General features: G+C 38.4%; 16 protein-coding genes and 3 long non-coding RNA genes across 32 annotated transcripts in view; 9 read left to right on the top strand and 10 right to left on the bottom strand.

Moving 5' to 3' along the window:
- The window catches only part of tmcc3 (transmembrane and coiled-coil domain family 3), a 48,237-nt gene extending 15,456 nt beyond the window's left edge, over positions 1-32,781 (bottom strand). Inside the window, exon 1 of one of the 2 annotated variants that reach the window (XM_008400484.3) lies at positions 32,651-32,781. In XM_008400484.3, coding sequence (XP_008398706.1) covers positions 32,651-32,695 — 45 coding nt within the window. In that variant the 5' untranslated portion in view covers positions 32,696-32,781. Of the gene's footprint in view, positions 1-8,780; positions 9,111-32,650 lie in introns of those variants that run through there. The other variant, XM_008400485.3, reaches the window with a different exon arrangement.
- Positions 32,782-32,789: 8 nt separating this feature from the next.
- Positions 32,790-33,376, top strand: LOC145550178 (uncharacterized). The gene is made up of 2 exons (XR_014086066.1): positions 32,790-32,922; positions 33,004-33,376. It is a non-coding gene; the product is annotated as an uncharacterized LOC145550178 (long non-coding RNA).
- Positions 33,377-35,957: 2,581 nt separating this feature from the next.
- ndufa12 (NADH:ubiquinone oxidoreductase subunit A12) lies at positions 35,958-37,835 on the bottom strand. Its single transcript, XM_008400482.3, has 4 exons — positions 37,697-37,835; positions 37,310-37,395; positions 36,371-36,458; positions 35,958-36,212 (listed from the first exon to the last, which is right to left on the bottom strand). The coding sequence occupies exons 1-4, from the start codon at positions 37,783-37,785 to the stop codon at positions 36,032-36,034; spliced, it is 444 nt and encodes a 147-aa protein (XP_008398704.1). The 5' UTR covers positions 37,786-37,835; the 3' UTR covers positions 35,958-36,031.
- Positions 37,836-38,236: 401 nt separating this feature from the next.
- Positions 38,237-65,465, bottom strand: fgd6 (FYVE, RhoGEF and PH domain containing 6). 3 transcript variants are annotated; one of them, XM_081603813.1, is made up of 21 exons: positions 65,210-65,465; positions 61,521-63,309; positions 55,236-55,347; positions 51,803-51,867; positions 51,694-51,724; positions 48,066-48,217; positions 46,817-46,973; positions 45,645-45,732; positions 44,770-44,820; positions 44,627-44,685; positions 44,481-44,552; positions 44,324-44,392; positions 43,335-43,418; positions 43,084-43,163; positions 42,899-43,001; positions 41,935-42,093; positions 41,756-41,858; positions 41,015-41,109; positions 40,804-40,932; positions 40,580-40,728; positions 38,237-40,495 (listed from the first exon to the last, which is right to left on the bottom strand). In XM_081603813.1, exons 1-21 carry the CDS (start codon positions 65,217-65,219, stop codon positions 40,453-40,455), a joined length of 3,600 nt encoding a protein of 1,199 aa, XP_081459939.1. In that variant the 5' UTR covers positions 65,220-65,465; the 3' UTR covers positions 38,237-40,452. The 3 variants fall into 3 exon arrangements, with proteins under 3 accessions (XP_081459939.1, XP_081459938.1, XP_081459940.1); XM_081603812.1 differs by having other exon boundaries at positions 51,803-51,870; positions 65,210-65,464; XM_081603814.1 differs by having other exon boundaries at positions 41,935-42,078; positions 51,803-51,870; positions 65,210-65,463.
- Positions 65,466-67,282: 1,817 nt separating this feature from the next.
- Positions 67,283-81,758, top strand: vezt (vezatin, adherens junctions transmembrane protein). Its single transcript, XM_081603815.1, has 12 exons — positions 67,283-67,442; positions 68,209-68,346; positions 71,874-71,963; positions 72,055-72,239; positions 73,557-73,841; positions 75,270-75,418; positions 76,261-76,406; positions 77,436-77,809; positions 77,895-78,088; positions 78,683-78,789; positions 78,879-79,086; positions 79,996-81,758. Exons 1-12 carry the CDS (start codon positions 67,407-67,409, stop codon positions 80,496-80,498), a joined length of 2,415 nt encoding a protein of 804 aa, XP_081459941.1. The 5' UTR covers positions 67,283-67,406; the 3' UTR covers positions 80,499-81,758.
- Positions 81,759-83,031: 1,273 nt separating this feature from the next.
- LOC103459152 (methionine aminopeptidase 2) lies at positions 83,032-89,220 on the top strand. Its single transcript, XM_008400478.3, has 11 exons — positions 83,032-83,224; positions 85,112-85,201; positions 85,284-85,346; positions 85,448-85,550; positions 85,629-85,790; positions 86,556-86,737; positions 86,817-86,911; positions 86,988-87,084; positions 87,612-87,715; positions 87,789-87,904; positions 88,339-89,220. The coding sequence occupies exons 1-11, from the start codon at positions 83,068-83,070 to the stop codon at positions 88,589-88,591; spliced, it is 1,422 nt and encodes a 473-aa protein (XP_008398700.1). The 5' UTR covers positions 83,032-83,067; the 3' UTR covers positions 88,592-89,220.
- A 2,188-nt stretch (positions 89,221-91,408) lies between these two features.
- Positions 91,409-103,934, bottom strand: usp44 (ubiquitin specific peptidase 44). The gene is made up of 6 exons (XM_008400476.3): positions 103,851-103,934; positions 99,704-101,412; positions 97,758-97,956; positions 96,903-97,011; positions 96,587-96,804; positions 91,409-92,587 (listed from the first exon to the last, which is right to left on the bottom strand). The coding sequence occupies exons 2-6, from the start codon at positions 101,240-101,242 to the stop codon at positions 92,463-92,465; spliced, it is 2,190 nt and encodes a 729-aa protein (XP_008398698.1). The 5' UTR covers positions 101,243-101,412; positions 103,851-103,934; the 3' UTR covers positions 91,409-92,462.
- LOC103459150 (uncharacterized) lies at positions 95,073-143,415 on the top strand. Its single transcript, XR_532686.3, has 5 exons — positions 95,073-95,209; positions 96,604-96,820; positions 96,917-97,024; positions 139,732-139,922; positions 143,283-143,415. It is a non-coding gene; the product is annotated as an uncharacterized LOC103459150 (long non-coding RNA).
- Positions 113,198-143,289, bottom strand: ntn4 (netrin 4). The gene is made up of 10 exons (XM_008400477.3): positions 143,103-143,289; positions 139,716-140,269; positions 129,660-129,938; positions 124,138-124,264; positions 123,143-123,328; positions 117,848-118,061; positions 116,960-117,054; positions 116,645-116,713; positions 114,828-115,001; positions 113,198-114,040 (listed from the first exon to the last, which is right to left on the bottom strand). Exons 1-10 carry the CDS (start codon positions 143,146-143,148, stop codon positions 113,901-113,903), a joined length of 1,884 nt encoding a protein of 627 aa, XP_008398699.2. The 5' UTR covers positions 143,149-143,289; the 3' UTR covers positions 113,198-113,900.
- A 3,883-nt stretch (positions 143,416-147,298) lies between the features above and the next one.
- snrpf (small nuclear ribonucleoprotein polypeptide F) lies at positions 147,299-150,243 on the top strand. Its single transcript, XM_008400475.3, has 4 exons — positions 147,299-147,453; positions 147,996-148,121; positions 149,575-149,639; positions 150,029-150,243. Exons 1-4 carry the CDS (start codon positions 147,451-147,453, stop codon positions 150,093-150,095), a joined length of 261 nt encoding a protein of 86 aa, XP_008398697.1. The 5' UTR covers positions 147,299-147,450; the 3' UTR covers positions 150,096-150,243.
- A 130-nt stretch (positions 150,244-150,373) lies between these two features.
- Positions 150,374-158,480, top strand: amdhd1 (amidohydrolase domain containing 1). The gene is made up of 10 exons (XM_008400472.3): positions 150,374-150,542; positions 151,034-151,140; positions 151,802-151,866; positions 153,020-153,297; positions 154,373-154,598; positions 155,116-155,240; positions 155,311-155,404; positions 155,473-155,633; positions 156,379-156,507; positions 158,141-158,480. Exons 1-9 carry the CDS (start codon positions 150,406-150,408, stop codon positions 156,482-156,484), a joined length of 1,299 nt encoding a protein of 432 aa, XP_008398694.1. The 5' UTR covers positions 150,374-150,405; the 3' UTR covers positions 156,485-156,507; positions 158,141-158,480.
- Positions 157,526-167,305, bottom strand: LOC103459147 (tetraspanin-9-like). The gene is made up of 9 exons (XM_008400473.3): positions 167,055-167,305; positions 165,806-165,844; positions 165,499-165,579; positions 165,212-165,403; positions 158,965-159,039; positions 158,788-158,889; positions 158,581-158,712; positions 157,981-158,064; positions 157,526-157,842 (listed from the first exon to the last, which is right to left on the bottom strand). The coding sequence occupies exons 3-9, from the start codon at positions 165,559-165,561 to the stop codon at positions 157,771-157,773; spliced, it is 720 nt and encodes a 239-aa protein (XP_008398695.1). The 5' UTR covers positions 165,562-165,579; positions 165,806-165,844; positions 167,055-167,305; the 3' UTR covers positions 157,526-157,770.
- Positions 167,306-168,169: 864 nt separating this feature from the next.
- On the bottom strand, positions 168,170-198,545 carry elapor2b (endosome-lysosome associated apoptosis and autophagy regulator family member 2b). The gene is made up of 22 exons (XM_017302860.2): positions 198,264-198,545; positions 195,152-195,272; positions 194,891-195,080; positions 194,078-194,225; positions 193,907-193,996; positions 192,995-193,100; positions 192,764-192,913; positions 192,091-192,179; positions 191,808-191,988; positions 187,967-188,095; positions 187,363-187,453; positions 173,531-173,633; positions 173,071-173,208; positions 172,721-172,993; positions 172,371-172,544; positions 171,471-171,660; positions 171,310-171,406; positions 171,142-171,243; positions 170,572-170,698; positions 170,325-170,503; positions 169,140-169,302; positions 168,170-168,580 (listed from the first exon to the last, which is right to left on the bottom strand). The coding sequence occupies exons 1-22, from the start codon at positions 198,396-198,398 to the stop codon at positions 168,509-168,511; spliced, it is 3,048 nt and encodes a 1,015-aa protein (XP_017158349.2). The 5' UTR covers positions 198,399-198,545; the 3' UTR covers positions 168,170-168,508.
- A 413-nt stretch (positions 198,546-198,958) lies between these two features.
- On the bottom strand, positions 198,959-204,026 carry LOC108165884 (uncharacterized). The gene is made up of 2 exons (XR_001776218.2): positions 203,423-204,026; positions 198,959-202,314 (listed from the first exon to the last, which is right to left on the bottom strand). It is a non-coding gene; the product is annotated as an uncharacterized LOC108165884 (long non-coding RNA).
- klhl42 (kelch-like family, member 42) lies at positions 199,624-203,337 on the top strand. Of its 2 annotated transcripts, XM_008400917.3 has the most exons (4): positions 199,624-200,046; positions 200,254-200,759; positions 200,864-201,057; positions 201,814-203,337. In XM_008400917.3, the coding sequence occupies exons 1-4, from the start codon at positions 199,996-199,998 to the stop codon at positions 202,269-202,271; spliced, it is 1,209 nt and encodes a 402-aa protein (XP_008399139.1). In that variant the 5' UTR covers positions 199,624-199,995; the 3' UTR covers positions 202,272-203,337. The 2 variants fall into 2 exon arrangements, with proteins under 2 accessions (XP_008399139.1, XP_008399138.1); XM_008400916.3 differs by having other exon boundaries at positions 199,624-200,759.
- Positions 204,027-204,267: 241 nt separating the features above from the next.
- nrip2 (nuclear receptor interacting protein 2) lies at positions 204,268-237,433 on the top strand. Its single transcript, XM_008400920.3, has 6 exons — positions 204,268-204,630; positions 224,010-224,324; positions 229,507-229,589; positions 230,705-230,811; positions 232,284-232,336; positions 234,015-237,433. Exons 1-6 carry the CDS (start codon positions 204,475-204,477, stop codon positions 234,129-234,131), a joined length of 831 nt encoding a protein of 276 aa, XP_008399142.1. The 5' UTR covers positions 204,268-204,474; the 3' UTR covers positions 234,132-237,433.
- Positions 237,434-242,812: 5,379 nt separating this feature from the next.
- itfg2 (integrin alpha FG-GAP repeat containing 2) lies at positions 242,813-255,319 on the bottom strand. 3 transcript variants are annotated; one of them, XM_081603884.1, is made up of 12 exons: positions 255,080-255,309; positions 253,898-253,997; positions 253,787-253,828; positions 253,541-253,718; positions 253,324-253,463; positions 252,455-252,603; positions 252,294-252,388; positions 251,897-251,950; positions 251,496-251,587; positions 251,258-251,375; positions 248,130-248,303; positions 242,813-243,581 (listed from the first exon to the last, which is right to left on the bottom strand). In XM_081603884.1, the coding sequence occupies exons 2-12, from the start codon at positions 253,943-253,945 to the stop codon at positions 243,514-243,516; spliced, it is 1,158 nt and encodes a 385-aa protein (XP_081460010.1). In that variant the 5' UTR covers positions 253,946-253,997; positions 255,080-255,309; the 3' UTR covers positions 242,813-243,513. The 3 variants fall into 3 exon arrangements, 2 of the variants coding, with proteins under 2 accessions (XP_081460010.1, XP_008399135.1); XM_008400913.3 differs by having other exon boundaries at positions 253,902-253,997; positions 255,080-255,308; XR_014086033.1 differs by lacking the exon at positions 242,813-243,581 and adding an exon at positions 248,552-248,663 and having other exon boundaries at positions 248,170-248,303; positions 253,902-253,997; positions 255,080-255,319.
- Positions 253,664-260,164, top strand: ascl1a (achaete-scute family bHLH transcription factor 1a). Its single transcript, XM_008400915.3, has 3 exons — positions 253,664-253,754; positions 258,472-259,333; positions 259,418-260,164. Exon 2 carries the CDS (start codon positions 258,720-258,722, stop codon positions 259,320-259,322), a length of 603 nt encoding a protein of 200 aa, XP_008399137.1. The 5' UTR covers positions 253,664-253,754; positions 258,472-258,719; the 3' UTR covers positions 259,323-259,333; positions 259,418-260,164.
- A 2,312-nt stretch (positions 260,165-262,476) lies between these two features.
- LOC103459394 (uncharacterized) overlaps positions 262,477-286,475 on the bottom strand; it is an 81,445-nt gene continuing 57,446 nt past the window's right edge. For 7 of the 8 annotated variants that reach the window (XM_008400907.3, XM_081603876.1, XM_081603879.1 and 4 more), the window contains 7 exons: positions 286,131-286,230; positions 280,778-280,975; positions 272,042-272,112; positions 271,351-271,461; positions 271,185-271,282; positions 264,960-265,029; positions 262,477-262,816 (listed from right to left, as the gene is read on the bottom strand). In XM_008400907.3, coding sequence (XP_008399129.2) covers positions 262,565-262,816; positions 264,960-265,029; positions 271,185-271,282; positions 271,351-271,461; positions 272,042-272,112; positions 280,778-280,975; positions 286,131-286,230 — 900 coding nt within the window. In that variant the 3' untranslated portion in view covers positions 262,477-262,564. Of the gene's footprint in view, positions 262,817-262,854; positions 262,909-264,959; positions 265,030-271,184; positions 271,283-271,350; positions 271,462-272,041; positions 272,113-280,777; positions 280,976-286,130; positions 286,231-286,475 lie in introns of those variants that run through there. The other variant, XM_081603880.1, reaches the window with a different exon arrangement.

Raw genomic sequence — 286,475 nt, 5'->3', positions numbered from 1 at the left:
ATAACGACATGCGAGTTCACCACAGCGTGGGAGCCATGCGGTTGATTGTATTACATGATAACACGCAGTTTGGGACTCGATACAACGGAGGAGAAGTAGTAATCCTCCGCTCCTGCTCTCCGCTTCATTCGTAATCTGAGATTTAAAGCTCTTCTTTCCAGGGAAAAAAGATTATCCACCGCTGCTTTCTTCTACTCAGACAGCAGCCAGAGATACGAGGACAGATGTGAGCGTCTGAGGGAAACGACAGGAGTAGCCAGAGGGATTCAAAGGACAGCAAGGAGGAGGTGAAGCAGATCAAAACTGGCAGAGAAAACATGAGATAAAAGAAAGCCAAAAGTCAATGTTTGAACTCCACAAGTGGACCGTCAGAATCAGATCAGAGCTTTCAGACAACCAGCTATGTTGGAGTTCATACTGTGGCCTTTAAACAGCAAAATGTGTCCAGTTTTTAAAATTAATCACCGCGTACAGGTTGCAGTTCAGTCCTTGGCCTTTTGTTCTCATTAAGCTCATCTGAATCAATCAGCTTGAGCTGCAAAAACAAACAGAAACTAATTTATAAACAATCCGAGAGCAAATCCAGCAACATCAACAAAGTACGAAACTCTAACAGGGCTTCTCCAAATGTATTATAAGCCTGGAGGGTCATCAGGCTTTACTTGTGCCCCCCCCAGGCTTAGCATTGCTTATTTAAGTCTTTTTAAAATGTTTGCATTTTTTAAGACTTTATAGTTGGTGTTCAGGTATTAATCTTACAATCTTTCAATAACACATAATTGTCAAGTGATATTTTCAAGTTTCTGTCAACTTTAAACATTTTTAGACTCAAAAACTCAACAGGTCGCTGGATGAATGACTGGCCTAACACCCAACCACCGGGCTTAGCAAGTTTTCTGGGGGAAACCATGATCTAATCTAACATTTATCAGGCTTTTTCAGGCCAATCATGATTGATTATTTTATTTTAAGAGCAACAAATTTAGATTTTGACAGATTGATAAACATAAATACAAGAGTTTTTGTTCAACTCAGCAAAATGTAGATCAAGAGTAAAAGTGGTTTGGTGGTGTGTTTATTTTCAAGCATTTAATGAACGAGAATCCAAATATTTCAGTAACTGATCTACTAATCAAGGACGTTCAAATAAATAAAAAAAATCACCAATTCCTGCTTCTGTCTCTGGAAAACGAACTGCTCAAAACTCATTTTTACAAAGTAAATCTTAACTGTCTGTTTAAAACAGCGCAGTCCCATGTCTGCTGAGGGAAACCCATGACAGCAGTGAGTATGAAACAGCTTCAACATCCATGCTTCATTTCTTCTCTCTCTCTCGAGGCACCGCAGCAGCTGACACATGTGTCTGACATCAGGGTCAAAGAATTTTACTAAACGTTTTCACTTGTTTTTCAAAGTCGCTTTGGGCATTTTTTAAATGGGTGACTCTACTTCCTGACTATTTTATTTTGCAGTTCTTATATTGCAAAAAAAAAAAAAAAGCAACAGCATAGGTTTGTGTTTATAAATGACGTCAGAGGAATATGAATATGTCCAAAGATGCTTTCAGGCTGCTAGAAAGCGAGAGAGAGCAGGACTAACTTATTATGGGCAAGTGGCTTTGTTTTATCCATTTCTATTGTAAGATACAGATAATTTAAAATGTCAACTCCAGTACGAAAAAAAGCCAGAAAGCAAACACCAAGGAACAAAAGGAACAAATTCAACAACTCTAAGCTTTGTGACAGCACTGTAACATTAGGCAATATTAAAACTATAAGTAATTTAGTGTGATATTGACATAAAACATTAAAAACATGCAACTGTGGAATGAAGTCTGAAAATAATAATGATATTGTTTACAATTAAGCCACTCCTTTCTTTAGTATCACAGTCCCTGAAATATCAGAAACTATTATACTTCAAACATAATGTCCTACTAAATATGAATTAATTCATCGTCAATGAAAACTGTGCATCACTGTTACGTATTTCAAAATGAACCATTAAATCAAAACGCAGAAGGAAAGTGACCCCCGCTCAGGTAGCTCTGATCATCTCCCTCTGATTCAGACGGACACAGTTAATGTTTTTATGTTCGGTTCAGTGCAGCAGCTCTACGTTAAAAGCAGTTTCAGGTTCGCTTCAGGCGAGACAGGAGAGCAACATCTGGGCTTCACTTGGACATTTTAAGCAGCCATGGTGAAGTGGAAAACGTAAACAGGAACAGGAAACGGATCGACGCTATAAGGTTGTGCCAAAACTTCTGGGCAGCATCAAGTTGCTGCTTTCCATGAGGCCGACTAATCGGCCCTGCTTTGTTTTTCCTGAAAGGAGAAATGTTAGTAGGTCAGACGTGCTGACGTCACTTTCCACATTTAAAGTCTGAACCGCATGTCGGCACGGCAACAGACATTTAGACTCCAATTTCATTATTTCTATCACAAAAAAATCATAATTCAAAAACAGCAACGTATATATTATGAATTCTGATGTTCTCGTCAATATTTAACAATATCTCCTCAACTAGCAGCAGAAAATTGCATCCTTCATATTTATGAGAACAATAAACAATTCCTACTCCAGATCCTCAGATATCGACTACATAAAAATAGTCACAAGAAGAGGAACCACATAGTGTACAGTCCTTTCCGTTTTTAGAAAACAAATGTTTGAGCTCTCCATGATTCACAACATAACACTGCTCTGAACTCACAGCACACACACAAACACATACACACACACATACGCACACGGCGGCGGAGCAGCATACGCTCCTCCAGAGCTGAGGACACTGAAATGTTGACATGAGTGTAAGTATAGCCCAGCGGCTTCATTCAGACTGCGTGGGAGCATTTTAAAGTGTCCCCTGGGGATTACATAACTGGACTCTGCAGGTGTTAACGGGCCGGGACTCTTCAGTTTTATAACAAGGTGTTGCATAAATACGTCCTCCATTTAAAACAGTCCTCTGTGATTATTGGAAACGGAAAAATCCCCAGAATCAGAGACACATCGGTGTTCGTAACGGCGTTAAAAACCATTTATTCAAGGAAATATCCATACAGAACCTTATGTATTGGTCATTTTGTTAGGATTACACACTTCCCTGCCAAAATGTAATACTTTTTAGCCATTTTATTGCTTAGATAGAAAAATTTATCATGGATTTACACCATGTGAAACGTTGGTTGGAAAATAAGCCCACAAAAAGCCATGATTAGGCCATTTGCTGACTGTTTGGGTTCAATGTAGGATATTTATTATGTTTATATAGTTTGAGTCATGACTTTTCAGATATATCTAACTTTTTCTATAGTCTCAAACAGTAAATAGTGTCCAGCAAAAAATATCTGGATCCTAATCCTCCTGTGGCTGGGAGGGAGGCATGCTTTAAAACTCGTTCATCTGACCATCAATTCACAACAAAAAACTAAATTGTTAAATCCGGACTAGCGGCTACTGGATGGATCACCTAATCTTGGACTTCTAAACCAGTGTGGCTATTTGGACCTTCCTCAACGACAGCATAGAGTTGTGTTTATAAATGACGTCAGAGGAATACAAATTTGCCCAAACTTATTACGTCTTCATAAGTTTGACTAAAAATGATGAAGAATCATTTGATGTTAAGGTAGGAAACTGCGCGTTTTCTTTGTATCTTTTTCCACAAATCTCTGGTTCCCTTTTTACCTTTGGCTCTTTTGGGCAAAAGGTTTACGTCTTTGCTTAGCTCATAACCCAAAAACTGAAATAAATTGGCGTTTCTTTAAAAAAAAATGTATCAAATTTCCTACAGTAGATATTTACCAAGAAATATAAGTTGTCCTTCCTAAAGGTCATGTAACATTAGTTGCTCTAAACAAGTTTTATTCAGCTGAACTGACGGTAAAAATGGCTCTCAGGATGTAAAAGTTGCAATCCTGAACATGTAAACAAGCAGAAGTTATTTATGAATGAATCTGTTGGAAAGTTGGATTAAACTGCAGCGGGTTTCAACGGCGAGCTCAGTGAAAACCAGCCGTGAATCAGCTTTCTATCATGTGACTCAGGGCTAAAAAGCTGCATGAGTGTTAGCCCAACACTGGATCTCTTTAATGGGTTCAGTATCAGTGTGGTCGTTAATCCACTCCGTGTTCACACACAGATCACCGGCGCTGCGCGTCTGTTCACTGTCAGCTTAGCCCACTCCATCTGTAATCCAAAAAGCCTGGAGAGGAGGATGAACTGGATGAATGTTTACCTTTAAAACATCTAGATTACTCCCATTTTACTGCTGCAGCTTCCTTCTCATCCCTCATCTCGTGTCATTTATTCCTTCAGCAGACAGAGGGAATCACATTCCTCCGGTTGCCCTGACGACAGAGGCGGTTCGGTGGATCTGGCCTCGCACCTCGCCGTAATCGCAAACAAAGTGAGTCGAAGGCGAAGACCATCCGTCAGAGCCCATTCAGCAGCATTCACCCCACCCTCTTTGTTCAGTCTGAATGGCCCAAACAAAGCCCGGAGCTCAGCTCATGGCGGAGGACCGAGGAGCAGACGAGGTCTCGCTCTCTGAGCCGGCTCTAAAACCGGACCCGATACAAAAGCTGCTTTCTGCTATCCAGAAAGGAAGATGGGAAGCTCTGATCCAGCCTGGTGCTTTGAATAAACTCCTAGAGTTTCTACTCCTGCAACTGGAAGTTCTGGTGATTAATCAATTAATTGGATAAAAGAGTTTCCATTTACTATTTAAGCCTTTTTAAATAAGAAAACAAAACGTAGTAACATAGTAGAACAACTCTGCCTACTACTGCAAAAATAAAAGAACATATTTGTCTTGTCTAAGTAACGGGAGCCTGTTTACACCCAGCTGACCGGCAGGGTGCAGCAACAGGTATACAGCCAGAGAAAACACTTTGGTATTTTATCTGACTTTTAAGATACTTGAAAATTGTAGAACAGTGTAATTATTATTTTTTGCAATAAATAAATACCTGGCTTGCCATCCTGGTCTAAATTCCAAATATCAGCAACTGTTTTGTTGCACTCTCGGTTTGCCAATACAATAATTTCAGAATACCGGTTTGAACTATGATATATTTCTAAACCAACTGGGTTTTCTAACAAAAGTAGTTCAGAAAAATCTATTTATATGACATGAATAATTCAAATTGTTCATCTATTTACTTCAATTTTTGACACAGTAAGAACCGACTGAAAATGTACTGAAAAAAAACATTTTCATTACATTTCATTTCTATTCAAATCCAGGTTAGTTGAGTAGAATTGAAATTGATGCTCACTGAATAGTAATAATAATGTTATAAAATGTAGAGAGAGACTTTAATTTGCTTCAGTTTTGCTGCACACAGAGATGGATTTGTAACTGATGGGGCAATTTATTATTATTATTATTTTTGACCCAAATGAGCTAAATGTGTAAACAAACTCGATGGGCCTGTTTGTAGACTGCTGCTATTTTTGGTCGTGTTGAATAAATTCCCGTTGGTTTTGTGCCAGAACAGCGAAATTAAAGCATCGGGGAAGACAAGCTTCCCTTTAAGGAGCCTGACAAACGCGCCGTTTCCCAGAGGGAGCAGCATCAGGAGCTGGGAGTCGGATACACACCCCCATCCGCTTTCCTCCCTCCTCAAAGAGAATGAAGTCTTTGAAAGCGTCTGAAAGTGAGCCTAGCCGTCGCATGAATTATACACACACTCAGACACACATACCTGCACAAGCTGACCTTTTAGAAACCGACAGTATTGATGTCTGAATAAACCAAGTCAACACTAGTTCTGAACAAATCCTTTTCCTCGCTGGTATCAGTTCCTTTTTCACAGTGAAAGTGAGGTAAGTTTTCAGCTTCCTTGGTACCAAGCGGTTGGTTGAAAACTCAAAAAACTGATCTTTTCCCTGTCAGTATTGGTGAGGTGCAGCACAGAGATGAAGGAAGATATTTAAAGAGAAACTGTATGTTCTTTGACAAGCAGGTGGTTCATTCAGGCTGCAAGAGAAAACCAGATTATCAGCAGACAACAAGATGACAGAGCAAGTTGCTCTATTTGGTGTTGGTCCAGATTATACCAAAGATAAAAAACAATCAGAATTCAAAAGAAATTTCCCTGTCGTCAAAATCTAATACTTCAAGATTTACAGTGCCGGAAAAAAAAAGTTGCAAAGTTTGTTATATTTTTAGCCTTTGTGGTTGGATTGTTTAACACAAACTGAAAAACGATCCAGATTATTTGAAAAACTTGTTCCCCCTCTCTCCTGTGGTGGTGCTGCACCAAGAACCCCTGAAGGAAACAACACAAAAACATCTGAAGAAGACAGGAGCGCAAACTTCGTCCTTCCTGAAACGTAAACGTAAATGAAGTAGCGTCAGATTTTAGCGGTTGTAAGATTTCTCTCTTATCTTTAGCAAAAGACCACGAGGCATTTCTCCCTCCGCGTTTGTTTTAGTTGTATTTATCCAGAATATTCTACTTCCTGCTTTTGGACCAGCCTCCGGTCCACTTGCCATTCACATATGCAATCAAACCGGCACCAGACTAAAGCAGACTAAACAGGGTTGGTGTAAAACATACTTTTTCAGAGCACTGTATGTGTTGAAGTACGAATCACTGGATAAGTGAAGTATAAAGAATGAATGACTGTTTGAAAAAAGTGACGTTTTAATTTTGGTGGGTCATGAAGCTCCACTTTTATCTTTTCTTAACCAAAACACCAGGTGCTGACTTGCAAAAATAAAATCCACTCGTGTGGTGCCTTTGAGCAAAACTTCATTTCACATCAGAGCTGCTCAGCAAAAAACTGCTTCCAGGTGCAAACAATGGAGAGATGCGTGGCCAACCACAAGCATCCCCTGAGCGTTGACTAACGAGGGAGGGAAGGACCACCGGCAGCCACTGAATGGCTCATAAAAAGTGTCATCAGTAAAAAAAATGTCAGTACATGTTGTTCTGTGTACCACAAGGAAACCTGCAAAAACACTCCCCGCCGATGTCTCACACCACTGCAGCACATTTCACTACAATTCTCAAATCAGGTGCTCCCAGAAGCGTTTATTTGGGGCTTTTAAAATTGCTCCACACTCAGCGGCTGTGAATTACAAGGCAGCACAAAAACAGAGCACTTTAAAGACATTCAAACCCACTCCTCGTTCAAAAGCAAGCTTGATATGTCTGATTCCAAAACCAAGACAGAGAGGAATCTATCTGTCGTTTTACTCAACGGTGAGGAGCTGCAACAACGAGACAAGCAGGGGATGCGTGGCAGTCATACTGACCGCTGGCTGCCGTCCAACAAGGAGCACGGCTTGGGAAAACGGCCCACTCCCGTGGTGCCACTTAAACATCCCAATCAATATCCCGGGATTTTATGGTATGCAATAAAGAAGTGACTTAATCGTCTGCATACAGACTGCTACTCAAATAACCAACTGTTGAGGCCAAACCTTAAAATAGATAACACTTGTGTGTTGTCTCCTTACAGACTAGAGGAGATACAAACGTATGTTTATGGCAGACTGCGGGAATCTGGATAAGATACATCAAAAAAGGACTGGGTTAAGCTGCCAATTTGGGTTATTTCTTGTCAAAATTCAAATTTTCAAACTTCCTTAAAGTCCTTATTTGTTCTTTTTATAAACACCAAAGATTATTATGAATTTACGGCAGATAGTTTTACAGTGAACAGGCTTGTGATACAGGAACTGTAAAAACTGGAAAGACCAGAAAGGAGCACGGAAAAGCAGAGAGGATTTATAGATCGATGATGGACGAACAGGTGTGAAGACTCAAACAAAGCAAAGCAGGAACAGTTAGATTGGTGTACAGATGGACGGATGGATAGGCAAATGAAAGGGCAAACTATTGGATTGTTGGGCAAACAGACAAATAAATAGGTTAATGAATAAACAGTTGGACTGAGGGGTAAATAGAGTGAACGAATAGACACGTGAATGGACTTCAGGTCAAATAGACGGACTGATGGAACAAATTGACGAACGAATTAGTGGAGAAACAGAGAAGTACTTTAATGGACTGATGGACAAAAAGCACAGACTACAAGTGTCAAACCCCAGCCCCAAGAGAAGATGTCCAACTTTATGTCTCTGCATCTACACACCTGATTCACAAGGACATTAGCAGGTATTTCAGTCACTAGATTCAGATGTGTAGGACTTTTGTCATAGAAAAACAGAGTGTCCTCAATCAGAGGCTCCTTCAAATTCACTGTTATACAATCTGCTATAGGAGAACCTTTCTGCCCACATCCAGCACCATCTACTACAATAACTCTTTAACAAATGTTGAATTAATGAGTTATAGCAACATTTAATTTCCCTTTGGAATCAATAAATGTAATTTTGAATTTATCTAAATCCAGACTGTGTAGTACCTTGTAATATCCCGTCAATTCATGTTTTACGTGTAAGTACTTATATTACACATCAGCTTCAATTGCTTTAAGATGCGGCTAAATTTTGATCTAAAAACAAATTAACTTTGGCTTAGAGATAAAAAAAAAAACACACGCATCAAAATAGGTGCAAAATATCAATACAAAATACCACCAATATATTGGAGAATACATTTTATGTAAACGAAGAGTCTTTTTCGAATAAAACATGTCAGGACCTGTGGTTGGTGGAAAGCAGTAGAATGTAGAAACTGGCTTTACCAATACACATCATTTCAATGCCAAAACATCTGTCTCTGTAATAATATCAGGGAGTAAACGTTGGTTAGCTTACGTTTGACAACTTCGTCAGCAGCAGAGAAAGCCATATTTACCATTTTCCAGCCGTTAGAGTCACCGTATCCCCACTTCTCCTAAACTTTTCACCGCAACGGCTCAAGCAGGTCCTGGCATAATAATCAGAGAACTCGGACTGGATCCCCCGTTTCGCTGTCCGCGGTTTCAAACGTGACCGTTGACATGTTCGGCGCAACAGATGCCATCACGGCAACGGCCGCCGCGCTCCTGCTGCTGCTGGAAAGCGACCAACGGCGGAGAAGATACGGTCCCTCCTCTCTGAGCTGCCCGCCGCGGTAATCCACCTCAGCCCAGCGAGCCGGAGAGACACAGTTTGTGTTTAGGCCCCGCCCACCCCTGCAAACTGGAGGGAGGGGCTGCGGGGCATATCGAGTACACCCGAATTTATTTAATTCGCTTGAAGAAAATATGGAAATGTCCGGCCAGATCCATCAAATTTTTTGATAAAAAGGAGCAAAGACAAGCTGGGGGAAAATATTTTTAAGAGATTAGGAGTACCAGAAAGGTGCGATTGAAACCATAGACCGACACAAAATGCATGACAAAATATGAAATTAAGCAAAATAGTCTAAAAATGTCAAAATAAATAAATAAATTTATTTATAAATAATAAAAAAAATGCTTTAAAAAAATGTATGGTCTGACTTTTAACCGCATGAAATATTTTTGTAACTTTTCAGCTAAATTTGTCTATTTTCTATTATAACAAGTTTCAAGATATATTTTGACAAACACTACTAAGTGTAAATACACAGATGTACACACAAAGAAACAGAGTTCAGTACAGATGGGACAAAAAAATTAATTGAAATCTATCAATAAATATATAAATATATTGGGGTCTGTGAATTAATATTCACTCATTTTAAAATGATTATAATTTTAAAAAGCACAACTCATTTCTCCACAGTAAGGTCATTACTCAAGGCTATTAAAATGAAGAACATTTAAACCAAACTATGTTTTTCCAGAAGAAGAAATGCACTTTCTACTTTTCAAAAACATATTCAGGGACTGCACTTGAACTACACACCTAATCAGTCAAAAATAATGAACCTTTTCGCTAATGAGGATTGTATTCTTGTCTCAGAGAAAGAAAAACACTCAGAAAATTGTTGGCTTGGAAACTGCAGTTCAGAATAATTTGGTAAATCACATTAGGGGTAAAAATAAGTCCATGCATATATTTTAACGGGAACAAACGCAATTAACCTTATCTGATGAAGAAAACCTGCTGAAACACAAATTAGATTAACAGACTTTGGTCATAAAGCAACATAACAACAACAGATATTATCTTACTATTGTTTACGATACCGTTTTTGTGATCACTGGTTGAAACGTAAACATGACACCAACTTTTTATGTGGACCGAAACAATGGTCAAATTACTCCGCAAAGGCACAGGGGTTTGAGTCATAAATGATTTAAAGACACAGTAGCTCTCCTTTCAACACAATGATAAACTCTCCAATTAGTTTAGATGGTTATTGTGCCGGTCATACGATAGTTTAATGTCCAAACACACATTAAAAATTCATCGTCAGAAGACGAGACCTCTGGTGGAAACTCTGAAATTTAATAAAAAAAATCACTTGGTAAAATCACTTCCTTCAGCTCATCCATTGTCACTTTTCTTGCTTTCTTAATTCACACGCAGACCCGAAGCCCACTTTACAAGAACAGCAGGTGAGTCAGGCGCCTGTTAATCTTTGAAACGGATGTGCGAGTCTTGACAGGTTACGTGCTCCGAGGCCGGTGATTCAGCCTGCAGGCCACAGAACGGCACCTGGTGCTGAGGCGGCCTGCGGAGCAAAAAGCTCTGCCACGGAAATTTGAATCTGATCCCAGCTGAGTCAGTCTGTGCAATTTCTGTGGGAGCCTGAGTGCATCTTTAGGCGGCTCTTTGCTTCTCCCAGCTACGATGAATCTTTATTACCCTATTCGCTCTCGGTCCATTTCTCCTGGGTATTGGGCGTATGAAATTCATGCTCATGAACAGGAGTGTAAATAGGTAGAAGGCTGGGAGTTAATTGCTGCATTTAATTATGTGCAGATTGGAGCACTCTTTGTGCTTTAAAATTGATTTGTCTGAGAGAAATCATCGGATGTGGGCTCCCAGGAAACAACTTCAGCCTCTAAGTGCCGTTAAGAGCAGCTCTCTGCAGAGCCGCACGACACTTGCAGGCAGCAGGAGTGGAAAACAATAACTAGAGAGCTATTTTTCCTCCTGCTTTGCCTCCATGAGAGCAAATAAAAGTATGAACAGCACAACTATTGATCAAAACAAACCTCATGATCAACAGAACTAGCAACTGGGTAATTTTTTGTTCCTTTATGCTATGATGTTATTCGAATTGTGAATATGTTTGAAATACATATGAAAAAAACACCACAATTCCACACTGCAGCAAATACGCAACTCAGAACGCAATAAAATAGCATTTTATACACAAACCATAAGTGAACTGAAGGATCTCTGTCATGAAATGTGAACAAAACTGTAAACCTTTATGTTTAAATAGAGCATACTTCACTTTTACAACGACTGTAAATGTTGGGAATTTACGACCACCAATGGAGGCCAAAACTCACATGTGCGTCAAAGATTCAAGCACTTGCGTGTATTTCTGAATTCCACATTGCACATCACATGACACTATTGTTCTCTTTCCCCCATCATGAATGTTTGTGCTCTTTATGGACTTCCTGCCTCACTTCCTGTCTCTTTCTTAGAGGCAACATCCAGTTTGACCTCAGAAACACCAGAGACGTCTGGAACAGAGATCTGCAGTCAGTAATCTGTTGGGCGTAGGATCAGGATGTTGTAATACGCTCGAGGAAAACCTGGATGTTCATCCATGCAATGATGACTATTGGTTAACTGTTTATTTGTGCAATGGCCAATTTTTAAAGTGTTCAGAGAAAAAAATCTGTGGGGATGAAGTCCTTGGCCTCAAAGTTATGTCAGACCATCTGGGCGTTTTATTAGGTATAAATGAGAATCATTAGAAGAATGAAGAATGTATTATTCTTTATTAGATTTTGAACCCAGGAAGCAGTATTTGTGGATTCTCTAATGCAGGGGTGTCAAACTCCAGTCCTTGAGGGCCGGTGTCCTGCAACTTTTAGATGTGCCTCTGCTGCACCACACCTGAATAGAATAATTAGGTCATTAGCAAGGCACTGGAGAACTTACCTACACAAGAAGGAGGTAATTAAGCCATTTGATTCAGGTGTTTTGTACCTGTGGCACATCTAAAAACTGCAGGACAGCGGCCCTTCAGGACTGGAGTTTGACACCCCTGCTCTAATGATTCTTTTGAATCTAAAACAACTTTTTAAATCAGGAGTGTGAAACTCATTTTCATTTTGGGCCACATCAAAATCATGAATCCTCTTAAAGGGCCGGTTGCACCAGAATGCATTGATAAAACCCATTAAGAAACGGTTAAAATATTAATAAGGAACTGCCTCCCAATTCGATGCGGAATACATTTTACCACTGATAAAAGTTCCTCCAGGATTTCGTGATTTTTTTACAATCAAAATCACAGATTATTTTGGTACTAATTTAGAGAATTTTGAGAGTTGACGCTTATCTTGTCATGTTTCTGGCTCGTCTGCCTGCTATGTTTTTCTCCTCAGTACTCCTCTCATCAAGCTCATCTGGTCCACCTGCATGCTGCTGCGCTGGAGCACAATCAGGCTCATGTCTTCCACCTGTTCACCAGCAGTTATATTCAGCTCTCAGGCAGGCAGACGGTGCCAGATTTTTGAAAGCCTCTGAGTGAGTAGATATCCAGCATTTCTTCCTGACCTGACCACGATCTCGTACACATTTTTGTCCCTTGTATTTTCCTGCCTTGTCATGCCCACGTCGGATTCTTCACTGGCTTCTGTTTTCTGGTCTCGACCCCGTTTCTGCCTTTTGACCTCTGCCTCCTGCCTCGCCCTTGGATTTTGTCTGCCTGATATTGCCTGCAAGTGTTGGACCCTTTTTCCGTGCCCTGACCACTGCTCTTTGCCTGACCCTCAGATAAGTTTTGTTTTGTCCTGCCTGCCCCAACCCCTTGCCCTCCTAGCTCTGTCCATCCCTGGGTGTGCCACTTGTCACTACCACTGTGCTACCTGGACCCCCCCATGCCCCACAACACAAAGAAGGTTAGTGATTTTTTTTTTTTTCTATTAAACTTTTGGCCTTCCTCTCCTAGAATACAACCCTCTAACCTGTTTCTCTGTCCTCAGAGGTTCCTGTTCCATTGCTCGTGGTTGCTTGTCCCATACCCTGATCCTCAATAAAGAACTTATTATTTTTTACGTTGTGTCTGACTGAAATTTCGGGTCCTCAGTTCTGAGCATTGCATATCTAGGACGTTAAATGTGACTTTGTTACTTGGCACATCGATCACGAGCTGTAACCTGACATTAAGTAAGGCTGAGGCAGCAGTGGAGCAAAAATAAGACTCATTGATCAGGTATTTAATACTCAAGTAGCCATTTAGACATGTTTTTGCTCCGGTTTGAGTGATTCCTTTCTTTCTTTAGAAAAAATACATCAAAGTTGTGATATTGAGTTGCTTTTTTTTTATTCCAAAGGAGTCTGAAGTCATTCAGAAAATGTAGCAACAGATGTTTCTTTCCGTCTAAAAACTGGTATTTTAAAATTGATTAATTACTAACTTCAGAGCTTCCCCGGTTTGCAAATCGAAGGTCCATTAATCTCCCCCAGTGTTGACGTCATTCCTGCTCTGCGACGTTGCTACCTGCATCGGTTCCTCTACCTCTGGGTTTTACAACCAGCATCTGAGGTGGAGACCAAAGTGAGAAGAGAAACTGGGAGCTCAGTGATACGTCGGGCAGGAAGGGAAACTCTCCAAGGCAGACTGTGTTCAGACATGACCACCAAATAAAACTCAAATACCAGCTTTAAACAAACATCCCCATCAAACTGCAAACCCTCTCTTTAAGAGATTAGAGAGGGTTTATTCAATAACTGCTTAAAGAAATTAGCATTCAAGACGGATGAAACCTGCTGTAATGATATTGGAATTTTAAATTCAGTCGCTGCTGTGGGAATGTGTCGATATCCTGCCGAGCACAGCAGCAGAATAATAAAACTCTCTGCTGGGTGGATGTTAGCATTAGCATAACTCCTATTCCTGGTGTCTAACAGGCTAAGGACAGATTTCTCAACTCAATGAATCAATGAAATGAAAAGCGAGACATCCACTCGTATCATAACTGGAGGATTACTGGAGATAACGCATCTTAAAATAAAGCAATATTTTCTCACTGCAGCTCTTTTTTAATCTCTCCTCAAACGGCAGCGCTCTTAATAAAGCTGCCAAACCTCTGCTCATTTTATCATGTCAGTGCCAGACATTTAATTTTCTTTCAGGACGTTCCTCCCTCTCGTGTGAATTTCTCTTCCTGTCCCTATCGCTTTTGATTTTATCATTCCTCTCCTGACTTTTCATTGTATATTAAACTGAGGTCTAAAAATATATCATCCATACTTCAACACCGCAAAGTTCCTCCATATCTTCGTTTCTCATCACAGAAAGTGTTGCTTTCTCACATTTTGAGCGAGAAGTTATTTTTCTAAATGTCTCCACAGTGAAAAAGATATTTTTCTGTTACATCCTGGGGCGGTTAATAAAGCGTGGATGACTCATGCTTTTAATGTCAAACTGTGGGTCAAGAGCAGGTCAACTTGTCATCATCTTTGCTGCCCTGCAAAAGTCGAAATTTAGAAAACTTTGGGAAAAGACATTCAAGTTGTCCAGAATTCAGTAAAAGTCACAAGACGAATAAAATCTCTCCAAAAAAAGTATTTTTTGTTTAATTTACTGTACTCTGCAGCAGTGACCGGGTGTTTGCAGGTTCCAGCAAATTAAATTTAAGACTAAAGACAGTTTTAATACCAATGTTGACTGAAGTTTAAGCTTGAAAAAATAAATAAATAAATAAATAAATAAATGGAATGGTTAGGAGAACTAGCTGCATTACAATCAACAATAAAAAACTCTCTATGGCTTTAAAACTCACAATGCCAAAGTTAAAAGTTTTTTTTTGTTTTGTTTTTTTGCAGCTAGCCTCATGTGGGTTAGCAGTAGAAGGCAGCAAGTGTTAAAAATTAACTTTGTCCAACCAACTGGCGATAAATTTGCACTTACTCCTGACATACACAAAAAAGCTAGCTAGCTAGCTAGCTAAAGAACTAGCAAGGCTAAATTAGCAGCTAGTTAGCGTTAGCCTCAACCGCCTCAAGTCAGAGAATGAAACAAAGATGTTTAGATACAACCTAAACTTTTGTCCAACAGAAAAGTCCCCTAAGAAAAAAAACTTTTTTTTCTTAGGGGACATAGATTTTAAATTGATGTATTCTTAGGGGATACATTAATTTAAAACGTATTAATGTATTCTAGCTAACTGACATTTTAAGTGAAGGGATGCTAACGCTGATGCAAATGAGTAACATAATTTGAAGCCTCCAGTATACAATGCATTACAAAGGTTTTCACTCCAATTCAATTTCTTCGCATATTGTCAAATTAGGATTTCATGTGACAGAACAACACAAAGTAGTGTGAAATTGAATATTTATTTTCAAAATATTTTAAAACTAAAATAAAAATCTGTATATGGAAAATTGGGAAGAAAAAAGATATAAGAAATACAAATTTTTAGTTTGTCTTAAATCATGTAGGGGACACAGAAAAGACAAACAAAGATCGTTTTGACAAAGAAATAAAATTAATTAACTAATATTTCTGATGATGATGGTTTAAATGTATTTAGTTACTTCATGACAGTCATGCTGGCAGCTGATTAGAGCAGAAAATGTCACACCAAGGGACAGTCATAACTGACCAACTCATAGGTTTTACAGATCATCCCCAACTGTCAAGCCCATAATACTGAAAGAAAAGGCACGTTTATCCATGTCGCACATTTCTGCAACAAGACAACTGAAGGCACTTTACATGATGAAAACATTAGAGTACACTGAAGTAACAGTACAGGAAAGGAAAGCTGGACTCTACTAAAATTAATTGGATGAGTTTCTTAATATCTTAACCTTTTCTAGTCGACGGCCGCCATGTGGCGGGCATGACGTCATGCATTTAAAAGGCTTCCGTATAAAAAAAAGACGGCATGAGAAGTGTGCATTTCAGTTCTGTTGGACAGTAGAGACTTCAAACTTTATAAAAGTAGTGTTTTTATATTGATTTTGTTTTATATTTACTTCCAAATAAAACCAGGAATATGATCGATCATTTTCGCCATAGCGTAAAGCGCATTTTACGCACGTTGAGTGCAATCAGTGGATGTTTTATGACCAAAAAGTGAACGAATGCATCATGAAAGCCATTTTTCCGAGTTCCTGCAAACTCACCACATTTCTGAAGCAACCAATCAGAAAGCATTTTGATTTGCGATCGGAACAGCAGCGCGGGAGAGAGTTTTGTGGGGGTAGAGAACGGCGCGTAGTTGACATTTCGGATTTAGCTAGTGGTGTTTTGTAGTAGATTTTTCGACCGTACGTGTGTTAGTTAGTGTGCTAGTGTGTGTGTGCAGTGTTTGTAGACGTTTTTTAGTGTGTTTAGTGTGTCAAAATGAGTCGCTACATGACTGCGGAGCAAGCCCTGAAGTACATGTATGAATGTGAAGAGGACGAAGGCGCGCTGCCAGATGGCTCGGACTCGGAGTTTGAGCTTGACGATGAGGTTTGTTTTGTTTTGTTCTTGTTGTTTTATTTCTTTGTTTGCCATGGGATATGTACAGTAAATTATTATAATCAGAGTAGATGCACACGGAACCAGATTACCAGCAAGCCTGAAGTACATGTATGAATGTGAAGAGGACGAAGGCGCGCTGCCAGATGGCTCGGACTCGGAGTTTGAGCTTGACGATGAGGTTTGTTTTGTTTTGTTCTTGTTGTTTTATTTCTTTGTTTGCCATGGGATATGTACAGTAAATTATTATAATCAGAGTAGATGCACACGGAACCAGATTACAGGCTAATTTCCATCTCTAGGTTGGTGAGCCAAAGGATGAAGCCCATGACGCACAAAGACTTCAATGTGGAGTGGCCAGTCAGCTTTGTAGTGTGGACATGCAGGTGTTCCAAAGAGAAAGGCAGCTGAACACATTCCTGTGCCATTAGTGCTCAGCAAAATGCCAGAAATGGCAGACTGCAGTGCAGACACTGCCCCAGGTGAACAATGTCAGGAAGGACACTCCCTGGAAATGTGAGGGCTGTGATGTGCCACTGTGCCTTCTGATGGACAGAAACTGCTTTGCACAATGGCACAAGTAATTTGTTTGTCTTGTGGCACCATTTTGTAAATATTGTAAATAGTTGAAAGTGGAGGGGGGGAGGGTTGAGACATTGTGATGTTGGAGAAATTTGTGATGGAATATTGACATATTTTGTAAATAGTTGTAAAAAACGCCTGGGAATTACCACAATATGGTGAAATATGACTACTAATTTGTTTTTACTAAGTTTGTACAAATTCTTCAAATTTACCTAAAAATGTTCATGTTAGACTGTAAAAATGGTTTGTTCAATATTTTTTGTGAGTTTTATAGTAAAATATCATATTTTTTCTACTCGGATTTTGTTTCTGTGTGTGTTTTTTGCTCCATGTGATATAATTTTGTCAAAAGGAAACAAACACTGTAAAATCACAAAGTTTAGGATGTTCTGAAAATAATGATACCAAACAAGGTAAGGTAAATAGTTTTTAAGGTGAAAATATAAGGGTAAATTCAAAATTAGACCAAAACGGCCATTTAGACCCAAGACTAGATAGGGCTAATGAGACCTTAGACATTTAATCTTGGAATAGTGAGGCTGACTTTTTAATTTTCTTTATGTGTTTTTGAAGGTTCAGGTCTGATATTTCAGTAGCTTTTAGCCTAAAAAGCTACAAGCTGAGACTCCATCCATCCATCCATCCATCCATCCATCCATCCATCCATCCATCCATCATCTCCATCATCCATCATCATCCATCCATCCATTCCATCTCCATTTTCTTGCACCCTTGTCCTCAGTGGGGTACGGGAGGGTTGCTGGTTCCTATCTCCAGCTAATGTTCCGGTGAGAGGCGGGGTCACCTGGACAGGTCGCCGGTCTGTCACAGGGCAACACAGGACAAACAACCATGCATCCACACACTCACACATAGGGGCAATTTAGACAGACCAATTAACCTGACAGTCACGTTTTTGGACTGTGGGAGGAAACCGGAGTACCCGGAGAAAACCCACCATGCACAGGGAGAACATGCAAACTCCATGCAGAAAAACCGGGGCCGGGAATCGAACCAGAACCTTCTTGCTGCAAGGAAACAGCTCTACCAACACTGTGCAGCTCCAAGCTGAGACTCAAACCCCCAAATAAATTGGATGCAAACTCTTAGCAGCCAACAGCTTTCGGCAGCACAGAAAGAGGACACTGTACTTTCCATCCTACATAGCTGGAAGGAAGTAGGGAGTCTTCCAACAAAGGATGAAGTTGCGATTGAGAGTCCAGCAGTTAGAAATTACTGTCTCTGCTGGCCACAGATAGAACTCCATCAAGGGGTCCTATATTATTGCTGGGAAAATGTGTATAGCTTAAAACCTTCCCTCCTGCTGTTGGTCCCTGCTTTGTTGCAAATGGAGGTCATGCAGGCCTGCCATGACCCACCAAACAAGTATATTCTTGTCATCATGAATATACATGAATATACACCTCGTAAATTCTTGATGACAAGAATTTACGAGGTGGGTTGAGGCTTTCCCAGTTCCAGACCAAGGAGCAGAAACAACTGAGACCTTAGACATTTAATCTTGGAATAGTGAGGCTGACTTTTTAATTTTCTTTATGTGTTTTTGAAGGTTCAGGTCTGATATTTCAGTAGCTTTTAGCCTAAAAAGCTACAAGCTGAGACTCCATCCATCCATCCATCCATCCATCCATCCATCCATCCATCCATCCATCCATCCATCCATCCATCCATCCATCCATCCATCCATCCATCCATCCATTTTCTTGACACCCTTGTCCCTCAGTGGGGTCGGGAGGGTTGCTGGTTCCTATCTCCAGCTAATGTTCCGGGTGAGAGGCGGGGTCACCCTGGACAGGTCGCCGGTCTGTCACAGGGCAACACAGGACAAACAACCATGCATCCACACACTCACACATAGGGGCAATTTAGACAGACCAATTAACCTGACAGTCACGTTTTTGGACTGTGGGAGGAAACCGGAGTACCCGGAGAAAACCCACCATGCACAGGGAGAACATGCAAACTCCATGCAGAAAAACCGGGGCCGGGAATCGAACCCAGAACCTTCTTGCTGCAAGGAAACAGCTCTACCAACACTGTGCAGCTCCAAGCTGAGACTCAAACCCCCAAATAAATTGGATGCAAACTCTTAGCAGCCAACAGCTTTCGGCAGCACAGAAAGAGGACACTGTACTTTCCATCCTACATAGCTGGAAGGAAGTAGGGAGTCTTCCAACAAAGGATGAAGTTGCGATTGAGAGTCCAGCAGTTAGAAATTACTGTCTCTGCTGGCCACAGATAGAACTCCATCAAGGGGTCCTATATTATTGCTGGGAAAATGTGTATAGCTTAAAACCTTCCCTCCTGCTGTTGGTCCCTGCTTTGTTGCAAATGGAGGTCATGCAGGCCTGCCATGACCCACCAAACAAGTATATTCTTGTCATCATGAATATACATGAATATACACCTCGTAAATTCTTGATGACAAGAATTTACGAGGTGGGTTGAGGCTTTCCCAGTTCCAGACCAAGGAGCAGAAACAACTGCCAGAACCATTGCAGAACCTGGAAAGAAAGGAGAAGGATTGTATCCCAACAAGAGAACGATTGAAAACGATTTGTACAGACAAAGGATTAACGATGAGTGAGAGTAGTAACACATGGTCTTCCGATTCAGAGGGAGAAGAAACACAACAGATGTTAGCGAGAGATACACAGAAGCTCCGTGACATCTTGGAAGATGTCGGCAGGATAACCATTGAGACACAATCACTAATTAGAGTAAATGAGGAATTAAAGATTGAAGTAGTGAACTTAAAACAAGCAGCACTTCAAAAAGACAAGCTTGTTCGGGATAAAGACGAAGAATTAAAAAAGCTGAAGGAGGAAAACACCGCCTTGACCCTGAAGGAGGAAAACTCAGTTTATGCCGAGGAAGTCTCCGACCTGGGGCAAGAAAGAAAGGTTCTGGATAAGGAAAACACTGTCTTGAAGAAAGAAAATGCCACATTGAAGAAGGAAAACACCGCGATGAAGGAGGAAATCACCACCCTGGAGGAGAAAAACACCGCCCTGCAGCTGGAAAAATTTGACTTTGAGCAGGTAAACCACCTCTTGGAGAAGGAAAACAACAAATTGGAGCTTTATGGGGAAAAGCTAAACAAAAGACTGAGGGACATAGTGGAACAGCAAAACCAGCAGCCATTGGAAGAGGAAACCCACAAAGACAGCCAGTGGGTTTCAGACCAGCCACAGAAGAAGCCACATCAATTCAGGCGTGTGATCGGAGGCGTCTGCAATACATTTCTGAAAAAGTACCAAACAGGGCACTTTAAGGTATTGGGTTGAAAGATGGTACTTCTAAATGAAGAAGTGAACCTACAGGGGTTCAAAACAAGTTCTGTCCAACCTCCGTGGCTTCGTAGAGAGTCCTGTCGGTCTCCAGTCCTACCTGAAAGGGCTTTTTAGTGAGTGCTGTTGGTCTCCTGTCCGACCTCTAGGGTTCATAACGCGTCCTGTTGGTCTCCGGGCTGACCTCTAGGGTTCAACATTTTGAGTTTCAATTATTTATTTTAAATTTTTATATTTATTTTAATTTAATTGTTTTATTTCATTTAGTTAAATTTTTTTTTCAGTTTAAATAATTTTTTCAGTTAAATTTTTGTTTCTTTTGAAAAAACTTTATGGCTCCAATTTAGCTCCATACATTTCCATTGATCATTTAATTGCACATTTTGAAGATAAAACTGGTTAATGAAAAAAAAATCCTTTTTTGATCAAATGTTCAGGTGCCAGGATGACATGTTTTTTGGGGGGGAATATAAAATATTGGATTATTTCATCAAACTGCCACAGAATTTTTTTTTTAAACCACATGAGTCACATGATCAACACTTGGATGTTACTACTGATGGAAACCACAAAGAAAATGACAGCAGGAGTGGATATTTTCAATAACTTATTCAAACTTATTCACATGTGACTCTAAATATATTGATTTAATAGAAATAATTAAGAAATTGCGTTTTTTCAACATGTAGACAAGGTTTTCGGGACATTTGTAATCAAGACACAGCTCTAGTCAACCTGCCATCATTTTTGTGCACCTAGCTAAACAAATGAACACGTTAGCATGTCTGAGTTAGCAGCAAGTCCACCTCCATCATCTTTAGGTCCAAAAATAATTACTTAAGTTTTTTTTTTAGTTTTTTTTTTTTTTAAGTAAAGTTATGCCACATCTACACTTTGATTTATTCTAAGAATATGTTCAGTGCTTGAATAGGTTCATAGTTAGCTGTGTACCATCTGCATATTTCCGCTTCTGGTCAAAAACAACCAATCAGAGCCAAGAGGAGGGTCTTAGCACTGTCAATCAACTCATGTATGCACTGCTAAATGTGCTACAGGTGGAAAAACAACTTACAGATACAGTAAAACAGTTTATCTGCCATCAAAAGGCATATGCAATGAATGCTAACTAGTTTACCACTATGTTGTGGTAAACTAGCTGTAGCTTAGCAAAGAGCAAACAGGATTGGCAGTGCTAAGACTCTCTCCCTGCCTCTGATTGGTTGTTTCTGACTGACTGGTGTATTTCTGCAGTTAGCACTGGGCAGTTAGCACAGATGATCTAATTTAAATTATAGTACCATAAAGAAAATTCTAACAAAAATGTGAAAAACACATTTAAGTGCAGCTTTAAAGCACTAGCATGACAAAAAAAAATAGAAAATGAGAAAAAAAAATTATTTGTTCAGAATTAAGCTGTTTTTGTTTAAAGATTGCTTAACATGATAAATGTCACATTTGTGAATCTTGGCCTACGAAGGCAACATTACATAGAACTACAAAGTTTCCACCAATATCCAATTGCAACAGAGACTGGAGGTTGGGGATTACAGAAGAATTATTATTCTGGGCACTCACATGTACGCCAGGCAGAAATAATCAGTCTTGACATGGTATAATCAAACACTCAGAGGTCAGCTGTCCTGTCTGTTGTCCAACATCACTAAATCCTTTCCAAGAACACCTCGTCAGCTGCAGCAGACGAGGTGAGAGCGTCGGTTATCTGTTTGTGATGGAGCCTGTCATTGGGTTTGACGGATCAGGTAGAGGACAAAGAGGCTGTGAAGTTGATTTGTTGGAGACCAAAGCTAAACTCTGAAAGCTGTTACACTGGGTCAGAGTTTCCCTGTTTCATTCTTATCTGGCCTAGCACAACATAGTATTTTAGTAAAACTCTGATTTACATAGAAAAGGGAGCTGAAACATAAAATCCATCAGGTTTCCCTTGTATAAATACACACAAACATTATCCTAAATGTTGATGATTTTTCTATTATTTTTGTCTGTAAGGTTTTCAGCCAGAAAACCTGCTAAGCCTGGTGATTGGGGCACTTGGTAGTCATTCATCGATGACAGCCCATCGATTTTTTTGAGTTAAACATTTTTTAAAGTTGACAAAAAAAATGTGAAAATTATCACTTGATAATCTGTGGTTCAGATTAATACCTGAGCACCAACTATAAAGTCTTAAAAAACATCTAAAAAAAAAAAGTATAAATAAGCAATGCTAAGCCTAGTGGGGACACAAGTAAAGCCTGGTGGCCCGCCAGGCTTGTAATACACTGGGGGAGACCTCGTGTCTGGATGTGGATTCTTCATTCTTCACAAACCTTTGCTTTATTTAGTTGAGCTTACTCAAAGGGTGAATCAAAGGGTAAAAGTTACTGAATGTTTGTTTAAATGAATCCTTTCTGTTGTACTTTCTGTATTTTTAACAGGCAATGAAAATGTCACTTAAGATTTGTTTAATGCATCAACCTGCCGACCTTGAGCCAGAAAGACAACTTTGTGCCATTTTTTATTGCAGTTAAGGGCAACAAATGGCCCGCAGGCTGCACTTTAAGCACCCCTGAATTAGTGGGAACCGTATCCCCCACGTTTCTGCCAAACTCATCCTTCCATTCTCAAAAACAAAAAAAAACAACCAGAAGAAGAAGAAGCTTCACTGCTCCTCCTCCTCCTGCTAATCCTTCTGAGCTCTTTTCAATCTCCACAATAGTATTTTGCTCTTTAGGTTCCCTCCTCTCCAGCCGACTCTTTTGTTCCCAACAGGCAGGGGAACTAAATCAGTGGCTGAGCCAGGGGATGTGGGAAAAAGGCTAACGGTAAATTTAAGCAGATGCGACTCCGTTATTCACTCAGCTTTATATGCTGGAGAGTTTTATTTTGTTACAGTATTAGTGACCTTGATACAGTTGTTATGGAGAAGAAAAAAGGGGGAGAATAAATCTGGTTTTGAATGGCAGTGACAATAAAAGGGGTTTAAATCTGAAGAGATAAAAAGAAAATGCTCTTCAAACTTAAAAATGTAAATTATGCCCATGTACAAAAATTTCTTTAATAGATTAGACAAGAGGATGTGTCATCTCTTGAACCCGACATCTACATATTTTTAACTTTTTGTCATGTTGCAACCAAAAGGTTTGATTAATTTTATTTAGACAGAAATCCAAAAGTTTGATGTAATATATAAAGCCAACTGCAGTGTAACAGGGTTTTATTTTAATAATATCATAGATGTGATTACGTTAGTCAAATTACTTATTCTTTGAATTTATTTTGTTTAGTCAACAAGTTGTTTTTTCAGAGATGTATTGGTGTTTTAAGTTCTGTTACCCTGCTCTTGGCAGCTGGTGGTTACCATAGTAACGGTAACTGACAGCTCCTCCCCCTTTTCCAGTTGCCGTCGGTAACTGTGGAATGCGTTAGAATCAGCTCTGTGTCTTTACAAGAGTTATATTTTATAATATATTTTAGACAAATGTAATAATATTCAGTGTTTCATTAGTAATTTTGCTATGTTTTGTAAACGTTTTTAACTGTTATCATTATTAATGTTGTCCATTTCAGCTCTGTTTAACTTATTTTAACTGTTGCTAACTTTGTAGTTTGTTTAGGGTTATTCAAGGCTTTTTCGCACTGCAGGGAACGGTACGGAACGGAACGGAACGGTTCCGACCGTGTTTGCCTTACAACTTGCGACCGGTTCCACCCGGCCCCTTGGAACCACAAGAGCTGTGGTTCCAATCGGGCCGGCCAAGCGGTTCTGCTTAGAACCAGCAGCTGATTGGCCGCTGGTTGTTATGGAGTCAGACGTTGATTTTCCATTGACAGCTGGCTCTCACTAAACTGTATTTTGTAAAGAGTGCTCTTTTCAATATTTGTATTATTAGTTTTAATTAGCAATGGATTCGTCTCAATGTAGTGCAATCACCTGGTCTAATGATGAGGTTTTTTTTTTCCTCGCTGATGAACGAGTACAGAATGAACTAGATCGGTCAACAGGAAAGAGAAAGTTTTCCGCCGCATCTGTGAGGAAAAGGCTTCGACCGCTACATCAAAACCATTGTTTGGTTTAAAAAATAATGACGTCAGGTACAGCATCGATGGCGCCCTCAGTGTAATGCAAACACAACAGGGCTGGAACCGTTCCGTTCCCTACACGTTCCCTGCAGCGCGAAAACGCCTTTATTGTACCTTATTTAGTAGGGGCAGAAGCTGCTGGGCTGATGTTAACCACCAGCTTGATTTCCTGTTTTATTAGAAGAAATACAGTGAACCTGAATGTGTCTGTCATGAAGTACTGAACCTGAGACAAACATAGAAGTGTGTATAATGTTTATGTTTATTCTCCAAAGTACTGTCTCAAGTATGACTTGAATGTGTGCTCATTGTTTTGTTAAAAATCTGAAGAAAAAAAAAGTGTGTAAAATGTCACCAATTTAAAAAAAAACAAAAAACCAAAGAGGACATTAATGTTACCATTTTAGCAAATTTTGCTGCTGTTTAGACTGCACAATGGCTTCTGAAAAAGAAAAGTGTTTTGTTGTTGACTCTACATTCAGAAATCACTTACTGCCTTTTTGTTGGTTGTAAAGAAGGCTCTACTAATGCTTTTTAAAGATGTACATTTGTATAATTGCGTTTGTTTGGATTAAAGTGACAAGAGGCCTTAAAACAGCTCAAAAAGGCAGAACTGACCAAACTAAAACTTCATTAACTCAGAATGATTTTGTGCAAAAAATGTAGACCAATCCTAACCTGTACAAGGAACCAAAATAGGTCACCTTTAAACCGCTTCAATCGGTATGTACTATTCATCAAAGAAACAGGGATCTGCAAAACATTTCTGTTACTACATTTATTCTCACACAACGTGGCCTTTCTTGGGAAATAAAATTGCTTTTTGCCATTACTGTGGGTTCCTGCTGCTTCAGCACTCAAGCAGTTTCACTCCGTCTCTGACAACCGCTGTTCATTGTTATGCATGAAAAACCTGTGGCTCGCCTCGAGTCAAGCTGCTCCAGTAATCACATCTCAGGCCATTACAAGCCCATTCAAATAGTTTCTTTCTGGGGAAAAACGATGAGGGTCTGAACTTATTTCATTTCACATCAACAGAAATATGTTGACTCCTTCAACATGCATGGCACCAAGCAGGGATGTTTAAAAATCAGTGCAATAAATAGGATCTATTGACAAGAAGCCACTTATAGGTACTTTTGTTTAATCAGGGGTCACAATTAAATGTTTCAAACCAATTTTTACATGCTTTCTGATGTCATCAGTTTCCAGAAATAAGCTGTCAAGACATTTTCAAGCCCTATGAGAAGAAGAGCTGGACTTTTTCAGCTGTGTTTCTTGAAAATAAAATAATTTAAGGTGATAAATATGAAAGCTCCTGTGAAGTCTGAAAAATTTTGATCAACCTCAGCATCAAAATCCAATATGGCTGCCACGAGTGATGTGGACTTAAACTTTTAATCATCGTCTCAAGCACAAATACTGCTCTAGAAAAGCTTCTTTAAGATACGAACCACAAAAAAGTGTAATTTGTATCATTAAACTACACAGTTACTTCATTTAATCTTCAAATTAATTCCTATTTATTGACACTATAATTGAACAAACAGTGGAGAAAATAGTAAAACTGAACAATTCCAGACAGTTTTGGAGGTTTTTAAACATCATTAGTTGATATTTATCGTGACAACATTAAATCCGAATTCTTATCAAACTGAGAAATTTATCACGATAAATTATAAACGATATGATAAATGCCCAGCCCTTCAGCCATGTATTTAAAGCTAGTATTAGCTGCAATATTAAACCATTTAATGCACTTTCAGTTATTTTTTTCTCAACGAATCATTTGCACAACCTCTTAATTTGAACCTGTTCCTTCAGTTAAACATTTCTCTTACTCTGACTTTAGTTGATCAGTATTTGGAAGTGTGGCAAACAAAAACTGAACAGCTTTGTTCAATTCATTTCTAAAACTACAGAAACACTACAATTCTTAAACAGAAAATCAACATCATTGTTCACAACTTCTTCTTTTGTTTGCTGGCTGGCCTGATTGAAATTCATCATGAGAGAAATCCAACTCAATGGGAGAAATCCCAGACAGAGCAGTGAAGGGAGATGAGAATCGATTGGAATTATATTAAGATTGGTAGTCCTAACAGATCTAAAAAAGAAAAGTTTGGTCTGATTTAATTCCTGAAAGTAGGGAAAAATAATTATGAAGAGTGTGTACACATAGGATTTAAATTGTATTAAAATATGCTGAGACCTGGCTGGTAACCAAAACTATTTGTTTAGCTTTTATTCACAACGTTAATGAAACAAACCCTGCAGCTTCACCACAGCATACGCAGATGTGACCCTTTGAGTCCCTGAATGCTTTCATAGGATGCTCGGGGCACCAGAGGCGGCTTGAAATAAACATCTAAAGGGTCATGCTTTGAAAGCATGCGGGGGAGGTTTGCTGGGCCACCAGCTTTCATGTGTCGCTGTCCTTTTGCAGGCCCGAGTCACTGCCCACTCGGCACCAGCAGCTTGTGACATTTCAGCTGCTTTGTCTTCTCTTCGAGCGTTTTAAAAACCCTTCTGTAGTTATATTTCGACGTAAAATGGCAAATGTTGGGATATGGAGGGTGATGGAATTGGAAGACAGAGATGTGATATTAAAAAATGAGAGGTCACAGATAAAAATAAACAGCTTAACTGGCATTCAGAATGTCAGAAAGCTAAGCAGAGAAAACGCCAGCATGGTGACTAAAAATGTCTGCTACTTACAGAGATGGCATCATCTAATTGAGGCATTTTTGTGCAACAAAATCGGTTCAACTAGGTTCGATTTTTGTTTACTTGTGTCTCTTTTGTAGATAATGCTATTTAACAGAATCATAACTACTTTATTTTTATAGAAAGTGCTCCTGGATCACTTATTTTGTCTTATTAGTGCGTCTTTCCTGGATAATGTGGCTAATCACAATTTCTTGAAGTAAATATATCTTCACGTATTGCATTGTTCTGTTTCTGTATTAACTAGAATATCTTGTAAAATTTACTTTTTATTTTTTTAACATGTAAAGTACTCCTTGTAAAGTGTCTATTCACTCCGAGGTTTTGTTTTGGTTACGTTTCCTTAGATAAAAAACGTTTTAACCACTTTGAATAATAAACTGAACGTGATTGACAACTGGGATCAATTCGAAATGTAGGTAATGGACTTGGAATTTGTCTGTGTAATTTGACTTGTGTTGTGCTGTAAAAATAAATTGACTTAAATTGACATTTTAAAAAAAGGACAGAAACGATCCAAACAAACTTTATCAAATAATTCCGCAGCCAAGTTTAATTGTTTTTGGGGAAAAATGAGAATCTTGATCAATGTGTCATTAGCAAAACGTGCAATGTGATGATAAGAACCAGATTATTGATTAAAGATGTTGAATTTCAATAAATAATATTGTTTCTTAGAATTAACCAATGAAGATAAGCTAGAAAAGACAAGTTGGGGATGTGCCAAAGATGTTAGCTTCACTGAAACTGCCTCTGTTTAAAATACAAAACCTTTTTTTCTCTTTTCTGAGTCGGTGGCTAGAGGCTACGAGAAAAAAAACAAGGTTATATGTTAATGAAGATGAAAACACACAAACACACACATAGCTATGTCGCTGTTTGACTCAACCGGACAAGTCAGTGAACAAATCCTCCTAAATGCAGCATAATGTTGCTTATACATGTGGATAGAAAATGCCCTTTTTCTCTGTAGCTGGGCAAATTTGAGAGAAACAGTGTTGAAAATTATATAAAATTATAGGAAACTGGATTTATTGGTTTAGATGATCAAAAATGTTATTTTATAAATAGTTACTGCGATGAAATATTGCAAAGGGATCAGAATCACAACTGTACACAGCTATCCTGGTGCCTTTTGATTATTTTATCACTTTCAGGCATAATAATAATAATATGATCACATTATCCATCTAATTTTGACTTGTATTTTTTGATATATAATCCTCATGTATTATACATGCACTAGAAACAAATATTGCTACTGGTATTGTGTTTGCTTGACATTAGGGTGACAAAGATAAAAACAAAAGCTTAGACGACTCTTCTAAATAATTTTATGTTTCTTTAATATGATATATCTAGTTAAAATCTGTCTAATTTACTTGCTAATTGCTAATGGCTAAACATGCTACAAAAATTTAACACTTTGTTGTAATTTCTGAAATGGGTTATTGAATCTGTAAACTTAAATTTAATCTAATCATTTAATGATATTTATTTATTTTGTCTTTCTTGGTCATTTTTTTAAAAGACTGAAGCAACTGCTTCATTAGGAAACACTTCAAGTCAGCTAATAGCATGCTAGCAAAGGTACAGTTAGTGTTTAGCTAACGCTTAGCATCTAAATACAGTTTTCCCTAGATCTGAGACCAATTTTAGCTCAAATTTATTATGTGAACACAAATAAATCTCCAAATAAAACAGCTATGATTTATCACTCGGTGAAATATGAACACTTTTTTCTTATGATAGCTTAAATTTGTATATATTTTTTAGCTTGAATAGCTAAAGCTTTTTATTTATATCTATAATCTAGTGATAGAGACATTAACAGCTGGTTTCTAGGGCAACCAGTCATGCTGTATTTTTATTTTTAAATATTTTTATGAGTGTTGATTGCTTCTGCACAGTGAAATTTATGTGACTAATTTCTTTTGAGAGTCCGGATTTACATATTTTTTCCACCATGTGGATGTGATGGACACCCAGAGTGAAATGTCTGGAGAGCAATTACTGTAGCCGGAAAAATACTGTATGAGTAATTAAGTGAAAGCAATCAGTGAGGGAACATAATGAATCAGAACCAGCTTGAAATGCCCCATTTGTAAGAGAACATAATTAGTTTGTGATGCAAAAATGTGAGGCCTCATTAAAACATCATGTCTATCATGACGATATCAATTATGTCGTTAAAGACAGGAAATCATGATTAATGTATTCACTTTTTTTAAGTAGAGGCTTTAATTTGATTTTGATTTGCAGGTGTTTAAAATCAAATCAGCAGCTTGCAGTCCACCAAGCAGAAAAAGTTGCTTTGTTCTCCTTCTGAATGCTAATTTTGAGTTTGGCATCTCCTGGAATATATCAAAACGATGACTCAGGCCCGCATGCAAACTTGCAATTAAAGCGTGCTCAGGTTTTTTCTGTTCCTTCCTGAGAATGCTGATCTTAAGCTACAGGGTCATTCTTAAGCCGACGGGGAAGTTCAACAGGAAGTGGATCACGACAATTTTCCCCAGAAGCCTGAGGCAATTGACAAACAAGTTTGGCCTCACTAAAAGCGAAACTCGCAGGCAGGAGAAGCACTTCACTTAATCAAAAGGAGTTAGAAAAATAAATGTTTCCGACTGAACATGAAATCCTCAAAGAAAAGCAATAACTCTCAATTAGCACTAACACAAACGCGCAAGAACAGTGAAAAATGTCTTTCTGTCTCTCCGGGACAAATTTATTTAAATTATCCAATAACTCAGCATCAGATGGACAATATCTGAATGAAGATAAACTTTGGTAATATGTGATTTTTATCACTAAACTGCACACAGTAATTGAATTTAGTCATATTTTCAAATATATATACTTATAGACACTTTAATTGAAAGAAAATTGTAAATCTTGGAAATGCAAACAATTTTGGGGTTTTAAAAAAAATCCTTATTTGGACTTTATTGTGATTGTAAATAAAAATCAATATCATGATAAGAAATTTATCACAATATATGACAAACGATGAGATAAATGCCTAACAATAGTTGTTTTATAAATATTTATCTATAAAACAATAGATGAATATAGAAAATCACCTCCTGCAAACTGTTAAGTACAGTAGAGCACCTATCATGCTGTGGGTCAATTTCTCTTCCAGACTATCTGTAATAAAATGTTTACCAGTGGCACAAATGGAGAAATATTATGGTATGTTTGGTCGTAAGAGAGACACCTGTGGAAGTTAATGAATGGAGAACAAAAAAACAGGAAATGGAGCTTGAACTTTCATCCAATGTTCACTAGTTCAGATCAAAAATGAGATTTCTTGGAAACTCTGGCTGAGCTCATAACTGAAAACGCCTCCATACATCTTACAAGAAGCAGAAAATATGCACCAGTGGGGAAAAAAGCCGGTTCTAACAGCTGGTACTAATTCTGAATTACCAGGAAGAGCAGCGAACAGAAACGCTCAGATGTACAGACGCTGACAGGAGCCCAAGAGTTTCTTAGAACTATGCTGTTATTTTTGATGAAATGCAGAAAAAATGAAGATTATTCCAGATCGCTGACTGGTATTGTTCTTAATCAGGGTATCTGCAAGCTTAGAAAGTCAACTTTGTGATTTTTTAAGACCTTTGTAACGCCATCTTGTATAAAATTTAAGACAAAAACAGATGGTTGGTGGAACTTGCTGTGTTTCAATCAAGCATAGCAAAAAGTACGAACCAGGCTTTTTGCTTCTCACGCTGCAGATCGATTAAAGCTGTAGCAATGTTTTTACCAGCGTTGCACTGAGAAGTAGCTCGCTTGATGAGGTGTTTGCTAATTGCTGCTGGCTAGTCTGAAGGAACTAAGTGGTGGAAGCTTTGAAACTGCAGCTCGGAGGAGGAGCTTCGCCTTGAAGGCGGGGCTTGGCCAACTCAGGCATTTTACACAGCTGAATGGTTGCCCTGGAGATTAACTGATTTCTTAAATATGCATATAGGAATAAAAGCAACACTTCTGGCATGTTTTAGATGAGGAAATAACATTATAACATGATGTAAAGCTAGAAAAAGTTACAAATTTTACATGGTATTGCCATGACTTTGCAACTGGAAGATGGACAAATATCTACAGCAGTTGCATAACAAATCAAAACTTTTAACTTTTTTTTTTAAATTATGAATTAAAGTCAAGGTCAGCTTTGGATTCAAGGAAGAAATAAAACTAAAGTCAAACTATCCCACATAAGCCGCTAAGTACAAGAGCCCACATGGCGACGGAGGCCTGTGCTGCTGACACGATCTCCTCTGTCAAACAGTGAAAAACAGAGATTAATGAGAGGGACGGGCACTGCGCTGCAGAAACAGCCACCGCCGAGGGTTTGTCGGCACATCAGGGTGCAAAAACCCGTGATAACAGCCGGCGATGAAAGATGAATGCAGATCAGGAGCTGACAAATCAGGGAGCGATTAAAAAGAGGCTTCTCTCCTCGGCTGTTTCCTGGTTTGTGGACTGAAGATGACTGCTGGCCTGACAGGAAGGGCCTCATTGTGCTGCAGCAGAGGGCTTACGTAAGATGTTGGTGTGCAGACATGGACACACTCAGCACAACAACGCAATGTTTCCTTTTTTACAGAATAGAAACTTTCATGGTATAGCTATAAAAAACCCCCCTAAAAACAATTAACTAAACAAACAAAACAAAAACGTGTGCATCGGAGCCGGCATTCCTCAGCTGTTACTCAAACCGCGAAGGCCAACGGCACACATGCACTTAGAATGAAACATGGTGAAACTTGCCTGACTCAACCTTTAGCTGTTAGAAATGCACTTCCTTCACTTTTACTGTAAGTCGGTGTAAACGCTTGACTGCACAGTGGTAGCGAAAAACAACCTTTTAAAAACCAGAATATGATTCAGAAGGACTTCTAAAAGTCTCGTTGTTCGGGTAAATATAATGTTTGATTTGTTTTTCCAACGGCAAACTTCAAAAACACAAAATATTACCAAGCATTTTTGTCTAGTTTCATCAGCAAATTTCTTTGTACACTTAAAGTAAGAGGAAATTAACTTAAAGTAACTTATTAGCAAGATATTAGAACTTTAATTCATTAAAACTGGTGAAAAATACTATCAATCAATCAATTAATCAAGTTTAGTTGTGTAGCAACGTTCAGCAAAAAGGCAGTTCAACATCATAAAACCAATATCACGTTTTGTCATTGTTAAAAGTTTGGTAGTTCCACTGAAATATGTTGCTATCAGTGAAATAATCAGCCATTTGAACTGGTACTTTCTCTAAAACAAAACTCCTCCATCTTGCTAACAAGTTACTTGTTAGATAGTTTTGTCTCATTTTAAAATAGTTGCAGATTTTGTGTTTTTGCAGAGCAGAGATTTGACTGGAAACCACATCAAGCTAGCGGCGGCAGCAGCAACAACAGAGAGAGTTTTAAAGTGCATTTCTACCTCGGTCACCCAGATGAGCGGGATGGCGCTGTAATTCTTCCTCATCCCTCCTCTCCCTCAGAGCCTGAGGTCAAAGTGCATGGAAGTGCATGAAGCCCCCTGTGGGTCGCTGGCACTCTGAAGCTTCAGGACTCCAACAGAGCAGCCAAAGCAGCAGCAGCAGCGTCTCTCTCTCTCTCTGTGTTTCGTGAGCAACAGTCTTATTGTGAAATCTTGCACTCCGTGTGGCAGCAGCTATTAGAATCAAAGCGGCTCGGATTCCTCCGGTGGAGGTGTGTTTTCAACATTTATAGCCACCAAGCGCTCTCTCTCTGGGGTAAAGGGTTTTTTTCTCTCTCTCTGATCTCTATCAGACAGTAGCAGAAACCTGCCAATCGGGAGCGAGCAGGCGGAGAGGATGAGGAGGGAAATGAATGAGTGCAGGATTCGCTCCCTGAGGGGAAGACGTTTTACTGAACAGGACAGCCAGATAACGGCCGGCGTGTTTACACGGCCAGGCTGGACTCTGCACTGCCGCTCAGGCTCGCTGGGACATTCTGTCCAAACCGGGGAGAAGCTGCTTCTTTCTGTCGCCCAGCCAACCGACAGGATAATAAACGAGTGATATTTTCAGCATCTGTTTGTCTTTTTTGTTGTTCGTAGCAATTCCCCCCGAAGGGATGAGTAACTGTGCTGTTGACACAGATTAAAACATCAGACAATAAAAATCGACATTTGTTTAAATTTCTGCAAAGCCAGAAATGGCTCTCCATAGCTGTGTAGTTCTGCATGGCCTCATGTTTGTTTACATAAACCTGAATTTATAAGAGATTAACTCTGTGTTTTAAAGAAGATGGTCCAAAGCCAATTTAGATAAAATAAGGAAGCATTTAACCTGATTTTCTCTTCGTCCTGAGAATTTGACTCCTATCACGGCTGCAGATCGGACTTTCATTTAACACAGTTTGGAACATTTTCATAAACAAAACCATTCTGTTCTACCACACCCTGGAATTTCACTTGCATAACTTTGTTTGAATGTACGGCTTGACGTACAAGAGGGAAACAGTCAGATGTTCTGCTGACTCCTTTAGTCCAAGTCTAAGTTATTTAGAAAGTCTCATTTAAAAAACACCTACTCTATCCTAATTATGCTACAGAAATAACATAAATAAAAGACAGAAAGCAAATATTCCCCAAATGTGGTTCATTTACGCCCTATTTCATAACCCTATAGAGTTTGGTGATATGGATTACAAATAAAATGTTATATTTTTTCATGACATGTCTGAGTTTTTTGGCATTCCATACAATGTTTTATTCAGGAAGGTTTCTGGTCACTGACGTCAGTCCTGCAGCCCTTGTGCATAAACATAAACTCTGATGCTTTTTATCAGCCTTTAAGTGCAGGAAACCCATTAAAACAAACCCAAGATATGGAGAATTACGTTCTGGTAAACGCTGAGGAAAGACCTCACACTTTCCTCCAGGAGCAGGAACCACTCAGGGGAAAACATTGACTGTTAGCGATGTCAAATAGAGAGATAACGAGGAAGAGGATTCACCCTCTTCATTGCATTTCTGCTGCTGGCATCGCTGCCACCTCAGCCAGATGCTGCATCAGCAGTCACAGAGTCAGAGGCTCAAATTATCTGCTCCATTTGCAGACGATGATTCAGACTGCAGAGAGACGTAGACGTAGCTGAAGAGCAGCTAATAAGCCCCTTGCTGAATAAAAAGCGAGAACTTCAGCTTGGAGTGCGCTGGGAACGTTTTATAATTATGCATCAAAGCACTCACAGCTGATTGTTCTGAAATTACTCTTGAGGATTTAAATGCGACACCTCCTTCACTTTGCAAAACGAATCTCCTCTGATGTCTGAATACAGATGGGAACGGATCAGCGTTCGCTAAAATGCTGACAGGAGAGGATGCCAGAAGCCTTCAGAGCCAAACTGATGAAGCTTTGGAGACGGCGCTGACTCACCGACACAGATTAAGAAAAGAGCGCCCCCTTTTGGCCATTAAGCGATAGTAAAATTCACTTTGTGATGATTTTCTTCTTCTGCTTCCACATCCTCCAAAAACTGGTATGAGGAAGAAGCGACAAAAACAGAAAGTCTCCTCATTTAGCAGCTGCAAATGTCTGAAAAAAAAGAAAAAAGGTTTTAACTGTTATCAAATTATCAAACTATGTTAAATTCTAGAAAATACTTGGAAATTTTTCAGTTTCAAAAGTCGAATTATTTTGTTTTTTTTTTTAGAAAATTTTATAGATTAATCTCAAAATTACTGATTTTTATTTTCTCGCAAAATTTTGACTTTTCAAACTCAAAAAGGGTTAAGGTTAGGGACAAAAATGTAAAAAAAAATTCTAGATTTTTTTTTTACATTAATCTCAAAAGTTCTGAGTTTTTAGCCGAAATTCATATTTGGTTTGTGCTAAAGTGAAAACGAACCTTTGTACTTTAGCAAGAAGCTGGTTAATTCACAGCAATGAGGTAAAACGGAGGCACACCTGTAGATGAATCTTAAGGTAACTCAAACTCACCGTTTGCTTATGAAATATGAGAAAATCTAAAATAAATCATCAAGGATATCCGATGGAAATCTTTGGATATCCATAAATGAACCAAAACATTTGGTGATCTCGCGAGATCTTGTGATCAGCGGTTAAAACGTCTCGTCGAATTGATTCGCCATCTTGTGGCTAACGGCTCCTTGTAAAAACAGGTGAGTTTTTTTTAATACGACTCCCGCATTTGATAGCGGCGTTAGCTTGAAACAAGTGACTATTTGAGACTCTTATTTTGAAGTAAAAAAAACAAACAAAAAAAAAAACTTAAAAGGAATAGCTTCGTGATCACAAAATTTGATCGTATTTCCTCGACAAGCTAGCTAGTACAGCTAACAAAAACCACCAAAGAAACCCTTGGCTTGCCTTATAGATTTTTTTTTGTTTGAAATATGTTTAAAAACACAACGTGTTTTATTCAGTTCTTAAGAATATGATATAGGAACTAAATGATTGTGTGTGCCTCAGTCTACTTTTGCATTAAATTTAAATATTCATTGTTAATCCCAAAGGGACATTAAATGTTGTAGCCCATTAATTCAGATTCTTCAAAGACTTATTGAAGATAGTGATGGCAGTTGGCAGGAAATATTTCTTGTAGCAGTCTGCATTACAGTGAATCTGAAGAAGTCATCACTGGTTGTACATCAACTTCCTCTGCTGGCGGGTCAAGATCAACTCACCTCTTTTCCTGTTCATCTTCAGAATTTAATCATAATATAAAACAGGTTGAAAGGAAGGACCATGATGCCGTTTTTAAATATCAGGATAAAGATTTTATTCAGGCAGGAAACTATAATTAACAGCATGAACATAAAGCAGTCAGTTCACTGGGCTCCGGCTTTAGGAGGAACCCACTCGTGGATCTTCTTGCGGGTGGTGGGGTACGGCACGTACTGCTGCGGGGAGCCACTCACGTTGAACTGATGAACCTCGGCGAGGAACTTCTTGGGCTCTGGAGGATGTGTGGTGGGTGGGTCTTCTGTCATACAGTGCAGCCAGCGATGCCTGAATGATGAAGACGAGGAGCTTTGGTTACATTTGCAGTCGCGCAACCATATTTAAATTAACCAGCATTTAATTGGAATGGCAGAAAGCACTATCACAGGTTTAACTTTTTCCAACAATTGTTCAAACAGTTCATGGATTAAAAACAAGGAAGATACCATTCAGCTGGCACCATGCTGCCATCCACCTCCCAGAATGTTCTCTTTCCGTTCATCTCTGTGGTGTAGATCACCCAACGGTGACGCCCTGAACACACAAATAACACATCAGAAGAAGCAGTTTCTTTAATTGTCCAGAAAGACTTATGATTTAAAATCTGGAATTAAGACAGAAAAAACAAACTTGCTTGGACCAAAAATACAATTGGATATTGGACTTATTTAGCTTGTATAATTTATTAATTTTAAGCTTACAACAAACACCACAAAGTTGGAAAGCATCAATTGTGTAAATCTAAAATGAGGTAGACTACAAAATAGTAATTTTAAATAGATGACGTGACCATAAGATTGAAACATTTAAGCAAACGTTTAAAAAAAAATTGTCTAAAATGGGTAAATTGTTTTAAATTAGCAAACATTACATAAATACTGTAGCATTGTTCCAGTCTTGACTTCATAGTTACCTGTTTATGCAGTACATAAAGTTAACTGATTTTTATAAGCCATTTAAGATGCAGAATTAAAAAATATAATCTTCTAAAATGTGTTCATTTTTTAGTAAATACAGTGCTTTTTTACTTACACGTTTACATTGTTCTTGTTTTTTTTGCCACACTAAAACGTTTAAAGTCAAACTAATTTTAAAATCAAACAAAGATAATCAGAATAAACTTAGAAAACAGTTTTCAAACCAACCCTCTGATAATAAATTTAAAAACACCCCTTGAATGTAATGAATTATTGTCAATTAACAAGACTTATCTTTTGATTAACTCTTTAATTGCAGAATTGGTTTAAATTTGCGATGCTAATTGAGATTTCTTCTGGTTGAGAGCAAAATTCTGAATTTTAAAATAATTTAGCCTACTTCATCTAGTCAGACAAGTTCTGTTTAATGTACGTGATTAAAGAACATTATGAGAGACATAAACTTACCAAAGAAGTAGTGCTTCTTGTCTTCATAGTATTTGTTTCCGTATTTATCAATACCAATAAGAGTGCCTGTTTTGATATCGTTCACCCTGCAAACACAAGCAAAACATTGATCTTAACTACCCTTGAATATATTTTAAGAAATAAAAAAACGACTCTAATGTAAAACGAGACACTTGTGAGTTTAAAAATGAGCATTCCAAATATTACATTTAATTTAAATGTCATTACGAGCCCTTTATATGGCAGATGTGGTGTTAGTTGTCAACATGCTAACTACAGTTAGCTTTACAGTCATCGCTCTAAGCAGGAATTTCCGTCTGTTTCTTAAGTTTCTGTGTCATATTTAAATACTGGGTGATAGTTGGTAATATTGTTGACTACACTGACCTGAAAAACTGTGTCAAAAAACCCCGAACTCCTCCATGACCTCCTAGCTGTCCCAAAGCCCTTCGGACCAGGTTAGCATACTCCGCCATGTTTAGACGGAAGTGCAACGGAAACGTCCCGACAGAACCAAGAAGGAAAAAAAGTTCCGCAAAATAGGGATTTGTTTTCTTAAATACAATTAAAATTTTAACCTTTAAGATATATCACTATAACCTATGGTCTTGTTCATATACATAGAATAAAGTAGAAATATCCTTTATTTATGATTTACAAAAGAATAGAGGCATAAATATTGAAGCTAAAATAAAAATCTAAAAAATTACAAAAAAATAATATTGTACAGTAAGGGCAAATTTAGATAACATGATAAACAAGTTAAGTACAATATTACAATAGCAGAAATTAAAAGAAAAAAGTTAAAAACCAATTCAATTTGCACTCTTCTGTCTGCAGTCCTATTTTCAATAATGGTCACTGCTTACCTCAGGTTGACACCCATAATCCTGTTACCTAACAAAGCCACAGAACAAGTACAATCAATATATTTATACACATTTATTAAAAACTGTTGCCTGACAGTTTAGAAATGCTGCTCATAAGAGACAAACTGTTTACAAAATGTTAAAGTACAGTCACAGAGGAACGCTTCAGAACTTGATTCTCACAACAGGCTGCAGCAGATTTATTTATTTTTTTAACTAAACAACTAAATTTTATTGACTCGACACAAACCAAACAGAACTAAAAACACATTTAACAAAATGAAAAGAAGATGTAGGGATTTTCCAACACATTTGTCATCAGAAATCTGTTATAAAAAGTGATGAATTGTTGTTTTTAAACTACAAACTGGTGGGTGACCTGGCAAGACATAAAGCAAACATAAAAAAATGGATGCCAAATAAATCTGAAAAACAATACATTTGTTTTTATCATTTTAAAAACAGGGGGGAGCCACAGTGTCTGTAAAATGAAATATTCACTTCTTAAAGTCTTTGCATCTGAGCATTCATTTAAAAGAAACATAGTTCACGCATTCTTCCCACAGTGTTTACGTGCAAAAATAGGATAATAAAAAAGAGGAAAAAAAGGATTTTGATCCTCTTCTAAAAAACTCTGAATCTGAAAATAAGTGGCTGCCTGCGCTTTTCAGACAATAAATGTTCCTAGTTTATAAATATTAGCTCTCGGCCTTAAAAACAAAACAGAAGAAAAAGGTCAGCATTGCTCGTTTATGTCCTTATACACAATAAAAACTTTTAAACATTCTGGATTGGCTAAACAGGAGAAACAAGAAAAATATCTCCATAAAAAAATGTGACATTTCCAGTTTTATCCAGGATTATTAAACATTTCTGTTTATGTTAAACTCTTAGGCACTAAGATGAACATAGACTTTTTGTGTTAAAGCTGGAGTTTAACAGCAAAATCCCAACTTGTTCCTTAAAATCTGCATACATTATCCAGGCAAAACTGCTTCATGTAACTACTCTGCAGCAAACGGGGGATAAAAATATGTCACAACCTGCAGATTGAAAAACAACAGCTTAGCACCCAGATGTGTATTTGGACATAATTTCAAATGGAGTGTAATCCATAGCAGTAAAAATGACCAGAAATAATTTTGAAACTTTATTTCTCGGTAATTAAGATTCACTCTTTGAATTAAATCACTAAAATAAATTAGCTTTTCCATTATGTTCTAATTTTTTTAGAGAAAAAAAAGTAACTTCTCTTTCCATTTTCTTCAAATTCTTCAAAAACCTTTAAAACTATTTTGCTCTCCTGACAGAGAAATACAACTTGTTTAAAGCGCAAATGTTACTTTTTAATAAAGGCACAACATTTTGGAGTTTTTTTTTAAAGGAAATTTCTTATTAAAAAAAACAACCAAAACAGCATTTTAGTTTGATTTTAAGATTAAAAAATATAAATATAAAAGAGGATGGATATATTTTTTCAAAAGCACATTGATTCTGGAAAACAGATCTAAAACATATTTCTGGTACTTTTAGTGTCATCCTTTGTGAAAATTCAGTGCAAACATTACAGGAAAACTTTTAAAAATAATTGAAAACCTGCATTTGTTATTAATATTTTTCTAATAGCCTAACATTTTCTTTTTCTGTGTAACATTTTGTGTTGCATTTGTTGCTGCTTCTTGGCCAGGACTTCCTTTAAAAAGAGGTTTTTAATCTCAGTGTGTTTTTATTCTGGTAAAACAAACATTAAATAGAAATAAAAACATTTTAAAACAGGAAGTGGTTCCTTTTTTTACCAAAGTTATAAAGAGCCCTTCTGCCACAGGCTGCAGACTGTTGTTATAGGTGATCTTTGATATTTTACTTTTTCTATTTTTAAATATATTTTTGTCATTTTAGCTGCCTTTGCTGTTCCTGACCGTTTCCTATTTTGTGTCCAGTTAGTCTCAGTTGGATGACCTTTCACCCTTGCACCGCCTGCTTTAACCTAATCTCCATCTGGGTGCTCAGCTGTGTTTTTGTCAGCGAGTGCTTGTCGTGATTCCTTCATCTCAAAGCATTTTGAAATTCATTCCCAGACTTTAGACTTCTGAAGATTTCTCCGCACACTTTGGTTAAACTTCCTCACACGTGCTTCTGGACTTGACTGTTGATCTGCAGCCGCGACTCGCTCAGAACCCGACCCGAGTCGGCACGGCCGAGCGTCAGAGGCCGGCTGTTTGTCTGAAATGTTTAAGTGTGCGGTTTGTAATCCGTCCGGATGGATCCGAGAATCTACTGCTCCAGAATCATCGCCTCTTGGAAGGCTTCGATCCATCTAGACGTGAAAGCACAAAAAGACTTGTTTTAAATTGACAGACACTTTTTTTAAATCTGTGTCTGACTGTGTTTATTTGGGCACCTCTGCGCCGTGGGAATGTCGTCAGCCTTGAAGATGTAGAACAGCGTGTTTTTGTGATACAGCTTGAACTGCAGCTTCTGAGCCGGCCCGTTCTTCTCCTCCCTCAGGAAGAATCCCAGCAGCGGTTGGCTCTCCAGAGCCGCCACGTCCTGCACCAAAACACACCGGGACCAGTTTAGAGGGAGCCGCGCCGCGCCACGGTCGGGAGAACACCAGCGGCGTACCTCGCTAGCAGCGTAGGTGTACAGAACTTTGTTCTTTATGACGAACCACAGCCTCTTCCACTGCTTCTTGTTGCCTTTGGATCGGTGCAAGTAGCCGCTCATGGAGGAGTTTTCTGTGTTGGCGGACACCTGGTTGCCATGGAGATAAGTCAGACGCTAGGGCATTGAATACACCGACTGAGAACACGCTGTGTTTGTTTAGGTGTTGTACCTCCTTTAGCGCAGCTGGAATCTTCTTCTGTTTTCTAGTGAAGGAAAACGCTCCAGATTTAATGGGAGATGTTGATGACGAAGCACAGCGGTCGCCTAAAATGGATTACATTAGATGATAAAGTTAATTATTAATCTTTAAAAACTTTAGATTTAATTTTTAGATTTACACTTATATATTTTTTTACTTTCTCAGAATTCAGATTTTTTTTGCCTCAGAATTTTGATTTTCTTTCTAGGAATTCTGATTTTTTTGTTTGTTTTTTTCAAAATTCTGACTTTAATCTCAGAATTCTAAGTCTGTGTTAATCTATGTCAAAATCAAAATAAACAACCAGACATTCTTAGGTGCATGCCAGTTATGTTGCTAGCACATGAAAAATAATCCCATTACTGTGTGTTCAGATTGAAAGCCTGCAACAGACGGACCTGGTAGAGTTGAGCTTTAATTCTGGATTTGCCAGATGGAGCATAAACAGCTTCTGATTCTGAGAAAAAAAGTCTGAATTCTGAGAAAAAAAACCCTGAATTCTTTATTTTTGGAAGCGGCTCTAATCCTCTTCCGTACGCTTAGTAGTAGCTAAAATGTGAACTATCTATTTCATAGTCCAAATTTGAAATTTTGGCCACTATTTTCATCTCTATATGGCATCATAAAGATGTCTTATTGACTGCATGCATCTAATCTGCATAACCACATAATAAACCCCCTCTAGCTGCTGATTGTTTTGAAAAAACTCACTGTTTTCCTGAAGCTTGGCGAAGCAGTGGTCACACACGCGAGCCGGTTGGTTCTTCAAGTACTCCAGATAGTACTTATTGGTGGAGCAGGCCTGACACACCACCTGGTGGAGAGATAAGGAAGTGAGCATTAGGGCTTGGTTGCTACGTTAAAAGGTTGATCCTAAATGTGGCGCAGACCTTTCCGCAGGCCCGGCAGTGATGCCTCCTCCAGGTGAGAGTGAACTCGCAGGTGCAGATCATGCACATGGTGGCTCTCAGGTCTGGGATCCAGATTGGAGCTTTTGAGCCTAACGGGGCGCCGCTGTCGACGACACATTCTGCCTGCATGGACAGACACTGAGCAAATATTACAAAGATAAACAAGTATCAAAAAGCTCATTTTATGACACCTGTTGCTGGTGCACTTTTTTTTAGCCATACTTTTTTCTTCCACTAAACTTTCCACTTAAATTCTCTGTGAAATATCATTAAAAAAAACTAAAATCACCCAAAAAGTACCTACTCAACATCTCAACATTAAACTAATCATTAACTATTCTAATTAAGCAAATAATAAATAAGTTTTGTGCAAATGGGACAGTAGATTCAACACCTTTAAATGTTTTTTCCTTATTAAATGAAAGGCATCCACTTTGTTTATTATTTTGGGCTTGATTGAAGAAACAGAAATAAATATTTTATTTGTTCTCAGAAGTAAAATCAGGATCTTAGGTCAGCTTTCACTTGAAAACACTTTCTGTGTTCAGCCAAGTTTTAATACAGCAATTAAAAGCATATTTAGATGCAACAAGGTGTATTTTAGAGCATCAGTGAATGAGTAGGTGTGCTCCTAGTTACTATGACAACCCTGAAAGCTTGGAAAAGATGATTACTTTGTGTTGCAGCTAAAAAATTTTGTAAGTAGGTTTTAATTTAAAAGTTGTAGTTTTGTTCTAATTTGTTCTTGAATTGTGGTCAGGAGGGCCACAAAAAAATCAATCTAGGGGCCACAAATGGCCCCCCGGCCCCACTTTGAACACCCCACCGCAAAAACACAAAATATTACCATGTATTTTCAGCCTAGTTTCTTAGTGGACTTGAAATAATACACAGCCGTCATATATCAACGTTTCCTGAGATGCCCACACAGATTTATCGTCACCTCTTCCTGACTGCGGCTGGATATGAAGGTTATTTTCTTCTTCGTGTAATCTTCGATGGCCTTCCCGATGGCCTCCAGCCACTCGTCTCGCTCTTTAGCCGAGCTGCAAACACAAAGCGCATCAGAGCTCAGAGTCACAGCGGACGCTCGGCGGTGGCAGCGTCGCTCTGAAGCCGAGCGCCGACCTGGCAGACAGGATGAAGGAGCGCTCAACGCTTTCGATGTTCAGCTCGTTCTGATAGGCCTCCTGGCTCGGCTTGCTGACCTGGAAACGCAGAAAAAAAAAAAACAAAATCACCAACGATGTCGAGATTTTGTTGACTCACGATGACAATAACTAACCGAGGTTTGGGTTTATAAACAGATGAGAATCATGTTTGCCATTAAAAAAAACAGAAAAATAATCATAAACTATAATCATAACTGCGTCTCAAACCTTCATTCCAGCCAGCGACAGAACACTGTTGAGTTTATACTGGGCAGACTGGACCGGAGTGGTGTACATGAGTGCATCATTAAACTGGAAAATTAAAAGAAACAATTCAGAAATAAGTTGTATTAAAAAAATTTACCTAAGATGACACATAACCTCTTTTTTAAGGAAGCTTCTTCAACTGTTTTCAATCTAGACAGGTCACAAATGTGCCATTAATTAAATAAAAATAGAAATAAATCAATATTTTATCTATTAGTTCCTTTTCCCAAAGTAAAATTCAAACACTTTTTACACATTTTCTAGGTAATTTTTCAAACTTTTCCAGCAGTACACTTTGAGATTAAAAACAATATAAATGAACTAAAAGAGAAAGTTTAAATTCACTATTATATGACATAATTTATTATTGTTAGTATTGTCTTGTGATAATATTCTACAGTCTACCGCAGGGACAAGGTAAACTAAAATATAACTAAATGTTTTGAAATGTCTCTCGCACACAACATGAACAACTCCAAGAACAAAATATTCATTTAACAACAACAAAAAAACAATTTCAGAAGCATTTAATGTATAAAATATAAAACAATCTTTATTCCAGAAAAAAGTCGTTGAGAAATTAAGAATAATAAATATTCAATACATTGAAACAAAAGAAATTGTGTTAAAGTAAATGACCTTTCTCTTAAAATATACAAAAAAGTCACAAAATAATGTCTTACAAATAAATGTTCTCACTTTAGTAGATTAGATACATTTTATGCTAATTAATATAAAACAAGATAAATTTAATCTGACTTCACTTCAGGCAGTGAGAAAAAAAATGTTTTTTTTAGGTGTATGAAAATACCTGGCTGTAAATGTAAGTAGCACTTTCCAGATTCTGAAAAGTTAGATTTCACTTTCAAAGACGAGTCAAACTTAATGAATGATTTGGTGCTTTAACCAATCAGATTACAGAATGCTGCAGCAGAAATCTCGTTGCTCACCAGAAAAAACATTCTCGGCTGCATGACTTTCCTGGACAGCTTCATGAGCGTCCCCTCCTTCAGGAACACCTGGACACGGAGGACATGTTCATGCGTTGTTTGGCTTCAGCCTGAACCTGTGACAGGATCTTCCGGACTGTTTGGGTTCTGGACCTACCCTGCCTGGCTGGACGATCTCATGCTGGCCGTTGAGGCTGTACTGAATCTGCATCAGCTTCTGAAAATTATCCTGCAGCACAGAGGAGAAGAGGCGAGGCGTGACGCTGCAAAACAGACGGCGTTTAGTGGGAATAAAAGTCTCACCCCTTGTTTCATGATGTCATTCGCATGATTGGCTACTTCCTTCACGACGCTGAGTGCAGCTGCATGGAGAGGAAATATAAAACATCAGTGAAAGGCGTGTTTTCAGTCTCAATGCTAGAGGTGAACACAGATTTTCATCTCACTCTGTGTGTCTTTATAGTCCTCAGAGTCTTCAGGGAGGTTCTTCAGATAATCTGCAAGAGTAAAAACAGCTTTGAATACAGATTATTTTACAGCAAAACTGTGAGGTTAAAGTTCAGTTATTTACTCTGTTTTCTTTTTCATTTTTACTAGAGTCATTTTTTATTCTGTCATAATTAATGTTATTAAATTCTTCTCTAAGTGAAAGAAACACTCACTTTTTAAATTTCTGTCTGTTGTATTTATATATTTTTTATAGAGCACTTTACAAGTAGACTCAATGAATGAAACATGTATTTAGTCTAACTTTGTCCTATATTATTTATTTATTTTCATCATGTTGTGAACTTTAGACAAGTTTGTTTATTTAATTAAAAATTTTTACGTTTTATTCTATTTTAAACATTATTTTTGTCTTGCTTTAAACCATGGTAATCTTTTCCTCTTCCTCTTTTTTAAGTCTTTTAGTCAAATAAATAAATATTGTTGATTTTGAGATGGCTAAACTTCTCTATACCATAAAAATACCAAATATCTTAGTTATCTGAATTTTTTTCTTGGTCCTATGGTAGAGTTTTTCTTTTGCCACTGACAATAAATCTAAACTAACCAATTTATCTCATCCCTATACTATTGCAATAGTTTAAATGAAAAGTCTGCATGTTTCAATCTCAAGATATCCCTCGTCCAGATTGTTGCACAATAGATTTTTGCAAACGTCCACAAGGTGGCGATATGCCACAGAAATATCCACTGCTGCAGCCAGGACCATAAATGCTGGTTTCACTGCAAGCTTCATTCTCGTGCTGCCAATAAAACATTGCCATGATCTAATAAACTGGTGACCTAAAGTGTTCAGAGGGAGAGGAGTCTGTACCTGTGAGCAGCAGCTGGTACTGAGGGATCCTCTGCACTGGTTTCAGAAGATAGTGTTTCAGAGCCAGGCTGGCGCATCGCGGACTCATCTGAGACAAAACAAAACAAAAAAACGCAGAACAATTCAAGGCTGCAGTCGTCAACACAAACACAACAAACCTTACAAATTATTTAAACTTGTGTTGCTGTGATGTAGCAACAGCACCAGACACTATATTTGCACTGGAAGCCAGAGGCAGGATAGTTAAGTATTTACTAGGCCTTAAAATGAATTCATCTTTTATTGCTGCAGCATGATCTCACACAGGAAAATATTTATTAAAAAATGTTAACCAACTTAGCTTTGGAGCAACTCTGCTGCTTACTTTGTAAAATAAAATAAAAAATTTTTCCAAAAGGAAAATTCATCTTCTATGGCATTTTACAAGTTTGTAGCATAAAGGTGGAAGGATATTCCAGAAAAAGATCAATGACATCAATACTGTGGAGAATTTGAAACGGTACAACATGGAATTACAGTATGTTTAATATATGAGACAGAAAGAAGGCTAATGTTGGAGGAATAAAAACAATCAAAAACCTTTTAACTTATTTAATATATTACAGGGAAAATCACCAAGTAAAATATTCAATACTTTCAGTAAAAGTTGATTAAAAAATATAATAATCAATACTACGTGCATAAAAAAATAGACATTTTGAGCCACACTCCGTGCCAGTAGGTGGACGTAATGCTTACTAAACCTTTCTTGTAAACCACCAATAAAAAACAAAAAGAAGAAGAAGGCCATTCGTCTTCTCCTGATAATCTCTAGGTTAGTTCTACATAAATGTACAAACTTCACCCAGCAAAGTGGCGATAAATTTGCATTGACACAATAGATGAAAAAGGCTACCTAGCTAGTTAGCGGTAGCTTCTACCGCCTCAAGTCACAACGCAGTGAAGATGTGCCACTCTGCAGGGACTGAAATGGGAATTGAGGAAAGCTGCTTTTTTTCTGGTTAACCACTTCTGTGCGATTTGGCTTTCTGCTTTGGATTATTATCATAGCGATTACCGCATTTTCTAGCAGATATATAACCCCAACCCTACAGCTAATGGTAAAATCCTTGGAAGAGATTATACCACTGCAATTCAAAAAGAAAAAACATGAAATAAGAGCCCAAATCTACCTCAAATTCCCGGACGACAGCTGCGAATGCAGGGTTCTTCCTGCACTGCTCGTCCAGCAGAGCTACATTGTTGTCAAACTGGCGGATGTAGGTGGAATACATCTTCAGATAGGGACCTTTCTGGACAAAAATGTCCGACAATCTCTGGTGGTCGCTCCTGTTAAGAAACGCAAAGAGGCTGCAATGAATCCAACGGGTGAAAACTAGTTTCACTTAAGAATAGTAAAACAGATTCTGCATGTATCCAACGCATTCTAAACTAAAATATACAGAAAGCAGTAAACAGTAAGAAACGTTTTGTGCATATCAGAGGTGGGTAGAGTACTCAAAAATGATACTCAAGTAAAAGTAGAAAGTAGCAATCCAAGAAATTATTCAAGTAAGAGTAAAAGATTATTTGATAAAAAGTCAAGTACTGTCAAGTACTGAGTAACAAATGAAAACATAAGTCATTTAATATTTAAAAAATTCATCATCAGATGGACAAAATATAAAGTTTTGTGTAAATTTTGGTATTTTAAAGGCTTGAATTGAAATAATTTATATAAATAGCATAATTACAAGATACGGAAAGAGAAACATCTTTCCAAATCAATTTCTTTCTAAATAAAACATACAAAACTAACAAAAATGGCAATGGCAGGTGTGTGTCTGTTCTGGTGTGGGTAGAGAATCCAGAACTCTCACTACTCTTTCTACAGTAAAAGTAGCGAAAATACTCCTAAAAGTACGGGGGATTTTTAAAAAATTTTATTAAGTAAATGTAACTAGCTACAATCTAACTCAGATTAATTAAATTTAGTTAGAAGACAGTAGTTGTAATTTTGCATGTATGGATTAACTACAGGACTTAAAACTTATGAAACTTTAACAAAAACTGCAGGTGTGTCTGATCAATTTGGTTAAGAAAAGCTTGTTCTTCATTCAGCTAAGTTACTCAAAGTAGGTGAAATATCCAGAAATTTTACTCAAGTAAGAGTAGCAATACTTCATAATAAAGTTACTAAAGTAAATTTTTTTTCAAAATGTTACTCGAGTAAATGTAACTAGTTGCTACCAAAAAATGGTGAATACTAAAAAGTTTGGTTACTGCTGAAAACTGACTTCAAATTAATGCAAAAATAAACTTATAAACAGTCAAAAATGTTTTTTGGGAGCTGCTCTCTCACTAAAATCCAACTTTCTGTCTGTGAACTGGGATTTACTGCTAAATCCCAGTGTAATTTGAGTGTTCAGAGTGGGAGCGCACCAGTGTGCCACCCTGTCCTCCAGCTCTCGCAGCAGGTCTTTGTTCAGCTGGTACAGCTGCGGCAGGTAGTACAGAATCTGACTCAGGATCCGCTCGTCCACCACCGGCTTCCCGTTCTGACGCGTTGCCTTAGCAACAGCATCCCGAAAGTCCTGAAGAGACAGACAGGGTCAAATCAGAGACATTAACACACCCAGGACTTGTGCTGCAGCTGAACAGGAACATAAACGCCGCCACCCCCCACCTCCCTCACACATTTTATGACTCAGTCAAGTCAGCGTTTTTGAGTTTGCCCGGTGAACCGACGCACACATGCACCTGGAAGGAAGGGAAGGGAACCCGAGCACGGACCCGACGTCCGCTCTACTGAGCCTGCCAGCTCACAAAGTAAACAAACCCAAATCAAAACAGGGTCTAACAGATTCGGAAACATAAGCACGTAGCACAGAGAATTATGATAGGTATGCGTGTGTGGAGGTCACGGCTTGTAGCTGGAGGAAGCAGCTGCTGCAGAGCCAGAAGAATGTGATCTGACCTCTTTTCTTGGACACTGCTGGTCCTTCCCCCTGGAGAGTTTTCTACTAATCGTGCTGCGGTTTTACTAAAGCTACCAGACAGGTGGACTCTCCAGCCACATTGCTAGGAGATCTGTTAGCTTATTTTATTTCTGTCTGTGTCCTTAAATGAACAGAGGCTGACTTTTATCTTTACCTTTTGACCAGTTATATCACTCAGCTGATGTAATTCTTGTGTTTGCGTAATTCTAAAGCCAAATTACATATATATTAAAGGGGATCTATTATGCAAAATTTATATTCTGCACGTTTTTGTGCTTCCGTTTGTTTCTAAACACAGCTAAAGTGCTTAAAAAAGAAAACACCCAGTTGTTTTTTGGCAATAAGTTAATATTTTTGGTGTTTGGAAAACCTTCCGAAGGCACTGCCCCGTTACCTAGCAACCCCAGCCTAGCCCAACCCGTTACCTAGCAACCCAAGCGGAGTTCCAGCACGTTTAGTCAGCTGATTTTTCCCACCCAGAAACTGCTTGCTGCATTTTTGTTGGCTGTACAGGAGGCTCCACTTCTGCTTTTCAAAGATGTACAGTTGTATGATTGCACATCTACACGTACAATGTAAACGTTGAGTTTGGGGGCGTGGCCAGCAGCAGCTTAATTGGATTTAAAGTGACAGTGGCCCTACAACAGCTCATTCTGACAGGAGGCCAAAATAGGAAGAACTCGGTAGAATAAAGTATGATTAATGAAAAAAAATTAATGAACATGTTTTAATTAGCCCAGTGATCTATTTAACCCGTTCAAGGAAGCATAATGATCACCTTTAATATCCCCATTAAAAAAATTTATTGGTTTAATGCAGCAAGTAAATTAAACTCTCCAATTCACCTTAAAGTCTTAAAATCTAAATAAAATTCATATTTTATTTGTTAAAGTATTGTATAATTTCAAGTGATACTATGTATACTCAGAGGGGTTAGTAAACAGATTTATGGGTGCAGTGGGGACATTTTCTGCATGCTCTTTTGCAAACCAAACATCCTATATCAATCAATCAATCAAATTTTATTTGTATAGCACATTTCAGCAGCAAGGCATTTCAAAGTGCTTTACATAATTAAAATAGAAACAGAAATAAACAGTGAGAAAGAGAGAAATTTAAAAAATAAAAATAAAAAAACAAACTCCCGTTGTCCTTTGCAGAATTTAACTAACTATAGAGGACTCCGCCGTCCTTTGCGGAATTTAACTATTTCATAGAGGACTCCGCCGTCCTTTAGCAGGGGACGCCGCCGTCCCACACAGAATTTAACTAACTTAGAGTTAGGGGAGTCTGCCCTCCCGCGGACTTTAACTGCTTTTATTGTACCTGACAGTGCCTAGGATTCTCAGGGTTTAACTTCTTACCAGAGGACGCCGCCGTCCCACACAGAATTTAACTAACTTATAGTTAGAGGAGTCTGCCCTCCCGTGGACTTTAACTGGTTTTATTTTATTTTTATTTTATTTTATAAAATAAAATAGGGATCAGTTGGTCAATGATCCCTATAAATAAACTAATGTTGCAGCATGAATCTAAACACTGGATGAGAGGTCAGTAAATGAATAATCCTGCATTCAGTTCCTTCTCACTGAGATAAAAACATCATTATTTAACAAACCTAGGCTGCTGGGATCAGTAGGCTTTATGGACATGTATAGTTAAAAGTCATCTGCGAAGAAATGTATTATTCACTACTATTACCAATAAGCCAGCCAAGAGGAAAAATGTAAATTTGGGCTAAACAAAATATCGTGACTATATTGCCAATCAAACAGAAATGTATGCAATATTGGTATCAAAGGACAGCTTGGGGAATAATAATCATTAGCTAATATATTCTAAATGTTATTAAATTGCATTTTCCATTCTAATGTAGTATTGGACAGAGTCTGCTTCACACAAATGATGGTGCCTAAAATGCTAAATGTCAAAGAGTAATTGTAGCATTGGTGAGAGGAAAGCATTTTTAGAAAGTGTTATCTCGGAAATAGTTTTGGGCAGCCCACATGTAAATAGAAAACAGAAGGAGGCCAACAACTCATTCCTGAGGTACGCCATAAATCAATGAAGACAATGAATTATTACTAAGGATTGACCGCAAAGTTATTTAGAGGGAAAAAATGTCTAAACTTTCATCTTTTACCAATAACTATATTTGTTCAAGGAGAATAAAGTAATTCTCCTTGAACAATGATGGAAAGCAGCACATAGATCTAAATAACAATAATTTCTGTTTAAACTTGGTCATCTTCTAATTTAAAACAAGCTTGTACAAATTACAAACTGAAAAAAAACAACAACAAATCCTCAAGAAAGAATTTAGTTTCCTCAAAACCTCAAAGAGCTACCAAATAACATCTAACAAGGTTTTCCCCCCGAAAACTTAAGTCTGGTGGTTGAGCGCTGGGGCAGTCAGTGGCCCGTCGTGTTTTTGAGTTAGAAAATGTTTAAAGTTGACAGGAAATTTGAAAATATCACTTGATAATCATATGTTATTGGAAGATTAATATCTGAACACCAACTATAAAGTATTAAAAAATGCAAACATCTAAAAAAGAAGTTGCTTATATAAGCAATACTAAGCCTGGTGGGGGCACAAGTAAAGCCTGGTGGCCCGCCAGGCTTATATCACACTGGGGGAAACCTTGTCTAACAATGCAATCTGTCTTGAAGTGAAGCAGCTCTTTAATGGTTGAACTTAACAAAAACAAACAAAACTGCAAATGTTTTCCTTCAATTCATCACCCATACGCTAAGCTAACAATAGATGCTAATGCAAACACCAACATCCATCCATCTTATGGAATGTTAATCGTCTCTTTATTGGTTTTCTTTCATACAAACAAACACACACCCTCTACTGAGTTTCCAGTCAAAGAAAAGTTCAAAGCATCTCCTTCCTCATTGTGGTTTGGTATTCACCTGCCTACCGCTGCCCCAGTGAAACCAGTAAAACCCTCAAACACAGCCCACATCAAGAGAAAACACTTTGATCACCACTCAAACAGTAATCACAGACGCCGCTGTTTGTCCTCTGGCTGCTCAAGCAAATGAATAAAACCAACACTTACTATGTGTAGAAGCTTTAGGACGTCCACAAACCTGAAAAAAAGTGGAAATAAATTATTTTAGCACACTTTCAGACACACGCTGCAAGTCCTGCATCGACGAAACACTCACACTTTCTCTGAGCTCATGATTTCCTGGGCAATGTGCACCACCTTCTTCCTCTTCATCTCATCCTCCTGCTGGAAAGCGACAGACAGTAAGACGATGGCTCAAAAAAGGTCAAAACCACGCAGCGTTTACTCACAGACTCACTGCAGATCACCATGATCATCTCTGGGTGTTTAAAACCAAAAAACAACGGCCTCCTCTCTCTCTTTCTTTCTGCTGCTGGATGGTGACGGGGCGGTCGCTGCGCCACTCGATTTGGACGGCGGCCTTGGCCTCTGCCTGCCTGCTCCTATCTGAGGCTGTATTTGTCGAGCATTGAGGGGCTTCAGACACAGGTGTTGACAGCATCATGCAGAGGGTCATTCAGGACGCATAAAGGAAGGGAATAAAAAACTGTTTCACGCAGAGAGGGAGCTATTCCTGAACCTGCAGCGCCTTCTGTGTTTGCTCACCATCCCCCTTTCAACACACACTCATCCACTTCTAAAAGGCCGTCACAGGGAGCAAACATGCTTGGCAGCAAGTGTGCGCTGAGTGTTAAGTCTCCAGTGCTGATTAGAGATGTTCACTGTGACCTAAAAATGTTGAACAAGAGCTAATGATGAAGGAAGTTGGTTCAGTAGAGGTGGGAATATCGGTAATATTAGTGTCGGATCGATACTTTAATTTCAGATTCTGATTCAACTCAACGCTACCTGCAAAAAGATTTTGTTTTGCTCTCTTTCATAGTTTTTTGTACTTTATTCAGGAAAAAAATGCACACAAATCTGTTCTACTTTTCTATTGTTTCTGTTTGTCACATTGATCATTCCCCCCCCAATATGTTGCAATGTTTTCTTTTGGTTATTGCGAGCTAAAGTTACTTTCAAAATTGTGATTTTTTAAAATAACCTGGTCTTACAAAAAAGTTGAAATTGCGTCACATAACCTCACACTACAAAAACATAAAATCTTACCTATTATTTTTGATCTAGTTTCTAGTAGTGCTGGGAGATATGAGGAAAATCTAATATCCTGATATATTTTTGCTATATCACGATACACGATCTATATCACGATATTCTTAAATGAGCTCCAATCTTATTTTAAACTATAGACCCCTTGCAGCATGACGTCACCCACGCAAGTTCCCGCACCATTTCCCTGCTAGACTTAAATGTAAGCTCATATAAAAAGTGATGCCGTGTTTTGCTATGAACTGCTATGACTAGATAAGGTGAGAAATACGTTTTAACGAGGAAAAAAAATAGCGAGGGAGAGGTAAGTAGGTCAGTTTGCTTGACTTTGACAAACTTAACAAATAGAGGAGCAGTGGAATGATGCGTTTTAATTAAATTTAAAAATAAAAAAGGCGACCTACACACCAGCTGACAGATCATCAGTAAAGCAGGTGTTTAAATTAACCAGCCACCGCTGTGTTAGCTTGGCTAATAGCAGCGGCAGCTAATCTACCACAGTGATCAATTATTAATAAAAGCAACATACACATCAAGCCTAAAAACCGAAAACTGTAACGAACTGAATGTTCTGCTCTATGTGGGGGTAATGTTTGAGTGAGTGTTTTTGGTGCTGAATCCTCATACATAAAGTTGCGTTGTTGTCAGTTGCTATGGCAACGAGTCTACGTGTGTCGTAAAGTCGACACAAGAGCGAGGGGAAAAAAAAAAAAAGAATGAGTAGTTTTGAGTTATTTTTGCATAGCATTAAATGAATCATACCTACGTCTCCAGGTTTCACTTTAACGGGCTAGTTATACCGCGGCAGCGCTGCTATGAACGGCAGGTAACAGAATAGTCCCATTAGGGTCCCATTCGCCTCAAACTCTCGCTGTCACCATGCAGTAGTTTGTTTACTCCGCTCAGCTGATTGGTAGAACAAATTCAGGTTGAGGGGGAAGGGGGGGGGGGTAGACTAGTGATGCATTCATGGAGATCGGATAAATTATACTCAGTGAATTTGACGGCGAAAGTTTAATATTTGAACGACAATTTATTCTCGATAGTTGCGATGTAGCCATTTTAACTATCGTAAATTGAAAATATTCCTGCTGCATCGAGTATACTTAATACATCGCCCAGCCCTAGTTTCTAGTCCAAAGAAATAAGACAAAAATAACTTAAAAGTAACTTTCCCGCAGGATAAAGTAGCTTGTTTTAGGTCAATAATTTCTTAATATTGATAAGAATTAGATTATTTCTCTTATAACAAGATATTTTCCATGTTATAAGTGAAATAATCTGCCAACAGAACCAATCATTTTTTTCATCAATGTTAAGCAAGTTTTTACTTAAAATAAGCTCCTTTATCTTGCTGAAAAGTTACTTGTAAGTTAGTTTTGCCTTATTTCAAGGGTCGTAAGATATTTGCACTAAAAACTAGACCAAAAATACTTCACAAAAAAGATAGGATTTTAGCACAGTTAATATTAAGAGTGCAAATAACATTTTCAATGCAGAAGAAGAATTCAAGTTAACATGAAGTGTTTACACAGTATAAGAAGATCCTACAAAACATCTCAAAATGGTCTTGGCAAAAAAAGAAAAAAAAGTTGATTTTGCAGGTTCAGCTTTCAAAAGACGTTTTGAAACAGGAAGTGAAATTAGATTGGGGGAAGCTGATTGGTCAAAATTCAGCCGAGTTGCAGTGTTTGGTCAGAAAAGAAGGAAATACAGAAACAGGATTCACAAAAAAGATACGATGTTGCGAATGATTTATTAATCATTTTCCTGGATAAGAGGTTATTTACCTTTTTTATAAATGCCTATAAACTTTGTCCAAATTCTGTCCTATGTTTTAACAAAATTTAAAATTCAAAAGAAAAACTACAAAAACATGTACAGCTTGATCATCAAACTTGAATAAAAAGCCCTGTATTTGTTTGGTATTGGATCAAAATCAAAACATTAAGTATCTCACTCCTGTAGTTTTCAGGTTTCACTGTTTTCCTCATTATTCCACAGGATTTCTTAAGACTTTTCATAAAGGGCAGATTTGTTAAGAGCTAATTAAAGTTTGTCCTGTCAGCAGATTCACACCTGAGAGGTGTGTCTGGATTTTCCCTTGCAAAAAGTTTGTCTTTGCACCTGGCAATTCCCCCAAAATGCATATGCATTAAATTTTGTAGCCAAAATGTGAAAAAGAAATGCCGATTCCTAATGTTTCCTCCTATCTTATCTTAAAAAATAGATAATTGCAGTTAGTCAATGCCACAGGTTGTTGCTACAAAACAAAACAACTGACTGAACCTCCTCCAAGATTAGTGACTCCATGTTTTTCTGTGTTGTGTAAGTGGCCTCAGCCGCTCTGGATGTCGTAAATCACGCCATATTAGCAAATGTTTTGGTTTTAATTTCGTACTTAATTACTTTCTGACTGAGGTGAGTCATTAAATCGCTCTGCAACCGAGTAAATTCCAGACAGGATGAAATGAGCGTACCTGTCTGTCTGCCTCGTCCAGGTGCTCCTTGCTGGAGGTGGAGCTGCTGTCCTCTTCGTCTGAACTGTGCATCTCGTCCTCCTCAGAGTGGACATCGTCCTTCAGCCAGTCGCTGTTTTGGAAGAGGATGTCAGTGAATGAAAATAAAGATTTAGACATGTACAGTATGTCTGTGCAGAAGAGCGGGTGAGTGCTTGGAAAAAGACTTCCTGGATAATTAAAGATTTAAAGAAAGCTTGTGGAAAGATCAAAATCCCAACCTGAGTCACCTTCCTCCGACACTAAGAAGTCTGACTTATTTTCCAAGGAAAATACTTACTTACTTCACTGCAGGATTCAAAGGCCATAAAACTAGCCACTAAACTCCAAAAATAAACCCTTACAACTAGAAAAAGACTCAAAAGAATACTGAGGCATCTCCAGGGATGAACTGATCCACTTTTTTCACTCCTGATATCGATACCAATATCAATCCAATACAGAAAAATAGTGCTGAATTAACTTAAAAAATTAATTCTTTTAAACGGACACAAATGTATTTAATTACAAATGTATTTGATACATCTGCACCAAACTTAAATACAACAATGGTCCTGGTCAAACATGTAAACACAACAGCCACTGTAAAATAAATAATAAAGAAATTGACAAAAACAATGGGCTGCACAGTGGCGCAGTTGGTAGAGCTGTTGCCTTGCAGCAAGAAGGTTCTTGGTTCGATTCCCGGCCCCGGTCTTTCTGCATGGAGTTTGCATGTTCTCCCTGTGCATGCGTGGGTTTTCTCTGGGTACTCTGGTTTCCTCCCACAGTCCAAAAACATGACTGTCAGGCTAATTGGTCTGTCTGTCCCTAAGTGTGAGTGTGTGTGTGCATGGTTGTGTGTCTCTGTGTTGCCCTGCGACAGACTGGCGACCTGTCCAGGGTGACCCCGCCTCTCGCCCGGAACGTTAGCTGGAGTTGGGCACCAGCAACCCTCACGACCCCACTGAGGGACAAGGGTGTAAGAAAATGGATGGATGGACAAAAACAACAGGTTTTTGTCAAACAGGGTCAAACGTAAAAATAAACTGCAACAAACCTTTCAAATGATTCAGAAAGTGCAATTAGGAATTCTAAATATAATGTAAGATAAATAATAAAAAATTTAATTTTTCCGAATAGATCGGACACCAATATCCGATGTAGAATTTTTTTTTTCTTTCCAAAATCGGATCGGCGCATCTCTAAACATTTTCTGAAAAACCCGGATCCCTCCTAGGAATGTAACTGATAACAGTTCAGCTTGTTATCAGTGAAATGCCCTTATGTGGGATTTCTAAGAAGTACAAACTGCTTCAGCTCACATCAGAGCGTCTGGCTTCTCTAAACCAGTGTCTTTCTCAGACGGTCCTGGTGGGATTCCCGGCATGTTTTGGGTCGTTGTCATGTTGCAGGTTCAGCTCTGCTTCACCTCTAATAGTTTCAACAGGTAGTCTCAGATTTCATGATGCTATAATGGTGAATTGGCCAGAGCAAAGAATCCCTAATCATGATACTTCCACCGCCGTACCTCAACGTTACCATCACTCTAAACTGGGCTTTGTTGACATGCACAGCTCCCATGAAAGTTAAGCTTGTACTTACTGAATTTATTGACTTTTTCTGCTAAATAAAGACTCAAATACTGCTTTCTAACCGACTGTAATTGTTCCAACTAGGGCTGAAATGATTAACCGGATTAATCGTAATGAATTAATTATTGAAATAATCTTTAACTGATTTAGTAATTAATTAATTGTTAACTGGAGCATACAGATTCAAAAAAGGCCATTTGCTCCATACTCAGAGCAATAATTAAGCCAAAATTGTGAAAAATCTAAACATTTTGCATTTAAGATAAAAACAACTTTGTCTTTAATTATATTCTACCCAAAATTTATCAAGTCATATTTTTTGCTTCATTTTGTTCAAATTCCTTTAAAAAAGTCACATATTAAGCCATTTTTACTGTCCAATTATTAATGAATTAATCCAAAAAATAATCGACAGATTAGCCATCACTGCTTGATGTTAAATCAAGAAGAAATTGCTGATATTGTTTAGTTGGAGATGCATCCTTTGCAACAAAGTGTTCACAAAAGGAATGCTGTTATTGCATTTTATTTACAAATAAAATGTTTAGTTTCTTTTTTTAAAAAAAAGGAATTGAATAATTTTTTAATTAGCATCTTTTAATGTTTTCTCTGACTGTGCCAATTTTTAAAACTAATTAATCGTCAGAATAATTTATTAATCTTTAGCTGGATCTTAGTTCCAACTGTAAAGCACGGAGGTGGCTGCATCATTCTTTAAAGCTGGGTTTGAAATAGAAAAGACAGTACACACTGATGAAAACTTTTTACCAAAATGCTTAAACTAGGCCATTTATCAACATGATTGAAAGTTTTTAACAGATTATTGTTGGCATAAATCCTTTATTTTCCGCCAGCTGAGACGTTTAAAGCTGTACCTCTAAAACCTGATTCTTATCTTGCCGCGGGCGACTCAACAGGCCGTCTGCACCAGCAGGACAAGCAGCAACATGAGTCTGAGCCTCTGATGTTTCCTTCTGGCTCGCCTGCAGAATAAAGCCGCCTGATGCTAACCGGAAAGTTCTCAACGGGAGTAATTTAATTCAGTTGAGGTATAGGTTGGTTGTTAGAGGAAAAAAAACAAAAATTATTGCATTTCTTCTCTGGATCTTTGTTTTTCTCTTACCTAAAAGCCCAAATTTCTCCCTTTTCCTCCCAGCTCCTTTACCCCTCGCGTTCCCTCTCTCCATTCGGTTTCTCCAGCATTGTGGATCAGGCACAGAGCGCCACTTGTTTACAGCCCGGGGCTACTTACATAAACTCAACAGGCTCGGATGCCTGGGAAACACCACGAATTTGCTCGCTGCTTCTGTCTCCGCTTTAAAAAACACCAAGATTTGCATTCCTGACTGAATTAAGAAGCAGAGCACATCTTAGACGTTTTCAAGGCCGATTTAAAACCCATGTACAATGGAGCCATCCTGGCTGCATCACTTATACAGAAGAAGATGTTGCAGATGGTAGATAAACACCAGTCAGGAATTAAGTCTGAACACTTAAACTAGAGGTTTTATGTTAGAAAATAAACCAGAGAATGACATCTGACAGAAACATCCCAATAAACTTATCCAGGAAATAAGATCTGGAGTCTGTTGTTTTCCAGATAAAAGTTTCTTTAGGGATCAAACTCACCTTGATGAGACCAATAGATAAGTTTCCAATCTTATCTAGAGTTAGCAGTTTAATTATGAGCTGCGAGGGCCGTTCGAGGCTGCTTGCAGCTTTAATTATCTTTACAGCTAAAGCTTTGTCATGAAAAGGTTTTATTATCTTGAAACAGTAAGCTTTAAAGATGGTTTTGTCAGGATAAAAGTGATATTGAACTTTCATTTCTACTCCCATGATGAGCTCATAAGCTTGTTTAGCCAAAAATAACCAATTAGTTATCTCAAGAAAGTGAAGTCTTAAGAAAGTCTTAAGTCCTATAAAGATAAAAATGTCTTTATAGATGCTCTTGAGCTTGTTTTGTATAAATAATTGTCTGGATTAGGGCTGCACAATATTGCTTGAAAGAAAAATCTTTGATTACGTCTGCATGACGTAAAATCTTTGATTTTTCTTGTACTAGATCCAATTTTAACAGTTTTCGTTCTTGTTTTCATTTCTAAAAATTTAATTGCAAATGCATTAATTATTTTCAAAAACTGGCTTTTATTTCGACAGTCCCTTTTGAGTTGTATGATGGAGAATTAGGACCATGATATGAGAATTTTTGTTTAATTACAAGAACATAGTCATCATAAAATTAGCAGAATATAGTTTTACCAGTTTTAAAATTAGGAGAAAAAAAGGTGTTTTAATTTCTTATACTGTTTTTGCAGGAGTTTTTATAAAATTAAGACTTTATTCTCCTAATATTATGACTTTTTCGCTGGTAATATAACTTTATTCCCATATGATTTAAACTTTATTGTAATTTCACTTTAATCTCTTATTACTATAACTTTATTCTCGTGACTTTATGACTTTATTCTCGTTATAAAGAGAAAATCTTAGCCTGACCCTTCATGCCCAAACAAATAGAAGCTGTAAGACGAACTTGTGAAACAAGATGGCGGCCTTGGGCGTACTGATATTTCTGTAAACATTGGTGGAAAAAAAATATCCAGATTTTCCAAAACTTCAATCTTTAAAAACCAAAAGTTCAATTAATTGATAAAAACAGAATATTGATAAATAATGTTGTTGTTTTTTTTGTTTGTTTTGGGTTGGAGAAAATTTGCAGACCACCCCCCGCCCCCCAGCTTAATATGCCATAAAAAATTATTTAATGTGAAATTTAACTTTCCTTAGCTCTTTTTTCAGCATGAGAACAAACCAGTCAACCGTACTGTTCAGGACGGGGGAAAAACAGAGTGTTGAGGTTAAAACGAGGTTAAACGTAGTGCAAGGGCAGCCAGAACGAGGCGGCGGAGGAGGCTGGTGGTTGCTGGAGGTACATTTTCCCTGATTTAGAGAGCCGTGTGGCGATTTCTGCGATTCTCAAACATTTCCTGCTCCGGCCACTGAAAATAACCCACAGGAAAACAGGCCCACTCAGAGCACATCAACGCTCTATTCAAACTCAAAGCCACTGACTCAGACTCAGAGGCCGACATATTTGTCTTCTAGTAAATACAAACCGCTTCGGTCACAACCAGTGAACCTGTCGCCGGTCTCCCGCTGAAGGAGCTGGAATTACTCCAGTACTGTTATTCAGATTATGGGTCCAAACGATTGATCGACTAACGGTATTAGTTTATTAAATAACAATTAGTTCCAATTGATTAACTTATAACGTCCGTTAGACCTTCTTTTAGTGTTGTAGTTTGACCGCCATCCAGCAGAGGGCGCCGCTTGTAATCCTTAAGCAGAGGTGTAAACAGAGCCGTTGACGGAGAATCAAAAATGGCGGCCATACCAGAAAGAGAAACAGTACAGAGTACGGATTGGGATGCAATATGCACTTTATGTGGTTCTGTTTTTGTTTTTATAAATAACAATCGACAAGCTCCTTAAGTTCTTTTGAAATATAAATACTAGACAAGCTCCTTAATTTATCACATTAACAGCGTTCATTCAGCTGCATGACGTAGCAGCGTCAGCTTCTAATTAAAAAAATTACTGAAGTGCTACAAAGGCGAGGATAATGTCAGAAAAGCGGAGAAGATAACGCTGAAAAATTGTAACATGATGTTAAACATGATGCCCATCAGTCAGGTTGATTTTGAGGTCTGTTTTGAGTTAATTCAATTAAAGGCACTAAGTTTAAAATTCCTTCAAGAGCGACCACAGACAGTACTTTTGTTCACATATTTTATTATGTTCATCTTTTATTTTTCTATCCAGCAACTTAAGATGTTCCTGTTTTGTTACGTTTCATTAATATATCTAAATTTATGTGATAAAACCTTAATCTTCTGTTTATTTGGTCAGTATTTAATAAAGCTGACACAAAATAATGTCTTTTTTTAAATTGAACATATCTTGAAAAATGTAGCCCTTTATGGTAAACAAAATTTAATTACAAATGTATTTGATACATCTGCACCAAACTTAAATACAACAATGGTCCTGGTCAAACATGTAAACACAACAGCCACTGTAAAATAAATAATAAAGAAATTGACAAAAACAATGGGCTGCACAGTGGCGCAGTTGGTAGAGCTGTTGCCTTGCAGCAAGAAGGTTCTGGGTTCAATTCCCAGCCTGGGGTCTTTCTGCATGGAGTTTGCATGTTCTCCCTGTGCATGCATGGGTTTTCTCCAGGTACTCCGGTTTCCTCCCACAGTCCAAAAACATGACTGTCAGGTTAATTGGCCTCTCCAAATGGCCCCTAGGTATAAGTGTGTGTGTGTGCATGGTTGTGTGTCCTGTGTGTCTCTGTGTTGCCCTACGACAGACTGGCGACCTGTCCAGGGTGACCCCGCCTCTCGCCCGAAACGTTAGCTGGAGATAGGCACCAGCAACCCTCCCGACCCCACTAAGGGACAAGGGTGCAAGAAAATGGATGGATGGTAAACAAAAAGTTAAATAAACAACATATACCTAATTGTAAAGTAAAGGTTTTTTCTTTTAATGCTCTGAAACTGACTGAATAAAACATTTTCCACTCTTATCTCTCTAATAATTTTGTAAAATAACAAATATCAAGCATTAGAGCAACCTAAGAGCGCGTGCTGTAGTCTGAACCCACCTCTCGTATTCGTGCTCGCTGCATCTGTGGAAGGGGTCCTGCACCTCGTAGATGTTGGCGTCGCCTCCATCGGGGTCGTGCGGCCAGCCCAGCCTCGCTCCGTGGAACGGCAGGTTCATATACTCCGGGATCTCCTCGTACAGCGGCACGTTCTCGTACTCCACATCCTCCCTGTGGATGTCGGGGTCCTCGATGCAGCTGCTGGGCCGCCCCAGGCTTTTGTCCATGCTGGTGCAGTCCAGGGACTGCCCCCCTTTGGCCAGCAGCTTTGGCAGCATCTTCACATTCAGCCGCAGCTCCAGCAGCTTACGGAAAGAGAGGCTCCTCTTCTGGGACGAGCCGGCCCGGGTTGCCAGGTCGGCTGCGGAGAAGGACTGCGCCCTCTGCTTGCCCCCCAGCGCCAGTGCTCGGCTTTTGGGCGGCACGCTGCTCCTGGTGGGAATCTGACGGCTGAAGAAGGTGACGGAAGGCCGCGAGAAGCGCCAGGCGGTTTTCTCCTGAGGAGGCGGCGGCAGATCCCTCATGGGGGTGCTGGCATGCGGGGGCGCAGGAGGGCAGACGGAGGGTGGCGGTGGGGCTGGCAGGCTGTGTCTCTGAGGTTTCCTCGGCGGTGCCCGCGGCGACTGCTGATCCTCGGCAGACAGAGCTTTCCGGTGACAGCCCAGTTTGATCTGTTTGGGGAGGCTGTGGGAGATCGGGTACCGCTCGAAGTCGCCGTACCCGTCCTCCTCCTCCTCATTGTCTTGCTGAGCCTCCTTACCGTGGCCCTCGGAGTCGGGGTGGGACAGCAGGTCTAAGGAGTGAGAGGTGTTTTTGTTGAGCAAACAGCGGACAGCTCTGTGCAGCCTTGGAGAGAGGGAAGTTTGTCTTGGAGGCGGAACGGGAACGTCCGTCTCTACATCTACCAAACACGAGTCTCTCTGGGTCTCAGAGTCGTCTGCTTGCTGCAGCTCAGGCTCATTCTTCTGCTCCTCCACCGGCGTCGCCTGATCCTGACCCTCCACGCCGTCCTGCCTCACCAGAGTCGGCTTTTTGAACTTCCGTGGGTGAGGCACTGGGAGGGGCTTGCTGGGAGCGGCGGGGACTGGTAGATCAGGCAGGGGGCTGATGGGAAACGTCTGTTCTTTTGCTTGAGAAGACTCCGGTGGATGGATGCTTGTCAGGATGTTGCCTGCAACATCACAGGCTGCTGTCTGCTCTGCCGTTTCGGCCTCAGTCGGCACGTCTGAGTCCTCCTCAGTCCTCTCTCTGTTCACTAAGCCCCTATCAAGATGTCTCTGCCTCTGAGGTTTATCCCTTGGCTTTTTGCTAATTCTTTCACTCTCATAGTCAGCTGGAGCCTTCTCATGGGTCTCCTCCTCCTCTTCTGTGTTTTTGCCGGTGGTGACCCCGTTCTGCAGCGGCTCTTTGTCAAAATCTGCTGCAGATTCATTTGCGTCTCCGTTTTCCTGAGGGTGACACTCCCCAGTGGAGCAGGAGCAGGTGGAGATGATGTAATCCGACTCACGACTCTCTGTCTCAGATAAAATCCCATTCTTAGAGTTGAGGTGGAAGAGGTTCTCATCTAGAGCCGAACCGATGGGTTCGGTTGGTTTGAGCGACGGGGGGGAAACAGGCGGCGATGAGGAGCCCGAGGATCTGGGTAGGCATGGTTTAGGAGCAACTGCTGGCTTTGGCCTCTTGGGGGCGGAAGGAGAGGGCTGGGAGAGAGGACATGGCTTCGGGGCAATGGGAGGTTTGGTTGAAACGGGGAGTTTTGGTTTGGGAGCTAATGGAGGCTTCTTTACACCTGAATATAAAATAAAAAACAAAACTTTACTTTGTCTCCCTGTACATCAAAACATCCCCCCTCATGCTGAATTGTAAGAAAAGACAGCTGCAAGCAGGAGTTTAGGCTGAGGTCAAAGGGCAAATCTTGGGGTCAGAGGGTAAAAACCGAGAGCCAATTAAATTTTTAGAAGATGCCAATCCTTAAATAAATTATGTAAATTGATATTTGAATCTTTTTCTTTTTTTTGCCAATAACAGCACAGTTTCTATTGTAGGGCTGAAACGATTAACTGTGAATAATCGATTATAGATCTCAACTAGTTTAATATTTGATTAATTGTTAACTGGACAAACTCTAAAAAGCCATTTGCTGAAATAAACAACAAACTCAGAGGAGAAATTAAGCAAAAACTGTATAAAATATATTTAACATTTTAAAAGCCTTTGTTTTTCATTATGTTGGCATAATTTTAGCTTCACATGGTTCAACTTATTTAAGTAAATCTCCTTTAAGAACCTTTTGCTATTAAATGTTTAATTGGTTAATCCAAAAAATAAACAGATCAGTCCTACAGTGTACTGATAATAAGTCAGGAAGACAGAGCTGAACTTTCTCTATGTTCCTGTTAGTATTTCTTTAGCTGTAGATGAATTATTTGCTACAGATGATCAAGTACTCACTAAAGGAATGCTGTTACTGCATTTTAGGCAAAACAAAATATGTTTTTTTTTTATTAAAGAAAAGAACTGAGTTGTTTTATTTACATATTTGAATGTATTTGTAATATTGCATAGGAAACCCTGAAATGGCTCAGTAGAACTTAACTATCATTATGTAATTTTCCACATTCTGTAAATTAAATCTGGAAGTGGGGAGACGAGCTGGATGCCCAGCGGGAAATAACCTGGTTTAAATAAAGGGCACAACATCCCCCTGGTCAGACAAATGAAAAGCTGTGAAATCGGCTAGTGGGGATATATTTTCCGCTTTCCTGGCTGAAACTCCTTGCTAGTCGACACCATGAGGAGTGGAGTCATCGAGCGGATGTTTCCAAAAAGGCCAACAACTAAAAAAAAACCTCTGCAGAGCATGCAAGCTGCAAGAATCACCAAACCCCATTCACAATAACCTATAAACATAATGTCCCCTTAAATATAAACACTCTCGCTCCATTATTTGTGCATTTCTTTACATGTTCTTTTATTATAAGACTCACTTCATAATTCGGCTATAAAATCGAGTTTAGAAATATTCGTTTTACGCTGTTATTACCAAATCAAACAACTAAATCCAAGGGTGGCGGCTTTGAGCCTTGATGTTAGTTTGTATTTTAGAAATAAACCGAATGTGTCAGCACATGTTGACGTAATATTCTGGTTCATAAAACATGGAAAAGCGAGAATAAATCAGGAAAAGTTTACATTTACTAAAAAAAAAAAATGTTAGAATCTGGCTTTATTTAGATGATATTGTCTTATTTTGTGCTATTGAATTTAACAACATCCACCAATCTAAAATGAAGATACTAGTTTATACCGCTAGAATAGCACATGATCGGTCAGACTTGTTGCATCAACAGCAGGACAGATGTTTGGGACAAAGGATTTACCCCCTCCAGCTACCACAAACACAAAGGATTATAACTGTTATTTAAAAAGCACCCACATTAAGCTCAAACCCGATGCTTTTCTATCTTTTTGAAAGCTGTTATTATGAAAAACTGTAATTAACTCTGGGTAGGATTAAAAAAAAATGAGTCAGTGGATGCTAGCGACGGTTACAGTCTTATAAATGTAATTTTCTGTTCATTCATAGCGCAAAAACGTAAAGTAACTGAGGCAAACTTTCGTATTTCGCTTTAACTGAACATAACCACAGAGCTGATCTGCAGCTAGGAAGCGTTAGCTTCGACACAAACCTGTGCTCATGACTCCCGACTTCTTCTCGCTCCTTTCTCCATGAGTAAAAATTTTACTTTCAATGGAACTCCGAGAAAATCGGGATTTTATTTTCCTCCCTCGGCATTGTCAGAGAAAAAATCGACCCAGGGAGAAAGCAAGAGGGTCCATCGCTGTTGTTCCTTATCTCTTCAGCGGATACGCGGATAAAGTTGGTGAGCCAGTTAGTTTTCCCATTTTTTTAATCGAAGTTTTCAGCCACGGTGCTTTTCCCAACAGTTTAATTCCGAGTTGAACTCAACATGTAGTCGTTTTCCGGTTAGTTTCAAAATAAAATTACATTAAAACAACATAGTTTGAATTTTTTGGATCAGATCGTAAAGAGCAGATTATTATAGATATGATGAATATTATTAATAGTTTGCTTGTTTTTGGTAAATATAAATTGTGCGACATACGATATCTTACCAGACCAGTCATGTGTTTTAAATAAGGGTTGATTTATTTTTAAAAGTATTTCCGGTTAGTTTAAGCTAAATTTTGCTAGCTTGTCCTCTGTTTCCTTCCGTTGCTTTCTCGAAAATGTACCGCTTCGTTTTACGACCACTTGGGGCGCTCTGCGGGATTTTGAACCGCTCGCCACTATGCAGCAACACGTCAACGTAGCTGCCATGTTGGAAGGGGAGACAGAGGCCAGGAAATTATTCAAATAATTTCTACTTTAACTGGGTTAAAAGAGGCTTTGAATTTGGTCATTTAGAATTGTTTGTTTGTATTCCTTTATATGTTTTAAAATGTATTCTTTTGTTTATTTTTACTATTTATTTATTGGTGAGTTGAGTCTTTAGTCATGTTGCGCAACTTTGATTCAGGTTGTTAAGCAAAATCCTCAAACTAAATGTCTAAGACTTGTTCTTATAGAAAAAGTATTTAAATCCTTGAAAGATCTTGATTTACAGGTTTATATTTAAAATGTATAAGTTCAGTAACTTATAAACACACCTATTTTAAAGTTTATTCTGTGAGCCAGTGTAAGGACTTTAGAACTGGGGTGTGTGTGTTGTTTTTCTCCTAGTCTTACTGAGATCGTAAGCAGCAATGTTCTGAACTTTTTAGGCAGAAATGTGAAAACACAGTTACAGTAATAAATTTGACTAAAGATAACCGCATGGATGAATGTCTTGCTGGGATATCAGTCCATTGATCCTGGAAATGTTCTTTAAGTGATAGAAGGCTGGCTTTGTAACTATCTCTATGTGTTTCTGAAAGTTCAAGTCTTAGTCCATCTTAGTACACCCAGATTTCGGGTCTTTCCAGTTGTAATAACTGAAGATGTGTACTGACTCTTGGTCGTTCGTCTTTGGATCCAAAGAAAGCAACTTATTTATTTATTGTTACTTTTTACACATTGTATACTTGTTGTGTATGTTTTATGCTTATGTTTATTTTTCATTTTTTTGTTGTCTTTTAAATATTCAATATAAAACTTAGGTAACTAATGCTTAGAGTAGATAAAGTAGGTATTTCAATTGGCAACATATAGTGCTTACTGCATGTTTTAAACTTACAAATTCCACAATAAGCTGGGCAAATAACTAAGAAAAACTGAAACTGTTCCAACAGTTACAGCAATTTTGACTAGATTGTTACACTGTTCTGTAACAGATTAGATAATAAATCCTCTGTTTACAAGAAAATGTAAGAAAACAACATTAACACAGCAAAGCGTACCCTCTTTAACATAAACTCGGTTTTTCTGTGTCTCGTGCATTCTGGATAAAGTATTCTTGTCATTCATTCACTGAGTATCCAGAATTTTTACTCAAGAATAGTAACGATACTTCATAATAATATGAAGCATTGCTTCATATTATTATAATAATAATATTATACTTTTACTTAAATGTCTTAAGTGTACATTTAAAATAACAAAGCTAATCTTAAAAGTACATGTTTTACTTAAAACGTAACTATATTATATTATATTATATTATATTATATTATATTATATTATATTATATTATATTATATTATATTATATTATATTATATTATCGTTCCTCGCGAGGAAGTGGCAAATCGAATTGCAGTTTGGGAATTGTAGTTTTAGCCGAACGTTAGCACCAGGCTAACTCATAACTTCCCAACCGCTGTTTGTGATAACTCTCGCCTCCAACTGGAGAATGCTGAATGGGGTTGGTATCGATGGCGGAGAGCAATGACGGAGGAGTTTGACGAAGATGTGGTATTTGAGGTTTGTATAAGCGCGCCTCTTTTTCTAAACGAACTGATGCTTTGTCATGACGATTAGAGGTAAATATGGGCTCATTAACAGGCTAACAGGTAAGCTAGCGTCGCTTTAGCAGCCCCCCTGCCTGTTGCAGTGTAATCCCAAGCAACTCCACATATTTGGCTGAGTTTCTGAGCGTGTTCCTGTCGAGCCAAGGAGCTTTGGTGGTCATGAGGGAGGCTGAGCCGGTGTTTCATCCGCATTTATAACGAGGTGGGGTGGGGATGATTACATCCAGTGCTGCTGCGTCGGTTCTGAAAAATGACTCCAGCGTAGCTCTACATCTGAGTGTTTGCTTGGTGACAACATGAGCTGCGACTTCGTGTAACAATGCATGTGAGTAGCTATTGTTTGCTATAGCTGCAGTGCAGGCTGTTGGCAATGATTGTAGATGTCTTGAAATGCTTTCCTGCAGGAATTAAACACAGAGGAGCTGCTCAGATGGATATCACCCAGAAATATGGGCTGAGCAGCTGGGGATAAATGGGTCAGACATCATTTGGATAAAATTATAATTCCTTAACAGACTCCACTTTTCTATCTGGGATTAAGCAATCTTATGCTTTTTTTTCTAAAAACTAAAAATGAACATGCCTGGATTTTTATTCACACCATGTAAACATGGGAACAGTTTCATCTCACATCCTGTCATCTTGCCTCAGCTGGCATGACATTTTCCTCCTCCTCCTCATTCAGATCAGCAAGTTTCTCTTTCTCTCCATCTCTGCAGAACTCCCCGCTGTTCCAGTACCTTCAGGATCTAGGGCACACAGACTTCGAGTCATGTCCGACGGCGTCGCAGGAGGAGGAGTACGGCGGTGCAGAGGGAGACATGGCCTCTCCTGGCCAAGAGCAGCAGAAAACCTCAGTGAGTTCTCCTCCATCCTGCTTACTGATACGAAACAAGCTTTTCTTGGTATTCATGAGAGATTACTGAAGATTTGTCCCGCTGAATATCACAAGTTTTATTCATTCCGCTATCAGATGGAATCCAGAATGAACAACGTATTTCGTCTCTTTATTTGGTCAATTTTCAAAATATTTGACGTGATTATTTAAGGAAATATAGTAACTTATGTAACAGTTTACTGTATGATAATGTCAACTAAAACATTACAGAGAGAGTCTGGAATTTAGTAAAGCCATTTTTTTTAGATTTGGATAAGAATATAAAAAGACAATTGAGTATTATTTTTATTTCCTTTTTTATTCTATATCCATCAAAATTCATGCTTTTTCCATTCATTCTTCTTCAATTTCTCTTATTTATACTGTTTTTTTTCAGTCTGAAGATGCACAAACTATCAGTATTTTTTTGTTAATCTTGTTTTGTATGTGTGTATTATTATTATTATTATTGCTATTGTTAATCTTTTTTTACATTTACTGTTTTTAACACTAATAACTTTTTTATTTCTCTATTTCTGTTGCTTTATTGCAGAACAATAAAGGTGGTTTTATTGTAGAAGTTGACAGCTGTTGGTATCATTGTGGTTTAACTCTATAATGATGATAATAATTTGATGCATCAAAGGAAATTTTTGCAGTAGACATCAGAGTCACAGTGTGATTCTCTTGTTCTGCATCCATCCTGGCTTCCTCTTGCGTCCTGAAGCGGCGTCCGTGTTTTTCATGTCATTCCCCTTTAATAACTTGTGCAGTCAGATAAAAGTAATTAATTAGACTATTGACCCCAAAAAAGGACACATGCTGGCTTCTGACAAACAAGGCAACAAACATGGCAGTAGAAGCTTCTTGCATCCAGATTCAGGTATCATGTTTTTACATTTTGTTTTGCTTGTTGCATCGGGTAGATATATATATATATATATATATATATATATATATATATATATATATAAAAAGATAGCCCTGATTTTCTAAGAGATTTCTGTAATGCGATTACCGCCATCTGGTTGTTTTTCTCTGATGTAACCCCTCACTCCAACAGCAACTTAGTATAATTTCTGTGTTCATTCTCCAGATGTTTTTCGTAGAACTGAGTGCAACCTGAGGATTAAAACAACCGTTAATGACTCTAGTTTTAGGTTTTATTCAGCTGAGCGGGCGACATGTCCCGGTAAGCTTGGGTGGGTGGGTGGGGGGGTGGGGGGTAAGATCACATGACTCAGCCTCTCCTTGTTTGCTCTCCTCATGAAAACGGGAAGCGGAGCTACGCTCGCCTCGCTCGCCTCGCTCGGGAACTTTCCATGCGTGTCATGCTTCCTCCCCGGCGGTGTGTTGTTCTAAGGAGTTAAGGAGGATGAGAGACTCAGATCTGACTCTTCCCTCTTCCAGCCATTTCCTGGAACCCAGATAAAGGTTAAACTCGGATAGATAACTGTCTGTGCTGCTTCAAACACTCATAGTGAAGGTTTGCACAATTTTAATGGATGCATCCTTTAAAATTGTGTTGTCATATGTTGCAGGCGCCAGTAGACGACGTGAACTTTGTTCCAGATGCAAAAACATGCAAAACTGGATTAATTTCTCTGGAATATAATAAGTAAATATGACATTATCATATGAAGCAGCTCTCTGTTTATGTTTTATAGTACTGAAGTACCTTGTAACACAGACTGCTACATAATTTACAGCCTCATTTACCTGTTTTGTTTCTTTTTATTGTACTTGAACTGCTTAAGCAAATACAGTCCTGGGGAATTGTTCAGTCTACCAGTAAATAATTTATCTGGTATAAATGTATCCTTTCATGTGAAACACTTACTGATACTTTATTCTAGTCTTTTCCCATTACGAACATGGAACAGTGCATACGTTTGCTGTGGCTAAGTTGTCATGTTTTATGTGTCTGCTCGCTTCACATATTGTTATTTTTCTTCCACTTAATAGTTTTGTTCTACTTTGTTTTGATCTATAAAATAAAACCCTAATGAAAAGCTCAACAAAGAAAAAACTAACGGCTTCATCTGTATCTTCACCAATGATTCGGGAAAGAGAGAAACTTAAACACAGACACAATGGAGATGGAATACTTTCTTTTAGCAACACAAAAAGTAAACTATACATAACATTACGGATCTACTGTGGTGTCATTTTCAACTGGTTTGTGAACCAGTTTAACAAAAATAGAAAAAATTTACATGATTTGCTGTTGAAGCCAAATCATTGTTTCTGTTTCTGCTTTATTTTGGAGAGACTTTGCATGCAGTCCCACACTTTTCTGCACAAGGAGCTTTTACTCCAGCTCTTCGAATTACTAAAACTCATCAGAGCTGCAGTTTTTCCAGAACCTGCTGCAGAATACAGATGAGCGTCAACATGAGTACACCAGAGTAATAACTGGATTTGATCCGTCCAGGCCTTGCATCATTTCTGCTGTTGATTATTGTCTGCGGTACGGCTCTGGGCAGAGTTGTGGCCTACTTTGATAATGCTGCGGATAAAACTGATGATCAGTGGCGTGTGAACGTCCCGTTAGCAATCAATACGTCTGCAGTTGTAGAGTAAACACACTTAACCGCCTCTGAAATTAAACAAACATGAGCGCCGACATGAGTCCTAAACACGGTAAGCAGATTAGAGTCAAATAAATCCTGTCCTCAATGAGGTGTTATGCATTTTTGGGAGGATCTGGCAACAAAACCGAGCAAGATTTTGAAAAACCCCTTGAGCTTAGTCATGCATCCAAACGGTGCTGCACTGAAACATTGTAAAAGTCTGTGGTGATTTCCTTTAGTGAAGTTGTTGACAGGGGAATATGCTGGTTAAAGTACGTTTTTGTATATTTCTGCAACAGTTTGATGCTTGACTTGACTTTTTATTAAATTGCACAAACATGACAAACTCCTTATAGAAACTGAAACAAGTTTTATAATTTGTGCAGCAGAACTCTTTTACAGATTATTGCACAAAAGACTTTGTGAACTGAGATACTCCTTTGGTGTGTTTGTTGACTTAAGAATTTGTCCATAAAAATGGCACACTGCAAAAACACAAATATTACCAAGGATCTTTGGTCTAGTTTGCTGTGCAAATATCTTAGTATGTTGAAATAAGGCAAAACTAACTTACAAGTAACTTTGCAGGAAGATAAAGGAGCTTGTATTGCGTAAATAATTCCTTAATATGATGAAAATGTACTAGTACAGATTACTTTACTTGTAACAAGATGTTTTTTATGTTATAAGTGAAATAATCTGCCTGTGGAAATATAAGTTTTTTAACTTCAACCAAACTCCTGTGTCTTACTGAAAAGCTACTTGTAAGTTAGTTTTGTCTTATTTCAAGCGTTCTATAAATTAGACCAAAGATATTTGGCAAGGTTTTGTGTTCTTGCAGAACAAATAATTTAGCAATCTAAACAGAGATAAGCCTGTTGTGGTTTATCTCTGAATTGTTTGGTTATGTTTCCTTGCTGTGCGTCTCTTACAGGGAGGATGTTTATGGAGGCTGGTTGAGGCCTTGCGGAGATGGAGTCCTCTTCACCAGGAAGCTGAATCCCGTAAGCTGGAGCAACAGCTGGTACGTCCAGAAACGCATTTATTTTTTAAAATCATTAGCGAAATGTTTATTGTTTGTGTTTTGCTTCACTGGTTTTCCCGCCTCGTCACAGGACGGCGTCTTCGGCCAGTACTCGGTCAGATGCATCCTGGATCAGGACGTTCTGCTGCAGGAGGACGTGGAGCTCATCGAGCTGCTGGACCCGAGCCTGCTCACCCTCGGCTCGTCGCCCTCCGGCTACCCCAGCCGAGTCAGCTCCCTCCCCAGACAAAGTCTCGTCTCCACTCCATCGCTATGGTATTTCTCTCTTAATAATTAATTCATTTAAAATGGGCATCGTTCATTAATAATTAAAGAAGTTAAATGTAAATATGTCCAGGTTAGCTGAAAGGATAGCTTGAATGAGTATGTCACATAATTAAAATATTTTTATATTTTTCTAGTTAAAAAAACTAAAACATTGTGCAATAAATGTGATTGTTCCAGCAAAGACGATCCACATCAATAAAACTAACAAGTGTTTAGACATTGCTCATTCTTAAAAGCTCATTTGTTTACATTGTGCTTGAAGGTATAATAAAAATCGGTACATTGGTAAACAATCCTATTCATTATGAAATATCTCCAACTGAGAAGAGAAGGTAAAGCAATAATATACATCCCAAAAAATAATTGTACCTGGCATACAGCCCTGTGGGACACCAGTTAACAAACATAGGAACCTGGATTTATAGTTGACAATTTTACCAGCTAAAGCTACTTCAACAACTAATAACTTGACTATATAATATTCTCCAGTTTTATTATAAGTAAATAATAAAACTTATAATAAAAGCTTTATTATTTGTTTATCTCATTTTGTTTATTGAGATAAGCAAAATGTTTTTGTTTATCTCAATAATTACTGACAGTTTATCATCCAAAATTTTTATGGTGACATCCAGTTGTCTGTTTTTATATTCTCCCTGCCTGTGCAATCCTCACGCGACTGCAGATGTTCAGGCCTGAATACCGCAAGTCACAATCATTAAGGTTTTGGGAGACAATATGGCTGAAAATCATTTCATGTCAGTCGATATTGATAATTATTGATTAGTTTTTGGTTTTGAATATCTGAAATATTACCAAATTGTATTCATGACCTTGTGTTTGTTTAGTCCACAGTTTTCACTTCGCGCCGTTATTTTTTATTTTAAAAATAAAAACGGTAAAAACACCACAGCAACAAAAATTTAAACTGCTGCTGCGGAACTTACTCAATAGGCTGTTGCTAGGTAACCAAAGAGCGACAGAGTGAGTTGCTAGGTAACCAAAGAGCGACAGAGTGAGTTGCTAGGTAACCAAAGAGAGAGTGAGTTAGTTGAAGCCACCAACAGAGGTTGAGCAGCTAAAGGTTTTCCTCTGCCCACATTTCCCAGAATGCTGTGCAGTTCTGGATCAGAGTTCAGTGAATATTCTATCACATGTATTATGTATTGATTTTGATCTCAAGTCTATGATAATACATATTTTTATTGATTTATTGTCCAGCTTTAATGCTAACCCTGGTGTAAAAAGCTTAATCTTCTCTTCTTCTACTTTACTCAGTTAATAATGATGAATTTATTTTGTCAGGGATGTGGCGGGGCTGCTGGGCCTGGCTGCCGTGCTGCTGGGCGTCTGCTGCTCTCCGGACAGCCTGTGGTCCCTGGCTGCGGCCCCCTGGGCTCTGGCCCTGCTGGGCTGGGTGGCGCTGAGGGGCCTGGCGCTGTGGAGACGGAGGCGGATGCAGAAGGACGTCCAGACCAGGACCACGCGACTCCAGACGCTGGTCCATAACAGCAAAACTCTGACGGGACTGGCCCGAAAAGCCCTGCGGCTGGTCCAGGAGACGGAGGTCATCTCCAGAGGGTTCACCCTGTAAGTGCTTCACTCTTCCTCATCCAATCACAGACATTCTTCTAGATTGATTTATTCTAGATCGATTCATTATGAAGGGGTAGTTTTAAGATAACTTAGTGTTGCACTGATTTTAACTGGATCTTTTGCAGTAATTTAAACCAAGTTGGTCGATATGAACTTAAAATTTTATCACAATTTTTTGTGTTACTGTTGTGACGATGATAAAGAGTTTAATGAAATACTTATTTCTTTCACGTAACTGTATTACTGTGTTACATGGCACAGCATTCATGGAGCCAAAAACACAAATATTGTTGCTGAAAAACATTTCCATTTGAATTGGGCTCTTTGGGACTCTACTGACTTAAAAAAAAAAGATTGATTCTTATCACTAAACTGCTCACAGTAACTGCAGTTAATCATATTTTCGAATTGACTAAGATTTATTGATTCTCTAATGGAACAAACAGTGGAGAAAATGGCAAAAATAACATTTCCAGTCATACTATTGTTTTTACAATAGTACAATCAATATCTGGAGTTTATCATAACAGTACATTTAAATTCTTACAAGAACTTTTTTCACGACAAATGATAAACGATACGATAAATGCCCACCCCTAATTTAAACTACAAATAATCAAGACTGACATTAAAGGGTAAGGATGCGCTTTATTTTGAAAGTGCAACTTGTTTTAAGCCTATTAGGAATTTTGGAAAATTTTAACATTTAAATTAAAGACTTTCTTTGAATAACATTGTTGAGCTTTATTTTGATAAGACAGTAGATAAAAATAATAATGAATTAAGGCTCAGATAAATTGTTCCATGATTTTAATAACTTATCACGTGAACAAACACTTTAACATGTGGTTTTAATTCTGTTTCTTATTTGATGGAAACATCACAATTGTAAAATTGTATTTTGTGATATTGACAAAGTTTTGCACACATTTATAATGAAAATGATTCTTCATTATCTTATTTATTATCTTTAAGTCCTTCCTTTTGTTCTTTTCTTTCTTTCTTGTATCCTTTCTGTATTTATTTTGTCCCTCTTTCTCATTTTTCTCTTTATTTCCTTTGCTTCTCTACATTCATCCTTCTATTTATTCCTTCTTTCCCCGTGTGTCGTACCTTTTTTCCTTCGTTTTATCGTTCTTTCTCTCCAGTTTCTGGTTTCTGCAGGGTTCATGTTAAAGCCTGGCTACTCTAGAAAAATCTGCTGTAAATTTGTAGTGAAATTTGAATGCTTTATGTCTAAAAAAAAAGAACCTAAAACTCTTGAAAGTTTTTTTTTTTTTTTTTACTTGAAAGATGCATTTGATTGATGCTGAGTAGCGTCCATGTCTCAGTCGTCTGTCTTGTGTGTTGTGTGTGCCCCCACGCCTCTTTGGGACGTCTCCACAGTTGTATCACATTTCACTTGTCAAGTTTGCTCGACAGGGTGAGTGCGGCCAGCTCCTTTAGCAGGGCGGGGCCCGGGGCGGTGCCTCGCAGCCAGCAGCTGATGGGACTCCGGAAGGTGCTGTACCGGGCTCTCCGCTCGGCCTTCAGAGCCTCGCGCCGGGCCACCTGCCACATGCTCAAAGCATATCCTTCACCTGAGTAAACCAGGACCTCCATGATGTGCGCTGCTGTAAAACGTCCTGAAGCTTTCAGCTGCTTTTGTGCCGCTGCTGCTGTTTGAATTGGATTCATTTGATTAATGTTTTCATTCACAGCGTAAATTAGAGGCTGCGAAGGATTTCAGTGTCGTCTCGGAAGTTATCAGATTTTTTATTTATTTATTTTCTTTACATTAATGTAACTATTTACTACCCAACTCTGATTAATTTAATATAGCTCTAAGAGTTTTTTTTCAGCATTTACATTTTCTCTGCTTTTTTTATTTTTCATTTGTCTTTTTTTCTCTTTTTCACCATTTTAATTTCTCTGTTTTCATGCTATTTTTTGTTTTTATTTCTTCTTTATCGTTTTCTGCTTTTTCTTTGTTTTCATTTCTGTTCTGTTTTCTTCATCTGTTCTATTATTTGTTGTTTTAGTTTTTTTCCTTTCCGTTTCTTTTTCTAATATTATTTACATTTTCCTAATTTGATTTTTCAATTTTGTCTTTTAAAAAAATTTTATTTCTGCAATTTTTTTTTCTTTTTTTTCTTTTTTTTTTTGGGTTTTTTTCACCTAACTTTTTATCCTTTTTCGTCCCTGTTTATTTCCTTCTGCACCAAAATATAATGTTTTTATTATCTCCGATCCCTAACCTTCCTTTAATGACTTTCAGAATTGATTCTTTGATGCATCACGACATATTTTCATCAAAAAGATTCCTTCAGTTAGGTGAAATAAGCCTGAGACATAAACCAAGAACAAATTAAAGTTTATAGATGTGAACATTGCTTTTCCAGATATGTTTTGTGTCTTTAACTCCCCTGAACATTTCCGCTGAACTCTGAGGTCGACAATGTGACCAACTACGTGTGCGCGGTGCCTCTGAAGGAGCTGGGCCTCGGCCTGGGGATCGAACATCTGGGGGACGAGCAGGCGCAGGAGCTGACCGACGACTACAGCCTTCCAGCCCTCAAGGTTCGGCCTCCTCACGCTTAGAGTTTGGTATTCCCTAAGTATAGGAATCAGAAGATAGAGAAACTTTGAAATAGGGACGCAAACAATTGATCGACTTACAATTAACTGTCGGTTAGCGGTTTATTAAATTAAAATTTGTTCCAATCGATTAACTAATGACGTAAATTAGATCTTCTTTTAGTGTTGTAGTTTGGTCGCCATCCAGCAGAGGGCGCCGCTGGTCGGAGCCGTTGAGGTAGAAACAAAGATGGCGGCCGTATCAGAACCGGAAAGAGAAATGACCCAAGCAGAGTCCGGTTTGGGGTGTGCAGTGCACGGTATGCGGTTCTGTTTTGAGATAATAAACACTCGACAAACTCCTTAAGTGGTTTTGAAATAAAAAATACTCGACAATCTCCTTAAGTTATCACCTTTATGGCGCTCATTTGAGCTACATAACGGAGCAGTTAGCAACGAAACTTCTCAAACGGCTGATGTGCTACGAAGTGAGGCTAATAAGTCAGAAAAGGGGAGGGGATAGTGGTGAAAAATTGTAATATGATGGGGAAAAACACGACGCCACTAAACAAGGCTGATTTTGTTTGCTGTTTAGAGTTAATGTAATTCATTTACTCTATTCCTTTTAGAGCAACCACGGCCTCTGGTCATGGAGAATTAAATATTGCACACAAATCTTTTTCTTTTCATCTTCTAATATTCTATTCAGAAATTTAAGAGGTTCCTGTTTTGTTGTGCTCGTAAAAATATATTTAAGTTTAATATAAGAAAACCACAATTCTGTGTTTATTCAGTGAGTATTTTATATTCACTGAATAAACAGGGAGTATATACAAAATGTCGTTAAAATTTAATAATTTTTTTATTTAGTTTATGAAAAATATATTTATATAATGGAAAGATGGTAGGTCAAGTTGTTAAGAAAATAGCCACTTAGTTAATCAGTAGTAGATCAGTAAGATTAATCAGCTTTTAGATTAACTCATTAATTGATAACTTGCAGCTTTCTGATTATTATTGTATCCTCTGCAGATGTTGTTCCAGCTGTGGTTGGGTCAGAGCTCAGAATGTTTCCGTCGGCTCGCTCTCCTCCTCTCACCACACCGAACCGAGGAGTCCGAGGAAGGCAGAACCAAAGAAGACATCCCTCTTCCTTCGTCTCCCTCACTTCCTCCACCTCCGCTGCACCGGTCCATCGCCGCGGTGACGGAGCCCCTCCATCACGCCCTGGCCAGCTGTCTGGGCGACGTGCAGCGCAGCTACGACTTCCACCGGCACTTCGAGATGCAGCCCAGGACATCGAGCGCCGACAGGAATGGACGAGCGAGGGAGAAATGCCGGGAGCTCAACGCTTTGCACACATCCATCCGCAGCCTGCAGCTCCACCTCAAGGCGCTGCTCAGCGAGTGAGATTCATGCACAACTGGCTTTGTTTCACTTTGTCTGCATTAGATCAAGGCCAGATTGACCTCCACCCTTTTGTACCAACAGGATGATCATCTTGGAGGACGATCTGGAGAAGCTGATGGTGTCCAAGGAGCTGACGGAGCTGACGCTTGAAGGCTACCAGGACCTGAGCGAGCGGCTGCAGCAGCTGCAACCCCACATGCAGGCCAGCGCCGGCTGCTGGGAGGACACTGTCTGCCAGGTGGAGCGCATGCTAAGACGAGCCAACGCCTGTACAGGTAAGCAGGGAAAGTAAAAAAAGGCACATGTAGCACTTTATCAGTTATTTATAACAAAACATTTAAATTAAACTTAAAATATCAATAAATAGCTGTTCCTCCAGGATTTTGTGATTCTTTTAGTGTTTTTTGCAGTGAAAATTGCAGATTTTGTGGTGATAATTTGGAAATATTTGCTATGAATGTTTACAATATTTGCGCTAATGTATGATGTTGAATGCGACCTTTTATTATTCGCCGTATCAGTTACGGATTATGACTTGACATCAAGTAAGGCTGAGGAAAAACTGTGGAGATACGTTGAGTTTGTGTGAATTTTGCAGATTTGTGAAAAACTGGAAGGACTTATTTATGTAGTTTGGAGTCTAACGGGCCACATAAAACGTTACTGCGGGCCAGATTTGGCCCCCAGGCCTTGAGTTTGACACCTGTGGACGATACAAACGTCTCATCAATTTACATCTCAATAAGCTGCTGCTGGCCACAAGAAGCACTGCATGTCCAATTAAAGCATAGTGGAAGATCTGTCGTGCTGTGGGCCTGTTTTTCCTCCAATCAAAGCTCCGGTGAGCTCACAGCGCCCCCTCTGTCCAGGTAATGCTGACGACACGGAGCAGTTTGCTCCTCTTGTTCCTGAACTTCCTGCTGCTCCTCCGTCCTACCCGCTCATCCTGGACAGAGACCCGGTGCCAGAGGAAATGGTGAGATAAAATTCCTGACTTTTCAGCTTAAAGCTCACAATTCGTTTGTCTCAAACGTAGATTCCCGTCCCTCTGTTTGGTCCCGCCAGGAGCTGGAGGCCTACGTCTCCGACTCGGACTCGGACGGGGAGGGGAGAGGTTCCTGGTCCGACGTTCTGTCCCCAGAGGAGCGGGAGCGGCAGCGGAGGGAGAGGGAGGAGTCGCGGCGCGTCCTGTCGGAGCTGAAAGCCGTCCTGGGTTTCCGAGCGTCTGAGGGGGAGAGGATGAAGAGGAAGCAGATGCTGTTCAGTGACCAAGGTCTGGAGTTATTCCTGGAGTGAAGCTGCTGTAGTTTCTGCTTCCAGTCTGGATGACAGAATAGAAAAGCTGCAGGTCTGTTCTCAACCCAAACAAAGTTGCAACTACTGTCTTAGAACTACGTCACATTAGTCAGAGATGGCTAGTAACTAATTACTTTTACTCAGTTACTTTTACTTGAGTAACCTGGGAGGAAATTTACTTTTAGGAGTATTTTTGCTACACTGTACTTTTTACTTTTACGAGTTCTGGATTCTCTACCCAGAAACAGAAACTCACCTTTTTTGTTAGTTTTATAAGTTTTATTTTGAAAGAAATTGATTTGGAAATATGCTTCTTTTGCCTGATTTTATTTTGTAATTATGTTATTGATATAAATTATTTCAATTTTGATCTTTACCAAAATTTCCAGATAACTTTATGTTTTGGTCCGTCTGAATTTGTAAATATTAAATGATTTATGTTTTGATTAGTTACTCAGTACTCGAGTCGCCTTTTTACCAAATAACTTTTTTATTCGAGTAATTTCTTGGACGGCCATTTTTTACATTTACTGGAGTAGAAACATGTTGAAGTAGTGCTACTCTTACTGAAGTAGGATTTGGGTTGATTATTTATTTATTAAGCAATGAATAATTGGTCAATAAAAGCTGCAATAGGATCTTTTGTTTTTTTACAGAATATGAACCAGGGGAAGCTGAAACTTTCCCAGCATAATTACATAGATTTTCTTTTTATTAAGTGTAAAATTTGTTGGGTTTTTTTGTACAGTTTTTGCTAAATTGCAGCTCTGAATATGATTGTTTTTTTCCAGCAAATGTCTTTTCTTTTTAGTCTATTAATGATCAATAATTGATTAATTCTAGTTGTAGTAAAATCCTAAATGTTTCCTTCCTGCCTCTCTTGCAGCTGCTGCATCGCCTTCGGTTCTGACCCAGAGTCCTGATGCTCCGGGTCCAGTGGGCGCTGCAGGAATCGGTTCTGAGGAAGGAAACTACCTATCAGAGCGGCCTGCAGGAAACGACGGGGAGCCAGGGGAAGGAAAGGACGACAGGGTGAGGCCCGACCCGGTTACAGAGTTCAGCTGCGGCTCGGAGGAAAGCGAGCAGGGCGGACCTTCTGTTGGAGGCGGAGCTTCAGAGCTGCACCAGTACGACGGCGTCACAGAGGAGGAAGAGGAGCGTCAGAACGGTCTGGACTGCTTCCTGAAGCCGAAAATCCCCGCCGTGTCGGTGCTGGACAGACTGACGGAGATCCATGGCTCGGAGACACTCAGCTTCAGCTCCGCCCTCGCCGCTCAGGTGGCGGCGCGCTCACAGTCGCTCGCCAACAGGGAGGAGCAGACGTTTGGAGATGACGAGGAGGAGGAGGATGAAGGAGGAGAAAACTTCAGAACCTCAGAGAAGGATTAGACATTAAGCAGAAGCTGTATTTATGTCTCAGTCCGGTCTTCGTCTCGTTGCGTCCTGATGTTCCACCCGTCCGTCCGTCATTCTGTCACCTGCGACTCTGACAGCTGTGGAAACTCAGGAACAAGAAACACAAAACAAGGAAACCTCCCCGCGTCGCAGCGAGGCTCAAGTAGCAAAACATCCTCAGCTGCCACCACATCATTTCATATCTGCAGTCAGTTTTTATGTAGCTGATTGTTACTTCACTGCTGAACTCTGTGTTTATTCACTAAGCAAATGTTTGGATGAATTTGGCCAACATTATGTATAATTGCAACTCTTCCTATTCTTAAAGACCATTTTTATGCTTTTATAGGACTAAATCTGACCTCATATCATATAAAAGTTCCTTATATTTAGGAAACACTTGACCACTTGTTGAGCGTATAGCACCTAATGTTTATGAAATATATATATTTATTTCTCTACTGTTTTGACAGTAGAGAAATAAATGTTTCTTTTTTAAAAAAAAAAGAGGAACACAGATAGATGGCAATAAATATCTGTTTTTCATATCAAACTGATACATTAAAAAATGACCAATATCGTCTGATATCGATGTTATTGCCAATATATTGTTCATCCCAAGGATCAAATATTAAAGGAAAACATAGCAAATGATTAGAAAAATAAAGTCTAATTTCCCTTTAACACACGTGCAGCTCATGAGAAAAAGAACTGGAGACTCTGGAGGTTTTCCGTAAAACTGGCCCAGTTTGTTGGTGTGTAAACACAAACCGTTCTGCAGTGAAATCCAGGAACAATCATGAACTCGGCTGACTTCTTCTCCTAAAGACACGAGGGAAGAAGAGGAGGAGGAGGAAGTCTTGTGCTATTTTTTTTTTTACAATCAGCGCTCTATTTTGGTCCTGCCCCCACTCCATGTTTCCTACATGCCATTTGCTCTGGCGGGGTCAAAGCAAAGCAGAAGGTACAGTCACGCTGACGTAAAGAGAAACTCCCATTTCATCAGTGTGTGTGTTTACAGGGGGAAACGTTTGGGTTTGAAGTGTTTGACGTGAATGTAATTTACCGCGTTGCAGATTTGAAGTTAAAAACGTCTTTTTTGTTTTTTTCTGAGGGCGGCATGTCGCTTTAAGAGAAAGCACCTGATGGTGACGGCGTCAGTCCTCGTCTCCACCTTGTCACCATGTTTGCCTTTTCCCGACCCTTCCTGCATTTTTTCACTCTGAAATAAAACGCCACTCTGGAAGTGTTGAATGAAGCGTGTCGTCGTCCGTCACTGTGGGGGTTTACAAGCTGGTTCTGTGGGTTATTTCATCTGGTTTTCTGGATTTTGCACCCCGACTAGTTCACACCAAAACTGTATTAGTTTTTTAATGAGCTTCACTTATTTGTTTTGCTACATTTCAGGGTTTTTAGAAGTAATTTCTCAGATTAACAGGAGAGAAAACTATAATTCACATCTTCATTTACGTAGTTATTTACCTTTTTAACACATAAACATTACTATTTTTATTATATTTAGCTTATTTTTTAAGTGAAACAAATTTTTGTACTTATATTTATCTTGTAATTGAAACATTCAGCCGAACAAGATATTTGAGAAATGAAAGATCAATCTTTTTAACAGCTTACAATAAATAAATAAATATATGACTAACCAGTATCCATAAACACTTCTAGGAGCATTAGCTGTCTATTTAATAATTACATTATTTATAAAATGTTGAAAATTACAATCCGTTGAGTCTTAATTGATTTCAATTTTTTGTCATTTTGGTCACTGGAACAGCTTTGCCATCTAGTGGGGTTTTCTATACTTGCTGGTCTCACTGGCAAAAACAACTTTTACCAGTAATAGAAATATTTCATACATGCATATATTACAGCAGACAGGTACTAAAATATATACGTAATAAAAAATGTACAAACATGCAATGAGAATTGTAATATCTTCAGTTAATTTATGAAAAATAAACATTTTATATAGTATAGTATAGTGTAAGCTATATATGCTACCTATTACTGTTCAGTTTTATTATACATTTTTCATAGCATATGCAGTTAATATATTTTATCCCATATTTGTTTAATTTGGTGAAAAATATTTTAATTATATAAATATATTGTATAATCTACTGCCGTCTTTTTTCTTGCATAGCACAAATTGGTTATTTATTATTATTTTATTATTATTATTGTTATGAAACATATTTAATGTATGCGTTATCTAAAGGTATTCCATCTTTGGCCTTCGCTGAGTCGGCAAGTTTTTACCTTGTGAGGCGTTTTATTGCTTAAATCTGGCTCGGATATATACCCACTAGAGTCATAGCTGTAAATAGATTTCAGTTAATAAATATTCAGTTGAATGACATATTAACCTTTTGAAGAGGATGTTTAAGTCGATAAAACATAAACATACATTGCAGGAAATAATATAAATCAATTTATAAGCAAAGGTTAAAACTGTAATGCAGCGACGACTGCGGTTTTTAAAGTAACGAGTGTCCGTGAAGGCAGCAACAGTTCGATCCTGCTTCCTTTTCCAGCAGTGCCTGCGATCATGGCGGACGTTGTGGCGGAGCACATAGTGATCCAGAAGCCTGTCCACGAAAGGGAGCTGAACGGGGAGGCCGAGATCCGGGAAGAGGCCGACCCAGTGGACGAGGCAGCAAAAAAGAAGAAGAAGAAGAAGAAAAAGAGCAAATCTGCAACGACAGGTAAGGGTTTTCTGTGGCTGCTGTTGTGCTAACACGCTAACGAAGCTAACATTAGCTTAGTTAAAGCTGCGTCAAACTAGCCAGGGTTAACCGCATTGGAGTCGGAAATGTTTAAATGTAGCCCTAAAATATACATGACATAAATGCACATACACTTATATTGCCTGCTCTAACATTGTATACTTGTTTTGGAGTGATTTTGAAACATTTACCATGAAGTTTTGAGTTATTTCGGATTGTTAAAGATAGCAAACTTTCTACGTTAATTGCAGCTGTGAAACGCTAAGCCAGCTGCAGTTTCTTTCGTCTTTAAGCTACGAGAAAGTAGGTTTTATGTTGCTTTAAAAGCTGGTCAACTAAAAGATCTCGATTAATTAAAACGATTAAACGATTAAACTTGTGCCACTTTAAAATACTGGTGATGATATCTGAAGTGGGTGCAACGCTTCCAAATTGGATGAATTCAGTGTTATTGTTTTTAAATGTAACAAACCAAAATGAGAACATTTCAGTTTCCCCAAGTATGTATTCAATGTACGACAATTCTGTTTTTATAGTCTTGTTTTTAAAGCCTATTCTCGTGTTCTTCGGTTTTATTGACAAAAATTTTAAAAAAGGCTTCAACAAAGCCAAACCGGAAATTTTAGCTAATCCAATGTCACATAGAATAATTTAGTTTAGGGTTAAATAGTCGAGTGATTTACATTTTTGAACTATTTGTGTTTCTTTGAAAAGTTGAACTAGCCCTTTAATGGATTACCATTGTTGTTTAATATAGCAGTTTTTAGTGACTAAAACTTTCCTTCAAAAATAAGTGAATCTCTTTACTTCCGGTAAGTTAAAGTCAGCGTTGTGTGTTTGACAACAAAATCTTTCAGCTTTTCAAGAAAAACAAGTAAAACTAAATTTAGCTTGCGTAAGCTTTACAGGCACTTAGTTTTATAGTCTAAAAAAAACCTACACGTCTACGGGCATTTATTTTGAAAGGGAAACCGGAAACACCGCAGCTAACAGGCGGAACTTGACGTTTCCCGTCTTTTAGCCATGCGGGTTTTACAGCAGAGTATGTTGGACTTTGTCAGGCCTCAGAACACGTTTCAGAACAAGAAAGAAACGTATTTAAGTATAAATTTACATAAAATTAATGTTTCTGAGTATTTCTACTCCTTCCTGTTATCTGACCCCACCTTTTGGCTGCTGCTTACTGATGGCGTTGAAACTCTGCCAAGTTTTCCTGTTTCGTAATTCTCTGTTTAAAGGAGTTGTTACGTAAGAAAACAGGAGAATATGTAATCAGCAAATTAAATAATATATTACTCAGATTGTCTCAACCGCTCTCAAACCAAGCTTTGCATTATATTTCACTTTTGTTTGTTACAAAACATTAAAAGCCAATTCTAATGATTACAACTTAAATTTTGCACATATAATAATAATCATTATTATTATTGTTGATTAAAGTGATTGTGTGGGCAAAATATTGTACATATTTTCTCTCTTCAAATGAACTTCAATAACTTGTTTTGTATTTTAATTATTTAAAGTTGTAGTCCATATCACCTGAATGTGGACTTTGTTTGTTTGTTGCTTATTTTACAAAAATGCAGTGATGTAGTTTATAGTTTAACATTTTAATTTAACAGTACACAGAAATAATTATTTTGCGTTTTCTAACTGTAAAGAAAAACAAAACAAGTCTTTTTATTCAACAGTGTGCAAATTATGGAGTTTAATACCTTCCTTAACAGATAAAAATGTCGATTATAAACTAAATATTGTCCAAAGAAAGTTTAGTAGTTGTCCTTTTAACTGTGAAATAGCAATGTAGTATTTACTACAGTAAACACTGTAGTAACTGAATCATCTCTACCGGTTTTCCTGCTGCAGCCGTGGAACCTGAGGCGGACGGCGTGGCGGAAGTGACAAAGCAGCTGGATAAGCAGACGATCGAGGAGAAGGACGAAGAAGGCGAGGAGGGTAAATATGCGAACAAATCAGCAGTTTGTTCGGTTACTTTAACGTCTCAACATGTCGGTTTAACGGCTGTTTGTTTGTTCAGATGGAGACGACGGTGAAAACGCAGCAGGGAAAAAGAAGAAGAAGAAAAAGAAGAAGAAAGGATGTAAGAGGAGGATTATTTATTTATTTTTTATTTTTTTGAAGATTCATATTCTGTCGGACAAAGTAATGCATTGTTTCTTATTTATTTGTTTATTTTTTCAGCCAAAGCTCAAACAGATCCTCCGTCTGTTCCCATCTGTGAGTTGTACCCAAACGGCGCGTTTCCCATCGGACAGGAGTGTGAATATCCCGTCTGTCAGGACGGGTGAGTGTTTTAGCCGTCTCTTTATTTTCACTTTGTTCGCCGAGGTTGTCGGCGCTGACCCGTGTTGTGGTTTCCCAGTCGGAGTGCGACGTGGCGCATGACCATGGAGGAGAGGCGGGTGATGGACAAAGCCAACGAGGAAGTGTGGAACGACTTCCGGCAGGCGGCCGAGGCCCACAGACAAGTCCGGAAACACGTCCGCAGCTTCCTGAAACCCGGACTCACCATGATAGAGATCTGGTGAGGCGGCTCAGACACACACTTGTTTAATAAAACATTTATTTTCTACATTCCTACTTTATGATTATTAGCATGTTCCTTTCCATAAAAAATTAATAGACAACTTAAATGATCAGTTTCTGTGATTTTACTTCTTTTTATGTTTGAGTAAAATGAACATTGACATTTTATTCTATGAACTACTGACATGTCTCTGACATTACAAGCAATAATTTAGTATTTATTAGCAGAAAATGATAAACGGTCAAAATAACAACAAAGATGCAGAGCTTTCAGACCTCAAATAACGCAAAGAAAACAAGTTAATATTCATTTAGAAAGAACAATAGTAATGTTTTAACCCAGGAAGAGTTCAGAAATCAGTATTTGGTGGAATAACCAGGAGGTTTTCAGTGCAGTGGGCTCTGCTGGACGCTGGCCTCTTAATTTTGAGACTAATCCAGAACTAATTCCCATTTTTAAAAAGCCCTTTCAGACAATTTCTCAGTGTTTCTAATACAATAACTTCAGAAATTCAAGTTTTTTCACAACTGGACTGAAGAGTCATCACATCCTACACATTATTTTTATATTAAAGTTGGAAAGTCTGAACTATGAACTAAGAAGTGTATTGGTGTGAAAAAAATCCAGATTTTCCAGCAATTAAGTCTTCTAAAGTTAATCAATAAATAACATTGGTTTATCACTCAGCTCTATTTGCAGTGTTTAGCCTCTTTTGTTTGTACGTTTTCCTTCCTGGTTTTAATGTTTTGCTCCTCCGCCCAGCGAGCGTCTGGAGGATTGCTCCCGTAAGCTGATAAAGGAGAACGGGCTGAACGCCGGGCTGGCCTTCCCCACCGGCTGCTCCCTCAACCACTGTGCTGCCCACTACACCCCCAACGCGGGAGACCCCACCGTCCTGCAGTACGACGACGTCTGCAAGATCGACTTCGGCACGCACATCAACGGTAAAACGCAGCTTCAGCTTCGCTCTCTGACAACAGATCTGTAAATTTAACGGCGCTCCCCTCATTTCCTGTGTCTCAGGGAGAATCATTGACTGTGCCTTCACCGTCACGTTTAACCCAAAGTACGACAAGCTGCTGGAGGCCGTGCAGGACGCCACCAACACTGGAATCAAAGTAGGACTCAAACACGTCGGCCATGTTTGATCTGTTTGGAACCTGCAGCTGACGCGCTGCTGTCGGTCTGTTGCAGAACGCCGGCATCGATGTGCGTCTGTGTGACGTCGGCGAGGCGATTCAGGAGGTGATGGAGTCCTACGAAGTGGAGCTCGACGGGAAAACATACCAAGGTGTTTATTTGACCCGGTTTTGGATTAGCAAGGTTGCTAAGGTTGCTAAACTTGCTACCAGCAGAATAAAGCTAGCAGTGTTATTGTGTTATTTTTATTGCTACCACGACTGTATTATTCAAATATTATGACTTTATTCTTGTAAGAAAAGTTTTAGCTTGACCTTAATGTGTCCTAAAATTAAAGTCCAATAAATAAAACACTTGTCAAGCAAGATGGTGGCCATCGCTGATGGACAAGGAGTTCATTGGTGGAAAAAAAAAATCCAGATTTTCCAAAAATTTAAATCTTCAAAAACTGTATTAGACATAACATTATCAGAATAAAACTGATTTGTCACCCTGCTCTCGGTCCAAGATATGCTTCCTTAAAGCTAATAAATGTTTATTAAATGTAACAAACATGCTGCACAGCAACAACAATAATGAAGGAACATAAGAGACGTAAAGTTGTAGAAAATCATTTGTTTTATCTGACATAAAAACAGTGAAAAGTTTTTGTGTTATTGATTTTATTTATTTTTTCAGTGAAGCCAATCAGAAACCTGAACGGTCACTCCATCGGCCAGTACAGGATACATGCTGGGAAGACGGTTCCCATCGTTAAGGGAGGCGAAGCCACCAGGATGGAGGTGGGCGGAGTTTACTGGTGTTGATGGTGGAACTGGGACGTCGGTCTGTGCTGAGTGTGTTTTCTGTGTTTAGGAGGGAGAGGTTTACGCCATCGAGACGTTCGGCAGCACGGGGAAAGGCGTCGTCCACGACGACATGGAGTGCTCCCACTACATGAAGAACTTTGACGTCGGCCATGTTCCCATCAGGTGAGGCCGCGTTCGCCGCGCCGCGTTTAGTTGACATTTTATGTGAATCTTGATCATAATTATTGAAATAATAAACTAATTTAGTAATTGGACAAACTAAAAAAAGAATCTGCTGAAAGGAGCAGTAATTAATCCAAAACTGTATAAAAAATACAAGTTTCCATTTTAAAATAAATAAACTTTGTAAACATGTCCTCAAGGGGCAGTTTTAACTTCACCCAGTTCAAACTCTGTAAAAGAAAAGTATCTTATTCAACTTTATTTTCTAATTATTAATCAATTAACCCAAATTAGTAATCAGATTAGCCCTATAATGTATTAAGTCAAAGAGCTGAGCTTCTCACATCAACACGTTAAACTTTGTGCGTGAACGCAACATGCGTATCATGAGTGAAAGTCTGAGTTAAATCCTGTCGCTCTTCTTTTCCCTCCAGGCTGCCGAGAGCGAAGCACCTGCTGAACGTGATCAACGAGAACTTCGGCACGCTGGCGTTCTGCCGCCGCTGGCTGGACCGCCTGGGCGAGAGCAAGTACCTGATGGCGCTGAAGAACCTGTGCGACCTGGGCATCGTGGACCCCTACCCGCCGCTCTGCGACACCAAGGGCTGCTACACGGCTCAGTTCGAGCACACCATCCTGCTCCGGCCCACCTGCAAGGAGGTGGTGAGCCGAGGAGACGACTACTGACCCCCGACCCGACCGTTCCACCCGGCGCCCCCCTCACCGCTCCTCCAGACACTGATTGAGAAACAGCAGAACAGAGCCGTTTTATTCAGAAGAGTCATTAAAACTATGAGAAATGTTGTTGTAGGCTGCCTACAGTGCACTCCTCACAGCTTCCAGGGAGAGATAAAACCCAACAGCAAACTTTGGACCTTGTTTAGAAACGTGTTACAGCTGCTAAGCAAACTCGGTGCGACCCCCAGTATTCAGAGAAGCGCAAACCCGGAACCTCCCTGTCAGGTCTAGCGACTCCACTCTGAGACTTTAGTTCTATAATCAACGAAGATACAGATGGTTTTAGGAAGTATTCAGCTCAATGCATGATGGGAAATCACTGCATACAGACTTTACTGCACATTTAAGCACAGGTTGCCGTAGTAATATTCGCCATCTTCATTCAGACGCCACATCCCTGCAGCTTCTGTCGCTCCAGGAGGGAAACCTGCACTCTGACCCTCCAGTCTCTCTAAAATATCGTAGAAAAGCGGCCGCAGAGACTGTATGCTCCCAGATAAGATGCTTCATTTGGAACTCTCCTTGGAAATGTTTTTGTAAGAAAAAAAAAAAAAATTGATTAAAATAATTTTTGCTCATTGCTTGTTGTCTTTAATGTTTAAATATATATATATATATAAAAGATATTTGACAAATTCTTCAATTTTTTTAATATTTAGGCCTATGGACCTTACCACAGGGGCCGCATTTCATTGGCTAATGCCCATTTTGTCACAGCGCAGCTACCACGTGCGTGACGTCTCACAAACACAAGCTACAGTAGTAAACACATGCTAATGTACATTGTGGACTAGCAGACCGGCAGAAAGTTTTTGCGTCAGGACTCGAAAAAGAATGGTTCTCCACCGTCAGTGGGGTATCTGTACAGGCGATGTCAGTTATCCTGATCGTATTTGTGGAACTAAAATTCACAGATTTCCTAAATCTGAAACGGAAAGCCTTGCTTGGATCAAAGCTTGTGCACGACCACATTTGCAGCTCAACCGTCGTAGGATCAATAAGAACAAAGGAGTGGCTGCTGGTGTAAGTATTATTGCTTTGCTTTCTTTGTGTTTAGTGAATAAAAAAAATAAAGTCAATAATAAACACATCCATTATGAAAACCTTTTAGCCAAGTACAGCATAATGGCAGTACCGATACAACTTCTACATCTTGAAGCCTGTCTGTTACACAGTCTTACGTTAGCTCAACAGATCAATATGCAATGTGTACCGTATCTGACATACATTAAAGATGTTATTTTACCTGAAAAGGCTTTTTACTAAACTGTAATTGTGTTAGCCTCCGAGTACCGTGTATCAGGCCTAGGCACATACGAACATTTGCCAACAGAAATCACCCTCTAAACCATGAATGCCCGACTTACCCAGCCTTGCGAGAACAATAGGCGTCAGTGATCTTGTCCACAGCTATATTTATGCTGAGGGTCTGAGGATTTACCATGTTCCTCATCGACCAGTAGCATTTAGCTGTGACGCGCACAATCTTGGAGGCATTGTGTGGCTCAAACACCTTGATGTCGTCCAAAAAAGATGACATTAACTTGTTGGCTCCCCTGTCCATTGTCGTGGCTGACATCTTTTGAAAATCCGGCAGAAATGCTACACTAATCGACTCAGAAATACTCTGCAAAGAGTCAGTCGAAATTAAATTACACATAGAAACTAAGCACCGCAGGCTTTGTTTGTGAGACATGCAGTCACGTGAGACTTTCGAGGCAGTTTCTGTAAGGTCCATTGTGACTATGTTGAATAAACATTTTATTGAACACTTGATAATTTGTAGCAAAGGATGCATCTGCAGGTAAAAAATACTGCTAGCATCAACATATGGTTAACCGGTTAATAATTACATAGCAAAAGCAGGTTAATAGTTTTTCTGGGGGTTTTTTTTAACCAAATTTGATCCAGGTGTAGCTAAAACCGTCACATATTTCTAGGTGAAACATTTACATACAAAGCTTTTTTCATTTTATTTTATCTTAAACTCTACATACATATTTTGAAAGTTTTGGATTAGTTACTGCTCTGAGTATGTTCAAATTGCCTTTCTGAGTGTAAACTCCAGTTAACGATTAATTGATTACTAAATTAGTTGACGGTTATTTCAATGACCGATGAATCTGATAAATCATTTCAGCCTTATATTTTTGTCATTTTGTTAAATTATAGTAAAACGTATACAAATGGATCTCAATTAGTTTTTAAAAGTTTTTAAGTTTAGAATAAGTTAAAAACGTAAATCAGTCGTCCGTAGTTTTTACCTCTTTGCAAGGGGTTTCATAACATGTTAATCACAAATCCTACATTTTATTGTAGCGGGGCTATTATATCTATTTTTTCTGGCGCGGACGCGCAGACATCTTGATTGCGGCGGTTGAATATACCGCTAGCTAGCTGCTAAGTTAACTTTTTTTTTTTACGTCGATCATAAGTAGAAATTTATCGCCAGTTGGCTCACTTCTCTTCCCAGCTGTAAGGCTCATTATGTGCAAAGAGAGACATAACAGTATTAAAAAAATAATAATTAAAAATACACAAAGCCGCTGACAAGAAACCCCAAAATGTCAGTTTTTGCTAGCATAAGCCCTGTATTTGTATTTTCGATCTAAAATTTTATTCAAGGTGGCATTAGGAAGGCCTACATTTTTCTTAAATTTGACTTGCTCTAACCTGTTTGTAAGCTTCTTTTAAGTAATAATCAAATATTGACTTTGTTTAAAGTGGTCAGATACCGTATTTTAAAAAAAGACAAAAACTCCCGTCTTTGTAGAAAAATGAAAAAATAATCTCATTTATTGAGGTAATTTTTTCTAGAAATAAAAATTGAGGTAACAATTTGCATAGCATAACTTCCATAAAATTTACACACACACACAAACACACCGTGAAGTAGTAACCAAAACGCCAAAAACCAACCATTCCACAGTGAAAGGAAAACAAAGTGTGCTGTGATTCTTCTCTAATGAACAGATTCATACAGTAAAGTCTTTATAAAAACAGATGCTGGTGTCGAACAAAGGATCGTATAAAAATTTAACATTTGATGGTCGAGTTTGTATAAAAATACATTCATAGACTAAATGCTGGTTTGTATGGATCGCAGTGCTGCTGAATTAATAAGAACTATAAAAATACTTTGCGACAAAAGGGCACTTTTTCTATTATTGTCAGGTTGGGGATGTTTCTCTTAAAGCAGTTACATTCTGGAGCAGAAAGGTGGCAGCAAAATGCTCAAGGAAAGTTTCCACCATGTTGAATATTTATTCAAACCCAAACTTCCTGTCCTGTATGTTTACATATTTTTTTGAAACAACCGTCATTTGTGTACAAAAAGAAGTTAAAAACTGTAGAAACTAGTGCATTTCTGGCAGGAAAATGACCCAAATGCCGTCTTGAGTGACTGACATGTTAACCTACATCCACTTCAACAATCTAAAGTGACTGAGAAACATTTCAGCTGATGAACAGACAAACATTTACAATCAACAAGCGGGCAGATGAGAACTCTCCCTACCGGCTGCTACAGAGACAAACCTTGGCTGATACTCTCTTCTTAATAAAATACAAATTTACATAAATCACATCAGCATTTTCTTTTAAAATACCTACATATATAAACACCATTTACAACAAGTTCACAAAGCAGAACCGGGTTTTTACAAAAGGAGTCCTTCCTCTTATTTTTCCTAACGTAGAAAAATAGACACACAAAAAAAAAAGTCCCATGATCCCAGGTTTTAGAAGAAATACTGGAAAAGGAGCGACAGGTTGGGCCGGGATACAGTGGAGATCAAAGTTCAGGAGAGAGGTCCTGATTCTATAGTGGCCGGTCTTTGTCCTGAGTTACTCGCTGTGTGTAGAAGAGGATGTAGGCCTGAGCCCGACAAACCTCGTCCACTGAGCACACATTCAGCTTAGAGTCATTACAGTGAACCCAGAAGCCTGGAAAAGAGAAGATTAAAACACAAATGAACTTTTTCAATCAAAACAACGCAATTACTTTACTTTTAATGCAATAAAACAGTTTAAACAGTTATTTCTTGATCAGTCAAGTTCAGGATAAAGAGAGACATTTAATCAAGTGGGTTAAATAAAATCCAAAAACGAGGAAAAACCATCTAAAGTTTGATAAAAATGTACATGTTAAAATAAGCTTGCTGTTTTATTTACACTTCCCTTCTTACATTAAAACCCTGACAGGGTTTTATCATGAACTTTTTGTGTTGTCAGATGTTTTTGATTGGAGGTCTGCATTCTTAGGTGGGTTGAAGTTTTTAGTGATTTAAAACTAAATAAAAAATTTAAACGTCATGTTCTTTTAAATTCATTTTATTCAGGCACTTGGCAGACCTATAGGAATAGAGAACACCAAGTACCGTAGGTTAATCATTGATCGTTAATCTATCTGTTCAGAGACTGAGTCACGGAGCTGGAGTACAGCATGAAATAACATTTTTGATTGAACTCAATAGTGAGGAGATACTTTATTGCTAGCATAATAAAAGAAAAGGGGTTTTATTTGCAGAAAAAAGGGGATGATTCACTTTATTTGGGAAATGTGTCACAACAAAGCTATATATTACACTATATTATATATTTTACAACATTGCAGTGGCACAGAATGGTTAGATATGTTCTCATGTCTGCCACTCCCTGGAATGTTTTATGGCTAAGACCAGTTTTATTAGCCATTGAGATGCACTCAAATGTTCCTCCAATTTGATACCCCTATTCATCACTGATTATTAGCTTGGAATATTTGCCTCCTCCTGTGAGCTCTTCAGGCCTGTTCCATTCCGCTTTTTACATCTACAGTATTAGCATCTTCTCAATCCTAACATTACAACACGTCCATTGATTCCTGTCATGAAGCTACGGAGCCCTCCAGGAGACATGGGGATTTTTTGTTCTTTTGTGTTCCCTCGCAAAAGGTTTTGCATTCCCTCGCGAGGGAACTGAGCAATAATCTATTGATCAGTTCATGCGGCATAATTGAATACTGTAAGCCTTTCTTACGGTGGCCGCCGTAATTTCTGCTTTAATACAAGCTTATTTACGGTTTTCCCATGGACAATTGAGTTATTATCGCGGGGTAATAAGTCATCTGATTGTGTCCATTGTGTTCGTCTGAATGGTTTAAAGGGCTGCTTTCAGTGCCGTTCCATCTGAGCCTTAACAGACATAAACATGCAGTAAATAAATCGATTTTCAATCAGTTTTTTGCACCAAAGAGTTAATAATAATAAACACGTTTTCGCTGAGGCTCTATAAGAGCCATATGAATTAAATAATTATTGATATGACAGAAGCAGCGGCTTTGACACCTGGTGGTGGGTGTGTCGATGTGGGCGTGACTGTCATCAAGTATGAATGGGAAGGTTACTGGCGTGCTGCTGGCTCTGTGTGTATGAGGAAGCGGGTGAGCGGAGTGGTAAGTCCTCGCAAAGTTTGGAGCATGATAATCAAAATTAAATAAATCGATAATTGTGACAGAACAAAGAGGTTAGGAGTTGATTGATACACGGACAGATGAGATTCCCTGAGTTAACCCAGTGCGGCCGTCTACCACCATTAATTTGCTGTGTTTTGTAGTGATAAAACACAGCAATAATGTTATAATGTTTAAAATTATTAAAGCTTTGGTGCAAAAAACTGATTGAAAATCGATTCATTGACTGCATGTTTATGTCTGTTAAGGCTCAGATGGAATGGCACTAAAAGCAGCCCTTTAAATCATTCAGACACGAACACAACAGAGACACAATCAGATGACTTATTACCCCACGGTAATAACTCAATAGTCCATGGAAAAACCTTATAAGCTTGTATTAAAGCAGAAAGTACGGCGGCCACCGTAAAAATGGCTTACAGTATTCAATTATGAACTGATCAGTAGATTATTGCGAGCGAACGCAAAACCTTTTGCGAAGGGACGCAAAAGTTTTGCGAGGGAACGCAAAAGTATTGCGAGGTAACGCAAAAGAAAAAAAATTTCCTCATGTCCTCTGGAGGGCTCCGTATGAAGCATCACTGGGAAATAGATAAAATATAAATAGAAAGCTGGTCTGTGTCAACACTGATCCACATCAGATGTAACAGATGTTCTTCCAGTCGTGATCCATTTCCTATGTAAATATGTTTGAATGCAGAAAAAACGGATAAGAGTTCTACTTTTTGGCTCAGAGAATTCAAATTACAATTAATTGTCAATAAATAGTTACTTTGATTAGCATTAGTTCTAGTCACGTCCGTTAGACATGGTTTTAGTGTTGTAGTTTGGCCGCCATCCAGCAGAGGGCGCCGCTGGTCATCCTTAAGCGGAGGCGTTGCTGCAGAAACAAAGATGGCGGCCATACCAGAGCGTTAATAAGAGAAAAAGCTTAAATAGCGTCAGGTGCAGCATGTAAAATGCACTTTATGCGGTTCTGTTTAGAAATATGAACAGTCCGGAAGTTATTTTGAAATATAAATTCTCGACAAGTTCCTTAAATTTCACCTTAATAGCGCTCATTTAGCCGAGCAACATGACGGAGCAGCAACAGAAAATAAGGATTTGCTACGAAGGTGAGGACGTGACGACAGAAAAGCGAAGGAGATAACGCCGAAAAATTAAGAAAAAAAATATGATTTTGAGGGTTGTCGTGAGTTAATATACTTAACGGAGCGGGGTTTTGGTATTCGTTCGAGTAATTACAAACTGTACTTCTGTTCGTATTTAACTTTTCAGCTTTTATTTTTTAATAGGCAGTAACACCTGCTTCGTTTTAACAACATGTCTAAGTTTGATCATTTAAGAAAATTCAATGAGTATTTAAATTGATGAAACAAAAAAATGTTAAATAATGTCAGCATATTATGAAAAAATTAGGCCTTCGTGTTACTGCTACGGGAACAAATTCTGGTTTTTAGTAATATGACCGCCAATCAATCGTTAATCGAGCTACAAGAGTAACTAACTTTAGATTAACTCATTAATCAATATCTATGGCTGACTAAAAAAATTGAAGCACTACTTCACCATATTTTTACTCAAATAAAAGTAAAAAGTAGCCATCCATAAAATTACCTGAGTAAGAGTAAAAAAGGTATTTTGTAAAAAGGCTAGTCATGTTATTTTACAATGTCACCAGATGGACCAAAAATATAAAATTATGCACAAATTCTGAAATATTTAAACCTAAAATAAAAACATTAATACAAATAGCATAATTACAAAAAAATAAAAAAAGCAGAAGAAGCACTTATTGGTTTGTTTTTTCAATATAAAACTTATGTAACTCGTGCCTATAGTAGGTTATGTTCAAACAGGATAGAGTACTTCCAGTAGTAATGCATAATGTTTACCGTACATTCATTTGATCATCAAATGGCACAAGAGGCTCAACGGCAGATAAAAAATAACATCAGAAAAACAAAACAAGAAGTCTCGCTTTAACATAAACTAGGTTTCCATCTGATGCGTTTTTGGTCAAAGTTCTGGATTAACTCAAAACATATTCTTAAATATAAACGTACTGAATTACACATTTATTTTATAACTCTGCACCAGTACAGCTCACTTAAATATGCCAATGGCTTCAAAAGTTTGGTCAAACAACCATTTTAATTTGCTCATTCAGTACAATTAGGAGTATGACAGCCAATGGAAAGTAAATAATCAACAAACTGAAAAAAGCAATAAGTTGACTACCTTGGTCAAACATGTCAAAATAAACAAACTTCTTTCAAATGATGCAGAAGGAGAAATTAGAAATTCTAGCATGAAGTTGCTCAGAGAAAGCATAGAATTAGACTAAATAGACGTGCCCTTATCGATAACAGATATAGGTTTATTTTTTATCATGACCGATAGACATTGATATCAGATCGGTGCATTTCCTAACCAAACTGCATTTCTTTTTTTTTTTTCCATTCAAATAATTTCAGCTTTTTCCCCCTCACCTCCTTCTGTGTTGTAGCAGTAGGCAGTGTAGTGGCCTGATCCAAATCCCTTCCCATGATGCATCACAACAGCAGAGAGCTCGTAGAGGAAGTGCTTGGGGCGCGGCGACCCCGCGGCGCTCGGGCTGCTGGGATTGGAGCAGTAGGGCTCCATGTTGAGGAGCTGGTCGAAGCTGACGTGAACTCCGATCTTCTCCCGGTGGTTCCGCCCGGACCACCTGACCGTCAGACACAGTGAGTCGACCAGCTGAAACCTGCTGCTGTTTTACCAAAGCTGTGTGGCTAATTAGCATGCTAACGTGAAGCGTGATCTCACCTGAAACGTTTGAGGTGGAGCCTGAGGACCTGAGGCAGTTTATAGACCATCAGCTGTTTCTTTGCTTCGGTCAAGATGACGGTTTTGGAGCATGTGCGTCGTCGCGCTGCTGCAGGAGGAAGGTAAAGTATAAACTTCTATCTCACTGAATGTTTGTTTTTAATAGAAATCATTTAGCTTCAAAACAGGTTAGGATAGGTCTATACAAAACATCGTTCTTAGACAATGAAATTTTAGTCCAGTCAGTTCTGCCTTTTTTGAGCTCCTTTCAGAATGAGATGTTTCAGGGCCTCTGTCACTTTAAATCCTGATGAGCTGCTGCTGGCCACGCCCCCAAACTCAATGTTTACACTCACACGTGAAAATGGCTGCAAACAGATATGCAATTATTGAAATGGTTGAAAATATTAATCGGATTAATAGATTATTAAAATATTAGTTGACTGCTCCGGTAATCAATTAATTAACTGGAGCAGCATGTAGTTTGTGAGCATTGGGCAGCTAGTCTTTTACAGCAGCCATTGTAGATTACATACACCGGTAAAATCAGCTGACCAAACATGCTGGAGCAGACTGGGGTTGCTAGGTAACAGGATTTATGAAATGACATTCTGAAGACTTTTAAATAGGGCTAATTTTCCAGACATCAAAAACATGAACTTATTGCCAAAAAAAACAGCGGAGTTTTTTTTTAAGCACTTGGATTGTTTTCAGAAGCAGTAGAGACCCAAATGGAAGTAAAAAAAAAAGAAGTGCAAAATAGGAATTTTGCACAATAGGTCCCCGTTAAATAAAATAAAATATCAGGTGTAAATGTTTAAAACCGAGGCGGCTCAGAGTGTTGCACTCACTCACCGTTACACTGGTCGCAGGCGTAGATGTTTCCCTCCAGCGCTTCCGTTTCTGTAAACTTGGCCAGCATCTCGGTCAGGTGGCACGGAGCCTGCGCGGCCGACTCCCTGCTGTTGCTATGGTAACGCTCAGGGAACTCCAGAGACAAATCCCAGAAAGGCTCCACAGTGTTGGAGCGATGGCTGCAGGCCAGGCACGTCACCTGCACAGACGAGTCGGGATGAGTGGAGCTTCCCTCTTTGTCATGCAGTCTGAGTCGGGGTTATGGTGAGCAGTCAGAGTAGAGAGTAGCTGAAGACACTCGGCCTTCTGTCCAGCTAGAGCAGGTGTCTCAGTGTGTGCACAGACCACAAAGGAAGCATTACTCCTTTCACATACACATCCTTTTTTGTAACCAGGTTGCTGTGTACTGCAGACTGCTGCCCAGGTCCCTCTTGAAAATGAGATCTGGATCTCAATGGGGTTTACCTGGTTAAATAAAGGAAATAAAATCCTCTACAGAGCCCTGAAAAGTATTTATTAGGGATGCTCTGATCAGGTCTTTTACTGATCCACCCATGAGGGCCAATCACATGGATTGGCTGTTAATTTTTCGCTTTAGGCATAAATGCTACTATGTGATCTGGCAAAATAGAAAAATGATCTGGCAATAAATTCACCTAATTTAGACTAAAAACGTGCAAAGTACTTGCAGGCACAACACAGCAGCTATTCAGTCAAAAGGACAACTGAAAAACCTGAAATCAGTTAAACAATATTTAATAGTAAGGCTCTCAGTGCCATAAATTATACGAGTCAAATAAATCTCAACACTGCATATATCAAATAATGTCAAGAAAGAAAGAAAACATTCATTCCAAGTCAAATGCAGGTTACAGCAACATAAACAATCCTGAGTTACTGAACCAAAACTTCCTGAGATGATGGCCAGCTGATTAATGCTGGTTCTGATTGGCCAGCTGATTAATGCTGGTTCTGATTGGCCAGCTGATTAATGCTGGTTCTGATTGGCCAACTGATTAATGCTGGTTCTGATTGGCCAGCTGATTAATGCTGGTTCTGATTGGCCAGCTGATTAATGCTGGTTCTGATTGGCCAACTGATTAATGCTGGTTCTGATTGGCCAACTGATTAATGCTGGTTCTGATTGGCCAACTGATTAATGCTGGTTCTGATTGGCCAGCTGATTAATGCTGGTTCTGATTGGATGTTTCTGACTGAGCTGAGTAATTCTGCAGAACCGGGAGGAGGCAGAGGAGAATGATTTTTTTTTTTTATTTTAAGAGATTATCTGTCTTAGTGAAAGTTGTAATCATGTAAAATAATTATTTTGTTTAAGTTACAGCTGCAGCTTTAAGCAGATGTTCGGTGTGAGAGTTCACTGTCTGGTGGATGTTGAGCGGTGCTACGTCTGTGAAATATTACTGCCAGTAGCGCGTAGCGGCAGTTCAAAGTGAGGGCAGAACCAGCGTCTTACACCCCGGCTTGTTGACTTAAATAATTTTTCGGGTTGTTTAGCTTTCTGACCGTGATGCTAATCCGGGTGAGTGTTGACAATTGCTTTACCTGCTGTCTAATGACTTTGTTTTTCCTGCATTGAGCCTCAATGTAGCCAAACTCTGTCAAGTGCTTGTTTTTTAAATTGTGTATTGGATTCATTGTGTTGATGCATTTTGACGTGCTTCACCGTGAGGTGTTTTTCCGCAACTCTTAACTCGAAAAAATCCGATCTGTGTTACTCAGATGATCATAAAACGATCAGACGGACGTCGCTTTACGGCAAAAAAACCCCAATTGATTTGGGTCACTTCAGGCTGCAGTGTGAACGTAGCCTTAGTCACTAAATGCATCTGTGTAGCTTAGAGCAAAAGCTGGATGACAGGGCTAAAGGTGTGTGTGTGTGTGTGTGTGTGTGTGTGTGTGTGTGTGTGCGCGCGTGTGTGTCGTACCTGGCTGAGAAGCTGGCCGTGGAAGATGGTATTGACGACGCTCAGAACCTGCTTGATGAGGCGTTTCTGTGGGACTCCGGCCGTGTTGGTGTGCTTCCCGGTGCTCTCCAGCTCCTGCTGCACCTTGTCCAGCAGTTCGCACAGGAACTCTTGCGCGTCCTGCTGGGCGTAGCCCCTGAACGCGGGGATCAGCTGCCACACAGAGTGCAGCATGGCAAAAGGCGAGACCAGCGCCCACTTGCCGGACCACATGACCTGGAACAGGGTGTGCAACTCGTGGCAGAGGGAGATGTGCTTGGAGCTGGGCTCTTTGGGTTGGATCAGCTCCATGCTGCGACCACGCGACGCCCCGCCGCTCAGCCCCGACGTTGATTGGAGCCCCTTTCTCTGAGAGAGGGGAAACTGGGTCGTGGTTTTCACCGTCAACTGGCCGTGGACGGCAGACGCCAACAGCTCCAGCGCCTGGGTCAGGTCCAAGCGCAGAAAGCACTCCCTGAAAACGTGCAGATGGCTTAAAACCTGCAGGATGGAATTCATGTAGCAGGTGTTCCCCAGATTCCTCAGACCCGTCACGCCGGGAGTGACGGTGGGACGCCGTTTGAAAGGCGAGCCTTCCTGCTTGCTGCTCTGCCGGCGGCGGACCGGCGTCTGGGCGCCACGGGACGAGGATGGCATAGTTCTGGGCTTAGATTTGGGGTTAGAGGAACGTCTCTGGGATTTGGGGCAAGGCGGGGACTTTTTCGTCCGACCGGCTTTCTTAGGCGCCGCAGCGGAAGGACTTCGAGTCCGTGACCTGCGAGATCGAGACGAGGCCGTTTGACTTTTTCTCTTCTTGCGACTTTTCTGAACCGTCGGCGCGATGGTCGCATCCACGACTCTCTGGCTCTTCCGACGCAGACGTCGGCTCTTTCTGATCGGAGTGTTCTCCAGTACCTCCTGCAGCTGCCGCTTTAGAACACGCCGCCTCTCCCTGGCCTCCCGTTTCTGCTCTTCCTCTTCCTCCCTCCTCCTCTCCTCTTCCTCTCTCCTCTTCCCACAATCGGTTAAACTAAACCAGAGGCGGAAGATGCGTCCGATGAGGGCCCGGCGGCGATGCCAGAGGGCGGTAAACATTCGGTCCTCGTCTCTCAGCTGCAGCTCGCTGGCGCCGCATGGTATGAGGGCGTCCGATCCGAAGCTAGCCGAGCGCAGGGTTCGCCCACTGCGCGTTGTGACCTCATAGCGCTGGCTCTGGATGGCGCTGAGGGTGCTGCGGAGTAGCTTCAGATCCCCAGTGGCGTTGTCGTTCAGCACATAGTCGTCACACAAGTAGCAAAACACATACAGCTCGTTAACCTCCATTGCCAGCGGGTGGCGCTGCTGCTGGAAGTGCTGGAGAGCATGCTCCTCGATGTAGCGGCCGCATGCCACATGCGCGCAGCCCAGGCAGGCCCAAATAGACTCGGTGGTGTTGCAGTCCACGCAGTGCCACTTCTGGGGGTTGAGGATGGAGTGGTCTGGGGCCAGGCGCAGCCGCCCTACGTGTTTACACCTGTCCATCACACAGGCCTGCCGGCCGGCCGGGCACACCACCTGCGACAGTCAACGCCTGACTGTGGGTTCGTGTGCGAGGCAGAGAGCGCGTGTGTCGCTTTCAAATTAGCCTCATATTACCATGGTGACCACAGTGAGCGGAGAAATGGGAACATCCCAGGACATGGTTGTGGTTTCTGGAAGAGAAAAAAGCTGCATCTAATCTGTGCTGAAGGTTTTATCAACCCAAAATAAAATAAAACACAGTAAACACAACTGACAGGGGGCAAACAAACTCTAACATTACATTTTAAAAATTAACCAACTTTTCAGTAAATAAGAGTTTACTTTGTGCTTTCAAACAGTTTAGAAAAGCAACATTCTACTATAGAGCCGTTTAACCAACCATAGAGCTGAAATGATTCATCTGAATAACGGATTATTGAAGTAACTGTCAGCTAATTTTGTAATCCATTAATCATTTTATGTGTTTACAGACTCAAACTGTCAATTACTGAAAGAACAAAACATTCAGAGCAGTAATTGAATTAAAACTGTACAAAAAATATAAACATTTTCTACTTAAGATATATATATATAAAAAAAACCTTTTGTCTTCAAATGGGTTGTACCTAAAACTTATTAAGTTGGAGTTTTAGATTTGGCTGGTTCAGATTCTGTGAAATAAAATCTATTATTAAGCACCTTTTGCTATTCAATTATTTATCAGTTAATAATTTAGCCTTCCTTGTAAAAAGTGGGGGGGGGAAGCATATTAGCTCTACTTTTAGCCAGCTGACCAGCAGTGTGCAGCAACAGTTACACAGTCTGTGCTTCATTAGCTCAATGAAGATAAAGCGCAAAAATATTCAGAATCTTTAACGACTTGTGTTTTTAAGTGATCCTTTAAATTAAAAAATTAACATTCTATGATGAAAGATTCTCGATTGATGGAAAATAATCTTGTATATTTTGGAATTTAAAATCCGACCCAGACCTAAAATAGCCAGTTAAACTTGGATGTGAAACATCAACCTAAACCTTTTCTATAAATAGTAACAGAAACACAAACTCACTGAGCCCAGAGACACAAACGGCATTAGAGCGGCATGAAGTAGCACTTCCTGTTCTGAGCTTATATCGGTGTTTTAGTTGTAGATATGCTTAATAAACATGTGGTGTTAGTTTCAAACCACTTTTAAGTGTAATTAAACAATCATTCTGGAAATATACTTGAATAAATCTCTTCTTTTTCAAAACTACAACCTATAAAAATACTCAGTCAGAACGCTGGGCATAAAAAAAATCTGAAATTGGCATCAGTAAAAACCTGACATTTCTGGTTATAATGAGGATGTTGAAATTTCCACACCGAGGAAATCATCACATGTTCTCATCTGTCCTCTGCACTGTTAATCTCCTGCATAAATCCCTCAAGGAAAAGCGATTTCTTCATTTATGGACAGTGTGTGACTCACTCAGTTGTTGTTCTGACTAGATCAGGAAGAAATCTTGCACACGTCAACACTCTACAACAGCATTGGATTAACTAAATTAAACTGGGCTCTTTCTGACTTATTAAAACTACAGAACTCTTCAACTTTATGAGACTATCACTTTTCGATCTACAGTAACAAACGTGCTGTTTGGTCTGAATAAGTCTATTACATGTTTATTAACTCATAATATTCTGGTGTTAATCCTTCCTCAGGGAAAATCTTTTATTTTGACAAACAGCTCTTTAAACGTTTGCAAACTTTCCGTACTAAAAAGTTTATATGCAAATCACAGATCATAAAAGCTAAAACGACTCTTGTACATGGACTCGAGTCGATAATTGCGCTTGTTTACCTTTTTATAGTGCAGGAGTGGGCGTGTTTATTCATTTATTCGTTAAACATCAAGGACTATGCAGTAATGTAATATATTTGATTTTCTTAAGATGTATACACTTATAGCTGCAACAGAACATTCACTTAATATATTAAAATAACGGTGGTATAATTTAGCATTAAGAGTCGTGATTGTTCAGAGAGCCAGCCAGGATTTATCAGCGAGTTAGCGCGCTTTACCAGGGTTGTCCTTGTGGTTGCCTGGTCTGAACGTGAAGCTTCACTGTTGCATGAATGCATAATAAATACGACCCAACTGAAGACAACCATTAAACCGTAAAAGAAACAACAATTAATTTCACATCAGCATGAGAATGTCTTCTGTTTTATTATGCTAATATTTTAAAAAGTGGTACATTCCCAGTTGCTAACTTGAGCCAGCCAGCTAGCTACGGCTAACCCGAGATCTCTGGGATTTATAAGACAAAATATAAACCTAGAGACTCATCAAACACGAGAAACAACACCGTCGATCAATTTAAACTTAAATTGGAGTTTATCCACAGCTTCCGGTGCATATTATTCCTGTTCTCAGATTTGTGATTAAGAGATTAGTGAGCTGCTAATTTTAGCCTAGCATGCTAACTAGCCTTAGCAAGCCGGGTTGATATCCCAACTAATTCACGCGTTATCCGAACCGCTGTTCACGGTGTCCGTCGGGACTTTCCACCAACTCCCAGATTATGATCAAACACAGTTCTCATGGACAAGACAAGTCATTATTTTAAAAGGACGCATCTTACCGAGGCTCCTCTTCACGGTTTACTCCTCTGTTTCTAAAATGTTCGCCATCTTGTCAATCCCTGTCGCGTGGTGTTAGTTCGAGCGCGTCCACGAGACGTGACGTTTTTGTTGTTGTTTATATTGTTGCGGGTAGTTTATTACTATTTAGTTATCATTTACAACCAAACGTGTCACATTCACCTATTCATTGGCTTTCTTCAGTTTGACAGCTTCAAAATATTCTTACGTATCTTGATGAATTTATTAAACACCAAATTTGGATTTATTAAAATAATTATTTTTATGAAATAATTTCAGAGGAATTCATTTACAAAAGAGAAGAATATCACCACAGGTATATACGTGTTATATATCTTCTATTGCGTGTTTATTACTCTACATTTAATATGTGCTTATCAAAAATCACAACTCTTACTGACACGACAGATGTGACCAACTTTAATCGCTAGAGGGAGCTGTTGCAATAATTTTGAATTGTGTCAAACCCCGAGTTAAGCAAGTCTGTAAAACGAATGCAATATCGTTCTTTGTTTTGCCTAGTTAAACCAGACATTTTTACCTGCCAAGTTCCAAATTTTTTTTGGTATGAAATCGAAAAACTGGACCTTCAGCTGGAAGCAAAAAAAATATAAGTTTATTATTTACAATTCAATCCACAGCGTGGATTTTCCAGATCTTGATTTTAGATAAAGATGATGGACAAATATGGACTTTGAACATCCAAGTCTGGAAAAGTCGACAAAACTCTGGTCCATCCTTTCAGTTTTTCTTTCTTTTTACAGTAAAAGCCTGACATCATTGAAACAATTGAAAGACATTTTTATTAAAATCTGTTTCAGGTAACACAGTGATGTCACTTTCCAGGACGTAACATGTGTGTTTATTATCTGTTGGCTTGTGTTCCTGTTTGTGCACCTTCAGGGTTTCTGAGCTACTGTAGGATGCAGGTGCAGAGCTTCATGCTGGCTAATGGGGGCTGCATGGTGGTAGTCACCATCTAGATCCCATCAGTGCAAAGAAAACATCAGTACGTCATCTGTGATTGCAGGAAACGGTGCAATACAATAACTGTGCATAAATATATAAAATCTTTCTCTGCGTGTTTCTGTAGAGGCTCAAAGGCAGGAGTTAGGTTTCATCCAGGAAAGTTTGCTTGAAGGCTCGTGCTTTTCATCTCAACACATGCTCCTTGATTGCATGTGAGGAATCCCTCTCATGTTCTGATTAGTGGGGAACTGATCCATTCAAACCTTGTTAAATCCTCCTGTGAGAGTGGGGGGAGAGTGCAGATTAAGGAGCGTTTGTGACTTGGAGAAAGAGGTATGTGTTGATGTACCATGCAACGCCTGTGAATCATCTCTAATGTTTTTTCTCCCTTAATGTCTCCGGGCAATAACTGCTTTCATGTCCGCACACGCAAACCCTCGTTCCCTCGCGTGTTCGTTTTATGCACCCTCCTCATAAACACTTTATTCACTGTTATTTAACTGCTAAAGATCTTGTGAGATGAAGCACATTAAGTAATTTAGCGTTAATATTTCAAAGGATTTTCACTACTGGCGCAATGAACAGATTTCTACTCCTTGTTGTGGTTCGCCTGCTTTGCCTTTACAGAACATCTAATCTCATTCAGCGTCACGATTTTCTCAGGAAACCTTGTTTTCAGTTAGCAGGCTGAGAAAACCTGCTGTACTCAATATTTTCAGCACCAAACAGCAGAAATGATAGTCAAATGTAGATTTTCCCATGAGCTGGTGAAGATTTCCAGTCGCACCTTAATGCCAAACGTATTGGAAGATATAGATGGATAACATCAATCTTCACAGTGCAAACCAAGATGTTTCTGTTAAATTGGATAAATATGCATTTCTTGTTAGTGGATTACACAACGCAGATGAGTCAAAAATAAAAATATTTTGACAGCATATCAGGAAAAGAGCTTCATGTAACAGTGGAGCATGGAAGAGGAAGTGTGATGGTTTGGGCTGCTTTGCTGCAGCAGATCATCATAAAAACCAACATGAATTATTCTGGGTATCAGAGAGAACTGAACCTGCAACGTGACAATATTTTGTTGATTTGGAGACTTCTTTTAGCATTTTGCGGTCCGCTTTAAAGGTTAACACACTGCAAAAAGACAGTTTTATCAAATATTTTTGTCTAGTTTCTAATCCAAACATCTTAGCACACTTGAAATAAGACAAAACTAACTTACAAATAGAACTTACAAGTAGATATTTCCTTAGTATTGATAAAAAAAATTGCTAATCCCACTAGCAGATCCTTTCACTTACAAGAAATTTATAAGTGTGAAATATGTTAACGAATTATTGACTTAAAATAAGCTCCTGCATCTTGTTAAAAATGGTACTTGTAAGTCAATTTAGTCTGATTTAAAGTGCACTAAAATATGTGCAACAGAAAATAGACAAAAATACTTGGTTTGATTTTCAGGTTTTGCAGTGCAGTCGGTCTGAATCTACTCCACTTGTAAGTTTTCTGAAGCTTAAAGATTTTTTTTTTTTTTGGAAGATTCAAAAGGGCGTTCATTTTCACTTCAGCAGTCAGGAGAACACAAAACTAAAGGTCAAAGGTTTCAAAATGTGCACCTGATGCCATACATCAGTCTGATTTTTAGCCATTTCTCTGCTTTACTTGCATTTCTCAGTGTTGATGAAATCGATAATGCACGCCAGTCTATCCAAGTATGTTGGAAAACACGCAGGTCGCTGTAGGTTGTCCTCATCTTTTCCACTCGGATGTCTAAACAACAGCGATGTGCATTGAAAGTCGGGGAACGCTCGGCGCGTACCGTTTCTCCCAGACACCTGGACCTCATAAAGATAAAAATAAAAGCACGCCCACATGTGTGAAACAGGCAACATGTTTTCATGTTTCGCTGGGCTGGTGCTTCCAGAGAAAGGAAGCCATTCCGGTGGTTTCACGGTGGTGTTAGCGCAGCTGGATACGCCGCTGGTTTTGTGGGGGGCTAAAACACAGGTGCAGGTGAAGCCAGAGGAAATGCTGCAGAGCCTGTAAACAAACACGCCTCCTGTAAAAATGTCCTCCCCTCTCTCTGCGCAGTCAGGCTGGATGTTGCCGTTGGATGCATGACTTCTTGTCTATTATTATAGTTCTTTTTTGGTCTGAATAAACTGACGACGTCGGGATCTTGTTTTGTCACGTATGTAAAAATGATCAGCAGTTGTGTTTTGATCCCCGTCCCTGTTCTGGCTTGCTCTTTCAACATTCCTCAAGTGTTTTGAACGTGAAGCCAGCGAGCTGTGATGTTTCTGAGGAATATTTTTCCTTAACTCGATTCACTGACTCGGTTTCCGATGCATAAATCTTCTCATTTCCTCTGTAAATGAATCACGACTGACGGGGTAATTCTGACCACATGACTCCCTGATCCAGCACACGTTTCCCTGTGACTATAGGAAGGAGAATAAATCCAGTCTTGGTGTATTTTCTGCTTCCAGAGCTCTGATTCTGGCTCCAGAAGCTCATGGTGGGAAATGTTCAGATGTTTAATGTGCTGGAAGGTTAATTATCGGGTCGAAGTTTTTTAACTTCCCATTTCTGAGTGAAGTTTATAACCTGAAACCTCCAGGGGAGAAAAATATTTATTTACTGAACTAATGAGGAAATTAGTTCAGTAAATAAACCTGAACTGAAAGTTTAGAGGAATGCTGGTAGGAGAACATCCATCCATCCAACCAAGCATTCATCCAACCATTCGTCCATCCATCCAACCGTCCATCATCCATCCAACCAACAAACTCTAATTCCATGCATCAATTCTGTTTTCCCACCGTCCATCTGTTTTTGTCCATCATCCTGTCCTTCCTTCTCTGATCACTGTACAAATATCTGCCCTAAATTCATAATTAATTTTTCCATGTATACTTTGTACTTTGACCACTGCGACTCTGTGGCGACTAAAGATAAACGCATGGATGAGTTTCTCCAGATTTGTTCTTCAACATTTGTCCTTTAATCCTGGATATGTTCTTCAGGTGATAAAGGGCCGACTTTGTAATCGTCTTTATGTGTCTCTGAAGGTTCAGGACTTGAAGCCATCATTACGCCCAGATTTCAGCCTGCATCAGAGCACACAAGGGCCTACACAAAGTACTAATCTTAAACTTAAAGAGACTGAAAGCCGAAAGCTAACTGAGCTTCATCTATTTTGTAAAGAACTGGACGTCCTGCAAAGGACTTGATGATGTAATTACAGGAAATGGAGGTTTCTAACCTGGAACGATGTGAAAAGATTCCACGTTAGTATGTGTTTTTTTCTACCTGTCGCTTCTTACATCCTGGATGCTGTTTGCAGCCGGTTTGGCGGCGTCCGTCTCGGTGCATAGTGGCTGGCTGTGAGGGGACGGGAAGGTGGGGGAGGTTATTGTCCCCCGGCCTCCAGGAGCTGCCACGCACTCCAGAGCCAACCGCAACACAAGAATGCTGCCGGGACAAAGGCCATAACTCCATTCTATAGCAACACAAGCGAGGCATTGTGTTCATACAGGCGTGCACACATGCATGCATTCGCCGTTACTACAATAACACAAAAACTATACTGGCGCGAACTATGCCAGAGGAGAACGCTAGCATGCCAAACACTCATTCATCAACTGGGTTCCCACAGCAGGCAACCCCCCGCTGGACATCTCCATCACAGGCTGAGAATGGCCAGTCAATCCTGGGACAATGGGCGAGCGAGCACGAGGGAGTGAGAGAGGAGGTCTGTGCTTGAATGTGTGTTTGCGGCGGCCTGTTGTGTCTGCTCCTCAAGGCCGGTTCCCACAAACACCTCCTTTGGTCTGATCCAAAGGTCTCCCCAGAGGGACATTTCAGGTGCTCTGCGCATGGAAGAACTCCTCTGTGTTTTTAAACTCCAGATTTGACGCTTTTGGTGAATAACTGCTGCTAGTTATTTGAAATTTCTTCTGTGTTGAATCCAGGAGCCACTGGATAAATGTCAGAAAATGATTAATGATGCCTTTAAACAGAACAGAAAACACTTCTTTTTCTGTGAAACTTTTATTTAAAACCTTTTCTTTCTCATGTGAACAAAAACAATTATTAGGGCTGAGACGATTAATTGTGATTAATTGATTATTGAAATAATCAACTAATTTAGTAATCCGTTAATTGGAGCATACAGACTCAAAAATTTAATTTCCTGAAAGGATAACTCACTCAGAGTAGTAATTAAGCCAAAAGTGTACTAAAAATATACATATTTTGCATTTAAGATGGAAAGAATCCTTTGTCAGTAGACATGTTTAACTCAAAGCCCCTTTAGTGGCATTTCACCTGGTTCAAATTCTGTAAAAAATAAATAAATGCAAAATGAAGCATATTTTGCTATATTATTATATTACTAAATAGTTAATCCAAAATAATCACCAGATCAGCCCTACACTGCAGATTCATCCTTAAAAATAATCAGCAGTAACCTGAAGGAATACTGTTATTGGATTTTAGATAATAAAATGCTTATTTTCAAATTCAGAAAATGGACCGAAGTGTTTTTTAATAAATTTTTTATAATATATTTTTTTGACCGATTAATCGATAGAATAATCAATTACTAAAATATGAGTTGCAGCCCAATAAATAATCTACACAGTTGGGAGCATTTTGTAGTGTATTTAATTGATTGAAGACAAATATTTAAACTACTGCTGTTTACTCATGAACTCATCTGGAGGTGCATATGAGAATGTATTAAAAATTATGTGGTAATAATAAAAACATTGTTTGGAAAAAAAACACCATTTATCATTTTAGAAAGACGTTTAGTCCCGTTATAAAAAATCTAGAAAAGTGCATTTTTCAGAATATCTCAGAATTGGGCATTCGGATTTTTGGGGTGAAATTGTAACGATTTCCTTAACACATTTAAATGTTTTCAGCTGAATAATCTGTTACTGTTGAATGTTTTAGCTCAGTTTGTCCAGAAAAGTTCTTATAAGCCATCCCAGATGTTGAGTATTTTCAGTAGAAGGTTTTTTCTTGCTGAGGTCTTTCCAGCTTGGCATTGTGGTAACTGTCCCAACCCAGCAAAACTTAAAGTCTTTATACTTCAACAATTATTAAGAAGTTTAGAACTTTTGGGGGAGGGGGGGTTTCTAGAAAATTTCAGACAATCTAAAAATTGTAGTTTTTTAAAGCAAATTTTTGACTCTACAACTCAGAAATTTCCTAGTTTTTCTAGAAAATCTCAAATTGATCTCAAAAATTTTTTTTTCCAGAAATTTACTCCATTTTGAACCGGTAAAAATGTGTAGTTATTCCATGAAGTGTATCATGCTGCAGAAATATGATGGATGGTGTGGAGGGGGACGCATGTTGTCTGCAGATATAGCAGGTTTGTTCTAATCTTTTCTTTCAGCATTCAGCCCATTTGCACTCATTCACCCTCCACCCTGCTGTCTGAAAACGGCTTACAGAAACCTCCAGCCACAAATCTTTAAACAGGTCAGCAAGTAGGAAATATGGCTACTAGAGGCTATCCGGCTGGTGAGGTGGACACAGGTGAATGACCTTTGACCCAGAGAGCCGCTCGACTCGCCAGGAATGTGTTCGCACCTTTCGGCCAAACGCGTCACGTCGCGAGCGGAAGACAAGCTCTCCGTCTAAACCCAAACAGAGTGCCGGTCGGGGGCTCTCTCTGTTATGGTTTACATTTTGCGGTGCGGTGCGACTGTACAGGAGACTGATGGATGACTGGATCTGAAAAGATGTGTGTGTGTGTGAGAGAGAGGATGGGTTGATAAGGATATTTTAGCCTAATTTATGTGAACTATTTCAAGGCCTGTGTGGTGAAATCCACTGCTGTTGAGCTGTGATTGTGTTTGGGGTTTTTGCTCTATACACAAATGCAAGCTCCCACTGACAAGAAGAGCTTTTTATAACCCAGATATGTTACTTCAGATTTTCTTCTGCATTTTAACTTCAAACTTCAAAGTACACTGCAAAAACAAAAAAATCCAAGTATTTTTTACTTTGTTTCGAGTACAAATATCTTTGTTCACTTGAAATAAGACAAAACTAACTTCCAAGGAACTTTTCAGAAAGATATAGAAGCTGTTTTAAGTAAATAATTCCTTAGTAATGATGAAAAAGTACTTGTTTCACTAGTGGATTGTTTCACTTATAACATGGGAAAAAGTTGTGGTAAAAATGAAATAATCTGCCAGTGAAACTAGTACTTTTTAAAATCAACATTAAGGAATTATTTACTTAAAACAGCTCCTGTATCTTTCTGAAAAGTTCCTTGTAAATTAGTTTAGTCTTATTTCAAATATACTAAGATATTTGCACTAGAAACAAGGCAAAAATACTTAATATTTTGTTTTAGCAGTTTATTTTAGTGAGATATTCTAACTAGCATTTTTGCAGCTTCTAACAGTGGGCCATGGCTCCCTCTTGAAATACGTTGGCCACCCTGCAGAATCATGTTCAGGTCATAGAAAGGCATTAATAAGCATCTTATTCAATCAAGACATAAACGTAAAACCCAATAAATGAATAAATACATTTCTAAAAGTAAAAATACAAAAAAATCTACTGACCTAATAATAAAACAGTTGCTTTTAACAATAAAAATACGGAGACATTTTAACTGAAAGTTGTTGTTTTTTTTCTAAACAACAACTTTAGGAAAAAACAAGTTTATGCTGCTGAAGTGTTTATTGAAGTGCTTTTTAATCTGCTGAAATACAGGTCCTTCTAAAAAAATTAGCATATTGTGATAAAGTTCATTATTATCCCTAATGTAATGATAAAAATTAAAGTGTCATATATTTTAGATTCATTGCACACCAACTGAGATATTTCAGGTCTTTTATTGTTTTAATACTGATGATTTTTGCATACAGCTCATGAAAACCCCAAATCCCTGTCTCAAAAAAATAGCATATTTCGTCCAACCAATAAAAGAATAGTCTTTTAATACCAAAAAAGTCATCTTTCAAATAATTATGTTCAGCTGTGCACTCAATACTTGGTCAGGAATCCTTTTGCAGCCTTCAATGCGGCGTGGCATGGAGGTAATCAGCCTGTGGCTCTGCTGAGGTGTTATGGAGCCCAGGATGCTTCAATAGAGGCCTTAAGCTCATCCAGAGTTTTGGGTCTTTCGTCTCTCAACTTTCTCTTCACAATATCCCAAAGATTCTCTATGGGGTTCAGGTCCGGAGAGTTGGCAGGCCAACAGTAACACCATGGTCAGTAAACCATGTACCAGTGGTTTTGGCACTGTGAGCAGGTGCCAGGTTGTGCTGGAAAATTTAATCTTCATCTCCATAAAGCTTTTCAGCATATGGAAGCATGAAGTGCTCCAAAACCTCCAGATAGCTGCTGCATTGACCCTGCCCTTGATAAACAGTGGACCAACACCAGCAACTGACATGGCTCCCCAGACCATCACTGACTGTGGGTACTTGACACTGGACTTCTGGCATTTTGGCATTTCCTTCTCTACAGTCTTCCTCCAGACTCTGGCACCTTGATTTACGAATGACATGCAAAATTTGCTTTCATCCAAAAAAAGTACTTTGGACCAATGAGCAACAGTCCAGTGCTGCTTCTCTGTAGCCCAGGTCAGACGCTTCTGCCGCTGTTTCTGGTTCAAAAGTGGCTTGACCTTTGACCTGGGGAATGCAGCACCTGTAGCCCATTTCCTGCACACACCTGTGCATGGTGGCTCTGGATGTTTCTACTCCAGACTCAGTCCACTGCTTCCGCAGGTCCCTCAAGGTCTGGAATCTGTCCTTCTCCACAATCTTCCTCAGGGTCCGGTCACCTCTTCTCGTTATGCAGCATTTTCTGCCACACTTTTTCATTCCCACTGAGGTGCCTTGATACAGCACTCTGCGAACAGCCTATTCGTTCAGAAATTTCTTTCTTGTGTCTTACCCTCTTGCTTGAGGGCATCAATGATGGCCTTCTGGACAGCAGTCAGGTCGGCAGTCTGACCCATGATGGCGGTTTTGAGTAATGAACCAGGCTGGGAGTTTTTAAAAGCCTCGGGTATCTTTTGCAGGTGTTTAGAGTTACTTTGTTGATTCAGATGATGAGGTTACCTGCTCGTTCAGAGAACCTTTTCATGATATGCTAATTTTTTGAGACAGGGGTTTTGGGTTTTCATGAGCTGTTTGCCAAAATCATCAATATTAAAACAATAAAAGACCTGAAATATTTCAGTTGGTGTACAATGAATCTAAAATATATGACACTTTAATTTTTATCATTGCATTATGGAAAATAAGGAACTTTATCACAATATGCTAATTTTTTGAGAAGGACCTGTAAAAGAGTTGGACCAAACTTGCAATAGGCTGGATTTATCCTTTAATATCACCATAAACAAAAAACAAAGAGGTGAGCGACAATATTTATAGAGATATATACAAATAATACTGTACATGGGCACAAAGGAGGGAAGAATAAGAGCATTTTGAGTCCAAAGGGGCGTATTAATATGAAATGAATCACATTATGCTGTGATGCAAACGTTAGTTGGTTTAAAACCTAAAACGACAGAGTTGGACTGAGCCTCACTCAGCCTCAGCCGGGGGGGAAATACATTCAGGTCTCCATTTGCTCTGATTTCATCACAGACACACCTGGACTGGCGAGGATTTAACCACCTGTCGTGGTTTTTATGGCTTGCTTGGCGTCGCTCCATGATGTGGAGATGTGATGCGTCCACTCCAGGCGCTGCTGCTTCTTCTCCTCCTCCTCTTCTTAGTGCGTCCGCATTGGCTTGGTCCATCTTAGGCTAAAGTGCTGCAGAGGAGGAAAAGCAGTTCTGCGCTTCTGGTGAAATCCACTTGTACTCGAACATAATCACGCAAGAGGAAGTTTGCACAGGTGCAAGGGAGACATTTCTTAATAAAAATACCTCCAGCAGTGGTATTATGCTGTCGGTAGACAACAGCAGAGAGATTGAGGGATTTGTTCATCGCGGTTCAGTCCCTCAAAAGCTGCTCCAACAGCAAAAGCAGGAAACTAGAAACTCCCCGCTCCGTTTCCGTCTACCAGTTGCAGTCTTTTTTTAGCAGCGCGAGGACTTTGCGACCCAAACTGGCCTTCCACGGCTTAACGAAGCTCTTCATGTTGACCAGGAGCCGACCCTGCTTACGGTCCAAGTGACCCGCCACCAAGTACTCCACACCTGTTGGATAACACAGTTAAAAAAGTCTTAAAAAGTTTTTTTTCTGTTTTTAATGACTGAACAACTTTGTGTCCAAAAATTACTCTGATAGAAAATGTTTGTATTTTCTCACTGAGAGGGGAAAAGTCATTTTCCCTTTCAAAGATTCTTCTGTTTTTCTTTTCTTTTTTTTATCGCAGTTGAATATTTTAGATCACTAAGCAAATTTTACCAACCTCATGTGTAAACAATATCTGCTCCTTAAACCCAATAATTGTTTATACCGTTCTAGAGCAGAAACCATCATCAAGTGATGTGAAATGACTCCTTTATGTCACTGCAGGAAACTTTACCCACAATTCTTTGCTGAATTTTTAAAATTGAAAAACACTGGAGTTTTTTTTAAGCAATGAACAAACATCTCAATGGAAGTGAAGTCCAGACTTTGACTAGGTCATCATTCCTATACTTAAATTTCTTCTTTTGTTCTTAGCTCATGGTATGATGCTTTGCTTTTTTAGATCTCTTCAAACCAAGTTTAGTTTGTAAAGCATTTTTAATAAACTAATGAAATCATTTAAAACAGCTTTTTGTATTTATGTAGAGTTGGGTAGAAGTGTTGATCAGAGGACGCCACATTCTTTCAATCGAAGAAGCTAAATCTAAAGTTTTCATTCCACTTCACTGGTATATGTTCATTTTATCACAAAAAATCCTAATTAAGTGCATTGACTTGACGGTTTTAGCTTGTGAAAAACTAAATGAATGCTTTTGCATCTCGTTGTAAACTGCGGATCTTGAGTCTGACCTGGGTTCAGGATGGGGCAGGTGCAGCCCCGTGCCGTCCAGGACTCGGGGTAAAGCGTGACCTGACCTCTCTGTATCTTCAGCTTGGTGTTGTGGCTGAGGACCTTTTGAACTTTGGCCTCCACCTCGGCGTGAGAGCCTTTATCGTGGGCCGACAGCACTTTCACCTTTAGCACTGAAGGTCAAGAAGGAGAAAACAGATGCTGAAAGCAAAATACAAACTCCAGAGTCAGGACTGTTCTGCTTTCTCAAACAAATATTTCAATCTTAACTTTAGTAAAATAAGGGGATACATGGCTTTAAGTGAAAAATTTCAAGATATTACCACAACAGTTAGTAGAAACTAGTGTGAGTTTAAACACTAGATCATTTAATTTATGGGTTATGACCAAGCAATTGAAAAATAAATCACTGCACTTCAAGTTTAGAAGTTGGAAAGCAAACTCTGGCGTGATAAAAGGCAAAAGACAACTGTGAAGTAAACAGAAAACACAAGAAGCATAAAATAATGGCTGTGAAAACAAACAATTCAGTAAATTAAAACCCATATTTTTACCACATCAGAGGGTAAAATAAAAGTAGCTTCTATTTGCTGCAGCTGTTACAAAATGACAAAAGAATATTTTTTTGAAAGCATAAATTGAAAATGTGTAATTAGCTAACACCTCTTGTGGCAAAAAAAAAGAACTGAGATAATTTAGTTTTTAAGAGATTTAAAGGCGCTCTTCTTATAATTCACCTCTCAGAAAATGAACATTTGAGACAAAAATGTAACTTCAATAGCTAATTCTGGCTGCATTCAGATAGGAAATATTGTTTCTACTCCAAGTTCTTTAAATAGCTCCCACCAGAGCCCTTTAAATTAAAGTCACCATATTTTTTTTTTTACATTAAACCGGGTTTGTAAAGTTAAAATACTGAAATTTGCTGCATGTGCTAATCGCTTACATATAAAGATGCAAGTGGAAAGTTGAGAGAGCTGATCTGTTATCAAATTTAGTAAGACTGATTAACTTCTATGCTGATGATTCTGCGATGTTTAGCACAGTGTGCTTTGAGATTCATTTAAACTTTAAAACTTGTATTCTTGCATTTGTTTGTCTGCTTAGTCAGACTTAATTACTGGCACATCTATTAAAGAAGGTATTCCTGCTCTCTACTTTCACATACATAGATTATAGATTTTTTCCCAGTTACTTCCATTTATATCTCAAGCATTTTCTATCTTTTTTCAGGACAATAATCTCTGTATTCCTAACACATAATCAAACAATCCAGGTATTTGAATTGTTCTGCCTCACCCTAAACGTCCTTATGTGAATATTTAAGCTGTTTTTGTGTGATTTGGTAATTCCAGACACCGAAACAAATGTAGTTTTACCAGTAAACCTAATTAGGGCTGAAAAGATGAATCAATTATAGAAATAATCGTCAACTAATTTAGTAATTAACTGGAATATACAGACTCAAAAAAGGCCACTTGCAAAAAGAAAACAAATTCAGTGCAATAATTAAGTCAAAACTGTACAAAATGCATTTTGCATTTAAGATGAAACCACATTTGTCTGCATATATGTTTTACTCAAAACTCCTTAACTTGTGTAATTTAGCTTCAAATTCACCAAAAGAATGCTGTACTATTGAATTCTATGCAGTAAAATATTTGTTTTCTTGAACTGAATGAATTTGTTTGCATGTTACCTAATATTAAGGCTTTTAACCAATTAATCGTTAGCTGCAGCGCTAGCATTAATTTACATTAGTCTGGTTGTGTTTGGACCCTGATGACGGGTCAGAGGTGGATGCTTAAGTTCTTACCATATGCATAGTTCATGGTGCAGAAGAGTTTACTGTTGGTCAGCGTTTGCTCTTTGCACTCGCACTTCTCTGCAGGGAACAGACACAGGCACCGATTTGTAACATAATCAAATAACTTGCATGTGTGGCGTGTTGCTGTGAGGTCTTGGACAGCGCATGTCCTGCCAGTGAGGAATGTGGCTGTAAATGCTGCAGCTTACAGGGAGTCACTGATGAGAAAAGGAGCATTTTTCATTCTCTCATCTATCTGAAAGCTTTTACGGCGTAAATGTTCATGTCTGATTCACTGGGCTGTTGTGAAAGGATGAATCTCACCTGAGTAGTGGAGAGCAGAAAATAGTTCATGTGGGCTGAAGATCCTGACTGGTTCACTTGAGTTTCCATCCAGGCTGTATATTTCCAGATCGGAGCTGCAATGGAATATCACACATTTAAAACTGAATCTGTACGGCTGGAAAATATAGGTGGTAGCGCCCTGAAAATCTCCAAATGTAAAGTTCAAGTGAGAATGTTACTTCATGTCAGCTGGCGTTTGGTTAGATAAAACTTTAAGAAACTAGAATTTGGTCAACAAGTTTGAATTTATATCATAAAGTTTCTGCCAGAACCACACACACTGTTAAATGTCTATTGTTTACTTTCATTCTTTTACAGTAAAATTGTGATTAAGTCAGTAAAACTGTATTAAAATAACGATAAAATTGTAGTTACAGTAAAACTGTAACAAAATCTGAATATTTCACTACAACCATAGTAAAATTGTGATAGAATTACAATAAGACCAATAAAATCACAGTAAAATGTCCATAGTTACAGTAAAGCTGTAATAAAGTTAAATTACATGAAGGTTACTGTAAAAATTACAGCTGTTATCCCTGCTGCCAGTAATTCACTGTAGATTATACAGATATTTTACAGTGCAGCCATCAACATGCATCTGTTGTAATTCTGGTTGGATGTTTAACTGGGTTTTTTATTAGAACATTTTGTAGCATTTGTTTAAATTGTGTTTTCCTTCTTGGCTTGTTACCATTCACAGCATTTAAATTCAGCAATTCCTCATTGCAGAGTAACGTCTGCTCAGTCATGTTGGATTGTCTGAACATCAATTTAAAGCTTCATCACTGATTGGATTGTAGATCTGGGCTTTGACTAGACCACTCTAACACATGAATATGCTGATTTTCGTCTTTTATTACTTACCCGTACATGCAGTCCCCAGTAAACGGGTCACAGTCTCCTGCACAGTCACATGGGCGACAGCCGTACTCATGAAAGCCCCAGTATCCCACCATGCACCTGTCACACTGCGCTCCGCCGACGCCAGGTTTGCAAATGCAGTTTCCGTTGGAAGGGTCGCACAGAGAGCCGTCGGTGACGTGAAAAGGCATGGAGCCCATTGGGTGGCAGCTGCATGCTGAAAAATGAGAAAAGTTCGATACATTTTGATGCACAGACTACGACAAAAACTAAATCTAGAGCAAAAATGGATAAAATGGTAAAAAAATATGTTTATTTGCAACAACTTGGCGCTAAATACAAAGTCTGAAGGTCTTTTAACTGCATTATAATAATTTACGACCATCGGTTAGACGTTTTATCATTCAACAGTTGCACTATTGTTTGTCTGGTGTGGTAGGAGACAAAGCTCTCTATCGTTTTCTTATCCAACAAGCCTTTGTAGTTCATTTTTATGACATGATAACCAACACAAACTGCTCTCTTTGAACTGAAAAAAGCTTTCTGAGTGTCTGTCCAAAACCTAAATACCAGCCAACATTTGTCCAAGGACAAAAACTCTACACAAACATTACGACTCTCCCTCTCTTTCCCTCGCGTCGCCTAATTGCGCGCTGATGTGGTGTTCTTTAAACAAACTCCAAAAGCAATATTTTTATGTCAACATTGTGACGTCCACCCAGGTTTTTACTGGCAGTTTGAGAAAAACTTTTGTGTGCTGGGATTTTTTGGGAGCAGAGAGGATGCCAGGCCTGCTGGATAAACCTGTTCTTATCTGGAGCCTGGAGAAAGGGACATGAAGACGGTTTTCTGAGGAAGTTTCTCTCCGTAAAAGTTGATTGTAGTTGCCTTGGTAGGAACGGGCTTCTGCTGTAAACCTAGAAGGCTTTTGTTGCACTAAAATTGGAGAAGATTGGTGTTTGGTTGTTGTAACCGTGTTACTTTAAAGAGTGACTAAATTCCAGATAAGCTGTATAAATTGGTCCTTGGGGGTACTATCTTTATTTTACTGTGCAAGTTGGGATGTTTTCATGTAAACCTGCTCAATTCTGCAATGCTTGGTTAAAAAAAACAAGAAGTGTTAGTGCTTCCCTCTTTGGGTTGAAATGTGGCTACTGCAGTTGAATTTTCCTATTGGTCACAATACAGGGTTACACCTAATGTATTGTAAGCCTGGCGGACCACCAGGCTTAGCACTGCTTTATTTATTTAAGGTTCTGTAAAATGTTTGCATTTTTAAAACTTTATAGTTGATGTTCAGGTGTTATTCTTCCAATCTTTCAATAGCACATATTTACCAAGTGATATTTTCAAATTTCTCGTCAACTCAAACATTTTTTAACTCAAAAACACGACGGGCTGCTGGATGAATGACTGCTGAGTACCATAACCAGCGGGTTCAGCAAGTTCTCTGGGGGACACTTGCAATGGTAGAGCGTAGTTGATGTCTGTCAAACCTGGAAATTAGCAGTAATCTGGTTTTTGATGGATCATAGAGATCTGATTGTCCAGTCCACATATGTTTTGCAGATCTTGAGAAAACTTTACCAAAGTATTGGGGCGCTGCAGTCTTTTTATGCTGATCTGTGTAATTTCTGTGTAACCAAACCAAAATACGTCAAAATGGTCTAAAAGCAGAGGAGCTTGGTTTGGTCTTGGTTCCTCCAGGGATGCCCCTTGTTTCTGTGGTGTTCATGGAGAGAAGGTTATATATTTTGGGAATGTCAACGTCTCAAATTGACTATATTGTCCTTGTTGGTCTTCAAGCCATGTACACTAATTGTGAAGCAACCTGTATGAGAGTCAGCCACTCATATGGTTTTCCGAGTTGTGGATGACTTTATCTCAAGTTAAGAAATTCAAGGATCTTAGGCTGTTGGTAACAAGTAGCAGAACGATGGAGTTAGAGCTGGATTCAGGGGTTACTGGGTCATCTGTAGGTTACAGTCTGTTTTTAACTGACCTGTTGAGGTCTTTCACTTCCCCTCTGCTTCAAGGTTCAAGATATTCCCATCCATTTGACCTCTGACATCAGCAACACATATGGATGATTTCTCTTTTTTGACCAAACCTGTGAGGTTTACAGAAATGACTGAATCAGCAGTTTCTGAAACACCAGCAACAGCGCCACGCTCAGCTGATGCCATGTGATTGCTGGTAGCTAATGAACCACAGCATCAGTGCCTTCTCTTGAACGATGTCACATTTATCTTCAAAATCAAACCAGGCAGTCATTCAGATCAACCGTCCACCACTGCGAAGATAAGATAAACTTATCTTAAAACCGAGCTGACTACAGTATCCATAAAATCATAAAGATATCACCTCTGTATACCCAACAGGCACACAAGGTGATGTCTGTGTTGTGTTGTAGTGCACAGCCTGGTAATATTTAACAGATCATGCCTTGGTTGGAGGCAAAGCCCCAACACGTGCGCTTCCTTTGGATAACAGCGTGTGAATTAACGAAAACATGAAGATTGAGTGGATGTGCGTGCGTCTAGATAGACAATGGACACTTAATGAGCGTGACATGACTAGGCATAGACGGTAATCTCCAGCTGTAACCCTACCTTCAGTTAATCTGCTTGGGTGTGTGTTTCTGAGAGCGTTTCTTTCCAGGGCCTCTCAGAGGTTGGTATGATAAAAATGTTCACTAGAATAGAGGGAAATTCCTCTTTTTGTTAGTCTGATTGCACAATCAGTACCTTCATCTTAGGGGTGTTTGAGGCATGCAGACGCTGCTTTCCCCCCGATCAATCAGCCACACAGGTGAGATGATGCAGTCAATATAATCAGTAAGATTCAGTTCTGACATGGTTACAGCTGCTGTAAAGAAGGTGGAGAATCTGCTTCTGTGACCTTTATCAGAGATACCAGGAAGACACATGATGGGAAACACCTTTAAGTTCATGTGCAGTCCATTAGTTATCACTGCCACTGGCCAACAGAGATCAGTGTTATGTGGCAGACAGGAGAGAGACATTCGGTTTGTGAGGAGGATTTGAAACCTAAACCATTTTGTGAAGTTCATCCATTTTCTCCTTTGGTTAGTGGACCAAGGCCGTCGTCATCTTTTCCAGATATTTTGGACTCAGTCTTGTCAATGAGATTAATTTTTCTGATGTGCCAAATTAAAGATGGAGTAAAATTAAGTTTTGGCGACATTAGTTTCTGGATGTATCTTAATGGGAGCAAGATGGCGGGTCAGAAAGTGGAAGAAAAGCAAAAAGCAACGACAGAAAATATCAAATTATCTGTTGAAGTGTTGAAGTGGTGAAGATTTACTGTCTAATCCAGGTAGACTAATCCCAAAGTCTGTCAATTTATCCATCCATCCATCCATCCATCCATCCATCCATCCATCCATCCATCCATCCATCCATCATTCATCCATCCAACATTCCATCCATCGTTCATCCATCCAACATTCCATCCATCCATCCATCCATCCGCCTGACCATGGTAGATTTATTTTCACTCCTTTACTGTGAACTTTATTGCTACTATTCTTTAAACGTGGATCTACATCTGAAACTGAGTCTGGGTTCTGCTGTAGAGCTGCTGTGCGTCTGTAGCACAGACACAGATATCATCTCTACGACGTGCACACTGAGACTTTTCCAGCATCTCTCCTGCGCTCGATAACATCGTCCTCTCTGTTTAACGGTCTGCTGCTGTTGGATTGTTCTGAATTCAGTGAGATGTACGTTGACGAACCTAAACACATACAGCAGGAATGAGCTCACTCGGTCAAATCTGACAGATAATCAGAGGGTGAATGTAGCCACCGCGCTGTTTATGGATGACTATCTCATGTTTACTTAAGTCGTCCTCATCAGCGGAGGGCAGCACCACCCCCTGCGTCCCCGCAGGAGAAACGACCCTCACATTTTTACAGCCCCTGACAATGATTATCCCCAAGCTAACTGAGCTCTGAGTCACGTCTGAAAAATGGCAAAACAAGCCGACGTGGACAAGCGGGAGCCTTGTGTTGGAGCTTGAGTCAAGAACGAGGAATGCCGCCATCTGATGATTAACTACGATGTTAACAGTGGATAAAGCGTGGGCCGTCTCACTCGCTCATTCAGAGTCAGGTACCAGCCGGGACTGAGCGCAGTCCGACAGGTCCCGGCTTGTGATCGCAGCCTTCCTTCAGCGTTCCTTCTCAGAATGAGCGCTGTGCCAGCGGAGGTTAACATTTTGATTCACGCCAGCAACATTTTGTCAGACAGGGTGTAATTAATCACCGGTTCATGTTGTGTCATTTTGGCAAAACTATTTGCTCTAATATATTTACAGGCAGAGGCGGAGGACGCAAAAATTATACTCGAGCAGAACTGCCTTAACATGTAGAAATACTCAAGAGTAAAAAATATTTACTTGGTCTAAACAGTATTAACTAAAAGTTACATCATCAGACTGACCAAAATGTAAGCTTATGTGGAAATTTAGCTTTTTAAAGACCAGAGTTAAAATAATTTTACAGCTCTGGAAAACATTAAAATGTACCAGTTTCTCTGATTTTACTTCTTTTTATAGGTTTATGTTTGGGTAAAATGAACATTGTTCTTTTATTCTGTGAACTACTGACAACATGTCTCTGACATTCCAAGCAACAATTTAATATTTATTTGCAGAAAATGAGAAATGGTCAAATTACATCAATCAGTCCCTCTAGTTTGTTGAGAATTATCATGGAAATTCACACAAAATCAACAAATCCCTGCACTTTTTTACCCTAATGCATAATTGGGAGTTTGTTGAAGATTTTTCTCAAAAATTGTCAGAATCTTTCTCTCTTGTGCTAAACATCTGCCTCAGCCTTAATTAATATCAGATTACAGTCCGTGATCTACATAAAATGTCCCATTTACCATCATAAATAAGTGCAAATATTTCCAAATTATTACCACAAAAACTTTGATTTTTTATTGCAAAAAAATCACAAAAAGTATCACAAAATCCTGGAGGGACTGAAAAGATGTTTATTAATATTATTGCATTTTAAGAATATATTGATATTTTAACAGTTTGTGACCAGGTTTTATCAATATGTTCTGCAACAACCGGCCCTTTAAGAGCATTCAGGATTTGGCCCAAAACAAAAACAATCCCTGGTCTAAGGAATGGAAACTATCTTATGGTCTACAGAGACAAAAGTCAAGCTTTTTCAAAACAACTGGAACAAATTCGTCCTAGATAAAGATTTGTCGTGTTTATGAAGTGTTATGCCAGCGTTGCGTTAGTGACTCTTACGTTTGCATGAGTCTGGAGCCGCGTGAGGCCGCTGTGGGTCTCTGAAGAAGCCAGCTTTGCATTTCTCACACTGACGCCCCTCGGTGTTGTGCAGACAGGCGCAGACGCCGCCGCTTCGCTGGCCGGAGTCGCTCCACGCCGTCCAATCGAAACGGCAGCTCTGAGCGTGTCCGTTACACTTACACTCTGGTGGAGAAATAAAAGAATTCAACAATATTTACACTGGAGTTTGGCTTTGTTATGTAACAACTTCCTGGTCAAACATTAAGATTTTTCATGCTTCTACTAAGAGATTTTAGATTTTTATAATGTGTTGTAAAACACGATTTGAGTTTAAAGCCAGAATAAAGCAGATATTTTAAGTTGGAGCAACTTTTCTTTAAGACATTCAGCCTTCTTATTGTCTGCTGAAAGTGCTGCTCTCTCTCGTTGCAGGCATGTCTCAACATGTTGTAGAAACCCCCCCACAATTTTATCATTTAATTTTGGTCTAGTTTCTCGTGCAAATATTTTAGTTCATCTGAAAAAATATAAATTAACCCAAAAGTAACTTGTCAGCAAAATATAGGATGTTGTTTTAAGTCAATTATTCTTGTTGTAAGTGAAACAATCTGCCAGTGGAACTTGTACTTTTTCATCAAATGTTACCTGTAAGTTAGTTTTGTCTTATTTCAAGTGAACTAAGATATTTGCACTAGAAACCAGACCAAAACTACTTGGTAAGATTTGTGTTTTTGCAGAAGTTGCTTCTTCAGACTCTCTACTGACACTGAAAATATCTTTTAGTTTTCTTCAAGAGCGTTGCTATCAGTAGTGCTAAATTACTGTGCATTCAGTGATTGGATTTCAGATTTACAAACAGCTGGGCACATTTTAAATGCCAATCAACGGTCAATTATTTTGGTTTAAAATTTAATTCTTTGACATTTTGCAGACCAATAACAATCAAACATCACAGCAGTTTTTAATGAATTACACATGTTTGTCCAGCTTACTGCGACATTCGTGCGGCGCGCCCGTCAGTCCGTCGGCGGGCTGCCAGGGTCGGTCGTTGTAAAGAGGAGCGCAGCGCTCGCAGTGATCTCCTGCAGTGTTGTGTCTGCACACACATTTCCCATGAACCTGCCATAAAAAGTGAATATTAAATAATGACAAAGAAAACAGAATTTTCATGTAAGTTTCCCTTCTAATGTATACTTACAAATTTTATCACAACTGAAAAAATCCTACAACGTAAAGATGAGAAGGAGGCGATTTTAAAGCTACTAACATAGAAAAGTACAATATATTTAAATAGACGTGTAGTGGTGATTGAGATGCATAAGACAGAAAATTAGTTTTGGATTTTTGGGGCAGAAGATAATCAGCGAAAACAATTTAAAGCTCTTCTTAAAACAATTCAGTTTAAATCAGGTGCAGAAACGGAGGCTCTGCTGCTTCCTCAAGACGATATTGGTCAGTTTGTAAATCAAAATAACATCAAATCACATGTTGGTTTGCACAGCAAAGGTTATGTTTCCAAGAGAAATCGGAAAGAAAAAACACAACTTCAATGCATCGTCACTTGATCACGTATTAGGGACATTGCAGATGGAAAATACATTTTTGCCAAAGAAAAACTCAGAAATTAAAAAAGCACTCTTTATTCTTCTAACTACAAAGGCCCTAATACGCCGTCGTGTCATACCGTAAATGGATGTACTACCCTTATTTTCCAAATCGTGCCATTTTTTTCTTCATCACAATCATCACATTTTCTCTCCATTAACATTTCTCTCCTAAAATTAGCGACAGACTGGTGATTATTTTTGCTTCAATGCTGGAAATAAAAACAGGCCGCTGCTCTGAAAGGCCTGTGTGTGCGTTTATAAGTGTGTGTGTATGAGAAGAGTAAAAGTATGCGGTGCAGAGAGCACAATAACAATCTCCTTGTCATTCCTTTGAGCTGGAATGCCATGCATGCTGGATAATGATGGGGGGAGAGGGGTCGAAGCATCTGAGGAAGCTCTTTATTTGTTTGCGTTACACTGTGCAACTGTAATGTAGGACACACAATTATACAATGATTAGGTAGGCACTAATCAACGCGCACACAAGCCTGCCAAAGCTGCAAAACGCAGATCGAGTGTTGCGTCTGTTTCCCACGGCAACTGATGTGCGATACGCTGATCTGAGAGCAGCCTTAAACACACGCTATGGGAGCGGGTCGTAAACAACACGCCCTCTGCATGAACCAGCACCACACGCTCGCCTTTACACACATTTCACTCACACTGACAGGGGGGAGCGGTCGCACAAATGAGAGGGCCAGACGAGCAAGAGGCCGGAGACCTGATGACACGTTTCACAAAAATGGAGAAGTGATGAATTGGTGGAGAGGGAAGCCAGAAAGGAGAGGAAGACGTGAAGGAGAAAAGGGCAGACAGCTGGTATTTAAGTCCATTTCACATTTCCCATCCTGTGATAAGGGATAGTTAATGCATGTACACACTGAAAGCTGCACACGCCCAGTGGTGTAAAGTCAACAGTACTTTGCAAACGTGGAACTTTTCCTCATTTTCTTCCTTTAAGTTCAACATCTAAAGGGGGTCTGTTCTGCAAAATTAATATTTTTGCTTGTTTTTATGCTTTCTTTTGGGCTTCTACTGCTTCTACAGACGGCTCAGGTGCTTAAAACATGAAATAATGTTTTTTGGTGTCTGGAAAACAAGCCATTTCAAAAACCTCTGGAATATAATGTCACAAACCAGCAGGCCCAACCCGTCACCTAGCAACGCCAGAGGAGATCCGCCGTTACCTAGCAACCCAAGCTGAGCTCCAGCATGCTTTGTCAGCTGGTTTCACCACTATATGTGCTGTACAATGGCTGCTGGAAAAGGCAAGTGTTTTGTTGTTGACTTAACATCCAGAAATCACTTGCTGTATTCTTGTTGGTTGTGCAGGAGGTTTCACTTCTGCTTTTCAAAGATGTACGGTTGTATAATTGCGCATCTGTTTGCAGCCATTTTCACATGCGAGTATAAATGTTGAGTTTGGTGGGTGTAGCAAAGAAGGCAAAGCAGTACGTTTGAAGTTAAGTTTTTACAAAACAAACGCGGACAAAACCACAGATAATGATCAAATGAGTCATATTTCACATGAAAAGCTTCAACTAAAAAGTGTGAATATTACAAAGCTGGAACATTTAGAAACTGACATGAAAAGAAAGGCGCATGGATTCAGAAGCAGCTACTCTCAATTAGTGGACTAATTGCTGGTAATGCAACAGTAGCAGACCGTGGATGTGACAGAGTGTGTGTTGGCTTTGTGGCCAGCCATCAGACAGTGTAATCACCCTGAACCGCAAAACCCCTGTGGAGGGACAACAAACAAACGAGCCCTTTTCGTCTTCATGTCTGAGCAGTAATGACTGCCGGGGAAACTTTCTCTGCTGATTACTGCACAGCAGCTCACACTTGGGGAAGACAAAACACTGCATTCCTAAGAATACTTTAGGTGGACAAAAACAGGCGCAGATGTGAGTAAAGTCAACATCAAAAGGCCGAATTCAAAGACTTCAAATTTATATTGAAAAAATTAAAAATGAATAAACACGCGACCCTATTTTGTCCTTCCTGAGGTTAGCTTTAATCTCTACTCTCATCTCATGTCTGGTGCTGCTCTGCTTGTTTGGGTTTTGCCAGAACCAGCAGCTGTCTGCTAACATGGAGGCACAAAGCAAACTGCTGATAGGCAGGAAAAGGTATTTGTAACCTGTCCGTGTTTACCGACTGGACCTGGATGGCGCACGTTGCAAATGTAACAAGGCAAGAAAAAGACTATTTAAAATTAAAAATATTAAATGGGGTAAGACACATTTCTGTGGAAAGGCAAATAATGAGTATTTCTATGACTGGAGTTACTTTGACAAGCAGAGCAGGGTTTTTGAATCTTGTGGTTTAAAGGCCAGATTTTCTGCCCTCAAAGGAAGGAAATCCTTGTGAAAACCAAAGAGCTACTTGGAATTTCTTGGCATGGCAATAGTCAGATTTTCAGATTTAAAGGGTTGTGCCCAATAAATCAGATATCAGCAGCTTTAGTCTCAAAGGAAACACATGAATCGTCCTGTGTATTCATCATGTAAAATATCCCAAAAATGTTTTTGCTCTATTTCCGATTTAGAGATGAAAACGTTTTAGTTGCTATCTGTGTCTGGTATGTTGGGCTGTGGTGTCTTTGAGTAAATAACAGATTGACTAATTAATGATACAAGGAACTATGAACAATGTTTTTATTACATTTAAATTTAAAACATCAGAAAACATTTAAAATTTAGTTTTCATCAAAGTGCCAGTCAAACATTTTGGTTAATTAGGTTTAATTGTTGTTAGCTGCTAGTGTACTAGCATGTCAGCTAGCTTAACCAAAGTAGCAAAGAGACATCCTTCAATATTTTGGGAAAACCCAACAGGTTATCTGTTCTTATAATTCAAACTTATACACTCTGAGAAGCAATAGATGCTCTTTAGCAGTCTGTGCTAAATGCTAACAATAGCTCCAGATGCTAATTAACTGAAGCTGAAATGTTTACTTGCTTTTCAGGTCAGGACGATCTTGTGGAAATGATTTTCTAATTTAACAAGTGAACGAGTCACAGTCTGATTGTGACTCTAGCAGCTAAGCTAAGTTAACATTAAGAGGCAATAGATGCTCTTTAGCAGTCTAAGCTAAATGCTAACAATAGCTACAGATGCTAATTTAACAAGTCAAAGCCATAAACAGTCTGATTGTGACTTTAGCATCTAAAAGTGATAAAACTATAAGCGAAACACAAGAAATTTATCTCCATATTTATGTTTTTAAATATTAAAGTACCATATTTGCTGACAGATCTTGTGCAGTACTATTACTGCAGCTAATTTAATAAGATATAAACTAAAATAGCTAATTAAGTTACTTCTGGAACTATTACACTGTTATAAGTTATTTTATTGGATTTTGAAGTTGGATATTCTGACTTCTGGTGAGTTTTTTGATAGTAAAACCTGAAGTTTAAATCAGAATTAAAGTGGCCACAGATTATATTTCCTCCCACTTTTCATTGTATTAAACACCATCAACTGTGACAAATGCAGCCCTGAAATCCAGCAATATTAAGCAGATCTGCCGTCTCAGTGCTGTTAACTGACGACTTTCACATTCAGCTGAAATAACTGTGTTGTTTGCATTCTATAAAAGTAAAAACACGAGATTTGTATCACAAATGTTTATTTTGTTAGCGGTCTAAAGACAAATTTAAGCCTAACAGTCGATGTAGTAATATTGTTTATCTTGAGAAATACCTCCCCAGTTGTGTGTCTTAAATTTGTTTTTGTGGAGATTTATCGATAAGCTCTCCACCATGACACACTCAAGCCAAAACATCGCAGATTCACACCTTCATCAACAAACACAAACGTCCGTCTTCTGACTCTGTTATAAACAGATGTTTATCTGACCAAGACGGAAAGGTGACCCCTCCTCAAATGTTATAAACAAAACAGTCGACACAAAGAAACTAAGCTGTTCTTAAGATGTCTGGTCCTAACATCTCAATTTCACCGAAACAAGAATAAACGTCCACAGGGTGTGATTACTGCCAGATAATGATCAAAGACTGGAAAAATGTGTCATTTTTTCTAAACAAAACAAGTTTACTAGCATTAGAGAGGTAATTACTAGTAGAAATAAAAAGTTTCACTAAATATTTTTCAGTCAAGAATTCAGGAAAAGAATGAGCTCACAAAATTTGATTATACAGCCGGTTATGTCTGGTTATTACTGGACATACGGTTTTACTTAAAGGCTTTTGGACGTAGTTATTAGTGCCTAAAAAGTCTCCATCAGAAGCCGTAATCGTAGTAAATTATAGGTCACAGCCAAGCTTGCATACAGTTCCTCCTTACTGATTTATTCAGTTTTTTCTTTGTCAGACATTCAAAACAAGTTAAAATATCAGACAAAGATGATCTGAATAATTATGTAAGGCAGTTTTAAAATGAAGATTTGGTTAAGTTAAAAAAAAAAAAATCCAAAACAACCTGGCTCTGCCTAAAGAGGCATAAATGGTATGTTTAAGCTCATGTTATAGCATTTTAATTAAATGTTAATAATTTTTAAAAAAGGGTCTGCAACATACAGCTACATAAAAATTGTTTGGAGGTGCAAAATTGTAAATAAATATTTACTAAAGGAAATTTATGTTCACTTTCAAAGAAATACCATTTTATTTGTGTTTTTAAGTTTTAAAGCAACAAAAAACATAAATGTTGATGTTTCTGAAAAATAATGTAAATAAAAATAAGACATAGTTTCTAATGTAATAATGTAAATAATACTTATACTTGCCAGTCTGATGTGAAAAGTCAGTTCAGGATTTAAATAAAAAACACCCTATAAAATGCTAAAATTTTCATTTGTTTATATCTATAAACTTTTGTAGCCAAATTATCAAGAACCTGCAGTTTGGGTCAAACTTCCCAGGCGTTTCTGCTCTTACCACGTGGTTGGTCCGGTCTCTGGTGGGCTGGTATTTGGGCGCAGGGACGCACTGCTCGGCATGGCCGTTGCAGAAGCAGCTTCCTTTCACTATCAGGTCGTAGATGGCAAAGTGTTGAACAGGAAGAGGTTTCCTTGTAGAGGCGAGACCTTTGACCTGGCAGGGGCACGGCTGGTGCTTCAGCAGCCGGATCCGGATGTTGGTCACCCTCAGCTGCTGCTGGCCCTCCAACCCGAATGGATCCAGCGACTGCCACTTCGGGAGGGTTCGATAAATCACCTAGCAGTCAGAGAGAGACGTTTTGAGTTAATGACGTGGAATGCAATCCTCCAACTGCAGTTAAAAAAGAAAACCTGAAGAAACTTGACATGTCTGGTGTAACTTTTGCTTCTATGTTTGAAATACCTGGGCATTTGTACGGCCCATTAGCATCTGAAAATAGCCAAACTGTCCAAACAAAACAGATTTTCATAGCAAATACCTCACACTTAATGGTGTAGTAACACTTGTCACTCACTCCATTTGCAATATAAAGTAAATATATGGAGCAACTGATGTTTGTTTTTAAACCATTCAATAGAAGAAATTAGTTGGAGGGTGTTTGAGTTTCACACACCGTCCAATTGTGCAATCGTTTAATTCCTCAAGTGCATAAACTTTTGAACTCCCAAAAATTACTGCCTGTAATTTACAAGGGCAAGATTCAAGTAAACGTTGCAATTTTTACTCCTGTTCTGACCAGCATTGTTACCCAAATACAGCACATTTTCTCAAAAAACTTATCAGAATTAGAAAATCGTTATGAAAACAAAGTAACAGTGAATGAAAGCACCTGTAGGTCTCATGTTTTTACACATAAAACATAGTAGAGAGATGTTTGAGTTTAGCAATTTATTAAATCCTGAACCCATTAGACTCCTGAACTGCCAAGTTACTCAGGAAAAATCTCAACTATGTTGATCTATTAAAAATCTATGGAGAATCCTGTTTGCCTATAATTCACCATAATGCTGAACAGTGATTAGAAACTGACTTTAAAGCTGTTTCAAACTTCTGTACATACCGCCGCCTATGAGCCCCAACCAGGTGTGTTACGCTCAAAATTAGCTTGACTCGAACAAGCAGAAGCCATGAATAAACTGGCAAAACAACTTCAGTCGCTCAGTTCATCGCTCCGGATCCTCAGTTCCAACGTCCATCCTGCCATCTCCAATGATTAAGTGAACAGGGTCAATTTTGGGAGGCCTTTCAGTGGTTGCATAAAACATAAAGTGAATGGAAGCAGCTAAACGTGTCATTTCTGTACAGTTTGGTTGTTAATTGTAATAATTGAACTGAACTACAGTAACGTAGTTGTCGCAATCTTCTTCCGTTCCTCTCAAATTTAAACTCTGTCAGCAATTAGCTTTTTAACAGCATCATGTTTCTGTCACTAAAAGTAACTTCAAGCCAATTAGAGTGGAGACATTTTTGAGTCTTTGGATAGAAGAAGTTGGTAGAAAGGTGTTTGAGTTTTACTGTGTTTTATTTTTTATTTTACCAAATGTAGCTTCAGAGACCAGTAAATCAAGTTTTGTACATTTTCAAGACTTTTAGATCTGAAATACTTTTGTCCTTTGAAGATCTGTAACATCTCCTTCATTCTCTTCTTTGAGGGGTTTTGTCCGTTTATTGAGAATAAAACACACCAGTCCAGCTCATCTGCTCCTTTATTGTGAGCTGGTTTAGGATCATGATTTACACCCCAGCATCATTGGATGTAACCTCAGGTGACCTTGATGTTGCTGGGCATCCTTGCACGAGTGCATTCGCCATTCTGTCTCTGTCTGCTCCCTGAAAATCCTTTGAATTGACAATCCCTTTATGGCCTGCCATCGCCATGGCTATTGCTGCCGCTGGCAACTAACACCACTGCTGTTGTTGTGGAGTAAATAGTTGGTGTCACTTCCAAACCCTGGCTGGAGAATAAAACAAGTTGATATCGTTTATATTTTGGGTAATGTATAGGAAACATCTTGGTGCTCCACCCTGATTGGCTGGAAGGGTGAAGGGAGGAGCGCTATTAACTTCCTCGTTATTCGATGAGGTCCCAGGGGCACGGCTTTGTGATCCACGATTAAGAGAACACGACAAATAGGAGGAGGGGGCGCCAAGTCCACAGGAGTGCACGAAGAGCCGGGCAGCACAAAGCCAGGGATGAAGATGCAGATCCACATAACTCAGGACTGGACAAAAGGCCGATGACAGCCCGGCAACGCCACGGCAACATGAGCACACCCGTACACCGCTGCTGGCATGCACTCAAACACGCACTGACAGATCACAGTCCCACTACGGCCCACTTTGAACTTTTTATTTCTTTCTGTTTTCATTTAAATTTAGAGAGAAAACCTAAAAATATGCAAATACGCTGATGACGCCTGTGTTTTTCTGAGTGTCCTACTATGAAAAGGCTCAATGTGAGTTTCAGGTTTATGATGTAATCTTTTTGAGTCACATGGTGTCCTACCATCAGCTGGACTGGGACAGTGCAGTGTCACGTTTTCTTGGTTCAAAGTCAACCTATAGAAGAACGACCCAAATGAAAGCTGAATGATGACACCATGTAGAAATCATAGCAAAGTATCCAGCTTGAATGAGCTCATATCAGGATTTATGTAGTGTTCGTTTGCTGATTTCAGGAATAGGAGGCCACATGAAGACCTAACAAACAGGCACCCAACCTAGAAATTTAAAGGCGTTTTCCTCCAAATAATCAAATAACCTCATGAGGTTTAAACTGCACTAAAGTTACACAGGTGACTAAATATTTTTTCTGGATGACGCCATCTGTCCTACTTAAACTTCAGGCTTATCTTCAATTGATTTTCTTACAACCCCATGATGTCTAGCCATTAAAAGTCAATTTAACCCTTCTAGACCAAATGTGTCTGTGACGATCCAGCCAACTTTGCGGTACCATAACTCTACAATACTTTGCTCTATCTGAAAAATCCCAGCGGTTTCTGAAAGGGGAGACGTTGTGCTTTCCAGTCAATATCGGGTTATTACGGTAATTTCACTCTCGCCGTAGCAGAGAGTGAAATTAATCTGAGGGGCGCTCAGGGTAAATTGTGAAAATAACTGCTAGATATTAAAAGTTCCAGTTGTTATGGATAAATGGGCAAACATATTTATTCACAGGACATTTAGAGAACTTCATACAATTAAAATAAGCAAAGGCGGAGATTTGAAACTGAGGGTTAAGCTAATGCTACATGTGCTTATATACATTTAGCTGGAGTCCAGCATTCTCTGGTTTATTTTGCTCAGACTCTGAGAAAACACCAACATTCAGTAGTATTAACTATGCAGGAAGGCTGTTAGAAAAGATTTGAAATAAAGCGATGAATGTGATTTTTATCAGAAATATCTGGATTAGTGCACCTTTAGGTATTGAACACAAAAGTAAACCTTTTAGTTACTACATTTTTATATTTCATAGGCAATTTAAGTGACAACTGGAAGGACATGTTGTTTTTAAACTGGTCCTTTTCGTTATTTGATAAATATTTTTTAGATTTATGTTTTGTTATGTTTGACTGCTTAAGAGGAGAGTCAGTTTCATTGTGTTCTGTACAAATTAACAAAATTCCTAAAAGTATTTTTTGTACAAATCCAAAAAATTAAAAGTAAAGTAACTGCTTTCACTCAGTCCTTCAGTACAAGAAGGTTTACTCTACATATTTGACATACTAAAAACCTGAAAGCCTCTAAAACTAAAAACTTTTTTTAAACTGATTTGATGAAATGTAAAGATTTTAACAAGAAACTGTAGGGATATTTAGCGACTTTATTTCACAAACTGATAAAACATTTAAAGTTTCATCAAAGTTTGACAACTGCAGCTGCTCGTAAAGCCGATTTGAAAAGGAAGTTAGACATTCTGCTGACTGATTGTGTTGTTGGGAGTTGTTGCGCTGTGTGAACGGAGAAAGAATCTCGTTTACTGTAAATAGGGCTGAGGATTGTCCTCCAAGCAGAAAGCATGGCTTTTGAAGCCTGGGAAAAAATTAAATCAGCCCGAAAAACGAGATCAGGTTCATTTGTGCTCATTTTAAATTAAGCTTTTCATGAATTCAGTTTGTATTTGATCCTTTTTCATGTTTCAAAACGTTCACATTCATTAGTGGCAGAGGAAATCAACTATTACCGTCATTGTTGGAGGTTGAAAAGACCGAACGGATCGACTGTGTTCAAAGCACCTTTTGGAGATGAAAAGCCTTCCCCACCTGCCATTAAAAAATGCAACAGATTTCAGGCCTGAGGTTGTGAGTTCACTGTGGGACACTGAATATCTTTCTTCCTGTTTCAGTGTGCGAAGTAAAGTAAGCCCAGCTTTAACAGGCCTAATTCCATCAAAGCGCTGTGCACTGTAATCTGGTAAACAGGCACAATGGGCATTGATGGAAGCAGAAAGACAGAGAGAGGGAAACTCTGGGAGAGAGGGGCGGCGGCGTCTAGCCAATGGGACCGACATCCTTCAGAGAAACGGCACTTCCTTCCCAGCAGACAGACGGAGAGCGACTGGATGTGTTTATCTGAAAGGGCACGGAGGCCAGAGTGTGTGTTTGGAGCGCAGAAAAGGGAAACACGTGTGTGTGTGTGTGTGTGTGTGGTGTGTGTGTGTGTGTGTGTGTGTGTGTGTGCGCGTGTGTGTGTGTGTGTGTGTGTGTGTGTGTGTGTGTGTGTGTGTGTGTGTGTGTGTGTGTGTGTGTGTGTGCCCGCGTTTGTTTGTAATACCTTGTGGGGAACATTTTCCTGACACACACTACGTTGTGGGGACCGAAGGGGAAACGCTGCTTTTGGGTCAGGGGTTAGGTTTAGGACTAAGGTGTGAATTGAGTTTTGGTTAGGTCTGTAATTGAGATGGGGGTAGGGGTAGGCTGCAGAAATGAATGGAGGTCAATGGAAAGTCCCCACAAAGATAGCCACGCAAACGTGTGTGTGTGTGTGTGTGGGGGTGTGTGTGTGTGTGTGTGTGTGTGTGTGTGTGTGTGTGCGTGCGCGCGCACGTGCGCACATCAGACAAACAAAAATTTTTGCAGCACAAACATTTGACACCAGTTTTGTCTGATTTGAAGAATCGGACAAAACCTGAGTGAAGTTTTTGCCAACTTCACTCAGGTGGCGAAAAGTTTACTCAACTACTGAGTAACTGATCAAATTATCAATCATTTAATATTTACAAATTACATCATCAGGTGGGCCAAAATACAAAGAATTTTTGGTATTTGCGGACAAAAATAACAATAATGTCTGTAAATAACCAAACATAACAAAAAGAAAAAAACTCCAAATCAGTTTCTTTAAATAAAAAACTTATTAAACTTTCATAAAAACTGCAAAGTGTGTCTGAGTTGTTGGTAAAAACAAGTTTCTTCTTCGTTCAATGGGTAGAAAATCCAGAAATCTATTCAAACAAGAGTAGAAATACTTTGATAAAGTTACTCAAGTAAATGTAACGAGTTACTTCTCCACTCGGTGGAGTTTTGGTCTCTCTTCCCTCAGGAGGTCAGACTGCGTAACAAACACTTGCATTCTTACAGCTGACCTCATGAACGCGTGAATACTTTCCCTCCGTCTCTCCGCCATCACCTTTTCACCACTTCACAGGTGAACACGGAAAGCTTTCAGCACATGAGATGACACGCTTTTATGTTCGCCAGAGAAAGGAGAGAAGCAGAAAACCGAGAATGCCTGCGATCGCTCCGAGCTACAACCCCCCATCCCTCCACACCTCCACCCTCCCTTTCTCCGACACCCAGCTCCAAACCTCCAGTCTCACTTATCTGATCCCAGCAGCTCACATGCAACCCTGAGAGCTTTGATGGCTGCTAAAAACAACACGCAGAGCCTCGTTTTGACTCCTTATGCGGTCAAAAATGTCAGTTTTCAATCATGTTGATGCAGGTGGAAGCTAATTATTACTGATAAAGCCTTTGTTTTGCAAAACCAGCATAACGGCATGGTCTATTATTGTTCTGATTACACATTTAGCCTTAGAGGTGTCCTACTATGCTTCCTTGAACATGTTAGGAAAAGTTTATAGGCTATGCTAAAAATGTTTTGCACAAAATCATCCATAGATGATGAGATTTTAGTCTGATCAGTTCTGCTTTAGGACCTCTTGTCACTTTAAATCGAAATAAGCTGCTGCTGGCAACACGCCAAACTCAATGTTTACATTCATGTCTAGAAATTCCTACAAACAGATGCACAATTATACAAACGAAAAGCAAAAGTGAAGCCTTCTGCACAACCAACAAGAATGCAGCAAGTGGTTTCTGGATAGTAAGTTAACAACAAAATACTTGTCTTTTCCATCAGCCATTGTACAGCGGTAAAACTAGCGAACCAAACGGGCTGGAGCTCTGCTTGGGTTGCTAGGTAACAGGTTGGGGTTGCCAGGCGCAAGGTTTCCTCCAGAAAACTTGCTAAACCTGGTGGTTAGGACCAACCACTCAAAAACAGCAGCTCGCGTGTTTTTGAGTTAAGAAATGTTTAAAGTTGACAGGAAATTTTGAATTATACCTTGATAATTATGTGTTATTGGAAGATTAATATCTGAACACCAATTACAAAGTCTTAAAAAATGCAAACATCATATTTTTAAAAAAATTAATAAGTAATGCTAAGCCTAGTGGTGGGGGCACAAGTACAGTCTGGTGGCCCGCCAGGCTTATAATACACTAAGGGAAACCCTGAGGCTGCTGATTTGTGACGTCACATTTGGAAAGTTTTTGAAATAGCTCATTTTCCAGACACCAAAAAACATTAATCTGTTGCCATAAAACGGTTGGGTGGTTTTTTTAAGCATTTTGTTTGATTTTAGAAGCAGTAGAAAACCAAATGGATGTAGAAAAAATGTGCAACGTGTGAACTTTTCATAATAGGTCCCCTTTAAAAAGAAATGAGCTGCAAGTATTAAAGAAAACCATGTCCAACATCTTGAAAGTATACTTGTTCTCTTCTGTTTCTGATAGAAACCCGTTTATTGAGAATCTGGTATTGCTTTTCAGAACAGCTCTGGAGCCCTTTGGTTCTGGTACCAGTTAGATTTTATAACAACCATATTTTCTACTGTATTATCAAGGATTCTGTGGATTCGCTCTTCTGATGTGATTCTCCAAAGAGATATTAGATAAACAAGCTAGTATTTCTTCAGTATGTATTGCAAAACTAAATTCAGTAAAACCAACAACTATCTTTGTAAAAGTGAGACTGAAGACTGCAGAGGTACTGGATGAGCTAAAGCACCTTGGGTCAACCCTTCAAAACTGCAGAAAAGAAGTGCTCCACCCGTCTCCTTCTGCCGGGTGGAGCAGACGGAGACGACTGTCGAGGTGATTTGTGACGAAGCACAAAGTTGAGAGAGCGACGGCGAAGATTTCCAAGATGGCAGTGATATCTGCTCTGAGTTTTGGTTTGGAGATGTTCAGCAAATCAGACAAATATTCCTGGAAGCAATGTCCTGAATCTGTTAGCAGCTACACTGTAAAAACACAAAACGTTCAGTACCTTTGGTTTAGATTCTAGTGCAAATATCCAAGTTCACTTGAGATTAGACTAAAGTAGCTTGCAAGTAACTTTTATGAGATTATTTTAAGTAACTAACTTCTTAAAATTGATGAAAAGAAAATGTAGTTCACTTATATAAAAATGTATTTTTCCCATAGTACCAGCATGTAAGCCTGTCAAAATAATCAATAAATCAATTAATCACATGATCAGTTAAAGCAAACTCAATAATTTTGATTGGCATGATTTATGGTTTTTTCTCTTTCTACCAAAAACTGAATTATGAAAGTCGTCAGTCGGGTGATTTGTGTCTCATATAGTAATTTTTTTATTTACAGAGACGTCATAATCTATTTGTTGTTTTATTTATTTTGATGTTTAAAATCTCTTCCAGTGTTAAATGTTCATTAGCATTTAAAGTTTGATTACACTACAGCACTTAAAAATGGTACCAAAACAAAAAAGTTATCATTTATCGCGATAAATTCTGGAACAATTTATCATACATCAGAATTTATCGTGACAGGCCTTCTAGTACGTTATCAATATTAAGGATCACACTTAAAACAAGCTCCTTTATCTTGCTGAAAAGTTACTTGTAACTTAGTTTTGTCTTGTTTCCAGTGTGCTAACTTGGTAAACTGTGTGTGTTTGCCGTGTATGAACGAGGTAAACGGCCTCCGTGGTGTAAAGAATCTGTGCAGCTGTCTTGGTTTTGCTCTGGAGCCTCAGGTTCAGGGGTGAAGCCTAATTACAGAGGTGGAGAAAGAGCGGCCAGCTGAGCGGCAGAAGAAAACAGCTGGTCCGTCGGAGCGCTGCCTGACCTCTTCTAAGATCTGGCTCATCAGTTGAGGCGTCACAGGTCAAAGGTCAGGCTCCCTGCACAACTGGCTCTCACTAACACAAGAAAGCCACAAACCATGGGAGGAAAACAAAATGCTGTTTACACACGGCGCTCCAGCAGCTGTCAGAAACGGTTTGCAGAAATAACCGCCCGGCTCCACAGCAGCTGCAGAGCTGCTCCCGACTCACACGCTTCCAATTAAACATCAGTGGATCTCAGGAAGCTCTGCAGCGCCGCAGTCAAAGCGTGCCGATTAAGCTCTCAATCACCTGGCTCTGCTCTCGCTCTGCTTCCTACGCCGCTCGCCTGTAGCCTGACTTTTCCGGTGACTGAGCCAACACGGGAAAATCGCTGATTCTGCAGCACGGATTACCGTCCACACGCGACATGTAAATTATCTCATCAGTGGAGCTTTTTTTTTTTCAGAGGTTGTTGGAAAACGCTGACACACCTCCAGCATTTTCTCTGCAGGTGTGGTTCCGCCCCCCCTCTCCACCTGCCTCCTGACAAGCTGCATGTGTTTGGAGTGAAGGAAAAGTCGGATTTCAGCACCGGATTTAAATCTGGTCAGTCATTGAGTCCAGAGGGAAAAACTGTCTTCACATATTTAAGGGGTTTTGATGCAACGGGATTAAAAAAATCTGGCTCTTCATGATGATTAAGTCGATATATATTAGTGCTGAAACGATTAATCGTGATTAATCAATTATTGAAATAATCAACTAATTTAGTAATCTAGTAATCGTTGACTGAAGTATACAGACTCAAAAAAGGCAATTTGCTAAAAATGTATACATACGTTTGTACAGTTTCAGTTTAATTAGTGCGCTGAATGTTCTTTTAGCAAACACCCTTTCTTGGAGTCTGCATACTCCAGTTATTCCAAAATTAATCACGATTAATCGTTTCAGCCCTATGAAAAAACAAACTTTTTTCAGTTTGGTTTGGAACCTGGACCAGGTTTGGTCTATTGAAGCATTTGATGACTCTGAGCTCTGAAACAAGAACAACATTTTTTAGTTTATTTTCTAAACTATTTTTGAGACGGATGTTGCTTTTAGTTTTCAAACTTTCACATTAAATGTTAGTACTAAACAGCTCAGGGTGCAGCAGCCTATTCTCCTTTGTGTTTCACCAGCAAATGTGGGCACACTTCGGTCTAAACCTGTGGCAATTAGCAATAAATCACAAGATAAAACAAGCTTGATCATTTCCATTTGCATGTTTGTTTTTCTGGTGTTGCTTTCTCCTCTTTCTACTACAGACCGGACGAAACGGCTTCAGGTTGGTGGATTAGTCCTAAATAGCTGTTTTTTGTTCATTTACATTTTAGCTGTTGCTTTGCTTGTTTTGTTTATTTTCGATATTTAAAATATATTAAAATATATTAAAATATTTTTTAAATATCGAATACTGTTGAATGTTAGACTTTAAAGTTTGTTAATTTTTTAGATCGTGTACCATTATTTCACTTAAAAGTGGTCTCAAATCAGCAATATTGTTGTTTATCGCGATAAATTCTGAGATGATTTATTGTCCTGTAAAATTTGTTACTGTGTCAGGCCTAGGTTAAAGTTATCAAAAGCTTCTGGAAACATGTAAATGCACGGATGAGCTATTTTTTCTGAAAAGTCTTGACAGTTTCACCTCACCTCTCCTCGGCTGCAGGGATAAGCGCCAGAGTACTTCGAGGTGCAGCCGGCTCCATCCTTCCCTCTGCCTGCTTTTCCCTCCTCCAGCCCAAAGGTGGCGCTGCAGTTACTGGCGTAGTACTGCAACATCCTCCATGTTCGGCCAAAGTCCTGCGAGCGCTCCAGGGTCATGGCGGCAGGCCGGGGTGAGCGAAACACGAGGATGAGGTGCGTAAAGTAGAACTCCGTCTCCAGGTCCAGCTGGACCGTCTCGGACTCCACGCCTTCCGCAGACTGCCACCAGGTGTTGGGGTGGCGGAAGGACGAGTCGGACATGGCGCCGGCCAGGTGGGACAGGAAGGGCTGCGCGGCATTGCATTTGGAGCACTTGGGGGCGCTGCAGGCCGGGTTGGCGTTGGGTTCGGCGTAGGAGCAGTACAGCTCTGTTCCGTTGTTTCCGCAGACGGACTGAGTCAGAACCCGCCGACCCAAGGCGAGGTTTCCCATGCGGGGATTGCAGGCCCTGCTCTCACAGCGGGGAGCCACACCGGCTCGAAACGCCTCCACCGAAACACCTGGGTAGAGGAATAAATGAAGACTTCACATCAAAGTAGAGGAGGTTTTGTACCCCAAACAGCTGAACTTACAGAGTTATTACAAACAGAACCACAATATGGTCCATTTTCTATTGGCAGGGCCGGCACAAGCCTTTTTTGGGGCCTTCAGCAGATTTTCATTTGAGGCCCAGCATACCAACAAGTCAACACTAAATGCTTCATCATTCCTAGGTTACTCTATGTGTGTAACCTGCCTACTATCATTAGCATCATTCGTATTTAGCTTACATGATACCAATGTTATTATGGCTGTTGATTTTGGCAAACTAAAAAAAAAGGATTTTGTGATGCAAATTGGTCTTTAAGTGTATTTTAATTATCTTAAAGTAACTCGGATGATGAGCAGTAAATTTACAGTAAACAAGCGAACATGTTAGTTACCTTACATTTCCCCAACAAGAACTATATTAACCTTTTCTTGTGTAACAGCTATAAAAACAAGAAATCATTTTTTCATGTGTAATTGCATTTTGTCTGTGTTTTTTAGTGTTGTTTTAAATATATTTACATATGTTATGCTAATTTTGTGCTTTTGGGGGCCCTAAGCAGCTGCTTAATTTGCATATGCCTTGGGCCGACTGTCTCCTGGTACAAAACCTGAAAAAATCAGAATGACTTGATACTGGAGGATCATTTCAGTAAGCATAAAATTTGTATGCTCACCGCTCTGGTTTTATACTTTTATATTTCCAATAAGCCATTTCAAGCATGATATTCTTCAAGATGGCTACAGTTTTTGATCCTTTTAAACCAGTTACTTCTGTAACATGTCACCCATTTCCATGATTTGGATGAACTCTGACATTTTCAACTTTGGTCATCCTATCCATGCAGCTTTGAAGTAACAATAGGAAGCAAAACTAGATGCTGAAACTGAAACTGTCTGCGAGTCTCACACCAGTCGTCAACTAGAAGGAGATGAAGATGTGGCACACAGACTGTGACCCGGTTAGCATTAGCTTTGGCTAGTTTTTTTGTGTTTAACAGTTTACGATTTGCTTCTGCTAAACAAGTCCCGTGCATTAGCAGTTTAGTGTTAACTTCTGCTAATTTTTTTATATGTTTAGTGGTTCAGCGTTAGCTTCTGCTAATGTTTTATGTGATCAGTGTGTTGGCTACTGCACAGTTTAAGAGTGTAGCAGTTTAGCGTTAGCTTCTGCTATTTTCTTTTATATACTTAGTGGTTCAGCATTAGCTTCTACTCATTTTATGTGATTAGCATTAGCTTCTGCAAAGTTTTTAAGAGTGTAGCAGTTTAGCGTTAGCTTCTGCTATTTTCTTTTATATGCTTAGTGGTTCAGCGTTAGCTTCCACTCATTTTTATGTGATTAGCATTAGCTTCTGCAAAGTTTTTAAGAGTGTAGCAGTTTAAAATTAGCTTCTGCTAATTTTATTATATGTTTAGTGGTTCAGCGTTAGCTTCCACTCGGGTTAACATTTATGTGATTAGCGTTAGCTTCTGCAAAGTTTTTGAAGAGTGTAGCAGTTTAGTGTTGGCTTTTGGAAAAAAGTTGTTTAGCAGTTACCTTTATATTACCTTCTGCTGTTGTTACGTGCTTTGAGGTTTAGCGTTAGCATAGCTACCATTCTTATCTATGCAAATGTTTTTAGTTCATATTTTCTCCATTACAACTTTTTCAATCTTCCCATCAGCTTCCTTCTTCCTGAAAAAGAAAATCACCCCCATAGCATGATTCTTTCACCACCATGTTTCTTTCTCCATTGTTTTTGTTTTTTCAAGGTGCCACACAATATTTTTAAAATTGGTCATAAAAAAGATGGACTCAATCAATGACATAATTTCTAAAGGCAAATGGTTGCACTCGATTTTACACTTGGTCCAAATTTCTTGCACCAAGGACCAAATTCACCAAGTTTATCTTTTTCTTAAATTAAAAATGCAAAAATACTCTAATTGCAAATTATTTCTCTTTTAAATTCACAACAATAACTTAAACATTTAATATTTGAATGAACATTAAGCAACATAATTGTTTAATTTGCTCATATTTGCCCTAATACTTACAGTTGTGTAACTTTTTGGGCTTTTTTTGGTTAATGTTTTTAGTTTATTTGGAACAATTTTCTTTTAAATCTTTGCTGTATTTAGCCAAGCAATGAATGGATGGTTTAAAAGTTGGTGCATGTTCATAGCAGCCCAACTTTCTACAAAATAATAGTATAATATACTTACCACTACAAAATGTGCCCATTTTTGCCAAATTTTTAACATTTTTTATTTGCATTTGGGTGCCACAACTGGTACCAAAGTGAAGGGAACTAAATGCAGATTTTCAGATGCAAAAAAAAAAGAAAATCCAATTAAAAATATATAGAGGTTTGTGGTTGTAATGTGACTTTATGGGGGTATGAATATTCCTGCGAGGCAGAGCAGAGTTACAGTCTGACTCACTGTGTCTATGTACACAAGTCAAGTGATTTACCTCGATCGGAAATGTTCTGCAAAACCGGATAATGGAGGCATTGTGCACCTGCCTGCCGCAGACTGCAGCCAGCGTGGACTCTGACACAGATAAAGTTTGGCAGCTATAGAGAGGGATGAGCAGCATTCAGACGCCTTCCAGACGCTCCGTGACCCCCCTGCAGGGCCACAGTGTCAGGTTCCGCTGGATTTATTGTCCTGAACCTGCAGCTCAAGCTGGAAAACCTCAAAACCTGCCTCAAAATCAGCTTACACTGATTTATTATAACACCAGAAGCTTTTTACATGGCAGTATTCGTTACTTGAGTGGCTGATTGCACTAGTTTGTGACATAATAATTGGACTTACCTGCGTCTGACAACACGGCCAGGCTGATCAGAAATAAAACCAGCATATCTCCTCGCAGGATAATCCAGAGAGAACTGAACCAGACGGAAAACCATGCAAATATCTTGAAAATATAAAACAATAATTTAAAAAAAAAGAAGTTCTTCAGATCTAGTGTGGACTTTCTCTTTCACTCAGCAGCGACCCAATGAGGCGATAATAACGCAGCGCTCGGAGAAAACAACATGATCCCGGACGCTGCGTGCCGTCCCGCAGAGAGAGAAGGAGACCCGCAAAGGAGGAGGAAGAGGTGGAGGAGGAGGGATGAATCGGCTCGTCTGCAGCTCTCAGACCCGCAGCGTGGTTCATCTCCCCGCAGTCTGACTCCGCCGCCCGGTCATCTATTTCTAAGGAGCGCACAGACGCGGAGGGTTTGTTTGGTGACAGCGGCGCTGCAGCTCCGCCTCTCTCCCTCCGCGTTTTTTTCTTATTATCCTGCTTAAAGAAACACTCCGATTTACGATTCAAACCGCTTTTAGTGGAGCTTTCATTTAGGTTTGTCCACATTTTGTCACACTGTAACCACAAACTAATCTATTTTATTTGCGTTGTTGGAACTAGTTACATTTACTCAGTTACATTTATTTGAGTAACTTATTTTTTAAGATGTTCTTTTACTACGCAGTACTTTTTACTTTTACGTGGGTAATGTTTTTATGAAGTATTTCTACTCTTGAGTTAAACTTCTGGATTTTCTACCCACTGATTGAAGAACAAACATGTTTTAACCAAAAATTCACCAGATACAGACACACAACTGCAGTTTTTATTAAAGTTTAATGTTTTTTTTTTATTGAAAGAAACTGATTTAGAAAAATATATATTTTGCCTGATTTTGTTTTTTTGTTACTTATATGAATTTACATTTTTGTCCCTAAAATACCAAAATTTCCACTTAACTTTATTATTTTCTGTCTGATTATGTAATTTTTAAATATTAGATGATTGATAATCATCTAATCAGATGTGTTTGAAAGCTACAATTGATATTTTACAGTAGTTTTTGGTGCTTCTAGTGACTCTGTTGCTTTTCTCTTGATAAATACATGTAATTCCTCCAGTGCTACAAAACAATAAAGCTGTCAAAGCTCATTAGATTATATATTTTAATAAAGGTGCAGTGATGATTGCGGGTAAACTGAGCTACAAATTGAAGTTTGTAGTCGCAATAGCCGCTGTGTCTGGTGTCGATCCAAATTAGGACACTTTATTACATAAACAGTTGTGTAATTCCCTGCAGTGCTCTCAGTTTTGGACCGCCATGTGAATTCCCAGTGAAAAGCTGATTTCTGTATCCTCATTTCCTGACTAATTGTCTCACAAAGTGACGCACTGAGCGGAGCGCCGATTGATCGCTCTGCTGAGCACCAATCACCTCCTTTGTTGTTGACAATGTTGCTGTCCGTAGAAAGCCAGTGACATAAACAGGCAACGTGGAAACGTCAAGTTCTGTTTTCCACACGAGCGTCTGCTCTCAATAATTGACGCAAAAGCGGATTTGCTGGGACTTTTCCGAGTCAGTAAGCATTAAAGCGCCCCCTGGCGTTCGGGAATTGTATCCAAACTTCAGCTTGTGTAATCGGAGCGTGACCCGTTTTCTGCGGATGTGACCCGTATCCAATAAGCAGTGAGCCAAGCTAAACTATCTCACCTGTTTCCTCGGTTCTGTTTGTCTGTGTTCAGTCAGTGGTCCCGCTCCCCCTCAAGGAGACATTTTCTCTCCAAACCGCCTGCAGGTTTGCTGATCAACTTTATAGTTTATATTTACTGTAATCCAAAAAAAAAAAAAAATTGAGCTGCTCGGCTATTAAACGCCGTTTGTAAAGTTACACTGTACAAGAAATAATTTTTTAGCCTGTTAAAGAAAACAGACTTATTAGTTTATAAACGTTTAACTGTCAAATGAAATATTTAGCTAGGAGGATAAACATTTAGTTTGTAAAATATTTAATTTGGAGTTAAATATTTAGTTGGGAAACTAAAATCTATATAAAATATTTATTTGGGACCTAAACATTTAGCTTGCAAACTAAAAATTTAGTTATCTAACTAAATATTTAATTTGGAAGTTAAACATTTAGTTGGAAAACTAAATATTTAGCTCAGAATTAAATAACTAAAAGTTTAGATTGCAAACTAAATATTTAGCTTTCTAACTAAATATTTAGTTTGCAAACTAGATATTTAGTTTGGACCTTTGACATTTATAAATGCAAGGATACGTTAGTTAAAAACTAACTTTGAAAAATGAACAGCCAACACATATTTTTATATGAGAGGCTAGATGAAATAAATCTTGCTGTTGATTTTTTACTGTGTAACTTTTCATTCTCCGCTGGACTTGAACCAAAAGTGTGTGAAGGTTTTGCACATGGTCGGGTTCGTCAGCTCGTCCTCCGTTCAGCGGCTCCAGAGGCTCGGCGCTCCTCTGCAGGCTTCAAAGCTGCATCAGGCAGCAGACTGGAAAATTCCCACTCGCTCCCTGAACAAAGTCGATTCTTTCCAAATGGTGACGTCAACAAACGAAAGGCTTGGAGTCGATGCCAAGACAATGACTGGGAATCTTATGACACTGAGGCCATATTGTTTTAAAGAGCCGTGGCTTAAATCCCGGAATAGCTTGTCTTGGGAAGCTCATGAACAATAAACGTAAAAAAAAAAAGTATTTTTTTTAACGACCACTGAGCAGCTGCATGGGAGGTTTTTGCTTTTCCTTCTTTTCAGGTCTTTCCCAGTTAGGATCATATCCTCACTCTATTTGAGATCATTTTCCAATAATGTTTTGATTTTGAATTGGTCATTTTAAGCCTCCTAATGGTCATACACTGTAAAAAAAAAAAATCTCTAATTTTTGTTGAACTACCAGCAGTATGGTTGTCAGATTTATACCGTATAAATACAGTAAAATCTGGTAAAAGTCGGTAAAATGTGGTAAAATTCAGTAGAAATGCGGTTAAATTTCAGCAACCACAGCTGCTGGTATTTTCCCATTAATTAGAGATGGTATTTTTTGTTTTTTTTTTACGATGTATGTGAAAGCTTTGATTATTTTAATATATTGTTTAGTATATTTTTTCATTTCTGTTATATGAATCTTTTAAAAAACATTTGCTCATCTTGATAATCTGTTTTTAATCTCTTTAAATCAGTCTATTTATAGTAAATTCACAAATCTTTTAGGTATTTAAACTGTTTGTATATTGGCATGTATTGCCTATTTCTCAGATTTTTAGTGAAATTATGAAACTGTTTTGTCAGATTGTCGAAACCAGACTCCCTGATGGATGGGATAATTAGGGGAAACTTAAGTAAATAAGTCTAGTGATGTAACGTTAGAAGCATTTCAAACATGTTAAGAAAGTGCCAGACCAATTTCGCAGGAATGTTTCTGAAAGAACTCACCTGTTCCTGTAAAATCAGATTTTACCTTATTTACTTAGCTGGTTTCAACTTGTCCATGTGCGTCAGTAATGGATCAACTCTTCATAGCAGGGAAAAAAGTGCAATTACCATATGATGATGTATGTCTCTAAAGAAAAAAAAAAAAAGAGCTGCAGAGACAAAACCTGCACGATCCAGATCTCAGGTGAATATCAAATATTTTAGATGCCTTAACTCAGTTTTCATTTCGCTAAACATCTTACTGTCAAACACAGTTTTATACAAGAAATTAGAACAGAGGAAAACTAAATGTTTACAGATTGTAATAGAACCCAATAAACCGAAACGGTGTAGGATAGAATGGAAGAGAATAGAAAAGTAACACAATGCATAAAGATTATTAAAGATTACAATAACACCATGGAACAAAAAGGATAAATTAAAAAGTCGGAAGAAGATGCTGCTTTAAGCCAAGGATGATTAAATTCAATAGAAACATTTAGTGCCGAAACATGAACATTTACAAAAACTGTAAAATCAGAAATATATTGACTGGTGATTGTGGAAAACTATAAATATGACAAGATAACAATAGATATGACACTCCAAACTTAATTAGTACATTATAAAAAGATAGTCAAAAGACTTAAATATTTTTATTTTATTTCATTTTCCCCACTTTTTTAGTTTTAATGTTTTAAGATAATTCTCATTTGTGCCGTTCTCTTTTTAGTTGAGTGTGCGCATAGCTGACCGCTAGGTGGCGGTGCGAAAAAGAAAAAACAGGAAGACTGTCTCGGCATGAGCAGTGACGTACTTCCTGCCGGCGGCAAAGCGTGCTGCTAGTTTTTTGAACCCAAACGTTACTGTGACGAAAATATCGAATTTTCTACTTTAGCGTTTGATTAACTATTGAAGAGAAATAAATATGGTGAGTAAACTCTTAGCGCGGCTTTTAAACTTCATGGATATGACGTAGCGTTCTTCCTGTTTGTGTGTTTCCTTTTGTTTAGCGTTAGCATCGTTAGCTTCTCATTCATAACTTCGACCAAAGCGATAAAGCTGTCACAATTAGTCAAACTGTTTAAATAGTCGTGTTTGCCTCTGCCTTCTCTATTTACATGCAATCATTTTATTGAAAAGCAGAATTTCTTTAATAGACTTTAATGACGTTGCACGGAGGTGTATTGGTTCATTTGAAAAAGACGGAGCTACTATAGCTAAATGTTGCACTATCAGGATGTCAAGCCGCCTGTGATTTTCTATTAGGATTTTTTAAAAAGCCTCTTACCACAAGTAGAATAAAAGCTTTATAAAGCATAAAGTTGCTACTCGTGACATCTGGTTTAGAAAATAAGTGTTCCTGTTACTTTCTAAACCATAAAATATGTCACTGTCTTTGTTTTGCCTCTATTTTCACTGGTAGCTTGTGGTAAACTAAAGTTTTCTTTCCTGTTTCTTCATTTCCTGCAGAGTTTACCTCTGAATCCGAAGCCTTTCCTCAACGGCCTGACAGGAAAACCTGTGATGGTGAAGCTGAAGTGGGGGATGGAGTATAAAGGCTACCTGGTATCTGTGGATGGATACATGAACATGCAGGTGGGAACAACTCGGAGCTCTTCCTGACACTAAATATTACTCACAATGTGAGAATCTGAACCTAATGATTCCAAACAATATTTTCAGATGTCAGTATCTTACTTGGATTGTGATGTTTGATCCAAGCAGGATTTACAGAACGTAAATAAGCTTCTGAACTTTATCAGACGTGTTACAGCATAAAGTAAGACCTGCTTGATACTGCAGCTCATTGAACCAACTTTGGTTTTGAATAACAGAAATTTGTCAACATAATTTTTTAAAACTCTGGCTATGAAAGAAAAAATGCATCTTAAATGTTTCAGTATCCTTTAAAATTTCAAGTTGTAAAATTTGATCTTTAACATAATTTTTTACATAGAACAAAATATTTAGGCAGAGTTAGGCACCTGCCTAAATATTTTCTTAATATTTGTTCTTCAAACCTGAGAAAATGCAAACTAAATCTAGAAATGAGAGTAAATATATTTTGCAGATGTTATGTTGTCTCTGAACGTGAAGTATTTGTTGTGGAAACTGTAGTCATACTGATGCAACAGGCAATGAGACGAATCACTGATCTGCTTTAATTTATTAAGATTTTATATGCAACAAATTTGGCTTGAAGAGTTACCTAAGCTTTGTTCTTACTGCTGAGAATTAAACATTATATATATATATATATATATATATGAAGCCCAGATTTTTTTATTTTTAAATCTACTATATATTTTCAAAGTAAAATATTTCCTGCTTAGTTTGTTGTTGAATTGGTAGGAAAATAAATCACAATGAAACATTTTTGTAACATTATTTTTTTAAATGTTATTGGCCAGAGGTTAGTTTCCACTTGGTGACTTGGGTCCTCATTTAATGCTCATCTTCTATAAGCTACACAAAGAATAATAATAATAACAATAATAAAAAGGAAAATAAATCAAGATCAAATTATGAAACATTTAAACCAAAAACAAAATTTACACCTGCTCAATAATTCTTCACTGTATTTTACCCAAAATCCAGCAGGGGGCGCTGCAAAATCACCTACGTTTTGATCCACATTTGAATAAATTTATAATTTAAAAAAATTAAAATAAATTAGTAACTGCTTACCAAAGCTTTTCTTCTTCGTTGTTATGAACTGAACTTGATTTTCATGTGGTTATTTCTGTGAAGAACATCTCTAACATCAATAAAATCTGAAAACAATTATAATTTTGCAGCGATGATAAAAATCAATGAGAGAAATATTGGCAGAGTTGTTTTTGTCTGATCTTAATATCCAAGTAAACTTTCATTTAGTAACTTTCTTGGTAAATTTTTGCCACACAGAGTTTGTTTTACTCTGCGATGCTTTTAAAATGGCCGACGCAGGACAGGAAATGACTGTGTTCAAACAGGAGGAAGAAAACAAAACAAAAACATCCTGATCCACTAAAACCTTTTGACCTTTTTTATGCATGATTTCCACCAGTTGGCGAACACAGAAGAGTACGTTGATGGAGCGTTGGCGGGGCATCTTGGTGAAGTGCTGATCAGGTATGGAAACAGTTTTTTATTGCATTAGCGTCGCGGTTTATTCACATGGATGTGCTCTGAAAATGACGTGTAAAAAATTAACATTTTACTGCCACAATCTGACCCTGAAACACGTTGGAAGAAACAAATTTTAATAAAAAATGTATGCAACTGAAACATTTTGTTGTTGTTTTGAGTTGGATCAGAGTGTTGAGGATTTTTTATGTAGCAATCACAACTTGGATGCTAATATTTGTTAGCCACTTTTAAAAATGGGAAAAATGAGGGAGCATTAAATTCAAGACTGTTTTTGTTGTAGCAGAAAACAGGAATCCTAACCAACATCTGTTAACAATTAAATGTGCTGGACAAAGTGTTTGAACTTTCTTTTTTTATTTTTCCCTCCACAGATGCAACAATGTCTTGTACATCCGAGGTGTGGAAGAGGAGGAGGAAGATGGAGAAATGAGAGAGTGACGATGATGTTTTTGTAGTTGTACCCGGTGGTGGAGTTGACGTGTGTTTGTGTTTTCACCATGTGAAACAAATTTTGATTTTTACTACGATGCCTGTTTGCGTGTTGCGTTGCAGAAACAATAAAACGATTATTGTAACATTTCCTAAAGCGGATTTGTGTCCTTTTTGTTTTTCTCTTTCTCTCTGAATCTTAATGGGTTGGAGCTCCGCCCGCCCATCTCTCTGTGCACTTTGACCTCTTCTCTCTCTGGTAAATATTTGCCTCGTTTCCACCCTAAAGTAGTCTGAGCGTTGCTTTTGAAGAGGGAAAATGTCCAGAAATCACAGGCTGCTGGTGAAAAATGCCAAGCAGGTGGTTTTAATCTGCAACAACGGGGAGAAGTTTCTGACCAGGCATGGGATGAACAACCTGAGTGTGATCGAAAACGCCAGCATTGTTGTCAGCAGGTGAGATTTCACAAAAAGAATTCAAAAATGATTTTTAATTTTATGAAAGTGATGATAAAAGCTGCTGTTTGAGGTAGAAAGTTATTTATTTGTCCAACATGAGGCCAGATTGTAATGTTGCTCTTTTTTTTGGTCCGGTGGCGCCCTCTGCTGGATATTGTTGATAATTACATCAAAGGTCACTGGAATATTTTTTTAAGATTGTGACCAACTGCAACCAAGAGCCAACTTTTGTACATTTCCTAATTACAGTTTTAAAGTTAGACTTTGAGTTTTGTGCAAAAGTTTTACACCAACCCTAATCTCTTCATATTATCAGATCTCCAAAGTGTCTGAAGGTGTTTTCAGTCTGAGTCATGACCTCATTTAGTGGAAGAAATGTGTAAATAAATGAGGGATGACCCAAGATTTTTACACATGACTTCTTCCACCTCAGCTGCAGTCTTTAAAATAGTTAGTTTTTAATTTATGTGAATTATTTCTCCTGGCAGTGATGGTGTGATTAAAGCTGTGGGTCCTGCAGAAACCATCAGTGCTCGGTACTCTGAGTCCTCCTTCGATAATGTGATCGATGCTGCAGGGATGTGTGTTCTTCCTGGTGAGTATCGGCTGCAGTTTGCTGCATCCGTCTAATAAATGAAACTTTCAGACCTTAAACTGGAAAATGTTCAAACTCTAACAGTTAAAAGTGCTTTATTAAAGTTTATGCATGTATTAAGGGTAACTAAAATGCCCCTTCCTGATAACTTATTAACTTATATTTATGTCTTAAATCTATTTGAAGAGGCCATAAATTAAACATCTTTAGACATGAGACTAATGTAAAAATGCCTCCAAGTCAAGTAAAGAAGGTTCAGTTTAAATTAGAAAGCTGAAAAGTGGGAATTTAATTGGAAACTTTTAAGTATTGTATTTAAAACACATCTACCAATTAGAGAGGACAATAACTGTTAACGATTAGCATTAACCCGTTAGTATTTTTATTTTATTCTCAGTACTAAAAACTGTTTTTTTTTCCACATTAAGAGGAAATAACATCTGACATAAAATCTTTTTCCTCTCCGTATCTTTTGGTGTATGATGTATATGGAATATACAGAGAGCATAAACATTGTGAAATTTAACTCAAAAATCAGTTTACTTTGTAAAACACATATCTGGAAAACAAAAATAGAAAAAATTATATTTGGAAACTGAAACTGATTTCATTTATTACAATAAAAAGCACTGAAGTTGTTTTCCTGGTTCTTTTGTTTCAGGGCTTGTTGATGCTCACACTCACCCAGTCTGGGCCGGAGACAGAGTTCATGAGTTTGCAATGAAGGTACAAACATCCTGACCGAGTCTGTTCACTCCCACAGCTTCATTCAGAGCTTCTTGGGAAATCTAGAACTGGATTATTATTATTTCCCAGATCTGGATAAACATGAATAAGGAAATGCAGTGAAATATTTATTATTTTAGTCCCAAATAATACATATTCACCAATCCTTTTGTTTAGTCTCCAGCTTTATGCAGGGTGTCCACACATCCTCAAAAAGTCTTAAACTCATAAAAATAAGGCTTTAAAATAATTAATTTAAAAACATTTTGTTTAATTATCACTCTCATTTTGTGTGACAGGACTATTTAATCTTGTGGGCAGAAATCTTTAGTGTCCTGTGACTTCAGGCTACCGCTAATTAGCGGCTAATGTAGCCTTGCTAGATAGCTTTTTCCCCCCCTTTTCCCTCTATAGTAGCACCGTAGTGAAGCTGCCCCCCACTTGCTTTAACAAACATTTGTGCTATGTTTGTGCAGCATGTTTTTTGTATGTGCTGCTATTATTTTAAAGATATTAATAAATGTTTCCAGAGGTCGTCAGAGGTCAATCGGCCCCACCCCAATCAACTGTTGGTCAAGCAACTGTGCTATAAAGATTTTAGCTTCACAAACAAAGCAGAATTAATTTCTATCAATTTTGTTTGGTTTTGTTGATCTGTGGCGGTGGTGGATTTCTGGTGACCTCTGCAAACTTTTGTTTTTAACTGTAAAAATTCTAACGGCTGAACAAATGTAGCACGGTTCATTGACACCGTGTTTCGTTTGATTCTGTATGTGGACCGGTTGGTTGACCTTTGATGAGGAAACATGTATTAATATCTTTAAAATTATGGCGGCATAAACAATTTTTGTTCTGCTGCACAAACATTTGACTCCAATATTTAATTTGAAGGGGAGGCTTAGGAATCTTTCCGTTGGGATTCCAAACGGTTGAAGCTACTGCTAACTAGCTGCCAATATATAGTTGCTAGCTAGTTAGCTTTCTTTTGCGTCCATCATGGGTAAGAGTAAATTTATCTCCAGTTGGCTACTTCTGTTGCCCCAACCCATGTGATGGTACACATATTAAATAAAAAAAATGGCTTAAAAATAAAAATCGAGCTGGTGAAACTTGTAGAAACCGCTTAAAGATGGTGAACACCTCCGTCCTGCAGCTAGCCGGAGCCACCTACATGGAGGTGCACCGCGCCGGAGGAGGAATCCACTACACGGTGGAGCACACTCGAGCCGCCGCCGCCTCCGACCTGCTGTCCTCCCTGGGGAGCCGGCTGCAGCGGATGCAGCGAGCCGGAACCACCCTGGTGGAGTGCAAGAGCGGATACGGCCTGGAGCTCCAGACGGAGCTGAAGATGCTGGAGGTGATCGAGGAGGCGAGCAGATCGCTTCCCATCAGCATCTCCTCCACCTACTGTGGAGCCCACGCTGTGCCCAAGTAAGAATCCTTAAAATACTAACGCCACTTCTTAAGTATTTAATGTTCTTCTATAAGTTACATTGTGGTCACAATAGCGCTGTCATATTCTGTGATTATCTATATTTCCATAATATTAATGGTCAAATGTTAGTTTTTATTATTTGTTGCTGCTTGCGAAGTTTCCGTTTTGGGCGTAGCATAGTGTTAAAATGCCGCAGCGTCATAATATATGGTGGTCACAGAATGCGGTGTAACACCGGTGTTCTGTCGGTGTAGAATACCGGACGTTTGTTTTGATAGTCTGGTGCTTTGGTGTCAATGTGTCCTTTTTTTTTAAATGACAGTTTTGTTTACAAAGACTTCATAATTAACTTTATTGATTGTTTCTGTTGTTTTGTTTATTTATTTTGGATATTTCAAATGTTTTCCAGTGTTAAAAGTTCATTGATATTTGAGAATGGAATTGAAAATGTTCTCAAAACAACAATATTATCGTCTATTGCAATAACTTCTGGGACCTAATGATAAATTGTCCCAGTTATTATTGTGATAGACAATATTATTTAGAAACAATTTTCAGGTAATATATTGACATCGGCATAATAATGCAAGTTTGCCCTCAACAAACTTTAATTTTGTAAAAAAAAAAATTAACACTCAAACTGTAAGACATTTTAAATATCCAAAATAAAGCAATAAATGCAAGAGAAATAAAAATAATTTTTTTATTTAATGTCTGAAAACAAATTTAACCATATTAATCATTAGAAGGAAATTATTGAGGCCATCTTCATTGCTTATTGTGACAGGTTTGGCTTGTTTCATATAGTTAACAGTTTAAAATTTCGCAATAATCATTTAAAAGTTAAACATTCTGCGACATATTTAATCTGTCAATTTGGGGGAAGAATAATAAATCGATCAAACTCCAGATTAAACAATTTTATGGCTCCACTTGCTAAAACACTATAGAAAACTACAGTGTACATTTATTTTCAACTATGCAGTTAATATGAAATTTATGCACAAAAAGCTTGGAGTTATGCTGAAATGATGGGTTGAATGTAACGCAGGCCGTGTTTCTGTCCCTCAGGGGGAAAACGGTGGCAGAAGCCACAGAGGACGTCCTGCAGGTTCAGCTTCCTCGGCTGAAGGAGCTGATGTCGGCCGGGAGACTGAAGGTCCAGAACATCGACGTTTTCTGTGAGCAGGGAGTTTTTGATCTGGACTCGACGCGCGCCGTCCTGCTGGCTGGGAAAGAAATGGGGCTGAACATCAACTTCCATGGAGACGAGCTGCATCCCATGAACGCTGCAAAGGTCAATTACTTGACCATTTGTAGCAAAGGGTCTGCAGCGTTGGGCTGATTTGTTTATTTTTGAATTGATCGATTAATAATTGGATGGCGAAAGATGCCCAAGAAATTTTCTTTATAAATTTTGAACCAGGTGAAGCTAAAACTTGAGGTCATATTTACTGAGTTTTGTTTTTCTTAATTGCAAAATGTATTTATATGTTTTGTGTCAAGTTTTTCCATTTCTAAATAAGACTGCAGCTAACATTTATTTTAATAATAGATTATTCTGAATAAAAATTTAAACATGCTGCAGATTTGTGTAATCACTTAAGCTTTTTTATGTAATATTAGAAATGCATAAAAAATGGAAATTGGCAAATAAAATAAATATTTTATTGTTTAAAATGCAGGGACAGATCATAACTTTGCCACTTGAGGAGTTCTGAGTGGAATAACGTGTTTTTCTTCTGCCCTGATTCATCAAAAGTTTATTTTTTTAAATGGATTATTCATTAAAACAAGCTGCTGCTGTGTCTCAGATGGGAGCGGACCTCGGAGCGTTGGCCATCAGCCATCTTGAGGAGGTCACGGACGAAGGGATCGTCGCCATGGCGAAATCGAAAACCGCCGCCGTCCTCCTCCCGACCACGGCTTACATCCTGCGGTACTGAGACAGCGACCCGGCGCTCTCTGCTCCTGGGATTTGTAGTTCATGGATGTTTCTGTGCCCTCAGGCTGCCTCAGCCTCGGGCCAGAGACATGCTGGAGGCAGGCGTGATCGTCGCCCTCGGCAGCGACTTCAACCCCAACGCTTACTGCTGCTCCATGGTCAGAACTCGCTGCTAGCTTCCTGTCCGTCTCAACCCGTTCTCCTCATGAAAATGTTTTATTTTCAGCCGGTAGTGATGCATCTAGCCTGCGTCAACATGAGGATGTCCATGACGGAGGCTTTGGCTGCCGCTACCATCAACGCCGCGTACGCGCTCGGCCGCTCCGACACGCACGGATCCCTGGAGGTGAACAAACACGGAGACCTGCTGATCCTGAACGCAACACGGTAAATAAACTCTCCGAAGTTTATCCAGGATGTCAGCGATGCATCTAAAGCCTTATACGTAAATATCAGATCTTAACTGTTCTGGCAGGAATATTTAGTCTCATGTTCTATGTAGTTTTTCTTCTCATGGGACTTTTCTCCCACGCCTACATCATTGGCTTTTGCGACTTGAGGCGGTTGAGTATGGAAGGCCAAAATGGACATAAATTGACATTTTCACTGTATGTCTGGAAAAAAACGTCAAGCCAAAAAAAATGCTGGTTTTTGACACTGAAATTGTAAAATATCCTGCTGATATGTTTAATTGTGTAATTGCTCTGTTAAACAATAAAATGTAAGACCTGTGTTTAACATATTTAAGGCCAATTTATATGTTTTCTAAAAAAAATAATGACTGTTTAAGATCTCAATGTATGGCGCCAACGTTCTCAACTTAAATCAGCATCAAGATGGAATAGAATTTAGATGCTTCAAACAGCAAAACTGGCCGACATTGAGTTTAATGTCAACCGTATTGTAAATTTAGTGGGTAAATGATGGGAATCCTACCAATTTAAATAATCTCCATTTTTTAAATGAATGGAGCTACAACTTGGTGATTTTTAAAACTACACTGGAAAAACAAATGGTTTCAATCATTTACCCCTAATTGGAGCTGATTTTAGGGTTTTCATCCTGGACTCATTTAAAGTCAACAAATTCAAACGTCGGTCTTTAGTTTTAAGACTTTCTCTGCTGTTTGAAGGTGGGAGCACCTGATTTACCAACTGGGCGGACATCAGGAGCTCATCCGCTACGTCGTCGTCAGAGGAAACATCGTGTACGATAACGACAAAACCCTTGACCTCTGACCCCGAAGGAACTCCCAGCAGAGGTACGTCTAAAAATAAAACCACAGCTTTCAGAAAAAAACTGCTGGTTTTATCTCTGCCACCAAATTGAGTGCATATATCTGTGAATGAACAATAGTCAGTGATGTGTATTTAAATCTCAATCAGCTGCAGAAAAGCCCAAACGAATTGGTTGGATTTATACAAAAAGACAACACTTGGAATTTGTAGCCCAAGAATATTCTTGCTTACTTTGTGCATTTTAGGTAATTTAATTTTTTACCAACTTTTTCAGTTTGAAAGTTCCACAGTCTCACTTCTAAAATGTAAGAATAGTGATAGAAAAAACCGTTTTGCTGCTTTATGTAAGCATATTTGTACATTTGGCACAAAATTAAAGTTAAATCCTACCATTGTGTTTTGATTGGCTGAAAAAGCTGGAGATTTAAAGGCACACTGACTGCATAGTTTGGTCACAGATAGGATTAGGATCACTGGGAAAATAAAGCAGTTCTGACTTCTCAGAATTCTGATTTCTAGATTTTACCTAGAGATATTCTATAGATTATATATACATCGAGACATAATTTTCTAGATTTTACCTAGAGATATCTATTTTGTCTCATTTTCTAGATTTTTTCTCGAGATGTTCTCTAGATTATATATATACATCATTTTCTAGATTTTACCTAGAGATATCTAGATATTTTCTAGATTTCTATCTCGATGTTTTCTAGATTATATATTTTTCTAGATTATCTAGATCTCTTTTCTAGATTTTTATCTCGAGATGTTTTCTAGATTATATATACATCATTTTCTAGATTTTACCTAGAGATATCTAGATATTTTCTAGATTATCTAGATCTCTTTTCTAGATTATATATTTTTCTAGATTATCTAGATCTCTTTTCTAGATTTTTATCTCGAGATGTTTTCTAGATTTTACCTAGAGATATCTAGATATTTTCTAGATTATCTAGATCTCTTTTCTAGATTCTCATTATCTACTTTAATCTCAGAATTCTGAGAAAATCAGCAGAAATAAAGAAAAACCTCAGATTGGTGATTATTAGCCTTTATTGAACATTTTAGTTAATAATCACTTTCCACAGGCAGGGATTTAAACCTGATCTACCATCCATACATTTTCAGTCGAGGCTTATTAAAAGGAATAAAAAACTATTTTAGATGATGTTAAAACAGAATATTTGAGTGCATAGATTAAGTAAAAGTAACAGTGGCAAACATGTTAACTGGCTTTCTAAACTATGAAGGTTTGAGTACCAGAGCTGATCTGGAACCAGTTAAGCTTCGTATTTCTTCCCGGCTCGGTGGATCTGTTGGTAAAGCGTCATGGAGAACGCCATGCCCAGCAGCTGGAAGAAAGAGATGATGTTCAATCATTACATGCAACAACAATAGAGAAGATTTATATCAATTGGTTCTGGTTATATTCTGTTCTAGTAAATTGATAAATTTGACATGAAGTTTCATAATTAAGTTAATGTTCTCACCTGTATGATCAACACACACATGGCTATGGTTCCCAGCAGGTGTTTGTTAGCATCCACCCACTGCTCCGCCTTATCATAGCAGCCCTGAATACAGAAAACCTTTGAGTTAATCAATGACACTTTCATGAAAATTTAATTCTTGTTCTGTTTTTCCTTCCAGGTGAATTGGGACTGGATCTACATCCATGTGGGAAGTGCATGTTGTTCTTCTGGAATGTGATTTAAATGGCTCAGTTAAACAAAATAAATTAATATGAGTGAAAACTTTCAGTTAATGCAAAAATATCACTCAGAGTACTACATTTGTACACGGTACTCTAAAAAACCTAAACTGAGCTGAGATGCTAAAAACCCTCATGTTGACCAACAGTGACGAACTGCAATGTGAAAAAAAATGTTACGTTTGGGGTGCAGGAAGTCAGAACTTTATTCTTGTGATTTCTTTTCATCAAAATGTTACTGATAAAGCATCGTCAATAAATACCTTCATGTATAAATAATTGTTTACTTCTCTTAGTGTGATTTATTTTGCTTTCCAATGTACCAGATCATGAAAAAGAAGAAAACCTGATCATAAAAACTGTAGTTAGTTAATCTCACTTCTATCCAGAAGGCGTTCGATGCGTTGCGGCCACAGTTCAGGTGACTCTGCTGGCAGCAGCTGTCTGGAACGACCTTCTCCTGCATGACCCTGGACCAGTCGTCTGCGTTCGTCACGCCACAGCACTTCCACTACAGAGGAGGAAACCAGTTCAGGAAAAAGAAACCACAGAGATAAAAACAAACCTCCTCACTTGGGTGGTCTACCTCTCTCTGTATGGTGTTCCACGCATCCCTCAGGCCGGCATTGTTCTCTGTGTTGTACAGAACCAGCCCCTCCTTTAGGTCCTGTCTGGCGTTTTCCCTCACCTGGGAAGAGAAACGGTGTGAGGATTATGGGTAATGCACACAAACAAAGCACAGAGGGCAGGAGTCACGTTTTACCTCTTCTATGTAGACAAAGAAGAGGGTGAGGAGGATCAGTTCAGCCAAAAGGATGATCAACAGAACGATGAAGAACTGTTAGAAAGAGGGAAGAGTGTTTACTTCCTGAAGATTAACAGCCAAAAGTTGTACTGAAAAGAAAATATATTAAAAAACACAGGTGAGTGTAGTGTCCAAAATGAGAAAATGACACATGCTAAACTATGATGTCAAAAATTGGATGAAAAGAGAAACTCTAAACTGTCAAAAAACAACCAAAATTATACAAACTAAACTATTGATGTCAAAAAAAAGAGAAAGTGACACAAACTAAACTTTCAAAAATGAGAAATTATAAACCATGATGTCAAAAAACAACCAGTTACACAAACGAAACGATGATGTCAAGCATGACATTAAACGATAAATTCTAAAGTATGATGTGAAAAAACAAACAGTTACACATTTTAAAATGTCAAAAAAACAACATAGTGACACAAACTAAACTGTCAAAAATGAGAAATTCTAAACTATGATGTCAAAAAAACAACATAGTGACACAAACTAAACTGTCAAAAATGAGAAATTCTAAACTATGATGTCAAAAAAACAACATAGTGACACAAACTAAACTATGATGTCAAAAAACAACCAGTTACAAAAGCTAAATAAACTATGATGTCAAAACGATCAAAGTTACACATTTTAAATCATGATATAAAAAAACAACAAAGTGACACAAACTAAACTATGTCAAAAATGATATAAAATGAGAAATGCTAAACTATGATGTCTAAAAACAACAGTGACACATTCTCAACTATGATGTCAAACATGACATCAAAAATGAGAAATTCTAAACTATGAAGTCAAAAAGCGATCAAAGTTACACATTCTAAAGTATGATGCAACAAAAACAACAAAGTGACACAAACTAAACTATGATGTCAAAAATGAGAAATTCTAAACTATGATGTCAAAAAGGAACAAAGTGACACAAACTAAACTATGATGTCAAAAAACAACATAGTGACACAAACTAAACTATGTCAAAAATGAGAAATTCTAAACTATGATGTCAAAAAATAACCAAAGTCACAAATTCTAAACTATGATGTCAAAAAACAACCAGTGACAAAAGCTAAATAAACTATGATGTCAAAACGATCAAAGTTACACATTCTAAATTATGATATAAAAAACAACAAAGTGACACAAACTAAACTATGATGTCAAAAAAGAACCAGTTTCACATTCTCAACTATGATGTCAAACATGACATAAAATGAGAAATTCTAAACTATGATGTCAAATACAACCAAAGTCACACATTGTAAAGTATGATGTCAATAAACAACCAGTGACAAAAGCTAAATAAACTATGATGTCAAACATGACATAAAATGAGAAATTCTAAACTATGATGTCAAAAAACAACAGTGACAAACTAAACTATGATGTCAAAAATGAGAAATTCTAAACTATGATGTCAAAAACCAACAAAGTGACACAAACTAAACTGTCAAAAATGAGAAATGCTAAACTATGATGTCAAAAATGAGAAATGCTAAACTATGATGTCAAAAAACAACAGTGACAAACTAAACTATGGTGTCAAACAACGAGAAATTCTAAACAATGATGTAAAAAACAACCAGTGACACATTCTCAACTATGATGTCAAACATGACATAAAATGATAAATTCTAAACTATGATGTCAAAAAACAACAAAGTGAAAAACTATGACATCAAAAATGAGAAATTCTAAACTATGAAGTCAAAAAGCGATCAAAGTCACACATTCTAAAGTATGATGTCAAAACGATCAAAGTTACACATTCTAAATTATGATATAAAAAAAACAACAAAGTGACACAAACTAAACTATGATGTCAAAAAACAACAGTGACACAAACTAAACTATGATGTCAAAAATGACAAATTCTAAAGCATGATGTCAAAAAAACGATCAAAGTTGCACATTCTAAATTATGATATCAAAAAAAAAACAATGTGACACAAATTTAATTATGATGTCAAAAAACAACCAGTTACACATTCTACAGTATGATGTCAAAAAAATACCAGTGACAAAAGCAAAACTACGATGTCAAAAAAACAACCAAAGTGACAAACTAAACTACGATGTCGAAAAAAAAAAATACATAGTGACACATTCTCAACTATGATGTCAAAAAACAACCAAAGTTACACATTCTCAACTATGATGTCAAACATGACATAAAATGAGAAATTCTAAACTATGATGTCAAAAAACAACAAAGTGACACAAACTAAACTATGATGTTAAAAAAAACAACCAGTTACACAAACGAAACTATGTCAAAAATGAGAAATGCTAAACTATGATGTCAAAAAATAACCAGTTACAAAAGCTAAATAAACTATGATGTCAAAACGATCAAAGTTACACATTCTAAATTATGATGTCAAAAAACAACCAGTGACAAAAGCTAAATAAACTATGATGTCAAAACGATCAAAGTTAAACATTCTAAATTATGATATAAAAAACAACAAAGTGACAAACTAAACTATGATGTCAAAAATGACATAAAATGAGAAATTCTAAACTATGATGTCAAAAAACAACAGTGACAAACTAAACTATGGTGTCAAACAATGAGAAATTCTAAACTATGATGTCAAAAAACAACCAGTGACACATTCTCAACTATGATGTCAAACATGACATAAAATGATAAATTCTAAACTATGATGTCAAAAAACAACAAAGTGAAAAACTATGACATCAAAAATGAGAAATTCTAAACTATGAAGTCAAAAAGCGATCAAAGTTACACATTCTAAAGTATGATGCAACAAAAACAACAAAGTGACACAAACTAAACTATGATGTCAAAAATGAGAAATTCTAAACTATGATGTCAAAAAGGAACAAAGTGACACAAACTAAACTATGATGTCAAAAATGAGAAATTCTAAACTATGATGTCAAAAAGGAACATAGTGACACAAACTAAACTATGAGGTTAAATATAAATAATTCTAAACTATGATGTTAAAAAAAACAACCAGTTACACAAACGAAACTATGTCAAAAATGATATAAAATGAGAAATTCTAAACTATGATGTCAAAAAACAACAAGTGACACAAACTAAACTATGATGTCAAACATGACATAAAATGAGAAATTCTAAACTATGATGTCAAAAAACAACCAGTGACAAAAGCTAAATAAACTATGATGTCAAAACGATCAAAGTTACACATTCTAAATTATGATATAAAAAAACAACAAAGTGACACAAACTAAACTATGATGTCAAAAAACAACATAGTGACACAAACTAAACTATGATGTCAAAAAACAACCAGTTACAGAAACTAAACTGTGATGTCAAAAATGAGATAAAATGAGAATTTCTAACCTAAGATGTCAAAAAACAACAAAGTGACACAAACTAAACTATGATGTCAAAAAGGAACAAAGTGACAAACTGAACTATGATGTTAAAAAAAACAACCAGTTACACAAACTAAACTATGTCAAAAATGATATAAAATGAGAAATTCTCAACTATGATATCAAAAAACAACCTAAGTCACACATTCTAAAGTATGATGTCAAAACGATCAAAGTTACACATTCTAAATTATGATATAAAAAAAACAACAAAGTGACACAAACTAAACTATGATGTCAAAAAACAACAGTGACACAAACTAAACTATGATGTCAAAAATGACAAATTCTAAAGCATGATGTCAAAAAAACGATCAAAGTTGCACATTCTAAATTATGATATCAAAAAAAAACAATGTGACACAAATTTAATTATGATGTCAAAAAACAACCAGTTACACATTCTACAGTATGATGTCAAAAAAATACCAGTGACAAAAGCAAAACTACGATGTCAAAAAAACAACAAAGTGACAAACTAAACTACGATGTCGAAAAAAAATACATAGTGACACATTCTCAACTATGATGTCAAAAAACAACCAAAGTTACACATTCTCAACTATGATGTCAAACATGACATAAAATGAGAAATTCTAAACTATGATGTCAAAAAACAACCAGTGACACAAACTAAACTATGATGTCAAACATGTCAAAAATGAGAAATTCTAAACTATGATGTCAAAAAACAACCAGTTACAAAAGCTAAATAAACTATGATGTCAAAACGATCAAAGTTACACATTCTAAATTATGATGTCAAAAAACAACCAGTGACAAAAGCTAAATAAACTATGATGTCAAAACGATCAAAGTTAAACATTCTAAATTATGATATAAAAAACAACAAAGTGACAAACTAAACTATGATGTCAAAAATGACATAAAATGAGAAATTCTAAACTATGATGTCAAAAAACAACAGTGACAAACTAAACTATGGTGTCAAAAATGAGAAATTCTAAACTATGATGTCAAAAAACAACCAGTGACACATTCTCAACTATGATGTCAAACATGACATAAAATGAGAAATTCTAAACTATGATGTCAAAAAACAACAAAGTGAAAAACTATGACATCAAAAATGAGAAATTCTAAACTATGAAGTCAAAAAGCGATCAAAGTTACACATTCTAAAGTATGATGCAACAAAAACAACAAAGTGACACAAACTAAACTATGATGTCAAAAATGAGAAATTCTAAACTATGATGTCAAAAAGGAACAAAGTGACACAAACTAAACTATGATGTCAAAAATGAGAAATTCTAAACTATGATGTCAAAAAGGAACAAAGTGACACAAACTAAACTATGAGGTTAAATATAAATAATTCTAAACTATGATGTTAAAAAAAACAACCAGTTACACAAACGAAACTATGTCAAAAATGATATAAAATGAGAAATGCTAAACTATGATGTCAAAAAAACAAGTGACACAAACTAAACTATGATGTCAAAAAATAACCAAAGTCACACATTCTAAAGTATGATGTCAAAAAACAACCAGTGACAAAAGCTAAATAAACTATGATGTCAAAACGATCAAAGTTACACATTCTAAATTATGATATAAAAAAACAACAAAGTGACACAAACTAAACTATGATGTCAAAAAACAACATAGTGACACAAACTAAACTATGATGTCAAAAAACAACCAGTTACAGAAACTAAACTGTGATGTCAAAAATGAGATAAAATGAGAATTTCTAACCTAAGATGTCAAAAAACAACAAAGTGACACAAACTAAACTATGATGTCAAAAAGGAACAAAGTGACACAAACTAAACTATGATGTCAAAAATGATATAAAATGAGAAATTCTCAACTATGATATAAAAAAACAACCTAAGTCACACATTCTAAAGTATGATGTCAAAACGATCAAAGTTACACATTCTAAATTATGATATAAAAAAAACAACAAAGTGACACAAACTAAACTATGATGTCAAAAAACAACAGTGACACAAACTAAACTATGATGTCAAAAATGACAAATTCTAAAGCATGATGTCAAAAAAACGATCAAAGTTGCACATTCTAAATTATGATATAAAAAAAAAACAATGTGACACAAATTTAATTATGATGTCAAAAAACAACCAGTTACACATTCTACAGTATGATGTCAAAAAAATACCAGTGACAAAAGCAAAACTACGATGTCAAAAAAACAACCAAAGTTACAAACTAAACTATGATGTCAAAAAACTATCAAAGTTACACATTCTAAACTATGATGTTGAACAAACAATGAGACACAAACTAAACTATGATGTCAAAAATGACATAAAATGAGAAATTCTACAGTATGATGTCAAAAAACAACCAAAGTTACATATGCTAAACTATGATTTCCAAAAACAACCAAAGTTACATATGCTAAACTATGATGTGGAAAAACCTCATGAGATAAAATGAGAAATTCTTACTATGTGTCATTTCAAAAATAATGACACATAGTAAACCAGGGGTGGGCAACTCCAGGCCTCGAGGGCCGGTCTCCTGCAACTTTTAGATGTGTCTCAACTTCAACACACCTGAGTCAAATAATGAGGTCGTTAGCCGGACTCTGGAGAACCTGCCTGCACTTAGGAGGTGATTCAGCTGTTGGATTCAAGTGTGTTGGAGCAGGGAGACATGCAAGAGATGCAGGACACCGGCCCTCAAGGACCAGGATTGCCCACCCCTGTACTAAACTATGTCAAAAAATGACATAGTAGAGTACAGAATAAAATCTCACATTGATCACTAGAATAAAAATAAAATAATAAAAACAGTTGGATGCTGCGCTACTCACACTCAGCAGCAGACACTTGTTCTCCTTGATGGCCCCCAGGCAGCCCAGGAAACCTGTCACCATGACAACGGTGCCCAGTGTGATGATGAGGTTGGAGGCAGAGAGCGCGGGGAAGGAAGGAGACAGGGTGGCGAAGCTGCCCTGGGAAACCGAAAGCCAAACTCCGACTCCCAACAACCCGCATCCGCCCAGCTGGAAAGAACAAAAAAAAACAGAAAATAAAATCCTAATCATAAAATTATTTGATTGCTTTGATCGCATCACTGTTAACAGTTGTAAGAACTTACCCAGAAGAAGAGGTTGAAGAGGAAGAGCATGTATTTCACACAACAAATGCAACCCCGAGCCATGACTAAAGACAAAGGGATCTGCTCAAATTAAACAGAGAACAAAAAAACAAACAGAAATGCTACAATTTATCATTCAAGTCTAATTTTAATCCTTCAAAGTTCCAGAACTGCTGGAAAAACTTCTCATGTTTGATGATTCACGTTTTCTTTTAAACTGAAGACCACACAATAAGTTCACATAGCACTTTGATTCACTTTATTTTGGCACCAAAACCACATTAAAGGAAAGAAGCTATAAACTCACCACTTTAAGAAGGAAGACAACTCTGCAGCTTGAAGGTTTCTGTAAAACACAAATATACCGTTATAGTCTGGAAATTATATGACAGACGGAAAATAAGAGGAAAAACATCTGGATATAAATGATTTTGTGACACAAATATTGTTGAGAAGTTAAGAAAAAGCAAATTGTCTGAAAATTTGACTCAAAATGTCTCAATTGATTTAGTTTAACACAGTTTCATGGTTTTTTTTCATCAACTATTACAAATCTATATTTGTCGTCACACCAACATTTACTCACTTTGGTGAATTCAATTTATGTCACACCAGAAAATTCGTATTTTCTCTTGATCAAAAAAATACTTTTTGTGGTTTAGATCAGTGATTCTTAACCTTTTTTGAGTTACCGAACCCCCCAGTTTCATATGAACATTCACTTATTCTCGGTGGAACCCAGGTTAAGAACCACTGGTTAGATAATCATTTTATATTACAAATTAAGAAAGCAAAATATGCATTTTTTATTGTCCTTTCCATTGTGGTACTACAACAAATACCACAAACTATTGTGACATTTTAAGATTATATCGTCCAGCTCCAATATTTATATTTCATAGAGTTAATTTGTTCTTTATAATTTTAGCAAACATTACTAATTGTTATTGTAAAAAACACGCTTGAATCTAAATTGAAAAAAGTGTCAAAAAACAGAATCAAAAAAAAGAAAATCCAATTTAAAGTTTTTCCCCCTGACTTTTGTATTATCAAAGGAAAAAAAAAATTACGTTATCAGAAAACTTTCGAAACTCGCAAAAACCTAACAATTTTATCCATAGAAAAACACACGTTTTTATAAAATAAAATGTCTTAAAAAAGAGAGAAAATGTTTCTAATAGTTTTAGTTAAGATTTTTGGACTTTAATAAAGTAAATTATTCGAAACATCAACTGTCCATTTCTTATTTTGTGCTAAAATATATCGACTGGTTAAACAGTCGACATATTTTAGGGATTCTACGCGTTGACGTAAACGATACGTCACGGCGTCCCCCTCAGATTTCGCCGTTCTCAAAAGTTTGGGGAATAAAAAGTGGACGAAAACGTAAAAGTGCAATTTTAAAACACTTCATGTTTATAGTCAGATATAGATACATGTAATTCTTTGTGATAAGCAAATGAACCGCTTCTCTTCGCCTCGTGCCGTGTTTGCTGTCCATGTTCATGCAGCCAAAAAAAAAGTGACGAAGAGGAAAAACAGGGATAAAATCTCACCGTTAGCTACGAACTGGCGTCCATCTTCTCACAAAAAGTCTGGCGTCTCTTACCGCAGAAACCCTCACATTCTGCTTCCGCGAACAGCTGGAGTCTGTTTTAAAACACAAATCCAGTAGCTGGAAACCGCGACAGAGGCTTTGGAAATCCGTCGACGGCTGGAAGTGAAGAGATGTTTCCCCTGCGGATGGAGGGCGGAGCTGGACAGGAGGCCAGGAACGGGTTCGCTCCTCATTGACCAGCCGGCGCACTACCCGGCTACCACCGCGCTATTCCAACGGGTGGAGCTTCTCTCTTAAATCAGGGACACGCTGTCGGTTTAAATAAGGGAAATTATCACAACACAATATGACTTTAAATTAAAATTCTTCTGGTCCAGATGCTAATAAAATATGTCTAACATTAATCAACGAGTAAAAATGTTCATATTTCAAAAATCTTAGTTTTGTTGTGTGTTTTTTTTTACAATCCAGAACTTGTATATTACATTCAGCAAATTTGGTTTTACTTTCTGGAGATTACAGGCTACTCAACAAGATTAATCATTTAGACTTTTTTTTACTTGGTCCTCTGCAATTGTCAAAGTACAACATATGTAATGTTTAAAAGTGCAAACATTGAGTCTATAAGTTTTCTAGACTTGAGGATCTTCTCTGAAATTAGCTTGTATAAAACGAGGCTTTTTCCAAAACTTATTATACTTTAATACTATAATTTTTCTGGAACAAGATTCAAATTCATTAGAGCTCTAATAGTTTTTACAAACATCTATGATACTGGACGTGACCTGGAAAACAAAACAATACCAAACTAAAACAATGATCATTTATCTTTTTCAGGGATGAAATGTGTCCCAATTTATGAGTGCGTACCAAACGAATTTGAAAAGAAGATTCTTTGGTTATTCATCTGCAATCATTTTGTCTTATTTTAAACATTGGAAGAGAGAAAACAAGGCTTTTAAAGTCCCAGTGTAGTCAACTCCAGCATTATTACTAAACACACACAAAAAGCAGGTTTTTGCTCTGGTTAAAGCGGCAGTGAATTTAATAAATATTTTCTAAACACATTTCAAAAACTAATCTGAGATGTTACTGAAAAGAGAACAACCAAAATGCATTAAAATTAAGTTTTATAAACAGTTTTTGTACAAAGTTCGCCTCCATTCACTCAACATTGACTTGAGAGACCTTCTAATAAAGCCAAACAGGACTTTAATAAACGTTATTTATCATAACAATATAAATACACAAACCTGAACAGAAAATAAATAAAATACAAAACGTACAAAAAACATTAAAAGGAACGTTTTTGTTTTTTGGTGCAGTTTTTGCATCCATGGAGTTAAACTGTGGGGGAAAATTACGATGTATTATCCAGGCTGTCTGCAGGTCAGTAGAAAAAAAGACACACAGGACTCTGGACAGCGAACGCATCACCGTCCATCAGGGAACTCATCCCAGGACCCATCGATCGGCGTGGGAGGAGTTGAGCTGCACCGACTCGCTGCTCTCTCCGCCCTCATGCTGACAAACACAAAACAAATCAGATGAATAAAAACCTTCCAACTGGTGTCATTTTTCTCACTTTAAACATTCACAGCAGCAACACAAATAATTCTTAGTGCAAATATATTACAAGACTTGAAATAAGTTTAAACTAGCTTACAAGTAACATTTCAGTAAGATATAAGAGCTTGTTTAAGTAAATTATAGCTTAATATTAATGAAAAGTAAAATAATCTGCCAGTTAGACAAGAAGGGAAAGATATCTTGTTCCACTAACAGATTATTTCACTAATAACTGCAACTTTTTCATCAATATTAAGGAATTATTGACTTAAAACAAGCTTCTATATCTTAGAATAGCATCGCATAGCATAAAATAAAGCCTAAGTAAAGTCTGTCCAAGGAACAAATAAACATCATAAGACATGAGTTGACAGGTGCCTGAGTCTGAGAGGTGCTGCTCTTTCATTAAATGAGAAAAAGAATCATTTTCGTTTCGTCTCGTTTCAGGTGTGCTAATATGCTAGCAGTGGAAGCGAGGCCAAAGTTTGCTGAGATGTTGTGTTTTTCTGCCCACCTTGTTGGCGATGGCCCTGAGTTTCCCCAGCAGGGAGGGTTTCTGGGTGTAAACCACGTCGTCCTCGGCCTCCTCTCCTTCCGCCAGCGCACAGCTGTCTGCAGCTGGAAGCTCACACTCCTTGTTGGCCGACATCACCAGGCGAGAGTATTTATACTCCAACCTGGACACAAACATCACTGGGGCTTTCAGCACTGGACAAATTTAAAAAAACATTAATTTATCTGATAAAATAAAAAAAATATTTATACATCCAGATTGTTTATATTTCCAATCCTTTTAAAACATTTATTTCATAAATATTTATTTTGAAAGAATTTTATGAATGTAACATTTTATTACAATATTTTGAGGTACTATCATGATAAAGATATAAAAGTTCCTGATAAATGATTGATTATTGATCTTGAAAAGCATTCCCATTTGAAATCGGCTTCTTAAAGATTTAAAAAGCTTAACTGCAAAAATGAATTGCATTTAACACTTTTTTCAAACTTATTTATAAAGTATTTTCTCCACTATTTGTTCTACAGAGGAGAAAATAGTAAAAATCAAATTTCTGATGTCAGTTTTTAAGAATAATTTAAATATTGTTCGTTCAAATTTATTGAGATGATCAATACATTTTTTATATATTTTAATAAATAAAATTAATACGTAAAAGTGTAATAATTAAAATAAATAATTAATAAAACACACTATGCAATAAATGACTAAAACTACATGCAATAAATGTATAAAATTTAAACATCGTTTAGAATAAACAACATTTTTTTATTTGTCTCAATTTAAAATAAAAAAAAATGTGTTTTTGTCCCTGATCAGCACATCAGTGAGGTTTATTTATTTGTTTATTTTTTTATGTATTTCTGGGAATGTTTTCTGCAGCAGACCTCCTCTGTTCTGTCTGGAGTAAAACACCTTCTACTGAAGAAACAGGGAAAAATTAAAGTGAATAAATAAACGTTTTGTCTTATTTATTGTCCCAGTATGCAGTTTATCTAAACGGCTTCAACTCTGTTTATTCTAAACAAAAAGTTTCTGTTGTTTTTGTTTTCAGCTCTATGTTGCAGTTTTTACAGTCAGAGTGAATCAGCTGCAGTTCGTCTCCACTCTGTCATCACATCGAGTTCCCCTCTAAATAACGTCTGACTCAGTTAATGGCCCTGCTGCAGGAGCTCCCACCTCTTGTTTTTCTTCCAGAAATAGAAGGTGAGGGAGACGAGCAGCACGGCGACGAAGGCTCCGACGCCGAGCCCGACCTTCAGCCACAGAGCGATGACCTCGCAGGGGGCGGAGCTTCGGGAAGGCAGAGCCGCGCCTTTGGTGCACAGCTTCGGTTCGTTCCACACGTACAGCGTTTCCTGAAAGGAAGCTGGGATTAACTCTTGGGAGACGTTAATCTGCCAGACTGAAGTGTTTCCTATGCTACCTGGATTCCCCCCCTGCAAGCCCCCTCTATCAGGTGGTAGTCGGCCTCGGTGCAGCGCGGACAGGCGCTGGCGCTCTGCCACAGGAAGTGAAACGTGCATCCGTCACACGTCCCTGCAGGACAGGAGCTGCACAAACCCACAGTCAGGTGAAACAGTGCCTTTTTTAACATAACTCTCTAATGTTCAACTGTTTAGTTTGGGAAATTCAACCTAATGTTAGTGGCGTTTCTGTAGAACGTAGGTTCAGCCAAGTCAATGCTGAAAATCAGATTTATGAAAAGTATTTAACAGTTTAGAGGCTGAAATTATGCAAATTTCAGCCTCTAAGACAAATTTCTTAATATTATTGTAATTATTTATTCTCATTTGGCATTTTCTCAAAGCTGTTAAGCTTTTCAAGTCCAACTGAAAACTTTTATTTTAATATGATTTAAAATTATTTTCAACTGTTGATGCTTAAAGTTTCCAGTTTTTATTGCTAATAAATAAAAATATTTTATGAGAAATAAAAAAATAAAATGGAAGTTAGTGGGTGGTTGGATGGATGGATGGAACCGGGTCAGCTGCACCTGGACACAGAAAGTCCCCCTCTGTCTGACGCTTCCGGGTCGCAGCGGACCGTGATGACTGAACTCCGACCCTGATCACAGGAAGCTGTCGCCTGCGTTGACCTGGAGGAAAAGCTCGTTAAACCCAGAACCAACCAGGACCGATAAAAATCGCCTTTCTGTCTCCACCTGTAGAAGAAGTTGATATCCGGAACGTCGTTTGGATTTTCTGGGAACAGGTCTGGTTTGGCGTTCACTCCGCTGAGAACCGTGTCCACTGTTGCTCCTGAAGAGAAGGACGGGTCAGACCGGCTTTTACCAGCAGGGGGCGACACACAGCAGACTTCTACCTATGAAGGTGTCGGCCAGGCTGATGGACTGGGAGGAGATGGCCATCCTGAAGCCCCGCCCATCTCCTGGGATGATGGTCGACTGGCACAGGAAGCTGTCCACCGTGTTGACGAACTGAGACAGGTCACTCTGGTCGTCTTTGCTGGACACGTCGGTGACGTTATCGGTGCAGACGGCAGCTCGTTTCCCCTGAGAAGAAACGGAAACAACACCGTTTCTCTATTTTTAGCGCTCGGTTTTTATTGGTGCTCCCAGAAAATGTTCATAGATGAGGCCAGTAAAAATTCACGGGGGGATAACTAAAAGAAAAAAATAGTAATAATTGTTAAAAAAAAATCACTTAACATTTTTTGTATTGTGTTTATTTATTTATAAGGTTTTACATGTTTGTCTTCATTGAAGATGACTTTGGGGCTGGGCACCACTTTTATAAACTAGGGAAAATGATTAGGGGCACCGTAAAAACAAGATCCTGACTTTAAAGTCCAAATTCTAAAGAAAAAATCAGAATTCTAAAGAAAAAAAAGTCAGAATGTTGAGAATAAAAGACAGGAAAAAAGTCAGATTTTTTTAAATGGTCCTAATCCTCTTCCGTACTAATAACCCCCATGAAGGTGCCACTGTTTTTAAATACTTGAAATAGTGAACCGTTTTATTTTTTTTTAATAATTCATAGAAAATGTGGATCTGAACAGCCTTTATGTTTCAAGTGTTCCAGATTTTATTTTAATAGTTTTTAAAATTTTATTTTCCTAAGCCTGTTTATTTCTGTAACCACACAGTCAGAAGATCACAGGAAGTTTCACTGGTTTTTTTTTGGTAAACTATAACGTGCGTAAATAAAAACTTCGTATTTTAGGAATGAAATAACTTCGGACTGATCTCCAGAGGTCAGTTACCTCGTGGCCACAGAGGCTGATATTGAACAGGTGCAGGTACTTTGTGCCTTTAGAGGTGAAACTTGGCCCCAATATCAGCGAAGCCACATCACTCATGGGGCTGAGGTCAAAGGTCAGCGTTCTGTTGTTCTCAGTGTGGGTGAAAAAGCAGTCGCTGAAGCAGCGGGAATGCTCCTGAAAGAATCAACAGTTTTGATAATAATCCAGCTGATCTTTTTGTAAGTGTGTCTGTTACACTGTAAAAGTCAAATTTACATATAAAAATCACGTATTTATGATGCAAACACTGCAAAACACAAGAAAGAACAACCAGAGTCCCAGTCCAGACTGGGATTACTGGACCTCTGCACCTTGTTGCTGATGCTTCCAGGTCCACAGGCGATGCAGGCGTCCTGGCCGTAGGTGTGCCGTCCAGCCAGGTGCGTGTTGGCCGGACACTCCTGGCACCTGTTGGTCTCCCGGTCGATGAAGAACCCGGCGGGGCAGGGGACGCAGGAGGAGCCGGCCCGCTGCGAGTTCTGCGGGACGAGGGCGCAGGCCCGGCACGCCGACGCCACCCCGTCCAGGACGTTGGTCACCTTGATGGAGTAGATCTTCACCGCGTCGCTGACGTAACGGCGCACCTGCAGGTTTAACCCGCCGGTTTTAAAGAAGCGGTGGAACGGGTCGGAGAGGCTTTGCTGCTGGAGGTTTTACTCACGTCCAGAGCGTGGCTCGTCCTCTGAAAGGCCCAGGTGTACGTCACAGAGGCGTTTCTGGTCATGCTGTGGGAAAACGCCTGCTTCCCCTTGCTGCCCTCCCAGGACTCCACCACTGTGGTGCTCTTCCTATTCACATCCTGCAGGGGGCGCCCAAGACAAAACAGAGAAAAACTCAAAGTGCTCACTTCTTCTCCTAGGTAACATGTTATTTTTTCTCTTCTGTTTCCTCTCAGTAATGTACTTGTGAGTTCTAGTGGCATCTTGAATACTGAAAGTCTTTCTGCTACAATTAAAGGTTTTAGTAAAGTTTTTCCATTTATCCTAATAATTTACTAGATTAAGAGTAGAGTAACTTTAACGTATTTTAACTCAAGAAAGAGGAAAAAAGTATTTGGTAACAAGCCGCCTCAAGTACTGAGTAACTAAGTAATTTCTGCCAACACACACTGAGACACACACCATCATGAAGTAGAGCTCACAGTCAGCAGAGCAGATCGTCTCAAACACAAATGTGATTTTTCCGATCTCTCCACCGGTCATCCCTGAGAGCGACGCCGGCATTCTGAAACCAAAAACAAGCAAATCTGTACAAAAAACTCTAAACATTTTTGCAATTAAGATAAAAAGAAAAACTTTTGTTGGTAAATATGTTTTACCCAAACAAGTGGCAGTTTTACCTTCAACCAGTTCAAATTCTGTTACAATCTATCCAATTATTAATTAATGAAAAAAACCCAAAAAACAGATCATCCATAAACTTTATTGATGTTAATTAAAGCAGAGTTGAGCTTCACATTGATGTTAGAAATATTGTTTAGCTGCAAATGATCGAGTGTTCCCTAAAGCAATGCTTTGTTACTGCATTTTAGGCAAAAAAAATGTTTACCGTATTTTCTGCACTATAAGGCGCACCTAAAAACCTTCAATTTCCTCAAAAGCCGACAGTGTGCCCTATAATCCGGTACGCCTCATATATGGACCAATATTGAACCACAGTGTCTGTCACTTGTGTTTTAAGAGACACTGGAGGACCCGCAGAAAATTTATATTTAAAAATTACAGACTATCTTTCTATCGTTTTTTTTTGGGAGGGAAACTGGAGCACCCAGAGAAAATCTATCCATCTATCCATCCATCCATCCATCAATCAATCAAAGCAGATCCATCAAAAAATGATGATACAAGGACAGAGTAATGGCCATTAGTCAAACATTGAGATTAGTCAAATCTCAATGTTTAGGAAATTCTCTGGATACAAAATTAATGTGGAAAAAACACAGATCCTGACAATAAATTACTCCCCACAGCAGAAAATAAGGGATACCTACAAACTTAAGTGGAATGAGAAATATATTTGGGGGTAAACATAACCAAAACAATTGACAAACTCTATGATGCAAATTATTTAGAAATAAACCACAATATTAAGGATTTGGGGCGATGGATGGACATTGGCCTGGATCTCAGTTCTAGAGTGGAGATAATTAAAATAAATATTTTACCACAACTGTTATACCTGTTTCAGTCCCTGCCACTGACTATTCCGCAAAAACAATTTGTAGAATGGGACAGATGGATTTCAAGGTTTAACGGGAAGAAACCCAGGGTCAGATATAAAACACTTCAGCTCCCAAAAGACAGAGGAGGTCTGGGTTTACCAGCCCTAAAAGAATATTTCTGGGCCGCACAAATTAGACCTCTGGTATGTTGGTGCAATGATGATTATGTTTCAAAATGGAAAAATCTGGAAATAGGTAGAAAAGACATAGAAGCTAAAAATGTGATAGCACATAAAATACTCTTAGGCAAATTAAGCAATAAGCTAGATTCAATAACTGAGGCTACAATTGAAATATGGAACACAGTAATTGATAATTACAAGTTAGAGAAGGAAACAAGGAGTTTGAGCTGGTTTGCTTGGGATCCGAGGTTTAAACCAGGTTTTTATGATATAGGTTTCAAACAATGAGCAAATAAAGGTGCCAGAGCACCTTTATTTGCTATTAAAACTATTAGTTTTAATAGTTATTAAAACTAATAGTTTTGATAACTATTAGTTATTAAAACTAATAACCAATAGTTATTAGTTATTAAAACTAATAACTATTAGTTATTAGTTTTAATAACTATTAATAGTTATTAAAACTATTAATAATAGCTTATTAATAGTTTTTTTAATAAGCTATTAAAACTCAGCAAACTGCTGAGTTTAAATAGCTTAAAGGAAAAATATGAACTGGAGAACCAAGACCAGTATAGATACTTGCAAATGAAAGATTATTATGAGAAAGAGATAAAAACCAGCGTAAATAAAATAATAGAGATATTTCATAAGGCCTATGAGGGAAATAAATTCCGAGTTATTTCAGCACTGTATCAGGGACTGATGGCAGGCAGGAAGACATCTACTATGTACATTAAAGAAAAATGTACAGCCACCTGCACAGCCACCTGCACCTGTGTTTGGAGGGAATTTAATTGGAAAAACATAATTAGACTTTTTATAACACCAAAGATCAGGACCAGGATGGTATCCAGTTCACAGCCATGCTGGAGACTTTGTGGCCAGACTGATGTAGGTCACACGCACATATTCTGGTCCTGTCAAAAGCTAACCACATACTGGCATAATGTTCGTCTTATTTTGAAAAACATATTGGGATATGGAATACCCAGATCATGTAAAACACTCTACCTGGGATGCCTCACACACGACGTAATTCAAAGGATGATGAATATCTGTTAAAAATATTACTTTCAGCAACAACAAAAAACATCACAAAATGATGGTATTGACAAGACCCGCCTACGGTGAAGGCGGGTCTTGTCCGTAGGCGGACAAGACCCGCCTACGGTGGAGCGGTGGTTGAGCATTGTGGAGGAGATCTTTGTGATGGAGAAAATCACACAGACTAAGATTGCAGGAGGACCAGTTTGTTGTTGAATGGGAAAAATGGAGTGATTATAGATGTAAGGAGGAGGCCATTTTTGTATCCAGTTAAATATGGACATGGATGTTTAACATTGTATATGAAGATGAATGTATTGATGCCTCTCCACTGTATGTGTTCAGAAATGTTCAATAAAAAATAAGTATATATATATAAAAGAAAATCCCAGGTAGTAATGAGGAAATTATGTATTTAATAAAGAATCAGGAACAAACTCAGAAAGACAGGCGGCACTGGAAACGGACAGACGAACGATGAACAAATGACGAGGACCCGACGAAGGACAGAGACAACAGGTGGGGTTAAATTCCCAGGGAAGCTAATCTGGGACCTGGACACAGCTGGGAGCAATCAACAGGGAAGACATAGACTCACAGGGGAAACGGAACTAAAACACAGAAAAACCTCAAAAATAACTACACAAAAAACACAGATCGTCACAAAGATGTTATGCAAACGATAAGTGAAAGCTGCCGTCTCCACAGACGGGCAGAAGAGAGAAGCAAAGAGTGGTTTGGAGAACCGTCCATCCATCAAGTTTGTAGAGGCGCTCTAGCCTCTACAAACTCCACAGAGAACTTATGTTTAAAGTAGAATTATTTCACTAATAGACAAAATTACAGACAATATCTGTCTGTCTGTCATTTGTGTTTGAGGAGAAACCGGAGCACCCGGAGAAAACGTTTGTTCAAAACAATGTTAGTTGATTTTACTAACAGAGCAAATTACAGTGTCTGTCACTTGTGTTTTAAGAGACACTGGAGCACCCGCAGAACATTTCTATTTAAAAATTACAGACTATCTTTTTTTTGTGGGGAAACTGGAGCACCCAGAGAAAACCTATCTATCTATCTATCTTTTTTTTTTTGTAGGGAAACTGGAGCACCCAGAGAAAACCTATCCTTTTTTTGTAGGGAAACTGGAGCATTCAGAGAAAACCTATCTATCTATCGTTTTTTTTTTGTAGGGAAACTGGAGCAAACAGACATTTATTGGGGAGGGGAAATGGATGGGAATCTTACCCTTTTACTGTGCTGTTGGCAATCCTCAGTGAAGTGCACAGTGGTGGACTTCACTGAGGGAAGTGCGACAGGCTTGGTATTGCTAACTTTCTGACGACTCAGTAAAGGTCTGGTTTTAGTGTCGTCATGTTTGTCAGCAGAACACACCGATCTTTTCGCACAGTTCTTGGAGGTACCTGGCAGAGTCTGGTGGCTTATGATATTTTCACCTTCACACACTCTTTCCATTTCCATCAAGGAACGCATGTCTTTCCTTTCAATATCACAAAGTTCCTTTTTCTCCTGCCGTTTCCGTTGTATTTGGGAATCCCAAGAATTAGTCAGAGACTTCATAGCTGCAGCTTTTTTCTCTTTCTCCAGGTTTTCACGCTTTTGTTCTGCAGATTCCCGCTGTTTCTTTTCTTTCAATTGGTGATCCTCCATAAAAGCCCTTTTTTTATCTTCTTCCTTCTTTATAAGTGACAGTTGGTCATACACTATTTTTTTACGTATTTCACGACTTCTGTCCTTATCAGCAATCTTGTCCATTTCCATCTTCTTATGCCGTTTATATTCAACTTGACCATCCCATGCATCAGTCAAATACTTTTGCATTTTAACTTTCTTTTCTTTCTCCTGTTTGTCAAGCAGCTTTTGGGCAAACTCCTGCTTAGCCATTTCTTTATTAATTTTTTTCTCCTCTAAAGCATCCTTGATATATTCTTGTCTCCTTATATTCTCCAAATTATCATAGGCCATCTTCTTGCATTTCTCATGAAATTTAACCTTTTCATCAACATTTTTCTCCCTCTCGTCATGGACATACCGTTTGCCTTCACTGACTCTCTGTTGCCTTTGTTTTACAACTCGTTCCTCTGCCTTTTCAGCAACCTGTTTGTTGGGTTTCTGTTCTTTTTTACATGACAAAGACTGTTTAAATTGTTTGCTATGTTTGTCTTTTCCAGAAACTTCATTGGAAAGGGCCACGAGCAAACAAGCTGGCAGAGGTTTTTGTCCATGTCTGTCAGTTTGCAACAATGTTTTTGATTTAAGTTCCTCCTGCTTGTCTCTCTGGTTTTGCACATCCCGTGCGTTAACATTTATTGGTCTAGGTTTTTTCTCCAGTAATTTAAAAAGTGCAGCTTTGTGTTCTTCTTTTAAATGATGTGTTCTTCGTATAACACCCCGGTCAATGCAGGTCTGATCATCAAGTCCATCTTCCAAAGCTAAAAGGAAACCTGAATCAGTTGCGCCGCAATTCTCCCTTCCATATTGTTTTGGTGTTGGTATGGGGGTAGGTTTGAAACATCCTTTAATTTTAGGCAACTTTAAAATAGAGTTGCTTAAATTACAATCCTGATCTTGAATTTTGACGTTCTTTTTGAGTTTTTCCTTTGATTCAACTGCCATCTTTCTCATCATAGGGATAGGGGTCTTGGGGAATCGACAGGAATCCATCTTACGTTTCTGTTTCGAGGTGAAAAACTACAATTCTCTATGAATTCGTTGGGTTTTGCACATCTGGCTTTAGAACACACGCAACAAGATATTCAAAGGGTTCAGCGTTGATGTCATAGAATCTATGACACAAAGCCTGGGTTCCTAGTGACATCATCAGTTAGGTAGAAGTGTAACACAGTTGCTATTGCTATGGTAACCAGGAAAAGCTCTGAAGTGATTCACACTTTCTAGTAAAGGAGATGTTTCAACCCATCAAAACATTTCTAAATAAACTCATTCATATCGATACAAATGTAACTTTTTCCAACAACTTAAACAAGCTTCAGCCAATGTGGCTGTAACTGGTAGAGGCTTTACAATGTGCAAAACACAATCACCTGGTTTCCCATTAAATCTGCTCAACAGTGTTTTCCTCATCAATACATTTTTTGATGAGGAACCTTTCTTTTGTTGGCCGCTATCTAAGCTACGCCCTAAAGACGGCGTTCCCAGCGTGTCATTTCGTTCAACCTTAGCTTAGGTGTGAAAACCACCTATGTGTACGTATGTACGAGCATGCAAAGAGCTGACAGAGGTAGAGGAAAACAGAATTATTTATTCCTGACGCTCTCTTCCAAGTGACCTGCACAAGTTTTGACTCTCCACTGAAGACTCCATCAACAGTCTTCATGCTTTTTTCAAGTGGTTTTGTATGTTTTTCTCGCCGAACATCCATGGGCTACTGCTGATCCAATTATACTGACCGCCAGGGCTTCTCGTGCTACATGTTCTTAGAGCCAGGAGTGACCCAGTGTGCAGTAGAGAGGCCAGTAGCCAGTGAAAAGGGTGACCTAGTTGATTGTTGGTGGTTGTTGGTTGTTGTTGTATTTTCTTAATATCTCTAATCTGTACTTTAATTGTCCAAACAAACTAAGGTAAAACAGTTTAAAGAGTGAATTCATTATTGGACTCTTTTGGTTTCACTTCATTCGTGCAGACAGGAAGTCCAACTTCCGACGTCTGCAATGAGAATAAATTATGTTAATTTTAGTTCTTAGAGCGCAATGAGAATCTGCAGAGCCTTACAGCTTTAGAGAAATGCGATTGTGGCATCTCTGCTCTGCTGCGCGCCCGGTGTGAGCAGTCTGCCCCCAACGCTGAGTCGTCTCATCCGTCAGGCTGACAGCGGGCGCTGACGGCTGGTGCTGACTCGCGGGGAGGCCGGCGGCCGCTCCAGAACCCGGGTCAGAGCTCCAGATCAGGACGCCATCTCCGTCTGTCACATCCTGTCACCAGAGGGCCGCGGGTGACGGATCACAGTGTCAGTCGGGTTCTGGATCCTTCGGTAAAAACGCGACCCCCTCCTTCCACCTCTGTCACCTTTTACTGCAGGTGTCAGGTGGGATGGCGCTGATACGGCTGCTGTCTGTCTGAAGCTACAGGTTAAACATGGAATGATGATCGCTCATGTCTGCAGTGACCCAGACCGCCTCAAGCCGCTGACCCCTTTCCTCTGCTTTCAGCCCAAATTAGCGGAACAGAACTACGACAAAATGAGAATCACAGAGCAGGTGTGTCAGTTACCAAACCGACGAAGAGAAATGAATCCGAGTTCAGGATCGCAGCTTTGTCTGCTTTCATCTGCAAAAACACAAAATCTCACCAAGTGTTGCTGCTCTAGTACATTTGAAAAAAGACACAGTTAACTTAAAAGTACATTTTCAGGAAGATATAGGAGCTTGTTTTAAGTAAATAATTACTTTATGTTAACAAAAAAGTACTAGCAGATAAATTCACTTATAACAAGGAAAACATGTCTTGTTATATGTGAATTAATCTGCCAATTCATCATTATTAAGTAGTTATTGACATAAAACAAGCTCCTATATAGAACTGAAAAGTTACTTTTTTAGTTTTGTCTTATTTCAACGTATTAAGAGAAACTAGACCAAAATTACTTGGTAAAATTCTGTGTTTCTGCAGTTCTTATCTACAGTTAAGCAGATTTTATTTCAATTTCGGTTTACTACTGTGAACGTTTTAAAAATAGCTTTAATGTTGTCTGTCAATGAGTTTAAATAGTTATTTATTTACTAAGATTATTTTAAAGGGAACAATACACAGTTACAGACAACTTGAATTGGATTTTAAAAATATATATTTATTATCAATAATAATAATTATTATTATGCATTATATTTATTGGTGTATCAAGTTCTGTTATGCTCTTGGCAGTTGGTGGTCACCATAGCAACCAGTAACGGACAGCTCCTCCCCTTTTTTCTGTTGCCGTCGGTAACTGTCCACCATATTAGGATCGGCTCTGTGTTTTCAAATATTTTATTTTAGCATATATTGTAGACAAATTTAATAATATACAGTGTTGCATTAGTAATTGCGCTATGTTTTGTATATGTTTTTAACTGTTGTTATTGTTACTGTTGCTCATTTTAGCCATGTTTAATTTTACAAATGTTAAGTGCTGCCAACAGCCCATTGGGAGACGAACTTAGAAGGGTTACATATTTTAAAACCAAGCAATTTTAGACGTTTAAAGATTTTTTTTTTAATTATTATTAAATAAAAACACACAAAATCCCCAGTTTTTTAGATGGTGGCAACTTATCCCAATGGCAAAATAACTGAATATTTATTTACTAAAATTTCTGTAAATTTGGTTTAGTTTACCTCAGTTGCATCAATCTCTGTACAGTCATAGATTTTATTTCTAATGTGAGGCACAAAAACATCCAAATTATTTTCTGTTCCACTATTGAAATACAGTTTGTAATTGGTGAGAAAAACTCAATTAGATTCAGGTATGTTATTTTAAATACATACTGTGAGGCTTATGAGGTTAACAGAAAGGGAAAACAAGATATAATCGTCCTTCTTTGTAAGATTTTCTTGCCGTTTGAGGAAAATAGTTTCAGTCGCTTTGTTTCTTGAAGGTAACGCAGTAAATGTGAGAAGCAGAGCCTCGTCTGAGTCAGGTAGCTAGGAAACGGCTCTGCCAGCCGGCGGAGGAGGGTTTGCAAAGGATGCTGCAGGGAAACTGTGACTTTTCAGATCCTCCTCTTGCGTCACAGATTTAGATTCTCACCTACTGGAAGACGGGGGGGTTGGGGGGGTTTTGCTTGCGGATGGGTCAGAATACTTGTGGATTTTACCTATGTGTTGACTTTTTTCTGTATTTGTAGGCTGAGGCAGGGTTTTTCTGTCCTGAACTCCCACTGATTCAGGCTTCCTGCCAGGATTTGGTTAGAAAATATCAACATGTGAGGGAGTTTCTCTTCAGAACTGGGTCACTCAAACCTTCTGCCTTGTAATTAAATTCACCTTTTACCTGTTTTTTTGCTGAAGGAATGATTTTAATTCACTAGACCAGATGTTTAATTCAACTGAAGGAGGGGTGGCAGGAAACTCTCTCAGACCAGAGAGAGTTTGTGATGATTTACAGCCTGCCCACCTGTCAGCCGGAGATGTCAGTCAGGAGGATCGACCCGCTGTCTCCTCTGAGTGAAACAACATGACATTTCTGTGCTGCTCAGAAACACTTCTGCCCTGGAGTTGTTTCTGTAAAACAAACTTTCTTTGTTTTAGTTTTTTTCTTAACTCTACATTTGTTGCCGAGTTCTGGTTTCTAAGGAAGAGGATTAGGGACACTGAAGAAATAATAATTTTGACATTTTTCTCAGAATTTTTACTTTAATCTCCTGCGATCAAAAGTCAGAATTATCTTCTTTTTTGGTCCTAATCTTCTTCCATAGATTTCTCTAAAATGTATTGGATCGGATCTAATTATCAATTATGTGATAATTTGGAAAATATTCACAAGAATACTTTTTTGTTAGTTTCATACTAACAGTAGATGCCTCTTGTTTATTTAAAGTAAAAATATTTGTCTAAAAATATTGGCAAAATCAATGTGTTTATTTTTATTTAATTATTTTTAAAATTCTAACAAATTTTATTCTTACTGTTATAGATAAATATAACAAAGTATAAACATAAAATATTTATGTAAATATCTATATTTAGATTTCTTTTTCTATATATATTTTTTACTTTAATGTGTGTTCATACTAGCCCTCTACATAGGGTCAGTTTTAGGTCATATTTATTTATTTTTTTTATTTTATTTGATTTTATTTATTCTGCTTTGTTGTTTTATTTATCCCTTTCTAACATTTTTTTAAGAAATAGCTTTGGGGTGTAACTGAGTCATTCCTGCCAACACAAACCAAATTATGGTTACTTCAATAAATACTGTTTAAAAAAAAAAATCACATAAAAAAGGATTAAAATAAAACAGAATAAATTCTGAGTTGTGCTGAGGAAAAATGCCCAACGTGTGTAAATGATGGATGCAATCAATATGTGGAAAACATCTGGATTATGAATCAAACTATTGGAAAATGATTTAAACTGCCAATCGCTCCCGAATCTGAATACAAAACTAACCAAAAGGCAATAAGGTAAAAACATGTTGGCGCTGCAAAACTGATTCATCACAATGTCTCTCTCTCTCTTTAAGCAACAGATATTTTCTAAATGTAGATTTTAAACGGTTCATAGTAATACTAATCTGTAAAGTTTTATCTCTAGTTACACAGTCCTTTTACCAAGGACTGTTTAATCATATAATCATAATTTAAAGGATTAGCTAGCAAAATACCAAAACACATGGTTCGTCCTTTCTTGAGGTTTTATTTGAATCTATTTTGTTAAGTCAACAACTTGTTTCTTCAGACATTCCTTGGCGTTTAAGTTCTGCTGCACTGCTCTGTTTGGCAGTTGGTGGTTACCATAGTAACCAGTAACTGACAGTTCCTCCCCCATTTTTCTGTTGCAGCGTGTTAGCTGTGGCAGCTCCGTGTTTTCTTTACAACTTTGACTTATTTATTTCCTAATTTGTCTTAGAAGTGTCATTAGAATCAGTTTTATTGGCCAAGATTCTGAGCGCAAATGGAATCTGACTGCAGTTTTAAGTGAACTTTAGAGGAAATAAAGAATGAGTAGAACAGTATGTGCATGAGCGCATGTACTGCCAAGTGTTTACATAAGAAAAAAAAGAAAAAGAAAGCCAGAGTGTGGTGATATTTAATCAAAAGTGAATTAAAGTATTAGGATGTGAAGGTTCTTGAATTGTTTTATCCTCCTCTTTTTCAGTTGAACTTTTCTCCAGAAAAACTGCAATAAAATGTAGCAGATGGATTACAAAACATTTGGGATAGTTTCATCTCTCTCAGTAATATCATCAGTTCTAGGAAAACCAAGAACTATTCAAAAGCTATTCAAATGGTGCAAATATATTTCAGCAAATAGCAGCAGCAGAGCAAGAGTAAAGAGGAGAAAAGATGAAAAAGACGAGCTAAACGAAGAGCAAACGTTGGTTTTAGACCCCTTAGGGAGCCTGAAAGTTGACTCCTAACCAAACACAGTATTCCTTGGTTATGAGTTATGATTTTGAAATAAAATTGTCTTAACAGCTACATGTCATATGGAACATTATTTCAAATAACAAAAACCTTCAAGAAAATAAAGCAAATGAAAAATAAAAAACAGGGCACTGAATGAAAATTCAGAGCAATTAATTAAACTCTGCTGCACTTGGTAAGGAGAGATTTTAACTATATTCAGCAGCTATTATGTGTTTTTGTGCCGATTTTTCAGGTGTGGTGTTGAAAAAAAAAAAAATCAAACTATCTCCATGAAATGAGTTTTAATCGTGCTGAGAATCATTTACAGCTGCGACCATGAAAATGAGGCGACGCATGTTGTAAAGCCAGGTGTAATTATCATATATATGAGGATTAGACTGAGCTGATATTATCATATGTCTCCTCTTGCTTAATACGCACCGTTGGAGATGCTGAGTACGAATGTGTCAAAACATTCACATTAATTATCCAGCTCACCCAAGACTCTCAAGGTTTGGAAATAATGACTCCAGTCAATCTCTAAATTTGAAATTAATGACCACTATTAATATTTATTTTTGCAGGTACAGCAACACCAGACTGCCACTGTGTTATCTTCTAATGAGGCTAAAGTAGTTTACTGGGAAAGTGGACCAAGGTCGAATAAGTTGTAGTTCAAGTTTAATGTCATGCGAGTAACTTTAAACATGCTAGGAAGCGGTTAGCTTAGCATGTAGCCTTAAATCCTAAAGATCCTAGACTTCTTGCTAGACATCACTCATTAACAGCAAACCAAATATTTAATGTGATCAGAAAAAACTTGAAACAACTTCAAACTTTGTTCAGCTGATATTCTAAGCACATCTGAATGAAAACAATAAGGAATAAAAGTGATTTATGAATTTAACACAGAGCACCAGCAGGATATTGAGGTTTATTTCCTATTTCCAGCTGATTAATGTGCAACACATCCTGCCGTGTTGTTCGTTTTGGATGAAACAGGAAGTGCGGTGCTGTGAGGAGAGCGTAGCTGCCGCAACAAATGACCCGAATTCAAAGACATGAAAAATACAAAGCCGTGCTGCTCAGCTATCGATTACACAGAGGTGTTCAACTATTAGAGGAGGAGATCCGAGTCCAGCGCTGCGATCGACAGGAGCAGGAAGAATTCGTTTTGATCAACGGCGCTCTCCAGCTTTTAGTTGCCTCCAGGTATTTTGTTTTTATTTTATCTTCTGGGTCCATTTTTAGTATTTTTTAAAATGAGGAGAGTCGAACTCTTTCATTTTGGGCCACATCAAGATCATGAATGTTCTTAAAGTGCCGGTTGTGCCAGAATGTATCGATAAAATCCATTAACAAGTTGTCAAAATGTTAACGGCCGTCTCCGGTATTCAATAAATGCTTCTAAAAGCTAAATAATGTTGAACATCTCTTCAAATTGATGTAATCTGGCAGAATACAGATCAGAACTGCTTTGATTTGGTGTGTAAAATAAAATGTAAGTACACAACTGTAATCTTGAAAGTTCAGTTTATGTGTCCCTAGAGCACATGTGTCAAACTCAAGGCCCGCGGGCCACATGTGGTCCGCCATGTCATTTTATGTGGCCTCCCAGCGTTTATAGGCCCATTATTGACTTAAAAGGGGTTTTGAGCACGAATTGGCTTCAAACTACATCTCCCACAATGCATACCGATTGTGACCAGCCAACATTACGGTTTCTCGCCACTAGAGAGCAGCAGAGTCACCTCAAGCTGCTTATAGATTTTCCCAGCGAATAAAACTGAGACATAGACAAGCTAACATCAAAACATACAAGAAACATCAATTTACAAGTAAAACTGTGAGTGAAGATGTGTGTGCTTACGTAATGCTGAACGAGCTGCCAGGTGAATTACAGGCCGCAACTTGACGAGGAAACAGTTTACAGAGCAACGCCCCCCTCCCCCCACCGCCTCGGCGTTGGCCTGCAGAAAGAGCCGCCCTCGTCAGCAGATCTGGAGCGCTGCCGGGGTCAGGCGGGGTCACGCCTCAGCGGGGGCCCGCTGTAATCAGAGGCACGCTTCCTACTCTGCCTGCTTCCAGGCGCTCACGGTGGAGTGTTGCGCATGAAAGGAAACACGCAGCGGCATCAGCTGTGCTGCAGCGGGGGGTCTGTCGGACGCGTGCGCAGCAGAAAGGAGAGATTGATCTGATAAACACGCCGTTTGTTCGGTTGGAAGCGGATCTGTCGGGGCGGAGGGAAGGAGAAGAAGGGCGCATTGGGCCAAAATCATGCGTTTATGAACACTGACTGCTAGTTACAGTACACAGTAAATCCAGGAGGCCCAGATTAACAGCAGGTCTAGCAACTATGGTAAACAGCCGCCGAATTCATTTTCGCCCGTAGAGGAAGCAGCGCATGGTGCATGATGGGATAGTTGTCAGAAGGCTGATTTGTTAATTAAGTTTGACTGACCTATCTACCTACCGACCTGATAATCAGGTCGTCTGCAGGTCATCTAGCACCAAGTTCTCCACGAACATGCTGTGCGTGAACGGAGAAGGGTGACCATCGTCTGGCCCCGGCCCGGCCCAGTCGCGGAAGGTTCTCCTCGCTGACCCGAGTCGAACTTATAGTGCGGAAAATACGGTATTTTCTTCTTTAAAACAGGAACTGAATGTTTAATATATCTCTAATACTGTGTAAAAAAAGTTTAAGTGGTTGAATTAAATATCTGCAAAATGCGCTAATTTATTTTCTCAGATTAATCGATTAATCATCAACCAACAGCTGTTAGTTGTAGCCATAAAAGTTAATGTGTCGCCACACAGCCAGTTAAATATATAAAATAAAGCAAAAGTCTTAAGTTGCCTTTAATGTCTTTGTATTTTCCTTCAGGAACTCAAATATACAATTTAAAGTAGATTTTATCAATAATTGTTTTCAAGTTTCTAAGTAAAAAATTAGCCACCTATGAAATTATTCTAGTAAGAGTAAAAAAGTATTTGGTAAAAATCTGATCTAAATATTAATCATTTAATATTTAAAAATTACACAATCATTGGACCAATGCATAAACTTGTGTGTAGATGTTGGCATTTTAAAAATGTCAAAATTAAAATAATTCATATAAATAAAATCAGGCAAAAGAAACTTTTTTGTTGTTAAAACTTATGAAGCTTTAACGAAAACTGAAGGTGTGTGTCATTTTTGATTTTTTGGTTAAAACAAATGTTTTCTTCATTCAGTGAAGAACAAGTGAAGTGTGTAGAGGATTCAGAAATGCTACTCAAGTAAGCGAAGCAACACTTTATGATAAAATAAACTTTTTTCCAAAACATTACTCAAGTAAGTGTAACTAGTTACGTCCCAACTGCGTACCAAACTGAAGAAGAAAGGGGAAAAGTGACGATGTTGGACTATGAAATGGGGGTAAGAACTGAAAAAGAGGTGAATTAACCCAAAGTTATAAAATAAAACGATAACTTACTTAAATCCAGGAACAGTGAGGCTGAGGATGAGGTAATCATTGTCTGAACTTCCTGCCCCGCTGCGGATGTGATCTCCAGCAACCTCCCATCCTGACAAACAACATGCTTACCTTTACTGAATGTAGTGTAATAACAGAACAAATAAATAAAGCTTAAGATGGACATTGTTGAGTAAAAACCCAGAGTTTCTCCAAGTGTATTTTAAGCCTGGCGGGCCTCCAGTCTTTACTTGTGCCCCCAACAGGCAGGGCATTGCTTATTTATATATTTAAAAAATGTTTGCATTTTTTTAAGACTTTATAGTTGGTGTTCAGGTATTAATGTTCCAATCTTTTAATAACATAATTATCAAGTGATATTTTTCAACTTAAAACATATTTTAACTCAGTGAATGACTGCCCTAGCGCCCTTGAAGTCACATGATGTCCTGTTTTAAGTTCATCAGAAACCAGAACAGAAATAAAGATAAATGTTGGAAGAAAACCTACTGGAGGTTGTAAGAGCCTGGAAACTGAGAAGAAGGGCAACAATCCTCAGTTTGAACCATTTTGCAAAGAACTGGAAAAAATGTTGTTAGAGAAAACTGGGTGTTGACTTTCTCACCATTCATATCGTCACATTTGGAGTTCCCTACATTGAAGCAAGACGTCTTCATGTTGGACGGCAGCACGTTCCACCATTTGTACTCGTAACCCAACACGGGTTCGGTGCCTGCAGGACACTCGACGCACGCTGAAACCCAAATATGACATTCAGAAATCAATTCAGGCACACAATAAACTGCAGAGCTGTTTGAACAGAAACGCTGGTCAGAGGAGGATGGACCTTACCAAGCTCCGCCCAGAAACGCCCCTCAAAAGTCTCACGTGACTGAATGTCTCACAAACAAAGCCTCGCGGTGCTTAGTTTCTATGTGTAATTTCATTTCGACTGACTCTCTGCAGAGTATTTCTGAGTCGATTAGTGTAGCATTTCTGCCGGATTTAAAAAAAATATCAGCCACGACAATGGAACCAACAAGTTCATGTCATCTTTTTTGGACGACATCAAGGTGTTTGAGCCACGCGATGCCTCCAAGATATTTATGCTCACACCCTCAGCATAAATATAGCTGTGGACAAGATCTCTGATGCCTATTGTTCTTGCAATGCTGGGTAAGGCGGGCATTCGGCGTTTTGAGGGTGATTTCTGTTGGCAAATGTTCATATGTGCCTAGGCCTGATACACGGTACTCGGAGGTTAACACGATTAGCGTGGCTAACACGATTAGTTTAGTAAAAAGCCTTTTCAGGTAAAATAAAACCTTTAATGTATGTCAGATACGGTACACATTGCATATTGATCTGTTGAGCTAACGTAAGACTGTGTAACAGACAGGCTTCAAGGTGTAGATCAGAGGTGTCAAACTCAATTTCATCGAGGGCCACTTCAGCATATTGACCACCCTCAACGGGTCACATTGACGGAACAAATCAGGAGTTCCCAGGTCCAGTCCTCCAGACTGCAACTTTTAGATGCATCCCTGCTAAAACACCCCAGACAAAAGGTTGACTTTCCTCATCAGCAGCAACTCAGTTCTGTAGAGGCTTATAATGAGTCAATGATCCAGGTGTGTTAGAGAAGGAAGACATCTAAAATTGCAGATAGTAGCTCTGGAAAACTAAACTTGGGCAGCCCTAGCATAAATGTATGAAAATACAATGTTAAAAATAAATTAAACAATTCATATTGTTAAATAACGCTTTGGAGTGTCTGGTTAGGAAGCGCATTCACAACCTTTGGTTAAAATGGCGCGTTAAATTCAAGTCTCCATTACAGACCAGAGAAAACTAAAAGAATGAAACGTTGTGTTAATCCATTTGAGAAGCCGGCAGTTTATCTTGGGGAAATAAATGATGACGCAGAAGTTAATTAGACTGTAACATGGCAGTCCGCTGCTCAACCACTGCGGACGGAGCCCGCCGCTGCAAAGAATTAAAAACCGCTGGGCAGGGCCGTGCAGAGACCACTAAAGGGGCAGGTGCTCAAAAAAAAAAAAAAAAGGGCCCATCTAACCACATTCTAGGACAGAATATTAACAGCCTCTCAGCTTTCAGAGTTTAATAAACAATGATCAATTACAAAATTGTGAGATATACAATCAAAGCTAACGAACATCTCCATATAGAGCATAACACTATGCCTATGTAAGATATAATGACTGATATCATCAACAATACAGGGAAGATGCTTTTCAGTTATCTAGCTTTGCTAGCAAAGTCGTTAGCTAGCAGCTAACTAACAGCACAACAACAGCCTAATGTCTGTATGATAAAAATACTGAATCGATAGATAAGAACAGTTTCTCCTCACCTGGCTGTCTCCTCCCGCTCAGTAGTTCTTCAGAGAAAGGTAGAGGCCTGTCAGTGTCTGTTGTATTTCATTACCTCTCTGCTTAAACCGCGACTCTGTGCTGAAGCAGAAACAAGTCTACTCCACTTTATTCAGCAAAAACGTTTTGGTGAACAGTTAATTCACCAAAAACTGTTCTATAATCTGGAACGTTCCTTGAGCTCCGCAGGTAGCCGCTTTATCTCACTGCGCGAGAGGCAACTGCGTCACGGGCAAAAGGTCAAAGGTAACAATAAGACCGGCTTATTATGTTGTACAAAAAAACCCAACAAAAAACTAATAATTTTAGTACATGTTATTATGTGTCAGAAGAGGACTTGGAAAATAATAATACCAAAAAAATAAAAATAAAAATGTACCAAAAGGGCACTTGGGGGCGAGGAGCAAATAGGCCAGGTGCTCAAGCCCCAGCTAACGCTGGGGGCGTGAGCTAAACCCCTCTGCACGTGCCTGCCGCTGGGAGTAACTCATCCAGCGGATTTAAGAAATGGAGCCTTGTTGGTGCACGTTACCCAGGAGAGCGGCGTTCTGGAGGAGCGCTGCAGACGTAACATCTGTCCATTTCGGAGAAGCGAAAACACGCAAAAAATAAATGAATAAATAAACAAACAAATTCTGATAAAAGCGCACACCGGACCGAAGTCGCTTAATTTAATTTATTAAAAGTTATTGGGTCCACAGTCAGTGGTTTTTGTCAGAAAAATGTAGATGAATTTATCTGCTTGATTTGTGATGGGATCTGGATTCACGGTGAATATTAACTAAACCGCATAAAATGCGGTTCCTTTTCTTCTCTGTTTTGATGTTAGCTTGTCGATGTCTCAGTTTTATTCGCTGGGAAAATCAATAAGCAGCTTGAGGTGACTCTGCTGCTCTCTAGTGGCGAGAAACCGTAATGTTGGCTGGTAACAATCGGAATGCATTATGGGAGAAGTAGTTTGAAGTCGATTCGTGCTCAAAACCCCTTTTAAGTCAATCATGGGCCTATAAAACGCTGTGGGGCCACATAAAATGAGGCCTTGAGTTTGACACATGTGATGTAGAAGTTGTATCATTATGCTGTACTTGGCTAAAAGGTTTTCATAATGGATGTGTTATTAACTTTCTTTTTATCATTCACTAAACACAAAGAAAGCAAAGCAAACCAGCAGACACTCCTTTGTTCTTATTGATCCTATGACGGTTGAGCTGCAAATGTGGTCGTGCACAAGCTTTGATCCAAGCAAGGCATTCCGTTTCAGATTTTGGAAATCTGTGAATTTTAGTTCCACAAATACGATCAGGATAACTGACATCGCCTGTACAGATACCCCACTGACGGTGGAGAACCATTCTTTTTCGAGTCCCGACGCAAAAACTTTCTGCCGGTCTGCTAGTCCACAATGTACATTAGCATGTGTTTACTACTGTAGCTTGTGTTTGTGAGACGGTCAAGCACGTGGTAGCTGCGCTGTGACGTAAAATGGGCATTAGCCAATGAAACACGGCCCCTGTGGTAAGGTCCATTAACCAGCTGTGTCAACATCAAGGGATGGACAGAGAGGCTTTTAGCTACACATTCTGAGGTTGGTACAGAACCCGAAACTGTACTGAAGTAAGAGCAGAACTACTTCAATATGCAGCGCTGGAAAAAATAAGAGCCCACTGCACTGACAACCTCCTGGTTCTTCCACCAAATATTGATGTCAGAGTTAAAACATTAGTAGTGTTGTTTCTAAATAAATATTGACTTTTCTTTGCTTTATTTGAGGTCTGAACAGCGACCTCATGATTTTGTTTGGTTAAACAAAATCATGTTTTGTTTAACCAAAAACATGATTTTTGGTTAAATCATGTTTGTTTTTCATTCAGTTGGTAGAAAATCCAGAAATTTTACTCAAGAGTCGAAAGTACAGCAAAGTAAAAATACTCCTAAAGGTAAATGTTTTTCAAAAAAGCTACATGAGTAAATGTAACTAGTTATTTCCCCAACTCTGATCACAAATCAGTGCAGGGAAACACTGGCTTACAGTAACAGCAGAGATAATTGCGCCCGACATGTTTTTATTTGTACCGTAGATGCCGTCAGAGTGTGTTCCAGGTGGGCAGGGCAGGCAGGTGGAGTCGTTGCTGTTGTAGTAGCCGGGGTTGCAGGGGGGGCACGGCTCTCTCTGTCCGGTCGCAGGCAGCTTCACGGCCCCCGTCACGTTCTCCACGCAGATCTTTGGCTCCACCCACCGATGCAGCACCTGCGTCTGGAGCCGAAACAGACGGAGGGCACGGATGATAAAACCCAGAACCTGTTTGTTGGGTTTTTTGCTCCTGTTGGTGTGTGGATGAAATGTGAAACCTCTGACCTTTCCCTCGCTGTCGCAGGCTGTGTGAATCTGGAAGTAGTCCTTCTCTGAGCACGGCGGTCTCACCTTACATTCAGCCCAGCCCTCATCTGAACAAAACACACTCACAAATGAATCACTGCTAGAGACGAAACACTAAAACAAAACAAAAAAACAGCGGCTTGAACAGACTTTAGTTGTTGTTTTTTATTATAACATACAGTCTTTCCCATCTCTACTTGTTAAAAATGACACTACGATAAATAATTTACACCTTTAAAGTGAGCTCTATTCCCTGAAAAGTAAATGATTCAGGTTGAAATGCAAACAAGGCTTAATAACCTGATTGAAAAAGTAGCAACATACCAAAAGTGAAATTACCATGAAACACATTGTAATTGTAAAGTTTTGGCTCAATTATTTCTTTGAATTTAAAGCTATATTCTGTAAAAGGCCTTTTTTGAGCTTGTATAATCTAGTTAGTGATTAATTAACTACTAAATCAGTTAACGGTTATTTCTATAACTGATTATAGAAATTAATCAGGATTGTTCGCGATTACCCCGATTAATCGTTCCAGCCGTAGATCAAAGTGGACTCCCAACTCTAATCTGAATGTGAATATTCTTAAATTGGACGGATTAGATGTGGATCTAACTATGTTTTTGTGCTCTTTCGTTCTCTGTGTGCGTACGTGAGTAGTAGTGTTCAGGGCAGGACGAACAGGCGGACGCTCCCTTTCCAGAGTAAGTGTTGCTAGGACACGCTTGGCAGGACGAGGAACCGGGCATCGGGCTGAACCAGCCGGGCCGACATGGAAAACACTCAGACGTGTAGGCGACACCTGCAGCAGCACATTCGACTGAGCTCCTCAAGATTCTGGTATTTTAATTTAATTTGTCACAAGAGCACAACTTAACTTTACCCTCGATTTGGATGTTCTTCAGCAGAACCGGTTTCACCATCTTCCCTCCCACCAGTATCCCCGTCGTTCTCCAGTACAGGATGTTTGTGCCCGACTTCAGGCTCACCTGGACAAGAGACGCTCAGTGAGGAAACAGAATCCAGTTTAGTTCACTTGAAATAAGACAAAACTAACTTACAAGTAACTTTTCAACAAGATACGGGAGCTTGTTTTAAGTGAATAATTCCTTAATACTGATAAAAAATAAAAGTTAAACAGGCAGATTATTTTACTTATAACAAGACGTTACGAGTGATCAACATGCTGCTTATAGCCCTAACGCTAATGTTAGCGCCTTAGCTAATTTTGATATAAAACTGAAACTTAAACTGAAATAGAGTAAATTAACATGCGAGTGATAATCCATATTTTTAGGTTTAGTTAACAGTTAAATAATTTTCCAGTGGAACTAGTATTTTTTAATCAATATAAAGGAATTCTTTACTTAAATTAAGCTTGTATATCTTGCTGAAAAGCTATCTGTACCTTAGTTTTGTCTTATTTCAAATATACTAGAAGCTAGACCATAAATTATTGACTTGAAACAAGCTCCTATTTCTTGGAATAGAATAGAATATGTTTGTTAATATCCCAGGGGGTAAATTTCAGTACAGCCCATCCAAAAAACCAAAACCAAACGAGAGACATGGGTAGACAGGTGCCTGAGGCTGCAGCTATGGGAGACGCTGCCCTTTCATTGGTTGAGAAAAATAATAATTTTCTTGCTAAAAAGTTACTTGTCACTAAGTTTTCTTATTTAAAATATGCTAAGATGTTTGCACTAGAAACTAGATCAACTATACTGGTTAAGATTTTGTGTTTTTACAGTGTAAAGCATTCCATTGACACAAACCATCAGGACCATGGACTCACTGTATGTGTTCCCCATTCCCCACTGCTGGTTACTTTAATCCACTTCTGGTCGTCAGTCTGGGACATTTCCTGGCATTGCTCGTTCTGGACCTGGACATGCATTCAGAATCTGAGCCCTGCATGCTTAGAATCCCAGAACATCACCCTCTAGATGTTGGTAGCATTGCTTACGTAAAACTCAAAGAAAATGTTGTTGTCTGGATACTGATAGGTGAACGAGACGGATCCCTGTTTTTCCAGGTGGACGGCGTAAACGAGGGACACTGTGCACTCGTCGCGGTTGGACTCCAGGTACACACCCTGCGGCGTCCATGATGAGCTGCAACAACAACACAGTAATCATCAACTTCATTTTTCTATGTTTAAATCAGACCTATTATGCTTTCTTGAACAGGTTAGGTCTATGATCGCTATAAAACATGTTTATTGCATTCTTGAATAATGAGATATTCTTTGGAGCTGTTTTAAGGCGTCTTGTCACTTTAAATCCAAATAATCCGCAGCTGACCACCAACTCAACATTTACACTCTTAAGTAAAAATGGCTGCACTTTTTGCAAAAGCAGAGCCTCCCTGCAAAACCAACAATAATGCAGCAAGTGGTTTCTGAATAAGTTAGTAACAAAGCACCTGTCTTTTCCAGCAGCCATTGTACACCGGTAAAACCAGCTGACCAAACATGACAGAGCTCAGTTGCTAGGTAACGGGGCTGGGCTAAATGGGGGTTGCAAGGTAACAGTGTCATTTCTATCAGGTGTGACTCAACAATCAGGAGGTTTTTGAAGTGGCTCATTTTTTCACACACAAAAAAAACTTCATCTTTTTGCAAAAAAAAAAAAAAACTAAAATAAATTTAAGTGGGATATTTTAAGTGCTTAGGATGTTTTTAAAAGCAGTTGAGACCCAAATGGATGTACAAAAATGTGTAAAAAGTGAATTTTGCATAATAGGTCACATTGAAAACACCTTTTAATGTTTTGGTTACCTGTTACAGGCCTGAATGTCCTCTCCATTTGGTCCAGGATCCAAAAAGCTGGCCAGGCTCGTGAAGCCTGCAGGAATGGCGTCCCATTGGTCGAACCTCAGTCCGCTGCCCAGAGAGTAAGAACCGGCTGCACACGGCGTGCACAACTGGGACGACATCTCCAGAAACTTCCCAGCCGGACAGGAGAAGGCTGAAGAGAAGAACGAAGGTTATCTTTATGCAAATACAAAACGAGTTTGAAGAGTAAAAACTGAAACTCACAACAGTCTGTTCCTCTGGTTGGAGAGGGGAGGTCCGAACAGGAGCCTGGACTGAGCGGAATGGCGACCCGCCATCTTGACCCGGTGCTGTCACACTCTGTGTACTGGTAGTAATAATCTCCCTGTGGAAACCACACATAAAAACACAAAACGATCAATAATCCGTCTACTTTTAGCAGAGCAGGTGGATATAAATCATCACAACTGGCTCCCAAAAACAAACCTGATCTTAAAGGGGAAGCTTAGCTGCTGTTGGTTTTATTATTAATATGTTTTACTGCAGTAACTTATCCATTATTTTCACTTTAACCCTTATGTTGGGCCAAAAGGTGTCTGATGACACAGTTCTACCGTAACTCCACCACACTTTGCGCCATCTTAAAAAGCCCAACGGTTTCTGAAAGGGGAGACGTTGCACTTTCCAATCAATATGGGGTTATTACGGTAATTTCACTCCCGTCATTGCAAGGAGCATGTTTTACGTCAAAAATATCCAGGCGGGGATTTGAAATTTAGACTTTAAAGAGCACCAACTTTAGAAAGAGGAAAACATCATGCTAATCTAAGACTTTATAGTCCCAGTTTCTAGAAAATCTTTGTTTGCACTTCAAATTAAAACTCTGCTTTAATTCTAGAGAGAAATTTAACTTTTCTTTTTTTTTTTTTTTTTTTAAGGAAACCATTAATTATGAACCCTACTTTTTGGTTGTTTACATATTCAGTAACAGGCTGAAAGAGATTTGGAGAACAACGCTGGAAACATGGAGGAAGATAATAGCATGCATGACCAAATGTTTAGAAAAGCTGATCATACAAAAAAATAAATAAATCATGAATGGCCTTTGGTGACTGACCCTGATCGCCATGGCGACCAGCAGTTGGAGCTCTAATGGGTCCATCAAGAGCATCAATGGGGTTGTTGTCAAGGACAGCTATTTGTCGCTCGACATGCAAACTCAATGAACATTTACTGAAATACTCTCTGACCCAACTCTAATTGGTTGTAGCACAACAAGTCTTCAAAACTGGTTCCCCGGAGTATTGTGCTTTTTATACTTTGGGTCTCATCTGTCCAAAAAAAAAACTTGTTCCAGAAGTTTTGTATGTGCTGTCATTTTATTTTTGGAGAAAAGAGCATTTCTACAAGCAACTATTTCAAAACGTTGCACTTTTTCAGTCTTTTACCAATTCTACAGTCATCTAACATGCTAACATCTAACATGCTAACATTTAACATGCTAACGGAGGTCTGCAGTATTTGTTCATGTAGGAACCATCATTTTAAGAAAATAATTTAAAAGACTGATATGTTATTATGCTCTCTTGTATTTTATTCCTGTTGTGAGAAGTTTTCACTGAAATGTCCTGTAGATTTTCTTTAGTTATTAATCCATCTGACGAGACAATTGATTAGCAATACGTCACATTTTTCATGTTAATTCAACAAATATTAATCCTGAACAAATTGAAGAAATGTCTTTCATCTGAACTCTAATAGACTTTAAGATATTTTATATCCGCTCCCGACAGAAAGCTCAGAATCTGAACTACCATTTTAGGTAGAACAAATGTATTCTGATTGCAAGATCTGTGGAAACTTTGCAACAAATCTTTGAAAATATTGAACTACTTTCCAAACAAATCAAGGAAATAAAAATAATAGTAATAGAAACACAGCTGATTTACAGTCGTCCAATGAAACCCAAACAAACGTTCAGTTTCCTATGTGTCCGACTTCCCAGACTGCAGCAGAGCAGTGCTGGATATTTACTTTTCTGCTAATTAATCTGAACGAATAAATGGCAAAACGTCTGCAGGGAAATTAATCAGCAACATGGAGGCTGTTCAGAAGCAGGTCAGGTGTGAAAGCGTTGCCAAACGACTAAAGATCCTCGTTATTCACGGTGAACATCTGTTTCTCATCTCCAAACACAAATAATCTGAACGTCGGTTTTCTTTGAGTGTGGAAGAAGTCGAGTAAACATGTAGAAGGCAACCTGCGCTGCCTTTATGTTTATAGAGGACTGAGAAAAAGGACACAGACTAATCTGTTTCACTGGTCTCCAGGGTGATTCGCTCTGGCTGTCATGGAGACTGGAGGCAGGAAGCGAGAGGGTAAAATTTAGCTCTTCAACACACCAGTCAGGAGGTTTCAGGATTCAACGAAAATATAAAAATTCAGCCGAGGATTTATTTCCTCCTGTTGGGTTCAGTTCGTTTCCACCAACAGCTGCAATGTTTACACACACAGAGCAAACAGTTACTAGTTATTAGTAGGAAGTCATAATTCTGACATGAATATTAGAGTTTTTTTTTAGAGCTGGATAATAAATATATTCAGCATTCTGGGAGATGAACTGCTGGAGTCTGCTTTGACTAGAAACCATGAGCTCTCAGCCAATAGTGCCACAAATCGCCACTTTTACCTCCCACATGGGTAGAAAGTCATGCAAAATTGCTGGTTTGTGGTTTAGAATGTCATAAAATAAAGATAAAATATCATTAAAACGACGCCTTTAGCACTACTGTAAGACTACCTTCTGAACTGCTTAAAGTACGGCATTTATTCTGGACACTGAATGCCACTTTTTAAGCTAATAGTGTTTATTGAGCCGACCAGAACAAATGCTGTAATCTTTGCAACATTATTACACCATATCAGATGATGTTTTATAAAATTATGCAAGGTTCTGCTCATACTTTTATTTTAGTGTGCAGATTACACTAATTCATCACAAATCAGCTGTGTTGAAAATAGCTTTTTTTTTTGGGCCGATTTTATATATTCTGCAGAAAAGTGATTTATGGCAATTTTGGTCTTCCATATTCTGACGCAAGCAGACCGCGTCTTCTCAGAGTGCGGCGAGTTTATGGTGAATTAAACGCCTGTTAATCTGAACACCCAAATACATAAGATTTAATGAAAGAAAAACTTAAATGAGCTAATTAATTAAATTGAATTCAACTTAAGAGAAATAAAATGCAGTTGTTCTTGTTACATAAGCGCATACAGGTGAATTTTAATATAAAATATTAAAAATAGGAACATGCACTTTCCAGTCGTGCTTGTAAAAGTCAAATCAACGTTAGCAGATGATACTAGACAGACCCACCTTGTCGCACGGCTGCAAGTCTCCATCGGCTGACGCTGCTGATCTGTGAGCGCTGATGATGAGGAGGAGGAGGAAGAGGAGGTGGATGGAAAGGGGGGAGCGGGAGAAGCAGGAGGTGCGGACCGGTCCCGGCATCCTCAGCTCGGATCACAAACAGCTGGCAGCTCGGTGCCTGGAGCCGCGGACGTGAAACAGGCCGAGCGGTGAAGGTTTGACTGCTGTCCCCGTCATTGATGCGCCTGCCGCCGTCCTCCTCCCGTAGCAAAACATAAGAGCAACAGCAGCACTTCCGACCTGGGGTTTCAAAATAAAAGCACAGATTCAAACGAAAATATTCAATATCTACATCTTTTCTGAATAAAATATGCAATGTAATAATAATAATAATAAATTATTATTATTATAGTTAAGAATTTCTTTTATTATTTTCCTCAGATTTATTCAAACATTTGTTTTTCTGTTCTATTTTAATGTTCTTATTTTGGTTGAAAATAGTGTGTTTATGTATTTACCTCCTTTAATTATTTATATTAATAAATATAATAAATCGTTAAATTAGCAGAATAATTATTAAAATTTAATGTTTAAAATCTGAAAACTTAGTTTCTGCTTGGGGGTAGGAGTAGGAAGGACATTATTTGTACTTTTCTTTCCTAAAATCGTAATAAATAAAGTAGCGGCAACACTCCAAAACCTACTGTGTTGGCAACAGTGCATTTTATTTTAAGTTGTATTTAAAACTCATACAAAGATCAACATGAATGAGAATCACCACAATCATGGTGAATAGCTTGGGTTTTTATTTTGAAGCACAACTTCCTGTCACAAGCTGGTTAATTTGTTGGAGCTTTTTTTCATCTCGTTGTTAAACCTTTTAAATCCTCAGGCTGACGCCACCATTGTGATAACAAGCATTATCTTGACTGACAGCAGGAGGAGCACAACAGAGCAGCTGAGTTGATTTTAACCCTGAAGGAACTGAGATGGACACGCTGGAATATGTCAATTTTCTACACAGCTAACAACGCAGCACAGTATGTCACTCAATTAAATCCCATTGTTGTTGTGGAAAATTTAAAAAATAAATAAAGTAAGATTCATGATGTCATCATGTAAGATGTAGTTTTCTCTTTTGTCAACTTCAGGTATTCCTTTAAAACAATATTAGCATTATATTTTAGTAACACAAACCGTCTCATGTAGAATCAAACAAAACTTAAATAATTTGAAAAGTATCGTGTTTATGAAGCAACAAAGCACTTTAAATCTCTGCGCGTCAATTTGCAAATAAACTGCTATTCCAAAACATATCGGTAGGTGGCAGCAGCGCACATGCACAGCCAGAGATAGAAGTCAATACACTAACGAGGAAGTTAAGAATCAAAACAGTTAGGGTCTTTTGACAGTTTTTCTCCGAGATTGAGCTCATGAATTTTAGAAGAAAATTAATTTAAATGTCTGAAATACTGTATAATACACCGCGATTATTTTTACGGTCTTGATACACTTTTTGAGGAGTACCGGCGAATGTTAAACTGAGGAAAAGGCAGTTGTTGCTGTTTTACTTCTTAGCCGGTTAGCTTTCCCGTTAGCTGGTTAGCTTTCCAGGCTCGGGAGCAGCTCCATGGGGAACTATGGGATGAACATGACCATATATAGACCGGACACGGAGCTGCCCCGCCGGTGAACTGTAAACTCATCCTGGAGGCTGACAAAACAGCAGGGGGTAAACATGTCAGCGGACCAGGTTATAGCCATCGTGGTGGACGACAGGACCTACGAGGTGAATAAAAAGAAGCTGATCGAGAAGAGCGACTACTTCCGAGCGCTCTACAGCTCCGGGATGAGGGAGTCCACAGAGGACTCGGTCCAGCTGCAGGGGCTCAGCGTCCCGGGCCTGGAGCTGGTCCTGGAGTTCATCAACACCTCCAAAGTTCAGGTGGTCAACGAGACCCTGGAGGATCTGATCGAGACTGCCTCCTTCCTGCAGGTCACCTCCATCCTGAAGCTGCTGAGCTCAGAGATCCGGCCGGAAAACTGTGTGGAGCTGTACAGCCTCTCTGAAGTGTACGGGATCCACGATCTGAGGACCGCCTGCCTCAAGTACATGAGCTGCCACTACCACCCCATGCTGCGGCGGCCAGAGTTCGGCAGCCTGCCCCCGGCTGTGAGGGACCAGCTCCGGGAGATGCGCATGAAGGGCACCGCCACGCTGGTGGTCATCGGAGACTTCACCTGTCTGTCCCTGGATGTGCCGGATCAGGACCAGCCCTGGTCCATGCTCAGGTACGGGGAGGTGGAGCATCGCTGGAAGCCGCTGGCCAACAACCTGCCGCCAGACATGATCAACGTCAGAGGCTACGGCTCCGCAGTCCTGGATAACTACCTGTTCATAGCGGGCGGCTACCGGATGACGAGCCAGGAGATTTCTGCGGTGCATTGCTACAACCCCTGCAGGAACGAATGGAACCAGGTGGCTCCTCTCAACCAGAAGAGGTAGGCCTGTCACAATTAAATGAGCAATAAATCAATAAATTGCATGATAAATTAAAATTGGCTCAATATTCTCCTTTTGCATTCTTTCATGTCTTCTGATCCAGGTCCAACTTCAAGCTGCTGGCTGTCCAGGGGAAGCTGTACGCTGTGGGAGGTCAGTGTCTGGGTACAGTGGAGTGTTACGGCCCTGAGCAGGACTGGTGGACCTGTGTGTCCTCCATGCCTGACCCTCTGGCTGAGTTCTCAGCCTGCGAGTGTCAGGGAATGATCTACGTTATGGGTGGATACACCGCAAGAGGTTGGTACTCAAAGAAATACTTAATAATTTGATGCTGTTAAAATATCTGGTCATGTCAGGGACCTTGTCAGCTATTTTCTCATTAAAACAACTTTTTTTCTTTGAGTTTTAAGATGTTTTTCCTGGTTAAAATGTATATTTTTTATGCTAATATTATGACTAAACAAAAAATCATGTAATGTTTTGTCAGAGAAGAGTTGAAATATTTACTGTCATTTTGTCTTTGCACTGCAAAAACACAATTTTACTAAGTACTTTTTTGTCTAGTTTCTAGTGCAGATAAATTTTTACACTTGAAATATGACAAAGCTAACTTATAAGTAACTTTTCAGCAAAATATAATATAAGAGCTTGTTTTAAGTCAATAATTCCTTTATATTGATGAAAAAGTGCTAGTTGCACAGGCAGATTATTTAACTTATAAAAATACATTTTTCCCACATTCCAAGCGAAATAATCTGCCAGTGGAACTAGTAATTTTTCATCAGCATTTAAGAATTATTGACTTGTATGTTGCTGAAAAGTTGCTTCTAATTTAGTTGTGTCATTTCAAGTGAACTAAGATATTTGCTCTAGAAAATAGACCAGAATTACTTGGTAAAATTTAGTGGTTTTGCAGTGTAGAAAAGGAAGCAAACATAAAAAAATAAAATAAAAATCAGATCTGGTATGAAAATAATCCCTGGTTTTATTTCTAAGTCGTATCCCCCAGCTCTACCTGCTTGCTTCAGATTCGACGTTTTTCCCTCCTGACAGACAGAAACACCAACGTGCTTCGCTACTGCCCCTCCTCCGACTCCTGGTCGGTGTTCCAGACGTGTCCGGTTCACATCCGGAAGCAGCAGATGCTCTCGGTGGAGGACACCATCTACCTGGTGGGCGGCTACACCCACCAACTGGAGGCGGGGCGGCGGCGGCAGCGGCGGCCCAGCCAGACGGAGGACGTGCTGTCGGTTCAGTCGTACAACGTGTCGACGGGGGAGTGGCTCCAGCTGAAGGAGAACACGTCCAAGTCGGGTTTGAACCTCACCTGCACGCTGCACAACGACGGCGTCTACATCATGAGCCGCGACATCGGGCTGCCCACCAGCCTGGACCACCGCGTCTTCCTCAAATACAACATATTCTCTGACGCCTGGGAGGCCTTCAGGCGCTTCCCGGCTCTGGGTCAGAACATGCTGCTGTGTTCGCTTTACCTCCCCAACTCGCTATGACCAGCGGCCCGCTGGGACCAGAGGAACCTCCAAACGAAGCTCACTGCAGTGGAGAGGACATTTAAGAGAAATCGGACCAAACTCGGGAATCCTAATGCTTCTCCAGTCAGTGAACGCACCACAAGATGTCACTTTCATCAGCCAAACATCCGATTATTCATTTCAGTCCTTTGCTGCTTGGCATCTCTGCAGTTTTGTAAAAAAAAAAAATTCACCCAAAGTAACATTTTTCCCTCAGTAAATTAGCGCAACCTTATAGCAGTTGATGCCTTTAGGGACTGGAAAAGAGCAGATCTTTGAGTTTCTGACCAGCCTAAAATCGCCAAACCTCTACAGGTGCAAACTGATTATCTCCATAATTCATCAAACCACTAAAACTGAAGATGAGCATAAATAAAGTTTTTTTACAGAAACAAAACGAGGATCTGAATTGAACTGAGGTTTACAGCTATTAACACTAACCACCAGTAAATGTTTAAAATGTAACTGTCTTAAAATATTAAAGTCTGGTTTCACATCAGGGACTCTTAACGCACACAGTGTGACGTCACCTCTGATCTTAATGTAAATAATTAATGAGCACTTGAGGCTAAAAGGAGATATTTTGAATAAAATCCTGATGTTTACAGCATTTTGCTACATGTTTTTATTCCCCCCCTCCAAACTTTAAAGCTGCATTTCTTCTGTTTATGTTCACACCTAATCAGGGACAGAGCTGCGGTTTACGCCGACACTTTAACGAGAACGGGGGGGGGGAGGAGGGTCCTTGAATGCATCGGGGAAACAAAGCGCCTTGTTCAGTCTTATTTTTCCTGAGATAAACTAAATAAACGTCCAGATGTGCCTTCTGCAACCGCAGTGAAACCGCTAAGGAAAAAAAAAACACAAAATGCAAGACTCCGTTACAGCGCCAGCATCTGACCAAAGCTGCTCGTTTTATTTTCTGTTTTTGTCACAGTGGATGTTTGCTGAGCAGTGAAATGAACCTCTGATCGCTCTGTGTAATAAGTGCAGTATTTATGGGGATTGGATTGTTTTCCGTTTCAGAATAAAAGTGATGTTCTGGGTTCGATCTGTTTTCTTCACTTGTTTATAAAACAACATTGAACGGACAAGCTGCAGATTTTGTAATATTCTTTAGTTTTTCTTACCATTTGGATGTTTAAGTTGATGTTCCTCTGCAACTGCAGGTTGGTTCCTGTTACCAAAAGAAAAACATGTTATTTAATTTGAATTATCCTTAGAAAAGATTAAATAAATACTTAGGTAAGATAGTGTGTTTTTGTAGTGTTTGCTCATATTTCCTCACTCAACACTTCAAACCTAGTGAATTTATTTATTGCTCATTTAATTGCAATTCAAACTAAAATCTAAATGGCTAAATTATTCTTAATATGAGAAATTATGTAATTTAATAGGAAAAATCAGACTTATAGATGCAACCAGCAGGGGGCAGCACTTGCTTTTAAATAACTCCCCACCTTTAAATGCGCGCTGTATTCTCACCTTCACAAGGACTCAGTTAAAAAACAACATCTGTATCCTAAAGAGGAAACGTTTCACATGCGTGTTGTTTGTGCTGAACAGAGTTGTGTTGTTGTTTTTCATGAAATCCGCAGCATCTTCAGCGTGTCACCGTCTAGAGGTCACGGACAGAGATTGGATGGGATATTTATAGAGTGAATGGACGGGAGAAATTGGATTCTGGTTTTAGCTGTGGCACTCAGAGGGGGGGACAGAGGAAATCAATATCTGCCAGATTGATCCTCTATGTGAGGTCAGATCCAGCTGCAAAAGCACTGCATGAAGCATGATTTTTTTTAAATTTTATTTATTAATTTTTTAATGCATGAAAAGCTGTCATTTTTTCTGTAAAGTCGGGGAAGATGTGCTCTGAATGGTGAGCAAACGGAGAAATCCAAGGACGGCGGCGCTGAGGGGAGGGTAGAAAAGACGCGCACAGACTTATTAGTCCCACCTTCTTCTTCTCCTCCTCAGTCAGAGGGAGCAGATCTCAGAGGAAGATGCAGCTCTACACCCGAGGAGCGCTCAGGAAAAGTACATGAGAGGAGAGAGGAGCAGGATTTGACCAGACAGAGGAATATCTGGTAGTTTATGCTGCAAAACCAGGGGACGCTAAAGCAAACCGTAAACAGTGACATCCTGCCCGTCTGCTGCACAGACAGCTGCCTAGTTTGAGAGCATGAGTGAGGCGAAGAAAGGAGAGCTGGCCATCCGGGACAAAGCCATCCTGCATCAGCAGAGGCGCCTAAAACAGGCCACCCAGTTCACACACAAGGACTCGGCTGACCTGCTGCCCCTGGACGGACTCAAGAGACTCGGAACCTCCAAAGACCTGGTGAGTCCAGCGCCCAGCAGCAGAGAGGATGGAGAGGCGGAGAAGGTTTTCTCATCAAGTTCACACCACTGCTGCTGATTAAATGCACTTTCGTTAAAATGCCATCTCTATTAGCAGGAGTTTACGACTACGTATTAGGGCCATTATAAATAATAAAAGAGTAACTAACTAGTACATTTCTGCCAAAAAAACCCCTAAGATTTTCTGAGTTTGAAAAGTCAAATTTGTAAAAAAAAAAAAATTATAATTTTTATATATATATATATATATATATATATAGTAAATTTAAAAATAAAAATAAACTCAAGAAACAAGAATTTTTTTTACTTTTGAAGTTCAGAAAATTCTCACGTTTTTTTCTAGAAAATGTTGAAATTAATCTAAAAAATTCTGAGTTTGTTTGTAGCACATAGGGAAAGGGAGAAATAAATTTATTTCTGCAAAAACAAAAAAAACTCAAATTTTGAGCTTGAAAATTTCTAAGTTTGCTAAAAAAAAACAAAAAAAAAAAACACAACAACAAACAAAAAAGCAGATATATTAGATTAAATTCAGAACTTTCAGAAAAAACTTGAAATTTTTCTGAGCTTCAAAATTTTAAAAAAGTTCTAGCAAATTTTAATATTTTTCAAACTCAATTTTCCTGGGGGTTTTTCTATAATATTTCAGAGATTAATCTCAAAATTTATGAGTTTGTAGAAAACAGGAGGGAAATTCCAGCAAAATAACCCCATCAGAAATATTCTAGAAAAAAAAATTCTGATTTCGTAAAGTCTAAAACTTACATTTTGAGATCAATCTCAGAAATCTTTGAGTTTCATAAGGCTAAAATATAATAGAAAAAAAGCTCTGAAATTTTTAGATTAATCTCAGAAACTACCATTTCAAAATTTCTGACTTTTGTTTCCTTGTGTTTTGTAGAAATTCTCTTAGATTAATCTCAAAATTAGATTAAAGAAAGAAAAAAAAGGAAATTTCTGGCAAAGTACTCTGAAATTTTGAACTTTACCTCAAATTTTCTAGAAAAAAAGTTTTTTTGTTGCAGCCTTACCTTAATCAGATTTATTGCTATTTTAAACAGAGTAGTGTGAACATGTATACAGAATCTACTTGGCGCTGATTGGCCAAGAACGGAAATATGGACGACCATGAATGTTAGCTTGTGTGGTATTGCTAACATTGTTGTTTTTTGTTGTTGTTTTGGTTTTTGGTAACATAGTTTTTTTTTTTTGTTTGTTTTTTGTACAAAACAAATGTACAAATATACGTGAATATCAATGAATATTCACGTATATTTGTTTCTTGAACTACTGATACAGGCAATTATAACTGTTTTTAGAGGCTTCTCAAGTATTTGCGTGTTCTTTTCTAACACGTGTATCGGTAACTAACAGTCGTGACAGTTGCTATGGAGTTGCTATGACAACAACAAACAAGCCACATTCTCTGTACCGTAAGGGTCGATCCCAAAAGCGGTGATTTAGCTGATATGTATTTCTCTGGCACTTCAGTCAGAAGTGTCATTATACTTTATTTTTGTTGGCCGAGGCTCATTTATGCTTTCCGCTGCGCTTGCTCACCAAGATGGCGCCGGTCACTTCCGGTTCAGACCAGCTACAACCTTAAGACGTTCAGAAATCATCAGTAATCTGACGCAATGCAGCGGAAAGAGCAAAACAAAACTACTGTAAGGTTTTGATGCTAAATTTGGAGCCGTTTTATTATATCTCTGCTTTCTTTGTTCATGCTTGTATGTTTATTTTGAGGGTTGGGGGGTTTGGCAGCATTTCATTAGAAAAGTTGGTAAACTTCATGTTTTTGACGGTTTCCTGTGGCAGTTGGAAGTGAAAATATTTCCATTTAAATATTTCTCTTTTTCTAACGTGAAGGAGTCACTTGTTCATTAGCTTTTCAGTCCCTGCTGTTTTGCATTTGTGTGTGTGTGTTTTTTTTAAATGTAACATTTTCTGAGCAATCTCTCAGAAAATTGCTTAAAGTGACGCTTTGCACACTTTAAGAAAAAGATGAACAAAGTTTGCAGAATTGGGAACGTCAGCGCTGGTCACAGTTGACTGCGCGTCTCACACATTTTATAGAATGAAACTCGGCCCTGCATATAAAGTCCTGACTTCCTCTTCCTAAGCCTCTGAAGTCAAGCGGTTCTTAAACTCTGGAGGAAACTTTCTGTAATAATCCCCACAATTTATTGCTCCTCTAACAGAGTTCTGGTTTGATGGCTGCGGCCCAGATTCCCCTGAGCTTTTTCAACAACTTTCAATACATCGCTCTGGTGAGGGGAAACTGGAAATGTCGCTCTCATGTCTGCCACATTTCAACAGAGACATTAGCTGAAAAAAAAAAAAAAAAGCTCAACCCTCATTCTCACCTTCTGTAATCGGGTTTTGTTTCTCAGTCAGTCTAATTATAAACACATTTACATTTCTTCCTCTTTATTTGCAGTGTTTTTGGTTATAGACAAAGTTCCTGAGCCGGTCTGTGATTAGCTAATATTTTTAGTTAATTCACTCTAATTACTGAATAAAATGACTCAAAAACAACAAATTTAGTGACTCCAAACTATCAAAAGACCCAGACATGACACAACAAAATTAACAAAACTGCACAGCAACAAGACAAAGAGACAACTTAAAATGAGTTTAAAGAAGAAAAAAATAAAATGACAACAGCAGAGAAGAAATAAATTATCACGTGTAATTCCACCAAGGCACAAAATGACTCAGAATTGACTAAAATCGTTAAACCGGGGCTGGGTTCGATTCCCAGCCCCGGTCTTTCTGCATGGAGCTTGCATGTTCTCCCTGTGCATGCGTGGGTTTTCTCCGGGTACTCCGGCTTCCTCCCACAATCCAAAAACATGACTGTCAGGTTAATTGGTCTGTCTAAATTGTCCCTAGGTGTGAGTGTGTGAATGCATGGTTGTGTGTCTCTGTGTTGCCCTGTGACAGACTGGCGACCTGTCCAGGGTGAACCCGCCTCTCGCCCGGAACGTTAGCTGGAGATGGGCACCAGCAACCCTCACGACCCCACTGAGGGACAAGGGTGAAAGAAAATGGATGGATGGACTTCCTCAAAGCTCCATTTGAGCAGGAACTGATAACACAGAAAATGTCTCCAGACTGAAGAACAACAAGAAACCATAAAACACTTAAAAATAACCCAAACTAAACAATAAACCAATTAAACTATTAAATATTATATATGCATAATATCTAATTTTTCTACATTGCAAAACACAAAAAGTAAAATATTAAAGCAGAAACTTCAAAAGTTTAAGAATATTTTTTCTTTTTCTCATCAAGTTGCGAAATTCCAAACTTAACCTTTAGTAACTTTTACAGCACTGTTTATTTGTTTATACATTGATGTTAAAAATGACTGATTTTTGTCAAACGTTTCAGATCAAACTAATTTTAAGTATCAGAAAAGAAAACCTGAGTAAATGCAAAAAAAATTCTTAAAAGATGATATAATTTATTTATGAGGAATAAATGAACAAAAACATATTTGAAGAGTTTTAGGAAAATATTCTGTGGACAAATGAGAACTTTTTGTGATTTTACATCTGAAATAAAGCTAACGGCATTTCAGAAAAGCATGGTGATGGCAGTACGATGCTCTGGGCTTACGCTGCTGCTTCAACTTGTTGGATTATTCAGCAGTAGAAAGATTTTAAGCACAGCAGCAAATTCACTTCTGAGTGGCACCAAACAAAAAAGTTTTTTTTTTTCTTCTAGAAAATTTCTGAGATTAATTTAAAATTTTCAGATTTTTTTTTTTCTTGCAAAATTTGGAATTTTGGAGCTCAGAAACTTCCAAGTATGTTCTGGAAATTTCTTAGATTTTTTTCTCTCTCAAAGAGAAATGTATTGATTTTTCTAGAATTTCGGAGATTAATCTTAAAATTTGAGTTTTTTGGCAGGAATGTACTCCCGTTTCTTTTCCGTCTAAAATGCAACGTGTTTCTGGGATCCCAGGTGATGGTAAACATTTCCTCCACAGCCTGAAACTCTCTGCTCTCACCTGCAGGTGATCATAATCAGTCGTTCTTGTTTCCACGCCTGATCCAGGTGTTGCTGCAGAAAGAGGCGCAGAAGATTCATATCAGGACAAATGGCATGCAGCTGCCTCTGCGTTCACAAAAAACAAATGAATAAGAGCGTTTTCAACAATGTTTTTTTCATTTTCACAGAACCTCCAGCTGCAAATAATAGCCGTTTACTTTGCTCTGCACTGGGAGATAAAAACAAAAACAAAACAAAGACTGTAAAATGGCAAAATGGAAATCCAGGAGCTCATTATCGTTTTATGAAACTAAGACAATTTACCTTTTTGCTTTATTATCTCTCTATGCTCACAAAGTGCTATCTAGTACAGCTGCAGGCTCATTTAAATACAAGGTAAAAATAGCAATCAGATTTAGTCTAAACTCTGTCAAATCCAAAGAGTTTACTGTAAAAGTTGTTATTGTGGAGGAAACGTTAAATTTTATTATAAAAACTCAAGAAACTTTTCTCAGTGGATTAAGGCCAACAATCCCTGAATGATGCAAATGACGCCGATGCAGATGCGGACACTTCTTGTAATTTTCATGGCAAGCTTAAATGTAAAATGTAATACAACTTTTTTCCTTTTTGCTTTTATTTTTATTTCATAAAGTCATGCCACAAACAGCCAGCAACATTTTAAGCAGGGAAAGTTTGAAAATTGTTTTATTTTTGTTGCTGGAAATGAACTAAAAACATTTTATAGAACCAACAAAGTAGATAATAATTGGCCAAACATTAAGACAAATGTTGGTTTCATTCAAATTTAACTTGCTTAATGTATAGTTGTGAAGCCAAAGGAAAAAAAATTCACAATAATCACTTCTTCTCTTTGCAAAAATAATAATTTTGGCCCCTGAGAACTTTCAGCTTTGGGTTTTTGACCCCCAAAAATGTTCTCCACAGCAATACGGAAAATAAAATCCTGCAGATATTTCAAAAATAATGAAAGAAAAGTGTGTATAGAGGATGATGGATCAAATTATTCAGGTTTTGCTTTTTGCCTGGTTTTCTATACGGATCAGAAAAAGCAAATGAGGTGGATCAGCTTAACAACTGACCATCCAGAACATGTTAGTGTAGAACATCGTCTTTATTGAGGGAAAATCGAGCTGTTAGCACGTCCAGACAGTCAAACAGTAACTGTCTTAAGTCAGAGGCCTCATCATCCTTGTTGCGATACTGACTGCTATCAGAGATCAGCAGATACTTGAATATGACGTATTGAGACTTTGCGAAAGGCTTTGTGGTGGAACATGATCTAAAAAGTATTCTTAGTTCACAGTAAAGAAGAGAAATGAGAGGAAGAGATAAATGATCCCATTTTTCTCTCATGACTGTAATTCTGCCTGTGAAAATCACTGAAAAGCATCACTTCCATCTGCGCTGGAGCGGCTTTCATTCGCCTCATCTGTACAGCATAAAACATGGAGGTTACACAATAATCTGGGTCGTTCTGGGCTCAGGTGTTGAACAGATTTTTCAGCCCAACAGACGAACTCCGAACTCAGAAATCCTTGCAGCGTGTTGCATGAACAAGGCCGGACACTCTGCTCCTCCTCCCTGAATCCTTTTCTTTTCTTCCCCTCCCCTGCGCTCGGGTTACAGAATTGGGTTTTGCCCTTTCAGAGCTGCTGCTGCCCCGATGTTGCAGCAGAGCATGGCTGTGGTGATGCTGAGAGTGAGAGCACCTCAGGCGAAAGAGCAGCAAAACAAACCCAGCCTTACGTAAGAGCTGAGCTGCAAACAGGAACGAAAATCAGGCGACAGCAAAAAGATCTAATGTATGAATTAAAGCAGTCGACATTCTCAAAGTCTAATATTATCTTTCCTTTGAGTTAATGTTTATTTTTTTATTGTCTCGTGTCGTTTTGGAAGAGATTTGATCCACGCGTTTGCAGAAATTGTTTTAATTCAAACATTTAAACTACAGTAAGTAACGTTTATGAATAACAGTTGAATTACATATTTGATGAAACCATCACGTAAATGGCCAACCAATCAGAGCCAGGAGGCGGGACTTACTGCTGCCAATCAATCTCATACGGCGTCTCTTGCTCTCTGCTACACTGCAGCTAGCATAGCCTGTTGTGATGCTAAGGCTAGTTAGCATAGCCACTGTAAATGGCAGATAAACGGTTTCTCAGTATAGATGAGTTCACCATTATCACGACGAGCAAAAATTCAGAAATTTTGAGATTAATCCCAGAAATTTTCTTAAAACCCCCCCAAAATTTCTGAGTTTCAAAAATGGATTTTTTAAAAACTTTTGAATCTCAGCTTTTGCAATATCAGAAATGTTCAAGTTTTGAGAAAATTTCTAAGATTAATCTCAAATTATTATTTATTTGTTTACAAATGGTCAATTTTCCAACTTAGAATTTTCCAATTTTTTTCTATAAAATTTCTAAGATTAATCCCTCACTTTTATTTATTATAATTTTATTTTTTACATCACAAAAATCACTAAATGTCAGAATTAAACCATCTATCTACAGTGGCCCTAATACACTGCTGTTCAGACCTACAAAAAATAAAAATAACTGTCTCACAATTATATTTCACAAAACACCACAACCCAGCAAACAAATGATGTCAAGATATTTTCTTGCAGACCTGCACAAATATCAGCTCTAATAAAACTAGGTTTCACATTTAAAATGAGTCTAAAAAGCAGCAGATCATCAAACCTGTATGGGATAAATCAAGTTATTAGTCAGAAGGAACATCTTTAAATTAAAGATTTGAAAAATGTGTGAAAATTTTGTGTGTATCAAAAACTGAAACATCAGACGACATCAAGCAGCAGCTGCTTTCCATTGCAGTAAAACAGCCAAGAAATAACTAAAATAATACCAACACGCTTCACTCACTGTAGCCAAGAGTTCATATATCAGCTTGTTGTCATTTTTAGGAAGAGCATCAGAAAAAAGCAAAAACAAAACCAAAAGTAATAAAATCTGCACTGATGTAAAGACATTAAGCATCTTGCTGCTGCTGCTGTATCCATGGTTTTGCCCTACATACTAGCTGTCCGTTTCCTCGAGTGTAACTCGGACAGATGAGTGAAACTGAAAAGTGTGTGTGTCTGCAGGTACCTGAGGCTAATTAAAAGCTACAGGTCTGGATAGATGGGAACTGGCAGCGTTTACAAACAGGAAACCAGTGGAGACGAGTCGTTCTGCATAGAATAGATACAACTAAACCAGGACGCAACAAACGATTATTTTAGTAATCGATTAATTGATTATTCTGACGATTAATCATGCAAACAAAGGTTCACTCTACAGATTTTCCTTTTGCCATAATATTAGAAATGCATTAAAATAAACAAATGAATAAATAATTTACTTTTAAATAAGAAAATTAAGATTTTATTGCCCAAAATGCAGTAACAGCATTCCTTTGATAAATCTGAACCAGGTGAAGCTAAAACTATGTCATTTAGGAGTTTAGAATAAAATCTACTTGCAGACAAAGATGTTTTTATCTGAAATGAATATATATAGTTTTTAACTTTTCCGAATGGGATTTTTTTCCCAGAAAATTGCCTTTTTTGTGTCTATATTCCAGTTAACAAATAACTAAATTAATTGAAAACAACTTCAATAATTGAATAATCATGATTAATCTTAAATACAAAATGTATATTATTTGTAGTTTTGGTATAATTGCTGCTCTGAATATTTCCAGCAAATGGCTTCCAGTCAATGATTAATCACCATTAATCGTGATTAATCACTTCAGCCCTAAACTAAACTAGTAAAATTTCCTCCTTGGTGCATAAATAATGAATCCAGGTAATTTGGAGATCAGAGCCACCAAAGCAGAATTTTGCAAACTGCTTTATTTAAAAGTAAATGTGGCCTCCAGAGGGAAACTCTGCCAACCTCCAGTGGGTTCGCGTGTTCCTGCACCTAAACATGCTGCGTGAAATCGGTTCAGATGCGAGTTTTATTATTAGCTCCAGGACAATTAGGAGGCTTGGACCCGTCTCACTCCCTGTCATCTGGAGCGGTGGATGGGCGGTGACACTCCCTCAGCTGCTCCCCTCGGAGCGCAGCAGGAAGACAGGAGGCTAAAAATACCCAGCAAAACAAAAACAATGCGCAAACAAACAGGCGACGGCCATGTTTGTTCACTAAGGCATAAATTCACGCAGCTCTGACGTAAACTTTAATTATATTTGGGAGGATTTGAATATATTTCTCATTAAAAAGCATTTACTTGGATTTTTGAAATATTTAACTTCAATTTCATCTCGAGATCCGTTTAATCAAAGGTTCTCATTTCAAAATGTTAGAACATTTATGCTTAAATGACCTTTTCCCCCCAAACTCATTTCCAACAAACTTCATATGGTACCCATTTGAGAATAATGTGTCGCTCACAGAGAGAATAGAAAATAAATAAATATCTTAAAACAGAAGCTGAATTCAGGCGTCGCTTTGAAAGCAAAAAACAAACAATTGGTTTGTTGCATTTCTGTTGCTACGTTACTGCTGTGTACTGGCTTTTGTTGCCGTGTTGTGGCTTTTGTTGCATTTTTGTTGTGTTGTGGATTTCTGTTGTGTTTTTTTTTTCAGGCTTTTTCTTGTGTTGTTGCTGCATTGAGGGATTTTGTTGCTGCATTGAGGGATTTTGTTGCTGCGTTTTTGTTGGGGCATTTTCTTGTGTTTTTGTTGCTGCGTTGTGGGTTTTGCATTTTCTTGACAAAATGCTGCCATCACAACACAGCAGAAGCTTAAAATGACGATTCGGGACATTCAGTGCGTCCAGCAAAGCAATTAGCATTAAGTGACCCTGCTTGTGCTCACAATCCTGTTCTAGAGTCTAATTAGATGTACACAGGTTGATCTCCTGAATTAGTCATTCCTAAGTACAGACAGAGGTTTGTTCTCCTCAAACATCCTGCATGTATTCTTTATTTTATTTTTTACAAAGCAGCAGCAGCAGCAGCAATGGTCTCAGCTTTTCACCTTGAATCAGACTCAAAGTTTGACGTTTCCAGCTGCAGACATCTTTTCATACGCCTCACGCCAACCACAGGAAGTGGTCATGAATTATACAAATCTTATGTAAATATAATCTCAACCCAGCAGCTGGACGACGGAGCGCTTAGGAGAAATATTACTTTAGAAACTCAGAAGCGAAGGTGGGCAATCTTTATTTCTTTTCCCGGGGGGCAATTTCTACAGCGAAATCACGGGAGGGACCCTGCATTTAAAACAAGACAGCATGCAGCTGTGCATAAAATGAAATGATCTTTACAAAGTGATGTTAAACACAAGCTGAACATAATTTACAAGTGTTGCGGCTACGATGTCAACCGTCACGAATCCCATTAATTTAAACAGACAGGACGCTATCAGCCTCTGATTAGGCCTCCAACAAACTGGTTTGTTGTTTGCTCCCTAAAAATCTCCATTTAAACGAAAAAGGAAGCAAGAAACTACTAGATTATGGAGAGAACAACCCCAACACAGGGTTAGTTCACACAACGTTTGTTTCTGGAAATGGAGAGAGAAACTCTGTTCCTAGAAAATGTTAATATGTCACATCAAGACTAAAAATTACTTCAAATAGATAAAGATTCTGTTTAAATAAAAGAAACTGTTCTTTGGTTAAAGTAAAAGTCAGATACAGGGTTCAATACAACACACTCCTCTACTGCCCCCAGGGTTGCTAGGTAACGAGTGGAACTCTGCTGGGGTTGCTAGGTGATATTACAAATCAGGAAGATTTTTGAAATGGCTCATTTTTAAGACACCAGAAAACAAACTTATTGCCAAGAAACTGGCCATGTGTGGTTTTTTTTTTTCAAGTAGTTGGGTTGTTTTAAAACTGTCAATTACAAATATATTAAACTCACTCAAATTAAGTAGCTTTGTTTGTATTTGTCCTCACTGAGCGACTGAGCTGCCTTTGTGGGTTTTAAATGCATTTTTTCAAGCTTCTGTTTAAAAAGGCTTTAACAAAACAACCTGGATATTTCAATTGCTTAAAAGATAATTAAACAAAAATCTAAAAACTGTGCAAAACGTGTTGCTTTCTCATCTTACGCAAACGTCCCCCAAACTAAGTTCTGCTTTTTCAATCTGTCTGCTCAGGGTTTTCATTACAGTTTAGTTTTACTTTGTTGCGACTTTTTATTTGTCCAATTTATGTAGTTTTAAATCGTTTTTTGAGTGTTAGCCAGTTTTTATTAGTTATTCGTTAAATTATGGTTTTAGTTTTTTTTATACTTTGGTTAATTTTTAGGTGCAGAATTCAAAAAGATTAAAGTATTTTGGATTATTTATACATTTATCTTCAACAGAAGTTACTATTTAAAAAGAAAAAAGTATTAAATTATTGTTGAGCATCCAGTTAGCTGGTGTTTTCTCTCAAATTGCGGAGTAGCCTAAAAGTCACCAGGGTGAGTTTGAAGTGACGTATTTTGATGCAAACTGCTTGTGTGGAGTAAAAAAAAAATTAAATAAAGAAATTTCACAGTTCAAAAAGCTAATAAATAGACTCAAACATAAAAACGAAGGATATTATATCTGTAATTTCAACATGTTGTAGTTTTATAAATGTACTTTAGCTTCCCATAATAATAGCAACACACATCTCACAATAGCAACAAAAAATTAAAGGAGGCACAATAAATATCCAGCAAAAATGGCTGGCACAATCATCAAATACCGTTTTTATTTATGCGAGTTAAAAACGTTTCCTGTTTAAGTTTGTTAGTTTTATATATGATAACCATAACCAGCGGTCGCTAAAACTGGGAAGCATTAGGTCACCACAGCACCAAACGCAACGCTCATTAAAACGTTGGCAGTTTGGGAATCACTGACCCAAAGTCTGAGCAAAAGAAATGACAGCAAATGCTTCCAGGAAGCGGATCAAATAAACCCCGAAGAGCGCCGCTGGAAACCACATGAGCAGTTTATTCTGTCACCAGAGATTTAGTCGTCACAGATACGGCGGAGTGGGATGTCGGCACGTGATGAAGACACATTACAGGTTTATTATGATGAAGAAAGAGCAGGAGATGGAGGGGAAAGGAGGCGTCCTGATGTCAGCTGCTGGAGACGCCCATCAGAATGAGAAAGAGGGCATTAGGAAGCTGATGGAGGAGAGAAACGAGTCTGCTGCTGTCAGATAATTAGTCCACATGGCAATCAGCCTCTAATCTGACTCACAGAGGGAGCAACGCAGAGCCAAATAGACAGAGATGAAGAGGAGGAGGAGCAGCCCTGGTGCTGAGCTGACCTGCTGGGGAGGCTGGTTTGAACTGGTTGGAGCGCAGAGGTCGCCACTGGACGCACATGAGCCGAATCAGCAGCGGGACACGCAGGGACAGAAAACACAAGGAGCAAAGTCGATCCCCGTTAGGCCGGGTTAGGATCACGAGAGGCTAGGCTAACAAAAAATGAATAAAACAAGAATATGACCATCATAATATGAGAAATCGTACGAGAATAAAGTCGTACAAGGAGTAATACACCCTGAGCTGTCACGATAAATTTTGTTGACGATAAATTCTCCCAGAAGTTATTGCGATAAACGATAATATTGCTGTTTTGTGACCATTTTCAAGCAATATAATGTAAGAACACATTCTCAGAGATTAATAAACTTTAAGACATTTTTAAATATCCAAAATAAATAAACAAAACAGAAATAAATAAAATGAATAATGAGTCTCTATAAACAAAACTGTCCTTCAAAAAAACGGCCGAGTTGAGATCAAAACACCAGACTGACGACTTTTGTCATCCAGTTCTTGGTGGAAAAAGAGAGAAAAACAATAAATTATTCAAATGGAAATGATTGAGGTTGTTTAAATTTATCATGCAATTAATTGATTTACTGCTTATTGCGACCGACTTGCAAGAACTTTGCTTTAGGCTTTCCTGCAAAGAGATTTGTGGAAAAATGTCAGGTCAAGTGTGAAAATGTCGCTGATCCACAGAAATGTCACCTTGTTGTGAATTAATTCCTGTCTAGCATAAATAATCTGCAGCAAAAAGACAAAAACACATGGGTAAAATGTAAAAATCCTGAAAACGTGACGCATCGGGTTTTCAGACTCTCCCCGCTCTGCACAGGTTCGCTCTGCGTATCAAGCCGCTGTAACTTGCGTCGCGCTGCTCTGCCATGAACACATCAGGACGGCGCGTTATTGATGCAGCTCTTCATGCTCTCAGGCTGCTAACAAACCGCCGGCTGAGCGAGGCGAGAAAATGTGCCGAAACGTGGAGATGCGTCACCGGGGAGGGAATTTGTCACACTTGACAGTTTGTGAAGAGACTCTCCACAGCTTGCAGAAAATGTGCAGAATGACTCGCTCCAAGTCCGTCACCGTTGACCCTTTTCAGATGGCAAAATAAAAGCACAGAACTTAAAAGGTGAATGTTTTATGTGGATTGAATGAAAACTAATGGCAGAAGAAGAGAAAAAGATCAACGTTTTAATGGATTAGTAACTTCTTAGGCTTAGTTAATTTGTACATAAAGAATTTAACCTGCAGATAATTCAACATGATGCTTTCAAAACTGCCAAAAATAAGCAGCAAATTAACGCGCCATCTGCTCACTACTATTATGCTAATAATCTTCCAGCTGTTGATCATAACTCTCCATCCAGAGACATTAAATTATCTCAGAGGAAAACGACAAAACTGACGTTAGAGTCATGATCTCTGTTCTCACACGTTGCCTTGAACTGATAATATTTAAAGGTAAATAAAAAAGGTGGAGAAACATCCTGGGTGGGTGTTATGCAAAACTGAAAAGATGCAGAAAATGAGACCAGCTGCTTTCAGACCGACAGGAAAGCTGGGAGGCGTCGCATTTCTGTGCACCTGTGATTCAGATATGGAGAAGAAACTGGCTCGACTGAAGAGATGGAAGGATTTTATTTGCACCTCGGATGTATTTTGGATCACGTCGAGTTGTTTAGGTCGGAAAAAGGCTGATTTTCTTTTTGGTGAAACGTTTGTGGTGGTTCGAGTAAATCAGAGGCGTCAAACTCATTTTCATTCTCATTAACAAAATGCTGATAAATCACTAAACAGCCGTCTCTGCATTTGGTATTTATTAAAATGATAGAACATCTTTCACATCGGTCACATTGTGATTGTTTGTCTGAGGTTCTTCAATGAAGATCACAGATTTTTTGGCGCTTATTTAGAAATATTTACAACAGATTTTTCATTAAGTAATTTGTTTTTCAAAACCAACCAATTGTAAATCAACTGACCACAACACTTTGAGACAGTGTATTGTTTTTATAGTGACCCAAAGTGTGACATACTAATGTTTGGAGCTACTTATAACCAAAAAATATAAATAAAATTAAGCTTTTCTGGCTTGTTTGGCTTTCTGGCAAAATAAAGTTAAAAGTACCAAGAGTTGAGAAGTAACTACTTACTTTTAGAAAAAAAAATACTTCTAGGAGTATTTTTGTTATTATGCTCTACTCGTACTTGGGTAACATTTCAGAATATTCTACCTAATTAAATGAACAAATTAACCAAAAATTAACCTGCAGTTTTTGTTTGTCACAAGTTTTATATTGAAGGAAAATAATATGGAAAAATGATATTTTGACTGATTTTGTCATTTTGTAATTATGTTAATTTTATAACATTTTCACATACATTTTGTCTGCCTGATTTTTTAAATATTAATAATTGATGTTTTGATCAGTTACTCAGTACTTCAGTAATTTCTTGGACGTCTGATTTTTACTTTTACGTTAGTAAATATTGTGCTTCAACGGTTTTCTAGTTAATTCAGGTCAACTACAGTTTCCTTTCGTCTCTTCCTGATTACGTTTCATCAGTTTCTCTCCAGACATTTCCACCGGTTCCCTTTTCAACTCTGTAATCAAACCGAACAGAACAAGTCAATCTTGCGTCCGATAATTCGGAGCAAACGGTAACATTATGATTAACTGCTGTCTGGAAAAGCACTGCTGCTGCTAAGCTAATTTGCTCCATAGCAGTCAGGACTAACCACCAGCAAACATGGAAAAACACTAACAGCTGACATTACGCTCAATCATATTCGCTTTCCTCCGTGGAGGATAATAGAAGCACTTTAGCAGACCTAGTAGGCCGTTTTCATTAGAGTCTGAACCGCTGCTAAGCTCAGCCTCAGCAACTATCATGACTGATATTTAATCGCGTTAAAACAGTTTGGTTTTCTTTCACTGGTAATTTTGAAAACCCCTGACTGTGTAATTTTGGTAATTGCCATTCAAGAAGCTCAGTTTCGGCCTGTTTTTCAATTCCAGAACCAGCGGTGGTGTGTGTTTTAGATCATTTTCCTGTTTAAGGCCCAGCTGGGTTTAAGTCGCAACAATCTAATGGAAACCAAAGGGAAACTAGTTAGGATGCTAGCCAAACGTCTGATGAGCCATTTTATAAACATGAGACAAAGATTGGGCCATTTACCACAATAAAAACCTTTACAGAGAGCAGTTCAACACGATGGTGGCAGCAGTATGCTGTGGAGGGTTTATGCTGATTGATACTGCCTTTAACTTCACCTCAAAATAAAAGCTGCATTGTTAAACTTGGACACAGTTGGGTCTTGCAACTACACAATGATTGTTACACGAATCAAAAAACGTTTTGAAAAGATAACTGAGGTTTAAAAAAGGCGCCTAGATTTTGAACATTTTGTACTAACCCTAAAAAATTAGGCAATTCTCTAAAGAGTTGACAAATATTCTGCAACTTAGTTTGGTTTTGCAATTCTGACCCAGTATAGATGACAGGAAAACAAAAACATTTAAATACAGTTTGATCATCACAAATTAAAATCACAGTTTTCTGTGTAATTCTTACGCTTGAAATAATAAATATATATCGCAATAGACGTGTGATAAATATCAACAGATGATGCATAATACTAAATATTCACTGAACTCTGATCCAGAACCGCACAGCATTCTGGGAGATGTAGGCAGAGGAAAAGCTTTAGCTGCTCAACCTAAGCAAAGCCAGTGGAATCAACTTTACTCACTCTTTGGTTACCTAGCAACTCACTCATTCTTTGGTTACCTAGCAACAACCTGTCGAGTGACTTACGCAGCAGTTTAAAGTTTTGTCACTGTGCCTCATAACTGCTTAAAAATAAACAGCAGCAACAGTTTGGTGGTATTTTAGACATTTAAAATTAAAAACTAATCAATAATTATCGATTGACTAATTTGAAACGCTTATAATCGTGTCAGGTTTTTCAGCTATTTTGTTCGGTCTTAAGAATTAACTGAAGATGTAGGTCAATCAATCCACGTTATTAAAAAACTAGCTCAAAAAATAAATAAATTTTCATGATAAAAATTCACTTAGTAATGTCATTAAAAAAAATCAATAAAAGTCAAAGAACAGAAGATGTAGCCAGAGTTTTAAAACGTTCAAGTTGCTTCATGTTGTAAATTTCAAACATGAACAGCTGCTAATATGTCAACAGCCACTGGGTGTGTCCACTTTAACCCCCTAAAACCAGAATTACATAAACAACAGTGAACTTTATATTGATTTTGTAGAAATGCCCAAAACATGTGCAGAAAGTGAAAATTTTAACCTTTTTTTTTAAGACGAGATAAATTTTCAGCATCTTGTATCTCTGAGTTTCTGGCAAAACAAAGGAAAACCAAATCTATGTTGATGGGACGACAAACAGAAGGTTTAAAGATGTGTGTGTTTATATCAGTGAGTCCATAAGAAGTGGAAGTGTCATGTTCAGGTGATAATGGTTAAATTTAATGTTTGTTAGTTTATGGCTAATTTCAATCATCAGACGTTTAACAGATTTGTCCAATTAGAGCTTTCTGGGCGTCGATCCTTAAAGAGAGAATTTTGTTTAAAAAGCGACAAAATGCGTTTCGAGAAATTACTGTATACTTTCTTAGTCAGGTATAAAAATCTATTCCAAATAAAACTTGTGAATGAGTCTAAGAAGCTTCTTAATGGATGCTGGAAAACTCCAGAGGGGCAAAGAGTTGAACTGAAATGCAAATTAATGAAGAGGAACCTGGCAGCCGGAAGAAAAGGTGAAAACACTCAGAGGAGCTCCTTTCATTAGATCAACATCTTTATCTAATCTTTTCAGCTTTTTCTCCACGTTATGATTCACATTCTGCATTTCTACACACAACTGGAACCAGAAATTTACATTTGCTGAATAAAAATATATTTTATTCCTCTGTCTGGAGTTTAATCAGGCCAAACTTTACTTGTTTAAACTTTGTTGGAATAATTACCAAAAGTATTTCTGTTTACTAAATGTATTTACTAAACTTATTGAGAACATTTCTTTAAAAAGTTTTGTAACTTTTTCAAACTCAATAGTTTATGTACATTTGGTTGGTTTCCAGGATAACCGTCTTTTGAACTTCATGACCTTCAAATCTTTTGGGTTTACTTTTACGTTTCCTTGTAAACTTCTAAATTTCTGAGTTCCAAAGCTAAAAGAAGTTTTTTTTCTTGAAAATTTCTATTAAACTCAAAATTTTTAATTTTTCTTGAAAATTTATATGAAATTCAAAATTTGAGTTTTTTTTATTTCTGATATTAATCTCAAAATTTCTGAATGTTTTTGGCAAAAATTCACTTTCATGTTATTTTATTGTTTGTTAAAAATCCGTCGTTTAGAATTTTTTGCAAGGGATTAAAAGAATAAAATAAGTTAGAGTAGTAAACTGAAAAGGATCTAATTAATTTTGTCATCACTTTATTTTCCTTTTGTTTAGCATGACAACTTAATTTGATTACTTGTAACAAATTAACCCAATTATATTTAACATTGGATCACCCGTTTTCTTTTCTCAGTGAACAAAAAAGGCAAAAAAGTGCTAAAGCATTCTAATATCAGCACTAAATGAGGAAACAATAAATGGAACAAGTTGAGAATCAGAGATAAAAATGGGGTAAAGCGTCAAGTTGGTTCAGTAATGACGTGGGACAAGAGGAGAGGTGTAGAGACGAGACGAGGGCATCAGCAGCAGCTGCTCAGAACCAGCTGGAGAGCCGACGAGAGGCCACATCGAACTCTGTGACCTGGGAGGTGATTACCTGCTGGAGTGTTGCTGAAAAACAACAAGCTAACGCAGAAACCTCATTTTATTCACCCAATTTTATTGTTTGTAAAAGCCAACAAGGTAAATTGATGTCTGCCAAAACAACGCCATGTTATTTTGGTTTCCATGAAATGCTCTGGGTCTAGTTCAAATTCCAGTCAGGAATATTTTAACAGCAAACCAGATCATATCAGCATGCTTTGTTAATCAGAGCAAAAAAACCCTACAATAATCACTGGTGTTAAAGGAAAACAGCAGGTTCAGTGTTTATAATTCTTCCTACGTTTACACATAACCTGAGATTTAATGGGTTTAAAAGCTGGACAACAACAAATTGCTCAACTGATTGCACAATTATGCAGAAAATTAATCAAAAGCCGAATCAGACGTGTTGGAGCTGATTGTGATAGCTGGAGCTCCCATGAGATGAAGGGCAGGAACGGCTGGTTTTATGTTTGGGACAAACAGAGCGCTTCCTCTAAAGGTGCAATAGCTGCAGGCTGGTCACTGCAATAAAAAGAGGTGGAGGACAAAAGGGACGACATGGAGACATTTCAAACCACTGATTGGATTACTGCAATATTTAGCGAAGGGTCATTCAGTTTATTGCTCAAACTAATCCATGTTTACTCCCGTTTCTGTCTAATGATTATATATTTTTTTGTCAGTTTCACTTTTTTTTTAATGAGATGCTGCTTGTAGTTTTCCGTCCTGGTGACAAACACGGTTTTAAACTTGTTCAGGTCTGTTTTTAACCGTTGACTCAAATAATGATCCGAACATTCAGAGTTGTTCATGTAAACGGTCCACATTGTTCCTGATTCAGCTTCCAATGGATGAAAAGAAAAACTAATGGAGAGAGAGAGAGAGAGAGAGAGAGAGAGAGAGAGAGGACAACCAGAGGGAGGGAGAGATGGAGAACGAAGGACGAATGGATGGATTAATAAACGGATGGATGGAAATTATCTTTTAATTTCACTTTGAAATATGTTCTAATCAAAATCAGAGATAATATAAGTTTAGATTTCTGAACCTTTATGTTGATCTATTTTGAATCGTTTGACGAAAGTTTTAAATGATTATTTAAAGGTTTACTGAGTAAAAAAGACAAAAGCAATCGAGTGTTCTGGTGGTTTGAATGTTCAGGGAATCCTTGAAAAAGACGGAAAGCTTCCAGCTAATAACTCTGCAGGTCTGGAAAAGCAATGAGATTATGGAGCAACAGGCTGCTTAAATACAATTTTCTGCTAATATGATGGTGAACAGAGAGCCATGTTGGTTTGAATCTGACACAAAACACCAAACATGTGCTGAGAAAGCAAATGTTACTCCAGACAGGTGGATTAAGGGATAAAAAGAGCTTTGTCACAACACCTTAAAGTCCCTATAGTTCAAGGTTTGTCTGAATAAATGCCTCCCAGAGATTTTTCCACAGTAAAGAGCTTTTAAATGCATATTTAGCTTATTTTCATGACTTATTTCAGCTTTAAATTGGTCTTATATTAACATATGCTACAACAAAATGGCCGAATATGCCAAATCAACACTTTCTTCTTTAGAGGTCAAATATCAGCTTATTGAAAGACGACAGTTGTAAATTGGGAGTTTATGGAAAAGTAGAAAAAAAAGACATTCTGCTAGTTAAAGGCAACCCATTGTGCTTTTTTGAACAGCTTAGGATAGATCTATGGTCTACACAAAACATGTTGAACTTTTCTATTTGCAGAAAATCATTCTTAGATAATTAGATTTTAGTCCGATCATTTCTACCAACTTTGAGCTGCTTTAGGGCGTCTTGTCACTTTAAATCCAAATAAGCTGCTGTTGGCCACGCCCCCCAACTCAACGTTTACACTCGCAGGTGAAAATGGCTGCACACAGATCTGCAATTATGCTACCGTACATCTTTGAAAAGCATTAGTAGAGCCTCCTGCGCAACCAACAAGAATGCAGCAAGTGGTTTCTGGATGATAAATTGACAACACTGGATTTGTCTTTTCCAGCATGGGCTGGAGTTCCGCTTGGGTTGCTAGGTGACAAGCTGAGCTCGGCTGTGGTTACTAGGCGATTTGTGACGTCACATTCCGAAGGTGGCACCCAAAAAAACTTTTAAGTTAATGCAAAAAAAGCCGGCTAGGTGGATTTTTCAAGTGCTTGAGTTGTTTTTAGAATCAGTGGAGCCTTTTTCATTTACCATCTCAACATTTACGTCTCTGTTTTTCTTTTTAGCAACCACACAGCATCGTCCAGCGGCGCCTGCTGGAGGGAAACATCACGCGGCTCCGAGGCGAGGCCCGGGACGCCACCGCCAGGGTTCGCTCGCCGTTGGCCGACACCAAGGACGGACCTACGGACGCCGAGGAGCGGAGCGAGAGCACGGCGGACGACTCCACCGAGGAGAGGGAGTCTCTGGAGGAGAGCGAGAGGAGCCTCCGATCAGACGAGGAGGACGATAACAGCGAGGCCGGAGCCAGACACTCGGCCGAGAAGCCGGAGAGCACGGACAGCTCGACCCGACTCACAGCTTTAATTATTCAATGCAAGGTACCACGCACTGTAAAACAGTCTGCCTGCATTTTTTTCCTTTTATTCACCCACGTATATCTGCAAGCAAACTGAACACAAAGGGAGACGAGCTCCATTGTGCTCCTGTGACTCAGAACGTGGAGCTCATTTTCACCTGAGAACGAATGAAAAGCTCTGCAGGACCAGCAGCTTTCAGACTGGATCAGAACCACAGATAAGTGAGTCACAGAGACTGGAAGTCCAAACGGGTCCACCGTGGGTGAAAGTATAGCATTTACTGCAGCAGAGCTTGAACACAAACAGGCCGTGGTTTAAAGCAAAACTGACGGGGCTTCAGGCAAAAATAAAGAGTCAGTAAATTTGCTGCCAACAAATTATGTTCACTCAAGTTTAGATCCAAGCAGCATATTAGAGCCATTGTTTATAGGAAAAATGAGGACATTTCCACCAAAAAATCAAAAATTTTATAGAAAAAACAAGAAAAAAAACTTGGATGTTTCTGAGTTTCTGACATTTGAAACGAAGAAATTTCTGAGATTATACTCACTTTCTGAGTTTTATTGTAGGAAATTTTTGACTTTTCAACCTCAGAAATGTCCAAGTCTTTTTTCTTTAAAAATTTCTGAGATTGTCCTCAAAATGTTTTGACTTTTCAAACTCAAATTTTCCAGTTTTTACATAATTTTTTTAAATTAGTCTCAAGTGTTTTGACTTTTTATGTGGAAATATACTCTTTTTTTATATCTACCATAATCATTGCTTAATATCTCCAGACTGGGATTAAATTCCCCAGATTATTTGTTAAATCTAAGATAAACAGACATCATCTGTTTTCTAACAAATATTTCCCCTTTATTGGAAGAGATCAAGGTAATTTAATTAGAAATTTTACACATATAGAAGTATGGCATTTTTATAGTTTAAATCCTTATGAAAACAAAGAGTGTAGTGAGACTTTAGCCCAAAAGAAGCTCGTATTTAAAATTTAACCAGCGGCAAAAACAGCTGTTTCCCTATTTTTATCTTTGAAAGAAATCAATTCTAAGATCAAACATCTCCTGTTCTCAGTGGTGTTTAAATAATGAATCACTGAATGCTGTTAATATTTTAAATAATTAATCCTATTTTCCAGCACATTCAGCATTTTATCGTCAACTCATTAACAGCTCAGGGTTCCTGCGTTACTCATTCAGCGGCTATTTTTAAAGCATCAGGGATTTCAGAGGCAGCAGGACTCGGAACAAAGAGCAGGTTTCTGTGTCTGCTGATAAGAACGGAGCGGCCATCTTGGTCCGTGCAGAGCGAGCAGAACCACAAGAAACTCACTGTGCTCATTTCCACCGGGGTGGCAGATTGTCTTTGGTGAAGTGGATAAAGTATCGGCTTACGACCGGCAGAGAAGGATAAATAAATATGACAGAAGATGACTTTTTGGAGATCTTGGCATAAAACAACAAAACCGAGATTTATAATATAAAAAAGAGAGAGAAAGTCAAATTTTAAAAGTAAATAGATGAGTGGGTGATAAGGATTTAGTTTTATTGCAATATTTTGTGGTACTATTGTGATTATGATTTTTTTAAACTTATTTCTTAGGTAATTGTACCACTGACTACATTCATAGCTCCACAAATTTGAAATGGGATTCTTTAAAAAAAATAAAATTAAAAACTGACGTAAATCACTAAGTGGCACACTGTAACTGCATTTATTCATATTTTTGAAGTATTGATATTTATTGACCCTAACAGTGAAGAAAATGGTAAAATATACATAATTCTGACTGAAATTTATCGTGACAATAAATGAAAAAACATTAAAAGATTTCACAATAAATGTGTCGAAATAAGGAATTAATCAGTTAATCCCATGATAAATTAAAATGAGCTCAATAATTCCCATTCTGATTATTAATATTTTAGATTTACCTTTTATTTGTTTTATTTTTCATATTTGAAATATCTTCCTGTTACATGTTCTGTTTATTAGTTTTTATTAGTGTTTGAGAGAGTAAACCTGCCTTATTACTGGAAAATGGTCTCAAGACAAAAATATTATGGTTTATTGTATTCATTTTTAATTGTGTCAAGCCTAGAAAAAACATTTACCAACCATTTTCAACCACAATTGTCTAAGTTATTATTCTAATAAACTATAATAATGTTGTTTTGAGACCATTTGAAGTAATGTATTCATAATGCAAAGATTAAGTGTTCTTTAGTATTTATAAAGAACAACAGCTCTACAGTTTCCTAAAATATTGAACAGCTAACAGTATTAAACTGATGCTAGAGGTGTAGTTTATATGACACTTAATAAAAGATAAAAATAGTCCGTACAGCTGAGCGCCATTTGTAGATAATCCTGGAAAATATCTAAATTATGCACCGTGTGGGGGTGGCGTCACCCCACTGCTTATCTCACAAGCCTGCAGAGCCGCCATATGCTGCTTTTACATCCCAAACTCTTCCTTTAATGTCCCTCTACTGACACCGACTTAAAGGTTTCTGAGGAAGAACCTCAGAGACAACACTTAGCACAAACCATTCCAGTCTGCTGCACTACAGAAAGAAGCACATTGAAATGTCTTGCAGGCAGCAGAGGAACTGTGAAAAGAAAGAACAAAATAAATATCAGTGAAAATAGGCCAGGCTGCCTGCTGAAGCTGCTACTCCAACACCTCACCTTGAGAAAATCTATGAGAACGACAAAAGCTATGTGACCAGTGAATTTTTTTCTTGGTGTTGTATGAAGATACTTGATTTAAAAAAGAAGCGAAAGGCAAAAAATACAATGAGATTTCAGAATGATGAGGTGGAGAACATATTGATTTTGAAGCACAGCTGCATTTTGAGAAAAATTATTACTACTCTAGGGTTTAAATTTGGACATATGCTGTTGCAGTGATTCAGAGTGGTCAAACTTTGCCCCAACAAAGCTAAACTAGCTCAGTTAAGCTAGTTGAGGAAAACCAGTTCAGTTAAGCTATGCTAGAAAGCTAGCACACAAATCTTTTAGCTTTTTCTAAAACCAGAATTCATCATTTTAAATTTGTTTTTGCCATTTATTGAATAACCCATCATGAATAGGTCAGATTTAGTTTCAATTTGCGTTTTGTTGGACCAAAAACGTCTTAATATTTTTTGTTTTTACTTTTTCTACTGTAGCATAATGCAGCTGTTCACCTTATGACTTTACCAGGTTGTTGGTGCCCCAGTTTAAAACATTTTAATGAAAATATTTTTGCAGTTTTGTGAAATTAATTTAAAATGATCTAAACAAAACTGCACAGACTCTTTGAATGGGTTTCTGTTAGGAGGTCGTGATTAATTTTATTCAGTTTTAAAAAAAGAAAAAGCTAAAGAACCATTTATTTAGTTTGGTATTTGCCTATTGTTTGGGACTCACTTGTTTTTATATCCACCATCATATGTCCTTGTATTTTATTTTATCATCTACATATCAATGTTTTTTATGTCCCATTATGTTTGATATCTATATTTTACTGGATGCAGTCCTTTGTGAGAATGTAAAAAACACTATCTAAACAAATTATTCAGTCATAACTGCAAAATCTAAGCCTTGAGAAAGCAATAATCGTAATAACATGCAGCAATATTTGAACATAACTCAAAAGAAAGCCATTTAGAAATAGAGATCAGCACATCATAATCTTATAAATTTTCAATGTGAAAAACTAATGCCTTTCTTAGCGAGGTTCAGCCAGGACACATTATGTTTTCAGAGTGGATTCTGATGAAAGCTGAGAGATTAAATCAAAGATGAAACTCATTAAATAGCTCTAGAGCTAATAGAGAATGCAGGACTGGCTGGTAATTATCTATTATTACCACATTTCACAGTAATTTCATCTAATTGTATAACAGAAACGGTTGTAATAGGCGCAAGAGAATTGGTCGTGGGACTTGAATTTAATGTTATTCTTATTCAAAGACATGATTTAAGATTTGTGGCACGGCATAAACAATAAATCACCTCTAGGTTTTCACTTCACTGTACTGTGGTTTGCAATTTGTTAAATGTGCACATATGACCCACTTGGTTAATATTTCATGGTTGGTGGTGTATAAACAGGAACATTCAAAGTGCATTCAGCAGACTTATGAATCAGCATCTCCTGTCAGCAATATGAGACTTAATATTTAAGCTAAACATCCCAAAACATCCTTAAAATAAAACACAGAAGCAGAGTGACTTCATAGCTACTAGCTAACGATGACTACCATTGGTTTTAGCTGGTAAGCTGTCAGTACCACATGTAAATCTTAAATGTACGCCTGCTGTAAAAAAGAAAAGGGAACGCAGTGCTTGACAACTACATAACAAGATGAGGAAAAAGTTTAAATTAAGAAAAAATAGCGATGGAGAGGGACGTAGTTGACAAACAGATGTTATAACAGAACATCTGTTAAAAGCAGGCATTTAAATTAGCTAATCTATCACCGCAGTGTTAGCTTAGCTAATAGCAGCGGTAGCTAATTTACCACAGCGTTCACTTAATAATCGCAAAATAAACTCCCAAGTTTTAAAACATAATACTATAACAGACGGCAACGGACTGAATGTTCTGTTCTTTAATGTGTGAGAAATGTTTGAATGTTTTTTTGGTGTTAAATCATAATGAAACATAAAGTGATGTTGTCAGTTGCTACGGCAACGAGTCTCCGTGTAGCGTAACCGACACAGAGCACGAGAAAAAAATGTGGTTTTGAGTTGCGTTATTTTCCCATTTTCTGTGGCGCATAACACTAACTTAATAGTGCCCATTAACATCCGCAGGTTTTATTTAGTTAACGGAATTTTTCTACAGCGATGGATTCTTTTCATCATCCAGCGTTGTGCGCATGCGCGGCATTTCCGGAGGTTAGCTTTATTTTAACTTGACCTGCTCAACAGCTGCACAGAATCGATGCAAACCAAGTCGCAGCAACATTTAGGGAATTCTCCACCAACAGTGTTTGTTTTGTTCCTGGATTTTATTTTTCAGCGTGGCAGTTTCATAGGCACATTGCAGCCTAACAGATTTGTGTAAAAGAGGGAAGATCAGCTTTTTAAAACTCCCTAAAGCTATACTTATGTGCCGCTGTGACAAACTTTTTCCTTGCGTGCAGAATCATTGCAAGTTGGAAAATCCCACTATGACACCAAAATCCCCTCCTCTCTCTGCGTCTCTTCTCAGTGCTGCGAAACGGAAGTGAAGGCATCCATCAACACTGGCAGCCTGCACAACCACATCTCCACCTCCTGCTGCCAGAGGCTGGGGTAAGAAACATCCAGCTCAACACAACAACACACCGATCTCACTGTATTACTGACTGTTTTTTATAGCCAGACAAACCAACTGCCAACAGAGATAAAGTTCTAATAAAAGAGACTTTAGAGTATTAAAAGGAATTGTATTTAAATGGACTGTATCAATTTTAATCAGTTCTGATCTTCAGTAATGATTTTATTATGGTTTATTTAACATACATTTACAGAATGAAGAAATATATTAAAAAAAACATATTAAATTTAAGTTGCTAATGGGAATATTTCATTAAAAATTGTCCAACAGGCATGAAACTGGATACTTATTAAACCGGCACTCAAACTAGCAATCACTATAGTCTGGCTGTAATGAACCATATTGCATAATGGTAGTCGGCAAAAACACTAAATCTTAACAAATTTTTGTGTAGTTTCTAGTGCAAATATGTTAGTTTAATCACATTTCAAATGTACTAACTTTCAAATAACTTTTCAGCAAGATATCAGCTTGTTTAAAATCAATAACTCCTGTTCCACTGACAGATTATTCAATTTATAACGAGACATTTTCCCCATGTTATAAGTGAAATAATCTGCCGGTGGAAATACTTTTTAAAATCAAAATTAAGATATTATTGACTTAAAACAAATCTTATTTTTGCATGCAGTTACTTTTAAGTTAGTTTTGTAATATGTCAAGTGTACTAAGATATTTGCACTACAAACCAGACCAAAAATAGTTGGTGAAATTTTGTGTTTTTGTAGTGTATCAACATATTTTATGCAAATGAAGAGCATAAAATTTGTTTAAAAAAAGTAATTTCTTACCTAAGAATATTTATGCTGTGTAAACTCTTGCCCTGGTTGTAGCTGCTAACAGCCTTGGTTTTTTTCCTCAGTTAAAGCCACGTCTCCATGTTGGCCATTATCCTAAACCAAAACATGTTTGTAATAGTGACCACTTACTGGAGTAGACATCTAAAACAATGTGAACATTTTCTTACTCCTTTAGACAAATGAGCTAAATTAAAAATGAAAGCTGCATTTGGAAGGTAGCAGCATCAACCAGGTAAACATGCTAATTATTGAAGTTACTGTGAGATGACAGAGTGTGTCTGTCTCCTCAGACTGGTTCCCATTAAGGACAGATCACCATGCGGTGCTACCAGTTCAGTGACTGGTCTGCAGCTACAGCTGGGCAGACAGACTGTCCAGTGTTCAGCATATGTGAAAGGTAAGGACATTGTTATAAAACAGATTTAAAGCAACTTGGGAACATTTTAAAGATTTGAATGTGATTTTTTTATTTTTTAACTTATTTGGTTTGATTTTTTTTATTAAAACATTTTCTCTGAGAAAGTATTTGTGCCTTTACACATGTAATCCATTTCTGCCATTTTAAAACAGTCAAATGTTTCAGATCAATCAAATTTTAATAACAAAAAGAGCTAAAGTGAATACAAAGAGAAAACATAACATAAAAACCAACCAGGATGTACAACTAGGCCCCTCTGACCCATAATTTCTGAATATTTTAATTTCCCCTTGGGATTAATAAAGTATTTTTTAATTTGAATTCAATCCATACTAGACAATAAATTAATAATATATAATTATGATAAACATGTGATCAATATCAGTAGATAATACATCTGATAGAATATCCAATAATATTGTTTTACTCCAATCCAGAACCGTACAGTTTTAGCCACTCTGACTCACTCTTTGGTTACCTAGCAACAACTCCCTCACTTACTCTTTGGTTACTTAGCAACAACCTGTTAGTATCTTGCGCAGCAGCAGTTTAAGGTTTCGCCTCATAACTGCTTAAAAACAAAAAACGGCACAGAGTGAAAATTGTGGATAAAACAGGAAAAGCTACAACCTTCGGTTTGGCAATATTTCAGATATTGAAAACACAAAACTAATCAATAATTATTAATATCGATTGATAAGAAACGCTTATATTATGATACGTTTTTAAGCCTAAAATAAGTCAACCATTTTGGATCCAAGGTGTTATGAATTTTATGATTGTCACAGAGCAAAATAATCAGAAATCCAACTTTACTGTAGTAAAATTTCAGTATAATTCTTTTTATTTAAATTCTTATATGCATAACTCAAAGGATGAGAGTCTGAAATCTGCACAGAAAATGTATCCGTTTGTAATCCAAGTCCTGTTTGAAAACTCGCCTCGCATTTAAAAAGATCGCTATCCTGTTAGGAACCGATATGTTTGTCTCTGTAACTTTGGGATTTGTGGCAGTAATTTCTGCTTTTGCTTCCTGTGCAGGTGAGATATCTGAAAGGAAATACGATCAATTTAATCTACAAAAACAGATCAAATCAAAGAAGTTTCAGTTTTAGATGTTTGCATGTCAATAGTTATCAAGACAAATCCTAAATGGTCTAAATGAAGCCACACTGTATGGACTTAAATCATTCTAACCAATGAAAAACGGATAATTCAAGCAAAAAATTCAACCCCATAGCCACAGATATTAAGTTTTTATGATACAACACCAACACCCACCCTCACAAGTACAAGCTTAACAGCTCTCATTATCACACAAAGGAATATTTTTGTAGAGCTTCAGTCTAATTTATGCATGTTCAGATAAGGTGGTTAAATTGCTTTCATAAAGCAGGTCTATAATACGTTTTATTTTCTCTGCTCTTATCTTTTCTTTTCTCCACTTTCAGAGGATGAGGCATCTGAACTGTGCCTGGGTCTGCAGACGCTGCTGGAACTGAAAGTAAGGTTCACTTTTTATTTTAATATTTGGTGGATAATGGTAAAAAAAAAAAGTAGTTCAGTTTGAAGCTAAATTGCCAAATGGGAAAAACAGTAAAATGGCGGCAGGACGGAATAGCAGATAAATTAAGTTCATGGTGTGACAATAATGTGAACCTGGATTCAGTTGGAGCGTTTCATGGACGGTGATTTTACCCTCTGGCTTTTTTTTTATTAAAACCTAATTAAATGTGATTAGAAGCCTGAAGTATAAGAAGTCTAATTAGAATGTTGTTTAAGTGTGTAGCTGTAAAAATATAGCTGATTCTCTCATAGATCATAATGTCAAGTCATCCAGACTGGAAAATAATTACATTTCAAAGTGAAAGTTATATCATGTCCTCACAGGCCTGGTGAAAGAAAGCAAATCCTGCATCAGTGCAACTGGGGACTGAATAAAAGCCAAAAAGTCGTTGATTTCATTTGACTTCAATCAGTCTGTTGCTGAAGGATCATCATCTACTTTACAACAGATTCCTGACAAAGAGCTTTAACCTCTGGATGTGAACTAATAGGAAATGTTAAGAAATATAAACTTTTACAGTGTTTTTCTTTCTCTATTCAATAATTAGTGCATTCACTAATTATTGAACATAAATGCTGCATAATGCTGCATAATCTATGAAGCAGCATAAATGCTGCTTCATAGATTTGGATTTTAGATGGCTATAAATTCTATGGCAGAAACTTTTATTACCAAATAATACAATTTTTTATCACAATCCCCTTCTTTGATAAGAAAATATGTCAAATGTGTTTTTTTTTTCAGTAGTATCCTCCACAGTCGGGAACTTTTGTCTCTTTTGTAAAAACTTTCACATTTATAGCTAAAAAATAATCAGCTAAAAAACTGAAATAACATTTAAAGCAATTATTTTAACATTTTATTTTGAAAAAACATGATTGAACAACAGATACATTTTTATTTTCTCATTTTCGCTTCAACTTTGAGGCCCTCCCAGCGTCCCCTTGAAAAATATGCCTAGTACGCTTGAAATGAAACAAAAATAACTTACAAGTAACTTTTTACCAAGATAGAAGTTTGTTTTAAGTCAATAATTCTTTAATATTGATGAAAAATACTGTAATCTGCCGGCGGAGCTAGAAGGTTTATCAGTTATTGATTGGAAACAAGCTCCCATACCTTCCTTTAAGTAATGATTAATACACTTGAAATAAGGCAAAACTAAGACTTGCAGTAGAAACTAGATTACAATACTTGGTAAAATTGTGTTTTTGAAATTTATAACTCAAAAAATAGAGGTTACAGTGCAAAAACACAAAATCTCAAGTGTTTTTTTCATCTAGTTTCTAGCACAAATGTCTTAGTTTTGTCTTGTATAAAGTTTACTGACTTACAAGTAACTTTTCAGTGAGTTACAGGAGTTTATTGTAAGTAAATAATTAATATAGATTAAATGGTGCTTATTTCACTCTTAAAACATATAAGTGAAATTATCCATCAATTGAACTAATACTTTTTCATCAATATTAGTGGATAATAATTTAAAAGAAGCTCCTGGATGATTTATAACGAACCCTTTCAACAGGCCTTGGATTAGCCTCCTGAAGTCAGGCTGGCAGCCTGTTTAAATTATTTAGAGCAGTAATTATGTCTCACCATGTGGATCCTCCCTCAGTGCTGCTTGGATCTGAACAGTCGGGTTCTGAAGCTTCAAGGCTGCGGCGACGAGCTGCCCTTCCTGAACACTGTAACCGACGGCCGGTGCCAACACGACACCAACGAAAACCTGTGAGCCTGTGAGCCGACTCCACGCCAGCTGCCAAGGCTGTCATCGCTAACGGGCTGCAGCTGCGAGAAACGACGCCCTTTGTTTTTATCTGGACTGTCCAATCACAGTGTCACTGCCAGAACATGGATGAGCGTTCACCTCTGTTGTTCTCAAGTTTACATCTTCATGTCTGCTGAGTTTTGACTTGATTTTTCTCTTATAATTGTCTAGTTAAGCGGAGCTAAACCTGATCTCTCCAGGTTTTGGGATTATGCTGTATTTCCTCTGTTCTGCTGCTTACTAAAATAAGAATATTTATAACAATTTGAAGTGAATTTATATTGAATCTGCTATGATTTGAGGAATCATGTTGAATCAATCACATACTGAGATTTTATTCCACTTAGTTTTTCTTCTGTGTTACAAAAAATGTCTACAGTGTTGTTAAACCACGATGACAAATTAGGGCCGTTGTAGATGGAAAAAAGGAGTAAATTCTGAAAAGAAAAAAAAAAAAAAGAAATTTTGAGAATATTCTCCAAAATTTTATCAAAATAAAAAAAAAACTTGGAAATTACAGAGTTTGAAAGTCAAAAATGTATGATTAAAAAACCCCAGAAATTTTGAGATTAAGCGCAAAAATTTTCTGAACAAAAAAAACTTAGAAATTTAAAAGTTTCAAAGTCAAACATTTGCGAGAAACAAATCTGATAGATTGAGGATAATCTCAGAAATTTTCTAGAACAAACAAAAACATGTCTGTGCTCCAAACAATGAAAATTTGCAAGAAAAAACTGAAATTTTGAGACTAAACTTGAGTACTTTTCTGGAAAAAACTTTCAAATGGCAAAACCGAAATTTCCATGTTTTTATAATTTTTTTAGAGTAATCTCAAAATGTGAGTTTTTTTCTAGAAATTTTGTCTTTTCAAACTCAGAAATATTCTTGTTTTTTCTATAAAATCTGATGGAAATTTACTTCTTTCCCCTGTATCTACAATGACCTTGATTCGCCGCCATAGTTAACGCCGATGTTTGGCTTTTAAGTTACATTGTTTTGGCTAAATAGTCACTCCAATTGGTAGAACAATCTGAATAATATATGAAAAATATTTTGGATTAAACCAGTGCTTTCCAACCATTTTAGCCTTTTGGGTCTACTCATCCTTAACGCTGATCATATTTAATTTATGTAATTAAATAAAAATTGTGGTCAATACTGAAATTTAAGATACAACGTATCAATTGTTTCATTGTTTTACTGTCATCGTAACCAACTTCAAGTTTAAATGTTTCTCAGTTTATCTTTTATGCTTATGTGAAAGTCAGAAGTTAATCGTGTTCAACTTACAAGGATTTTCTTACTATTACATTAAGTGACTAGGTTAACTACTGTTGGCAAAAAAGCTAAAGTGAATATATTTTTACTGCAACTGAGGCACATAAACCCTGAGGTGAGTATGTTCAGAAATGTGTTGTTCATTACATTATGTGAATGATACAAATAAGCACAAACAAACAGCTAATCACTGCAACTATTGCTGTACTTTATACATGTAGCAGCAGCCATGTTGGATCTCGAGGTCCGACGCAGTTCACTTTTAAACTTCAATTTTTAAAAAAGTTGCTTATTTTATGGAAGTAGATATTCCAACATCCAAATACAAATGGATCAAACCACTGATTAGCTGTGATGATGAGCTTTTGAACCTTTTTATTCAGAAAACTAAACATTAGTATATTTTAACACTCAACAATTCTTGATTTATTCAATTTCAAACTGAATGAAAGCAGTTAAATGGAAAACATACTAGACTACCAAGACTTCATGTTGGTTTAATGTTTGTACATTGCAATAGTTGGCTCTTATCTTCAGAAAACAATTAGTTTAGTTTTCACATTAAAATTTTCGTTTAATTTAAAAATAACATTTTTAAATGACTCATTTATTTCAAACAGAAGAATCTGTAGGTAGCCATTTCTTTCTATGCAGCTGGACCGTTAGCATATTAGCTAACCTTTAGCATGTTAGCTTACAGAATCAAACCGTTATGGGTTTGAAATATTACAAACGTAACTCACAATTTTATCAATTGCTTAAGTTAAAGATTTGAACAGTTAAACATCAACGGTAGATTAACATTTCAGGTTCCTAGATTCCATCAAGCTAAATATATTCGGTTTTAGCGTTTTCTCCAAGCTATTTTTAGCATCTACAGCATCTCCTAATGGTCGAAATAATATTTGCTCTTTTGGTTGGAAATCACTGGATTAATTAATTTAAGAAACGACTGAGTAAGTGCAGTTTTGTTTTCTTCTCTTTCTGCTAATTTGGAGAAACACAGCAAAATAAAACATTACCCCCAAAATTGTAGTCCTTCCAGTAAAGTGGTATTGAATAAAATGATGAAATGCCCTAAATATATTTTAAAATATTTAAAATTCGGTTTGGCTCAGACAATTCTCTGTGCTTTCTACAACTTAAAAAAAATATATTGTGATTGATTTTTGTTTTCCACACACTCCTCTGCCTAACAGAAATATAGATTTTATAACAGCACTTTCCAGAAAATGCCCTAAAGATTTGATATATTTGAGTCAGACTCGGAAGCAACAAAAACACTAAAACAGTCCAGATCTGCATGACTTTGTCAAGTTCAGCCTTTGTATAAATAAGTCTGCATGTGGTGTTCTAGTCAGAAAATGTCACGTTGGAAGTCTGTAGGGGCAGGATGTGAGTGTGTTTTGTGTGCATGTTTGCGTTACAAGTCATAGCGAGGTTTTGTTCCTTTTTCACATGGGAAAAAACAAAAAACTGAATCCTTCCCGTTTTCCCAACTGGGTCGAAACAGAACACGCTGCCAAAAGCCTACCCCAGCTGCCTTCATGCTCTGCCTCTTTTAGGAGACTTTAATCATTTGGTTACGGCTCAGCTCCATGCCAAGGTCTCCTCTTCATGCTAATCGTTATAGATATGGTCTTTATCGGTATAAATATTTCACCATTTCTGTTTCTGATGCAGTCGTTTCGGATTTATCCATATAAAATAAGCAAACCTGGCAACCTGAATTATGTTTTCATGGTTCAGAGGACCAATAGCTGTTTATTAGAGGCCATCATGCCCTGCTTTGAGGCCAATCATGCTTATGACTGTGCTGCACAGCATCCATCCACACACAGATTGGCAATATTTGTTTCTGATAAATGTACTAGTGAAATTCCTATGCTGTGTGAAAGGAATTAATGTATTAAAGAAATTTATTTTTGGTGTTTTACCTCTTCTGAATAGTATTTTCTCTGCTTAAAATAAAATCTGTATTCTGGCTAGCTGTTTTACTTAATATTTGTGGAAACTAGTTACACTGTGGGCCAGTTTTGTTATGTGGAAAATACATAATATACTTAATCTCAGAATTCTGACTTTTTTCCAGATTTTTTATTTTTCAAAATTGACTTCTCAAAATTCTGACTTTAATCTCAGAATTTTGAGTTTTTTTCTGAGAATTTTGACCAGTATTTTAAGAATGTTGACTGTAATTCTCACTTTCGTCTCAGAATGCTGACTTTTTTCAGAATTTGACTATAATCCTGATTTTCATTTCAAAATTCTGTATTTTTTCAGAATTCAGAATTCTGACTTTTCAGAATTTTGACTTTTTTTCTCAAAATTCTGACTTTAATCTCAGAATTTTGGCTGTTTTCCTTCACATTTCGAATTTTTTCCTCTGAATTCTGTTTTTTTTTTCTGAATTTTGACTTCTCTCAAAATTCTGACTTCAATATCAGAATTCTGACTGAATTCTGATATTGAATTCTGATCTGAAGTCAGGATTTTGACTTCAGATCATAAGTCAAAATCCTGAGAAATATCGAGATTAAAGTCAGAATTCGTAGAATTTTTCAGTAGCTCTTTTACTCTTCTGTAGAAAAAGACTCCTTGTCTGTAAAATGACTAAGCAGACTGTTTGTGGGAGGGCTCTGCAAGAAAGACGGTCAGCGCAACCCATTACATTGATTCCCATAGACAAACTATTTGCCCTTCTCTGCCATCCTTCTATATAAAGCACAGAGAAAGCAGATGTTCCCACAGCACCAGAGGGAAATGACCCACAGCCAGTTTGACAAACACACAATCTCTTCCTGCTGCACAATAGATTTTTTTTCCATGACAGAAACACAGCACTGCTATATACATCATGTAAAACATTATCGTCATATAATACAATCACTTTGAATTTACTGACAACATATTAAACAATGATTCCACCAGTAAACAAATTTACGAGTCAACTGCAAAAACAAAATCATACATGTATTTTTGGTCTATTTTTCTAGTGCAAACATGTTAAAGATACTTGAAATAAAAACACAAATATTTTACAAGCAGCTTTTCAGCACAACAGCTTTTTTTTTAGTCAAAATTACTTAATATTGATAGAAAAATAACTAGTTATAGGTGAAATAATCTCCCAAGACATTTTTCCCACATTAATAGTTCAAATGTCTTGTTCCACTGGATCATCCTAGCAGAAAAACGTTTCAACAAAAAGCTTGATTTCCCCCCCCTCCGAAATTGCTGTTTCCATTAACTTTTCTGAAAAATATAGTTTTACATATTTGCTGAAACATTTTACTATATTGTGACAGTAAGATATGAACTATGTTGTCCCAGTGCTGTCTAGAAACAACCAATCAGAGCCAGGAGGCGGGTCTCAGCGCTGTCAATCACCTCTCCCACACTCCAATTACTCTGCTAAGCAGCAGGTAGCATAGCATGAAGGCTACGCTAGTTAGCGTGCCCACTGATGATGGCGAATAAACAGTTTTCCTGTAACGGCACGTTATTTCTCCAAAATTAGCACATTTAGCAGTGAGTACAGCTTTAAGATCCTCCTCCTGGCTCTGATTGGCCGTTTTTGGTCAGACGCGATGGATTTCTCCAGACGGCAATAATAGCTTAGAGGAGGTGGAGGAGATTGATCTTTTCACAGATTATCTGTCTAAAATTACACTGTCACCTAACAAATATATAAAAAACACTTTTTATAAATGTAAAATAATGCACCTTTAAGCAAATTTATTTTCGTAATTCCAGTTTGAGCAATTACATGGTCAATGGAAACACAGCTTGTGTGTTGAATAGTAGAATCAGACATGATGCTGATTTTTGGGGTGTTTAAAATACACCAGAAAAAGATAAAGTGAACCCATCCAGTGAGCAGGAAGAGGCACCGACAGCCCTGGTTTAAATTCACAGCACAGTCCAGACCAACTCTGCAAGCTAAAGCAAGTCAAAGACCATCCAATTACTGACTGGGGGGAAGCAATTTGATTTCTTCTTTAACACTACAGTGTCTTAACAATGTCCTAGCTCCTTTCAGCTTGTCAGATGATGCTTTATTTCATTTTGGCTTCTTGTGACAGCTCGCTGCGTCGATAAGCCAGGAAACGGGGGTTTGTTGGGGGGAACAGAGGAATATAAAGTCACACCAGACCTTGTTAGAGCCCCCCTCTATGCACCCCGCCTACTGTTTTGAGTCATTTTCTACACCCACATCCTGTTAACACTGCAGCCGATAACACCTCTGGTTGGAAAGTTCAGTTATTCTTTCATAAATCACAATGAAGTTATGCTTTTGCTCTGCACAGCCGCCTTCGTCTCTGCAGCAGCTACAACTCAACATGTCGAAACCACAAACTGTAAAGCAGAAAAGGAGCAAGTGCTGAATTTACTGACTAATCTTTATGCATAAGAGCTTTGATATTTAACTACTAAACAAATTTCAATAACAAAAATAGCCGCAAATAAAACATTTCATTAACTGAAAAGCTATCCAAATCATAACTGTTCTCATATTTTTTGAACTGAGAAGTAGCACATTATTTCATTTATAACAGAAAAAATGTTTAGAAGTGAATTAATCTGCCAGTGTTAATATAACTTTTCAAAAATCAATACTAAGATATGAAGCAAGCTTCTTATATCTTAATGAAAAGTGACATGCAAGTTAGTTTTGTCTCATTTCAAGCAAACTAAAAACTGAAACAGAAATACTTAGTAAAATTTAATTTTAATGCCCCTTTTAAAACACTCGTCGTGACTAAAGGATCCTTAAAGGTCAGTGTGGACAGAAGGACTTTAACTCCGTCACAAACCTGACATAAGCTCAAGTCTGGCTCCTTCCTGAAACCCTGATCACAGGCTGCTCACTCCCACACCAACAAGTCTGTCATGGGTGAAGTTTACTCTGCCTGCTGCCACACAAAGCTTCAAATATCTATTTGCCCTTCATTTCTTGTCAATACCTTCACTCACCTTATTTATTTATTTCCTCCACTGCTGAAGAGATTAAAACACAGTGAATACCTGTGTGGTTCAGTAGTAACACATTGGGAATGACTCACAATTTGAACTTCAGTCTTTTATGTTATTGATCAGATTAGGGTTGTTGTTTTTTTTCCACTTCACAACAATTTAGTGAGAGTCTACCACATAAAATGCAACATTACAGAATGTGAAAAAGTTAATTGTTTCATTAAAGTACTATAAACGCTTTAAAACTTGACCGTTTCAAGCGAACCGTTTCTGACGCAGAGTAAACCAGTACAGGCCAGAACAAACCGAAGCTACCGTAATAGCTGCTAACTGTGAAGCTAATCTTGGAGCGGCTAGCAGAGAAGCTAATTTCGAATCTTTCCTGATTATTTTGAGACAATTTATTTAAAAACATTAAAACACAACAATAAAACAAGCACAGATTCATAAAATATGCCCAAAAATGAAGCACAAAAATGAGCTAAGGTGAATTTACAAGGCTTTTAACAGAACGGGTTTGTGGCCGAGACAAACACGTAACCTTTTTAAAGCTAGAGTTTAAAACGTTTTTATAAGCCAGACAATTAAAAACAACATGGCGTCCAAGAAAGATGGTAAGAATCTCTGCATTAGCTAAAATAAAACTCATAAAGCAGCTGAATCTTACCTTTTCAAATCACCCGTCTTCATTCAGGAAATAAAAACTACCATAAAAATGTAACCTTACACAAACAAAGAAGTACATAAACCAGACGCTGCACAGATATTTTTAGTCAAACTTCCAAATTTTGCCGTTAAAAAGGACAAAACTGCTATTTTGTTAAGAATAATGTGGGTAAAACTGCTTCACAGTTGCAGTCATGCACCCAAGAGGTCAGTTAAAACGACAAGGCCAGCGGCCTGGCGCAGCCAGGTCACAGGGTCAGATGTTTCAGACATGTTTCATGTACAAAATTTATGTCTGGGGAAAATCCTGGAGCAAAGGTCGAAGTCACAGAGGATTCTGCATACTAAGCTGACATTTTCTCTGGGAGATCATGCTCAGGAAGCCATGTACATCAGACAGTTTACATATTAAAAACAGCAGCCTGGTTCTGCTTGACCATTAAAGGTCATAAATGAGCCTCAATGAGCTCACAGAATCGAAATGCTCAGCACTTATAAGGACAAGCTGCAGCCGAACAAAGATGTGTTCTGATATAACTGCAAATGTTATTATAAAATCCACTTATCTATAATAGGGGTCAATCATTTTGTTATGATGCATTTCCTTTTAGGGATGCAAACGTTTTTTATTATCTTACAGCTTCAAGAAATAAAAATGCAACCCACTTGTTCTTCATTTTAACTGCACAAATTTACCCAACTAATGATACATTTGTCTGATAAAATATTTCTCTGCTGTATTTAATGATGCAGGAATTGAATTGTCATAGTGACAAAAATTGGAAATATTAAACAATCCAACAGGATAAAGCAAGCAAAAATGAAGCCAATAATATAAAACAAGTTTCATTATTATTAAATAGCTGAACAATTATGAATGTCGAACTAATAATTCAACACAATAAATTAATTCAAATACAGCAAGCTGTTTAAAGATATGGAATAATAAACAATTATTTCAAGAAAACTTATCTCAAGATAATGAGAAATTATGGAAATGAAATTTGACGCATGCATTTTTGTGAAATTCAATTACAAGTTGCACAAGATTGTGTGTCTGCAGATGAATTTTTTATGCAGCACAAAGAAAGATTGCAGCATCCAGGATGTCCAAAAATCAAATGTGACTAAGAAACTAAAACAGTTTGCAGCGACTTCATACAAAGCAAAGATTTCAGAACAACTGAGCTAATCAGGGAAACTCTTGGTGTTGGATTGAGCAAGTCTCTAAAGGGCAGATGAGAGGCAGCGGCCTCCCAGGACACCTGAGCTTCCCCCAGTCAAACACAAACACGTCTCATTTATTTTTCATAAGACACAGGCAGCCAAACATGGGTGGTCACTGGATCCTCCCCAGAGGAACAGTGGGTGATTCCCCCAGCCTTTCCAATCGTCACACCCTCCGAGGAGATTGCTGCTCGCCGCTGAGACAACACTGCCGTCTTTCCTGCCCGTTTCATTATGTAACAAACTCTGTTACGTAACATCAGTAGGGCTTTATAAATTTAAGAGAACTCACTAGATAAAGGAAGAGGGGATTTCTTTTTCAGCGGCTTGTCAGTGGTTATTTGACAGCAACACAGAGGCGGTGTTGATCTCGACTCTGGTGAAAACAGCAAAGCGTTTCCCCTGCAATGCCTCGCGCTTTCATCCTCCCCTCGTTTTGTTAGGCGCTAACCTGAGCAGACAGAATACCAATGACAGGTAGCACAGGAACAACAGCAGCTGGGGGACGGTCTTTATTACAGTATTTACATTAGGGAGAGATGCTAGAAATACATGTTGATGCTATTGTAGATGGAAAAAAAGGAGGAAATCGCTGCCAGAAAACTGAAATATTTAATTAATCTCAGAAATTTTAAAGAAAAAAAAAGTTTGAAGAGTTGAAAATTAACCAGAATTTTTTTGTTGTTGAAATTTTAAGTTTTAGCTGAGAAAATAAATAAAAAAAGAACCAGGAATTTTTTGGGTTTAAAAGTTAAAGAATTTCTAGAAAAACTCAAATATTGAGATTATTCTAAGACATTTTCTAGAAAGAACAAGGAAATAAATTTTTGAGTTTCAAAAGTCTTAGAAACTTTCAAGAAAAAAACTTTTGACTTTTGAAACTCAGAAATTTCCAAGATTTTTCCTAAAGAAATTTTAGATTAATCTCAAAATGTGAGTTTTTCTCAAGCAAATGTTCAACTTTTGATACTGTGAAACTTATATATATATATAATAAAAATAAGTAAATTTTCATCCAAAAATGTCAAGATTAGTTGCAAACATTTCCAAGAAAAAAAACGTGCACATTTTTCAGATTAATAAAATTATTTTTAGTTTTTGGGTAGAAATTCACTCCTTTTTTCCTGTTCACTGTGGCTTTAATACGCCGTTGTAGAAAGCAGAGAAGGAGGCTGCATGGTGGAAATCTGTCGCTGCGCTACGTCTGAGCGTCCTGGTACAGAATATTCGCCACCAGATCTCTCACTGCAGCCGGATCTTCAGCGTCTGTGGAGACAAAAAGAACAATGTGGCAATTACTGATGACACCGGACAGAGAAAAAGTTTCCATATCCTATTAACTCTTCCACATTTTCTCATCTTCCAACCACAACAGTGAAACTTTGTGTTCTTTATGATAGAAAAACACAAATAAGTGAAAAACTTAAGCGAACACGTGATTGGCAGTGCCAAGACCCTCCCCCTGGCTCTGATTGGTTGTTTCTGACTGGGAGCTGTGCAGATGGCTGTAGGAATGAGGCAGAAGATTTCTTCACAGATGATCTGCATGTTATAATTTTACGACATAGTGACAATTTTACCAAATATGTAAAAAAAAAAAGTTTTTAAAAGTTGCATACTGCAGCTTTAATGCCTACTTCGTGTTAGACAGATCCTATGTAGATAATTTATTTCTGTTAGTGAAACTGGACCTATTTAATAAGGTCAATCACAGATAATTCATGATTTATTACAGAGAAAATTTGTATTTCTACACAGGGCCTTTTCCTTCTAATAATAAAAACAGTCATTTAAACTTTGTATTGAATTCAGATCATCTTTTTCTGGTATTCAAATTAAGCAAAAGATATGGAAGCACTAAAACTAATTAGATAAGATAGATGGACTTTGAACATCCTTATCTATTAAATCAGGATATTTTTTATAAATAAATCATCATAGAGAACAATTTGTTCCTCCAACAGTCTTATTCTCCATCTGACTAAAATCTAAACCATCCTTCAAACATAAGCTGCTTTGGTCGTGTTAAAGCCTTGATGAAGTTCAGCTCTAAATCCAACCTTAATGTAACCTCACAGCGTTGCTTAGCACTAAGAATATTGCATGTGATTTCATCCATTTCTTTTATAATGAGGTTTACGTTTGGGCGTTGACAGCAGAGGTCTGATCACTGACAGCACTGTGACCTTTAACGAGCTAAAAAGGAAGAACTGCTCACACATTAATATGAACACAAACAAAGGCTGGTTACACGAGACGGGAATTCAATCAAGTTCAAAGACTTTTGAAGGCGTCCTCCCGGATGCAGTGGAGCAAAAAGAAACAAGGCAGAATTACATTTATGAATAAATAAAATGAAACTAAATATACAGAGCATACCAGCAGGTCAAAAAGTTTTTTAATTTCAGATATTATTATTGTGCAGCAGTGATGGATGGATGATGAAAGAATGGAGAGTAATTTATATAACTTGTATACAATGGTATGCAGAGACACATACCATTGTATAATGAAACATTTTACACTTGTTCACTCTGGAAGTTATTTTTAAGTCAAATTGTGTAGCAATATGTCTGAAAAAGTAACAATAAGTGTTGCTATAAAGTTTCCTTTTCTATCCTAAACCTCTGACCTTCTGCTGTAATGCCATGACGGTTTCCACTGTGTGCATTAATGCATGTTAAAGGTGACTTATTATGCTAATTTGAGCAGGTTAAGTTACATCTGTGGGCCACACAAAACAAGTTAATTAGATTTTTTTGCACAAAATAATTCTTAGATAATGAGATTTTAGGTTCTCTTGTCTCTAGTACTTGAAAACAGCTGCGCAATTATACAACTGTACAGCTCTGAAAAGCAGAAGTGGAGCCTTCTGCACAACCAAAAAGAATGCAGCAAGTGGTAAGTAAACAATAAAACACTTGTCTTTTCTAGCAGACCAAAAGTGCTAGAGCTCCACCTGGGTTGCTAGGTGATGGGTGGAACTCTGCTGGGGTTGCTAGGTAACGGGTTGGGGCAGTGTCTGCTTTGTCAGTTACATTTTGGAGGTTTTTTTTGAAACGCCTCATTTTCCAGACATCAAGAAATGTCATTTTACTGCCAAAAATGGTTGGGTGTTTCTTTTAAGCCCTAGAGCTTGAACTTTGGATAATATACTCTTTACATATTTACATACCCTCATTATTTATTTATATTTAATTTATCAGGCTTCTTAAATGAGGACAAGTCCAGATTTTGTACCATAAACATGCAAATGGGAGCTGGTATAGCAATAAAATAGTCGCTGCCGAGATCAACTGTCTTCAATAACCAGCTTATCCACTGTGAACTGTTAATTATTCATGATATCCCTAAGCATGTTTGTATGATTTATAGGATTTTTAAAAAATATAATTAGTATCTGCCATCTTCAAGCTGTTCAAATCAAGCAATTTAAATTTATTTTGTTCTGTACAATTTTTTAATAGTTGTATATCTGGTGAAAAAGGAGGTTTAGTTTAACCTGTGTAATAATTAGCAACATCTGTCTCACTTCTGTTGATTCACAGACAAACTTTACTGAAAACTTCCCTGTTGTTGATTTCAGGTGAAAAAAAAAAGCCTGCTTACCTTCTCACATCACAACTCTTCAGGAATGAGCCAAGTTATTCGCTCGAGTTGAAACAAGCAGACTGAAGTCCTTCATCACAAATTAAAAACGTAGGAGCAGCTGGCTTTATTTAGAAACCTTTTGCAGTTGCGACAGAAATCCGAAAGGCTCTTAATAATCAACGTTTGGCCTGAGGGCACGTATTAAAATAAAAAGGACAGCAGGGGAGAGGCTGAGGGTCGCTGTGTGACGTTTCTGTCAGACTTCTAGTTTATTCTTCCCATTTTTATCCTTATGGCAGCCATTTGGTATATGATCATTTAAAAAAATCCCAAATATAGACTGCATCTCTTCTTTAAATGAAATCTGTCACCATTTTTCTTCTGTTCCTGGAAAAGTTTGTCTCAACTTTGACATGATGTGTAAAAAAACGATCTAATTTGTAATTTAAATTGAATCTTGCCGAGTGAAAATCACTGCGACAGCAGCGAGACTAATGTTTCACCATGACAGATAATTAACAAAAGAAATTAACAGGAAATAAACAACCATGGAGGATTCAGAATAATAATTAACCAAATGCTGACAGAAGGCAAACAATGCGTTTGTGATTAATACAGAGGAGCAAGAAGAGGGGAAAAGCTGCAGAGTTGATGGCCAAGCTGCAGATTTGTCCGTATTTGGACGGGATAAATTTCCCTCCTGACCTCCTCTGTCAGTCAATATGAGGGTTTTATGAAAGACTCTTATTAGCTGTTAAATAAAACGCCAGCAGCAGAAGCAGCATCTGCTTAGCTTAGCTTCACATTAACACTGGAAAATGGGAAAAACAATCCTCGGATTTTACTTTTTAATTCTTTTTTATACTTTCAATCCTGATATATTAAGAGTTTGTCATAGATGGCTTGAATACAAAGAGTCTATTGAAGAGTGTTGTTACTGCGATCTGGAAGTTTGTTATGGCAAATTAACAGACTGGAAATACAACCAGTTTTGAGTTTTTGAGTACCGATTATCTGCACCCAATATTTCAACAACCTGCAGCAACTTATAAAATACCTCTCTATTAGATACAACATAAACATTCATCAAAATGTCCACAAAGGGCAGACACTATCAATTAGCTTACGCTATAAACGCTTAAGCCAATTTACAATAAGACTTTCCCATATACAAACAAATACATTCAAATCTAATTTATGCAGTTTTCTTTACTTTTGACATCAAAGTGCCTGACTGGAGCGAAGTCCTTCGCCATTTTATGGCTAAAAAAATGTTGAACTTGATTTAGATTTTGTTCTGGGTTTTCTTTATGCTTATTCACGTTTTCTTGTGTTTATAGATATAATACTTAAGCATCAAATGTAAATGAGAGGCTTAATCTGCATTCTTCAATGTATAAATTACATATAAATACAATATCGATTAACTAATAATGTCCGTTTAGGCTTTATTTTAGTGTTGTAGTTTGCCCACCATCCAGGAGAGGGCGCCGCTGCTCCTCCTTAAGCGAAGCCGAACAGAAACAAAGATGGCGGAGTGCGCCACCCAGAACAGGAGAGTGAAACTCTTAACGGAGTCGGGTTTTAATGTGGTTCTGTTTAATATTGCCATTATTAGGCACCAAAAACAACAACAATTAGCTATCCTGATAGCTACTGGTTGACATGTTAATATGATTTATTTTTGTGTTTATCGTCATGTTGCTCTTCACTTGAATTTGTTCTCTTCCAATCTTTACAAAAAAATAAAAAACATAAATCTCATGTACGATGAGTCACAACCCGTGGCTTAAAGCCAGAGTTTGAGACTTTAATTAAACACTTATAATCTGCTACTGACTTCTTAAAGGTTGTGTGAGTGCAGCTGGTTTGATTAAGAATGTTCTGGTTGGATCTTTGAATTTCACAGATTAGGTAGAAGTGCCAGTCCTGCTTTGTCACTCTCCTCATAAGCAAATAAACACATTTCTGAAACTGTGAGAAGTGGGCAGTAAACCTAGCAGAGAACCAGGATTTCCTCTCCTCCATCCTCATTACCATTCAGGTCAGAGTCTGAGTGCCAGATCAGGACTGAATGTTTGTTGGCTGCAAACAGTCACAGTTTGTCTCCTGTTCAAATAAAGTCTCCAACTGAGGCAATGTTGGCTGAATTTAATGAACGATGTTCTGGTCGGAGCTGAATTTGCTTCCTGGAGACCACCTCCGAGTTGTTTTTGTACTCACCAACTCCCAGAGCCTTCAGCTGGCTTTTAAACTCAGGCTTCTCCTCAAGCACTCGCAGCAGGTTGGTGGACTCCATCCGCTCAAGCTCCACTTTCCAGTAGATGTAGATTTTCTGGTTAAAACTCACGTATACCAGACAGGGGCTGTTTTTACCCTCCTTGCATGTGAACTGACCTGAAATCACAGATTTAAATCCACATTTTGAACCTAAAAACTTTGTAAAAATAACCATCTGGTCAGGTTACATTCAGAACATTCAGTGTTTTGGAGGGATTTTCTGTAATAAACGAAAACAAAGTAGTTCATAACATCTAAAAGGCGAAAGTAAACAGAAGCATAACAGCTAATGTTAACATTTTAGTTAATTATAGCATATAAACTGCAGTTAGCTTAGTAGAAATAGTAAACTAATAATAACGTACTAATAATAATGTGCAAACTTCATCTATCCATCCATCTCCAGTTCCTATCGAGTTCCTATCTCCAGCTAACGTTCCGGGCGAGAGGCGGGGTCACCCTGGTCAGGTCGCCAGTCTGTCACAGGGCAACACAGAAACACACAGGACAAACAATCATGCACACACACACACACTCACACTTAGGGGCAATTTGGAGAGGCCAATTAACCTGACAGTCACGTTTTTGGACTGTGGGAGGAAACCAGAGTACCCGGAGAAAACCCACGCATGCACAGGGAGAACATGCAAACTCCATGCAGAAACACCGCCGGGAATCGAACCCAGAACCTTCTTGCTGCAAGGCAACAGCTCTACCAACTGCACCACTGTGCAGCCCTGATGTGCAAACTTGAATATATTATTTTATGTTTATTTTTTGCTCACTGTTAGCATCAAAGGCAGGCAGTTCTGTTCTGTAGTAAGCTCAAATTAGCATATTAGCTAATGTTGGCATTTAAGCTAATGACAGTACAGTATAGCAAATAGTGAAAGACTTTCAACCCCCCAAAGCTCCACATTTTGAATCTCTGGTTAAGCACAATGCTGCTTATTTCAATCATTTTATAACCAAAACAAAGATAACCAAAACAGTCAATTGAATGCAATCATACAAACTCCTTTACAAATATTCCGAGATATTAAAATGGTTTCAAGTTCAATTTATTTTCCAACTTAAATTAGAGACTGTGGAAAGTCACTTGTGTTGTGTAATTGACTTTGCAACAATACCCCTTACGGACCAGGCATACACTACGTCACTTTCGAGGCGCCATGATGGACAGAGCGATTTAAAATAGCTTTACAAAGTTTATTCATGTTTCCTACTTGTTTGAGTCAAGCTAATTTGTCTGTGAACACCCGGTTGGGGCTCATAGACGGCGATATTTACAAAAGTTGGAAACAGCTAGCTTAGAAACCGACCCCGTACTTCCTCCGTCCTGATGTATTGACCAAATCTCCGACTTTCACTGAATTCACACCACATGATTTATATCACCATGTTATAAACGCCGTTTTCCTTAAAACGGAGCAGCATTAAAAACGTACAAAAGACGAGATGCTAACTAGTTTGTTTCCATACATGCTAGGCTACACGACGGAGCGCCATTGTCTCCATGGTTACTAACGGTTAGACGCATACCTTCTTCTTAATGTAATATTTATAATTATACACACTTACAAAGTAAATGAACGTTAATCTTCTTACCTTCGCTGCAAATCCGCGGTTACACCGAGGGCTGTCAATAATAATGATTGACAGCTGCTATCCATCGCCGCCATATCTTTCCTCATTAAAAGTTATAAAATAAAATGACAAGTTTGGTTTCTATCCTTGTCTGTTCATACAGCCGACCGCGCAGCATCCTATGACAATTTTTAGAGTGAAATCAACTAAATAGAAGCAATTTTAGGCTACCGGCTGCCTGTTTTTGGACAGGCTTTAAAGGAGCGCCTCGGTTGTTTGGACGTCCATCATGGCGGAGTGGGCAGATATCTGAAGAGCGTGACGTCACGTGTTGAAACGTTAGCTACTGTTAGCTATGATGCTGTTAGTAGCCATTATAAACATATTAGTTATTGTGTGCGTATTGTATGCGTAACACAATAACGTTTGCTACTGGTAGCAACATGCTAAAAGTAGCATGTTTTCAGAGATTAACGATTTCAAAATGCAGAGTTCAGAATCGCACTATGGGCTAACTCGGCTAGCAACACCGTTAAGCTTGGACAGTAGAATAACGCTATTCACTAAACACTGTCCGCTTATGTTATTTAGTATAAGTCCAGCTGTTCAGGTCAATAAGAGAACTAGAAAGGGCAGGGATGAAGTTTAAAACAGAGTTAGGTTCTTAAAACAATACGTCAAGCTTGTGAAAACCTTCGCAGCAGTGTCAGGAGTCAAGTGTAGAGGAAGACTGATCTCTATTTCAGCAAAGAAATAAACCTACAATAAATCAAAGTAAATTTCTCACGGATTAACACTGCCATCTAGTGGTGAAGGTTTAGCTCTACACCTGGCCTATGAACCAGGTTACAAAATGTGACAGAGGGCAACCAAAACATATTTTAAAGCTTGTTTTAATCACTTTTAAATCCAAATGCTTCCAAATATTTGAGTTAATCTTCTCTGTTTAACTTTTATTTTAAAAAAGGGCAGAGAAAAACTAAATTAGCACATCTGATTTTTCATTTAGGAGCTGATTACTAACAAACTCAGAAGCTGCAGAGCACCTTTATCATATTTATTTTTGCACCCCAATCAGAAGAGTTTTATTGATGAGAGAGATTAACGGGATCTAAACCAGACGAGGTTAGAGAGGACAGATGGAAGCCTTTTGCAAATAAACCCAAGCTGGTTCTTTTCTGTTTGTTTCTTCTTTCTGGACCAGAACCAAGATGAGCGCTGGTGTTCTATATAAACTGTTGACAGTTGGCTGTTGACTTATTGCTGTAAAATACTGAGCAAACGTCTCGGTATAAACAGAGCAGTCTCTCATTTCCTTATATTCAGAACAGCCACCACTTTTTCTAAAAGTAAAGTAAATTCAGGATTTTTTTTTCCTTAAATCTCAATTAAAAAATTAACTTATTTAATTTCCCTTTGGAATTAAAGTATTTTTGAATCGAATTTGAATAAAATGAATCTGAATTATGAAGTTGTTGAGTTACCTGCACAGAAGGCGTTGACGTTCTCGTCAAACTGGAAGCGCACCACAGTCCTGTTGTGGTCGATAATGTAGGTCTGACCGTCCCAGGCGCAGGCCACCACCTCCTCTCTGCCGTCTCCCTGCAATTAAACACCCAAACAAACAGGTTTTCACCCAGAGACATGAACCTCCAACTGATGACAGAACTCATAATAGGTTTATTTAAACAACCGGTGAAATGAGACCAAGCACAGACTCACAGTGACGTCGAGTTTCTGCAGAGCGAAGAGCTGATGATCGACCTGAAATGACCACAAGAGCTGCTGTGAGCTGTCCATCAGCTTCAGGGTTCCTGAGGACAAAAACAGTAAGATTTAACATTCTTTAAAGACAAGAAATTACTCAAAATGTGCCTTTAATTAGCTTTGCTCAAATCCACGTGGACATAATACTTGAATTCCCTCATCAGCATTTCACCAAGCTGTGCTGAGGCCTGCTACTGTACTTTGGATGAATCTAAAGTACAGTAGATTCCTGCATTACACTGATTAGTTAATGGCATATTTAATACCTTATATTGCTTTATTGGTGCTCTATCTTCTAAAAAGAAGCTGGTTTTGTCAAAAATAATGATAAAAAGAGACAAAAATCCGTCTCTCACCATCTAGAGTACAAAGTGCAAACAGGCCACGTTTTGAGGATTCCTCTTTTGAACCTGGAAAATAAAAAACAACATAATTTAAATCAAATTAAATCAATATTTAGAGTTTTTCCTTATGTTTTTTTTTGTGGGAAACAAAGTACAAAGCAGAAACAAATAGTTTGATTGTCTGTTATCAGCATTTCCAAATATTTATTTTGTATTAATAGGACATGATTTCCCATTTTTATAAGTTTTTACAAGCTGAACTCAAAGGAAGAGGTGAACTTTGACTAAGACATGATCCAGCAATGACAAAGTTAGAAAATAATTTTTAAAAAGTTTAAATAATTTGTTGTAACCTGGATTCAAAGAGAAAAAGTACTAAAACTAGTGGGTTGTTAAATAATTTAATGACCTTTGCTTATGCTGCCGATGAGGTGAGTAGAAACGTTCTTGTTGTGAATCCGCCCGCTGGTCAGGTGGAGAACTACATCTCTGGACGGCCCGTCACTGTGAACAGACACGCAGCTGATCGTCCAGCAGCTGAGCTCGTGTTCTGGGTCTGACGAGGTTTACCTGCCCGGCGTGGCAGGGGCGTCGTCCTCAGACTCGGTGGAGTCCTGCTGGGTCCAGGTGCAGAGCAGGATGGCGTAACCGCAGCCCGGCTGGGACACCATGAGCTCCGGCAAACCCTCGGGACCCGGGTTGACCGACAGGCTGTCCACCTGCAGAGCGAACATCAGAACACGTTAAAACTTATTCAACAACAGAAACCACACAGTGGGGTGAAAAGTTTACAAGCAAAAAAATAAAAAAAAGAAAAATGGTTCCTAAGAGAGGAAAGTGGAAGGGGAGGGACAGATTAGCAGCGCCACATGAGATTGTGATTGTCAGCGCTAAAACCCGCCTCCAGGCTCTGATTAATTTTTTCAAGTCAAATCAAAGTTTATTGATATAGCACATTTACAACAGCCTCAGCTGAATAAGTGCCTCACAACAAACACAACATCACAGGTAGATAAATGATTAAACAGAAAATAAAATGAAGTTTAGTAAAAAATAATTATACAATTATAAAATTGGCAAAGATACTGAAAGCAAATAGTATGAATAAAAACCAAAACAATACTTAATTTTAGCTGTCAAAATTTCCTTCCATTCTTTACCTTTTCACAGATTCTCTGTCTCATAGCATACTATCACAACATGGTGGCAATTTCAACAAATATGCAAAAAAAACATATTTTTATACAAGTTACATACTGCAGCTTTAAACCCGAGGACTCGAAAAGTATATTGAGTATACCTGCCTTTGATATTTCATGAATTTAAATGCTAACTTTTACTGATTTGAGGATTGCAAGCTTCATGGACGAGAACTGCCTGACTAAATTTTGTAAGTATGGATACTTCTGCAGCATAAATAATATTTAAAAGCTTGAGACCTGTCCCTCCAGTAGCCACTTCTTCAGGAGAACCAGCTGACCGGATCCCCCGTCCGAACTGTCGGACGGTTCCTCCCAGCGGAAAGCTCGGACCACCCGGTCTGTGTATCCCACCACCAGCTCGCAGCGCCCATCTCCGTCTGCACACATGGAGATCACCGCAGTTTGCAGGGAATACGCGTTGCACTGAGCAGGTAAATGGAAGCAAAGGTCGTACCGATATCACTGATGAGGATGACTTTGGTGTTGGCCGGGATGTGTTGGGTGAAGAAGGGTCTCTGGTCGTCTGAACACAGGAACTCATGCTGGCTGGAGGAGTCGGATTTGCTGGCGCTGGCCGCCGTCAGGTCGAAGAGGTGGAACCATCCTTCTGCTCCCACAGCAACCACGAGATTCTGGAAAACATCCAGGAAGCTGAGTGGATCGTTCAGGTTCCAGCTGCTTCTGATTTCAATCTGCTCACCTTTCCCTTGTTGCAGACGTCTCCGACTGCGACGCAGGTCAGCTGGAAAAGCAAAACAAGTCAAAACAGGCCAGAAGTCACATTTTGTTTTGTGGTTTTCTTGTTCCATACCAACCATTCCCACACAGGTTCTCGTGACCCAGGGCTTGGATTCGTCATTCTTGTAAACGAGCAGCTTTCCACTTGTGTCTCCAACAATTAGTTCATTCAGCTGCAGAGTCACAAACACAAAGCTTTAATTCATTTATTTATAACTTAAGCTGTGATATTTACTTCAGTTGAAAAATGTTGATGGAAATGTGAATAAGTTACATTTAATTATCTGATTTTGTGCATGTAGGCTAATAAATATGCCTGGTACTAGATATATTCAATATTAAACAAATATATGATGACATATTAAGGCAGGGGTGTCAAACTCCAGTCCTCGAGGGCCGGTGTCCTGCAACTTTTAGAAGTGCCTCTGCTGCACCACACCTGAATAGAATAATTAAGTCATTAGCAAGGCTCTGGAGAACTGAGGAGGTAATTAAGCCATTTGATTCAGGTGTTTTGTACCTGTGGCACATCTAAAAACTGCAGGACAGCGGCCCTTCAGGACTGGAGTTTGACACCCCTGTAAGGCCATTGTAGATTAAGAAAAAAAAGAAGTACATTTCTGACAAAAAAAACTCATATATTTCTGAGCGCAAGTCAAAACTTTTTGATGTTTGACACTCAGAAATTTTCATGTTTGTTTCTAGAAAAAATTCTGAGGTTAATCTCAAAATTTCTGAATTTTTTCTAGCAAACATCGACTTTTTCAAACTCAGAAATGTCAATGTTTTTTTTTCTAGAAAATATCTGATTAAAAAAAAAAGGAAATGTATTCTGTTTCTAGCTACAATTGCCCTAATACGCCGTCATTCCAATACGACCTCAAAATAAATTAAAATAAAAATGTTAAAGAATTTTTAATTTACAAAATAGCTCATTTACCATCGTTTACGTCCAAATATAGTCGTCTAAAAATCATATATTTGATTTCAAATGTAAATCTAATATACAATTCACAAGAAAGATTCAAATTAAAATATGATGCACTAAAATATTGGACTATTTTTAAACTAATGAATCGTCCAGCCCACATACTGCACCAAGGTGAACTTTACTTATCGGTGTTTATTTATAAGCTGTAAAACAGACATAGAACAATAATAATAATAGTAGAAAAAGAAATTATCTTCCGTTTGACGTCTAACGTTAGGAATACTGGGTCAACCATCACACTGGTTAAATATAGAGGTTTGTTACCGAGTCGTTGTCTGCGTCTCCCAAACAGATGGCGTGAGGAAACATAGTTCCTGTAAAGTCCAAACTGACCCGGTGCACAAAGTTTAACGATCGCATCGCTACTGGATTAAAATCCGCTAAGCTAACATGTGGAAAACGTAACTTGTTCTTGGGCTAAATCGGCTGCCAACTAGTCTAACGGTCGCTCTGCTTCCTGGTAAACAAAACCACGTGACCTCCAACCAACGGAAGCTCGAAAAAGACATAAAATCATATTCGCGGATCGACAGGTGCTCAGAAACTATTCAAAAATGAGAAATGTTCTCATAAAAACAAAACATTTCCCTTTTTTTATTTATTTACATAACTGGGGATAAAATTAATTAGAAAAATATCAGAGCGTTTTATTTTAAAAAACATATTTTAATACGCTTTACGGTGCACCGTTGCAAACAGACAGATTAACATCTAAATATTTATTAAGTTGAAATGATGACATCTAGTGGTCACAAGATGCAAACGCACCAAAACGCAATACACTTTACTATTTTATTTTGGTCTGTATTGTTTTTACTCTATCTATCCATCCATCTGTCTATCTAGTCTCTATGTCATATTTAGGTTCTGCATGGCAACCCAACCCTATTAAAGAGAATAAAATGTTCATTGGCATCTTTAAAAGTCCATAATGACTCGTGTATGTACATTTTTGACCGGAGTGCAAATACCGATGTCCGCTAGAGGGCGATGTTTCATTACAACTTAACCTGGACAGGAGAAAACAACGTTTTCGAGCAAGTTGTTGCCTAAACCGTCAACTTGTATTTGCATTTTCATTTTATATATACAAAAGCACGAATAAAACAGTGAAAATGAGTCGAGCTTATAATTAGGTCATTAAAAATATTGTAAAATATAATATATACTGGCTCGTCAGGTTTCCTTAAGGGTTAAAAAAAATGCTTTTGATGAGAAACAAATGGGAGGGTGATCCCTTCATCCCTCACAATTTAGTTTTAGTGCTTATATGATTTTTCTGTTTTGTTTGTATTATCCTCCGGGATAGTGAACGCATCACACAAAAGCGTAAAATCACGTAAAGTGGTGAAACGGGAACCCGGGCGCCCAGATGTCATAATAATTATTACACTCAGCTTTGACTGGAAAGCCCCTCCAAGTGAAGCGCGCCCTCTCAGCCTCTGGAAGACCCGCAAAGTCCGCACAAAGCGCTAATTGGACCCTGGAAGCAGGCAGACAAGGGGGCATGGATAGGTTTCAGAAAGCATGGAGATGGGGAAGGGAACGCTGAATAGAACCCACGCCTCTTTTTCTAAACTCTCTTGCTGAGCCAAAAGGGGAGGAAGAGGAGGAGGGAAGAAAAGAAAGTATATAGGTGGGGCGCACAGGAGTGGGGGTCGCCTCAATTGAACCTGAATGCCACTGCCAACAGAAAATGAACGCAATTTTACAAGAAGTAGAAGTAGTAGCATATAACTGAATTTGCGCGCGTTTTTTATCCTGTTTCTCCGCATCTCAGAGCCACAATAATCAGCCTGCGCTGCAACCGCATCGGGTGTGTCCAATCAGCCACAAAGCTCTGGATTCTCTGCGCCTCCCCGCAGATTTGCGCCTCGGCGTTCCGCTTGTGCAACCGATCATGATGCGCTCCAATCACAGTGGAAAATTTGGCCTCCGACGCACAATAGAGCCTCAAATGAGCCGCGTCGGGGAAAATAAAAAGATGTGCTGAAGCAGCTGCTCTGAGATAAACTAGTATCTACAGCAACAACCTTCATTTTCTACGACAAAAAAAAACCCATTTCAAAGGTTAAACGAGCTAAAAATGCTAATGCTAACTAAAATGCTAAATGGCTAGCAATATAGCTAACTTATAGCTCATATAGGTGAGGCATGTTTTGATAAACAAATCCCCTCGTTGATCTTCCAAGCCAGCCCGAAGTACAAGCAAAATACGTTGCTGTTTAAGGCCACCAGCAGGGGGCGCTAGAGAAATTAAAAGTTCCTCCAAGAACAACCTGAAAACTTAAGTTTGAGTTTAATTTACTACTCGGATATTTTATTCATAGCAAAGTAGTCAGTCCATTCATTTTACTGGCAGCCAATCAAACAATGAGCACCACTAATAACATTTAAATATATTATTTCAATAACAGAAAACAAAAATTATGATGAAAAGTTTAAGATTAAAAAATGTGTGGGATTACATTTTTTTCTCATCAACTTCCTGAGGTCCCCACAGCGCCCTCTGGTGGCCCCACTGTGAAAAACACTGACCTGTAACACGTCACTGTCTGTTTTACAATTTGTTTCGCTATTATCTTGTAAACTATTATAATCAAGATCAAATCTCATAAAGATACAAGCAAATCTGATGGGATTCCTTTAAGATCTTAATAGTTAGTTGTGTTAAAGTGTTTTAATAATGCTAATGTTATTTTTATGCACTATGTAAAATCCAGTGAATCAACTGGAAGTTTTTCATATTTGCATGTAAACAGACCATCCATGATGACTCTTTCCAGTTAGTTTCAAAGTTCTTCACCCAATAAATAATTACGTTAATTGGCTGATCACATGATGTTTATCACATCCTGCTTTCAGAGCTAAACAGATGCATCGTAATAAACTAGAAAATCTCAATTCAATTAAAAAATTGAAAACCAAACGTTTTATAGATTTATTACACATAAATGATCCAACTGATGGATTTATTTCTGTTAATTTTGATGATTTACACCAAAATTTAGGTTCTAGACTTGGAAGCAAGATCAAGAAAAAATAACTTCTTGGTACAGAAATAAAGTTTTTAATTGCACTCGGTTCTTGGTGAGTCATTCTGCTTACCTTTTCTTCTAAAAGGCTGTTTTGCTTGTGGATTTTTTTCTTTCACACAACTTTCTATTGATATACATTCAACAAAAGATAATATTTTTCAAAAATTGTATTCAATTATTGTTGAACAACCAACAGACTCTGGTGTTTCATCCCAACTTTTACCGTCGCCATTTTGCTGGCCAGCGTAAGTGTGGCCAAGAGTGCCGTAATTTGTTGACAACTGACGTAAACTGCTTGTTCGAGGAAAAAAAATCAATTTCACATCAATTCAAAAGCCAATAATAAACACAAAAACCAAATGACATTATACCTTTGATTTAAGCATGTTTTAGTCAGTTTTATAAACGCACTAGTTCTAATTAATTACCGTTTTTATTTATTTCAGTTAACGGAAATACCTTAATTTCAGTTTCTGTTAGTTTTTTACTTTCTTCCAAATGTTCGTAACATTACAAGCTTGTTGAGAAACCGACAGAAGTCTCACATTCAGGACAAACTGTTGTTATTGTAAAGAGGTTTCCTTCCGCTCACCTCCTCTCCGCGCTCTGTTTGTTTAGCGCTTCAAGTGGCACGCGTCTGACGCGCGGCGCACCGGTACCCGGCGCAGGAGCCCAAGGTGTATCCACGCGACCAGTAGGCGTGGCCAGCTCTCATCCAAGCGCATTGAAAAGCAGTGGAGTCTGTCTTCCAGGACACATTTCAGCGCTGAGAGGCGGACTGCCCCCACCGGAACAAGTGCGGTCGAAACACGTGAACGGCACGAGCGGGACGCACCGCCTCGAGACTTAAAAGTGACTTTCCGGAGATGGACATTACAGCCAAAATGGAAATTAACGTCAGCCAGCAGCAGCTGGTTCCCGCCGCGTGTTACTTTTCGGCGCAGAGCATCCAGCTGAGCCCCAGCAGCAGCAGCTGCAGCAGTAGCAGTCAGTGCAGCGGGAAGTCCAAGCAGCCGAAGCGGCAGCGCTCCTCCTCGCCGGAGCTGCTGCGCTGCAAGCGGCGACTGAACTTCGCGGGCTTCGGCTACACGCTCCCGCAGCAGCAGCCGCACGCGGTGGCCCGCAGGAACGAGCGCGAGCGCAACCGGGTGAAGCTGGTGAACAACGGCTTCGCCACGCTGCGTGAGCACGTCCCCAACGGCGCCGCCAACAAGAAGATGAGCAAAGTGGAGACGCTGCGCTCCGCGGTGGAGTACATCCGCGCCCTGCAGCAGCTGCTGGACGAGCACGACGCGGTGAGCGCCGCCTTCCAGGCCGGCGTGCTGTCGCCCGGCATGTCGCAGGGTTACTCCGCGGACATGAACTCCATGGCCGGGTCACCCGTGTCCTCCTACTCGTCGGATGAAGGCTCCTACGACCCGCTGAGTCCGGAGGAGCAGGAGCTGCTGGACTTCACCAACTGGTTCTGAGCATCTCCAAGGTAACACGATGCAGTTGTTTTCTACAACTTTTAGAAACTTTTCTTGAAGTTTGATCTAATTGTTTTGTTTTGTTTTTTTCACAGAATTCTGGATCAACTCGTCTGAGTTTTGTTGTCCGGCGCTTGGGATGGTCCCGGAGAACAAGGCGCGCTGCTTTAATCCTAAAGACTGATTAAAGACTCAGGATTAAAAGGAGACAAAGTGGGAAAACCCCAAAATAAAACAAAAAAGACCCTAACGTGAATTCATGCTGTCCAGAAAACAAAAACATTATTTAAAACGCCGCTCCTCATCTATGCTAATCCAATCACACCGAGCCGTTTTGGTAAACCTCTCCAAAGCTGAATTCAGTTCAAATGCTTCCAGGTTGCGGATTTATTCTATTAAATTCTATATCAGACGCTTTTTTTGGGGAATATATTAAGATATTTTTGTATGTAAGAGATTTATACATGTTTTGTACACATCATTTTTGTATATATTTTGTCTATATATTGCGAAGTTATTTCTAATACCTCCTGCCAACGTAGACGTGTAGTCTATTATTCTCTGGCTCTTGTGTTCACGAGGTTTCCAGCAGGAGTTTGACACTCCGATGTTTTTATTATATAGCACCGATGTGTCTTATTTAATAGCAGAACCAAGTTATTGCATTATATCATGTCACGATGATCAAACTTATGCAGCTATTGTCCAAAAAAAGAGTGCAATAGCCATGCATTGTGTCTTTATACTGCCAGCTCTTTATCTTCTATTCACAAGCAGATGTTGAATAATTCTTATAACCATATTTTCTACAATTTAGTCCAAAAATAAAGAGATTTACTGAATTTCTTTCAATGTCTTTTCTTTTTTTGATGTTTGCTTTGGATAGTGGAGTGGAAATGATTTAAAAGCAAAGGAAAATAATAGAAATTATATTTGTAGCTCTTAAGGGATCAACACTTGCTCTACTGTTAACTTTATGCACCTTTTAAATAAGATTGCTTATTTTTTTGGCTATAAATAGACCAAGTTTTAACAATGGAGGCCACCATTAAGTGAGTAAAAGTCGTGAAAACAAAAGAAACAAGATAAACTTTTACGCAAAGTATTTACGCACAATCCTTTGTGCGTTATGGGAAGAAATGGTCAAAATTACAGCAATTATGGATCAATTAGTGAGTAACTCCAAGAAACCTAAGGAGAAATGGTTCAAATAGAGGAATTAGACATCTTCTTAGGAAATAAAGGACAATTTACGCACAGATTGTATGAGCGTAAAGTTTTTGCGATGAGTAAAGCAAAATAAAGTATTTACTGCATTGGTGGATTTACACACATTTTTTAAATTATTATTTTCAGTTCTTTCCTGAACAACTCTTATTGTCCATCTTTATCTTTCGTTTTTACGCACTGCATCTGAATCACCGGAAGCACTTTTTAGATAAAAGAAAGAAAAAAACCGGATAATGCAGCATGTCAAAAGAACTTGTACGCAACTTAAATCACCCAATTACGCAACAACCGGACAATTCCGGCTAAACTCCGACATCAGACGCGTAAAGAAGGGAAGAATGTCGCCTTAAGTCCGCAGCCGGAGGCGGTGTGAGCGGGGCGCGCAGCGGGCTGTAAGGTGGTCTGCGCGCTTCGGGACAACTGAGTTTGACAGGTAGGGCGGAGGCTGCGCCGGGACGCGTGTCCGCTGTAATGAATGAATGGGTGGTGGTCGAGTGGAGACACGGAGCTGAACTGACTGACGGCGTGTGCCTCCTGACAGCAGCAGCATGCCGCTGAACACACAGGCAGCCGCCACCTGCAAGGAGAGGAAAAGGTTTCTGTGAAGGACGAACTGATTTCCAAAACACAAAAGTGCTTTTGTGGTTGTAGAGCAAACATCTTGGACCATTTGAAATAAGACATACAGAAATAGGAGCTTTATTTAAGTCAATAATTTCTTAATATTGATGAAAAAAGTACAAATTATAATTTCGAATCAATGTATTGGTAACCAAGGAACTTTTCCTTATTTTGTCACATTACTACCACACACATTAATATATTTAATTGGACCTTTTATGTGAAAACCAACACAAAGTGGTTTACAATTCTGAAGCAGAACGAAAGTTAAACATGATGCAAAACAATTTTACAAATAAAACACTGAAAAGTGCGGAATGCAACAAATTGCTTTCAGAAGTTAACCGATGACAGTTTTTCATTAAGCTGGAATGTACCGATCAGAGAAAACAACCAATCAGAGCCAGGAGGCGGGTCTTACTGCTGTCAATCAAGCTAACGTACTCGCTGAATGAGAAAATGGTGAAGAAACAACTTACCGTTCCAGGAAAAGTTTATGGATGGAAGGACATACAAAATGAGTGTCAAGATTGAGACTGGATGGTTGGATTTACACATTAAAAAGTCTGTAAGTGTTTATAAATTCTGTTCTCGACCAGAGATTACAGTTGGTGGTCTGTTAATACATGACTGCTAATAATATGTGGAAAAATTCCAGGACGAAGGAGTTATTTTGACTTTTTATAATCGTCGATGGCGTCAAAGTTTTGGTCTTAAAGTAAAAAGAAAAACTTAAGATGTATAAACATGGCGTTCAACATAAAAACAAATGAGATTTTACTTTTAGGTCATTTCGTCAAACTCTACTTATGCAAGGTTTTAATGCAAAAACAAAGTTGCATTAAATAAATAATGCAAAGTTTACACTTTTAATAAATTTTTAATGCAAGTTTTAATGCAAATTTGTTTTAAAAGCGTAATTACTTGAAGAATGATGTAAAATTGACAACTTCAATGGACTTTAAACAAATGTTTTAACACAACTTTGCTTTTAAAGGTGTCATTTTTTACCAAATATTGCGAAGTTGACACTTTTAATGCACTTTAAATGCATGTTTTAATAAAATTTAGCTTTAAAAATGTCATTATTTTACAAATAATACAAAGTAAACACTTTTAATGAAACTTAAACACACGTTTTAATGCAACTTTGTTTAAAAAATTTGATCATTTACTGAGTGAGAGGAGTCAAACATTCATGAAAACGCCTTCATGTTCATGACTGTCATGTCAGTCTTATGCAGACCTTTTCCAGTAAAGGTTTACTTTACTACTATAAAAGTTTTTCATCATTACACAGCAGTAATATTAACAGTATGGTCATTTATTCCCTTTAATATGTTATTCTGCCGATCTTCTGAGCCCTGAGGCCCGACATGCCGCTGCAGAGCTCAGCAGCGGCCGGAGTCGTCGAGCGGGTTGGTGATCACTGATTGGTGGATGAGCATGAAGAGGGGCAGGTAGGCCAGGAAGTCCAGCAGGTCCAGCGGGGGAACGCGCTCCAGCTCCAGCCTGACGGCCGCCTCCTGCTCCAGGTGGATGCCGCCGGCCTTCAGCTCCAGAAGCAGCTGCTCGCCGCTGATGAAGCCCCGCTGAGCTCCGGAGGCGTCGCGCTGATCCTCCAGGAGGAACAGGAAGAGCTGCTGCAGAGGCCAGGGTAACAGATTCAGAAGGAACCAGAAACATCCTGGAGCCATTATGCTTCCTGTACCAGGTCAAGTCTATGGGCATTACACTGCAAAACACAAACTTTTACCAAGTATTTTTAAAATCTTTTTTCTAGAACAAATACCTAGAAAATAAGACAAAACCAACTTTCAAAGTAATTTTTCAGCCAGATATAGAATCATTTCACTAAAAATACTGTAAACAACATTTAGGTTATCACTAACATATCGACTAACATCGACTCTGTTTTAGTAAGATAAGTTTCAGTTTTATATCTAAATTAGTTAAAATGCTAACGTTAGCATATGGGCTATCAGTAGCATGTTGACCACCTGTAACGTCTAGCTGTAATCTGCCAGTGGGACTAGCACTTTTTCAACAACCTCAAGCAATTATCGACTTAAAACAAACTCCTATATCTTGCTGAAAAGTTACTTTTGCCTTATTTCAACTGTACTAAATCATTCTTAAACAATGAGGTTTTAGTTTGGTCATCTCCTATCAGAATGAGCTACTTTAGGGCGTGTTGTCACTTTAAGCTGCTGCTGGCCACGCCCCCAATTCAACGTTTACACTCCCAACATGAAGATAGCTGCAAGCAAATGCGCAGTTATGCAACTGCACGTCTTTGAAAAGCAGAAGTGGAACCTCCTGCCCAACTAGAATGCAGCAAGTGGTTTCTGAATTGTAAGTTAACAACAAAACACTTGTCTTTTCCAGCAGCCATTATGCAGCAGTAAAACCAGCTCAACCAGGCTCAGCAGTCTGATAAAGACGGCAGGTTCTGTACTGGGGACAAACCTCTGGAGACGATCAGGAAAATTATGGGCAACCCTGACCGCCCTCTTCATGAGACTGTCTTGGGAAGGCAGAGCATCTTCAGTCAGAGGCTTCTTCAGATTTGGTGCAGTACAGACTGCTGCAGAAAATCTGTCCTGCCAACAGCCATCACCATCTTCAATAACGTTTTGAAGAATATGAATTAATGAGTTACAACAACATTTAATTTCCCTTTGGGAACAATAAAGCGTTTTTGAATTTGACCAAACATGCTGGAGTTCTGCTTGGGTTGCTAGGTAACGGGCTGGGCTTCTCTGTGGTTGCTAGGTAACGGGCTGGGCTTCTCTGTGGTTTCTAGGTAATGGGCTGGGCTTCTCTGTGGTTGCTAGGTAACGGGCTAGGCTTCTCTGTGGTTTCTAGGTAACGGGCTGGGCTTCTCTGTGGTTGCTAGGTGACGGGAAGTGCCTTTACATTCCGAATGTTTTTGTATTGGCTGATTTTCCAGACACCAAAAAAAACAGTTGGGTGTTTTTTTTGTTTTTAATTGTTTGGGCTGTTTTTAGCAGCAGTAGAAACACAACTAAAAGTACAAAAACATTAAATTTGCATAGCAGGGCAACTTTAAGGAACCTGTTTGTGTTTATGTGGGAATATGTGTGTGTGATTTTGTGTGGCGCAGCCTCAGATTACCACGGTCCTATTTGGACGCACCTGTTTGCACAGTTAATGCAGTCGAGGTAATAATTGCAGAGCAGAGGGAGGGGGCCGGGGAACAGCCCTTCTGGCAATTAGCCCTCCGCCCCCCCCAGCAGCCTCTCCAGTTAACAACCCTATCCCTAACAGCTCTGTAATTACAAAGCCTCCCTACCTGGCTCCGTTTTCCACACCCACAGGCTTTCATGTCCTGCCGGCCGCCACTTCCTCGCCTTGCAGCCAGCTGGTATTGGCTCGGCCCAGTCCACCCGAGATGAGCCGTGTGTCTCGGGCTGATTACAGGCCGGGGCGGAGTGGACGGCATGTTCACTGTTGGGCACTTTAATGAGATTAAGGCCGTGCTAATCTATGAAAAGGGAAAGGCGCCCCCTCTTCCATTCTCCAGCTTGATTCCCTCATTTCTATGCATGAGGTTCTGAGTGGCTCTCCAGAACAAAATAAAAAACAATGCTTTCGGATCACTCTTCAAAGAGTCGGGATGTTTGTTTCGTTGCAATTATACCTGCAGAACCGCGGAGGTGATGTTTGGGCCGTAAGAGTTAATCTGACGTTGCATCGAGGCCGTTAAGTGAATCTTGTGTAAACAAATTCAAGAGAACAAACATGTGGAGAGGCGGGATTTACCTTCGCTTTAAAGAGACGCACTTCAAGGGAGCGCAGGTCCATGCTGTCGATGAGGGATCGCATGAACTCACTGGGAAGGAGAGAAATTAATCAGCTTAAAATGGATGGGAAGGAAGGAAAACTACACAACATTCACTCTGTATCCTACACTGCATAAACATGAAACGTTACCAAGTATTTTTGGTCCAGTTTTTAGAGCAAATATGTTAGTACAACTTTTCAGCAAGATATAGGAGCTTGTTTTAAGTCATACATATTGATGAAAAAGTGCAAGTTACACTGTTTTAAGTGAAATAATTTGCTAATAAATAAACAAGGACCTAATACATTTTTATTAATATTTAGGAATTAGAAGTGTTTTTGTAATTTTTTTAGTGTGAAAATGAACACTTACCTATGACAGACCCAATAAAACTAGCTAACTTGCTAGCATGGCGTATATTAGCAGTTAGTTAGCGGTAGGTAGCCTACGGTTATAAAACATAATCTATGTATTTATATATCTTTCATTAAACCAGGAAAAGTAACTCACTGAGATTAAAAACCTCTTTTCCAAGAGTGACCTGGTCAAGACAGCAGCAAAAAACATACAAGGATGAAAATGTTTTATGTGACTCAAACGTTTGTCTGACAAAAGAAGTCCAGAGAGAAAAAAACACAAACTACACATCATATGGTCGTCTAAATTAAATTTAAAACCTGTGGCCATTTTCTTATGAATTAAAGACATTTTAAGGCTTTTAAAAAATTTTTTTAGATAAATTAATTTAAGATCTCTTAAGGATGCATTAACTTTCCACACTGTCGCTGTTTGGGAGGTTTCTGATGAAACAAAGATGGATGAACTTGAGGAACTTATTGTGAAGGTATTGTATTACTGGGTGTTAAACTAAACAAATTAAACCAGAAATTTATGCATCATAGAATATTTTTTAGCTTCGTTTTAGTCTCGGTAGCATGTAAAATTAAATTAAATACATAATAAAATTGTTGCTCAAATCTGTTTGTGGAATATCTCTAGATTTTTGGGAAACCTTTGTGTAATATTAAAACATAAAAGGGAGAAAATGAAGTCTTTTAAAACAAGGGTGACCAAAGGGTGGCGCGAGGGCCATTTGGGGGCCTAAGAGAAGTCTCATGTGGCCTCAGCACACAATTTAGGAATAGTTTAAATGGTTTAACTGACATATTTATATCTTAAATAGAAAGTTCTAGATACTACAAAACATGTGTTTTTCTGTTTTTGGGTTCATTTTAAGGTCTTTGTACTCAAAGTCAGACTTAATCACACCCAGCAACTTAAATGGTCGTCATTTTATTGTTGGAAATATACTAAAATTAATATTTTGACCAAGAAATTAGGAAATTGTACAACTTTGAGATCCTTTATTTGGACTTTTAAAATAAAAATACACTTATGTAAAATAAGAGAATTCAGAATAAAATAATTCAGAATTTTTAAAATTGTGGCTGCTTTAAAGTTTGGACTCGGCTGCTTTAGGGCGAGTGTTTGTAAATATGAGTCACGCCAGGGTAGGATGTTTTTGGCGGGTTTGTCCCGGGCGACCCTGTGTTTTCCAGCCAGTGATGCTAAAGTGTTGTGAGTCCATTGTGGTTGCTCACAGCCGCCTCGCAGACAAACAATGCGTCGGCACACGGAGACATCCCGCCACATTAACGGATAAAACTGATTTGGGGGACAGTGGGCGTGGACGAGGGGCTGCTTGGGGTTGGCGTGGAGGGGAATGAGCGGTCGAAGCACACTTTGGTGCAATGTGACAAAATCTGGTCCACAAGGATAATTAGAGGCAGAGTGGAGCGATTGTGTTGGGACGGACCTCTCCAGTCCAGCGTGTGGCACATCGACGGTCATCCCGTCTCTAACGAGCGCCTGGTGTTAACGAGCCCCTCCTCGCCGAGCGCTCAATGGCCTGTTAGAGCAAAGAATGGCCATCGAGTGCGGTGCACGCCTGAGTGCTCCCCGCGCCGCGGCCGGGCCCCGTCCTCCCAACGACGAGGCAGTCCGGGCTTTGATGAGGACGAGGCAGGACAGGGCAGCTAATGATCATTAATTGCTCTTCGTTTGCGGCGCACAAGCACACCGGCGAGATAATGGTGAGGACAAGCAGCCGGGGCGTGGGGGAGGCGGCGGTGAAGGACTGCAGCGAGGATAATAACAGCCTAACCCATTTTCCTTTTGTCGACCCCCCGCGGTGACCAACACAGAAGACTTCTCACTTACGCAGAGCCCAACATTTTGGCGGCCTCGTCGCTGCAGACGGCGATGCAAACAGATTCTGACCCAGTTTGATCCGACAAAGCTCAGAGCTGTTTGGGAATATTTTAAGCAGGACGTCAAACAAAATCTTACCAACTATTTCTGTTCAGGGTTTGGTGAAAATATCTTAGAAGATACTTGTGAGTTAATTGTCTTATTTCAAGTGCACTAAGATATTTGCACTTGAAACTAGACCAAAAATACTTTGGATGTTTTGTTTTTGCAGTGTTGAAACTTTGTGAACGGACCACAAACTAGATTAAGGAATCCTTGACTTTATGTCACTGTTTAGTTTTGCATTTGAGTCTTTTTTTCCTGTTTGTACGACATCTGTAAACAAAGCGAATGTCTGTCCAACAGAATATTAATCTGCGACTTTTTTTCTCTGGCATTTGTTTGGTCAAGCAGTGTAGTTTATGTTCTTTAATTGGTGTAAAAGAAACATTCCTGAACTCTTAAAAGTGAAGAAACTTTACGTTCAAAAGCAGACTGCCCACTAAAACTAAAAGTGTTTTCACACCTTATAGGTACTTTCAATTTGGGATCAAAATTGGAACATTTGTTACATTTTTATCAGCTGCAATTCGCTTTCACACTGTCAGACAAGCCAAATTGATTGAAACGCCTGTTCCCCTCCTCGCCTGTGGGGGCGCTGCACCAAGAACCACTGAAGGAAACATGAGGTCAGCTTCATTCTTATCAAAATGTAAACAAAAACGGAGAAGAATCAGATTTTTAGCAGTTGTAGGATCTCTCTATTGTTGGTAAAGACCATGATGCATTTCCCCTGCTAGAACAAAACTAGTGCGTTCGTTTTGGTTCTTTTTGCCCAGATATCTCTGCATGTAGCCCGCTTCCTGCTTTTGGAAGCGGTCTCCAGTCTGCTTGGCGTTCACATATGCATTCAAACCGCATCAGAGTTCACTTCACCAGAACTGAGACCTAATTATTTAGGTGGACCAGAGTTTGATTTTTGGTCAACATCAGTTTGACTTTTGAGTTCAAATGAACCAGTTTGATTAAAGCGGACTAAACAAGACTTGTGTGAATGCAGATTAAATTTTTATTCTGCCTTTTTTTTAGTTCCTGAAGCCCAAACAAGATCTGATCATTCATTTTTATCACTAAAAATGGTTAAAAACTAAACTCTACAATATTTATCGGCAGGGATTTTGTTGATTCCACTTCAGCGTCGGTCGCTCCCTCGTTCAGTCCAGCAACAGGAAGACGCACAACGACGACCGCTGTGGCTCCACTGATGCTATTTGTGTTTTCCAGCCAAACCACGTGATGCGTCCTGAGGGAATGTGGCGCACAATGCAGCGCAGGGACAGATGGGTCTAAAGCAGCAGAGTGAAAAGGAGGCAACAAGAGATGAAAGACATGCGACAGGTAAAGCTGGGAAGAAAGGAGGAGACGGAGGGGGGAGGAGGCCAAGAAACACACCTCCTCAGATCTCCACATGATCAGAAAGGCTGATTGTGTAACTACTGTAGCGGCTCATTTCCAAAGCGGGATTAGAGACAACAGGATTAAGTGAAACAGGTAAGAGGATCAGTCCAGTTCAGTACGGATGAGATGCTTTTGTTTTCTCCTTGTTTGGGAGGCGGCATTACGAACGCTCATCGCCTCCCTGCTTATTATTGAAATTGCAAAGAGGAGTTTTGTGTAAAGAGGTTTAATACGGACATTCATTATCATTACGATAATTGCCTCCACACAGAGCAGACACCCTGGTGTTTTTGTGCCAGCGCAGCAGTCAGGCAACAGGCCGCCTCCAGCCCACAAAGAGTCGGCCGTAAATCAGGGGACCCGTGACCCCGGCCCCGGCCCCGCTGAGAGGGCGCTCTCAGAGCAGGGTGAAGGCTCTGGGTGCAGGCCTTGACCCCCGGGGGACCTCCGGAGCGAGCTTGGCTCCACTCACTGCTGTCTGCAGGAAGCCTTAGACCCCGGGGGCAAGGCCGAGGAAAAACAAAACGCTGTGTGTGGGAATCTGCGGCATATGGAGCATAACGTTGGGACACGGGGACGCTGAGGCCAAAGTTTGGTCCAGCAAAGTTCAGCCTGTTCACAGCTGATTCACTGGATCCAGTGAGATGTTCTCACATATGTCTCATCAATCTAAAAACTGATGCAATCTGAATAAAATGATCGAAGATGGAACGATCAATAAGCTTCAAAGAAACCAGTCTTTGATGTCATCTCGTAAAATGGTCTTAATTAAAGCTGCAGGATGTAACTTTTATAAAAAATATAAAAGCTTTTTATATTTTCATATTTATAAATGTGTAAAAAGTTTATATTTTTAAAAAACTTGTATATTTTTATTAAAATACCTATATTTTTTATATAAATATAAGTGTATATTTATATTAAAATAGGTTTTATATAAATATGAAATATACTTATTTTTTATATATTTTATAAATATTTTTTTATATATAAAATATATTTATATATAAAAGTATATAATTGTCCTCTTGGTGTGTGCTATGCAGAGTCTGTTGTGAATGCTAAGGCTAGTTATCAGCGGATAAACGGTTTTGCTGTAACAGTAAGTAGTTTCTCCATCATTAGCCCATTTAGCAGTGAGTACAAGAGGATGATTGACAGCGTTAAGACTCTCCCTCTGGCTCTGATTGGTTGTTTTTGACCTGGAGCGATTTCTTTCTTCAGATGGCAATAGTAGCTCAGGGATGAGGTGGAGGAGATTAATCTTTAAAGATTATCTGTCTCATAACAATCTATCACAACATGGTTACAATTTTAACAAATATGAAAAAAATTTTTTTTATAAAAGCTTCATACTGCAGCTTTAAGAGTCTTGTGTTTAAATTAGCCTTCTAAAAAAACGCAGTTTCACTTTTTTTTTTTTTTTACAGATGTAGCAAAAAGAATAAAAAAAACAAACATAACTTCATAATTTTCAAATACTTGAATATTGTTTATATTCATAGAAAGTCCAAAATATTGTTACAAAACCCCTGGTATACGGCAACAAACTGTGAGTGTAAACTCGACCTTTACACACGCATGTGAAAGTAGCTCCAAACAAATGCGCAATTTTCCCACATTTACACATGGGGACGCTGAGGCCAAAGTTTGGCCCAGCATTTACACATGTAAATGTGCTTTTACACATTTACACATTTGTAAATGTGTAAATGCTTTACACATTTACAAATGTGTAAAGCAGTGGTAGCTGCTTTACACATTTGTGTGTAAAGCAGAAGTAGAGCCTCCTGCACAACCAACAAAATGCAGCAAGTGGTAACTTGATGTTGAGTCAACAATAAAACTCTTTTCCAGCAGCCACTGTACAGCGCATACTGACCAAATGTGCTGAAGCTCAATTGGGGTTGCTAGGTAACGAGCAGAACTCTGCTGGGGTTGCTAGGTGATGAGCGGAACTCTGCTGGGGTTGCTAGGTAACAGGCAGTGCTTGCTACTTTCAGATTCTGAAACAGTTCCATTTTCCAGATACCAAAAGACATTTAGTTTGGGTGTTTTTTTAAGTGCTTGAGCTGTTTATAGAAGCAGTAGCAACCCAAATTGAAGTAGAAAAATGTGTAAAATGTGAAAAATTGATAATAGATTCCCTTTAAACTTCATGAGGAGTCCTTTTTCTCAAGTACCAACCAGTCAAATTCACACCAGTTCACATTAAAATTCAGGATGATATAAACTTTTTGTTGTTTTCAAATAAAAATAAACACCCATTTGCTTTCATAAATCATGAAATAATACTTCAGAGAGTGCAGATATGGCGCAGAAACTGAAGTGTAGCAGATACAAGACAACTCAACGCGGTTCAAAGAGACCCACACACAACGCCAAGATCAGTGGAACAAACTTGGGTGCAAACTCTCATCCTTATTTATGGCGGGTCAGTGACTCCTCCTCCAGCCTGCGGCTCTATGGAGGAATGCGTCCGCCTTTTCACTTACTCCATAGAGGCTATTTTCTGCGCCAGGCTCGCAATCACGGCAAACAGCCTCAGGTCCACCAGTCCATCTGTCACCCTGAAGTCCACCATCTCCAGGATCTGAAACGGGATGTTGGCGTTACGGCAGGAAGTGAGCGCCGCTGCGCTGCGGTTTGTCACTGATCTACCCTGTAGACGTAGATCTCTTCTTTTTCAGACAGCAGCTCAGGAGGGATGATGGTTTTGAGAGCGAGCAGAACCTGCAGGCAGGAGATGTAGCCGTCAGAGTCGCTGTCCTCCTGCACACAAAAAAATTATCTGTTGGTTCATTTGAAGAAGCTTCAATGGAAATATTTAAATTTGTAACAAAGTAGAGAAGAAAACCTGAATGTTGATCCCTTCCTGGTGACACTTTCTGCTATAAAAATTACATTTATTCCATTATGTAACTTTACATATTTATTAAAACTATTTCTTACTCTCCTGCTAAATACTCCAGTCTCAGTTACATTGGGTAAAAAGTGTTTGTGAATATTTTCCATCAACTTTTACTCCTGTCGTCAAACAGATTTAGATTTTTACTTTGACTAGACCTTCTCATCCAACAACTCAAACTCTTTCCATTCTCAGATGATGAAATACTAAATTGAAACTTCTATTGTAGTGAATTATAAGCATCATTTTTTCTTTGAATTTAATGCCAACACATCCGACTGATTTGTGTTTTCAAAAAGTGAAAAAGTTCACGTTATGTGGACGTTTTGAGCCTGCAGACTCCACACCTTCCCTCCGACTGAGAGCAACACAAACCAGTGAGTGAAACAGTATCTGCTGCTGAAAGAGAAAGAACAAAACGGGTTTAAATCGCCCTTCACTTACTGCTTCAAAAGCCCTTTTGTACTCCACCAGCTTCTCCTGACTGAAAATGCAATACTTTGCCAGAAAGTCGACTGAAAAAGACAAAAGAAGAAAACAACAGGAGTTAAAGTGTGAGGAAGCATTTTTAAATGTCCATGTTATTCCTGGAGAATTTTGTTTTGTTCAATTTAAAATGAGATATTTGCCTTAAATATCTCATTTAAGCTGTTGAATTATTTAGTTTTTCTTTTTTAAAAAAGGAACCAAATTTCATTAAAAAGGAACATTTTGTTTTACCCAGTTATGTTTGCAGCTACGTAACGTATTTAAATCAAATGTAAGCTACCAGTTAAATCATCTTACATCAATAAATGTTGATGTGAAGCATTTCAACTTTTCTTTTTTTCAGGGTGTATTGATTTAAAACATTGAACTTATTGTGTTTTTTATTTTTGTTTATGTCTCAAATTTGTTCAGATTTAGCACCACTAACACTGAATTACATTTCAACTCTAATTTGTTTCCTTTGGAGTTTTAATTAATAAAATAAAAGTAAAGACACGCTGCTAGTTTCTGACAAGTCGACTCCATCGAGGTCATGACTTCAGTTTGTACCAAAGTATCCTGGATATTTTCTGCACTACATTTTGGTTGGTTTTAAAAGTATAGCTTGAACAAATTAGTACTTTATCTTTTTAAGTTTATTTGCTAATTTATGTCTTATTTTCCTTCAATCCCAAGTATTCGCTGCAGATAACTGTCTTCCCTGAATAGACAAATACGCAAATACTTCTGACCCTAAAAACAATTATTATTGCCCTTTTTTAAGATCCATCCATCCATCCATTTTCTTTACACCCTTGTCCCTTAGTGGGGTCAGGAGGTGCTGGTGCCCATCTCCAGCTAACGTTTCGGGCGAGAGGCGGGGTCACCCTGGACAGGTCGCCAGGGTGACCTGTCGCAGGTCGCGACACAGAGCAGGGCAACACAGAGACACACAGGACAAACAACCAGTCACACACACACTCACACCTAGGGGCAATTTATACAGACCTATTAACCTGACAGTCATGTTTTTGGACTGTGGGAGGAAACCGGAGTACCCAGAGAAAACCCACGCATGCACAGGGAGAACATGCCCTTTTTTAAGATATCAAACTTAATGTTTTAACCTTCCCAGACTGAACGGAGCGCCGACAACTCAGCCAGGTTTGCAGCACCGTAACTCTGCCACACTTTGCACTATCTGGTAAATCCCAACGGTTTCTGAAAGGGGAGACGTTGCGCTTTCCAGCCAGTGTTGGGTTATTATGGTAATTTCACTCCTGCTGCAACAGGAAGTGAAATTAATCTGATGAGACATTCTTTTAAAAGACGGGAAATTGTGAAAATAACTTGCTAGATATTGAAAGTTCCAGTTGTTATGGTGAAATGGGCAAATATATTTACTAATAGGACATTTAAAGAACTTTGTACAATTAAAATAAGCAAAAATTTACAGGTGGAGATTAGAAACTTAGATCATAAAGGGTTAATACACACAGTGTATTAACACCTCAGCACTACTACATCAAAAAATGGCAAAATCTCTGGATTTAGCTGCAACTCTGTGAAATATGTTTGTCTTAAAATCCTAAAAATAAAAGTAGAGATTATCAGAGGAGGGCAAACTGAGACAAACCATGAATATTTCATTAGGCAAATTTGGGAGGGAGGAAAGAAATGGCTGCCTTAAAAAGAGGCTTTTAAGCTGCTGCCACTTCAATTTAGGAGATGAGAAAGAATCCCTGGATAATGGATCTATTCATGGGTTTCCTGAAGAAAGCAGAGCAACAGAGTTGATATCAGTCTGGACTTAAACCTCTGGACCTCTGGGGTTTCTCCGCAGTAGCAGGGGGGCCTGTTTGAATCGGCCATTTATCAGCTTAGGCCTAATCAAAACCAGGCCTCGCCTTTCAGATGCAAAATGTTACATTTGCAGCCAGTCAACTTGACTTGTTAAAGCTTGATTGATCAAAAAACCTGCAGGCTGCCGTCGCAGCATCTGTTTGCAAATATCTACGATGGCAGGATGAGGCAGCCTGCATGCGAATCTGCAGGGATTTAAAGTCCAGACTCGTCCCTGTTGGCCGGATCAGAGAATGGATCCTCCGATTCTTAGATAACTTACAGCTGCAGTTCAGTTGCCTTGGATTGTTTCACTGCTGGGTGTTAGCCGCCATCCGTTCTTCTGAGGCAGCTCAAAGAAAATTAATTTACCACCAGATCTTCTCCATCCAGTTGTCATGAAAATATTGAGCAAACTTTTAAAATGTAGCAAATTCGGGGTCTTTCTATCTACTGGTTTGGCGTGAATCAACCAGGCCGCGCAAAGCGTGATTAGGTCAGATGTCTGCATAACTGACGCTTATTACAATGACTGTAACAAACAGGTAAATGGTCGCTATGCATGAGGCCATTTCAATTCAAAATTATGCTGGTTGTACATTTATTTGGTAGGTGACCATGGCTTACACAACGATATGTGTTTTCATCCAATTTCAAGAAAAAAAAAAAGGAAATGCTAATTAGACATCTTTCCATCTACTGGGTTGGAGCGAATCAACCAGGCTACGAAAAGCGTGATTATGTCAGATGTTGATGTTTACACATGGCAAATGTTCACTACACCTAAAAACCTTGGCCTCGGCTTGGTTGACGTGAACTCTTGCTTCCAAAAACGGGAAGCGAAGCGAAGTGCAGGGCATTCTGGGTAAATTCAACCAAAACAAACGTGCTAATCTAGTGCTAGCGGAGGAAATGGCTCGTGGACTCGTGGTCCTACGACCACAAAAATCAGACACTACTCAATTTTGTTTACATTTCACAAAGGAGGAAGTTGCACTCATGTCTTCTTCGGTGGTTTTCATACAATTTCCCTCAGTGGTCATTAGTGCAGCGCCCCCAGAGGCGAGGAGGGGAACAAGGTTTTCAATAGTTTGGCTCGTTTGACACAGTGCAGTTTGAATAAGAACCACAACAGCTGAAAATGTAACAAATGTTGCAATTTTGGTTTTCATTCGAAATGAGTCTACCGGACTACCGGGTACCAGGACAGTCTTTCTGCTGGTGCCCCCTAGTGGTCCGCAAGGAACTGTATGTAAACACCCGTTTATTTGCCGTAGCGTTAGCTCAAAGTGAGAGTATTCATGTTGTTCACTAGCAATATGACTCTTTGAACGACTAAGCTTTAAACGAATCGCAGTTGGTGAAACTGTTCTTTGTTTATTACGACTTTACTTGCTTATAATGCTGTGTTCGCCAGTCAACAGCCAATGTGATTTTATTTAATTAAAATTATTAAATTAAGCTAATTAAATACAAAAGATAAATTCAATTGATAGAAATTGGTGGATAATTGTTATACTTACTGGCGAAGAAGAGGATTTTTGTTTCTGTTGAAGCAACTGCAGTCTATTTTTCTTTTATTGTGCTTCTAAATTACAAATAGTCATAAATGTTATTAAAGAACAACTTCTTCTTTTTTGATTTACATTTGTTTTACTTCATTGGAAAACTTAAAATCCATCCTTTCAGAATCTAAATAACTCTGAACGCCTCGAGTTGACCATGATCCTTCATTAGGACGAACAAAGAAGACAACAATTGTCTTTAATGTGTTACTGCAGGGGCAATTTCTGCTGATTGCTCAGGTTTTTGGCGACTTTTTGCTCAATTTTATTAAATAACGTTGATGTGTGCAGCTGTGTGAGACCCTGAGCGCCAACGCTGGTGGCTGGAGGTGGTCCCAAGCCGAGGGCAGCGCTCCGTCAGGGAATCAGCCGAACAAAAGACGCAGTGGAGTGAGAGGCTGGTGGAGGAAGCGAGGGCGGGTGGAGGAGCAGGACAAAGCCGAGGCAGCAAAGCCTCCCGCCTGATAGCCTTATCTGATTCCACTCCAACGCTTGATGGCTTTTTTTTCACCCTGCCTTTAAAGGACACAGGTTGGGCCTTTGGTGTGAAGCCTAGCAGAAAATGTTAATCAAGAGAGGGGCAGTGTGGAGAAAGGCGAGAGAAAGGGGAGAGTCACTCCGCTCAGGCTGTAATCTGTAATGAGACCGAGGCGATTCAGTTGCAATTGAGAGAGGAAGAATAGGGCTGTGATGATGATGATGAGCAGGGAGGCTCATGCTTTCACTAGGCGTTTGTTTTTATGTTTTGTTCCTGTTTGTTCACGACTCCTGCATCCGTCTGCAAGCAGCCTGCGGGTCACGACTCATTTACCACGCGCTTGGACCTCGTTTTCAGACCTGCAGCTGCACATGAAGAAAAGCACCGAGCTGCTCGTTTGACAAGGCCGCTCTTCTGATTATGATTCATATTTTCATTTCTGACACGCAGGGCGATTCATGCCGGGTTTCGGCCAACAACTGGAAAATGTCCAAATATTTTTACGCTCTATTGGTGTTAAAAAAAATCTATTCAGTTAAGGTCGGTTTCAGAAATGTAGAAAGGAGATAAGCAGCAGAAAACAGGCAAAAAAAAAGAAAAATTAAAGAATAATTTGCTGACATTTCCTTTATATTAATGATGAAACCATCTGGTTCAACATCAGATTTATAAACTTTTCTGTCATCTTGTGTTTATTTGAATTTAATCTCTCAATAATAAAATCATGAGACATTTAGTGTAAATCTGAACTTTCTAGTTAAATTGATTTGTTATGTTTAAAGACAGTTTATTTTAATTACCCACACAGAAGCTCCTTTGTGTTTTAACGTTTTTTAAATTTGTTTGTTGCTCTCTTTCCCGCCTAATTCCAGACTTTTGTATATTAACACACTGCAGATAGTGTCCCATAATTCAACACAAAGGTCGCTTTGAGCAGCAGGGAGGAGGTGACCCCCTTTTTTAGAGCCCAAGAACGATGGAGCGCATGGCCCACTTCCACAGCAACATGTGATTAACAGCAACAAAATACATTTACACACGTCTAAACTGTTCCAGGAGTATAAAAGCTACAAAAAATTTATTTATGGGATGTTTTATGTATTATTAATGTGATGATCCTGCAAATCAACAGGTGTTACGATGCAGATCTGTTTACAATAGTGTAGGATGTGAAGAGAAAAAATCATATAAACAGTGAATAAAGACAGAAAGGAAAGATGCAGGATCAAAATATCGATCCTGCATCTTTAAGTTTAGATTAAAGTAGACTGAGTTACTCTATTATTTCAATTTTCTCAGTAATTAGGGATTTATATTTCTTTAAAAACAACAAAAAATCAGATTTGCTCTTAAATGTAAAACAAAATGTCATCTCTAAAATTAAAATTATTATAAGTGCTGCTCAGTAAATTCAAAACAATATTGAAAAGGTAATTTATTCTGATAATTAAAGTGATATAAATTCACATATAGTGGTCCATTTCAAGCATTTGCTTTATTTATTTATTTATTATTTACTTAAAACTGTCATGATTCGAGGTTTTGGTGAGGTGAGATGAGACGCAGACAGGCCAGGATGAACATGAAGATGACTTATTTTAATGATAAAGTCCACAGGAAAACAGGCTGACGACAAACACGACCGGTAACACACAACAGGATCCGACAAGAGACAAAGACAACAAGTGGACTTAAATACACAGGGAGGGTAATCAAGGAATTAGATACACCTGGGAAGCAATCAACGGGGAAGACAGAACTGGGACAGGACTAAACACAGAAAACCTCAAAAATAACTACACAGAAAACACAGAACACAACAAAAACAAGCCTCTATATTTTTGCTGAAAAGTTGCTTTTAAGTTAGTCTTATTTCAAGTGTACTATAGTATTTGCACTAAAAACTAAACCAAAATACTTGGTAAGAGTTTGTGTTTTTGCAGTGTACTGCAGCTTTACATTTGAATCCTGAGCCTCGAAATATAAAGAATGCTTTATTTTTTAATGTTGATCTTTGAGGAATGATTCGATGAAGTACAACAGGCGCAGAGCAGCTGTTTTTAGTCTTAGAAACAGTCCGATCAGAGCAGAACGTCTTTAATGAGTCGGCACAATATGAAAGGCGATAACATTCTCCCGCACGCACCATTTTCCTGAAACAAACACACAACTCTCCAACCCCGCCCCTGCACTTTCTCCAACAACACAAAGTGTGTGTGTGTGCGTGGGTGTGTGTGTGTTGAGGGGGGTTCAGGCTCTGCTAGGAAAACAAACAAAGACACACGTAGCAGCCACACTCCTGTCTCTGGCTGCATGCCATCCAGCTCACCACAAACCACAGTCCACGCTTTCCGCACACACACGGACACACTTTAGACCAATCAGCTCAGATCGTCGCCGATACGACTCCCATAGGCCAAATCATCTGCTTTAATGCGAGAGCAGATCTCCAGAGATAACCTCACAAAGAAAAATCATCTGCTATTATTGCTCCGCCGCTCCTTGACATTGTCCCATTAATAAGGCCATTGTGGAGGGCGCTCTCTGTTTGGACACCACATAATGGAGCCTTTGACAGATTTACTCCGCGCTCCCTCTCTCTCTCTGAATGCGGCGGCCATATTCCACGCTGCCGCTCATCAATAGGCGAGCTGTTTGTTTGCCCAGTTATTCGGGACCGATGGTAAACACATAATTGCAGAGCAAAGGCTGAGCAAACAGGAGTTGCATAAAGGCAGTGTACCTGAACACACACTCAGTGAGAGGAGTGTGTGTGTTTTCAGAAGGAGGTCCCATTACTACAACCTCCTCTCATCTCTTCTTAGTCGACTGGGTTTTGTCGTTTGATGTTTATTTTTGTGTTTCACTGCTTGGAAACAAGTTAGCCCTGATATACGCTGCTGATGGTGGGTGGAGACAAAGTGGAGTCGACCCAACGCCAACAGGTGTCCCATACAGAGCTGCTTGTTATGTTTACTTAAGTAACTTTATGGAAAAAATATACTTTTAGGAGTATTTTTTTACTGTACGTTTAGTTTTACATAAGTATTTCTACTATGACGTATCGCTACTTTTAGGGCTGGATGATATGGATGATATCAGTGTTTCATATCAGTCGATATTGATAATTATTGATTCATTTTTTGTTTTAGATATCTGAAATACTGCCAAACTGGTAGCATTGTTTTTTTAATTTATTTTTAAGCAGCTATGAGGCACAGTGGTGAAACCTTAAACTGTGCAAGTTACTCAACAGGTTGTTGCTAGGTAACCACAGGGTGGGTGGGTGAGTGGATGGATGGACGGACGGACAGACGGACAGACGGACAGATGGATGGCTTAATGGTTGGACGATGGTTTAATAGTTGGATGATAGTTTAATGGTTGGATGATGGTTTAATGGTTGGATGATGGTTTAATAGTTGGATGATGGTTTAATGGCTGATAGATGGTTTAATGGTTGGATGATGGTTTAATGGTTGGATGATGGTTTAATGGTTGGATGATGGTTTAATGGTTGGATGATGGTTTAATGGCTGATAGATGGTTTAATGGTTGGATGATGGTTTAATGGCTGATTGGTGGTTTAATGGTTAGATGATGGTTTAATGGTTGGATGATGGTTTAATGGTTGGATGATGGTATAATGGTTGGATGATGGTTTAATGATTGGTTGGATGATGGTTTAATGGTTAGATGATGGTTTAATGGTTGGATAATGGTTGGATGTTGGTTTAATGTTGGTTTAATGGTTTAATGGATGATGGTTGGATGTTGGTCATTACGCTGCCGTTCCTCCAGCAGCTTAATGACCAACTGACTGAATCTGCTCGTTGTGTCCAGACTCTCTCCTTCTTCTCTTCATAAGTGACTGTTGACTTCAGACACGAGCCACATGGCGGCTCCCGCTAACCGGCGCTGACCCGCCGGGTCACTGGGCTGGTTGACGATGGGTGGCCGAAACAGGAAGCTGCTGGCGTGTGTGTGTGCGCGGGGGAGCGAAGAATTTTGTGAATCCACGGGCAAGCAGTCAGTGTTGGATGAAACAAGACCAATTAAAACCCGTTAGTCCCTTTCAGAGACTAATGAGGGGCCACAAGAGTCTGGACCGGTGGCAGACGGTGGACTGAAAGGCAGAAGCACTTTAATGAACCCACAAACAACGCATGAGGACAAACAAAAAGATTCAGAGGCAAAAATAAACCACTGATTGTGTAATCTTAAGCTTTAGAAATACCACAATTTAACTAATTAAGTGTAAATCTCGTTAATGTACAAAAAAAACCTTCATATAAATATGTATTTTTGTCATTTTAGAGTATGTAAATTTTACAAAAATATGTTTTATCTGTGTTTATTAAAACTGTCACCATGTTGTGACATTAAGAGCAATATTCTCCTCCCTGATTGGTTTGCTGTCAAAAACAACCAATCAGAGCCAGGAGGAGGGTCTTATCACTGTCAATCAATCTCATATATGCGCTGCTAAATGTAATAATGGCACTTCATTACGAATGAAAGGGAAAATAATAAGGAAGGAAGGATTTATTCAATAGAATCTGAAATTTGTTCATTTTCATATTCTAATTGTTTTTTATGTTGAAAAAAATCAGATGTCTTTAATTTTAATCTGTTTCATTGAATCGGTTTCTGCTTTATTATTTAAATTCAGAGGTCCACAGAGTAACCAAGTAAAAGTAGCACTACTTCAACATATTTCTACTCAAGTTATAAAGTTACTCAAATAAATGTAGTTGAGTAAATGTAGCTAGTTTCTACCAAACTGTGTTTATATTAGAAATGCTGAAAGTGTCAGGATAAACTCACAGTCCTCAAAGTTGGAGCGGCTCCTGCTGGTTTTGCTCCGCCGTGGGGCGTTGTCCTGCAGTTTGGAGAGCAAGCTGAGCGCCTTGGTTTTCCTCTCCTCCATCGCCTCGTCCCGCTCCTCAACTCGGTCTCCGTCCATCAGAACATGGCTGCTCCTTTCTGGATGGCATGATCCGTCCTCGGCCGAGTTCTCCTCGTCTGAGTGGGAACATTAAACCCCCAATGTGAAACTGTTCACTTTAAAAATTAAATGTAAAAAGTTATATAATCTTCCTATTCAAGACAGTCCTGAATGTTAACAACCAATAAATCCAAAAGGCTAAGTGACTTTCTGGTCAGAACAATTAAATAAAACCAAAACAAACACTAACACGAGAAATGTCTCGCGGTCTTTTGCCAAAGACAAAAGAGAAATCCTACAACTGCTAAAATCTGACGCTACTCCATTTTTGTTTACACTTTGTAGCATGTCTTCTTCAGAGGTTTTCATGTTGCTTCCTTCAGTGGATCTTGGTGCAGCGCCCCCACAGGTGAGGAGGGGAACAGGTTTTTCTGGTCTGGTTCATTTGACACAGTGCAGTGTGAAAAAGAATGGCAGCAGCTGAAAATGTAGCAAATGTAGCAATCTGCTAAGTGACTTTCATGTCAGAACAACAGCTATTGATGCTGAAATTTTCCCGTCTGATTCTGGTGGTTGTGGCGTTATTATGCTTCCTTGAACCGGATATAATAATAGCAATATATTTTATTTGTATAGCAATTTTTTAAACTCTCACAGACATTTTAGAGGAATCAAATAAATCATAAAAGGAGAATACTTAGCACATAGCACTTAAAAAAGCATGAAAAAGCAGGACAACAGTCATTCATTAAAAGCTGTTCTGTAAGGATTTTAAAAATTTTATCTACATCAAGTCAGCTTAACGGGGATCTATAATGCAAAATTTACATTTTGCAAGTTTTTGTGCTTCCATTTGTGTCTCAACTGCCTCTAAAAAGCTCAAAATCTAAAAAAAAAAAAACACCAAACAAATAGTGTCTGGAAAACGAGCCATTTCAAAAACAGGCACTGTGCTGTTACCCAGCAACCAAAGCAGAGCTCCATCACATTTGGTCAGCTGGCTTAACTGCTGTATGCGCTGTACAGTGGCTGCTGGAAAAGACAAGTGTTTTGTTGTTTACTTGCTATTTTCACGTACAGGTGTAAATGTTGAGTTGGGAGGCGTAGCCAGCAGCAGCTTATTTGGATTTTAAGAGACAAGACGCCCTAAAACAGCTCATGTAGAATTGACCAGACTATCACTTTGATTTTGAGCAAAAAATTTAATTTAATTTTTAGTATAACCCATAACTTCTTCAAGTAAGAATAACAGGTGATCTTTAAACTTACATTTTGTTACTAAAGTCCTAAGGAATGCAGGACCGTATCTGAAACCTATTTAAGGTTGCTATTTTTCAAATTAAAACCAACAATGAGCAAAGTCCAGAGCAAAAAAAACACATTTGTATTCATGATCATCTGCATGTAAGCAGCCACTAGAGCCCATTTCTTTTCTCATCTCGTTGTTCTCTCAGATGCAGGAGTTACATTTCCATTCAGTCTTTTCAGAGCCACACTATAGACCAAGCGCTGCCCTTGAAACTTAAACAGCCATCCATTTTATAAAAGCCCAGCCAATTAAGAGTCCCATTATCTCCCAATTCAACCTCCACAGAATACACTTCTCGGTGCAGAAGTGTGGAGACAAAGGGCTCCATCAATGCAGACTCGAGACTAAAGAAGGGTTGCATTGTCTTCTACAGACGCTTCTATAAGTTTTTTCTTTGCAAACTGACTGTTTCTTGCACACACGCATGTGTGGTAATACTAAAAGTGATGCATTCATTCATTAGTATGGCAAGTCGAGAAGCAGCAATGGTTTGGATTCATTGGGTGTTCCGAACACGGTGGAGGGAATTCATTTATCCCGCCGGTGAGCGTGGAAAGGTCAGCGGCGTAGATTGATGGAGCCATGTCTCATTTGACAGGACGTCTTCCACCAGGCTGCACACAATCACACGCCTCCATGTCCTGCCGCAGCGCCGGTGACACCAGAACGGACGGCAGGAAGGGGAATTTATTCATCTTCACAATGTAAAATTCATCATTCCTTCTCCCATGCAACAAAAAACGTCTTTCTGACATCATGACGAATGACAAGTGAGGATATTCATTTTCAAAAACCAAGAACTTTCCTTAGGACTGTTATGTACAGGTGCATCTCAATAGATTTGAACTTTTGAAAGTCAAAAAAAGTGAAACTTGTCTTTTAGGTAGTCGTTACACAAAGACTGATATTTTTCAAGCATTTCTTTCTGATAATTTTCATTCTCTACAACAATGCTAAAAGCCTGATGTGCCAAACTACAAAAAATAAAATCATAAATAAATATGGAAAAAAATAATTTACGGGATTAAATAGTACTGCAACAACAAAAATTAAGACCTGTGATTAACATATTAAAGGCAAACGTGCATATTTTCTAATGAATTTAAGACATTTTAAGGCCTTAATTTTAGATACATTACTTTAAGACTTTTTAACGATGAGGGTTTTCTAATTTCAGAGGAATATTATTGAGATACATTCGAATAAAAAAATAGGGATAAAGCTAAGAAAATAAAATTATTTTTATTAAAAATTTTTTTTTATTTTTTATAAAAATTATTATAAAAAAATATTTTTATAATTATTTTTACAAAAATATTGTTGTTATAATATTACAAGAATTGTTTAACTTAAATTTGTTCTTCTATTATTAGGATTTTATTCTCGTTATATTTTTTTATTTTTTCTTCGGATGGTCATAATACTCTTTTGTACATTAGCAAAAGGAGTATTATTTTAAAACCCCCCCACAAAAAACAAAAACATTTTCATGACATAATGATTTGTGTGAGATTATGCAATCAAAACTGTTTTATTCAATGTCTGTTAAAAATGAGTAAAACAAAAGCAGCATCAGTTTCTCAGAGAGGATCTAGAGGATATTCAAATGAAGCAGGTCGATGTTTACCGCTGATTTCAGCTCTGACTGAAATTATTCAGGATTTGAAACCGTTCTTTCAAACCCCTCCTATATCCGAACCTCCAACATGGCCTAATCCATGAATGCACAGCAGTGACTGCCGTCGGGTCAAGCTGGAAACAAGAGCTCATCTAAAACCACAGCAAGCAGGTTGCCATACCAACCACAGCATCTGAGCACAGCAGATATCTGGATTTGGCTGCAAGTGGCCGAGTCAAATCCCCTCGCTGATCTCAGAAAGGCCACCAGGGACAAAAAAAAAACACCCACACCCTTTAACATCCAGTGCACCAGGCGGAGGCAAAGCGGCTGGACTTGTATCGTTTTCTTTGCGTGTTTGAGAAAAGGATGAGCATCAGCGAGACAATCGGCTTTAATGGCAGAACAGGAGGAAGGAGGAGTAAAAGAGAAAATCCTGCAAGTTATTATTCATGGGTAGCGGATTTTCCTTTCAGGCCTTCTTCATTGACGCCTTTCTCCAACATGCCACCCTCTCTATCAGCCCTGACAAGTGCCAATCAAAAGCCTTGAGTCCGGGGTTTTTGGGGAAATGTTGGAGGATTTCCGAGACAATAGCCTGCGAATCCGAAGCAGCGGTGAACTGGAGACAATAGAGACACACTGTCAGTGTGTGGTCCGCTGGGGGAAACGATCTTTGCTCGCTACATGGCTAATCTCTGCAAGAATCATCTCTGTCTTTTAGCAGGGTCATTTCAGATTATCGCTACGTTCATTCAGACGCTAACGCCTTAGCTACGCAGCTGAATGCTAAACCGAATGACTGAGGGCTAACAGCCGTGTTACAAATATGAGGGGAGGGATTAATCCAGCTATGAATGGCGGATGAGCAAAGCGGTTCTGGTGGGAGAAACTCAATCGATCAGAAGAAATGGGCGACTCATGCTAACGACAAACAAGAAAGAAGAAGCTTTCTCAAAAAAACGTTTGAGTTTTTCATCAAGAGTCTGGAAAAGTGTGGAAGAAAGTGAAATTTGGCATAATTTTTGGCTGTTAAAGTGCAGGTGAAGAAAACCAAAACAAATGCAAGGAATTAGAAATATCTCCTTATCTTTTGCAAAAGACAAAAGAGAAATCCTACAACTGCTAAAATCTGACGCTACTCCATTTATGTTTACATTTTGTAATGAAGGAATCTGCGTTCATGTTTTGTTCTGAGGTTTTTGTGTTGTTTCTTTCAGTGGTTCCTGGTGCAGCGCCTCCACAGGTGAGGAGGGGAACAGGTTTTTCAATTAGTTTGGTTCACAATGCAGTGAGAAAGAGAACCAATCAGATGAAAATGTAACAAACGTTGCAGTTTTGATCCCAAATCAAACTGAATCTATCGGACTATCAGGTGTGAAAAATATTTATTGTCCAGCTAAATTTGTTAGACTAAGATCCAGTAGTAATTAAGTATTTTTGACTCTCTGCATTATAAACCTCACCTTTCCATACAAAGATAAGCCTGGGGGTCGTTTAGCAGCAGCATGACCTCCACATTGACCTCTCCATGCCCTGATGGTGACCCCTCCTCCTCCAGAGGGTGACCATGCCTTTGACCTCTAAAAGGTCAACCCTCAGTAGCTCCTTTAGTCTCTTTCTTCAGGTTTGCATAGTTTAAGAAACCGGTGAAACAAACCTTCTTTCAAATGGTTCAGAAACTGCAATAAAAATATAATGTAAAATAAATAATACAGCAAAAAGCATAGAATTAGACTGCAGAGATCTGTTTCTGTCACAGTATTTGGACCAATGCATCTCTAAATCTAATATATTTTTATTGCTTTGGTAATAAATTCGACCTTGGCTTTGTTTAGAAAGATCTAGCAGCATTTCTGCATCACTGCAGCTCAGCTGCAGACTGACTCCAACACATCCATCTGAAGCCTGATGGACGCAGAAATACAGCAAGCTACGCATCATTAGAGTCAAAACAAGCAGGACGTGGAAACGGTCAGATAAAGATTTCCAGGGTTCATATTTTAAAAGCCACTTCGGACCCATCGCTCATGAATCTACAGCCAACTCAACAGGCCAGCTGGCCCTTGCAAGGATTAGCGGGCTTAACTGTACCGGAGGCAAGAGAACACCAAACACAGCGCTGGCAACGAGGGGACAATGGCTCCGGGCTGACAGGGACCCACTGGGCTTTTATCGGATCAAACGCTAATGGTGAAGATGGCTGCTCGCATTGATTAAGTATTGTTGTTAAGCTCTGCAGCCCCAGCACTGAGGCGACACGGTGATGGATGCGTTTTAAGGCTGAAGCAAACGGGAAACCTACTGGAGAGGAGGGAGGAACCAGAGGACCGGAGCATTTCCAGCGATGGACTCGGGTCGACGATCCGGGAAGACGGAGACGCAGAACCTCCTTCAGACCAGTTCTGACCAAAAACAGAGGAAATGTTCAACAAGTTCAGGCCGGGAAAACGTTTCTGCAGTGCGTTCAGGGTTTGAGCTGGGATTTCTATTTCAAAAAGATGATTTGATGATTAATCAGACAAAAATGGCACAATCTACAGCCTTATTATATAACATTACAAGTACGTTAAAGGAGTCAAATAAATAATCAAATTCCTTTCTTAAGTAGCAAAAATAGACACTTTATTGAGTTTTGCCTGAATAACCA

The sequence above is a fragment of the Poecilia reticulata genome, chromosome 23 (genome assembly GCF_904066995.2).
Source record: "Poecilia reticulata chromosome 23, P_reticulata-male-v2, whole genome shotgun sequence".
In the NCBI taxonomy this organism is placed as follows: domain Eukaryota; kingdom Metazoa; phylum Chordata; class Actinopteri; order Cyprinodontiformes; family Poeciliidae; genus Poecilia; species Poecilia reticulata.
The sequence above is the reverse complement of the archived record's forward strand: the minus strand, read 5'-3'. Positions and strand labels throughout refer to the sequence as shown.

Coding starts and splice junctions, on each gene's coding strand:
- ndufa12 (XM_008400482.3), bottom strand. CDS start 37,785: ATGGCGGAGTATGCTAACCTGGTCCGAAGGGCTTTGGGACAGCTAGGA. Junction 37,396..37,696: donor TTTTTGACACAGTTTTTCAG/GTCAGTGTAGTC, acceptor TTGTGTTTGCAG/GGTGAACGATATCAAAACAG. Junction 36,459..37,309: donor CAAGAAGCACTACTTCTTTG/GTAAGTTTATGT, acceptor TTGTGTGTTCAG/GGCGTCACCGTTGGGTGATC.
- fgd6 (XM_081603812.1), bottom strand. Junction 46,974..48,065: donor GAGGACAGGGTGGCACACTG/GTGCGCTCCCAC, acceptor GTTTCTTAACAG/GAGCGACCACCAGAGATTGT. Junction 41,110..41,755: donor CGCCAAGCTTCAGGAAAACA/GTGAGTTTTTTC, acceptor AATCCATTTTAG/GCGACCGCTGTGCTTCGTCA.
- vezt (XM_081603815.1), top strand. CDS start 67,407: ATGACGGAGGAGTTTGACGAAGATGTGGTATTTGAG. Junction 73,842..75,269: donor ATCTCCAGAGGGTTCACCCT/GTAAGTGCTTCA, acceptor TTTGCTCGACAG/GGTGAGTGCGGCCAGCTCCT. Junction 76,407..77,435: donor ACAGCCTTCCAGCCCTCAAG/GTTCGGCCTCCT, acceptor TATCCTCTGCAG/ATGTTGTTCCAGCTGTGGTT.
- LOC103459152 (XM_008400478.3), top strand. CDS start 83,068: ATGGCGGACGTTGTGGCGGAGCACATAGTGATCCAGAAGCCTGTCCAC. Junction 85,202..85,283: donor GGACGAAGAAGGCGAGGAGG/GTAAATATGCGA, acceptor TTGTTTGTTCAG/ATGGAGACGACGGTGAAAAC. Junction 85,347..85,447: donor GAAAAAGAAGAAGAAAGGAT/GTAAGAGGAGGA, acceptor TTATTTTTTCAG/CCAAAGCTCAAACAGATCCT.
- usp44 (XM_008400476.3), bottom strand. CDS start 101,242: ATGGACAGGTGTAAACACGTAGGGCGGCTGCGCCTGGCCCCAGACCAC. Junction 97,957..99,703: donor ACGGCCAGCTTCTCAGCCAG/GTACGACACACA, acceptor TCGTCTGTGCAG/GTGACGTGCCTGGCCTGCAG. Junction 97,012..97,757: donor CGCCTGCGACCAGTGTAACG/GTGAGTGAGTGC, acceptor TTCCTCCTGCAG/CAGCGCGACGACGCACATGC.
- ntn4 (XM_008400477.3), bottom strand. CDS start 143,148: ATGCTGGTTTTATTTCTGATCAGCCTGGCCGTGTTGTCAGACGCAG. Junction 140,270..143,102: donor GGCCGTGTTGTCAGACGCAG/GTAAGTCCAATT, acceptor TCCTCTACCCAG/GTGTTTCGGTGGAGGCGTTT. Junction 115,002..116,644: donor CACCATGAACTATGCATATG/GTAAGAACTTAA, acceptor CTTGACCTTCAG/TGCTAAAGGTGAAAGTGCTG.
- snrpf (XM_008400475.3), top strand. Junction 148,122..149,574: donor ATGGATACATGAACATGCAG/GTGGGAACAACT, acceptor GATTTCCACCAG/TTGGCGAACACAGAAGAGTA. Junction 149,640..150,028: donor CTTGGTGAAGTGCTGATCAG/GTATGGAAACAG, acceptor TTCCCTCCACAG/ATGCAACAATGTCTTGTACA.
- amdhd1 (XM_008400472.3), top strand. CDS start 150,406: ATGTCCAGAAATCACAGGCTGCTGGTGAAAAATGCCAAGCAGGTGGTT. Junction 153,298..154,372: donor GGAGCCCACGCTGTGCCCAA/GTAAGAATCCTT, acceptor TCTGTCCCTCAG/GGGGAAAACGGTGGCAGAAG. Junction 155,405..155,472: donor ACGCTTACTGCTGCTCCATG/GTCAGAACTCGC, acceptor TTTTATTTTCAG/CCGGTAGTGATGCATCTAGC.
- LOC103459147 (XM_008400473.3), bottom strand. CDS start 165,561: ATGGCTCGGGGTTGCATTTGTTGTGTGAAATACATGCTCTTCCTCTTC. Junction 158,065..158,580: donor CGAACGCCTTCTGGATAGAA/GTGAGATTAACT, acceptor TTCTGTATTCAG/GGCTGCTATGATAAGGCGGA. Junction 157,843..157,980: donor TGTGTGTGTTGATCATACAG/GTGAGAACATTA, acceptor TCTTTCTTCCAG/CTGCTGGGCATGGCGTTCTC.
- elapor2b (XM_017302860.2), bottom strand. CDS start 198,398: ATGCCGGGACCGGTCCGCACCTCCTGCTTCTCCCGCTCCCCCCTTTCC. Junction 193,997..194,077: donor ACATTTTCTTTGAGTTTTAC/GTAAGCAATGCT, acceptor ATGCATGTCCAG/GTCCAGAACGAGCAATGCCA. Junction 172,994..173,070: donor GGACGAGCCACGCTCTGGAC/GTGAGTAAAACC, acceptor TTAAACCTGCAG/GTGCGCCGTTACGTCAGCGA.
- klhl42 (XM_008400916.3), top strand. CDS start 199,996: ATGTCAGCGGACCAGGTTATAGCCATCGTGGTGGACGACAGGACCTAC. Junction 200,760..200,863: donor GCTCCTCTCAACCAGAAGAG/GTAGGCCTGTCA, acceptor CTTCTGATCCAG/GTCCAACTTCAAGCTGCTGG. Junction 201,058..201,813: donor GGGTGGATACACCGCAAGAG/GTTGGTACTCAA, acceptor CCCTCCTGACAG/ACAGAAACACCAACGTGCTT.
- nrip2 (XM_008400920.3), top strand. CDS start 204,475: ATGAGTGAGGCGAAGAAAGGAGAGCTGGCCATCCGGGACAAAGCCATC. Junction 224,325..229,506: donor CTTTAATTATTCAATGCAAG/GTACCACGCACT, acceptor GTCTCTTCTCAG/TGCTGCGAAACGGAAGTGAA. Junction 229,590..230,704: donor TCCTGCTGCCAGAGGCTGGG/GTAAGAAACATC, acceptor CTGTCTCCTCAG/ACTGGTTCCCATTAAGGACA.
- itfg2 (XM_008400913.3), bottom strand. CDS start 255,175: ATGCGATCGTTAAACTTTGTGCACCGGGTCAGTTTGGACTTTACAGGA. Junction 253,464..253,540: donor CATCCTCATCAGTGATATCG/GTACGACCTTTG, acceptor CCATGTGTGCAG/ACGGAGATGGGCGCTGCGAG. Junction 251,376..251,495: donor TGCAGAAACTCGACGTCACT/GTGAGTCTGTGC, acceptor GTTTAATTGCAG/GGAGACGGCAGAGAGGAGGT.
- ascl1a (XM_008400915.3), top strand. CDS start 258,720: ATGGACATTACAGCCAAAATGGAAATTAACGTCAGCCAGCAGCAGCTG.